Source organism: Capra hircus, chromosome 12 (genome assembly GCF_001704415.2).
Source record: "Capra hircus breed San Clemente chromosome 12, ASM170441v1, whole genome shotgun sequence".
Taxonomy (NCBI): domain Eukaryota; kingdom Metazoa; phylum Chordata; class Mammalia; order Artiodactyla; family Bovidae; genus Capra; species Capra hircus.
This window is the reverse complement of record NC_030819.1, coordinates 67,152,577-67,427,719: the sequence shown is the minus strand read 5'-3', so window position 1 is coordinate 67,427,719 and position 275,143 is coordinate 67,152,577. Positions and strand designations below refer to the sequence as shown.

At 42.3% G+C, this 275,143-nt stretch overlaps 4 protein-coding genes across 4 annotated transcripts; 1 reads left to right on the top strand and 3 right to left on the bottom strand.

Annotated features, from left to right (window-relative positions):
* On the top strand, positions 13,469-15,127 carry ARL11 (ADP ribosylation factor like GTPase 11). Its single transcript, XM_005687462.3, has 3 exons — positions 13,469-13,604; positions 14,032-14,112; positions 14,417-15,127. Exon 3 carries the CDS (start codon positions 14,435-14,437, stop codon positions 14,978-14,980), a length of 546 nt encoding a protein of 181 aa, XP_005687519.2. The 5' UTR covers positions 13,469-13,604; positions 14,032-14,112; positions 14,417-14,434; the 3' UTR covers positions 14,981-15,127.
* Positions 35,304-67,037, bottom strand: EBPL (emopamil binding protein like). Its single transcript, XM_005687598.3, has 4 exons — positions 66,796-67,037; positions 43,277-43,346; positions 37,541-37,679; positions 35,304-35,853 (listed from the first exon to the last, which is right to left on the bottom strand). Exons 1-4 carry the CDS (start codon positions 66,964-66,966, stop codon positions 35,613-35,615), a joined length of 621 nt encoding a protein of 206 aa, XP_005687655.3. The 5' UTR covers positions 66,967-67,037; the 3' UTR covers positions 35,304-35,612.
* On the bottom strand, positions 75,682-172,315 carry KPNA3 (karyopherin subunit alpha 3). The gene is made up of 17 exons (XM_018056721.1): positions 171,261-172,315; positions 125,704-125,748; positions 103,816-103,905; positions 103,602-103,631; positions 103,461-103,513; positions 103,245-103,340; positions 100,312-100,397; positions 99,304-99,390; positions 98,774-98,943; positions 97,635-97,679; positions 85,765-85,896; positions 84,717-84,845; positions 81,424-81,528; positions 81,254-81,325; positions 80,932-81,094; positions 78,933-79,027; positions 75,682-78,265 (listed from the first exon to the last, which is right to left on the bottom strand). The coding sequence occupies exons 1-17, from the start codon at positions 171,327-171,329 to the stop codon at positions 78,167-78,169; spliced, it is 1,566 nt and encodes a 521-aa protein (XP_017912210.1). The 5' UTR covers positions 171,330-172,315; the 3' UTR covers positions 75,682-78,166.
* SPRYD7 (SPRY domain containing 7) lies at positions 231,120-249,553 on the bottom strand. The gene is made up of 5 exons (XM_018056720.1): positions 249,203-249,553; positions 243,730-243,846; positions 241,398-241,564; positions 237,160-237,262; positions 231,120-233,874 (listed from the first exon to the last, which is right to left on the bottom strand). The coding sequence occupies exons 1-5, from the start codon at positions 249,306-249,308 to the stop codon at positions 233,777-233,779; spliced, it is 591 nt and encodes a 196-aa protein (XP_017912209.1). The 5' UTR covers positions 249,309-249,553; the 3' UTR covers positions 231,120-233,776.

Below are 275,143 nucleotides of genomic sequence, written 5' to 3'. Positions count from 1 at the left end.
ATATCAGTGGATTAACAAAATCGAGGTTTATTTCTCACTCACGTAAAGTCCATAATGAGTGTTGGTAATAGGCACGAAGCACTCCTCTATGCCGTTTAAGCACCAAACTCCCTTACGTTTCCTAAAGGTGATGGCTCTGCCATCTTTAAGAAGTAGCTTCCAGGGAAATTGCAGAAATTGAAAGAACAGTGAGGATCACAATGGGAGGTTTTTGTGAGCTGAGCCTAGAAGTAGCAGGAACCTCTTCCTCTTACATTCCATTAACCAGAATGTGGTCATAGGACCACAATTAACTGCAGGTGATGATGTGAAATGTGGTTTAGCTGGTTGCCCAGGAAGAAAAAGAATGATTTAATGAACAGTTTGCCCAGTCTCTGCCATACATATATTTTCCCGCATATAATCCTAATAAATCCACCTGATAGGAGTATAATTTATAGTCCTTTAAAGATGAGGAATTTTGATAGGCCAGGTCCCTTATCTCACAGTTAACAAATGACATAGTTCAGTCAGTTCAGTCACTCAGTCATGTCCGACTCTTTGCAACCCCATGGACTGCAGCACGCCAGGCCTTCCTGTCCAACACTAACTCTGGAGCATGTTCAAACTCATGTCCATCAAGTTGGTGATGCCATCCAACCATCTGTCATCCCCTTCTCCTCCCACCTTCAATCTTTCCCAGCATCAGGGTCTTTTCAAATGAGTCAGCTCTTCGCATCAGGTGGCCAAAGGCTTGGAGCTTCAGCTTCAGCATCAGTCCTTCCAGTGAATAGTCAGGACTGATTTCCTTTAGGATGGACTGGTTGGATTTCCTTGCAGTCCAAGGGACTCTCAAGAGTCTTCTCCAACACCACAGTTCAAAAGCATCAATTCTTCAGCGTTCAGCTTTCTTCATAGACCAACTCTCACATCCATGCATGACCACTGGAAAAACCATAGCTTTGACTAGACAGACCTTTGTTGGCAAAGTAATTCCTCTGCTTTTTAATATGCTGTCTAGGATGGTCACAGCTTTTCTTCCAAGGAGCAAGCATCTTTTAATTTCATGGCTACAGTCACCATCTGCAGTGATTTTGGAGCCCAAGAAAAGTCTGTCACTGTTTCCAGAATGGCAGACTACTTCAGTATTCTTGCCTTGAGAACCCCATGAACAGTATAAATGACAAATTCAAATTCAAATCTAGGCAATCTAACTGAAAAGTTATATTCCTTATCAAGTTAACTGCAATATGGATGAAATTAAGAATGTTTAGGCTTTCTTTTAGATTTAAGAGAGGTTATAAAAGGGCAGACATTTCCCTGCCCTCTCCCTGCATTTATGAAAATAAAAAAGGTATCTAAATTTGTTTAAAAGGCAATTGATTAGAATTTCCCTAGTGGTCCTGTAGTTAAGACTTTGCCTTCCAAGGGGGTGCAGTTTGGATCCCTGGTCAGGGAGCTAAGATTCTACATGCCTAGAGGCCAAAAAATCCCCCAAAACATTAAACAGAAGCCATATTGTAATAAATCCAATGAAGACTTAAAAAAAGAAAAAGATGATTTTAGAACTGTAAGTAATCCAAACCCATACTTTTAGTGATGAAGAAACTGAGATCTAGAGGCAGAATGTCCTGTGGAAGGTTGTAAAGAACATTTTATAAGAAAACATAGTCTTGACAAACCAACAACTTATGCTATTCGTTCTAAAAGTTAACTTCCTAGAAGATGTGGTTTCCTGGACTTAAATCCAAACATTGAGATTTGCTTCATGAACAGGAAGCGTAACACAGAGTAAGCCTGCCACCGTGTGGTATGGGCCAAAACTCAACATTTGTTAAATGCTTTCACTGTGTTGTTAATGCATTTATTGTGTTTGCTTCTAGTTTATTTAACCAACCTAGATTTGATGATGCTTTTGATAAGAAATTCACACTCAGCTCTCTCAATGCTATAGGTTTAAGTACTTTTTAATTTCAGGATACATTTCTTCATCCATTTCTAAAAACCACTGCAATCTTTCTAATCCTACTACAGGGGTGACCAACTTTTAAAACATGGCCTAGGCATTCTCACAAGAGGGTTACTTACTTTGGTGTTCACAAACAAAGCAACAAATTTAACAACTAGGAAGATTTATCTCAGTTTACTCCATCTGAGGCAAAGAGCCGGCTCAACAGAAAAGACCCTGATGCTGGGAAAGAGTGACGGCAGGAGGAGAAGGGGATGGATGACAGAGGATGAGATGGTTGGATGGCATCACTGACTCGATGGACTTGGGTTTCAGCAAACTCTGGGAGATGATGAAGGACAGGGAAGCCAGGTGTGCTACAGTCCATGGGGTCGCAGAGTCAGACACGATTTAGCAACGGAACAACAATGACTCAGAAGTGAATTGATGAGCCAGATTAGAAGACAGAATTCCTGATCATGCAATGGGGATTTCTAAAGACTCTTTGAATATGGATAACACATCCCTGGGAAGAAGGAGTGTCAGAATTTAGACAGAGTTCACCATTTCCTAAAGTTTCAGCAATATACAAGCTTTATATGTTGTAACTCGCCAGGCAGACATTTCCCTCCCCTGTTCCTGCATTTATCAAAATAAAAGTGATATATAAAAAAATGATATCTAAAGTTGTTTAGGACTTTCTTGGCGGTAGAGTGGGTAAGAATTGGGCTGCCAGTGCAGGGTCTGATCCCTGGTCTCGGAAGATCCTGGTGGCTCAGATGGTAAAGCGTCTGTCTACAATGTGGGAGACCTGGGTTCAATCCCTGGGTCGGGAAGATTCCCTGGAGAAGGAGATGGCAACCCACTCCAGTGCTCTTGCCTAGAAAATCCCATGGACTTCTAGGCAAGGGAAGTGTCCATGGGGTCACAAAGAGTTGGGCACGACTGAGCAACTTCACTCACTCTGGGAAGATCCACATGCCTCGGAGCAACTAAGCCCGTACATCACAAACACTGAAGCCTGCACGCCCTGGAGCCAGGGAGCACCAACCGCTGAGCTCACAAGCTCAGTGGACCTAGAAGCCTGTGTACCTAGAACATGTGCTCCACGACAAAAGAAGCCACCGAGACGAGAAGCCTGAGCACCAGGGTTGGCGAGTAGCCCCCACGTGCCCCAACTAGAGGAAGACCCAGCACAGCCAAAAATGAATAAATAAATAAGATGGTTAAAAAAACCTATCCTCTGTGAATTATGCTAACTTCTCTATGAGAAAAACAAATGATAACCGTTTTTATGTATACCTTTGACCATAATCTAATCTGAGAGGTCCTCCATTTTTTACTAAGAGGATATTTGTGCAAAACTGACAGAAAATATTATACTGAATGAAAACATTAGATGTATTGCCTCTAAAGATAGCATGGATTAAAAAAAAAATAGCCACACATTTTTTTGTACCTCTCCTGTGGACAGATGGAGTTTGTGTATCCTCTCTTGGAAACTGGGGGGGGCTTATGATTTGCTTGTAACCAATAAAAAGCAGAAGTGACCTAGTGTGACTTCTCAGGCTGGGTTAGAAAGGGTGATGCAGCTGCCTACTTGTTCCCTGGAACTCTGGCTCTTGGAAGAAATCAAATGATGGAATGGAAACATTCAAACCCACGCTTCCATGTCAATATATGAATTAGAATACGACAGAGGTGATACTTCAGTTAGCCAGGAAAAAAAGAGAGCTTATTCATTAAATAGTATTTATTCAGCTCATCTAAGTTGTTGATTTTATTGGCATAAGGGTGTCCATAATATTCTCATCAGAGCATTTGAGTCAGTTCTAATGAGGTGGGTGCACGAAGAGCCTATTATACAGGGTGAAGTAAGTCAGAAGAGAAAGACAAATATCGTATATTAACACATATCTATGGAATCTAGAAAGACGGTACTAATGAACCCATTTGCAGGGCAGCAATGGAGATGCAGACACAGAAAACAGACTTGTGGACACGGAGGGGAGGAGAGAGTGAGACAAGCGGAGAAAGAAGCATGGAAACATACAGTATCACGTGTAAACAGCCAGCCAGTGGGAATTTGCTCTATGACTCAGGGAACTCAAACCAGGGCTCTGTAACAACCTAGAGGGGTGGGATGGGGTGGGAGGGAGCTTCAAGAGGGAAGGGATATGTATACCAATGGCCGATTCATGTTGATGTATGGCAGAAACCAACACAACATTGTAAAGCAATTATCCTTCAATTAAAAATAAATTTTAAAAAATTCTCATCAGTCCTCTTAATGTCTAAAATCAACAATGATGTCTCTTTTTTCATTCCTCATAATTTTGTTTTTTCTTCATCAGTCTTATCAGCAATTTATTGACTTTATAAATCTTTTCAACTTTCTCAATTTTCTCTGTTTTTTCCATTTAATTGATTTCCATTCTTATTTTATTATTCCTCCTACTTATTTTGTCTTTAGCTTGCTTACAAATAGCTGTGAAAAGAAGAGAAGCAAAAAGCAAACAAGAAAAGGAAAGATATAAGCATCTGAATGCAGAGTTCCAAAGAATAGCAAGAAGAGATAAGAAAGCCTTCCTCAGCAATCAATGCAAAGAAATAGAGGAAAACAACAGAATGGGAAAGACTAGAGACCTCTTCAAGAAAATTAGATACCAAGAGAACATTTCATGCAAAGATGGGCTCGATAAAGGATAGAATTGGTATGCACCTAACAGAAGCAGAAGATATTAAGAAGAGGTGGCAAGAATACACAGAAGAACTATACAAAAAAGATCTTCATGACCAAGATAATCACGATGGTGTGATCACTCACCTAGAGCCAGACATCCTGGAATGTGAAGTCAAGTGGCCTTAGAAAGCATCACTACAAACAAAGCTAGTGGAGGTGATGGAATTCCAGTTGAGCTATTTCAAATCCTGAAAGATGATGCTGTCAAAGTGCTGCACTCAATATGCCAGCAAATTTGGAAAACTAGGCAGTGGCCGCAGGACTGGAAAAGGTCAGTTTTCATTCCAATCCCAAAGAAAGGCCATGCCAAAGAATGCTCAAACTACCACACAATTGCACTCATCTCACGCGCTAGTAAAGTAATGCTCAAAATTCTCCAAGCAAGCCTTCAGCAATACGTGAGCCGTGAACTTCCAGATGTCCAAGTTGGTTTTAGAAAAGGCAGAGGAACCAGAGATCAAATTGCCAACATCTGCTGCATCATCGAAAAAGCAAGAGAGTTCCAGAAAACCATCTATTTCTGCTTTATTGACTATGCCAAAGCCTTTGACTGTGTGTATCACAATAAACTATGGAAAATTCTGAAAGAGATGGGAATACCAGATCACCTGACCTGCCTCTTGAGAAACCTCTATGCAGGTCAGGAAGCAACAGTTAGAACTGGACATGGAACAACAGACTGATTCCAAATAGGAAAAGGAGTACGTCAAGACTGTATATTGTCACCCTGCTTATTTAACTTCTGTGCAGAGTACATCATGAGAAACACTGGACTGGAAGAAACACAAGCTGGAATCAAGATTGCTGGGAGAAATATCAATAACCTCAGATATGCAGATGACACCACCCTTATGGCAGAAAGTGAAGAGGAGCTAAAAAACCTCTTGATGAAAGTGAAAGAGGAGAGTGAAAAAGTTGGCTTAAAGCTCAACATTCAGAAAACGAAGATCATGGCATCTGGTCTCATTACTTCATGGGAAATAGATGGGGAAACAGTGGAAACAGTGTCAGACTTTATTTTTCTGGGCTCCAAAATCACTGCAGATGGTGACTGCAGCCATGAAATTAAAAGACACTTACTCCTTGGAAGAAAAGTTATGACCAACCTAGATAGTATATTGAAAAGCAGAGACATTACTTTGCCAACCAAGGTCCGTTTAGTCAAGGCTATGGTTTTTCCAGTGGTCATGTATGGATGTGAGAGTTGGACTGTGAAGAAGGCTGAGCACCGAAGAATTGATGCTTTTGAACTGTGGTGTTGGAGAAGACTCTTGAGAGCCCCTTGGACTGCAAGGAGAATCAACCAGTCCATTCTGAAGGAGATCAGCTCTGGGATTTCTTTGGAAGGAATGATGCCAAAGCTGAAACTCCAGTACTTTGGCCACCTCATGGGAAGAGTTGACTCACTGGAAAAGACTCTGATGCTGGGAGGGATTGGGGGCAGGAGGAGAAGGGGACGACAGAGGATGAGATGGCTGGATGGCATCACTGACTCGATGGACATGAGTCTGGGTGAACTCCGGAAGATGGTACAGGGAGGCCTGGCGTGCTGCAATTCATGGGGTCGCAAGGAGTCGGACACTGAGCAACTGAACTGAACTGAACTGAACTGAACTGAACTGAACTGCTTTTATTTTATTCTCTCAAGACTGGCGCTCAGATCACTGATTTGTACATCTTTCTTTCTTTTCTAATATAAGCATTTTTCCAAGGCTTTTGCTGTAACCCACAAATCCTGATATATTGTATTTCATTCGGCTCAAAATATTTTCTAATTTCCTTTGCAATTGCTTAGGTGCTCCATGGGTTTTTTAGAAGTATGTTATTTATTTATTTTCCATTAAAATAGTCATTTATTTATTTTTGGCTTCCTTGCTGCGTGGGCTTTTCTTGAGTTGCAGCAAGAAGGGGCTCCTCTTTGTTGTCGTACATGGGCTTCTCACTTCGGTGGCTTCCCTTGTTGCTGAGCACAGGCTCTGGGGCTCGTGGCCTTCGGTAGCTGCAGCTTGCAGGCTCACAAGCACAGGCCCAGAAGTGGCGGCGCTGGGGCTTCGTTACTCCTCGGCGTGTGGGAACTTCCTGCTTCTGGGATCAGACTCGCGTCCCCTGCACTGGCAGGCTGATTGCTATCCAGTGCACTGCCAGGGAAGTCCCAGAAGTGTGCTGTTTAATTTCCAAAAATGTAGGGGGGTTGGCGCTTTTCTACGTATCGGCCCATTACTTTCTTATTGTTGTTCAATCACTATGTTGTGTCCAACTCTTCTGTGACCCCCTGGACTGTAGCCCCAACAGGCTCCTCTGTCCATGGGGTTTCCCAGGCAAGAATACCAGGGTGGGTGACCATTTCCTTCTCCAGGGAATCTTCCTGACCCAGGGATTGAACGATGGCTGGTGGATTCTTTACCACTAAGCCACCTGGAATGCTACCTTATTTGCCCTGTGGTCACACTAAGGAGTACACTCAGTGTGATTTCAATTCTTTCATCATCTTTTTCTTGGCTGCAAGGCACAACTTGTGGGATCTTAGTTCCCAGAGCAGGGATTGAACCCAGGCCCTTGGCAGTGAAAGTGCAGAATCCTAACCACTGGACCGCCAGGGAAATCCCCAATTCTTTTATAATTATTGAGACTTTTCTAATAGCCCACCATATGGGCTACATTGGTGAGTGTTCTGTGCTCCTTCACTTGGTCCCCATGTAATTATTGTGCACGCTGACAAGACAGCATTCTGCTCCAAAGTGGCAAATAGGATCCAGGGAGAAGCAGGCTCCCTGCTAGGAAACAGACTGCATGCTCCCTTGAAGGAATCAGACCCCAACTCAAAAAATAAGAACATGCCCCCTCTGCTTGTTACCACATTTGTCTTCTGATTCAGGGTCTCCTGTTGTCATTCTGCTTGGTTCCATGGAAACTCAGAGAGATGATGCAAAATAAGCATACTATTTTCAAAAATTCAGAGAACAAAAATGAGCCCTTAAAAATACTTTAAAAAATCATAGATGAAACCAGAAAATATAACAGAAGGGTTAAAAGATAATGTTGAAGAAATCTTCCAGGAAGTAGAGTGGAAAGGTAAAGGTGTAAGGGACTGTCCTGGTGGTCCAGTGGTTAAGACTCCGAGCTTCCCCTTCAGGGAGCATGGGTTCCATCCCTGGTCAGGGAACTAAGATTCCCAATGCCACGTGGTGCGGGCAAAAAAAGAGCAAAGGTGTAGAAAAGGAAATATTTTTTTAAATTAGAGAATAAGTCAGAGCTCAACAACTAAATAATAAGATTTCCAGCAAGAGACATAAAAATTGGAGAGGAGAATCGAGATGTCCCGGAACTGAGAGTAACTCACTTCTAGGAGTAGGTAGCGGAGTGAAGGACCTGCTAAGTTTCCAGTGTAATGGATGAAAAGAGACTCATATCAAGACACATGATTATGAAATCTTTGAATTCCTGGAACAAAGAGACTATGAACACAAAGATTTTATGAATCTCCAGAGAGAAAAAAAGTCACACTTAATGGATCAAGGTCACATTTAATGGATCAAGAGTCAGTCTGGTTTCGGATTCTCAACAGTGACAGTGGATGCCGGAACACAAAGAAGCAATGCCTTCCAAGTTCTAAGAGGGGGACTTCCCTGGTGGTCCAGTGGTTAAGACTCTGTGCTTCCGATGCAAGGGGCACAGGTTTGATCCCTGGTCAGGGAACTAAGATTTCACGTGCCATACAATGTGGCCAAAACAACAACAACAACCTCCCAAAAAACAAAGTCCTGAGAGGAAATAATTCCATCCTAGACTTTCATATCCATCGACACACTGTCAAATCAGTTGCTAGAGTAAAACAAAGATTCAGAGATTCAAGGTCTCATAAAATAGTACCTCCCATGCATCCAGGAAAACGTGCTCCATCAAGACAACAGAGTGACCCAAGAAAGGGGAAAACCTAGAATCCAAAGCAGAGGATGAACACAGGAGTGAGGTCAAGGGGATCTCCCAGGGGATGTGCGGACCAAGTGGAGAGTGACCAGTTTCAACCGAGGTGGCGTTACTTAGAGGCTCAGTGAGGGCTGTTCCCATCAAGCTCTCTGCAGCCATCACACTCTCTTTACCTGGAGGAAAATGCTCCCAGGCCATCCTGGCTCAGACTCATGTCTGTACCTGCTAGGCCTTGGATGCGTGCTGATGAAGTCTCTCCCCTCTTCTCTCTATGCCCCGCAACCAGGATCAGCTGACACTCCCTGAGGACATACCCCAAGAGGTATCCTGATTCGCCAGCTCCTGAGAACTAAAACTACAGAGCCGTCCATTCCTAGTGACCACAGATAACCAGACTGGCCCACACTTAGGGCCTGCCAGCTACCCCAACCACAGTGAGCCGTATGCTTCCCAAGAAGGGCTGTGCCCACCAGCTGCCCCAGAAGGGGCTCTTACAAAACTCCCAAGGGAGCTAAAGTCAGGTTCAGAAACTCCATAGCTCATCTTTCCCTGGAAGCCCTCATCTATATTCCTTCTTAGTGAGATCTGTGCTTGTTTCATAAACTAATGTAGATATCATGTATGATACAGGCGAGGGGCTTAATCAGTGATAACTCTTTTTTAAAACACTTCAGTTTAGGAAGATGTTTCCTTTGAGGTGTGAGTATATGAGTGACTATGCTTTGTGTGTTCAGGGTTGTACATGCAAAGCACAATGAGGGTAAAGCAAGGGCAATTTGCATCTGCCCAGGTAACAGAGGCTTCCAGAGAGGGCAACTTTCAAATTCTTGCAGAAAAAAACTGTGAGACGTGACAAGGTCCCAGAAGCTTCTGAGCTATGGCAGAATCAGAGGTTTTATATCTCATATAATTTTATATATAATTTATACCTCTTCTAATTTTTTAAAATATTTTACTATGGAAAAGTTCAAATGTATGCAAAATGCAAAGACTAATACCGTATACCCCTGATCAACCTCACTTCACAATTTTCAATTTATGGCCAATCTTGTTATATTTATATTCCAAGCCACTTCTCCTTTGACAAGCAAATCTCAGAGTCACATAATTTCTCCTGCATTTTAGTATTATACTTCTTACAGCCTTCTCATTATTTAATAAATTCTTCTTTAAAATAATAACAGAAGATAATTAGGTAGACAACTAGGTATATGGACTAACTAGTAGATAATTAGGTGCATGTACCAACATGGAGAAATCACAGACACACTGTTAGATGAAATAAACAAGTTGCAGACATCACAATTACTTTTAAAAAAAGACCCAACCAAACAAAAATGAATAATAAAATAGACGTGTGCTCCAAAATACATAAGCGTATCATAGAACGATAACTGTAAAAATGTACATTGAACTGTGGATTCTAATGATCTCTGAGAAGGCGAGTAGTGATTAGGGGGTTGAACTTGGGAACTACACCTTGTAGGCGTTTATATTGTTTGACTCTCATACAGAAGAATATATCCATCATCACTTATGTAATGCTTTTTAATAAAAAGAAGAAAATTGAAAAACACTTTGCTGCTCGCTGCCCAGAGTGACAGGAAGTCATCTGGGAAATGGAGAAGCCTCAAGTGCTGATTGGAGTTTCTGAGAAGTGACCTTCCACACTCCTTCCTAATCAAGTGATTTTTTTTCCTGCCAACTAAAAATACACTCTCCAGTTCAGGAAATGTGGCTGATTGAATAGCAGCTGCTGCCAACGACCTACTTTGCATATTAAAACAACCTTAGAAGAAAAGTAGCAAACCCCCCCTGTCATCAGTTCCTGTTTGGACCAAGGCTGAAGCTCACCACATGCGTCTCTCTTGGCCTCCGTATTAGCCTTCCTGTGTATTTTCACAAGGCAGCCTCTGGCCACTGTATCTTTTCCCCCTTAAGTGTCAGGAAACTTCCTGCAAATATTGTAAAAGCAGAAGCTGAAGGAGCTTGAGTGCGAAGCTAACATTCTTCGGATCTTTCTCACAGTTTCAAAAAGCAGATCACCCACTGCTGTTTCCTTTTCCTGTGTGTTTTTTAAGTGACAAAGATCCACTGCCAAGATACTATTTCTGTTCAGAGCTAGTGAGAGAGAGCAAAGAGAGACAGGCACAAAAATTTCCCCCAGCTCCACCATGGTGGAGAGATGGTGTTTTCAGTAAAATGAAAACTAGAAACATGGAAAGATGAGCTGTGCTGTAAGTGTAAAACACAAGTCAGCCAAAGTGATAACTCAAAGTACTATTTGTAATGCTAAATACAGACATTTAAAGAGTCTACAATATTATACTCTATATCTAATTCTATTACGTGATATCCCAGTCTTCATAAGCATGAGTAATGTTGACCTCTCCCATTCATAAAGCATGCAGGTGCATTTTTAAAGAGTTACTTTTTTTAATTGGGGAATTCTTTGGCGGTCCAGTGGTTAGAATGCTTTCACTCCCAAGGGCCCGGATTTGATCCCTGGTCAGGAAACCAAGATTCCACATGCTGAGCAGTAAAGCCAAAAAAAAGAACAAACAACAAAACCTGATAGACTATACAGAGCACTGCTCATAGCTGCTCAATAAAGCGTTGCATTGAACCTGTTATGTGGCGATGGGAGAGGAACGTGGGGGAGAATGGATACATGTATATATACGGCTGAGTTCCTTTGCTGTCCACCTGAAACCATCACAACACTGTTAACCACCTACATGCCAAAGTAAAATATAAAGTTTAAAAAATCGCATCATGTTTATAGAATATTAGAGCAGAATGAAATTTAGAGATGACCTATCCTACCTTTTTGCTTTACAGATTAGAAAACTGGGGTTCAGAAAGATTAAATAACTGACCCAAGGCAACACAGATAAGAAGCAGCAGATCTGGGCCCAGAATTCCGATCTCTAGTTCCTCAATCTGCCTTCTTCCTACTCTATGATGTTGCCTCACGATTCCAGACTCACTCTTCTGCTCTCTCTCATTTGCTAGACAGCAAGCAAGAATTACTGCAGCATTTCCTCTGATTTCTTATCTTTGGACTTGACAACCGAGCTACCTAAGCAACCAAGTATGAACACTTGGGACATCCCCCCCCCCCCCGCCCCCGGCCACACACACACACACACACACACTGTTAATTCTCATTAAGGACAATCTTGGAAGAAAGCATGCGCTGTAAGAAGACAACCTTCTACCATGGAATGCTGGGGAAATGTATAGACGCTGCTGGTCACCGAACACTATTCTCACTTCCTTCTTGCTTAGAATAGTGCAACTTTATTCAGCTATTGAGAAACAGAGACAGTATGTTCAGAGGTGAACCCTGCCTGGCCAAACCAAGTCATTTCATTCTCTCGGACAATGAGATATTAGAACTGACTGGGAGGCTTTGGGGGAGTATTTCCTTCCTGATAAAAGGAAGGCGTGGTACCCCTTACCACACACACACAGCCCATGCAAGACCGCGGGAGCCACAACCAGACTCACAAAAGAACAACAGTAACCTCAACAACACAGTGCTGCCTAGGTTTCTGATTTTTCCCAGTTGCTTCCTCCTATTAAATATAGCAGCCTGATGGTATCAGTCATCACAATAAGATGCTTGCCATTTACAAAGCACTTCCTTGGTGAGTAACACGATGTGATAAAAGAGAAAGAGATGAATTATAAACCTCAGCAAGACCATGAGCGAATTATTTATCCCGTCTGAGCCTGTTTCTTCATTGGTAAGATGAGAGAATCACAACCCCCAGCTTGGTTCCTGACATTTTAATGAAAGAATGTGCCGGAAAGCGGAGTTGTCACCCATTATGACAGCCAAACCACTGACGCTCCAGATCCAAATCAGGATCTGCTGCAGAAGCAAGGGCTTCTGACTGGCCAATGTTTTGAAAATTCTATTTTTCGGGGCCATCATTTCTACTGGGAAAAATATAGTGACACTGTTCAGGAAAAAAAAATTAAGAAAGCTGCTTAATCGTCCTTAATTTTAATTACATTAACACAGCTTTATAATTTTTAAATAAAAATTTAAACTTCGAATTTTAACATAATAGTAGTAGTTCAGTCACTGAGTCATGTCTGACTCTTTGCGACCCTATGGACTGCAGCACACCAGGCTTCCCTGTCCGTCATCAAACTCATTTATATATATATATATATATATATGCATATATATATGGTGGCCCAGATAGTAAAGAATCTGCCCCCAATGCAGGAGACTTGGGTTTAACCCCTGGGTTAAACCTGGGGAAGGGAATGGCGACCCACTCCAGGATCCTTGCCTGGAGAATTCCATGAACAGAGGAGCCTGGTGGGCTACAGTCCATGGGGTTGCAAAGAGTCAGACACAGCTAAGTGACTAAACACTTTTACACTTTCACATATAAGGTAAACCATAAAATTATATATCTATAATAATTATATATAATTATATACATAATTTTATATTATATATATATTATATATATATTGGTTTACTTTCAACACTTTAGACCTAATTTTTAAGAAGCACATATGGTTCCAAGCAAACGAAAGAATCTCCAGGCACCAGAAACACAGGGAGGCATGAGCTGAAAGAAAAGGTCCAGTTCTCAGCTTTCTGCTTGGAGGGGATCTGAGATCCTGAGAGTAGGAGCAGGAGAGAAGCAGCTGAACACGACCCGGTTCCGAGCCAGGCGCCCGCCCTCCTGCCTACGGAGTCTGAGCTGCAGAGACCCAGGAGCTGCGCCGAGGCTCCTAAGGCAGAGCGGAAGGGCAAAGGGCATCCTGGCGGCGCCCAGGGTGTCTTCTCCGGGAGCCCCGGCGGCGCCGGAGGAGGGGCTCAGAGCCGGCCCCACCCCCGACCCGCACGGGAAGGAAGCAGAAAAAGGGGAACCGGCCCCATCGTCTCACACTATACTAGATTCTCAGGACTGAAAGCCGCTGCCCTGGGAGGACCACACAGAGGGGCAGCCTCGGCCTCCCCCTAGTAACTCTGAGGTAATTGTCATTTTTACGCTTCTACCCCTGGCCTGAGGATTGAACAGAGAGCGTCTCATTTTCCTCCACGGGGCAGCTGAAATCTATTCCTGGGCCTGAGGTGTCCCTTTCCCTGTTCCAGCCAAGGTTTCCCAGGACTTAAGGTGGGGACAGGTCTTGGTCTTAACACTTGAGATTCTTCAAAAACGTGTGTAATGTTCTGGAGGTGATTTATGTCGGTAAGCCACTGGAGGAAACCACTTTGCTCTGACTGGTTCCTTTGCCTGCAGTCAGCAGGATTTATAAATAGGCATGGTTAAAGAGGGGGCAGCCTGGTCCTGGGTGGGGCAGGGGCGGGGTGGTTCCAAAGGCTGCAGAAGTCACCACCAACCCCCTGCCCACTTCTCTCAGTGCACTGACCCCGAAATAACTTCCCCTTGGGGTTTAGGCTTCCAGGTGGACACCAGAGGCTCGAAGCCACGGAACAGCAAGAATCGAAGACATCCTTCAGTCACTTCTGCTCAACCAGGTTTGTCTAGCAGAAGTGGGTTGTGCCTCCTTGCCTTAACTACCAAGGAATGGGAGCTGACGTTCCATGTCTTCACGGGGAGACCCTGGTCTCTTCTCTGCAGCAGGCACCCCTCCCCCCCGACCCCCAGAGATAGGTCAGCTGATGCTGACTCACACAGCCCTTCTTCCCTGCCCTTTCAAAGCCCAGACCTGGGTTTGAAAGCTGACACTGTGGACATTACCTTGGGTGTAGAAGCCCTTCTCCCATGGCCCACACGGATTTGTCTTCCTCCCGACGAGTGCACCTGGCCTTTCTTCCCTAGGGTCTGGCAGTGGCTCCCATGGGGTCTGTGAGTTCTCGAAGTCACACGGCGGAAGCCCAGGTGGTGATGATGGGCCTGGACTCGGCCGGCAAGACCACGCTCCTGTACAAACTGAAGGGCCACCAGCTGGTGGAGACCCTGCCCACCGTGGGTTTCAACGTGGAGCCCCTCGAGGCCCCCGGGCAGGCATGCCTCACCGTCTGGGACGTCGGGGGCCAGAGCCCGCTCAGGGCCAGCTGGAAGGACTACCTAGAGGGCACGGCCGTCCTCGTGTTTGTGCTGGACAGCACAGACGACGCCCGCTTGCCCGAGGCAGTGGCTGAGCTCACGGAGGTCTTGGAGGACCCCCACCTGGATGGCGTCCCCCTCCTGGTGCTGGCCAACAAGCAGGAGGCACCCCACGCCCTGCCATTGCCCGAGATCCGAGACAGGCTAGGCCTGCAGAGGTTCCCGGGGCTCTGCTGGGAGCTGCGGGCCTGCAGTGCCCTCACCGGTGAGGGGCTGCCTGAGGCCCTGGGGAGCCTGAGGCGTCTCCTGAGCTACCGCAGCCCCCCGAGTCTCTAGGTGAGTGCAGGGGGCGGCTGTCGGGAAACCTGAGAGCCTCAATCTCGGCAGAGCAGCCTGTCTTCTCTGCTCTTACAGACTGGAACACCAGCTAATCCTGAAGGGTTCTGTTTATTAAACAAGGAACCCTCCTAGGCTCAGACACGATATGTAAGTCTTGGGACTTATTGCCACCGGTGTTTGTGTTGCAAATCAGCTACTCTTGGAATAATGAATACTCTAAGTGTTCCAGGTGGTTCAGCAGCAAAGCATCTGCCTGCAGTGCAGGAGATGTGGGTTTGATCCCTGGGTCATGAAGATCCCCTGGAGAAGGGAGTGGCAGCCCACTCCAGTATTCTTGCCTGGAGAATCCCGTGGACAGAGGAGCCTGGCGGTCTACAAGTCCATGGGCTCGCAAGAGAATCGGACATGACTTACCGACTAAACAACAAAGAAAGAAAAATACCTCAACATAATTTGTTTAGTAACTCATCATTACCGCGTGTGAACTGAGAAACTGTAATAACAGAACAAGTAGCTGCCGAATAATTAAGACCTAAATTCACAGAGGGAAAGAGGTTTCAAAATCAGATCAGAATATCAGACTTGGATGTGTTCAAGATCTTATGAGTGATTGTCCTTAGTAGCCCCCTAAATTGCAAGCAGTCAGGGCCAGCAGGGTCAAGTCTGCTTCCAAGAGATCTCGGGTTAGAAGTTGGCTGGGGCACTCAGCCCTGGACAGAGGCTGGGAGTTCCGACCTTCCAAAATCAATTACCTTCTCTGACCCTGACCAGTCATTCTCTGGAGGAGGGCGTGACAACCCACTCCAGTATTCTTGCCTGGAGAATCCCACGGACAGAGGAGCCTGACGGGCTGTAGTCCATAGGGTCGCAGAGAGTCAGACATGACTGAAGCGACTGAGTGTGAACGCACGAATGCACGGCCCTTCACCTTTTTGTTACCCTGTGCTGGTCTTTTTCCAGAACCTTTCGTTGTTTTCTCTCTGTTTTCCTTCTCTTTCTTCTCCTTGTAGTGTATAGATTCCCTTAAAGATCAGATTAATCAGTTTCATTCATCCATTTATTCATTCACTTAATCAAAAATATGTCGAGCATGGAATTTGTGGCAAAGGGCAATGAGTTTTAGATATGAAGCGGGGCCTCCAGATGGGAGGCGTGAATTCTGAAGATGTGAAGAGCGGCAATGTACCTCTCACTATTTACAGGGAAAGAGGAAGTTGAGCATAGCATCCTAGAAGGGTTCTCAGGTGAGGTGATCTTTACCTAGGATCCAAGAAGCTCCTGAAATTATTTGCAAAAAGATCAGAAACTTTCATTAGATTTTAAAAGGCACCTGTGACTCCCTAAGGGTAGAAGCACCAACCTGGTCTTATCCTTCATCCAACCCAGGAATACTTCCTATAATCTGAGATTTTTACTAGCAAGCTGCTTCCATTTGGTACCTGCTCTCGTGTTAAACAGCTCTAAATGTTGGATATTCTTTCCCTCTTGGGTTTCCATCAGCCTCCTAAGAGCTCCTGACGGTGGCTCTGCCCTCTGTGGAGTGACACGTGACAACTGGCCCTCGACACCCCTCTGATGTCTGAGAGGTCCCTCTACCCAAAGTCTCCCCTTCAAACATCAGCTTAGATGTGCCTGTTTTTTTCCACCTCTTGCCAGTTGATGTGTTTCAAGACTTCCTGTGTTGGACACAGGAAAGTACAACGATGCAGACAAAGGGAACAAGGCCTCCAGGCTCAGGGAGCTCTGGGTGGGGAAGCAGAGAACATGATTCCCATGAAAAGGTGAGGATGAGAGTTTGCTGTTTACTGCGCATGTGCTGGGGCTGGCTCTGTGCTCAGTCCCTTACAAGAGATGATCTCTAACTCTCCTAATTCTGCCAAGTGGGTATCCTTCCCATTTTATAGGATTAGACACTGAGGCTCAGAGAGGTTGTGACTTGCTTGAGGCACTGCTCTTAAGTGACACTTCTGGAATTTGAACCAGATGTTCTAGCCCTTGATGATGCCTGCATACCTCCACGACATCGTGCTTCTAGGAGGTTTAATCCAAGGTTGACATTTGATTGGTAGATGAGATGGGGGAGCAGTCTAATCAGAGGAAATAGATTGTTTGGAGGCATGAGGGACAGTATAGGAGAACAAATAAGCCAAAAAAAAAAAAACACAAAAAACTGAAACAGGAGGTTGGGGGTGAGAGGTGGTATGTATTATAAAAGGAAACAAAACCGAAAGGAGGGACTTCCCTAGTGGTCTGGTGGCTAAGCCTCCACGCTCCCAAAGCAGGGGGCCCAGGTTCGATACCTGGTCAGGGAACTAGATCCCACATGCTGAAACAATGACCTGGCACAGCCAAATAAATGAACAAATGTTACCTTTTTTTTTTTTTTTAATGGAGAGAAATTTTAGATCCAAGTTGAGAAGGCTTCCCTGGTGGTTCAGAATCTACCTGCAATGTGGGAGAGCCAGGTTCCATCCCTGGGTCGGGAAAATCCCCTGGAGAAGGAAATGGCAACCCACTCCAATATTCTTGCCTGGAGAATCCCATGGACAAAGGAACCTGATGGGCTGTAGTCCAGGGAGTCGCCAACAGGTGGACACGACTGAGTGACTGACATACACACACGAGAAGGCTTAGACTTTCATAATTAGGAGTTGGTCTCAGAGAAGTGAAGCTGTCTGGCTTCCATTTAAGAGGCTAATTTAGTGGCAGTGTAGGGGTGAAATAAAGAGAAGCGGGAACACTGGGAATGGAGAGGCAGGGAATCCCAGCGGATGCCTGTCGCAGTCACAGAGGAGAGGAGAAGATCAGAACACTGAGAGCCATTTTTAAGAAAAAAGGCTGAGAGAGGAAGAACTTGAAGACATTCAAGGTTTTGAAACTATGTGGCAGGTGGGATTGGAATGAACTCAGAAGGTGGACCCGGGAGGAGCAGGTTGTGAAGGGGTCGGAACCGCTGGGCTCTGCTGGGTCTGAATGTGTTTATAGCTCTGTTCTCACTGGCATTATCTGCAGACCTTGGGGCACCCAGGACCCCCTGGAGGTATCTGCTGGTTTCTGTTCATGGAAGCTCATCTCCTCACGTGATCTGTCCTGTTTCCATTGTGAGCTCATCTTCAGCAGCGTGTGCTTTTCCTGTGTGACTGCCTTGTGACAGGGTTTCTACACAGAGGGGTTTCCCATTAGCTGTCTACTAGATGCTGGGGCTTTTGATTGTTTGAGACCAGATATTATGTTAGTTTCTCTGCTTGGGACTCACAGACCTCCCAGGCAGTAGAAATCTGAACTCTGTACTCATCCACAGGCCAGGCCCCAGAGATGCAGTTTCTGACAGACGACTGTTTTTTTTTTTTTTTTTTTTTTTTTTAATTCATATCCCAAGATAAGACCATTTGCTTTCACATGCTTGACTGAGCTGGTGAGCAGACTTTTCTAATCCCCTTTTAAGAGGAGGGTGCCACTTTAATGCTCTTGCTTTTCTGTTGAGCTCAGAGCAAACTTTTCTCCCTCTAAACAAGAGTGAGGCCATATCTTCCATCCCCATGCAGGTGCTATGACCGCAGCCCGGTCCCTAGAATCTTCGTTTGGCTTCTCTAAGATGCCCTTGAACTCCAGGCTTCACTTAACTGCTTTGGCTATGGTTTTTCCCCTTCATTTCTGCCACTTGGATTCCCTGCCCCCCCCCCCACTTTTTTTAATGTTCAATGATAGCCTACATTAAAACATTTTTTCTAACTATAGTTTACCCAACACTTATGACTCCATAGTGGAAAACATCTGCCATGTTGCTAGGCACCTGCCAGGGGCCCAGGAAAGGCTGAGAAGAGACCAGGATGGCCTAAGGCACACAGGTGGTGGCTGGCTTTGCCTTCTCCAGGTCTCCCATCTTTCCCCGTGCTTCCACTCCAGCCACGGCGGGTCTGGAGGGAGGGTGGAACCCCATCTTCCTTTAGAATCTTCCCTGAAGACCATAGGGTAGCTGGCCTTGCCCAGTGGAAGCAAGAGTGGCAACAGGTCAATGCTGGCCGGTAGGCCTGGGGATTCTACTCTCCTGGCAGCTGACAACCGGAAGGTGGGGCAGTCTGTGGCCAGTTGGATGGCCTCAGCCTTTGGCTCCCCTCCTGAGTGAGGCCGGAGCCCATCAGGGACATGGAGGGGGCAGACAGAGGGGCTTCCCTCCTGCTCTTCTGCTCAGATACACATATGGATATATATATATGTACTTACACCACAGAGCTACAACACAGGGGACCTTAGGAAAAAACAAATTGTGCCTTCTATTTTGTTGTTTAAAAGGTATACTCCTTATGGGAGAGGTATTTTGCGTGTTTCAAGTCACCCACACCTTTCAGATCCCTCTGCCTTCCATTAACCCATGAGCAGGAGTAAGGAGGTGCAGGAGCTGATGTGGCTGAAAAGCACATGCCTATTGCCTTCTTACATATAAATGAGTTTTTTCTTTCTGCAAACACTGTATACGGTATCTATTTCACGTTGGAGAGCCGATCACCTCTTTGAATACGGGTCGAGTTTCTCCCTCTCTGACTCGCTGACTTTTATTTATTTATCTGTGGCTGTGCTGGGTCTTCCTTGCTGCGCAGGCTTCTCTCCAGTTGTGATGAGCAGGGGTCACTGTCTAGTTGCGGGGCGCGGGCTTCTCATTGCAGGGCTTCTCTTGTTGTGGAACATGGGCTCTCCAGCACAGGCTCAACAATTGTGGCTTCGTTGCTCCAAGACAGGCAGGGTCTTCCCAGGCCAGGGATCGAACCTGTGTCTCCTGCACTAGCAGGCAGATTCCTTACCAGTGAGTCGTCAGGGGAGCCCCTCTGACTCAGATTCTGAAGATGTTTCTCCCCCCCGGCTCTTGGACCATGGGAGCTGGGTTTTGGTTTGGTTCTGCAGAGTTTCGGGTCGGGGCTGTCCGTCCTCATGGATCTCTGTGTTAGCTTCCTCCCGCTGGGGCTGGGGACAGCTGTGTCCTCTAAAGTGGGCCAGACCCCCCTCCCGAGCACATGGGTGATCCGGGACCTTGCCTTCCTTCTCGTCCTCCGCCACCCCCAGCGTCTCAGCTGCAGCCTGAGGTCATGCGGTGCAGTTGCCTCGATAAAGACTCGTCTTCCTTCATAGCCCACCTGAGGCAACTCAAGACCAGTGGGGGTCCCACACAGAAGCCCCCGCCCCCGCAGACAGACAGATGCAAGTCAGTCAGTAGGAATGATGAGACTGTTCAGGCCATGCCTCTCGCGGCAGAGGCTGAGCCAAGATGGGAGAGTCCTGAGTGAGCGGAAGGAAGATCCCCTGGAAGAGGGCGTGGCAACCCACTTCAGTGTTCGTGCCTGGAGAATCCCAAGGATAGAGGAGCCTGGCGGGCTACAGTTCAGAGGGTCGCAAAGAGTTGGACATGACTGAAGCAACTTAGCACATCGTACACTTTCAGCTGGGCTTCTGCGTGTAAAAGGACAACGTCATGACCCAAGCAGAAAAAGATCAAAATTCTGTGGGCCTAATCCTTTGGCCACCTGATGAGAAGAGCCAACTCATTTGAAAAGTTCCTGAGGCTGGGAAAGATTGAAGGCAGGAGAAGAAGGGGGTGACAGAGGATGAGATGGTTCGATAACATGAGATGGTTAGTCATGTCACCGACTCAATGGACATGAGTTTGAGCAGACTCTGGGAGACAGTGAAGGACAGGGAAGCCTGGTGTGCTGCAGTCAATGGGGTCGCAGAGTCCTATACAACTTAGGGACTTAACAACAACTATCCTGCCTGGGGAGAAATTCTATTAAACCAGCATTCCAAACTCTTCAAGGAAGTCATATGCAGAGGTGCCCCTTTCTACCACTTTGAAGACAAGATCGAGTTCTCTGGGTCTATCAGGTGATCCCCAGGAATCAAGAGCTCTGGGTGGTGGGGCAGAGAAGCTGGCTGGCTGTCAGGTTCTGTCACAGCCACGGGTCACGAGGTTTTTACACAAGCTTCAGGGTGGACCCATCACACACCCTTCCTTCCCCTCAGTCAGTGTTGATGACTCAGGGGATTTCAGAAAGGAGCTCATGGGACATGCAACCAGCAGGTTCATCCCAAGGCGCTTCTTAGCATTTTCTAGGCAGAACTTTAGGAGCTGGATCCACACCTGAGTAAGAAGCCTGGCATTTGCTCCCCCAGCTCTGCCTGCTATAGTCTCAGGCCAGACTATGACGAATGTACTACCTGGGGGAGCTGCTTCAGGAGAGACAAAGAAAGCAAGCAAGCTGTTGAGCCCTGTGGCTCCACGTTGTGAAAAGCACATAGACACACGACTCTACCATCTCCCCATAACAGACAGGAGGGACAATAAAGGGATTTTTTTTTTTAACACCAAAGCCCACAGGGACAAAGAAAGCAGAAGTGAATCTGGGAGGCTTGAGACAGCACTAAGATTACAGAAGATAGAAAGTGATTCACAGACCAAAGAAAGTGGGAATATAAGTTGTTGGGGGTTGGGATGTATGTACGTATGTGTGTGTATGTATGTTCAGTCGAAGGACTCACTCTGTGCCAGGCACTGGTCTAAGTTCAAGGTGTATTAATCCCCCAACAATGTGAGAGTTTCTAACCTGATCTGGGGGATGAGGCACAGAGAGGTTAAACAACTTGTCCCAGGTCACACAGCAGAATTTGAACCTCTGCAGAAGTGTGGCCCAGAAACCTTGGTCTACACAGCCTCACGCAGCAAGTCCTTCTGACACAAACCCTAGCACATCTCAGGACTTGGGTTCTCATGAAGCAACAAAGGAAACATAACTTGTGGAAAGTCTGTATGAAGAGACATATCCTCAGACTCCTTTGCTGTTTTATTCAGTCTGGACCACTGGATGCTTTCAGTTTATTCTCTGGAGGTGTTACCAGTTGAGGATGAGATGAGACATCTGTTAAAAAAAAAAGCCTTGAAAGTGTGTGAATGGACTAGTGAGGCTGCCTGGACCCTCCCGCTTCCAGCTCCCAGGGGCTGGCAGGGAGGTTTACACAGGGAGGTGGGAACTGGGGCCCCCCCTCTAGGAACTGGCTGGCTGGAGAGAAGACACAAACAACACTGACATCTGAAGGTCCCCAGATGAACCAGCTGGCTCACCAGCTGACGAGCCCTGCCTCCCATGAGCCAGGACTCACACGAGCTTCTAGAAGCTTTCTGGTATCTTTCTCTTTCCTCCACCTACATTTTTATTATGGAAAATGTAAATATACAGAAAAGCTGAAAAAAAAATACTATAATGAACACCCATATGCCCACCTCTTAAGTACTACAATTGCTAACACCTTGGCATGTTTGTTTTATCTTTAGATAAAGGTATGTACATATAGTATATTTCTGAACCATTTGAAGATGACTGCAGATGTTATATTTTACCTAGACATATTTCAGTATCTCTAGTCAAAGAATAAGGACCACATCAGCTCTAACCCACATGCATTATCACACCTGAGAAAATTTCAAATAGTTCCCAAGTACATTCCAATATTCAATCCATATTCAAATTTCCCACACTGTCCCTAGAATATCATTGCATCTGGTTATTATGTCTCTTTATCCTCCTTCCATTTGTCTGCCCCACAGTGTTGATATTTTGAAGGGACCAGGTCATTCATTAAAGCAGCATCTCAGAGCTGATGTGTCTGACTGGGTCGTGTGTCATTAAATTGGTCCCCGTATCACTTGTAAACGCTGTCAAGTGGAAGTCAGGTCTAAAGGTGCGACGCGATTCAGATCAGATGTTTTTGGTGACACAGGGAAGTGACATTCTCTACTTCATGCTGCATCTCATCAGGGGACAACGTTTGATTATCTCACTAGTCGGGAAGCTGAAGGCAGTGAGTGATGGTTCGCTCCAGTGTGAAGAAGTGATAGTGCCTTATTCAAATAGGAACAGATATTAAAGGACGACAGGACATCCGAGAAAAAGTCTCCAATGTGAGAGAGAGAAAGGAAAAAACAACTCAGAGGAAAGAGGAGAAAGAGATCATTTCAGGAAGCAAAAGAAAACTTCCCCCAAATGATAAGTCTCCTTAGAAATAAGAGAAGATCTCACATCCATGAAGCAAGATGGCTATAAAAAAAAATTTAGAAACCAAGAAAGCGCTCTTGGAAATCTACACTGAAATCCAGTACAAAGTTGGAAGACAGAGTAGAAGCAAAAATCTCCTAAAAGGTAGAACAAAAAGATAAAGGAGGAAAAACTGGGAATTAAAACATAAGAAAACTAGAGGATTAGTCTCAAAGTTTAGCATTGGGATAATGATGTCCCAGAAAATTCAGAAAGAGTGAGAAAGAAGAGGGGTGAATTATCAGATAAATATATAAAACAAGAACATTTTTCAGAACACATGAGTTTCCAGCCTGAAAAAGTCTACGGAGTTGCCCAATACAAATGCATGTTATAAACATCAGCACAATACTGTTCAATTTCAGAACATCCTAAAAATGACAGGTCACATACTAAAGGTCAAGAACCAGAATCGCATTAAACTTAACAGCAATACTAAAACTTAAAGGATAATGGAACAAAGCCTTCAATATTCAGAGGGCAATTTGAACAATTGAAAATGGTATGATAACCCCTAGGATAAAAGAAATATCAATGAGTGCATGCTGATACAAATAACTAAGTGAATGACTAAATGCATGGAGGAGAAGGAACAGCTTCATCTTACAAAAGAATTTCATTAATGACTGTAAAAGAAATGAGGCAAATAGAAAATTACTATTAAGCACATTATATTAATAACTCTTTATAGGTAAGATTCACCAATGGATGCTAAAATTTGATAAGTGAAAGTCTGAGGACAAACAGGGTATTTGTGTTATCTTAGAGAATGTCTACCAATATTTTTACTGATTATAAAAGGAAAAATAATAATGAGAATGAGAAGCCTAGCATGAACTACTTAGCCAGGTGATGAAGATGGACATCCTGAGGAGTGAGTACAGCATCACCATGGAGCCCTGATATGAGGCAGGAAGATGGGCACATCGTCTCGGTGGCATTCTCACCCCAAAGTCCATAAGCTCAACCGAATCTTGATAAAACATCAGAAAAATCCAAACCGAGGGACATTTTACAAAATAATTGACCAGTACTCTTCAAAATGGTTAAGCTCATGAAAGAGACAGACTGAGGACCGGTTCAGATGGAGGAGACGAAGAAGATTTAGCAACTCAGGATAATGTGAGGTCCTAGATTGGATCCTGGAAAATAAAACGACATTATTGAAACTGGTGAGATCCAAAGTCTGCCACTTTGTTAACACAGTGTACTGAAGTTAATTGCTTAGTTGCCTCTTTTTTTTTTTTTTTTTTGATGTACACTTCTACGTGCATCCTGGCTATGTAAGATGTTAGCATTAGGGGAAGCTAGGTAAAGGCGTTAGCCAGAACTCTGGAATGTTTACACAATTTTCTGTAAGTCGAAAATTATTTCAAAATGGAAAGTTAAGAGAAAACATTCTGAGGGAAAATTATTTTCCCCCTAGAATTTTACACCCAAGCAAGCTATCAATCATTTATGAGGACAGAATGTCATTTTCAGATAAACGAGAATGCGTGCATCTTTTCTTAGAAGGGTACTGGTCATCACGCTCCTTCAAGAGAATAAACTGAAATGAAGATCAGGGACGCAGGCACTGTGAGATTCACCACCAGAGGGAAGCAGAGGAGTTTTGAGAACACCAGCTCTGTGATGGCCTCCAGAGCAATTAGTACAGAAGAGAACAAGAGAATGCGTGGTTCCCAGAAGGATGTTGCAGATAAACCTACCAAAAAACCCAGTGGCTTCCTCTTATCTATTCGATTGCATCAGTGAAATCCGCAATTCTGACAGTTTAGGGCTGTATTATTGATAAGCATTTATCAAGAGAAAACCAAGTAAATAGACAGAACAAAACAAACAAAAAAAAACTCTTGGGGAAACAAAAGTTGCACCAAAAGGAAATATAATCATAGTATACCAAATGGCTCAGTTGTGAAAAGTTTTTACATAAGTCATAATAATATAAGTACTAAAATATTCATTTAACCAAAATGTCTCTACTGTGCTGAGAGCAGGTTTTAGTTAAGAATGGAGAGCAGGCAATGGGTTCTGGAAGCCAGAGATTCTGGAATGGACTTAGAGATTCCTATACAATGTTGATCAAAGCAGAGAGGAAGAAGACAGCATGCAGCCGAGGGGGAGTGCACCTCAGCTGGCAGGACCTCTGGGATTTAATCGCACTCAGTCCTGTAACAAACCCCTTCGCTCTTCCTGCAGAACCATCTCTGCTTGGAATGGGGCTGCCAAGTGGGAGAGACTCAACCCAAAACGTGGGGGTCTGGGGATGTGAAGAGGAGGGAAACCAGGGATGAAGGACCAGTTCACAGATTCAAAGGCTGTGGTTCACATCTTGCTTGGATTTAATGGGGGAAAAAAAAAAAAGGTAATACATTCTCAGAATGCCAGCCAGGGTAGCCAGGGCTGAAGTCTTCCAAGTCAGGACTGTGGGACTGATTCACTTAATAAAAGTTTCCTCCCAGGCCCAGGGGCTTCCCTGGTGGCTCAGACAGTAAAGTATCTGCCCACAATGCAGGAGACCCAGGTTTGATCCCTGGGTGGGGAAGATCCCCTGGAGAAGGGAATGGCAACCCACTCCAGTATTCTTGCCTGGAAAATCCCCATGGACAGAGGAGCCTGGCTGGCTACAGTCTGTGGGGTCACAAAGAGTCAGATGTGACTGAGCGGCTAACACTTTCACTTTCTTTCCCAGGCCCAGGGCATTCCAAGCAGATGTTGGGGAACACAGGATGAGAACTCAGAAGGCAGAAAGCAAGAGAAAGCAAGAAGATTGCTGTCTAAGGGGCTCCTGGCCTCAAAGCAAGCAGCACCCTCTGGATGCTGATCTGGGGCAGGGGCGGGGAGGGGAGCACGAGGAAGAGGATTGCAACAGATGTGGAGGCATGGGGGGCCCCTCTCTCCCCTGCTGCCTCCCAATGGTTCGGCTACCAGGCAGGCTGGGAGGTGTTGGAGAGCGAGCGTGGAGAGGGATTAGGACTGGGGCAATGGTCCAGGCGGGACTGACTCACGATGAGCTCAGGTTCACTTTTGGGAGCAACTGGCGTCCAAGGAGATGCCATCTGGGGTGCGGATGCAGCCACGAGTCGAGGCAGCTGGCAGCTCTCACGATGTGGCTGTGGCATGTGGGCCAGCACTCCCCAAGCCTGGGTCTGTGAACCACCGGTTCCAAAGGTTGTGAAGGGCTGTTGGCCTGAAAAGAGGGTTCTGTGGTCCAACAAGCTTGGGAGGTGCTAGGTTTAATGGAATTGCACAGGTTTCTCCACTGCAGGACATCTCAAAGCCCTTAATATGATGACAGGAATAGCCAGGCTCTAAAGCAAGAACTGTGGTGTTGGAGAAGACTCTTGAGAGTACCTTGGACTACATGGAGATCAAACCAGTCCATCCTGAAGGAAATCAACCCTGAATATTCATTGGACAGACTGATGCTGAAGCTCCAATACTTTGGCCACCTGATGTGAAGAGCCGACTCATTGGAAAAGACCCTGATGCTGGGAAATATTGAGGGCAGGAGGAGAAGGGGACGACAGAGGATGAGATGGTTGGATGGCATCACCGACTCAATGGACATGAGCTTGAGCAAGCTCCGGGAGATGGTGAAGGACAGAGAAGCCCAGCGTGCTGCAGTGCATGGGGTCACAAAGAGTCAGACACGACTGAGCGGCTGAACAACAAGAAAATCAAGGCAGGCAGAATGAGAGGATACAGGTTTTGATCATGATCACGGAACCCTTTCTGCACAGAACAGAACTTCGGGCTAGTGAACTACTGACACTTTCCAGAGTGGGACACTAAAAATACCCCAGCCACCTGATGCCCAAGCAGGCAGTAAATCACTGGCCTGCAAGCTCCAGAATGCAGGCCAGGCCTGCCCTACCTACCATGGCCGCTGGCGGCTGACCCTTGCCAGATGGCCCAAGTCCACTTCTTTGCACCCAGGCAGCCAGTGGGGCTAGGAGGAGAGGGGCCCCCAGGAGGCAGGAAGCTGCTGCAGGTGCATCCTGGGTGTGGGGTGGTTAGAGGTGGGTGTGTCATGGGAGGAAACGGGGTTCCCCGGGAAAGGGCAGTGGCTTCCACAGTGACAATTGCTTTACTATTAATCAATACAATCGGGGCATCCCATCAGAACCCACAGATCAGCCTCTCAAATTACCCCACGGCCGCCAGATGTCGCTGTTGCGGGGAGCATGAATTTGCGGTCCTATCTCCCTACAGGCAATGACTTTACCGAGACAGTTCAAATTGTGGGCGCTCCGAAGCCCATGAGACCCACCCAATTCCTGCGACTCAACTGGGTGAGACCCTGCTTCCAGTTCTTAGTGATTAGATCCCACCTCCAGCACCCCTGGGACCAAAAGCAGTCTGACTCCCAGAATGTAACCAAGAAATGCCAAAAATCTGTGCCCGGTTCCTTTTAGCACAAAACAGCAAATCAGAAATGAGAGGCCAAGACAGAATATTTATTTTTTTAACTAAAATGCATCATCAGCAAACACAGAACAATGAAATTGAGAGGCTCCTCAAGTATAATGAATAGACCCAGATGATCAAAAATGTACTGAGGTTGAATTTTTTTGACCATTAAAAAATCCACAAAACAATGATTTTCATAGCTTGCAGGCTTCTGGCAACATGTCTAACAAGGTTGGACTTGAAAAAGTACTTATTTGATGTGGAGCATCTTTTTAGTCTTTGTTGAACTTGTTACAAAATTGCTACATTTTATGTTTTCTAGGAGGCCCATGGAATCTTAGCTCCAGGCCAGGGATAAAACCTGCACCCACTGCATCAGAAGGTGAAGACTTAACCAATGGCCTCCCAGGGAAGTCCCTAAAAGTACTTTAAGTGAACTCGGTTCTAGTTCACTAAAAAGCTATGTGGACTTGGGCAGGTTATCCAACCTCTCTGAGCCTTAGTCTCCTTGTGTGTGAACTGAACCTACCCAGGCCCCACCCCGCTTTTAAAACATTTTTATTGGAGTATAGTTGCTTTACAATGTTGTTAGTTTCTGCTGTACAACAAAGTGATTCAGTTATATACACACACATACACACATATATACACACATCCATTTTTTAGATTTCCTTCCCATTTAGGTCACCACAGAACACTGCGTTGCCCATGCTATACAGTAGGTTCTCATCAGTCATCTATTTTATATATAGGAGTATAAATGTCAATCCCAATCTCCCAATTTCTCTTCCCCTACTCCCCGCTCAAGGCCCCTTTAAACAATATATGAGTCTAGGATTCTAAGTGTGGCCTTGAAGGGCCCATGTGCAGCTGGGAAGGTGGACATCAAAAATAACAAAACAATACGAGGCCACTTAAGTGACACAGACAAGGGCTGCAAGAATGCAGAGTCCTCCTCTTCTGACTGGGGGACTGAGAGAGGCTTCCAAAGGGGAAGGGATTCAACACCTGAAACGTAGCATTGCAGCACGCTCAGCACACTTGATCCCTCCCTTGAAGAGCTGGGAGGCGGCCAATCCAATATTTCAAGATGTCAACTTGATCCGTGTGGACACAAACATCTAAGGAAACTGGTTTCCAAAAATAAATGATAACTGCTACCTATCAGTCTCCGTGAGCGCATGAATTTCTCAAGGATGGGGGCATGTTCTGTAATTCTATCCAGCTGGTTCGGTGTGGACAAGTATAGTATACTGCTAGTTCCTGGATGGTAAATCTGGGCCAAGGGAGAGAGAGGAAGGGAGCGGGGAGGTTAAAACCCTTCTTCACATGTTAAAAGTGTCCTCTCCCACCCATGTTAATACACGCACAGGCAACAGCTTGAGAAATGGAAACTAAATTTGTAATAGCGATCCTATCTGATGATACTGGGGGTTAAATATTTTTCTTTTTGCTTATCTGGATTTTCCATTTTTTATCAATGGTCATGGATCAATTGCATTTTTTTAATGCAAATATATCCGGGAAGGATGATACACCCAACCACTATCAGTTACTAGCACCTTAATATGAATTAAAGGATGTGATCTGTGTCCTACAGTGAAGCAGTGGTTTTGTTATATCGGGTCGGCCGGAGTGTCAAGGCAGTGGAAAGGGAGAGAAGATGTAGAGTTTCTAAAAGGACAGTGAGTAGAGGAGGCCTGCCAGGGTGTTTATGGACCTTGAGGGAGTTTTACAAGAGTAAGGACAGCAACAGTTAACCTTTCTCAAGGCTTTATCCAATTATTCTCATTATAAATTATTTTTAGATCCAAACTCCAGCTTTCATAACGAACAACGGTACATGGATTTTAAGAATACTTTGAAAAGAAAGAAAACAAAGGATTCTTCTCCAAACTTTGTGCGTTTTGGTTTCTGTCAAGCCTTTTTTGGATAAAGTTTTATGAAATGGTTAGATAGCATCTTTGCGACCCCATGGGGTGCTGCAGTCCATGGGGCTGCAAACAGACGCGACTGAGCAACTGAACTGAACTGAGACAGCATCACCGACATAATGGACATGAAATTGAGCAATCTCTGAGAGACACTGGATGACAGAGGAGCAGTGGCTACAGTCCGTGGGGCTGCAAAGAATGGAACATGATTCAGCGACTGAACAACATTGCAGCCTGTAGACTTGTCCTAAAGCCTCAGTGCTAGCACTTCAGGACTGTAGAGCCGACATAATTAAATACAAGAGAAGGTCATCATTTAGACTCTGATTTTGGATGGATTATGCTGATATTTGCCTCAACATTACTTGGAAAGGAAGAGCGCACAGAGGAAATTTATGGTAGAAACACTGAGAAAGGATGGACAGTTTGCAGGAATCTAGCTGCCTTTAATATAAGCAATTCATAACTCACTGCAAATCATTTGATAGGCAAATCATCAAAATATGCCTTCTATGGACAGCTCCTAGGAAACAAATGTGATAGAATGGGGGTGCGGGGGTGGGGCAGATATTGGAGTAAATGATTCCTAAGATCCCAAGTAAAATTTAGACTTTAGACATTTGAATCCAAGTAGTTGGAGATATTCACACTTGAAGAGAGGAACAATATTGAAGGTAGTGACTTATTTAATTGAGTCTAAGATGCCATAGGGCTTCCCTGGGGGCTCAGCTGATAAAGAATCCACTGCAATGCGGGAGACCTGGGTTTGATCCCTGGGTTGGGAAGAGCCCCTGGAGAAGGGAGTGGCTACCCACTCCAGTATTCTGGCCTGGAGAAGTCCATGGACTGGATAGTCCATGGGGTCGCAAAGAGTCAGACATGACTAACTTTCACTTTCAAGATGCGATTATAGATGATTATATTTTTGAAACAAAAAACACGGTCTAGTGAGTTATGACACAGCTGTAAAATGCATTCTCATTTTAAAAATGTTAAAATGTGGGTGAAAATATCTATCTTAGAGTTAATGAAATACAGTATTACCCGTGTCACCTTGCCCCTAACTCCCTGTCACCGGGAGACAGGCTTTTGTTCAGTGACCTGTTAGACTTCATATAGGGACACCAATCCTTCCCATTCACTGAAGGGTTAAAACATTCAGGTCCTTACTTGGCAGTAAAATGTATCTGTCCCCCAGGGTCCTGTCAGAGTCTATAACCTCCATTTCTCTCCCATCCAATACTCAGCAAAAGCTCAGTTGAGAAAAGTCATATTTTTAGGACTGCCTGCACGATATGTAAGCCCGTCCATTTTTCTCTACCCTGTTTACCCGTGGCTTGAGCCAGATCAGCAGAGAGCAAAGTACTGGAAACAACTAGTAATCCCTCATAGAAAGGCTGATCCAAACTCTCTCTGGCATCCTGCCTTCAGCCCACGTGGGGGACACTGTTAGAACAGCCCCAGTCGTACTCAAACTGCTGTCAAGGACACAGCATTCTCTTCACGAGGACCTAGGGGAGACATTTTTCAGGTCTTTGTACCAGGAATCTCAACAAATAAACTTTTTAAGTTGAAGTATAACATACATAGACAAAAGTACACCATTCATACAGGTACAGCTGAATGAATTATCACAAATTATAACAACCACTCAAATGAAAAAAATAAAACATTACCAGCATCTCAGAAGCCCCTTCGTGACTTCTCCCCATCACTATCCCCACCCTCTTCCCCAGAGGCAACCTCTGTCCTGATTTCCAACACCACAGTTTTATCCATTTTTTAAAAATTAATTTTTATTGGGGTATAGCTGCTTTACAATGTTAGTTTTTACTGTACAGCAGAGTGAATCTGCTATACACATACATATATCCCCTCTTTTTCGGAATTTCCTTCAATGTAGATAGAGTTCTTCGTTCTCATTAGTTATTTCTTTTATACATAGAGATGGGAATTGACATGTATACACTTTTTTAATTTTTTTACACTTTTTTCCTAATGTGCGGTTTGTGAGATCTTAGTTCCTGACCAGGAACTGAACCCTCCAGCTCAGCGGTGAAAGCAAGGCGTCCTGGACTGCCAGGGAATTCCCCTAGTTTATCTACTTTTGAAGCTTACAGAAATTGAATCATACAATATGTACCCTCTTGCTCTGGCTTCTTTTACTTATAACTTTTTTTGTGTAATGCATCCATGTTACTATGAAGTAGGTTGTTAATTTTCATATTGGAATTTTCACTGTACGTATCTACAGTCCATTATATATGTGTATCCCACAGTCTGTTCATTCAGGTTGGTTCTGGTTTGGGGTCATGATGAATGCTGCTGCCGTCCTGGCACAGAGTCAGCACTTCTGTGAAGCTTGCCTAAGCTGGGTTTCAGGGCATGCACACGCTCAGTTCCATTTCAAACCAGTTCTCCCCTTTACACTCCACCAGCAGCGCATGAGAAGGCTGGTGGTGCTGCATCCTCACCAGCACTCATCATTGTCCGTCTTCCCATTTTTAGCCATTTTAACAGGCCTCTGGTAGCTCAGTAGGTAAAGAATGCGCCTGCAGTGTGGGAGACCTGGGTTTGATCCCTGGGTTGGGAAGATCCCCTGGAGGAGGGCGTGGCAACCCACTCCAGGATCCATGGGGACAGAGGAGCCTGGTGGCCTACAGACCATGGGGCTGAAAAGAGTCAGACATGACTGAGTGACTAACCACAGCAGCACACAGCAACATCTTGTGGCCTTAATTATCATTCCCCAAATCCCTTCTCTTTTGTGAAGTATTTAGTCAAATTATCTCATCAACTTTTCTCTATTAAATTGCATGTCTTCGTCTAACTGATTTACTCATTGGGATAGGTCTTCTGTCAGCTATACGTACTACAAATGTCTTCCACCTTCTGGCTTCCTTTTTTTTTTCTCTTAATGGTAGATTTTGATAATCCAAAGTATCAACACTTGATTTTAAAGTAGTCAAACTTATTGCTGGTTTTGAATCTTTTTAAAGGCTATATTCTCCTATTTTTTCTTCCTGAAGCTTTATTATTTGCCTTTCATATTAAACTCAACAATTCATCTGGAGTTGATATTATGCATGGTGTGAGGTAAGGATCAAAATCCATATTCCCCACATGGATATGCAACTGACCCAGCACCATTTACTGAAAAGACTGTCCTCTCCCCGTTGCTCTGCAGTGGCACCTTCGTCCTAAATCCAGAGTCCATACACGAAGGTCTGTTTCTGTTCTCTCCAGTCTGCTGCATGGGTCTGTCTGCTCACTGGTCTTCCTGTACCAATGCCACATTGCTGTAATTACTGCAGCTTTACACTGAGACTGAATGTCTGGTAGAGAAAGTCCTCCTGAGAGCTCTGAGCTCTCACAACGTTGTCTTCGCCTTCTTGGCCCTTTGCATTGCCATAAAATGTCTTAAAATCAACTTATTTAAAAAATGGCAACCAGATAAATCTGTTAGGATTTTAATTGGGATTACATGGAATCTATAGATCAATTAAATTCTGAAAGAGATGGGAATATCAGACCACCTGACCTGCCTCTTGAGAAACCTATATGCAGGTCAGGAAGCAACAGTTAGAACTGGACATGGAACAACAGACTGGTTCCAAATTGGGAAAGGAGTATGTCAGGGCTGTATATTGTCACCCTGCTTATTTAACTCATATACAGAGTACATCATTAGAAACACTGGGCTGGAAGAAGCACAAGCTGGAATCAAGATTGCTGGGAGAAATATCAATAACCTCGGATATGCAGATGACACCACCCTTATGGCAGAAAGTGAAGAGGAACTAAAAAGCCTCTTGATAAAAGTGAAAGAGGAGACTGAAAAATTTGGCTTAAAGCTCCACATTCAGAAAACGAAGATCATGGCATCTGGTCCCATCACTTCATGGCAAATAGATGGGGAAACAGTGGAATCAGTGTCAGACTTTATTTTTTGGGGCTCCAAAATCACTGCAGACGGTGACTGCAGCCATGAAATTAAAAGATGCTTGCTCCTTGGAAGAAAAGCTATGACCAACCTAGATAGCATATTGAAAAGCAGAGACATTACTTTGCCAACAAAGGTCCATCTAGTCAAGGCTATGGTTTTTCCTTGGTCACGTATGGATGTGAGAGTTGGACTGTGAAGAAGGCTGAGCGCCGAAGAATTGATGCGTTTGAACTGTGGTGTTGGAGAAGACTCTTGAGAGTCCCTTAGACTGCAAGGAGATCCAACCAGTCCATTCTGAAGGAGATCAGCCCTGGGGTTTCTTTGGAAGGAATGATGCTAAAGCTGAAACTCCAGTACTTTGGCCACCTCATGCGAAGAGCTGACTCATTGGAAAAGACTCTGATGCTGGGAGGGATTGGGGGCAGGAGGAGAAGGGGACACCCGAGGATGAGATGGCTGGATGGCATCACTGACTCGATGGACGTGAGTCTGAGTGAACTCCGGGAGTTGGTGATAGACAGGGAGGCCTGGTGTGCTGCGATTCATGGGGTCGCAAAGAGTCGGACACGACTGAGTGACTGAACTGAACTGAACTTTTTACAACATTAAGCCTTCCAATCCATGAACATGCATCTCTCTCTTGCTTATTTAGGTCTTATTTAACTTCTCTCAGTGTTTTGTAGTTGTCTTTGCTTTCTGTGTAAGACTTGAATATCTTTCTGTTTTCCCCTAAATATTAGAATGCTATACCAAATGACATTTTTTAAAATGCTACTTTAATTATTTACTGGTTTGTTTTTAATCTCATTAAATTGGACCGTTACTCAGAGCTTCCCCCTACCTGATGTTCCATGAAACAACCATCCCACTTGTTAAAGTGGTCTGATATATGTTGGGGAAAGTTGGGCTTAACAAATTAATCTCGCTTCATACTGCAGAACTTCCCAAGTCTTTAATGTGCTCATATAATATTCCTCAACCATACTTGCCCATATTCATTCAGTATTCACCAAATATCGTAGTCAAGTATCATTCATGATATAAGCATAGAAAAACAGTGATTACTCTAGGTATTTTATGCAGGAGAATTCCATAGACATTCCCTGTCACCGGAGAACAGAAAAACAACAGTGAAAAGGAACAGCTGAAAACGGTCTCCATGCTGTCACCCTTCAAACCTCTCACAAATACCTCAAACGGTGAAACGCATTTGGCATCCAGGACTGTACCTGCAGCTCTCTGCACGATGAGAGGAAACCTAGATAGAGGTGGAACATAGGCTGAGCTGAATGACAGCAGCCGCAGTGGCCAAGCAAGTGTCTGGTGTATGTATGTGCCAGGCAACCCTCCCAGGCAAGAGAGTACATCCTGCACCAAGAGGCCGTAAGAAAAGCAGGTGCTGAACGAGTTAAGGCGAGTACCCGCTCCCCACCTTGGACAGAACCGCTGCGACATCTGCCGAAATGAGTGTGGCCTGCGGCAGCGCGTGGCAGCGTTTCCCTCTTGGTGCTGAAGGAAAATGTCAGATTTATGTGTCACTTGTATCAGTTACACACGACATCATGGCATGCCTTTCTGCGTATTAACTTTGCCTTCATCTTATTATTTCTCACTCTTACTTTCCCTATGTCCCTATTTCCTGATTTACTTTTTATCGTATTTTTGTAAGGTATTTCAACTCTTCCTCCTTGCAAGAGAACAGGTATAAATTAATCAGCTGTCGGTGAAACCCCAGTGTCCACCCATGAGGAGTTAACCCACTCATAAACTCCTTCTACTGTCGTGTTTTTTGTTGGCTTCACAAATTTGCTACAGTACAAACACTAAACAGAAGCATTCATTTCATTTCTGGTTTCACTTTAGTAATCAAAAGACTGGTGGGAAGATCAGAAGTTGAAGCAACAATAAGTTCTTTGAAATATAAAATTAATATAACATGCTCTACGGCATTTCATGATAATTGGCTTTATTAACGTACAACAATTAATGTTAGCCATAAAAGGATATAATTAAATGTGTTTTATTCTGTTTAAAATTTATTCTGTTCCCTGTATTGCCATTTAATGGGAAAAAAACAACAACAGCAAAAACTTGTCAACCTTACAGTCCATTTGAAATTGATTCCACTGAAATCAATTAGGTTGCTCCAAAATGACAATGAAAAAAAGAAAAGCACAGACTGGAATGCATTACATTTTGGCCCAACAAAAGGATTCATTCTCATAAAGCAAGCTGACAGTGTTTATGACTTTGAAAATTCACTGAAATTTTTTGCGTGAATTAGATCCTTTGTGATGCATTTTCTTGAGTTCTACCCATGACTGCCACAGTAACAGCCCTGGGATCAGAACCCAAATACCATTCAAAAATACCAGATAGACCCAAAAGTAGAGCCAACTGTTGGTGTTGAGGTTGGGGCTTCCCATAAGCCAGTCTGGGCAGAAGGTCATCCACCCGCCATACAATTCACACACACTCAGGGTAATCTGCACGAAATGCCTGTTAGAGAGAAAGAGACAGCGATGAAACTGCCAGCTGTACCAACATCATCTCCCACAGCAGATCACCTCCCTGAAGTGGGACCTCTGGGTTCACACAGGGCTCCCTTGATGGGGCAAGTTGATCACTGATGAAGACCCATGCTTTCATTTTCCTTTGGAGAAGAAAATGGAAACCCACTCCGGGATTCTTGCCCGGAGAATCCCACGGGCAGAGAAATTGGTGGGCTACAGTCCGTGGGGTCACAAAGAGTCGGACACAAGGAAGAGACACTCTCCTCGGAGAAGCAACAGTACCCTCTCTAGACTACGCTCGGAGTTAAAGAAGGTCTCTTGGGTATCCAGTCCTATCCCTTGGAAGGTTTAGTGAAGTCACGAAAGAGAGACCTGGATGTGAACTTAGGAGCTCCAATCTCACCTGTTGGAAAAGGGCTAATAATGGTCCCTTCCTTGAGTAATGCTTCGCTGGTGGCTAGCTGGCAAAAAATTCACCTGACAATGCAGGGGACTGGGGTTCGATCCCTGGGTCGGGAAGATCTGGAGGAGGGAATGGCAACTCGCTGCAGTATTGTGGCCTGGAAAATCCCATAGACAGAGGAGGCCTGGCAGGCTACAGCCCATGGGGTCTGTAGAGTCAGACATGACTTAGCAACTAAACAACCACCACCTCAAATAATACTGCGGAGATTAAATGCGATACGTAGATAAAGCACGTGCCTGGTACATATTCAGCAATGCATACGTGTGAAAATGTTTGAAATAATACACACATGGGTGAACGTAGCAAATCCACAGCCACGGTCATGGACATGGAAGGTGCCCAGAAGCAAGCTCCAGGAGACGGTGAAGGACCGGGGAGCCTGGCATGCTGCAGTTCATGCGGTCACAAAGAGTCGGACGCAACTGAGCGACTGAACAACAACTACAGGCGCCCAGAAGGAAATTTCTCCTACCAACTCTCTAAGTAAAATCGGGCGGGGGCGAGTAGAGTAAATGACTTTTGAGGTTTCTTTCAAGTCTGAAATTTCATGACGAAGTTTTACACAGACTTCTTTGATCCAAGATAGTGGAAAATGGAATGCCACTGTGCCCAGCTGACATGAGTCTAAAACCATTCCCTGGGAATCATTCCCAGGAAAGCGATCTGTTCGTCCCAGGTCACTCTGTCCCTAAGGAGGAGAGGAAGGGAACAGAGGGAGGGGGCGGAGTTCACAGTTTCAGGGCCCGACTGATGGATGGCTAATCTGCCGTCTTTCTCCTCTATCTCCCCACTCTTCTGCCTTCCCCATACCTTCTAAAGGCTGCCTCTGAAAAGACCTATTTATCTTGCATGTCCACCTCAGAATTACCTAAGAGACTTCTCTTTGTGACACGTGGAAGAGAAGTTTCTAGAATGATTTGGGGGCGGAAGATGAAAATAACTACCTTTTGATTCTCCACAATACTGGTGGCCAGTCACCCAAAGCTGCTAGCCCTGTGCTTGTCTATACGGTGTCGAGGCTGTCACTGCCATCATATTTCTAGTGGTTTTTATTTTGACCGATCCGAAATTACACGACATCAAATGACTTTCTACTCTACTTTCCGTCCAACAAACAACGGTGGTCGTCATCCACGCCACATGACACTGTGGCATCGGGACAGCTGGTGTTTCTCCTCTTTCCAGCCGGAGAGGGGAGAGCACTTACCGATAATGCTTCTCTTTGACGATGGCGTAAATGAGGACCAGTGCCAGAGACCCACCCAGGACGACCGTCAGAATTTCCACAGACACGATGGCTGGATCAAAATTAAGCCATCTTGCATCAGCTTTCCCATATTCTTTCCCTAAAAACAAATACATTTTGTTACTCATCTGGCAATTATTTTTATGACAGTTGGTGGAAATGACCCCCCCCCCATTTGGAGGAGATAAAAAGAATAACTGAACCGCCATTCTCTCTACAGTCTTCATGATGCCTTAGTGGAAGGAAGGAGGGGTCCTGAGACAAAAACCCAGTACCCCTGGACACCAGTACTGATAACAACATCACGTTATATTTGTAAAACGGTGTGCATTTTCCAAAGTGCTTTCACAGGCGTGGCTTCTTCACCTCCTCCTTTTTCATTGTAAGCAGCAGAATTCTAAATCAGTTTGACACAGTCAGACTTTGCAAAGATAATCTTTAGTAATTATCTTGGTACGTGCATTATAATTCCTAACTTTAAAATTTCAATATAAAGTTTGTATTAGTCAGATGTGGGAAAATTACTGTTCAGGAGATGTTTATAAAAACACGTTTATTAATAACTGAAGAGGAATTGAGTGTTGAGGGGCCAGCAAGGAGGGGAGGGGGGCAACACAGCCTGGACTATGGAATGAATCTGAAATGGACAAAGGGGGCATTTCAGTCTGCTACAGAGTATTCATCAACAACAGCCACCACGAAAGCCTCAGTTGTGCTGACCTGGGGGTAGGTGTGCACTAAGAAACCTTTTCAGACCCCATTATCAGGATGGTTTCTTCCAGAAAGCACTATGAGGTCAGACAGTCTTTTTAGTGCTAGACCGCGGGCCTTGTGTGAAGTCATATTTCCTTCCCTCGTCTCTTCTTTCCTTCCTCCTCCTCTCCTTCTCTGTCTTTATCTCTTTCTTTTCCTGTTTACCAAAGTAATACATGCTGGTCCTAAGATCTCACATAACCAGTGGGGGGAAAAAAGAACCCAACGCCCCCACCTCTTTACTTCACTCTCTTTGTGGGTGACCCCTGCTCCCACAGTTCTCACATAACTTAGGAAAGCTATGAATGGTCCAAAATTAGCTACATGATCTGACTGATTTGGTCTGAACAGCACAAAACAACAGTCTCTTAATGGTTAGAGTTAGGGTCTCTCCGGGGCTGGGGACAGAGGTTTCTGATGAAAGGCTGTCCTCAGGAAAAGGACAGGCCAGTAAACAGAGTGAGCTATTAAATGAGATAACACAGAGACACACGCTGAGCGGAGATTCTGTGAGCGGCAGACACAACCGGCAGAGGCGTCCAGCCTGTCCTTAGCTGACTGCCAGCCGCGACCTCACCAGGAAACAACTAACAGTGAAAGTAAATGTTTTTCCTTTAAATTTAAACACAGATACAACAGGTGGAATACACCACCTAGTGTAGCCCAAATCTAAGAAAATATCACAAGTGAAAGGTCAGTGCTTTAGGAGCGAAGAGATTAGTGGGTATTCAGACATTCACAAAAATAACCCTATCCATTCATTAAAAAAAAAAAATTATTTATTTGGCTGTAGCTGGTCTTAGGGCACAAGGGATCTGCAGGCTTTGTTGCAGCACGCGGGATCTTTAGGAGCAGCGCGGGAACTCCTACTTGCATCACGAGCATCTAGTGCCCTGACCGGGGACTGAACCCGGGGCCTCAGGAGCAGGGCGTCTTAGCCACTGGACCGCCAGGGAAGTCCCTATTTCCTTCTTTAATTCAACACTTTTTTGTAGCATATAGACGCCTCTGTGCTAGACCTCAAGAATGCCTAGCACAGAACACGAAGTCTGCCTGCTGGTGGCTCACGCAGTGCGTGACAGGGACAGAGAATGGGGCCAGGGAGGGGAGGCACTGCACAGACCAGGAGCGGAGGGGTTCTGATTACCTCCTCTTCACCCTACAGGGGAGGGAGGCGTCACCCTGGGCTCCTGGGGAGGCTCAGCACACAACAGGCGGGCAGCACTGGACGGATGAGGCTGACGGCCGCTCCCTGGTGGTGTGACACTCGCAGGCTGGGAGAGGAGGACACGGGCCACGGGGGCCACGGGGGGGGCCGCACTAGGACCCGGAAGGACGGGGAGGGGCTGTGCGAGGCGGGCTCCGCACTAACTCCAGCGTGGGTGAGCCCTGCTCCCACGGGCAACGTGGCTGGCCTGCTGCAGTAACTCAGGGCTGGCAGGGCACTGAAGCCGGCTCCTCAGGGACACACAGGCGCCTGCTGGTCTGCGAGCCGGGAGGGCATGGGGGTGGGGGGCTGCTTGTCTAGACTCTATTATACAGGCAAGCAGGGTGGGGAGGGGCTGTGCACTGAGGGCGTTTGAGGGCCTCTGGATTTTACCAGGAGTCAAGGCACACGCAACCCTGGGTCTTAATCTCAGGCTCTTCTCTCACTCCCAGACCTTCCACTGTTGGTGTTCAGTTGCTCAGTTGCATTCGACTCTGTGACCCTACGGGCTGCAGGACGCCAGGCTTCCCTGTCCTTCACCATCTCCCGGAGTTTGCTCACACTCGTGTCCATTGAGTCGAAGATGCCATCCAACTGCCAGCAATCAAGGCGATGGAGTGAGGATAAGCACCCCACAGATCAGTGGCCAGCCCACCATGCATTTCTGTCCCAAAAGGTACCCGGTCCAGTCTCAAGGGCCAGTTAGAGGAGGGGGTCATTTAACACGAGCCCCACATGGACCCTCGAGTGGTGTGTCAGTTGCCCCCACCTTGGGAAGTGTGTATGAACTGAAACACAGCTCTTACTCCCTAAACCAAATGGCCTCTTCTGGAACTTGTGCTAAGAAATAATCTGAATTACAGAAATAAAGTGCATTTCATGGAGAAACAACAACAAAAACATCTCAGGTCTTAAATCACAGGAGGTGAGCCCTGAATAGGGGAGGGAGAGGTGTTTCAGGGGTAAAGTTTGAGCAAAAGCCCGGGGCTGAGAGTGCTTGGTGTGTCTGAAACTACAGGTAATTCAGCAAGTTGAAGGAGACAGGATGTGTGCCCGCGCGTGCGTGCGTGCGTGCGTGTGTAAGTGGGGCCTGGGGAGCGGCGGGGGCAGCATAAACGCTGGAGAGGAAGGCGGGGTGGGAAGGGGAAGCAGGCCCTGCTATCTGCCCGCCCCAGTGTACCAGACCTCTGGCCTCTCATCTATCGCTTAACTTTGACCATCTCTTTGCAGGTTCAACGCCTATAAAGGGAGGAAAAGGACAAGCAGAGCATTAACAAACCTAATGTGATCCTCGTCCTTTATCCTGTGACTGACCGCCAGGCTCGGGCAGAGGTTTAGAGAAAGAGGCACAGGCGGAGCTGGAGGAGGCACCCAGGAGCCAAGCGACGGCCGTGGCCTTTGCCACAGCGCAGAGGTGAGGACGCAAGGGGCGGCGACTCTTTCTTAACCGGCCCCAGCACCTTGGGTTCTGCGCTCGGCCCAAGAATCCTGCTGAGTAACCTTAGTGATTTATTCTCTCAACAGCTTTATAAATGCCACACAGCAGTGTTAATTGTATTGACTGTGTCATACATTACATCCCTAGTAAGAATTTATTGTATAATTAGAAGTCTGTACCTTTTGAACATCTTCATCGAATTCCGCCACTCCCCAGCCCCTGCCTCTGGTAACCACAAATCTGATCCTTCTCTAAAATGAGTTTCAGGTTTTCAAATTCCACATAAAAATGAGATATTGTAGTTTTCATTTTTTTCTGTCTAGTTTCTATCACTTGGCATAATGTTCTTCAAAACCCATCTGTGTCATCACAAACTGCAGGATTTCCTTCTTTTTACGGCTGAATAATACTCTGCTTCCCTGGTGGCTCAGGTGGTAAAGAATCCACCTGCAATGCAGGAGACCCAGGTTCGATCCATGAGAAGGGAAGATTCCCTGGAGAAGGGCATGGCAACCCACTCCAGTATTCTTGCCAGAATTCCATTGACAGAGGAGCCTGGCGGGCTACAGTCCATGGGGTTGAAGAGTCGGATAAATCAATGCAGGTTGTTTATCCACTCATCTGTCAATGGACACTCAGGTTGTTTCATGCCTTGGCTGTGGTATGATAGATACTGCTGCTATAAACAGAGAGTGCAGATTACCAATCACTGCTGATATTGAATCTAATTCCTCATCCCCCACCCTTCATATCAATACCCTGGCCTGCCTTTAGCAAGGATCCTGTTGAGTCTATCATCAGCCCCCCAGCCTTGATGTTTCTTCTTAATAATTTTCCATCCACTGTCTCTGACCCTGTTCCCAGCCTATAAATCTCCACCTATCCCTGTATCTAGGGCTTCACTGGCGGCTCAGATAGTAAAGAATCCACCTGCAATGGAGGAGACCCGGGTTCAATCCCTGGGTCAGGAAGATCCACTGGAGAAGAAAATGGTAGCCCTCACCAGCATTCTTGCCCAGAGAATTCCATTTTGGGGCTTCCCAGGTGGAACTAGTGGGAAGGAACCTGCCTGCCAATGCAGGAGATGTAAGACATGTGAGTTTGATCCCTGGGTTGGGAAGAGCCCCTGGAGGAGGGCGTGGCCACCCACTCCAGTATTCTGGCCTGGAGTGTCCCATGGACAGAGGAGCCTGGCAGGCTACACTCCATGGGGTTGCAAAGAGTCGGACATGCCTGACTGAACATGAACACATGTCCCTGATTAAGGGTTGAGCCAATCTCTCTCCCACTGCTGTGGTCTCTGTGGAATAAAGTCTTCCTTACCATCTTTAACAAGTTCTACATCCTGGTGAATCAAAGGACAATCCTCAGATCAATATCCAGGAGGCCTAACCCTAGACCCTCTGAATCAGAATCTGCATTTTAACAAGAACCCCAAGCAATCTGCGTCCTTTGGTTTGGCTGTGCTGGGTCTGTGTTGCGGCACACGGACTTAGTTGTTCTGAGACATAAGGGATCTTAGTTCTCCAACCAGGCATCGGACCTGTGTCCCCTGCACTGAAGGTGGATTCTTGACCACTGGATCACTCAGGAAAACTAGTTAATATCTCTGCAGAGCAGGGAGATTTCTGGAAATTATCTACAAGAATATATATATGTAACTGCAGCCCACCAGGCTCCTCTGTCCATGGAATGCTCCAGGTAAGAATACTGGAGTGGGTTGTCATGCCCTTCTCCAGGGGATCTTCCTGACCCGGGGATCGAACCCAGGTCTCCCTCATTGCAGGCAGATTCTTTACCATCTGAGCCACCTGAGAAGCCTGTACAATATATATACATTTATATACAAATAAATGTTGAAAGTATGGAAAACACCCAGTTTAAATACTGCAGACTCCTCAATCTGCACTCAGTGCAAACATTTTAAAATATACCTTTATTGAGATATAATCCATGTGCCAGGTCTGTTTTTTTCTTAAACCTGTTTAAAGTGTATAACTCAACAAGTTTTAGTACATTCCCAGATTTGAATCACCACAACCTCACTTTACATTAGTTTCTACTTCGCAAAAGAAACCTGTACCCACTGTTAGTCATTCCCCATTTCTGGCCAAATCCCGCTCCCTTCCTGCACCCCCAGGCACCCACTAATCTGTCGTCTGTCTCCATGGATCTGTCGCTTCCAGACATTGCATGCAAACAGAATGGTACAACGTGGGGTACAGGTACTCGTTTAATGGACAGCCGTACGGAACTGACCCCTCAAATGCGGCAAGTGCCAGCGTTTCACATTACTCACACAATGAAGCGATCAAGGCATCTGAGTCTGTGATGTTTCCCACCATAGACAAGTAGACGTAAGGGCCTTCCTGGAGAGAAGAAAAGGAAAACATGCTCTAATTCAGCATCACACCTGGGAGATGGCACCGGGGGCACACCCCCGTGCAGGCAGCATCCCTTGCCCAGAGTGCAGGAGTACACATCCCGGCCAGCACCTCAGCCCTGCACCTCGCAATCCCAGTGTGCACGGGCGGGGGCGGGTGAGGGCCGACCTTGGAAATGGATCCACCCACAGTGAGTGTTTGTATAGTAAATGCTAGTTTTCAGTGACTGGCATTCTAAAATCAGAGGTGTGTTCAGACGGAGAAAAAAAATAAGCTGAAAATTTTGTCCAAGAGTCTAAATGTTATAGTAAATAAACTAAATTCTGGATTAATCCAGAAGTACTTCAGAGTACTTCATCGTGTCTCACCTCCAAAAAACGCCAAGATCTCTCTTAACAAACGTGGCATTTAAGTATCACTATCAGAGCAGTAACTAGTTTTTTCCTCCTGCATAAGGGCAAATTTAGGAAAATTAAAAATGCTTACAGGCTATATTTAAAATTTTGGGTAAGGAAATCTCTGCAATTGTATTTAGCATTTCCTCATCAGAGAAATGTTCCTTTGCCTAAAATTTCAAAAACTGGATTAACTAGGATTCTCTAAGATATCTGATTATGGTGTTCCTTTAAAAAAATTTTGTTGCTTATCAATACAACTTATTTTTTTATTTCTTTTTACCAAAACAATCACATACATGACATCAGAACAGTGTCTCTGCCTAAACCCTAAGCTCACTTCTAGTACAAAACTTCCCAGAGGCTACCAGTTTTAACCACTTCTAACTGTAGTTCTGGCAACAATCTTTATACTTATACTACTATTTCTATTACTATTTCTTTGTGCTTAGTCGATCAGTCATGTCCGACTCGTTGCGACCCCATGGACTGTAGCCCATCAGGCTCCTTTGTCCACATGGATTCTCCAGGCAAGAATACTGGAGTGGGTAGCTTACCCCTTCTCCAGGGAATCTTCCCGACCCAGGAATCTAACTGGGGTCTCCTGCATTGCAGGTGGATTATTTACTACCTGAGCTACTGGGGAAGGCCCACTATTAACTGCCCATCCTGAAAAATTACGATATAAATTATAGTTTCCCCTTCCCTTCCCTCCATCCAATTTTTGATGATGTAGGGGAGGAGAAACTTCTTCCTCCCCTCTTAGGTTCTGTAAGCTGGTTTAAGAATTAATTGACATAAATGGATTAAAAAGAAAAGCATACACATTTGATTTACTATGTTGACACGTACATGGGAATCTTCAAAAGGAAAATGACCTGAATAAGCTGTCAGGCCCCAAAACTCATACGCCTGTTTACCCAAAGACCAGTAACTGCAGGGATGTGAAGAGACCAGGGGGCTTGGGCTGAGCAGTACTGTCCCCAGTAAATACACGGGGAGAAACTAATGGAAGACAAGGGTTATTTCAGTCGGGCTATTCGCACGGGACCGTTTCAGCACTGACTCCCAGTCCCCAGTGAAATGAACATTCTTTTCCTCCTGGTAAAAGGAGAGCACCTTTCTCAAGGGAAATTCAAAGACCTGATTTGAGCTAGAAAGGGGGGAGATCAGAGTGCCCTCCACATCTACTGTTCTCAACTGCCTTCTGTTCAAAATCAATGCGTCAAAGTGGCATAATTTGGAGTGGCGTGTTCTGAACTCCTTTAACAGCTACATGAGTTCTCTTTAATTCTTCTGTTAGTTATCCCGAATTTGTAACTTCAGGAATAAGCTTCAAACCTCACCTGACTCCTCCATCAGTGCTGTGCAGTATACGGACTTCTGTGATATCAGGCGAGTATGAAAACCCCCAGCAAGCTCTCTCCTGCTCCTCCCCACGTCTCTCAGCCTCTGTCCACTTTGTACATTGCTGAGATTGATCACATTTTCCATTCTTGTTCTGTAAACATATTTGTCTTCCCCATTTTATCTGTAAGTAGATTCTCAAAGCTGAAAAGTCAATCGATGCTCTATTGACAATATGGTGATTATAAAAAGTGTTCACTGGAAGAGGCCACAACGTCTTACTCTACAAATCAGTACTTCTGTCACTTAAGAAGAATGTGGCAAATGGAACAGTCCTGCTTACCTTCATACATCTCTCAAAATCATGCTACATTTTAGCTTCCTTCGACTTTGGGCCAGGACTTTCTTGTAAGATATTTTGGTTCATGCCACAGTTTGTAATTGCCTTTCTTTTTCTCTAATTGAGAGAAGAAACCCTACTTTCTCCCCATCTCATTAACATAATCTTACAGCTTCTTTTCCATTCCAATCTTTGCTGAACAGAGGCTTGAAGCTGGTTTCTCTTTTCTTCCTTTTTTTAAAAGATTTATTTATGCATTTATTTATGGCTGTTCAGGGTCATCATTGCTGTGCTCGGGCTTTCTCCAGTTGCCCGAGCCCCCCGCCTCGGGCTTTCTCCAGCCCCCCAGCGAGCGGGGGCTACTCTCTCTTGAGGCACGAGGGCTTCTCACTGCAGCGGTTTCTCTTGTCGCCGGGCGCAGGCTCTACGTACACGGGCCTCAGTCGCTGCAGTGCGTGGACTCAGCACCTGTGGGGCACAGGCTTAATTGTTCCACAGCAAAGTGGAATCTTCTTGGATCAGGGACCGAACCGGTGTCCCTGCATTGGCAGGCGGATTCTTCACCACTGAGCTACCAGGGAAGCCCTATTTTCCCTTTTCTTAACATTCTGTAAGTTACCTAGCAGGTAAGTGTGGTTTATGTCAGAGCATAGATGAAAATCCTATTCCTTAAAGGAGATTTTTAAAAATTACACGAGATCGTGTTTTTAAACAAGACGTACTCCCTGTCTACTTTGTAGCTCCTTATTCTCACCAGCTGATTTTTTATTTTTAGCAGAGCCACAGGAAGTCCACATCACTTCCCTGGCATGGCTGGGGAACTTTCTAGACAAAAATACATCTGCTGGACTGGCCAGTAGGGGCAATGAGGCTGAGCTGAGTATGACCCTCTGTGGGGCTCAGTCCACCTATCTGTGAGATAAAGGGCTTCCCAAAATTAGACTGTTGGTCTCATGACTTCCACGAGCAACCTCTTCAGCTGGAGCCATCTGCAAACCCGGACCCTAACATCCTGTGTGGTTCTTTCCTCAGGAGCAATTCTGTGGGTAAACGCAGGATGGGGACCTGGATCTAAGATCAAGATCAAAGTCACTTGAAACATTAGTTACTATTTCCCAAGAGCAAAAATTACCTGTGGAATTTGACAGAATGGAAATAGACTTACTTCCTCCCATGAATTCACATTTTATATCAAATGAACCACAAAGTGCTTTTTCTCCCCTGTTAAAATTATTTTCAGGCTCTGGAAGATGAAATTTATACTAACTTACAGAATAAACTTGGAAGGTTATCAGCTCCAAAAGTCTTTAATCCTACTATATGGTGAAGAACTAGCCAGCCAGAACTAAAATTCCTGTTTGAGCTCAACAGCTACCTGGAGATTTTAGGGATCAGAAGAAAGGTGCTTGGTAAGCAGCAAAGGCCATCAGTGGGGTGTTGCTTAACTGGGAAGGAGGGCCTGAACAGGTGGAGGGGTAAGCGCCCTGTGCTGCAGGCTGGAGATCTGGGTGGGCTTGAGCAAAAAAAAAAAAAATATATATATATATATATATATACAGCATATTTTATTTCTTATATTCCCTGCTACCTTGACCTCTCTGAGTTTCAACTCCCTCATCAATGTAAAGTAACAGAGTAAAGCTCTCAACAGATGTTGGATGAATGAAGACCTGAGTGAATGAGAGAGTAATGAGCAGAGTTAGGCTAGACCTTCACCTTTCACAGAGTGTCTCTTGCTGACTGGAAGCCCTGAGTGTGACACTTGGTCCACTGACCTCACTGAGCGGTGGCCCAGGCGGAGTGCCTGTCAGTGGAGGGCCAGGCGTGGAGGAAGGGGCCCCCATGGAGGGCTGTGGGGTCAGAGCCTTTTGAGCCCCAGCCGCTCAAGTAGGAGTGGGCTGTGCATCCCACACCTGCCACTGGTCATCAGTCATGGGAAGGCCAAGCTCGTGGCAGCCCCCAGGGCAGACTCCCTGGCTGACTCACTGGGCGTGAGACTGTTGTCAAGAATTTTGGAGTGAGTGCAATTATTCCTACCACTGTCTGAGAGGCAGACACCTGTCCCCTAAGAAGCACAGCCTGAATTTTTACAGAGAAACTCACTCAGGATGTAGGGGCAACATGACAGGAGGTCTGGGTTCCCTTGAAAATACTTCAGCAATAATGAAAGAAAAAGGAGGGGAGGGAGGAGGGAGGGAGAAAAAGAAAAAAAAGGGACAAATGAAGCAAGTGCAGCAAAATTTGAAAACACCGAACCTGCTCATTACAGTAGTCTCTCTACATCTGCGCGTGTTTAAAATTTTTCACAGTAGAGCTTGATTTAAAAAAAGATGCACGGGACTTGCCTGACGGTCCAGGGGCTAGGACTCTGCATGCTCCCAACTCAGGGGGCCCAGATTTGATCCCTGGTCAGGGAACTAGTGGAGAAGGCGATGGCACCCCACTCCGGTACTCTTGCCTGGAAAATTCCATGGACGGAGGAGCCTGGTGGGCTGCAGTGCATGGGGTCGCTAAGAGTTGGACACGACTGAGCAGCTTCCCTTTCACTTTTCACTTTCATGCATTGGAGAAGGAAATGGCAACCCACTCCAGTGTTCTTGCCTGGAGAATCCCAGGGACGGGGGAGCCTGGTGGGCTGCCATTTATGGGGTCGCACAGAGTCGGACACGACTGAAGCGACCTAGCAGCAGTAGCAGGGAACTAGATCTCACATGCCACAGCCAAGACCTGGTACAACCAAATACATAAAATAAATAAATACTTTAAATATATATATATATAGCACCTTTTCATACTGTTCATGGTTAGACAGCATCACTGACTCACTGGACATGAGTTTGAGCAAACTCCTGGAGATGGTGAAGGACACAGAAGCCTGGAGTGCTGCAGTCCATCAGGTTGCAAAGAGTTGGACACGACTGACTGACCAACATACAGCACTTGGTCAAACTGCTGTCCGTTGCGTTTCTGGATTCCCGGCTCAGGACCCATGGTCCCAGAGGTCCTCTGCCCTCACACTTCTCACCAGCCCCAATGTGTCACACACAGACACACACACACACACACACACACACACACACACAGACACACAAACACACAGACACACACACACACAGACACACACACACACACACACACCCCCAAGGATAAAAAGCAAGGAGAGCCAATGGCCATGACCGCAGAAAGAAAGGGAAAACAGTCTTGGTGTTCGCACAACTTTTTCAAATTAGCTGTGCCCTTCTGGTGAACGAACAGCCACTGACATGCTAGCCCCCTGTCCTCCTGGCTCCGGCTGACACGCTGGGTGAATTCTCCGTGTTGTCCAGTTAAGCCTGCAGAGAAGCTGCAGAGTGGGCTTCCGCTCCCTCTGTGTGTGCATGCCAAGTTGCTTCAGTCGCGTCCAACTCTTTGTGACTCCACGGACTGTAGCCCACCAGGCTTCTCTGTCCGTGGGATTTCCCAGGCAAGAATACTGCAGTGGCTTGCCATGCCTTCCTCCAGGGGATCTTCCCGACCCTGCGATCATATCCGCGTCTCTTGCATCTCCTGTATTGGCAGGCCAGGTCTTCACTGCTAGGGCTCACCCTGATAGGGCTCTTTTCCTGTTACAACTCACCTGTCCTTGCCCCACATCGGTGCTCCCAACCCCCACAGCATGCTGATTTTCCATCACACTTTTGTTTACTCTTCCGACATCCTTTCTGGTGGTGTACCTTTACCATTTTAACTATTAAAAATTATTGAAGTGATACATGCTGTAAGTTAAAAAAAATTTACAAAAAGCTATAAGGTAAAAGGTAAAAGTCTCTTTCTCTCCTAATCCCCAATCTCACCCCCCAGAGATATCACTGCTTGAGTTCCATAGTAGCCTTCAGGAAATTTTTCATGTATATGTTATTACATAGCTATAAATATTTAAAATACTTTCTCCCTGCCATTAGTTTTCCTACTATCAACCTAGAGGGTGATAAGGACAATTCTACAATGTTTATTGACTTAAAAGATTTTACGTTCAATGTATCAGGAATTTTGGTTTAAAAACATTTAATTCATATTAAATGCACTAAAATGTGACTGGACTATACCGTCTGAGCTGCTAACAAAATCAACTTAAAAGCTAAAATGAATCATGGCAAATAAATTAAGAAACAAAGGCAAGATTTCCCTGGTGGTTCAGTGGTTAATACTCCGTATTTCCAATGTTCAATTCTTGGTCAGGGAACTAAGATCTCATGTGCCTTGAAGTGGGGGGAAAAAAAGGCTGGTCTCATCTCATTTTTCACTTAATGTGTTCCAGACATGTAGTTCTAACAATGCATTTTATAGACTTTGAGACAGCTACAAGTCAAAGCTCAGATTTTAAAAACATGCTTGAGCTGGGCAAGTTTCTGCTATTTATAACTCAATGACCAATTGGTAAAGAACGCTCAATTTACTCATTTCACCCTTAAAGAAAAATTTTTATAAGCCTTTATAGGCTTTATAGAAATAAAAGAGAACATACATTTTCTTCTTTGTAATTTGTGTTTGTGTTTGTAAAGGCTGAATTTATAGTTAAATATATTTGCAAGGTTAAAAAAAAAGTGTTTGAATGAAGAGCTAGAAAAACTGCAATGCATTAAGAGTGGGAGAATAAAGTGGAGCAAGAATAGAATCAATACATGAATCCTGTCAAAGTGTATTAGCATTTACTGATCTGACTCATAAAACCTCAGCCTAATCGGACTTGATTTTTCCATGTCATGGCGACAGCACATATCATTGTTTCTGGAAGGATCAGCTGCTTCAGCCTCCTACAGCCCCTCAATGACAAGGCTTTATTGACTTCATAAATATATGCTGCCCAGCTGTCATCCGCTTAATGAGGCGATGACTTCCATTCGATGGAACCATTCCACTCGGTCCTAGCAGGCTGGCTGTTGCCTGATATTAACAATGGACCATGCTGGCCCTTTCAGAAGTTCGGGTACCACACAGCCACACAAGTTCTATTGTTCCTACAACATGGTAGCTTAGTGTTTGCTTTAGGACTTAAAAACCACTTCTCCCCTTTAAAGAATATACCCTCCTTTGCTGAGGCAGTTACTTCTTAGATCTGAAACCTTCCAAGGCTCATCTTTATTGGACATGTGTATAATCACATTATTACTTAGGGACAGGATGAAGATTAAAACTTAATCCAAGTAAGAAGGATGGTGAGGAGGGGTCACAAAAGGGACAGAAGAAGGATGAACATTAACTGAACTCTGCTAAGCTCCGGGCACTGTGCCCAGTGCCCTGCATCCTTGCTACTCATATATGGTCCATGGGCCACAGCTCAGGCACCAGCTGGGAGCTTGTGTGGACTGTCAGACCCTAGCCCAGACTTATGGAGATTCCTGGGCGCAGTCAAGTTTGAGAAGACCCGCCCTAAATTACAAAGTTTATTTAATCCTTTCAACAACCATTCGAAGAAAATATTAGTTCCATACTTTATGTCTACAAATTTGGGGTAGACATCTCAAATTTGGGTCCTGATCTCGGACTTCCAGGCTCCAAAACTATGAGAAAGAAATTTCTGTTGTTTATAAGCCACCCAGTGTGTGGCATTTTGTTGCAGCAGCCTACAGAGACTAACCCAATAAGGAAACCCAGAAAGAAAGTTTCCTTTCTCCCTTCCTTAAAAAAAAACACACACACATATTATTTTGCTTTTTATTTCTCTTCGCTGCCAAGAGTTTAATGCAAAATACAAGTATGAGTAAACAATGAAATTAATAATTTCCCCAGTGCTTAGAAGTAAAGAATCTGCCCTTGATATAGGAACTGCAGGAGACTCAGGTTTGATCCCTGGGTTGGCAAGATCCCCTGGAGGAGGGCATGGCAACCTACTCTAGTATTCTTGGCTGGGAAATCCCATGGACGGAGGAGCCTGGCAGGCTACAGTCCATGGAGTTGCAGAGTCAGACACGACTGAAGTGACTTAGCAGCAGCAGTAAACGGGGGAAATCACTGTAGTGAGAATTTTGGTTTTTCTGTATATGCTCTGCAAAGCCTCCTCAGCCTGTATTTCTCACACATATTTAATGCACATTCCCTGGTGGCTCAGATGGTAAAGAATCCGCCTGCAGTGCAGGAGACCTGGGTTTGATCCCTGGGTTGGGAAGATCCCCTGGAAAAGGGAATGGCAACCTGCTCCAGTACTCTTGCCTGGAAAATTCCATGGACAGAGGAGCCTGGCAGGCTCCAGTCCATGGAGTCACAAAGAGTCGGACAGAACTGAGTCACTAAATCACCATGACATTTCATAATGCACATATATTTCTTCCTTCCCCTCTGCATCACAGGAAGGATTTCCAGTGGGAAAAGGGGCGCTGCCCAGGATTTCACAGGTGGGGAAAGACAGAGCCGGCTGCACCAGCACACGTGTCGGACCCCAAAGCCCATGCTCCGCCCGCCTTCCCACTCCGCCCCGGGTTTCCTGAGTCAGGGCTCCTCTGGGACAACGCCGAGTAACCAGCACTTGAAAGGCAGCCTGTGGTGTGAGTGAGGGTGCGTGACAGGGAGGAAAAGAGCCAGGAAACCACGCCGTGGGAATCGGCGGAGCTGCAGCTCAGCCTCCCTTTGGGCTACAGAAGACGGCACAAGTAGGACCCAAAGAAATCACAAGGGGGCTAGTCTCAGCCCAACGTAAGGCAAGCCTTTCTTGTAGCCAGAGCTATTCTGTGTGGGAAGGATGGCGCCCACTGAACGCTTTCAAGCACAGGCGGCTGACCCGAGGGCGTCTGTCTGGACTATGAGACAAGTCCTATTTCAAGGGGGGACTGGGCTACTTGGCTCCTGAACACCGCTCCCAGACATGCTATGGCAGCGTTCTCACTTTCCACACGTGGCACCGGGCGTTCCTCTGGATGTGTGGGGCACGATGCACACTGTGCCCGCCACGGCCTGGGCCCGGGTCTACACTGCGACAGCCGCTCCTTTGGCTGCAGGTGCCCGGATCCCAGGATCAGGAGGGACAAGGAGGCAGTCAGCGCATGGGCTGGCGGCTGGCCTACAAAGCAGCCCTTGCCAAACATCACAACCTGAACAGACCCAAGCTGGGCCCGTGACAACATTCTTATTCTCCGAGAGCACCAATTCAGACAGAGGGCGTGAATCCAATCTGATTCTGACAATTAATACGTAGGAGAGGCCAGCAGAGGCCCAGAACAAATTGCCACTCTGAATAAAGTCAAGTTACCAGGAAGCAGGTGTAGTCATTGGATTGGGCTGCCACAGAAAAGTACTACAGATCGGGTGGCTTAAAACCACAAACACTGAACTGTGCCACAGTTCTGGAGGCTGGTGTGCAGGATCAACCTGTGAGCAGGGCCAGTTTCTTCCCAGGGCTGCAGGCAGAATCGGTCTCGTGCCCCTCTCCCCTACACCTTCCAGGCATTTGATGGTACTCTTTGGTGCGCCTTGGCATGAAGGAGCCTCACTCTGATCGACACCTTCAAGTTCACATGGCGTTCTCTCCCTGTGTCCAAATTCCCTCCTTTATAAGGAACCAGTCGTTATTGGGAGAAGGTCCATGCTCATGACCTCACTTTAAGTGAGGAAGTATTATACTGTATTCTACTACTTTCATGGGGATGGCTGTCCCAAGGAGGCAGAGGAGGGGAAATGGGGCCAAGGAGAGGCGTGAATCAGGTATGAGGCTACATTAGTGGGTTTAGCAGCTTAGTAAAGCTGCTTAGGAACAAGCTAACTGATGTCTCAATCTTACACTTGTCCAAAGACTGTATGATCTATTGCTTCTTTGGGGAGTTCCTCTTGGGTGAGGAAGGAAGAATTTATCCTGTGGTTCCCAAAAACCATTGTCAAAAGTTCATCCGTGGGCAGGGGCGTGGGAGCTGAGTGGGACCCCAGGACCTTACACCTGAGTGGCATGTGAGGGGCCTGGGGCAGGGGCTGGAAGCAGAAGCTGCCTGGATGGGACCCAGTGAAGCTGGAGTTGGTTGCCATCATGGTGGCAGAAGCAGAGCAAACTGTCAAGGGTCAGATGAAGCCAAGATGATCTGAGAAGTACCTGATACAATCTTGCTATCTCCTACTGGGACAAAGCTGATGGGACTACAAGTGGGGATCACGTTTCTGGGATCTTCAAACACTGGCTTCTCTTGGTTTAGTTGCAAAGTCGTGTCTGACTCTTGTGACCCCATGGACTGTAGCCTGCCAGGCTCCTCTGTCCACAGCATTTCCCAGGCAAGAATACTGGAGTGGTTTTCCATTTCCTTCTCCAGGGGATCTTCCCAACCCAGAGATCAAACCCGGGTCTCCTGCATTGCAGGCAGATTCTTTACCAACTGAACCACCAGGGAAACTCTTAGCTTCCCTTAGAGCAAGCAACTATACTTTTCAGGATTCATCCTGAGTAAACACTTAAGACAAGTGTATAAAAATGTACAGAGAACATTCTATATAATTGCCAGCAACTGGGAAAAGCCTGTAAGTCCAACAATGTAGGGTTGGTGAAAAAGATTATACATGACGTATATTGGAATCCTAAGCAGTTATTTAAATTTATGAGGTATTAATAGTTCAAGAGACTCATACAGATGGCCACTGAACACAGCTAAATGAAAAAAAGCAACAAAGAATGAATAATATGATCCCATTTTTTCAAAAAGGATCCTGAAAAATATTTATATGGATATATATATTCATATAAATTCTGGAAGACTATTTTTAAGAATACTAACAATAATTATCTCTAGGTAATTTTAACTTTTCTTCCTTGTAGATATGTTATTTTTTTTTATAATTATTGTAGAAATAAATGATTCAAACAAATTTTGTTTTAAAAGACCGTCTGACATAGAAAAAGAACTGACATTTTAACCACTTTTTTTTTTTTTTTTTTTGCCTTGTGGCATATGGAATCTTAGTTCCCTGACCAGGGATCGAACCAATGACCCCTGCACTGGGAGGGCACAGTCTTAACCACTGGACCACGAAGGAAGTCCAAGAACTGACATTTTAGATATCTGAGCAATCAGAGGCTTACAATGTAAATGGCAGATGCTGCTAAAAATTAAATGGAAAGAATCTTCCATTCATTCAGTATTAACAAATATTCCAGCATAGCTCCTACAAACCAGGCACCAGGCCAGGTTCTGGAGATAGAAGAAGTCAAAACAGTTACAAATTGTGTTTAGTGTTATAAAAGAAAAAAGATATTTCCCTGGAATATTTTTATTTCAAAGGAAGTAAGTTTAGTTGCATTAAAATTTTTTGAAGTATTTACAGGCTTTCTCCTTTTACAAAAGATTTTAGGTTAATTACAACAAAAACATTTCACTGAATGGTAAAACATACATAAGAATTTGGATCGGGGACAATAAAAACATCTATATGTAGACTATCTTTTGTTATTATAGAGCTTAAATATGGTTCTGAGCATCCAAGCAGCCAAAGCGAAAAGGAGACCATTTATTTTGTTCTTGCCATCAGAGAGATAGAGACCAATTTTTTAAAAAGAAACTAAGCTTCTCCTAGCCCTTATCTGCAAAGGAAATTTCTCATATTGAGTGACATTAATAAATATTAATATTTATATTAACAAATATTATTTTCCACATGAAATAATAAGAAAAAATCTGCTAATCCATAAACTCTGAGAGGACAAGGGTCATTGATTTTGTTTGTATCTAGACACAGGTGCCCCAGCAGGCACGCAAATTTTGTGGAAAGGAGGAACAGTATGTCATTCTGAGATGTGGCTACGTGGACAGCCATCCCAATTGCTAAGGAACACTCTTCATCATGTTAGAAAACAGACTGAATCCTGATCTGCAGAAGTACGAGGACTGTCTAGCACCCTAAATAATGGACAGCGGCTCATTCTGGGAGCTATTCTTTAGGCTTTGACACCCTAAACAGCACCATCAGGAGATTAGATGTGTACCTAAATTTCTGTCTATATATGTCTATATATCTATCTACCTAGACTTATCATAAGGAACTGGCTTAAGCAATTATGAAGGCTGACAAGTCCCATGACCTGAGGTTGAGTCAGCAAGCTGGAGACCCAAGAAAGCCAATGGAGCTCTAACCCAACCAGAGGCCTGAGAAGAGACGGAACTCAATGGTACAGATCCAGTCCAAAGGCCAGCAGGCTTGGGATTCAGGAAAAGTCCTTGCTTCAGTTCGACTCAAAAGGCAGTAAAAAGCCAGTGTCCCAGCATGAATGTCTCCCAGGTAGGAGACTTTCTCTCTGACTTCAGGGAAAACCAGGTTTTTGTTCCAGTCAGGACACCAAGGAGATCCAACCAGTCAATCCTAAAGGAAATCAGTCCTGAATATTCACTGGAAGGACTGATGCTGTAACTGAAGCTCCAATACTTTGGCCACCTGATGCGAAGAGCTGACTCATTGGAAAAGACTCTGATACTGGGAAAGATTCAGGGCAGGAGGAGACGGGGACGGCAGAGGATGAGATGGTTGAATCAGTGGACATGAGTTGAGCAAGCTCCGGGAGATGGTGAAGGACAGGGAAGCCTGGCGTGCTGCAGTCCATGGGGTCGCAGAGTCAGAACGCCAAAGCAACTGAACAACAGGCCTTCAGTTGACGGGATGAGGCCCACTCGTGTTACAGAGGGCATTCTGCTTTCCCAATGTAAATATTAACTTCATCCAAAACATCTTCACAGAAACACCCAGAATAACGTTTGTCCAAATATCTGGGCACCCCATGGTCCAGCAAGGTGACACACAAAATTAACCAACATGAACCATTACTCTTAATACACAGCTAAACCAACTGTGATTCACCAGGCTTACCAAACAGCACAAGGACTATAAATTCATTTACCAGAGAGGATATCCATCTTAGAATAAAACTGATGAAGATAATGATGCCAAAAATGGAAAGGAAAACAGGAGCCAGCAACAGACGGCGAAGTAAAAGGCAACTTCAGACCTCATGACGAAGTAGCGGGAGGAAGACAATTTTAGAAAGTCCCAAGATCAGAGGCTGAAGTTACTGCTGTGAAGGCAAAGAACAGATGGCAACGTGAAACGGAAAGGGGTAATGTCCAAAATACACCAATTAATAGGGAGGGAAGCAGCCTCAGGATTTCTTGAAGAAAGACGCTTGGGCGTTAAGGCAGAATGAATGGAGAGACTTACAGAGCCCAGATGTTCCGTGACAACCGTCCTGCAGCCTGATGGACAAGCCCGAGTGCTGCTCCGCAGTCATGAAAGGGTGGGAATGGCTAGCCTAGGGGTCTGAGCAGAGGACCAGTGGCAGAGTCAGGCACATCCGATTCCCCTCGGTTCCCTCGGCCAGGCAACACCAGACGACACGTGGGCCCGCGCACAGCTCTGCCGTCCACCCTCCCCTGGACCAGGGTCCTGCTCGCACATGCGCGCAGGCCTTCCCACCTTGAACCCCAAGTCCCTGGCTCTTGCCGTATCTTTTGAACTTTTCTTTGTAAACAACGAAGAATAAAGGGTGTTGCTCAGCACCCAGCTCTATGCGGATGAAGTCAACAACCACTGCAGTTGCTGTGCTCCCTGAGAGGAACTTGGGGTGAAATGCAGGATGAGACACACTGTGCTTCAGAAAAACAGGCCCCAGAGATTGTAGGATGCACGTCTCAGGAGGAATTTTCATGAGCCCAGATTCAAGCATCTTCACATATATGGCTGGACAAGCACTGATATTGTTACCTTGAGATGTCTTGTTTTTTTTTTGTGGCCAGCAGTGATTTTTTTTATCGAGGACGTGTGCTTGACTGCATGTCTTCCCTAGCCAAAACCCATATATAAGCTCTTCCATGGCAACCCACTCCAGTATTCTTGCCTGGAGAATTCCACGGACAGAGGAGCCTGGTGGGTCACAGAGTCAGACACAACTGAGTGACTTTCTTCTTTCTTTTCCCCTATCTTCTGGGGGCAGCTTCTTCTGAGCTCCTGAGAGCCTGTCTCCTGGGCCACTCACAGTCCTTAGTAAGGTCCCTGAATTAAAACTTAGACTCACAGACTTCCCTGGTGGTCCTGCGGTCAAGAATTCATCCGTCAATGCGGGGGACATGGGTTCGATCCCTGGTTGGGGAAGACGCCGTGTGCTGTGGGGCAACTAAGCCCACACGCCTAGAGCCCGAGCTCCCCAGTAAGAGAAGCCTGCGCACGCCAGCTAGAGAGTAGCCCCCGCTCTCTGCAACTAGAGAAAGCCCACGCAGCAACAGAGACCCAGTGCAGCTAAAAAAAATACCTCTATATATTAAATAAATTAAAAAAAAAAAACAACTTACACTCACAGCTCTTAAGTCTGTCCATTTTTCTTCAAGTCGGCACACTCCTGCACTCTCCTTCCTCCCACCACCAAATCTCCTGCAAGTCTGGCATACGCTGAGTCCACTTCCCCTCTGCCCCACCTGCTAAGCCCTTGCCCCCAGCTGCTGGTGCTCCCATTCAAGCAATGCCAGCTACATCCACTTCCTGACGGCTGGTCCCAAAAGGCTCAGCCTTCACCGTTTTTGAACTTTTTATTTTTGTAACAGTGCTGCACATTTCACGGTGATCCTGAAATTCCCTTCTTTGGCTCCCAGGACCCAGCACTGTATCTTGTTCTTGGCCTTGCCCCCAAGATCCTTCCTGGATCTTCCTCTTCCTGACTGTTCAATAGCAATATCAAAAGACTCTGCTGTCATCCCCCAGGCTTTTCTCCATTGTTTCCTCTTCTTCAGAAGTCACTCTCCCCAGGGCTTCCTACTGTCTCCTCCAGTCCAGGGAGGAACTTCCAACTCTCTGTTCCACCCTGACTCTGTCTCTCCAACCGGTCTCACATTTTCAGCGCCTTCCAACCATTTCCCCTCAATTACACCCTGGAGTCCCAGATTCACAGTTCTAAAATCAGACTTTCTTGTCCTTGTTAACATTATCAACATTATCCAAGCCGGCCAAATTCTAAACCCCAAGATCATCTCCACTCCCGATGTATAAGTGGTTACTCTGACTCATAAAATTCTTCCTTTCGCCTTCCTCCTCATTTTAACTTTCATCACTACCCGAGCTCAGCTTTCTTCTCATTCCTAAAATACTGCAATCGCTTTTAGCTGATCTTCTTGCCCTGAACTATCCTTTCCAATCCACCCTGCATCTGTTAGGAACCAATTTTCCATAAAGATCTCCTATTCTTGCAATGTCTGGCTGGGGTGCCTAAGCACAGTCATTAACACTAATTTAAGAATATTTCTGGTGGTCTCGTGGTTAAGAATCTGCGTTGCAGTGCAGAGGATGTGGGTTTGATCCCTGATCAGGGAACTAAGATCCCACCTGCTGTGGAGCAATTAAGCCCAGTGCCGCAACTTCTGAGCCTAAGCACTAAACTTCTACTAAAGCCTATGGGCCCTGGATGCAACTACTGAAGCCCATGGGCCCTGGCGCCCGTACGCCACAACTAGAGCTCATGCACCACAACGAAGATCCTTGGGTGGGGAAGATCCCCTGGAGAAGGGAATGGCAACCCACTCCAGTATACCTGCCTGGAGAACCCCATGGACAGAGGAGCCTGGTGGGCTATAGTCCATGGGGTCGGACTGTCCAAAGGGTTGGACATGACTGAGCAACTAACACTGAAACTAGAGAAAAAGCCTGCACAGCAACAAAGACCCAGCACAGCGCAAAACAAAATTATTCTAAAAAGAAAAACATGTAAAAAAAAATAATCTATTAAAAAAAAAAAGAATATGCATGCAAGGAGACATTCCATAGTAGTAGGGCTTAGAGACCTCTCCTTCCTGAGATGTTTCAGGGTAATGAAGATAAAGATCTTACCTCCTCTTCCTCAGAGATCTGTTTACATTTCTGAGTAAAGATAAGGTCTTTCTCCAGAGAGAAGTAGGAGCAGGTCCCCAGCAGCTCCACAGAAGATGGGAACCTAATTTGGGGGTTGTTCCTCTCCTGTAATGCGCCCCTCCAGGCTGTGCAAGCACCATCTGGCCCTCACTGCCTTGCCCTGTGGAGCTTGGACAATCAACAAGGCTAACTTCACTTGAAGAAAGGTAAAATCTCAGACCCCTTACCCTGTGACTTAACACAACACCAACAAATTATCTTTTGAAAGATCCACTCTGGCCAGCTCACTTCCTTGATTGAAACACTTCCATGGCTTCCTTGCACAGAATAAAACTCTAAGCCTTATCTGTAATCCAAGTTCTCTTTCCAGTTTGTCCCCCTTCTTTATATAAGGGACCTAAGAATTTGTGGTTTTGAGTATCCCACGGGGTTATGGAAGCAATCCACCATAAATGCTGACAGAGGACTATCAGTATAGTCCTCTGTCTCTTTCTCTAAAGAAAGAGAAATCAAAGCCTACGATAATCATCTAGGTCTGCAGATAGCAGCTGGACATGGGTTGCCTGAGTCTTACCCTATGTAAATCTTCCGTTCTAATCAACCTGGACTTCCACATGTTCCCCAAACAGGCATATACACCCTGCCTCCAGCTCTGGCCACGCCTGTGCTCAGTCACTCACTAGTTTTCAGCTCTTTGCGACCTCATAGACTGTAGCCCACCAGGCTCCTCTGTCCATGAGATTCTCCAGGAAAGAATACGGGAGCAGGTTGCCATTTCCTATTCCAGGGGATCTTCCTGACACAGGGACTGAACCTGGGTCTGTGTCTCCTGCATTGGCAGACAGATTCTTTACCATTAGTGCCACCTGTGAAGCCCCCTGGCCACGCCTAGAATGCCATACTCAGATCACAGATGAGGGAAAACCCATGAAGCACCAGGGCAAGAAACACCCATAGCACCTTTTGAGCAATGGTGAGCCAGATCACTGACTTCTTCATGGATGTCACCATGACCCCCATCAGACAGGAAACCAGCCAGCCCTCCATCCCGGCCATAATCGATGAACTGCAGGCCAGAGCTGCAGCCCCAGGTGACCAGGGTCTGACTGGACATCAGGGAGCTGAACCATCTCTGGCAATGCTTGGTTGAATCTCTGTGCAACAGGGGAGCTCGGCAGTTTATGGCGGCCAACAGACCCAGACAGCTCCTCCATTTGAGAAGTCAAGTCAAAAGGGGTGAGGAGAGGCAGCTCAGGTTCCAGTGGGAAGAAGCGAGCTGGGGTTTCAGACCTCTTTCAGTCTTTCTACTCAAATCTTAGCTCCACCCACATTTCTGGGTATTCTCGCAACAAATTCCCAATCATCTCAAAGATAATATGGACGTGCATTTGTCTGGTAGGCCTCAACCACTTAAGAGTCCTTCTCACAGTCTCAAAGATATGTGTACCAAGACGCTGGTTGAAGCGTTGTGTGTAAATAGTCAACTTAACCAGACATTATTAATGGGCGTGCTTTAATCTATCATATTTCATTATCAACTGAAAGATACAACCTAATTCCAGAGACATAAAATATCAGGGACTTCCCTGGTGATCCAGTGGCTGTGATTCCGCACTCTCCATGCAAAGGCCCCAGGTTCGATCCCTGGTCAGGGAACTAGATCCCACATGCTGCTCAAATAGTTCCAACGCCACAAGTGAAAGACGCCAGGTGCTGCAACTAAGAGGTGGTGCAGTCAGACAAATGAATACATATTTTTTAGTGGTGGTTTAGTGGCTAATTGTGTCTGACTCTTGAAACCCCATGGACTGCAGCCCAGCAGGCTCCTCTGTCCTTGGGATTTCCCAGGCAAGAATATTGGAGTGGCTTGCCATTTCTTTCTCCAGGGGATATTCTTGACCCAGGGATCGAATCTGGGTCTCTTGCATTCCAGGTAGATTCTTTACTGACTGAGCCATAAGGAAGCTAAAAAATATATTTATTTATTTATTTATTTAAAATATATATTTTAATATATCAATAAAATAACCCACAGTGGTTATGCCACTGACTGTTGTAACATACAAAAAAAAAAAAAAAGTGCCTTTTAGAATTAAGAGATTATTGTATGTATTCAAGGTATGTATTCAGGTCCCCGGTGGCTCAGATGGCAAAGAACCTGCCTACAATTAGGAGATGCGGGAGACACGGGTTTGATCTCTGGGTTGGGACGATCCCTTGGAGAAGGGAAAGGCAACCCACTCCAGTACTCTTGACTGGAGAATTATAAGAACAGAGGAGCTTGGCAGGCTATAGACCATGGGGTCACAGAGTCGGACACGACCAAGTGACAAACACTTTCACTTCAAGGTACGTATGGTACGGTACACTCAAACAGTGGGATGTTTTGCAGCTGAGACAGGTAAACAGCACAAGATGGGTCCATGGGTGGTGGTGGGGGGAAGAATTTCCTTCAGAATAAAGGAGGAGAGTGGGGCATACGTGGGGCTACACCTCAAGGTGCCAAGTGGAGATGTATCCAGTGCTTCCTGGCAGTCGGTGCTTGAAAAGCAGACTTTAATTTTAAACTAGGTGCTGAACATGTGGGTCTATGTTTTAGTGTTTTTATACCCTTCTTGTGTGTCTAAAATATAATACACTTTAAGTGAGCCTTGTAACCTGTTTTGTTGCCCCTATTCCTCGGATACCTTGTGTTCAGCAATGGCCTAAAAATTCTTTAGAGACTCCCCTGGTGGTCCAATGCAGGGGGCCACGGTTTGATTCCTGGTTGGGAAACTAGATCCTGCATGCCGCAACTAAGAGTTCACATGCCGCAACTAAAGATCCTGCATGCTGCAACGAAGACCGAAGATCCCATGTGCTGCAACTGAGACCCCATGCAGCAAAAAAAAAAAAAAAATCAATTCTATAAATACAGGAGTTGAGGGAACTGTTTACTGTCTTCAACCTCCACAAGCTGACTATTAGGAAAGAAGGAATTTCGTCACTCCACTCAGCAGTATCTGATATGTGCACATATCCAACTGATAAACATCTGCACCCTAGGCGACAGTCCAAAACTCAGCTCTTTCTCAATATTCCAGTCCTCCCTCAGAAGGCACTGTTTCCGAGGCATGCCAAAACCCACAAATGCTCAAGTCACTTCTGTAAAAATGGTGTAGTATTTGCATATAACCGGACAGCATCCCCTAGGCTTTAAATCATCTCTCAGTTCAGTTCAGTCGCTCAGTCGTGTCCGACTCTTTGTGACCCCATGAATTGCAGCACGCCAGGCCTCCCTGTCCATCACTAACCCCCTGAGTTCACTCAGATTAATGTCCATTGAGTCCGTGATGCCATCCAGCCATCTCATCCTCGGGCGTCCCCTTCTCCTCCTGCCCCCAATCCCTCCCAGCATCAGAGTCTTTTCCAAAGAGTCAACACTTCGCATGAGGTGGCCAAAGTACTGGAGTTTCAGCTTTAGCATCAGTCCTTCCAAAGAAATCCCAGGGCTGATCTCCTTCAGAATTGACTGGTTGGATCTCCTTGCAGTCCAAGGGACTCTCAAGAGTCTTCTCCAACACCACAGTTCAAAAGCATCAATTCTTCGGTGCTCAGCCTTCTCCACAGTCCAACTCTCACATCCATACATGGCCACAGGAAAAACTATAGCCTCGACTAGACGGACCTTAGTCAGCAAAGTAATGTCTCTGCTTTTGAATATGCTATCTAGGTTGGTCATAAATTTTCTTCCAAGAGTAAGCGTCTTTTAATTTCATGGCTGCAATCACCATCTGCAGTGATTTTGGAGCCCAAAAAAATACAGTCTGACACTGTTTCCCCATCTATTTCCCATGAAGTGATGGGACCAGATGCCATGATCTTCATTTTCTGAATGTTGAGCTTTAAGCCAACTTTTTCACTCTCCTCTTTCACTTTCATCAAGAGGCTTTTTAGTTCCTTTTCACTTTCTGCCATAAGGGTGGTGTCATCTGCATTATCTGAGGTTATTGATATTTCTCCCGGCAATCTAGATTCCAGCTTGTGTTTCTTCCAGTCCAGCGTTTCTCATGATGTACTCTGCACAGAAGTTAAATAAGCAGGGTGACAATATACAGCCTTGACGTAATCCTTTTCCTATTTGGAACCAGTCTGTTGTTCCATGTCCAGTTCTAACTATTGCTTCCTGACCTGCATACAGATTTCTCAAGAGGCAGGTCAGGTGGTCTGGTATTCCCATCTCTTGCAGAATTTTCCACAGTTTATTGTGATCCACACAGTCAAAGGCTTTGGCATAGTCAATAAGGCAGAAATAGATGTTTTTCTGGAACTCTGTTGCTTTTTCCATGATCCAGCAGATGTTGGCAATTTGATCTCTGGTTCCTCTGCCTTTTCTAAAACCAGCTTGAACATCGGGAAGTTCACGGTTCACGTATTGCTGAAGGCTTGCTTGGAGAATTTTGAGCATTTCTTTACTAGCATGTGAGATGAGTGCAATTGTGTGGTAGTTTGAGCATTCTTTGGCATTGCCTTTCTTTGGGATTGGAATGAAAACTGACCTTTTCCCGTCCTGTGGCCACTGCTGAGTTTCCCAAATTTGCTGGCATATGGAGTGCAGCACTTTCACAGCATCATCTTTCAGGATTTGAAATAGCTCAACTGGAATTCCATCACCTCCACTAGCTTTGTTCGTAGTGATGCTTTCTAAGGCCCACTTGACTTCATATTCCAGGATGTCTGGCTCTAGATGAGTGATCACACCATCGTGATTAACCGAGTCGTGAAGTTTTTGTACAGTTGTTCTGTGTATTCTTGCCACCTCTTCTTAATATCTTCTGCTTCTGTTAGGTCCATACCGTTTCTGTCCTTTATCAAGCCCGTCTTTGCATGAAATGTTCCCTTGGTATCTCTAATTTTCTTGAAGAGATCTCTAGTCTTTCCCATTCTGTTGTTTTCCTCTATTTCTTTGCATTGATCGCTGAAGAAGGCTTTCTTATCTCTTCTTGCTATTCTTTGGAACTCTGCATTCAGATGCTTATATCTTTCCTTTTCTCCTTTGCTTTTCGCCTCTCTTCTTTTCACAGCTATTTGTAAGGCCACCCCAGACAGCCATTTTGCTTTTTTGCATTTCTTTTCCATGGGGATGGTCTTGATCCCTGTCTCCTGTACAATGTCACGAACCTCATTCCATAGTTCATCAGGCACTCTATCTATCAGATCTAGGCCCTTAAGTCTATTTCTCACTTCCAGCGTATAATCATAAGGGATTTGATTTAGGTCATACCATACGCACAGAAAACTAGTCAATATAATCACACTAGGACCACAGCCTCGTCTAACTCAATGAAACTAAGCCATGCCCGCGGGGCAACCCAAGATGGGCAGGTCATGGTGGAGAGGTCTGACAGAATGTGGTCCACTGGAGAAGGGAATGGCAAACCACTTCAGTATTCTTGCCTTGAGAACCCCATGAACAGCATGAAAAGGCAAAAAGATAGGATACTGAAAGAGGAACTCCCCAGGTCAGTAGGTGCCCAATATGCTTCTGGAGGTCAGTGGAGAAATAACTCCAGAAAGAATGAAGCGATGGAGCCAAAGCAAAAACACCACCCAGTTGTGGATGTGACTGGTGATAGAAGCAAGGTCCGATGCTGTAAAGAGCAATATTGCATAGGAACCTGGAATGTCAGGTCCATGAATCAAGGCAAATTGGAAGTGGTCAAACAAGAGATGGCAAGAGTGAACGTCGACATTCTAGGAATCAGCGAACTAAGGACTGGAATAGGTGAATTTAACTCAGATGACCATTATATCTGCTACTGTGGGCAGGAATCCCTTAGAAGAAATGGAGTAGCCATCATGGTCAAGAGAAGAGTCCGAAATGCAGTACTTGGATGCAGTCTCAAAAACAACAGAATCATCTCTGTTCATTTCCAAGGCAAACCATTCAATATCACAGTAATCCAAGTCTATGCCCCAACCAGTAACGCTGAAGAAGCTGAAGCTGAACAGTTCTATGAAGACCTAGAAGACTTTTTAGAACTGACACCCAAAAAAGATGTCCTTTTCATTATAGGGGACTGGAATGCAAAAGTAGGAAGTCAAGAAACACCTGGAGTAACAGGCAAATTTGGCTTTGGAATACGGAATGAAGCAGGGCAAAGACTAATAGAGTTTTGCCAAGAAAATGCACTGGTCAGAGCAAACACCCTCTTCCAACAACACAAGAGAAGACTCTACACATGGACATCACCAGATGGTCAACACCAAAATCAGATTGATTATATTCTTTGCAGCCAAAGATGGAGAAGCTGTATACAGTCAACAAAAACAAGACCAGGAGCTGACTGTGGCTCAGATCATGAACTCCTTATTGCCAAATTCAGAGTTTAATTGAAGAAAGTAGGTAAAACCGCTATACCATTCAGGTATGACCTAAATAAAATAATCTCTAGCTCACCTTTAATACCCAACCCTATGTAAATACTACATAAGTAGCTGTAAATACAGCGTAAATACCATGTAACTAGTTGTGGGTGAGGAGGGGGAGTTGCAGAGGCGGGCAAATTCATCTTGGAAATTTCTGGAATTTTTTTTCTTGTATTTTCTGTCCTCCATTGATTGAAACCACGGGATAGGAAGGAGAACCGATTGTAGAGACCCTGGCTTCACATTAGCTTTGGGTTTCCCTAGATTTAACCAAGGTCAAATTGGCAAAAAAAGGAAAAAGATATTTTGCCTAGTTTAACAAAAGGCTTTAAGAAGAGTGTGTGCACAGGAAGTGGGGCATTTTCAAAAGAATCCCTTAAAAGCAACTGTCCTGGCCATACAAAAAGTGAGTTGAAGTTTTAAGAACAGGTTTCCTAAAGCCTGGCATGAAATAAAGTGCAAGCTTTGGAGTCAGACTAATTAATAAAAGTTATTCCGAAAATCACGCCAGCTGTGTGGCACTGTGAAGTCATCTAACTTTGCAGGCTTGTTTCTCTGTAAAATGGGGACAGTAAGAAGTGACTTATGGGGTGTTAGCAGGTCAGAAATTTTAAACAGAGTACTGGGCCTGCATACTGTAGTTACCTAATAAATGGTGATTACTATTTGGGAGCGGGTTTGGGGTTTTGGTTCAGGCCCCAGCGTATCTCATCACCCCTCCCTGCTGCCTCTGGGTCATTCAAAAACTCTCAATTATCTTAAACATCTATGTGCAGGTTAAGAAGTCAAGCAAACCAAGGCCTTTCCGCAGTTTACAATCCGACTAACAGCATCATAGAGGGATAACAATGTTCGGCTTTTCCTGGTTTAGTTTTAATCTGGTAGAGAAACTGGCACCACTAGGGAAGCTGCGCTATGGCCTTGGGACCTCGGAGAAATGCAGTATCTGGCCAAAGGCCACGGGCCTCCAGGTGATTCCCGGGTCTCCCGCCATAAGGCCCGGGGCGGCCAAGGCGTCCCTGGCGTCCGCGTCCTTTCCTGGAAGCTAGAGGGAAGGGTCTCAAGAGAGGCGGCGTCCATCCGCGTTTTCGGGGCCCAGACGAGGACGCTTACTTACCAGCGCGAAGTGCACCAGGGCGTTGAAGCAGAGCCAGGCGAGCGACCCGCGGTCCGCCGTCCCCCGCCCCCGGCCCAGGCGAAGGCCCAGCGCGCAGCCCACTGCCAGCAGCGAGGCAAACAGCAACAGCGAGCCGCCCGCCGAGGCGCCCAGCTCCCAGCCCGCGTGCATGCTTCCAGCTCCGAGGGCAGACTGCCCGCACCTGGGCTGGGATCTCCCCGCGAGCTGTGAGCGGGAAGGCGGGGCTGCGCGGCGAGGAGGCGGGGCTGCGCGGCGAGGAGGCGGGGCTGCGCGGCGAGGAGGCGGGGCTGCGCGGCGGGCGGGTGGGGCGAAAGGAGGCTTTACCCTCCCGCCCCGCTGCCCCGCGGAGTCCCTACACTGCAGAGCCAGACGTTTTCTCAACTCAGGTTCATGCTCATCAATTTTCTTAACTGCCGAAACCAGACCTATCCCCAGTTCTGTTCACTCAGTCGTATCCGACTCTTTGCGACCCCATGAATCGCAGCACGCCAGGCCTCCCTGTCCATCACCAACTCCCGGAGTTTGCTCAGACTCCTATCCATCGAGTCAGTGATACCATCCAGCCATCTCATCCTCTGTCGTCCCCTTCTTCTCAGCCTTCAATCTTTCCCAGCATCAGGGTCTTTTCAAATGAGTCAACTCTTCGCATGAGGTGGCCAAACAATTGGAGTTTCAGCTTCAACATCAGTCCTTCCAATGAACACACAGGACTGATCTTTAGGATGGACTGGTTGGATCTCCTTGCAGTCCAAGGGACTCTCAAGAGTCTTCTCCAACACCACAGTTCAAAAGCATCAATTCTTCGGCGCTCAGCTTTCTTCACAGTCCAACTCTCACATCCATACATGACCACTGGAAAACCCGTAGCCTTGACTAGACCGACCTTTGATGGCAAAGTAATGTCTCTGCTTTTTAATATACTGTCTAGGTTGGTCATAACTTTCCTTCCAAGGAGTAAGTGTAAGCCACCTATTCCCAGACCACGCCCAAAAGGCTGGAGAAAGGGCCACACCTTTTGATGCAGTGTGATTGTTAACAGGGTTCAAAGCCTTAAGCCAGGAAGTGAAGTCTAGCTGTTGGAATTTTTGCCAATAGCCTGCAGTAGAGGAAGGGAGGAGGTAGGGGGTGTGGCGGGGGAGAATTTTAGGGACAAGATATTCTAATTAAGCCTTGCAAGCAACCATCAGTAGACATTATGGCTTACTCTAACACTATCCTTAAAGATCCAAAAGCAGCGTAAGTATGGGCGAGAGGAGCAGTAGGTCACAGCAGTTTGGTACCAGATAATTTACCTGCGGTATTTTATGTTGTACTTACTGTGTTGCTGTTTAGTTGCTCAGTCGTGTTTGAGTCTTTGCCACTCCAGGGACTGTAGCCCACCAAGCTTCTCTGTTCTACTGAGTGGGTTGCGTTTTCTTTCTCCAGAGGAATCTTCCTGACCCAGGGATGGAATCTGTCTCCTGCATTGGCAGGCAGATTCTTTACAGCTGAGTCAGCTCATGTGGTATTTTATCTTTCTTTACAACCCTGGGACTCAGTGTGTGTCCCCCTATTTTACAAATGTGGAAACAGGCTCAAATAACAGATTTAAATAACTTGTCTAAGGACTCTCAGTGACTGGGCCGAGGCCAGAACCCACGAGTGAGTGTTCCCAAGGCCTTTGCTTTTTGACCCTTGAGTAGGTGCTTAACAGACAACTACAGTCAGCCGGGTTGGACGAAGCCACAAGCTGGAATCAAGATTGCCAGGAGAAATATCAATAACCTCAGATATGCAGATGACACCACCCTTATGGCAGAAAGCGAAGAACTAAAGAGCCTCTTGAAAGTGAAAGAGGAGAGTGAAAAAGTTGGCTTAAAACTCAACATTCAGAAAACTAAGATCATGGCATCCGGTCCCATCACTTCATGGCAAATAGATGGGGAAACAATGGAAACAGTGACAGACTATTTTTTGGGCTCCAAAGTCACTGCAGATGGTGACTGCAGCCATGAAATTGGAAGATGCTTGCTCCTTGGAAGAAAGGCTATGACCAACCTAGACAGCATATTAAAAAGCAGAGACATTACTTTGCCGACTAAGGTCCATCTAGTCAAGGCTATGGTTTTCCCAGTAGTCATGTATGGATGTGAGAGTTGGACTATGAAGAAAGCTGAGCGCTGAAAAATTCATGCTTTAGAACTGTGGTGCTGGAGAAGACTCTTGCAAGTCCCTTGGACTGCAAGGAGAGCCAATCAATCCTAAAGGAAATCAGTCCTGAATGTACATTAGAAGGACTGATGCTGAAGCTGAAACTCCGATACTTTGGACTCCTGATGGGAAGAACTGACTCCTTGGAAAAGACCCTGATGCTGGGAAAGATTGAAGGCAGAAGTGGATGACAGAGGATGAGATGGTTGGATGGCATCACCGACGCGATGAACATGAGTTTGAGTAGGCTTTGGAAGTTGGTGATGGACAGAGAGGCCTGGTGTGCTGCAGTCCATGGGGTGGAAAAGAGTTGGACACGACTGAGCAACTGAACTGAACTGAACAGTCAGCTCTTGAATCTGCAGATAGGAAGGGCAAACTAATGAGACTTGAACATCCGTGGATTCTGGTACACACAGGGGCTTCTGGAACAAATGCCCCGTGGATACCCAGGGATGACCTGCACTTCCTGTTTTAATAATCCCCAAAACAGAGGATTCAGATCTCTAGTGCTTGCCCTCTCCTCTGAGCCCCAGTATTTACAGTGTTGACCATCATTTGCGTTGTCTCCACTCAACTCAACCTGAACTGAACTCATCACCCTCTACTCCATGCATCTGACTCTCTACTGTTGCTCTTTTTTCTTCTGACTGCACTGTGAGGCTTTCATGTTCTTTGTTCCTCCACCAGAGATTGATCCTCAGCCACAGCAGTGAAAGCACTAAGTCCTAACCAATGAATCAGGGAACTCCCCCTCAGTGTTGCTTATTATCTTTTATGCCACTTAATATTCATCAGTTATAGCAACCCAGAAACACAGAAATCATCCTTGATATCTTCCTCTCAATTCCTGATCTAAGCTTCGCTTGCTCCTGTTTTAGTTGCCAGTATCTCTGGATTCCACCTGGTGGCTCAGATGGTAAAGAATCTGCCCACGATGCTAGAGACCCAGGTTCGATCCCTGGATTGGAAAGATCCCCTGCAGAAGGGCATGGCAACCCACTCCAGTATTCTTGCCTGGGAAATCCCACAGACAGGGGAGCCTGGCTACACTCCATGGGGTCGTGAAGAGTTGGACACTTTCTTTCATCCACTTCATGGACCAACCTGTTCACCATCTCTTGCTTTAGGGCTTCACACTCACTATTTCAACCTGTACACATTACTAAACTCAAAGTACATTTCCTGCCCTTGCCCTACCAGCTAATGATTGTTATTAAACACAATACTTCTATCATCACTCTTGTTTAATGAAGATGATTTACCGTTGCTTGTAGAATATCAAAACTTCTTTGTATGCCTTGCAGGTGGGGGTCTGGCACCTGCCTCTCTCTTCAGCCCTCCCCTGCCCCTGGCAGCCCTCCCTTCACGATCATTTTGGCTCCAGCTGTACTTCCTTTCACTACCTGGACTCCCATGCTCCTTCCTACTTTGTACTGTTTCTTCTGCCAGAAAAGCTTTTCCAGTGAATCTGCCCAATTAACTCCTGCTTTTCCTTCACCATTATCAGCTGTGTAATTTTTGGAGACTTTAACTGCTGTCTGCCTGATAATAAGAATCTTCATCACAGAGATGTTGAGGACCAAGTTGGTACTTCTTAAGCACTCGTACCAGTGGCTGGCATTTACTGAGAACTCACTGCCAGCCTGATTATCACCTTCCTAACCAGGCCAACTCCCTCTATTACATATCATTGTGTATCTCTAACATCTGACCTAACTTTTACTTTAATTCGTGTGTGCGTGGACCTTGCACCCTAGCATGGGACCTGGCAGGGGATAGGATGCTCAAGAAGTATTCGAATGTTCTTAAATGCTTAGTTTCAAAATTCTTATTTATATAAAAATGACTGAAGCATGGAAAAGATACATACAGATATGGAATGTTCTTATTATGAAGAAAACTGAGCTGAAATCAAATAAAGTGAAATTTATAGATTCTATTAAGGTTTGAAAACTATAAACACCAAACTACTGGATTGAAAAGAGCTGAAAACAAAGGGAACTGAGGCTGTTCTTTTTTTTTTTTTTTTTTTTTTTTTGAGGCTGTTACCTGATCACAAATCTAATGATGATGAAGCTGGTAAAGTAACTGAAACAGTCCCTTCCACGTTAACAGAATTAAATGGCCAGATAATGAAATGTTCCCATTCCATTGTATCCAGAAACTAGCCAAAGCACACTTTATACACAGGGTCCTTGGAATGCATGAAGCCAAGAGGAACCAGGTCCAGGAAGGACTTTAAAGCAGGATGGCTGAAATGCATGGAGTGTTCAGGTTGAGAAAGGAAGTTAATAAAAACAGATCTGTCTCTTCTGCTATACGGGAATAATTAAAAGTCTATACTTGAAATTAAGAACAGTTCATTTGTAATGATGGTTCTTTAAGAGTGGTGACTTTTATTCAATATTAAGACTCAGTCACAATGCAAGCTAGTCCATAAGCAGATCGACTTGGGAGTGCATTTGCTTCTCCAACTCTTCTGACTCCTAGCCTGCAGAAATGTGTCCACAAAATGGTCTGCCTCAAAAACAAAACCTGATTTTGTCTTTAAAACATTATGCAAAATGTGTCCTTTACTCTCTAACACCAAGGTTTGTAGTACCATAGAACTTTCTTATATCAAGTAAAACCACTGCCCTGTGAAGATGCCTGGTTTCCCTTGAGGCTTCACACATCACTTGGCACAAGGCCCCATTTATCTCCAGGAACCACAGTTTTAAAGAATTACTCAAGAAGGCAGATGGTAGGCAGTTCTTCAGGGCTGGGAAAATGGATGTTGCAGAAGAAAGGCCCTGCAGGGAACACATACTTTATAGAACAGCCATAGATCCCCTGCTTTTAGTCATATTTAATAAACCTGTGAAGTATCCTGATGAGGCCAATCTCTCATAATGCTTTACAAACTATGCTAGGGATTTCTCTGCTCCAACCCCAGCTCCCCCAGAAAACTTCAAGCTCTTCAACCGGAAGTGTCTCACACACATTGCTACAGGGAAGTGTAGAGAAAACAAAGGGCAGTCCACACATCTGGTTGCCTCACACAACCTTTAGGGCTGTCCTGGTAGCTCAGCGGTAAAGAATCCACCTTCAATGCAGGAGACACAGGGCATGCTGTTTCAATCCCTGGCTTGGGAAGATCCCCTGGAGGAGAAAATGGCAACCCACTCTAGTAATCTTGCCTGGCAAACTCCATGGACAAAGGAGCCTGGTGGCCTGCAGTCTACAGTATGGCAAAGAATTGGATGCAACTGGGTAAACTGGGCTTCCCTAGTGGTGCGCGCACACACAACTTCTTTTAGCCACAGGATGCATGTGAGAGAGCAACGTGCCCATTCCTCCTAAGCGCTTCGCAGTAGACAGGCTCAGGACTGCCAGGAGTCCTCACATGGGATCTGGGAAATGTGCTAAGCTGATTTCTCCTAAAACTGAGAATGAAGAAAATTCACTTTTTTTTTGGCAGGGGTGGGAAGGGGGTTTCCTCTTTTTATCTTCTGTTTCCGGGGGTGGGGGGTGGAAGACCTGGCACTGTTCATAGAACAGAAGGCATGATTTAGGCTGTCTCATTTGAGTGGAGAAGTTTCCTAGCTGAATTGATTTAGGCCAATCGTTCACGCATGGGGCAGTTCTGGCCCCCAGGAAACACGTGGCTGTGTCTTGAGACATTTTTCACTGTCCTGACTGGGAAGCGCAGAGATGCTACAAAGTCTCGTGGGCAGAGCCTAATGATGCAACTAAACACACTACAATACACAGGACAGCCTCCCACAGTCAAACACTACCCAGCCTAAAATGTCCATTTTTCTTTTTTGGGGGCCACTCCTCAAGGCCTGCAGGATCTTAGTTTCCTGACCAGGGATCGCACCTGGTCCCTCGGCAGTGTAAGTGCAGAGTCCTAACCACTGGACCACCAGGGAATTCCCAAAAATGTCCATACTGAAGGGTTTGAGAAACCCTGATATACGTGTTAGCTGAGGGATTTCATGGGTAAATAGAGTGCATCACATGAAATGCCAGGCTGGATGACTCACAAGCTGGAATCACAACTGCCGGGAGAAATATCAACGTGATATGCAGATGATACCACTCTATGGCATAAAGTGAAGAGGAGGTAAAGAGCCCCGTGATAAGAGTCACAGAGGACGGTGAAAAAGCTCGCTTGAAACTCCACATTCAAAAAACTAAGATCACGGCATCCATTCCTATCACTTCATGGTAAATAGATGGGAAAAAAATGGAAGCAGTGACAGACTTTATTTTCCTGGGCTCCAAAATCACTGCAGACGGTGATTGCAGCCATGAAATTAAAAGATGCTTGCTCCTTAGAAGAAAAGCTATGACAAATCTAGGCCGTGTATTAAAAAGCAGAGATGTTACTTTGCCTACAAAGGTCCATATAGTCAAAGCTATGGTTTTTCTAGTAGTCATGTATGGATGTCAGAGTTAGACCATAAAGGCTGAGGCTGAGCACCGAAGAATTGATGCTTTTGAACTGTGCTTCTGGAGAAGACTCTTGAGTCCTTTGGACTACAAGGAGATCAAACCAGTCAATCAATAAAGGAAATCAATCCTCAATATTCATAAGGACAGATGCTGCAGCAGAAACTCCAATACTCTGGCCACCTGATGCAAAGACCTGACTCATTGGAAAAGACTCTGATGCTGAGAAAAACTGAAAAAGATCCCAAGTCAACCCATTAATGAGCACAGAGTTAAAGGTTATGCCAGCAGCCAGTAAAATTGAATTTACTGGGAAGTAACAGAGGGATTCTCTACCAGGGAAGCTTCCCTGATGGCTCAGATGGTAAAGAATTCGCCTGCAATGCAGGAGACCCGGATGGATTCCTGGGTCAGGAAGATCCCCTGGAGAAGGGATAGGCTACCCTCTCCAGTATTTTTGGGCTTCCCTGGTGGCTCAGCTGGTAAAGAATCTGACTGTAATGCAGGAGACCTGGGCTGGGAAGATCCCCTGGAGGAGGGCATGGCAACCCATTCCAGTGCTCTTGCTTGAAGAATCCCAATGGAGAGAGCAGCCTGGCAGGCTACAGTCCATGGGGTCGCAAAGAGTTGGACATGACAGAAGTGACTAAGCACAGCACAGCTGATGTTGGGAAAGACTGAGGGCAGGAAGAGAAAGGGACAAGGGAGGATGAGATGGTTAGCTAGTATCACCAACTCAATTAACAGGAATTTGAGCAAACTCTGGGAGACAGTGAAGGACAGAAGAGCCTAGCACACTACAGTCCATGGGGTTGCAAAGAGTCGGACATGACTTAGGGACCGAACAAGATGGATGTGAATATGCTGTGTTCCCACATTCCTATTCCTAAACACTTTGTCTTGATGGAGTACTGAGTCCATCTATATAACTGACCCTGAACAACACAGAGGTTAGGGGTGCTGACCCTCTGAATATTTGAAAATCTGCCTATAATTTATAGTCAGCCCTCCATATACAGAGTTTCTCCATACAGCAGTTCCTTTGTGTAAGTGGTTCCACATCCGAGGAGTCAACCAACAGCAGATTGTGCAGTACTATAGTATTTACTATTGAAAAACCCCACATATATGTGGACCCACACAGTTCAAATCCATGTTGTTCAGGGTCAGCTGTATACAAGTATGTATAGATAGAGCCTCATCTATACGCTGTGCTTTTGAGAGTCATTCTAGCAGTGTTTCTCATTTATTTAACAAAGCACATCATTTATGTGAAGAGCTCCTTTTACACTCTGGACAAATGAGTGGTAGGTTAAAGACAGCACTCCTTGGCCTATTTTTGCCTGAAAACTTACAGCTTAATGTACAGAAATTATATTCCCTTTCTCCAAATAGATTTAAACCCCCAGTTCAACTAGGGTTAAGAGAATTCATAACTATCACTGTTAGACAACTGACATCCATAAATTTTTACCAGCAATAGTTGGTCTTCTCAAAAGGACAACCCTTGTAAAGTACATGCTGGCAAGTGTAATTTATTTTCTCATACATTGAGTTTGTTCAAAAATAATCTGAAGTGTCATTATACAAAAGTAAAGTTTGGCTGATCCTTTGTTCTTTTAAATAATCCAAGATTTCATTTACAGCCACAACCTCTATCTAACAGGTTAAAACTATTAGGTTTACTTCAATTACTATCTTGCAAAGTTCTGGTTTTCACGGATTAGACAAGCCTTAAGTAAAGTTTCAGCTTTTGTTTCATGAAAGTCACAATTACACAATCATCTGAAATGGCTTTCTATGAGTTACAGTATTTAAACCAGAGACACACAGAGAACTGATGTGCTAATGAAGGCAGAGACTAGAGAGATGCAGCTACCAGCTGAGGACTACCAGAAGCAGGAAGTGATGAAAATCCTTCCCTCCAGAGAGCAAGTCCCAGCCACCACCCTGACTTCTAGCCTCAAGCCTGTGCAACAAGAAGTTTCTATTGTTTCTGTCACCATCTACAGCAGCTTAGGAAATCAGTGTAGATTTTGCTACTTCTTCGGTTACACGATATTCTTGAACCTAGCATTGTTACTGGTCATCCTAGTTTGCTCTAGTGGAAAGGAGATATTAAAATACAGTGAAAGAGTTAATTCATGACTCACCTTCATTGGAGCTAATATTTGGAAAAGAATTCCACTTAACCACATAGAAAACAAAACTAGGAAATTCAGATACTTTCAAAAATAAGTTCTTCGATGTTTTATCATATTTGATAGCAGCTTTTTTATTGGTTACAAAACCTAAGCCCATATACAAAATTAGGAACACATTTAGATGCCTCTTTTGAAAGAATGTTTTAGTCTTTTTTAACTGAGTTTAAAAAAAATAAAAACAATGCAAATTTTCAACACTGTTTTGAAAACGTAAAAGTGCAGCAATATACTTAGTTTCCTTTGTCTACGAAATGGTGCAATTCCGATTCCAAACCGATAGGTCACAACAAACTGGATCAAGCCAATGCACACGGACGTCTGCACTACTTGATGCTAATGTTCACTTATGTTAGTTTGCACTTAAAACACACAGGAAATAGGAGTCGGCACAGTAGAGGCCCAATTCAGTCTCCATGTGTGCAAAATTTAAAAGGTAACTGTCAGTAACTATGGGGAGTCCAGAAGGAAGTAAACCGGAAGGGGTATAATTCACAATATCAAGAAGATTTGGACTTTAAGGGTTTCACCGAAGTTTGTGACCTTGATTGGCTTTGACTTTATTATTCCTACTTTTAGTGAACACCACACAGTTTCAAAAATTTAGACCATGGTGTCTGAACAGGATGCAGTTACCATATGAAGCTTTAACTCAAAATTTGGATAAAGAAAAAAAGGCACAATGAACTTCAACTCAATTTTATGTGCACAAGAGTTGAAAAGTCTGAGCCACCTTAAAGAGAAATTGATTCTAAAATTTATAAAACCTATAAATAATCAGAGGCCAAACCACTATATTAAAACAGATTCTCTAGCAAGTAAAAATCTTGCATTTTAAACATACGCTTGTATCCACTTTAGATACAAGACAAAACTCACTCTTTAAAGTGGCTCCACCTTGGCAGATACACATATTTGTAATGAATGCACACCTGCTATGTGTTGTTTATCAGTGAAAACACCCCCGCTGATTCACAAAGCTCTGACGGCATGTGTCTCATCTTCATCACAGTAAATACACCCCCCTCCCATCGGATAACTAAATTAGTTTAGATTTCCTATCCCTTCACATCAACGCGTTGGGAAATTATACCCAGTAAACAATAGCAACAAAACGATTCCTGTGACAGCACAAACTGTTCAGTTTAAGAAATTTCAAATCCATATTCTTTCATTAATAACTGGGTCGGACAATTTACCAAAAGCAGTGACTTTACACAGTAATACCAGATTTTTCAGAATTACTTGAAGATCACTGCAAATCAGGTTTATGTTAAATAACTGCAGATTATTCCTCTAGGCAGACCCTTGTCTGAATCTTTTTATATGTGAATATGCTTTTAGAGTAGGATCTGAATGAACTTTCCAATACGCAAAGAATGAAGTCTTATGACACGTCTAGATAGTTGCTGGTTTGTTGCCAACCACATTATCAAAAGCACTGGTTACTAAGTAAAAAATATTTTAAGACTAAATTACAGTAAACATGAAAGCTCCACAGTTTAAACCCAATATAAATCAACCATATCCAATTATCAATTTAAAACGAAAAATATTAACTCCTGAAAGCTGAAAGCAAGATTTTCTTTTTTAATATCACCAATGGGTACTTTAGACCTTTGTGTTTTTTGGTTTTATTTATTTATTTTTCTTTATGGTCAGGGATTCTTGCTTTCAACTTAAACAGAAGTTCAAGTCCGTAACAGGTTGCAGCTCAGGTAAAATACCATGCACAGCATTTGATTACTTCAAAACAGCAGGAACACACAGGCTGGAGTGAGTGGTCAAATAGGGCTTGCTGTTCTCAAAAATTAGGTATAATGGCGAAAGCGTTACCATCCATAGCTAAAGTCCTTCCTCCAACCCTGGCTTCTGAGGCAGATAATAAACACATCAATTACTGGTAGATGAAGCACAGTTTTTTAAAACTTATCTGTTTAATCAATAACCAAGTTTCTTTTTTTTTAAGTTACTTTTTGTTTGTGTCAGTTCCACCAATGAAAATCATTTGGCTTGTACTTTTAAAATCTATTCTTCCACATAAAGAGTATGAAAATATGTTTGTGGAGGACAATGATGGAGGCTCAGATCAGACTGCACCTCTTTAAAGTCTTCCAATGCGTGTGTGTGTCATACCAAAGTGTCTTGTTCCACAGCGCACCATTTTCCAAAGGAGTATCAAGTGGGCAGCTGACATGCCACCACTACAGAATATTCTAAACTGGAGATTGCAGATGTCAGCGTGTGGCACCAGGGAACGGGGGAAAACAGGGCAGTCAAGACTGTTAAGGAGAATTCTAAACCAGTTTAGGAAATCATGCATATGCATTTACAGTCCGTGTGGATAGTGACTTTTGGCAACTGCAAAGTGACTGAGACACGGCTTGCTTTAGAAGCATCAAAACAAAGAGGCATGTATGTTTTGGAGCCTTCGGTAGTTGCTGTTGCTCTTGTCATTTTGGTAGCCATCTGGTGGTGCTTCGTATTCAATGTGGGATAGATGCTGCACTCAACTGAATTTAAAAATTGAATTCTTTTGTTTGAAGGTTGGCCGTTGGATCAAAGTTGTAAGTACCTCCTTGTGTTGCTTCGGGAATGAGGCTAGGATCTTCATCAATCTACAAGAAGTAGAAAAAGAATTTTCATTATGTTAAGATACTATACATTACAGTGTAAGCAGAGTTGATTTACTTCTTAGGAAAAGAATTTTGTGTGTGTTTTTAATACCTAAAAATATTTTAAGAAAATCATAGGGCCTCCCTGCGGGCTCAAAGGGAAAGACACCAACTGCCCGCCAATGCAGGGGACATGGGTTCTATCCCTGATGTGGGAAGATCCCACCTCTGTGTAGCAACTGAGCCCGTGTGCCACAGCTACCGAGCCTGTGCTGTAGAGACCAGGAGCCCCAGCTCCTGAAGCCCATGTGCCCCAAGCCCTGCGCTCTGCAGCCAGAGAAGCCACCGCAAGAGAAGCCCACGCACCACTGCTAGGGAGGAGCCTGCATAGCAACAAAGGCCCAGTGCAGACAGAAATAGAGAGAGTCAGCGATTTAAAACTGGACATTTAAAAACTGCCCCGTTCTTAAGTCCCTGTATCTGTAGATTTACCGATATGAACATACATCATTTCTATAATTACTGTTTCTTCCCATTTAACAAATTACAAAAGCAAAGGTAACAGGAATACAGTATCAATTTAGTTATGGAAAATTAATTCTTAGTAAACTTACTTTACATATAGATTTTAATGTACATGCAGACACACTATACTTTAATATATACTTACATCATCACCAGAGAAATACTGATCTATGATTTCAAATGCTAATTTATATATGTCTTCATTTTCATGTTGCTGTAAAACTTCAATTTTCTCCAAACCTGATAATAATTAAAATAATTAAGTACACACTAATAAAGAAACTGTGCTCATTTAATCATGAAACATCCTAAAGAACTAAAAACACCCTCCCTACCACCCTCCAAAGATGATCATTTATCTAAAAAAACAGATAAAATCCTGAGTTGTTCTGTTTAGAGAACCAGCACCCCACTAATTTCTTCCTCTTTAGAGGCCCTTGAGGTACCCTGTTCCCTGAGGCAGGCAGTTTAAAAATCACCTAAACACTCCATTTGACAGATGAGGGAGTGTGGCGCAGATATAAAGGGGTTTGTTTCAGGTTACATGGCAAGTGAGTGGCAAGACTAGGATCAAGATCTCCCCCAGCCTAAGATTCCTTTAGTATAATCATACTGGTGCATACAATAATTTTTTTATCTTTTTGTTTTCCAAATGTTACTCAAAGATTGACATAAATAGAAGGTAAAACTTTAAATTCAGAAGTGATTGCTTAAAAAAAAAAAAAAGAAAGAAAGAAATAGGGTGCTTATCTCCTATATAGCCATATCAATTTGGGAATTTTTTTTCAGAATAGTTAACTGTAGAATGCCTTTATTTATATTCCCAAAATATTTACTCCATATATCAGATGCAACTCTATTAAATCCTTGATACTATTCTTCCTTGAATGTCTTTTTAGCTAAGTTATTTTGAAGTAGTTTCAAAATAACTGCTTTTTAAAATTTTTTATATAGTAACAAATCTAAGTTACTATAGAAAAAAATTCAACTTTTTTCTATAGTAACATCCAAACCAGAAAAATGGGAAAATGGGTATCAAAGATAATGGATATAGAGTACTTTATAAAATCATAAAATGCTAAGTAAATATGTACCCTAATTATAAGTATTTGTCTCATAGACAGAAGCAACTATACTGATAAAAAGCTGGAGTAACAATTCTATAGCTCAAACTTTCTGGGTTAAATTGTTCTGAATCAGACTACAATGCTTGTTTCAAATTATTTAAAAAGTAAAACATCTTTAAAAAAAAAATTAGTTCCATTATTTTATTTATTCCTATTTTAATTCTGAATTAATTTTAAAAAATTAATTTATTTAACTGCAGGATAATTACTTTACAATACTGTGCTGGTTATATATTGACATGAATCAGCCGTGGGTACATGTGTCCCCCAATCCTGAAACCCCCCTCCCACCTCCCTCCCCACTCCACCCCTCTGGGTTCTCCCAGGGCACCAGCTTTGAGTGTCCTGTTTCACGCATCGAATTTGCACTGGTCATCTGTTTTCACATATGGTAATATACATGTTTCAATGCTAGTCTCTCAAATAATCCCACCCTCGCCTTCTCCCACAGAGTCCAAGTCTGTTCTTTACATCTGTGTCTCTTTTGCTGCCTTGCATATAGCACTGTCGTTACCAGCTTTCTAAATTCTATATGTATGCATTAATAAGACATCTTAAAAACAAAATGAATAGTGAATTAATAGTAGCACAGTATGAACATCTGGCTTTTAATTATGCTTCTACCACAAACTACTTCTCTGACCATGGACAAGACCCCTTAACATCTCTAGGATATTTTCTTCTTGTTATTAAGAAAACACTTTCTGTCTGAATATTCAGTGATGCTATCACATTTGTTTTCACTTAATCTTATGCAACATGACTTCAAGAGGAGTAATTGTGTTTCCTAAAAGGCACTGTAAAACTCTAAGAAAGTTATGGAGTGACTTTCACAATCAGCTGTTTTCTGGAAAATCTTCCTGGATTACTAACATAGCAAATAAAGAATAGCAACATCCTCAGATGATATTAATAGCAATGTATCCTAGCACTTTTCTTTCAGATTAACTGTCTTTAAAGGAACTAATGTTTCAGAGCTCCACAGCTCAACTGTTTTTCTTTAATCAACCCTCTTACCTCCACATTCTTCTATTATTTCAGCTATTGTGCTTGCTTCATCACCAGCCATTATCAGAATGTTTTTCAGACCATCTAGAACCACCTGAACAACTTGAGAATCTTTTACTGACAATAAATTACAGAATGGTGGTATTACATTCTGCTGTACAAGGTATTCAACCTAGAGAACAAAAGAGAAGAGATACTCTTATTCATATAATTACCTCTTCCTCCAAAGGAATACAGTACAGGGCTTATAAACAATCAAAAACTCCTAAACACAAGACAGTAGTGTACTTCCCAATATTAACAATCATAACATTTTTTTTTCCAGACTCACCTGATCTTTTCTGCCACTTATCGTCAAGTTGCTAATAGCCCAAGCAGCTTCCTTTTGTGTTCCAAAGTCCCCCTGAAGATTTAAAAAGAAAAGCTGAAATGAATTTTTTGCTCAAAAAGTCTTGATTATAACATATTAACAGACATGACAAACTCATAACAATGACTGACCTTGGCAAGCTGATGAATAATCATAGGAATTAATCCAGCATCTATTACAGCTTGAACTTGTTGCTGGTTGCCTGCTGTAATGTTGGAAAGGAACCACACTGCTTCCTATAATTAAATAAAATACAGGGCACCTTTATTTGAAAAATTGTATCTTTAATGTGCTTATGCTCTTATTTTAATGTGATTTACATATACAATAACAAAATCAGCTCAGTTACAATAAGGCAAACGCATCTAAAAGTGATTAGGCAATACAGTATCTTCCATTTTAAACCTATTAGGAAACTTTTAAGCATAATTTCTTGGCCCATTAACCTAGCATAACCTTCAATAATACAGATGCTTAGGACTATACCCTAAGCACTGTTTTAGACAGTGGTGACACGGCAGTGAACAAAACAGACAAAAAATCTTTATGCAAGGACCTTACATTTTTGCTGCATGAGCTTCCCTCTTAATAGTGGTCCCCAACTTTTTTGGCACCAGGGACCAGTTTTGTAGAAGACAACTTTCCCACAGACAGGGGTGGCAACTGGGATGATTCAAGGGCACTATATTTACTGAGCACCACCACCTCAGATCAATAGGCAATAAATTCTCATAAGGCGTTCACATCCCAGATCTCTCGCACGCACAGTTCACAGCTGGGTACAAGCTCCAAGAACCTAATGCCGCTACTCTTCTGATAGGAGGCGGAGCTCAGACACTAAGGAAAGCAATGGGGAGCAGCTGTAAATACAGATGAAGATTTGCTTGCTTGCCCACTGCTCACCTCCTGCTGTGCAGCCCCAATTCCGAACAGGCCAGGGACTGGTACTAGCCCTTGGCCCAGAGGTTGGGGACCCCTGCTCTAAAACACAAATGACAGAAATAAATAGAAGACAGAATTTCTTAATACGTGGTTAAAACTACTTCTAAGAAAGATGAATTGCTTTATTGTAAAAATACTTATTTGTAAAATATATTAGAACTTAAGTCTCTAACTAGTCTAAGAATGATCTATATGACAAATTTTACTGTAACCTTAGAAGTTTTATGTCATGAACAAACAGGTTTATTTCTAAGTTTAGTGTTAAAGTACTATCTTCCTCCTCCTCTACAACTGCAAGATAATAGGAAAGCCTCCACTGGCCTGTGATTACAATGTAGCACTTTCATCACCACAGCCTGGTTCAATCCCTGGTCAGGGAACTCAGATCCCACAAGGCCTGGCACATGGCCTAAATGAAAAATAAATAAAAAGACTGTACACTTTTTTGCCATCCAATTGTGGTGAGATATGAATAACTGATTAACTGGTGTTTTACAGTAAAAGGGTGTTTCACTATATTATTTTTGCAAATTTCTTGCACATTTGAAAATTTTCAAACTAAAGGTCGAGGGGGGAAAAAAAACAAGTTGGTAACTTACACCTCCAAAGAACTATGATGTAACCAACATGCAAATAACACAAACACTCAAGGTGGAAAACTTCTGCCAACAACTACCTCCTTGCTGAAGCTGAGGAGATATCTATCCATAGAAACCCTCTTCCCTTCCCCTATGATACCTTCACTCAGAGTATACCAGATCCCAGGACAGAACCTCTCGACCTACTCCTGTCCAGTTTCCTCACTTCTTAGCCTTGCTTCCAGTCACAGAATACTAATACATTCAGCTGTAAAAATCACATATATTTGCCTAGAGTTTAAAAGACTCTGGTTTCTTTCCCTTCACTGGAACAAATTCAAAGTGAAAGTGTTAGTTGCTTAGTCATGTCCAACTCTGCGATCCCATGGACTGTAGCCCACCAGGCTCCTCTGTCCATGGGATTCTCCAAGCAAGAATCCTGGAGTGGATAGCCATTCTTCAGAAGATCCCTTCTTCAGGGGATGTTCTCGACCCAGGGATCAAACCCAGGTCTTCTGTATCGGAGACAGACTCTTTATCACCTTAGCCACCAGAGAAGCTCACTGGAACAAAAGCACCTACAAAATCTGATTTCTGACAACACACTTTTCTGTAAAAATCCAACTATCAAATTTTAGTCAAGGAACTATATAAATATAGTTATGACAAAGAAGAAATAGGCAGTTTTGTTAGTCTGAGGATGGTGGCATTTCAGGCAGATAAAACTGTAATACACTACACGCAAATCGAAACAAGCAGACCCTACCTTCACAGTACTAGGATGGCTACAATAATAATTAAAAAAAGGAATTGGAGGGACTTTCCTCGTGGTCCAGGGGCTAAGACTCCCTGCCCTCCCAATGCAGGGGGCCTGGATTTGATCCCTGGTCAGGGAACCAGATTTCACATGCCACAGTGAACAATCCCGCCTGCTCTAATGAAGACTGAAGATCCCACCTGCTGCAACTAAGACCTGGCACAGTCAAATAAATAAACAAATAATACCTATATAAAACAAGACTAGAACCTTCATAACACTGCTTACAGGAATGTAAAACAGTGCAACTGCTATGGAAAGAAGCTTGACGGTTCTTCAACAAGCTAAACATGTAATTACCATATGACTGGACAATTCTACTCATAAAGATATACACCCAAAAGAACTGAAAGCAAGGACGGAAACCAATGTTCACAGCAGTATTATTATTCACAAGAGCCAAAGGCAGAAACAATCCAAAAGTGTACATCCACAAATGAATGTATAAACAAAATACGGTATATAGGTACAATGCAGTATCTATTCAGCAATAAAAGGGAATGAAGTTTTGATACAAACTCCAAATGGATGAATGTTGAAAACATGCACTGTGAAATAAGCTAGATAAGAAGACTAAAGTACTTCAGCACATGTTTAACAGTAAGTTTATATCGTAAGCTTAAAATATTAAAAAAAAAAAGAAAACAAACAGAAAACAATTTTAATGATCCTTTAATTTAGGCACTGTAGTTTTACATTCAATCTAATTCTGTAGGAAGATTAAATTATGATCTATTTGTTTATTAAAAAACACCAGCAAAAAAAAAAAAAGGATAATAGCCACCCAATGGAAAATTTCACATGTTCTTTCCACCTAGTGGCTACTAATTTGTTGATCACTGCTACTGCTCAATATATTGAAATAAAAACACTGGTTAAAAGGAAACTAATTTTATTCTGTGATGATCATGGCAGCACTTATAGCAGGCAATTAAGAACTGAAAGAAAAGAACTGCAGAGGTGATCTGAAATTAACCAGAGTGTTTGAAGAGAATCACAAACGAAAAGTCATCGAAACAAGAAGGTAGTTAAAAATGAGATATACAAAGAGAAAGAAGTGCATTGACGAGGCTGTTATATGCCTTACCTTATTTATCTTCTCTTTTGGGTGTGATAAGAGGTTTGGGAAGTGTGACAGGACATCGCAGTTGAGAACAACCTGGGTCTGTTCATCTGTGCCTGTCACTATGTTGCCAACCGCTCTGAGTGCTGCTGTCTGGGTGGGGATAAAATATTTTCTATAAATTTGTTTATGATGAATCTGATTCTATGTTTTTTATAATCTTGAGAAAATGTAAAAATGCAAGCAGTGAACTGATTGAAACTTACTGCATGCTTACACAAAGCATTTTATAGAACTGAGAAGCAATTCTGAATTTTAAACAACAGTCTTGTGAAAACTGGAATTATACAGGAAAAATTATGTGAAAAACTGTTGGAGAAAAGATTAAAATAAAATGTAAAGGTCCATTTTTTTCATTGCTATTTTTATCTATTAGTAAACTGGCACCACAGAAAGATTTTAATAAAGGCCTGGAATGGGTACAGACTTCTATCTAAAGTCATTTGGGCAGAAGTGGGATGAACAGATCTATCAGTGATGTGATGAGAAATCAAGAGAGAGAGAAAGAGAAAGAAATGCAGTTATCCAGAGAAAAGAAAATAAACCTTGAACTAAATGAGTGGCTCTACATACAAGGAGAAGACAGATGTGAAAGCTATATAGTAAGGACTAACAGGGTTTTGAAATACAGCAGAGATAAGAGGAGGAATACCAAGGTTCCTAGCTTGGACTATGCTGTCCATTAATAGGGGATATATGAAGAGGAGTGGGTTTGTGGGAGAAGACGGTAGGTTCATTTTTGCCTGCTTGAAATAATAATAGAGTATTATTGAAGGAGGTTCTTGGCAATTATGTCTAAGGACTCAAAGACAATTGGCTACATGAGTCTGAAACTCAGCAAAGAATCTGGATGAGATAAAGATTTAGAAATCAACAAAATCAGATTCAGTAAAATAGCAGAAGAAATACTGAAGAAATGTGCATACAGATAGAACTGAAGCCTGGTTGTATAAGTTAACTGGTTATAGCCAGTACAAATTTTATACAAGTAAGAAAAATGCTTAATACTTACTTGAACTTTCACTTCCTGGTGGCTCAGAAGGGGCACAAGGAACGGCACAACCCCTGAATCAATAACCATCTGTATCTGCTCATTACCTCCATCTGTCAGGTATGATAATGCCCAAACAGTGTCCACGAGAATCTGCAGGAAATAAAAAAGAATGGCCACTCAATATATTTGTTTGGAAAAAAAAAATATATATATATATATATATATATTTGTTTGAATGCTTAAGATACATAACACACTTAGGAGATGGTGACATAAAAAGTAATTAAATTTTGTTTTAGCTTGGCAGCAAAAATATCTGCTAAGCTGATACAAGGTAAAACTCTCTCAATGGCTATCTCAGGTCACTCTTCACAAAAATGAGACACAGAAGTCTGGGCCAACTTCTACCCCAACTTCCACATCTATGTATTAAGTAGACAAACTTAAAAATAGGCAGAAAAGGAATTCTTCCTGCTCCCATACGCTGAATACCCAATAATCATAAGGAAATACTTTATATACAGAATGAAACCAGTATGCCATGCTGCTTCAAGTCTAGAAAAGCCCCAAAGATCATTTATCCATGTTTGTAGTTTTCAAACATGTTTAACAATGTAATTTTTCAGACTATTAAACAGACAAATGACTTGGCATTTTAACTTTAGGGAAAAAAGTTAATTATTTGCAAATCTCTTGAAAAATGTTCCAGCAGAAGAGCACACAGTATAAACCATACACTACACCCGTCTAACTTTGCAAATAATAAACAAAAACCCGGCTCAGGTTTGTTGACTCATTCAAAGTCAGAGAGCTTATAAGCAGTTTTCCTTGGTGTCTTGACAGAGGAATGTAAGCACAGGTCTGATCTCATGTGAAATCCAGAGATGTTTCCTACTATAAGACATTTGTTGCTCTAAAATAAATACTGCCATCTCAATTAAAATCTCTCCATGTATCCTTCAAAAAAGTGTACTATTTAATAAGGGCAGGTAAAACCACACATAGCCCACACCTTCAACATTACTAGGAGTCTGAGAATGCTACAAATGTCAAAATACCTGTAAGAAGAGAAAAAACTGAATTCTATCCTTTGTCTGGACCTCCTGCCTTAAGCTTATGTGAGACTTCAGAGAAGAGGAGAGGGGAGTGAAGAGCTTACAGTAACATATCCTTTGCTACTCTACATTAGTGGGACAGAGACCACGTGGCTCAAAAAAGCGTATAATATTTACTATCAGTTCTTTACAGAAAAATCTGCTGACACCCTTACCAGAGGATGAGCTTCTTTCAACTAAGAGATAAGTGAAGAAATATTTCATTGTAGATCAAAGATGAACACAAATGGGAAGATAAGAGTGGAAGAATACTTTTAAAAAGATACATGTTTCAGAAAAATAGAAATATTGCAACTTCAAAAATGAGAGGACAGAAGGTATGCCCGAGAGTTGAATCCGTCTACCATCCTACCCCACAAGGAAGGCCTCCTTACTGGAGGGTGTGAGCAGATGCTGTGTGGAGCAGAGCTCGTCTACTCCTCAGTCTAGCATTAACAGGTAGCTAGATTTAAATAGAAATCAGAGTCTCATAACAACACCCAAAACGTGGGCTACAGCTGAAAATAACTCATCATATCAAGAACCAGGATCATCTAAACTGCAAAGGGAAAAGGTGGTCAACAGACGCCAATACTGAATGAGGCAGATGTTGGAGCTATCTGACAAGAGTTTCAAAGTAACTGTCATAAAAATTCTTCACCAAGCAATTGTGAACACATCTGAAACAAAATATAGAAAATCTCAGCAAATAAAAAGGAGACATAAGGAAGAATCAAATGGATTTTAAAATTAACAAACTCAATAATCAAAATTTAAAACTCATTGGAAGTAAAAGGGAAAGAGAAAAGAAATCAACTAACTCAAAGACAGATCAATATAAATCATCCATGGGGTGGGGGTGGGGGGAAAGGGGAAGATGGCAAAGAATGAAGAGAGCTTTAGGAACTTGTAAGATGAGTAACAAAAGATGTTACATTTATGTCAGTAGAGTTTCAGAAAGAGGTGAAGCTGAAAAAGTAGCTGAAGAAATAATGACAGAAAACTTCCCAAATTAGGCAAAAGACACAAACCTATATTCAAAAATGGGAGAATGAGGTGAGAGAAAAGTGAAACTAGAATAAGCTAGTCACTTATTCTATGGGTAAAGACAGGAGTCAAAAAATACCACTGAAACCTGTCAAACCAGACAGTTTAAAAAAAAAAAGGCATTATAAAAGGTTTAAGTATAAAGGCAACAATGTAAGAAAAACAAACATTCCTAAATACCAAAAGAAATTTTTAAAAGAGAGAAGAACACTAAGTAGAAAATAAAACACAGAAATTGCAACTCAAAGTAACAGGACAGAGTTGAAACCAAACATGAACAGGCTTAACTCACCTGTAACAAGAAAAAGATTTTCAAATTGGATCCTAAAACAAAACCCAATTCTATACTGTATACAAGAGACACACCTAAGTCACTCAGAAAGGCTAAAAATCAAGGGACAAGCAAAGGCACACCAAGTAAATTATAAGAAAGCTGAGACTGCAAGCCTATTAGCTGACCAGTATAATTCATTCTTCAAATCATTACAAAGAATAAAGAAGGCTACTTTATAAAGCTAAAAATCCCACAATTTACAATGAAGATATAACTGTTAAAGACATCTGTTTGCCAAATAACCCTATAAATATCACTATGAAGGAGAAACTAAAAAGATTCAAGAAAAAATAAAAATATACTGATGAAAGATTTTTTACACACTGTTGTCAGTATGAGCTCAAGTAGACAAAAAAATGAGGATACAGATTTTATAAATATATACTGAAATTCAAACCTTGATAATAGATAATATAACATGCAGACGGGGCACAAAAAAATTAGGTCCAAAGTAAACATCAATTACATAAAGCAGAAATACTATAAAACTATTACAAGGCAATAAAATTGGATATTAATAAATATGAAATACAGTATGGAAATTTAAGAGTCTGACTCTTAGATTAAAAAATACAAAAAACTTTCTAGACTATTATAATGAAAATACCATGTATCAGAAGCTATGGGATTTATGTAAAGCAGTGTTCAAAGGCAAGTTCACAGCCTTAAAAACTATACGACAGAACTTCAAAAGAATGAAAATCAATTCCAAATAAAAAGCTAGAAAAAGAACAGAGTAAACCAAAAGAAAGCAAAAAGAAACAACAAATACAAAAGTAGAAAGAAATGAAGTAAAGAACAGGAAAAGCCACAGATCTAATTAAAAAACTGGAATCCTGATTCTTTGAAAAAACTTTTGAAAAGTTCTTGTTAACTTAATTAGAGAAAGTGGTGGAGGGAGCACAAATGTACAAAATAAGAAATGATGAAGAAAATAAACCTTGAAACAGTAAATTAAACCCCTCAAAAAAATCTTTACAATTATTCTGCATACTTACATGCAAGCAGAGTTGAAAACTGAGAAGAAATGAATAATTTCCTAGGACAACAGCTTACAAAAAACTGACCGCAGCAGAGACAAGAGAATTTAAGCCCATTTCAATAGCCAGAGAACATTATCAAGGAACTAATCCCACAAAGTATCCAGACCCAAAAGGCTTCAATGGGAAAAGCTACCAAATCTGCAAAGATCAGACAGACCGACCCCAGGCTGAGCACAGAAAATAAATGAAGAATAATGTTTTTTAAATGTGGTAAAAATATAATATTAATACCTAATGAAGACACCATTAAAAAAGCTGTGGACCAATATCGTACAGGTAAATAGTGATATAAAAATTATGAATAAAATATTAGTGAACAGGAGCCCATACTACCTTAAGAAAATAATATAATCAAGTGGAATTACTCAAGGAATGCAAGGATGATTCAATTTTAGGAACATCTATCTATGTCATATTAATAGATTTAAACAGAAAATCATATAATCATCTTCATAGACACTGAAAAATTCCAACACTCATTTCTGAGGTCAACACTCAAAATGGGATTTTATGGACATTTCCTTAACATGATAAAACATCTGTAACTGAGGAATCTAAATCAACAAAAGGAATGGCTGATAAATTTGACTATATAAAAAGAAAAAAATCTGCATGGCAAAATATATCAAAGACAAAGGACAAATTAGGAAAATTTTTGAAATATATATCAAAAGTAAAGAGCTAATGTCCTTAAAACATAAAGAGCTCTTATAAGCTAAGAAAAAGGGACCAAAAATTTGATAGAAAATGAGCAATAAAAGATAAACAGGCTATCTGAAAAGATGCAAAAATGGCTCTTCAACAAAGTCAAGTTCAACTTCACTTACAAAAAGTGAAACACATACCAAAAATGAAATACAGTTTCTCACAGACTGACAAAAATTTAAAATGTGACAGTACATTCCGTGGGCAAGGCTAAGGAGAAAGTCACTTTTATGTATTTCTGCTGAGAATGCAAACGGAAGCACCCTTATGCAGGGTATTTGGTAGTGCGTAACAAAAATTACAGTGCATTCACTCTGATCTAGCTTTCCTGATTCTAGGAATTTACCCTGAAATACACCTCCAGCAATATGAAAATACATAAGATTAATCCCTGCTACATTATTCATATTTGCAAAATTCAAGAAATGGACTAATTGCCTACCCCAAGCAGGATGTTTGAATAAACCTTAGCCACAAAATGGAATACTGTGCAAAACAATACTGATTGCCTTGGCCTGTGATGTTTTAGGACGTTGCTAAATGAAATCTAACTTTGCCCCCTCCATTATAGCCCCCTTCTATTAGCAGAAAATCTTTTTTTTTTTTCCTAATACACAGTAGATTAGAAAAATGAAATATTTAAGGTTTCTAAGCTGAAATCAATTCAAGGTTTTTGGTGGAATCTCATGACAACATTTAGAGGCTAGTGGAAGAAAGTAAGTTACAGCTAGGTCTCAGGTCCCCTGAAACTGCAGACTCTTCTGCTGCTGCTGCTGCTGCTGAGTCGCTTCAGTCGTGTCCGACTCTGTGCGACCCCATAGACGGCAGCCCACCAGGCTCCCCTGTCCCTGGGATTCTCCAGGCAAGAACACTGGAGTGGGTTGCCATCTCCTCCAATGTGTGAAAGTGAAAAGTGAAGTGAAGTCGCTCAGTCGTGTCCAACCCTCAGCGACCCTGTGGACTGCAACCTTCCAGGCTCTTCTGTCCATGGGATTTTCCAGGCAAGAGTACTGGAGTGGGGTGCCATTGCCTTCTCCACAGACTCTTCTAGTCGCCCTTTTTCTTTTTGATAATATACTGGACCTTCAATGAAAATCTCATTTTTAAAGTGCTTTAAAAATTTGAATTCACACGCAAGATTATCAGACTATTCAAGTTTCTTTTGTTTTCAGCAGTTTGCTTTCCTCACCTACGTAAGCAGGCTAACAGCTGCTTTAATATTTATAATTGTACCTTTCACTGCCTTTTCCCATCTGAACTGCTTCTGCTATTCTACAGCTCCTCCATCTAATATTCTTTTTTTTACCCCCCAAATTTCTAGATTTCTATGGTTAAATGCCTGGCTTTTACAGTCACTAACAGTCAATGACTATACTCTTTTCCTTTCAGCTAGTAATCAGATTAATCATGTGCCAGTGAAGTCTTCAGCAATCCTGAGGTATTTTAATTATTTTTAAAGACCTTTTTTGTACAGTTCTATGTATTCTTGCCACCTCTTTTTAATCTCTTCTGCTTCTATTAGGTCCTTGCTGTTTCTGTCCTTTATCATTCCCATCTTTGCATGAAATGTTCCCTTCCTATCTCCAATTTTCTTGAAGATATCTCTAGTCTTTCCCATTCTATTGTTTTCCTCTTATTTCTTTGCTTTGTTCACTTAAGAAAGCTTTCTTATCTCTCTTTGCTAGTCTTTGGAACTCTCCATTCAACTGGGTATATCTTGCCCCTTCTCCTTTGCCTTTTGCTTCTCTTCTTTTCTCAGCTATTTGTAAGGCCTCCTCAGATGATCATTTTGCTTCGTTGCATTTCTTTTTCTTGGGAATGGTTTTGATCACCATCTCCTGTACAATATTATAAACCTCTGTCCACAGTTCTTCAGGCACTCGATCAGATCTAATCCCTTAAATCTATTTGCCACTTCCACTGTATAATCATAAGGGGTCTGATTTAGGCCATACCTGAATGGTATAGTGGTTTTCCCTACTTTCTTCAAATTAAGTCTGAATTTTGCAATAAGGAGCTAATGATCTAAGCCACAGTCAGCTTCTGGTCTTGTTTTTGATGACTGTACAGAGGTTCATCCTTTAACAAACTAGTAAATATAACTGTTAACCTAAGTTCTTTGAACTGCTTTAGCAAATTAATAGAACCCGAGGAGGGGGTCTTGGTTCTATTCATTAAACCTCCAGTTTAAAGCTGGTTGGTCAGAAGCACCGGTCTGACTTTGTGACTGGCAAGTGAAGTGTGCCTGTGGGTTAGGGGAAGAGGTGGCCACCACGTGGGACTGAGTCCTTGACCTGTGAGATCAGACTCTATCTCTGGTTAGTGCTAGAACTGAATTAAATTGTAGGATATCCAGTGTATTGCAGATACTCATTTGGTGTTGTGGGGAACCTCCCCCAAATCCCTACTGCAAAACATCTGGTGACCAGAAGTATGAGAAGTGAAGTGTTCTGTGTGTGCAGTAAAGAAGACACATAGGAGAGAGACCCACAGGGAAGAGATGGGGTTTTCACCTACACAGGAGGGAAAAGACAATTTTCCCTAAACAAATCTGTATTCTTTTGCTATAAATTATAAGCATGAGTGTAAAAGCTTTTCAATGATTCCTTCTAGCAAATCACTGAACTTGAAGGTGGTCTCGGGGACCCCTGACATATGATCAGGTGTCACTACCCATCAAGTCTCAGCATAAAACCAATCTGCCACAACTGACTGATTTCATTTGTACCAGCAGCAAAGCAAGGTAGATCTGTATCAAATGTTAGGTAACACTCAAAACTGTCTGGGCATATCAAACCACGGATGAGAAACTTCAAAAAGGACAGGAAAACCAAATGCTACAGAATCACTGCAACTGCATGTTGACTTTAAGAACAATAACTAGAAAGAAAATGAACAGATTGACCTGAATCAGTCCAGATTTATTCTTTAGTTCTGAGTCAGTAAGGAGTTTTTCTAATGTCATTTAAGCATATTAATGTCCATAAGCTAGTTCTCTCTACACCCCAACAAAGCCTTTCCAGCAGTCTCACAAATGACTGTCTCATAAATGAAGTCTTTACTTTAATGCTATTCTTTTACTTTTTCACTTCTCCTCTTTGATTCTTTCCTCTTGAGGTTCTACTCACTTTATCCTCCTACCCATTACTTCTTTGGGTTGATACCCTCATCAAGTTCCTCAAACCTACTATGATAGCAAAAAAGGCCAGGTTATGTTCAAACTAACCCTATTCCAGATCCTCCTTACCTCTTTCAAATTATCTGACTAAAACAGACGTGAACATGCTGCTGCTAAGTCGCTTCAGTTGTGTCCGACTCTGTGCGACCCCACAGACGGCAGCCCACCAGGCTCCCGCGTTCCTGGAATTCTCCAGGCAAGAACACTGGAGTGGGTTGCCATTTCCTTCTCCAATGCATGAAAGTGAAAAGTGAAAGTGAAGTTGCTCAGTCGCATCCGACTCTTAGCGACCCCATGGACTGCAGCCTACCAGGCTCCCCGCATCCATGGGATTTTCCAGGCAAGAGTACTGGAGTGGAGTGCCATTGCCTTCTCCAATATGAACATCAGTTCAGTTCAGTCGCTCAGTCGTGTCCGACTCTTTGCGACCCCATGAGTCGCAGCACGCCAGGCCTCCCTGTCCATCACCATCTCCCAGAGTTCACTCAGACTCACGTCCATTGAGTCCGTGCTGCCATCCAGCCATCTCATCCTCTGTCGTCCCCTTCTCCTCCTGCCCCCAATCCCTCCCAGCATCAGAGTATTTTCCAATGAGTCAATTCTTCGCATGAGGTGGCCAAAGTACTGGAGTTTCAGCTTTAGCATCATTCCTTCCAAAGAAATCCCAGGGTTGATCTCCTTTAGAATGGACTGGTTGGATCTCCTTGCAGTCCAAGGGACTCTCAAGAGTCTTCTCCAACACCACAGTTCAAAAGCATCAATTCTTCAGTGCTCAGCCTTCTTCACAGTCCAACTCTCACATCCATACATGACCACAGGAAAAATCATAGCCTTGACTAGACGGACCTTAGTTGGCAAAGTAATATCTCTGCTTTTGAATATACTATCTAGGTTGGTCACAACTTTTCTTCCAAGGAGTAAGCGTCTTTTAATTTCATGGCTGCAGTCACCAACTGCAGTGATTTTGGAGCCCCAAAAAATAAAGTCTGACACTGTTTCCACTGTTTCCCCATCTATTTCCCAAGAAGTGATGGGACCGGATGCCATGATCTTTGTTTTCTGAATGTTGAGCTTTAAGCCAACTTTTTCACTCTCCTCTTTCACTTTCATCAAGAGGCTTCTGAGTTCCTCTTCACTTTCTGCCATAAGGGTGATGTCATCTGCATATCTGAGGTTATTGATATTTCTCCCGGCAATCTAGATTCCAGCTTGTGTTTCTTCCAGTCCAGTGTTTCTCATGATGTACTCTGCAGAGAAGTTAAATAAGCAGGGTGACAATATACAGCCTTGACGTAATCCTTTTCCTATTTGGAACCAGTCTGTTGTTCCATGTCCAGTTCTAACTGTTGCTTCCTGACCTGCATACAGATTTCTCAAGAGGCAGGTCAGGTGGTCTAGTATTCCCATCTCTTTCAGAATTTTCCATAGTTCATTGTGATCCACACAGTCAAAGGTTTTGGCATAGTCAATAAAGCAGAAATAGATGTTTTTCTGGAACTCTCTGGCTTTTTCCATGATCCAGCAGATGTTGGCAATTTGATCTCTGGTTCCTCTGCCTTTTCTAAAACCAGCTTGAACATCAGGGAGTTCACGGTTCACGTATTGCTGAAGGCTTGCTTGGAGAATTTTGAGCATTACTTTACTAGCATGTGAGATGAGTGCAATTGTGTGGTAGTTTGAGCATTCTTTGGCATTGCCTTTCTTTGGAATTGGAATGAAAACTGACCTTTTCCAGTCCTGTGGCCACTGCTGAGTTGTCCAAATTTGCTGGCATACTGAGTGCAGCACTTTGACAGCATCATCTTTCAGGATCTGAAACAGCTCAACTGGAATTCCATCACCTCCACTAGCTTTGTTTGTAGTGATGCTTTCTAAGGCCCACTTGACTTCACATTCCAAGATGTCTGGCTCTGGATTATTTGCTGGGGAGTTAAATTACAGGGGTTTGTATCCTGTGTTAAGGAGTTTGGACTTCTCTTGTAATCAGTGCAGAGTCACTAAGATTTTCAAATAGAGGAGTGATATGTTCATACTGAGAAATCTTAGTGACTCTGCATTGATTACAAGAGAAGTCCAAACTCCTTAACACAGGATACAAACCCCTGTAATTTAACTCCCCAGCAAATGTTTTGGTTTATTAACCACTTGGATTCTCCACATCCTCCTGTATTCTCTTGAATTCTTAACATAGTTCCTCTGGTACCTGAAACAACTTTTCAAACTTGACAAAATCCTTCCCATCCTAGTTGTACGACTACACACAAATTAGTTAGCTGGCTTTTTTTTTTTTTTTTTACCATATTTGTAACATGAAGACAATTTCAGTAACCAATCACACGATTTTTCTAAGGAATAAATGAGTTAATATATGCAAAAGTGCTAAAAAACAGTGCCTGGCACACTTGAAACCCTTAATAAATGCTATTAGCATAATCATCTTTTTTCACCTCTAACAACAGTTCCACCACCATCCTTCTTATAATGCTTATTTCAAATGTTACTTTCTCAGTGAAACTTTCTGGTTGCCAAAGAGAACATGTGCTTTGATAATTCTAGTGTTTTGGTGACTTCTCTGTTTTCTTTTCTTATTTGTTTGCACACATACTGTATCATTATGTGATCATGGTACAAAACAGCATAGGCCTTGACTCGGCTTTAATTTTCAGCCATGGCTTTTATTTATCGTATGACCCTTAGTTAGGTTATTTTACTTTACTGAGTTTCAATTTCCTTACTAGTAAAATAAGAGAACAAAATTTATCTCATAAGGGTGCTGGTAAGACCAAAGGAGATTACAGAAATAGATTTAGTACAGCAAGCAACTGACAAAAGCTCATTTCGTTCACTCTTTTTACCTGCTGCTAATGCTGACATCTAGGTTGATCATAACTTTTCTTCCAAGGAGTAAGCGTCTTTTAATTTCATGGCTGCAATCACCATCTGCAGTGATTTTGGAGCCCCAAAAAATAAAGTCTGACACTGTTTCCACTGTTTCCCCATCTATTTCCCATGAAGTGATGGGACCAGATATCTTGGTTATTTTCCTTTTAATTTTGGCTTTCAGAAAGCTTGGACTAAGTTTAGCAGTAACAATAAATACACTTTTAAAAATAATTATACCTCCTCCTTTCTTCTAAGGTATTTATTATCTTACGTCTATTGCTAAGTCACTTTTATGTCCATTTTGAAAACAGGACAGTATATAACTAAACAGGATTCACTTAATTGTTATGACAGTTCAGGCTAACACTTCACAAATAAAAAGTTACTTCAGGTACCTTTAAAAGATTCCTTCCTAAGAACTTAAAGTCCTAAAATTAACTAGGGAAATGTGTGGTTCAGTACTTATATAGGAACTATATATTGCTTCTTGAGAAATGTTAACAAAGATGTATTTTCTTCATCTCAATGATAAATCACACATAATTCTGACACCCACACACATAAATATTATGTGTAAACAAAGATACACAAAAACACAAACATACAAATCGGAAGAGATCTTAATTGAAATATTAGAAGCCAAATTCACGCTGGATGAACATTAGAGTCGGTTCTGAATTGTCTAAAATTTATCCATTGTTTTACTTTGGGGAAGAATTGGCATTCAGTCTTGCTACAATCAGAATTCTCAGATTGCCTGAAACAAACTGTGCCAGAATATATACAGTAAGTGCTTAACTAAACCTCATATAATGAACAAATAATCTAAAGATACCTTTGCATTTAAAATGATACTTGATATTCTTCAATACTATACCTCAAAAGGTTATAGCCTAGGAGTTAGTACAGTTTCATAGGAAGTAAACAAGACCTGTGATCAGAAGATCTGCATGGGGATGACCCAGAGAGATGTTATGGGGAGGGAGGTGGGAGGGGGGTTCATGTTTGGGAACGCATGTAAGAATTAAAGATTTTAAAATTTAAAAAAAAATTAAATAAAAAATAAATCATTTTAAATCTTAAAAAAAAAAAATAATAAAACTATTATATGGCCTGAAAAAAAAAAAAAAATAAATAAATATGGACACTGACCCTTATAAGCTCTGCTACTTTGAATAAATCACTTAACCTTTCCCTGAGGCTGTTTCTTATTCTTTAAAATAAGGATAATAATATCTAGACTACCAATTACAAAAATCAAATAAAAAGATTTTTTAAAGTACAAAGGAGCTTTATAAAGCTCTTACCACTCTATAAATATTGATACTTAAAAATACTATTATGATATAAATAACTAAATTAACTACATATGTGATAATTTCTCCAATGTTAGTATTTTTATTATCTGAATGATTTAAGATATAAACTCAGTTTAACCTTAATCCTATTTCTGAAAACAGAACATACATTTCTTCCACATACATTATGGAAGCTTGACAAATTATTAAGATATATGGTGACATTTACTAAAAGCATAAGAATAAAATAACCCTTTCAGTCTCATTAAGAGCCAAATTCCAAAACTAAGGTTCTGCTTTACTTACGTTTATATCTGTATGGTATATGAGGACACATAATGCTGGCAAAATCTGAGGAAAGAAAACAAATGATAAATAACTCTAGAGTGGACAAACATGTCTTTGCAAAAACGAGTAACTGTGATTTTTTTAAAAAGCAGTAAATACTATTTGAGGGCAAGAAAAACAACATTGAGTTTTTTCAATCTCTATTAGGAAAATTAAAATACAATAAATTCAATCTGAAACACCAAAAAATATTTCAGATGTTTAATTAAAATAGTCAAGTAAGTCTGACAGAGATTAATGTACCTTCAAGGAAAAACATTTGTTTTCAATAACCTTCTTTATGACATATGTCTACTGCAAACAGTGGAGATGCGAGTATATAGTTATTTTTAAAAAGCCATTCTTAAAACTGATCTCACTGTCCCACTTACCTGCTTAAAACTAAGATTTTATTTAATGAACTACTTGAGTCAAATTAAAGTTTTTGATCTCAGATTTAGTCAAGAGAAGAAGGACCAGTATAAAGTCTGTTGAATGCAGACATTTCAAATCTTTTCTTTAAATCTGTGAGGGCGTGGGGGGAATCACTAAGTACCCTTTCCATATGGGCAAGAGGTGGCAGAAGATGGTGAACGATGCCAATCATAAAGATTACAGATTCACAGTCAACATTTCTCTATACAGTCAAGTGATTAAAGGTTACATAGGATTTTATAAAACTTAAAATACTCAGATCCATCTACAAATCAGATGTAAAGAGCAAACATTTTACTTTGCTTTAAGTAGCTGATTTAACAGCAATTTAACTCTAGAACATTTGCATATAAGTACACTAGTTTTATCAGCAGCCATCCCTTATTTTTTAGTGTTAAATCAACAACTCAATGTAGTGATAACACTGAGATTTTATTTTCTTCTTTTGTTGTTTTCTGCTTGAATTTATGGTTTCTTAAATTAAGGTGGACTGTATTTGGTCAGGTGCCACAAGTCTCAACTTTTATTTCACAGAAGTCAAAAATTAAGTTATGATACATTACTTAAATATCTCATACCTGCAATGAAATCAGTATATGCGTTATTTCATTCCCTGTACATGAAAACCTAAAGCATAAACATAGGGAAAATATACCATCTGGCCTTTGCAATTCTTCATTTACCTCCTGAACTGTCTCCATAGGCGGTGGGGGGTCCTTATTCCTGCAGAGATTGACAATGACCCATGTGACGTTCCGAAGGAAGGTGATGGGAATGGAGGGATTGATGAAGGACAGAAGAGGTTTGACAACTCCCAGTGATATGACATAATCTCTACATTGAGGACCATCACCTACAGAAATGAAAATTGTATTTAAAAAAAAATTACATTCAGGATGAGAAAGTCTGAAATGTATGCAATGGCTCATGTTGGGACACTGATGTTCTATGTTTCCTCAACATCAGTCAAGGGCATCAAGTGTTGCTATTTCTCCAGATTTTGATTTGGGGAACACAAATTTAACCTACCAGTCCTGGATAACAAATTGCATATCCATCTAAAGAGGTACAATCTTAAGTTAATATTTATGAAGCAAGAAGATAAGTCAACCCACATTAAAATTAGAGGAAACATAGTATGTAATGGCCAATGTAGGAAAAAAGTTAATTAAGATACTTAATTGGAGTGTTTTAAAACCTAATTTTAACTTACCTATAATGTTTCCCAAAGCCCATACTGCTTGTTCACAAACATTCTGATGTGGTGAATGGAGAAGTCTTAGAAAAAGAGGTACGGCATCTATAATAAAGAAAAACTAATATTTATACTGCAAAATGTTGAAGAGTTCACAGGTTTCAGTCTAAATAAGTTGATGAAATATACATAGAGTTTGGTACACTAGAGTTGCTCAATTATAGTTCAATGAATAAATAAATGTAGCAAATACCTTTACCCTAAATATGCTACATTTTAGTGTTTCCCCAGTCTCAAGCAACAGACTTACTGACAGTATCTAGAACTGCGACTGTGTTAGTTAAATGAAAACAACAGCATGACGTTTTTCCTGCAATTCATTAAAAAAAGGTTTCTACCTTAGAATACTTTAGTCAATATGATTCCAATTGTTGATAAGGGATTAAAGAACTGATTATACCCATATCAAGCCTACCTTATATTTCAAGATAATTTATCATTATATTTCTTACTCTACACATAACTTATGAACTAACTCAAATTCCAAAAGACTGGTATCCTATTCATTTCAGGTGGGAACTAAGTATAAGGTAGATCACTTTTTCTTAAAATTTCAGTATGTTGTATACCACCTCTAGGATTTTTAGCTGTATCTCTGCACGACCTGTATTATTGAATGTTTAAATTAAAATTGACTCAAACTTTTAATAGCATTACTGAGATATAATTTATCTGTTTAAGTGTACAGTTCAAAGGTTCTTAGAGTTTATACAGACTGAGATATAATTTATCTGTTTAAGTGTACAGTTCAAAGGTTCTTAGAGTTTATACAGAGTTGTGTAGTCATCACCACAATCTAATTTGACAACATTTCTACTGCCCCCAAAAGAAATCCCATACCCAGAAAGTCCTACTACCTTCTCCCCCAGCCCTTGGCAACCATTTACTCTGTTCTCTGTCTTCCTGTTCAGCACATTTCATGCAAATGACAGAAGGTCCAGCAAGTAAATAAGTTAATTTACTTACTAGACTGTACAACAGCTTGAGTCTGTGCAGAGGTTCCTGATGCTATATTAGTTAATGCCCATGCAGCTTCAAACTGTAATGAAGGGCTGTAAAAAACAAAAAAAATCTTTAGACACCTAACTACCACTTAAGACCCACAGATTACATGGCTATCCTTTACCTTGTCCTTGAATTTTGCCTCATTATGTCCAACTGCCTGTTGAATATCTCCACTTGAATGTCTCATTTGCTTTCAAAGTCAGTCAATATAAACTCACTTCTTTAGGTTCATTGGTAGTTGCAACATTTAGCCAGTCATTATTTTCCTTGACCCCTTTCTCTCCCACAGATATCATATCAATTTTGCCGCTTAAATATTTCTTATATTTATAGTGCCATCCAAGATATCACTGTGGTAGCCGAAGTCCTCATCATTTCATTTGAATCACTGCCACAACCTCTAGACAGGTCTTAAAGCTCTGACTTCACTACATCACCTGCTTCACATACCAGGGATATTACAAGGCTATATAATTTTGCTGAAAGGATAAGATCATTATAATCTGGAATGGTGATGGAAGACTTCACAAAGAAAGTGAAAACTGAACTAGGTTTTCCAAGAGTGATAAAGAAAGAAAGGCACTGACAGCTGGAAATACAAATAAAACCACCACGGCTGGGCTGGTCATGATGTGTGCAGGTGGCAACACAGAGATCAGAAGAGCTGAAGCCAAGAAGATGAGCAGCACTGCGGCACGGGTAAGACTGCAAGGGCAAGTTACAATGTGTGTGTGGAGCAGGACTCGAATCTCAGGCTTCAGGACTTGGAATTTATTCTACAGACATACCAAGTGCAGAGTGCTACTGAAAAGTGACATAAAGAAAACAATGTTGAAGTCCATGAAGAAGAGATAAAAATGGGCAAAGGCTGATGTGGGAAAAATCTGTTAAGAAGAAATTACCTATGTTAAGTTAGGGTGGATAGCTGAAAAACATCAATTCTTTTCAAACAGAATGCCAAGGTGGGAGGAGGTGGGAATGAGCAAAAACCAAGGAAAGCCAAAGGTTAGGAACTTAGAAGAAACTCTATAAATATCAAAGAAACAGAGTGAGGTTGTTAATATCAAAAGATTAGAGAGATCAGAGAAGGAAAGGGTTTTAAGAAGGAAAAATGTCAGTGATAATAGCAAGCAGTGAGGTTAAAAAGATGGAACAGACCAGACAATGAAGTAGCAGACAAGAACTAGCAATACTCGATGAACTTTGGCGAAAGGCAAGAAATAAGAGGGCATCAAAGTTGAGGAGAAATAAAGGAATGATAAGATCAAAGATGATCAGATAGTTTATGTTTTCTCAGACTGGAAGGAGAAAGTTATTAAACTAGGATGGATGGTTTGGCAAAATACTGACAATGAGGGCCTGAAATGAGAAAACAGAAAGATGCAAAAAATACGATTACAAAGCTAGGGAAGGTCTTCTAAAATATCATTTAAAAAGAGAGAGATAAGACAGAAAAAATAAGTAATAAAATGAGCACAGTAAGTAAACAATAAAGAAACATTTATTATATGCTTGGTATTATGTGGTATTTTGTATATACTATTTTCATTCCTTGCAACCACCTAAATTTTATAGATGAGGTACCTAAGCATCAAATGCTTTTTGGGTTTAGGTCAGCCACAAACCCTAGATTTAAACCAAGGTCTATTCAGCTCCAGTCTCGGGTCTTTTATATTATGACACAATTTCCCGTAACAAATCCATTAAGTCAGACTGAAACCATTGACAATTTTCTATTTTTACCTCCAGTGGTAGTTATACATGTCCGTATATATTTCAGCATACTCTTCTGTTATATATACAAGCTACATTTCACAGACACACCCATACAAATGAGCCCATGACAGAGACAAAAATGCAAAATAAATAAATAAATGGAAAAGAAAAGAAGAAAAAAGAAAAGCAGCTCAAGAGCCAAAAAAAAGAGAGGGCCCTAAAGGTAGAGGCAAACCAAATTTTTTTTTTAATAACTGAAACAAAACTTATTTTTGCTTAAATAAATCTTATGGAAAATAGACACGATAGAGATGGTTGTGGTACACAATGGAAAAAGAATGAAGTATTTTAAAATAATAAAAACTCTTAGTGGAAACAATTATAATGCTACTATTTTAATCTAGTCACCTGAAAATCTCATAGACAACATTTAGCAAAATACCCCCAAGTTTTAGTCTAAATATCCTTAAAAGAAAAATGAGCCCTTGTTTACATGTATTTTGGGGTTCAGACTTACATTCTAGCCAATTAACTCAAACTGATGAGGTTTAGCATCTAGCATCCAAACACTAGTAGAAATGGGGCCAGCACCTCAAAAGATACCAAGTGGTGTTTTTCTCTTTCTATTTTGGGAAATTATAATCTGCCCTCTTAGTTTTAATTTACCACAGATAAAAACCATGATGATAGACCACTAATCGTGGCTGGAGTTCTGTTAAAGACTTCACAGAGTATCAGTGGATCAGCTGGAATATTCCCAGGGTAAGAAAGAGCTACTCAGTTCTGGAAACCATTCATGTTGACTCAAGTCATGAGGTTAATCTATATATAGACTCATAAGCAAAGAATGACTCAAACACTATTTGGGTTGTTTTAAAACATTACTGAAGAAAAAGCCAACTAACAAATAACGACTATAAATATTTGAGACAATTTAGAATAGACAATAAACAGACGTTAAAATTTTCCTAGAAAACACACACACATACTTTATAAACTAAAAAGAAAAGCACTTAGGTCTGCAGAGTATTATCACAGTATTTAGAAAACTACATTAAAATACACGACAAATGAAAAATGTAATAAAGGCAAAACCAAATGGAACCCATTAGTTAAATAATAATCACAAATTTTCAGTTGGCTGAAAAAAGTGAACAGGGAGTTAAATCCATACTTACTTATCATCCCTTTCTAGACATTTCACTAGAATTGGTAAAATCCCAGATTTTATTAGGTCATCAATTGGTGGATTTCTGTCACTGGATAAAAGCTTTCTAGAAAAAGAAGTATGAGAAATTAGTTGCTATATGTTTCAAACTATGAACAGAAATAACAGTGTACTACTTCTAGACCATGTGTGACATAATTCTCTCTCTGGACAAATTCGTCCTTACCTTGCAGCCTGGACAGCACTCAACTGGACCACTGGGTTATCACTTGTGGCATTCTGCAACACCAAACATAAATTTCAGAAATTTAAAAAAAAAATCAATTTGAAAATACTTCAAAAAGAGAATATTAAATTAATAACATACCTGCAATATAGCTTCTAGTGTTACATTTTGCTTAAAAAGAAAAAAAGATAGTTCAGCAAAGAGTTTAATAGCAAAATTACATTAATTAATATATTTACTAAAGAGTTAATATACCCTAATTATCATTGTAAAATTAGTCTTAAGATTGAGAATGAAGTTCTCTGGTTATTATAAAAATTACTTTTACAACACCTTATAAGCAATGTTAACTTACTGCTTTAAAATCAGCATCAACATCTGAATCTTCTAAACTTTCCTCTTGAGGAACATTTCTTTTTTTCAGTAAGTGTTCATCTCTTTTGTTCTGAAAGACAACCAATAAAATAGTTAAGTTCTAAAGGCTGCTGCTAATGAAAATGTCATTAAAATTATTTCAACTTTATCAGCCAACTGTGAAGTAAACACTAAATCTCTTTATAAGGACAATATGAATTAAGTATGCATATTACAAATCAATGACAGGCCACATTCTGGATTTGGTAACAAAATTAACTGGTTTAAAGGCCAGCACTCATAGACACACACAATTTATTAGGCAGCAACTGTTTTCACCAATACTGTGCTTCCTAATTTGTAATAAAGATTCAAATTTTAAATTATTCTGCTGCTGCTGCTAAGTCGCGTCAGTCGTGTCTGACTCTGTGTGACCCCACAGACGGCAGCCCACCAGGCTCCCCCGTCCCTAGGATTCTCCAGGCAAGAATACTGAGGTGTGTTGCCATTTCCTTCTCTTATTATAAAGGTCAAGCAAATATATTTCAGCTAGTATACTAGCTTTCATCAGCTTGCTGCTAATGGTTGTCTGAAGCAATGCATTTATTAAGAAGCCAGCTTAATGAGGGTTTATTGCTCAAATGTTAAGATTTGTATGTATCTCACTTATTGGGAGTGCAGGGATGGGACTTCACTAGCAAAAATGTCATCTACTTGCTATTACCTCAGTTTTAAACACTTATCTCTGCATTTTATGGGATTTGAACTCTTTGTAATGGCAATGTGTGCCATTTTACATAATATATAACTGGGTAAATGACAATTTTTCTTTTCTTAGTTTGTCTACAGAATTAAGTAAAAATAGATAAAAGATTGTATGATATCTAAGATTCTTTTCAATTTAAAACTTTCAAGGCTTTACCTTCTGGTCTTTAATATTTATAGAAGTGTTTGACTACAACAGAAAGGTACTGATGATATATTAATACTGATGCTAAAACTCAGATCAATTAGAAAAACTAGAGACAGACGAGGCTTACGGGGTTATATGCATGGTATTTACTTTTGTGCTATGTATAAGCATGTTTAAACTAGATGCTTACATGTACGCTAATGCTTAAGAGATTACCAATTTCAAATTATATCACAGCACATTTTAGTATGTACTCAATTAATTCTACATTATTTTCAAATCGATGCATCTCACAAATATGAAAATAATGCACTGATATTTTATAGTCTCAAGTGGCTCCCCACATAATACTTACTAACTTACAGAGAAAAAACTGGGCAGATAAGTGTCCCGATCAAATGGCAAACATTATAATCGAGTAAAGAAAAATACGTATAACTCAGCGAATTCTACTCAAAATTCTGTAATGGCCTATATGGGGGAAAATAAAATCTTAAACAGCAAATATATCTCTTCAAGGAAATTAGTGATACCAAAGGAACATTTCATGAAAAGATGGGCACAATAAAGGGCAGAAACAGTATGGACTTAACAGGAGAAGACAGTAAGAAGAGGTGGCAAGAATACACAGAAGAACTATACAAAAAAGATCTTCCTGACCCAGATAACCATGATGGTGTGATCACTCACCTAGAGCCAGACATCCTGGAATGCAAAGTCAAGCAGTCCTTAGGAAGCATCACTACAAACAAAGCTAGCGGAGGTGATGGAATTCCACTTGAACTATTTCGAATCCTGAAAGATGATGCTGTGAAAGTGCTGCACTCAACATGCCAGCAAATTTGGAAAACTCAGCAGTGGCCACAGGACTGGAAAAGGTCAGTTTTCATTCCAACCCCAAAGAAAGGCCATGCCAAAGAATGCTCAAACTACTGCACAGTTGCACTCATCTCACACACTAGTAAAGTAATGCTCAAAATTCCCCATGCCAGGCTTCAAAAAGTACGTGAACTGTGAACTTCCAGATGTTCAAGTTAGATTTAGAAAAGGCAGAGGAACCAGAGGTCAAATTGCCAACATCCACTGGATCATTGAAAAAGACAGAGAGAGAGTTCCAGAAAAGCATCTGCTTCTGCTTTATTGACTATGCCCAAGTCTTTGACTATGTAGATCACAACAAACTGGAAAATTCTGAAAGAGATGGGAATACCAGACCACCTGACCTGCCTCCTGAGAAATCTGTACGCAGGTCAAGAACTAACAGTTAGAACTGGACATAGAATGACAGACTGGTTCCAAATAGGGAAAGGAGTGTGTCAAGGCTGCATATTGTTACCATGCTTATTTAACTCATACGCAGAGTATATCATGCAAAATGCCAGGCTGGATGGAGCACAAGCTGGAATCAAGATTGCCGGGGAAAATATCAACAACCTCAGATATGCAGATGACACAACCCTTGTGGCAGAAAATGAAGAGGAACTAAAGAGCCTCTTGATGAAAGTGTAAGAGGAGAGTGAAAAAGTTGGCTTAAAACTCAACATTCAGAAAACTAAGATCATGGCATCTGGTCCCATCACTTCATGGCAAATAGACGGGGAAACAATGGAAACAGTGGCAGACTATTTTGGGGGGCTCCAAAATCACTACAGATGGTGATTGTAGCCATGGATTCAAGAGACACTTGCTCCTTAGAAGAAAAGCTATGACCAACCTAGACAGCATATTAAAAGGTAGAGACATTATTTTGCCAACAAAGGTCCGTCTAGTCAAAGCTACGGTTTTTCCAGTGGTCATGTATGGATGTGAGAGTTGGACTATAAAGAAAGCTAAGTGCCGAAGAATTGATGCTTTTGAACTGTGGTGTTGGGGAAGACTCTGAGAGTCCCTTGGACTGCAAGGAGATCCAACCAGTCCATCCTAAAGGAAATCAGTCCTGAATACTGACTGGAAGGACTGATACTGGATCTGAAGCTCCAAGGCTTTGGCCACCTGATGTGAAGAACTGGCTCACTGGAAAAGACACTGATGCTGGGAAAGACTGAAGGCGGGAGGAGAAGGGGACAAGAGAGGATGAGACAGTTGGATGGCATGACCAACTCAATGGACACGAGTTTGAGCAAGCACAGGGAAGCCAGGCGTGCTGCAGTCAATGGGGTTGCAGAGTCTGACATGACTGAGAGCCTGAACTGAACTGATAGTTGATTTACAATGTTGTGTTAGTTTCAGGTATACAGCAAAGTGAATCAGCTATCAGTTGCTTCTCCTCCTGCCTTCAATCTTTCCCAGCATCAGAGTCCTCCAATGAATATTCAGGACTGATTTCCTTTAGGACTGATAGGTTTGATCTCCTTGCAGGCCAAGAAAAAAATTTTTTTCTTAATTTCAAATACACTTTAAAAAGAAAAAAGAGTAAATGAAAATCAACACGGTATGCCTTCTCATCGATGTACTGAGAAAACAGTCATCTTGGTGGTATTCCTGAGCAAAATAATAGTAGTAATAACGACCATCTAAGAAAAGTCAAGACAAACCTAAATTGGCCATTCTATTAAAAAATCAGTCTATATATTCAAATACACTGTCATGAAAGATACAGACTGAAGAACTACTGGATCAAAGGAGACTTAAAAGATGATGTAACTAATTGCAATGTCTAATCCTAGACTGGATCTTGGGTTTATAAAAGAATATTATTGGAAAAAGCTAGCAAAGTATGAGTGACGGTCTATGGATTAGATAGAAATTTACGTGAACTTGAAAAAAGAACTGTGGTTACACTGGAAGGTGTATGAAAATAATGCACTAAGGGTGTAAGGGGGCACCATGCCGTAACTTAACTGGTTGCGGGGGTTATATAAATATATATATTTATTTATCAGGGAGAAAGAAAGAATAAGGCAAACATGGGAAAATGCCAAGAATCAAGGAAGTTGGGTGCTGAGTGCTGTACTTTTTTGGTACTACTTTGAAACTCTGAATTTCAAACTGCAAGTATGAAATTTTTTCCAAATTAAAAAAAAAGGTATGCTTTTCACTTTGTGACTTACACACAGTTAACCCTAAAATTCTTTATTGTTTGTTATTCAGTCACTAAGTTGTGTCTGTCTCTTGGCGACCCCATGGACTGCAGCACACCAGGCTTCCCTGTCTTCCATCTTGTGGAGTTTAAGTTCATGTCAATGGAGTGAGTGATGCCATCTAACCACCTCATCCTTTGCTGCTCTCTTCTCCTTTTGCTTTCAATCTTCCTCAGCATTAGGATCTTTACCAATGTGTCGGCTCTCGGCATCATGTGGCCAGAGTATTGGAGCTTCAGCTTCAAGCAGCAGTCCTTCCAATGAATATTCATCAGATATTTAGGAATGACTGGTTTTATCTCCCTGCTGTCCAAGGGACTCCAAGAGTCTTCTCCAGCACTACAATTCTAAACCATCAATTCTTTGGCACTCAACTCAAGTTTTTTTTTATGGTTCAACTCTCACATCCGTACCTGACTACTGGGAAAACCATGTCTTTGACTATATGGACCTTTGTTGGAAAACCAATGTCTCTGTTTTTTAACATAGTGTCTAGGTTTGTCATAGCTTTCTTTCCAAGAAGTAAGTGTCTTCTAATTTCATGGCTGTAATCATCATCTGCAGTGATTTTGGAGCCCAAAAAATTGACATCAAATTGTCAATATTTGTTGGATCATAGAGAAAGCAACGGAATTCCAGAAAAACATCTACTTCTGCTTCACTGACTACAAGAAAGCCTTTGACTGTGTAGCTCACAACAACATCTATTATATGGTGATTTTTAACACTTCTTGGAATTTAAGCCATTTAAAAAGTTTCAAAAAAGTTGACTGATTTGACAGATAAACAAAACAAAAATTATTCTAACCCTGGTTCTATTTTTATCCTCTGTTTCCTCTAACTTTACCAGACTCTGAATAATTAAGCTTCCAAAGGCCTTTCAGGGATCTTACTCCCCCTATTCCTCCTACTCTCCCAGGTATTTCAGGCACAAAAGTAATACAAAAGCATAAGCACAACTAAATCCTCCTCTGTACACAGATGCCCAATCCAGGGATAGCATTTTACCATTATATATTATGTCTGCTGTAAGGAAGCTCCTTTCTAATTCTAATTTGCTACATTTTCTTTTTCAGACACACATAGGTGCTCAATTTTACTAAACTGTGCTTTTTAAAAAAGTCTATTGAAATGGCCACATAATTTTCTCCTTTCATCTATAAATGTGGTAAATTGTGAGTTTTTAATGTTAAACTCAGAACTTTTTAATGTTCAACTTATCACCTGGGATAAACCTGTCTTGGAATTAAAATATGTATATATATTCATTACTGGATTCAATTTAATAATACTTTATGAGGGATTTTTTCCCACCTATGTTCATAAGTGAAACTGACTTATATACATCTTTTTTCATGCTGTCTTTGCCTGGTTCTTGGTGTTATGGTTTGTTAACCTTATAAAATGAGTTCAGAAATGTTCACTCTACCTTCTCTGAAATCACTAAGTAAGGCTGAAATTGTCAGTCCCTTGAATGTTTGCTGGAGTTCTCTCTGTGAGTACTTTTTCTTTTCAGGGCAATAGAGACATTAAATTTTTAGTTACTGATCTAATTAATTGTTTAAAAATCTATTCAGATTTTTTAATTTCTTCTTGAGTAAGCTGGGTAAATTATTTTAAATTTTTCCACTGAGAAATTGTTCATTTCACCTAAGTTTTCAAATTTATTGGCATAAAATTGTTCATATTCAAATTGTGGTTGTTTTATAAAATGGTTATCATTCACCTTCCCATATCCATGACTCTGGATAATCTGGTCCTGTATTTATTCCAGGTATGGCCATGTAACTTGCTTTGGCAATGGACTTGAGTTTAGTAAATGAACTTGAAAAGCTCCCCCACATCCAAGCATGTCCTCTCTTGCCAATTATATAATTCTAGAGCCACCAGGTGAGCAACTGTGAGCTTGCCTGTTGCAGGATGAGGCTATGTGGAAGACAACTAAGGTCTCAGTCAATAGTAAGAAACTTCTATGAGACCATCTTAGATCATCCAGTCACTAGCTAACCCACCAGCTGACCACAGATGAGTGAAGGAGCCCAGGGAGAGATCAGGTGAACTGGCCCAGACCGGAAGAACCACTCTGCCAACCCACAGAATTGTCAGTGGAATAAAATGGCTATTTTGTTAATAAGCCACGAGGCTTCAGAGTGCTTCATTGTTGTCTGGTCACTAAGCCGTGTCAGACTCTGAAACCCCATGGATAGAAGCATGCTGCATAGGACCCTGGAATGTTAGGTTCATGAATCAAGGTAAATTAGAAGTGGTCAAACAGGAGATGGCAAGAGTGAACATCAACATTTTAGGAATCAGTGAACTAAAATAGACTGCAGTGGGTGAATTTAACTCTGATAACCATTATACCTGTTACTGTGGGCAAAAAACCCCTCAGAAGAGATGGAATAGCCCTCATAGTCAACAAGAGTCCAAAATGTAGTACTAGGATGCAATCTCAAAAACAACAGAACGATCTCTGTTCGTTTCCAAGGCAAACCATTCAATATCACAGCGGTGGTGATGGTGGTGGTTTAGTTGCTAAGTTGTGTCCAACTTTTGTGATCCTACCAGGAACCACTGTCCATGGGATTCTCCAGGCAAGAATACTGGAGTGGGTTGCCATTTCCTTCTCCAGGGGATCTTCCTGATCCAGGAATCGAACTGGGACTCCTGCATTGCCGGCAGATGATACACCAACTAAGCTATAAGGGAAGCCCAATATCACAGTAATTCAAATCTATGCCCCAACTAATAATGCTGAAGAAGCTTAAGTTGAATGGTTTGATGAAGACCTACAAGACCTTCTAGAACTAACACTGAAAAAAGATGTTCATTTCATTATAAGGGACTGGAATGCAAAAGTAGGAAGTCAAGAGATATCTGGAGTAACAGGCAAATTTGGCCTTCGAGTACAAAATGATACAGGGCAAAGGCTAACAGAGTTTTGCAAAGAGAATGCACTATTCACAGCAAACACCCTCTTCCAACAACTAAAGAGAAGACTCTACGCATGGGCATCACCAGATAATCAATACCCAAATCAGATTGATTATATTCTTTGCAGCCAAGGATAAGAGAAGCTCTATACAGTCAGCAAAAACAAGACTGGGAGTTGACTGTGGCTCAGATCATGAACTCCTTATTGCAAAATGAAAATGAAGGTATTAGTCCCTCAGTTGTGTCCAACTCTTTGCGTCTGTCCATGGAATTCTCCAGGTAAGAACAGTGGCGTGGGTTGTCATTTCCTTCTCCAGGGGATCTTCCCAACCTAGGAATCGAACCCAGGGCTCCTGCACTGAAGGCAGATTCTTTACTGACTGAGCTATGAGGGAAGCCCCAAGTCAGACTTAAACTGAAGAAACTCGGGAAAACCACTAGACCATTCAGGAATGACCTAAATGAAATATCTTACAAATATACAAAGTCACAAATCGATTCAAGGGATTAGATCTAACAGAGTGTCTGAAGAACTATGGATGGAGGTTTGGGACACTGTACAGGAGGCAGTGATCAAGACCATCTCCAAGAAAAAGAAATCCAAAAAGGCAAAATGGCTGTCTAAGGAGGCCTTACAAATTAGCTGGAAAAAAAGGAGAAGCGACCCAGGGAAAACGACAAATTTGAATGCAGAGTTCCAAAGAAAAGCAAGGTGAAAAAAGAAAGCTTTCCTCAGTGACCAATGCAAAGAAGTAGAGGAAAACAACAGAATGGGAAAGACTAGAGATCTCTTCAAGACTATTAGACATATTAGGGGAAAATTTCATGCAAAGATGGGCACAATAAAGGACAGAAACAGTATGGACTTAACAGAAGGAGAAGACAGTAAGAAGACGTGGCAAGAAAACACAGAACTATACAAAAAAGATCTTCATGACCCAGATAACAACAATGGTGTGATCACTCACCTAGAGCCAGACATCCTGGAACATGAAGTCAAGTGGGTCTTAGGAAGAATCACTACGAACAAAGCTAGTGGATGTGATGGAATTCCACTTGAGCTATTTCAAATCCTGAAAGATGATGCTGTGAAAGTGCTGCATTCAATATGCCAGCAAATTTGGAAAACTCAGCAGTAGCCACAGGACTGGGAAAGGTCAGTTTTCATTCCAATCCCAAAGAAAGGCAATGCCAAAGAATGCTCAAACTACTGCACAATTGCACTCATCTCATACACTAGTAAAAGTAATGCTCAAAATTCTCCAAGCCAGGCTTCAGCAATACATGAACCATGAACTTCCAGATGTTCAAGCTGGATTTAGAAAAGGCAGAGGAACCAGAGGTCAAATTGCCAACATCCACTGGATCATTGAAAAAGATAGAGTTCCAGAGAAACATCTACTTTTGCTTTATTGACTATGCCAAAGCCTTTGACTGTGTGGATCACAATGAACTATGGAAAATTCTGAAGGGATGGGAATACCAGACCACCTGACCTGCCTCCTGAGAAATCTGTATGCAGGTCAGGAAGCAACAGTTAGAACTGGACATGGAACAAAAGACCAGTTCCAAATCGGGAAAGGAGTACGTCAAGGCTGCATATTGTCACCCTGCTTATTTAACTTATATGCAGGGTACATCATGAGAAATGCTGGGCTGGATGAAGCAAAAGCTGGAATCAAGATTGCCGGGAGAAATATCAATAACCTCAGATATCCAGATGACACCATCCTTATGGCAAAAACAGAAGAAGAAATAAAGAGCCTCTTGAAGAAAGTGAAAGAGGAGAGTGAAAAAGCTGGCTTAAAACTCAACATTCAGAAAACTAAGATCATGGCATCTGGTCCCATCACTTCATGGGAAATAGATGGGGAAACAATGGAAACATTGTTTATTTTGGGGGGGCTACAAAATCACTGCAGATGGTGACTGCAGCCATGAAATCAAGAGACGCTTGCTCCTTGGAAGAAAAGCTATGACCAACCTAGACGGCATATTAAAAAGCAGAGGTATTACTTTCCCAACAAAGGTCCGTCTAGTCAAAGCTATGGTTTCTACCAGTAGTCATGTACAGATGTGAGATTTGGACTATAAAGAAGCTGAGGGCTGAAGAACTGATGCTTTTGAACTGTGGTGTTGGGGAAGACTCTTGAGAGTCCCTTGACTGCAAGTAGATTCAACCAATCAGTCCTAAAGGAAATCAGTCCTGAATATTCATTGGAAATACTGATGCTCAAGCTGAAATTCCAATACTTTGGCTACCTGATGTGAAGAACTGGCTCACTGGAAAAGACCCTGATACTGGGAAAGATTGAAGGCAGGAGAAGGGGACGACAGAGGATGAGATAGTTGGATGGCATCACTGACTCAATGGACATGAGTCTGAGCAAACTCCGGGAGTTGGTGATGGACAGGGAGGCCTGGCGTGCTGCAGTCCATGGGGTCGCAAAGAGTCGTACATGACTGAGCGACTCGACTGAAATGGTGTGCTTAGTTTTGCAGTTTATTACAAGCACAAGCTTCTTAGCTTGTAGCAGACCTGCAACAAACATTCTGAGGACTTTTAGCCAATAACTATACTTTGAATAACACTGATACTGATCTATAAAAACTGAAGATCAGATCTAGTTATTAATATGCAGTGCCCTGAAAGTGAAAGTGAAGTCACTCAGTCATATCGAACTCTTTGCGCCCATGGGATTTTCCAGGCAAGAAAACTGGAAAATTTCCTTCTCCAGGAGATCTTCCCAACCCAGGGATTGAATCCGGGTCTCCTGCATTGCAGGTAGACGCTTTTACCGTCCAAGCCACCAGGGAAGTGAATTCGCAGTGCCTTACTGGCCCCAAACTCTTTTTGAGCGCCTCTGTTTTCCTTTACCTTCTTGATCTCTTCTTATTGAATTAAGCCTTTATGGTTCAACACTCACAAGAAGTCTGTATTTCGGTTTTATTTCATGTTGTAAACAGAGTCAAAAAGAAATGAAATAAGTTGCCCAAAGTCACACAGCTAAAAAATGGCAGAACTGAGTTTTCAACCATTATGCTATATTGCCTCAATGTGTATGTTTAAGCTTTTTGATGTTCAGTTCAGTTCAGTTGTTCACTCCTGTCCAACTCTTTGAGATCCCATGGACTGCCGGTCCATCATCAACTCCCAGAGTTTACTCAAACTCATGTCCATTGAGTCAGTGATGTCATCCAACCATCTCATCCTCTGTCATCCCCTTCTCCTCCCGCCTTCAATCTTACCCGGCATCAGGGTCTTTTCCAATGAGCCAGTTCTTCACATCAGGTAGCCAAAGCATTGGAGCTTCAGATTCAGTTATCAGTCCTGCCAATGATTATGCAGGACTAATTTCCTTTAGGATGGACTGCTTGGATTTCCTTGCAGTCCAAGGGACTCTCAAGTCTTCCACAAAGCATAGTTCAAAAGCATCAACTCTTCAGTGCTCAGCTTTCTTTATAGTCCAACTCTCACATCCATACATGACCACTGGAAAAACCACAGCCTTGACTAGACAGACCTTTTTGACAAAGTAATGTCTCTGCTTTTTAATATGCCGTCTAGGTTGGTCATAGCTTTTCTTCCAGGGAGCAAGCGTCTTTTAATTTCATGGCTGCAGCCACCATCTGCAGTGATTTTGGAGCCCCCAGACATAAAGTCTGTCAGTGTTTCCATTGTTTCCCCATCTATTTGCCATGAAGTGATGGGACCAGATGCCATGATCTTCGTTTTCTGAATGTTGAGCTTTAGGCCAACTTTTTCACTCTCTTCTTTCACTTTCATCAAGAGGCTCTTTAATTCTTCTCTTTCTGCCATAAGGGTGGTGTCATCTGCATATCTGAGGTTACTGATGTTTCTCCCTACAACCCTAATTCCAGCTTTTGCTTCACCCAGCCCAGCATTTCTCATGATGTACTCTGTGTATAAGTTAAATAAGCAGGGTGACAATATACAGCCTTGAAGTACTCCTTTTCCTATTTGGAACTGCTCTGTTGTTCCATGTCCGCTTCTAACTGTTGCTTCCTGACCTGCATACAGATTTCTCAGGAGGCAGGTCAGGTGGTGTGGTATTCTGATTCCTTCAGAACTTTCCAGTTTATCGTGATCCACACAGTCAAAGGCTTTGGCATAGTCAATAAAGCAAAAGTAGATGTTTCTCTGGAACTCTGTCTTTTTCTATGATCCAGTGGATGTTGGCAATTTGATCTCTGGTTCCTCTCCCTTTTCTGAATCTAGCTTCAACATCTGAAGTTTACGGTTCATATACTGTTGAAGCCTGGCTTGGAGAATTTTCAATATCAAATTGTTCAAAATTTAAGAATTCTGAACACACCATTTAGTTAAATTATTTATTAATCTAGGCAGAAAAACTTTCATGGTAAAGGAAGCAAGGTCTTATTCATTTTTTTTTAATTTTTAAAAAATAATTTATTTTCTTATTTAAGGATAATTGCTGTACAGAATTTTGTTGTTTTCTGTCAAACCTAAACATGAATTAGCCATTCAAGATTGCCGGGAGAAATATCAATAACCTCAGATATGCACATGACACCACCTTTATGGCAGAAAGGGAAGAGAAATTAAAAAGCCTCTTCATGAAAGTGAAAGAGGAGAGTGAAAAAGTTGGCCTAAAGCTCAACATTCAGAAAACGAAGATCATGGAATCCAGTCCCATCACTTCATGGGAAAGAGATGGGGAAACAGCGTCAGACTGTATTTTTTTGGGCTCCAAAATCACTGCAGATGGTGATTGAAGCCATGAAATTAAAAGACGCTTACTCCTTGGAAGAAAAGTTATGACCAACCTAGATAGCATGTTCAAAAGCAGAGACATTACTTTGCCGACTAAGGTCCGTCTAGTCAAGGCTATGGTTTTGCCAGTAGTCATGTATGGATGTGAGAGTTGGACTGTGAAGAAGGCTGAGTGCCGAAGAATTGATGCTTTTGAACTGTGGTGTTGGAGAAGACTCTTGAGAGTCCCTTGGACTGCAAGGAGATCCAACCAGTCCATTCTGAAGGAGATCAGCCCTGGGATTTCTTTGGAAAGAATGATGCTAAAGCTGAAACTCCAGTACTTCGGCTACCTCATGCAAAGAGTTGACTCATTGGAAAAGACTCTGATGCTGGGAGGGACTGGGGGCAGGAGGAGAAGGGGACAACAGAGGATGAGATGGATGAGATGGATGGCATGGATGGCATCACTGACTCGATGGACGTGAGTCTGAGTGAACTCCGGGAGTTGGTGATGGACAGGGCGGCCTGGCGTGCTGCGATTCATGGGGTTTGCAAAGAGTCGGACACGACTGAGCGACTGAACTTAACTGAACTGATACATATATCCCCTCCCTTTTAAACATCCCTCCCATTTCCCTCCGAACCCCACCTCTCTAGGGTGATACAGAGCCCCTGTTTGAGTTTCCTGAGCCATACAGCAAATTCCCATTAGCTATCTGTTTTACTACAAAGAATGCTCAAACTATCAAACAATTACACTCCTCTCACGCTAGAAAAGCAACGCTTAAAATTCTCCAAGCCAGGCTTCAGCAATACATGAACCGTGAACTTCCAAATGTTCAAGTTGGTTTTAGAAAAGACAGAGGAACCAGAGATCAAATTGCCAACATCCGCTGGATCATCAAGAAAGCAAGAGAGTTCCAGAAAAACATCTATTTCTGCTTTATTGACTATGCCAAAGCCTTTGACTGTGTGGATCACAATAAACTATGGAAAATTCTGAAAGAGATGGGAATCCCAGACCACCTGACCTGCCTCTTGAGAAACCTATATGCAGGTCAGGAAGCAACAGTTAGAACTGGACATGGAACAACAGACTGGTTCCAAATAAGAAAAGGAGTACGTCAAGGTATATTGTCACCCTGCTCATTTAACTTCTATGCAGAGTACATCATGAGAAATGCTGGGCTGGAGGAAGCAAAAGCTGGAATCCAGATTGCCGGGAGAAATATCAATAACCTCAGATATGCAGATGACACCACCCTTCTGGCAGAAAGTGAAGAGGAACTCAAAAGCCTCTTGATGAAAGTGAAAGAGGGGAGTGAAAAAGTTGGCTTAAAATTCAACATTCAGAAAATGAAGATCGTGGCATTCGGTCCCATCACTTCATGGGAAATAGATGGGGAAACAGTGGAAACAGTGTCAGACTTTATTTTCCTGGGCTCCAAAATCACTGCAGATGGTGATTGCAGCCATGAAATTAAAAGACACTTACTCCTTGGAAGGAAAGTTATGACCAACCTGTTGCTGCTAAGTTGCTTCAGTCGTGTCCGACTCTGCGACCGCAGAGACGGCAGCCCATCAGGCTCCCCCGTCCCTGGGACTCTCCAGGCAAGAACACTGGAGTGGGCTGCCACCTCCCCCTCCAATGCATGAAAGTGAAAAGTGAAAGTGAAGTTGCTCAGTCGTGTCCAACTCTTCGGGACCCCATGGACTGCAGCCTACCAGGCTCCTCCTAGACAGCATATTCAAAAGCAGAGACATTACTTTGCCAATAAAGGTCTGTCTAGTCAAGGCTATGGTTTTTCCAGTGGTCATGTATGGATGTGAGAGTTGGACTATAAAGAAAGCTGAGCACCGAAGAATTGATGCTTTTGAACTGTGGTGTTGGAGAAGACTCTTGAGAGTTCCTTAGACTGCAAGGAGATCCAACCAGTCTATCCTAAAGGAGATCAGTCTTGGGTGTTCATTGGAAGGACTGATGTTGAACCTGAAACTCCAATACTTTGGCCACCTGATGTGAAGAGCTGACTCATTTGAAAAGACCCTGATGCTGAGAAAGATTGAAGGTAGGAGGAGAAGGGGATGACAGAGGATGAAATGGTTGGATGGCATCACTGACTTGATGGACATGGGTTTGCGTGGACTCCAGGAGTTGGTGATGGACAGGGAGGCCTGGCATGCTGCGGTTCATGGGGTCACAGAGAGTTGGACACAACTGAGTGACTGAACTGAACTGATCTGTTTTACATATGGTAATGTAAGTTTCCATGTTACTCTTTCCATACATCTCACCCTCTCCTCCCCTCTCCCAAGTCCATAAGTCTATTCTCTATGTATGTCTGTTTTTCCACTGCTGTCCTGTAAATAAATTCTTCAGTACCATATGATAGTTATGTTTCTCTTTCTGACTTATTTCACTCTTTATAGTAGGTTTTAGGTTCATCCATCAGATTAGAACTGACTCAAATGTGTTTCTTTTTATGGCTGAGTAATATTCCATTGCGTATATGATACCAAAACTTCTTTATCCATTCATCTGTCGATGGACATCTAGGTTGCTTCCAGGTTCTAGCTACTGTCAATAGTGCTGCAATGACCAATGGGATACACGTGTCCTTCTCAATTTTGGTTTCCTCAGGGTATATCCCTAGGAGTGGGATTGCTGGGTCATATGGTGGTTTTATTCCTAGTTTTTTAAGGAATCTCCATACCGTCTTCCACAGTGGCTGTATCAAGTTACATTCACACCAACAGTGCAAGAGCATTCCCTCTTCTCCACATCCTCTCCAGCATGTATTGTTTGTAGACTTTCTGATGATGGCCATTCTAACTGGTGCGAGGTGATATCTGATATCTCATTGTAGTTTTAATTTGCTTTTATCTAATAATGAGAGATGTTAAGCATCTTTTCATGTGTTTGTTAGCCATCTGTATGTCTTCTTTGGAGAAATGTCTGTTTAGGTCTTTTCCCCACTTTTTGATTGAGTTGTTTTTCTGGTATTGAGTTGTGTGAGCTGCTTGTGTATTTTAGAAATTAATCCTTTATCAGTTGCTTCATTTGCTATGACTTTCTCCCATTCTGAGGGTTGTCTTTTCACTTTACTTATAGTTTCCTTTGCTGTGCAAAAGCTTTTAAGTTTAATCAGGTCCTACTAGTTTACTTTTCTTTTTATTTCCATTACTCTAGGAGGTGGGTCATAGAGGATCTTGCTTTGATTTATGTCATCGAGTGTTCTTTCTATGTTTTCCTCTAAGAGTTTTATAGTTTCTGGTCTTACATTTAGGTTTTTAAACCATTTTGAGTTTATCTTTGTGTATGGTGTTAGGAAGTATTCAAATTTCATTCTTTTACATGTAGCTGTTGACTTTTCCCAGCACCATTTATTGAAGAGGCTGTCTCTGCCCCATTGTATATTCTTGCCTCCTCTGTCAAAAATAAGGTACCCATTAAGTCCATAGGTTTATTTCTGGGCTTTCTATCTTGTTCCGTTGGTCTGTATTTCTGTTTTTGTGCCAGTACCATACTTACTGTCTTGATGACTATAGCTTTGTAGTATAATCTGAAGTCAGGAAGGTTGATTCCTCCAGCTCCATTCTTTCTCAAGACCGCTTTGGCTCTTGGGGTCTTTTGTGTTTCCCTATGAATTGTGAGATTTTTTGTTCCAGTTCTGTGAAAAATGTCATTGATAACGATAGGGACTGCATTGAATCTGTAGATTGCGTTTGGTAGTATAGTCATTTTCACAATAGTGATTCTTCCTACCCAGGAACATGGAGTATCTCTCCATCTGTTTATGTTGTCTTTGATTTCTTTCATTAGTATCTTACAATTTTCTGTGTACAGTTCTTTTGTCTCCTTAGGTAAGTTTATTCCTAGATATTTAATTATTTCTGTTGCAATGGTGAATGGGATTGATTCCTTAATTTCTCTGATTTTTCATTGTTAGCATATAGAAATGTAAGTGATTTCTGTATATTGATTCTATATCCTGCAACTTTGCTAAATTCACTGATTAGCTCTAGTAATTTTCTGATACTCTCTTTAGGGTTTTCTATGTAAGTATCATGTCATCTGTAAACAGTGAGAGCTTTACTTCTTTTCTGATCCGGATTCCTTTTACCTCTTTTTCTTCTCTGACTGCTGTAGCTAGGACTTCCAGAACTATGCTGAATAACAGTGGTGAAAGTGGACACCCTTGTCTTGTTCCTGATCTTAGGGGGGAATGCTTTCAGTTTTTCACCATTGAGAATTCTGTTTGCTATAGACTTATCATATATGGCTTTTACTATGTTGAGGTTGGTACCTTCTATGCCCATTTTTTGAAGAGTTTTAATCATAAATGGGTGCTGAATTTTGTCAAAGGCTTTTTCTGCATCTATTTAGATTACATTATTATTTTTATCTTTCAATTTGTTAATATGGTGTACCACACTGACTGATTTGTGTATATTGAAGAATCCTTGCATTCCTGGAATAAACCCAACTTGATCATGGTGTATGAGCTTTTTGATGTGTTGCTGAATTCTGTTTGCTAAAATTCTGTTGAGGATTTTTGCATCTATGTTCATTAGTGATAGTGGCCTGTAGTTTTCTTTTTGTGTGTTGTTTTTGTCCGGTTTTGGTATCAGGGTGATGGTGGCCTCATAGAATGAGTTTGGAGGTATTCCTTCCCCTGCAATTTCTTGAAAGATTTAGAAGGATAGGCATTAGCTCTTCTCTAAATGTTTAAGAGAATTTTCCTGTGAAGCCATCTGGTCCTGGGCGTTTTTTCTTTGGGAGATTTTTGATCACAACTTCAATTTCAGTGCTTGTAATTGGATTGTTCATAATTTCTATTTCTTCCTGGTTCAGTCCTGGAAGATTGAACTTTTCTAAGAATCTATCAATTTCTCCAGGTTATCCATTTAATGCCAGATAGTTGTTCATAATAGTCTCTTATAATCCTTTGTATTTCTGCATTGTCTGTTGTAACCTCTCCTAATTTTGTTGATTTGATTCTTCTTTTTTTCTTGATGAGTCTGGCTAAGGGTTTGTCAATTTTGCTTATCTTCTCAAAGAACCAGCTTTTAGTTTTATTAATCTTTACTATTCTTTCATTTCTTTTTCATTTATTTCTGCTTGGATCTTTCTGATTTTTTTTCCATCTACTAACTGGCGGTTTTTTGTTCTTTTTCCAGTTGTTTTAGGTGTAAAGCTAGGTTATCTATTCAATGTTTTTCTTGTTTCTTGAGGTAGGATTGTATTGCTATAAACTTCCCTCTTAAACTGCTTTTGCTGCATCCCATAGGTTTTGTCATTTGTTTCCTTTTTTTTTGTCATTTGTTTCTAAAAATTTCTTTATTTCCCTTTTGACTTCTTCAGTAACCTGCTGGTTATTTAGAAATGCACTGTTTAATCTCCCCTGTGTTTCTTATAGTTTTTTCTTGTTAATTGATATTTAGTCTCATAGCATTGTGGTCAGAGAAGATGCTTGATACGACCTCAATTTTCTTAAATTTACTGAGCTTTGATTTGTGACCCAAGATGTGGTCTATCCTGGAGAATGTTCCATGTGCACTTGTATTCCTCTGCATTTGGATGGAATGTCCTAAAGATATCAATGAGATCCATCTCATCTAATGTATCATTTAAGACTTGTGTTTCCTTATTAATTTTCTGTTTTGATGATCTGTCCATTGGTGTGAGTGAGGTGTTGAAGTCTCCTACTATTATTGTGTTCCTGTCAATTTCTCCTTTTATGTCTGTTAGTGTTTGTCTTATGTATTGAGGTGCTCCTATGTTGGGTGCACAGATATTTATAATTGCTATGTCTTCCTCTTGGATTGATCCCTTGATCATTATGTAGTGTCCATCCTTATCTCTTGCAATTTTCTTTATTTTAAGGTCTATTTTGTCTGATATGAGAATTGCTACTCCAGCTTTCTTTTGCTTCCCATTTGCATGGAATATGCACTTTCAGTCTATATGTGTCTTTAGGTCTGAAGTGGGTTTCTTGTAGACAGTATATATATGGATCTTGTTTTTGGATCCATTCAGCTAGTCTGTGTCTTTTGGTTGGAGCATTTAATCCATTTACATTTAAAGTAATTATTGATATGTATGTTCCTACTTCCCTGGTGGTTCAGACGGTAAAGTGTCTGTCTACAATGCGAGAGACCTGGGTTCTATCCCTGGGTTGGGAAGATTCCATGGAGAAGGAAATGGCAACCCACTTCAGTACTTCTTGCCTTGAAAATCCCATGGACGGAGGAGCTTGGTGCAGGCTACCATCCATGGGGTCGTAAAGAGTCGGGCACGACTGAGCGACTTCACTTTCACTTTCATTGCCATTTTTAAATTGTTTGAGGTCGATTTTGTAGATCTGTTTTCTTCTCTTGTATTTCCTGACTATGTAAGTCCCTTTAACATTTGCTGTAAATCTGGTTTGGTGGTACTGAATTCTCTTAACTTTTGCTTGTCTGTAAAGCTTTTTATTTCTCCATCAATTCTGAATAAGATGCCTGCTGGGTACAGTAATCTTGGTTATAGATTCTTCCCTTTTAGTACTTTAAATACATCCTTCCATTCCCTTCTGGCCTCCAGAGTTTCTGTTGAAAGATCAACTGTTAAACTTATGGGGCTTCCCTTGTATGTTACATGTTGCTTTTCCCTTGTTGCTTTTAATAGTCTTTCTTTGTGTTTAGTCTTTGTTAGTTCAATTAGTATGTGTCTTGGCATATTTCTCCTTGGGTTTATCCAGTATGGGACTCGTTGTGCCTCTTAGACTTGATTCACTATTTCCTTTTCCATGTTGGGGAAATTTTCAACTATAATCTCTTTGAAAATTTTCTCATACCCCCTTTTTTTTTCTCTTCTTCTGGGATCCCTATAACTCGACTGTTGGTGTGTTTGATATTGTCCCAGCGGTTTCTGAAACTATCCTCAGTTCTTTCCATTCCTTTTACTTTACTCTGCTCTTCAGAAGTTATTTTCACCATTTTATCTTCCAGCTCACTGATTCATTCCTCTGCTTCAGATTTGTTTACTATTTTGAGACAAGCTACCTGACTTGTCACAGATCAGGTCTTCTGAATAGCACTACTCTATAACGAAAGCATTTTTCGTAAAACTTCAATAAGTGATGTAAATTTAAGTAAAAATTTAAGATATCACAATTCTAGACCCCGGTTCGATTCCTGGGTCAGGAAGATCCACTGGAGAAGGGATATGCTACCCACTCCAGTATTCCTGGGCTTCCCTTATGGCTCAGTTGGTAAGGAATTCACCTGCAGTGCAGGAGACCCGGGTTCAACTCCTGGTTGGGGAAGCTTCCCTGGAGAAGGGAACGGCAACCCACTCCAGTAATCTTGCCTGCAGAATTCTATGGACAGAGGAGCTACAGTCCATGGGGTCGCAAAGAGGGGGACACAATGAAGTGACTGACACTTTCAACTACATGTCCAGAATCTGACTAAGCATTCTGAGACAGGCTGGGGAAGAGACCTAGGAGTACTGGGGTGTGGGAAGCTGGGGTTGGATGGGGGGAGTGTGGTTAACACATTCAATTTAGAAGTTGACCATCTAGTAGAAATGTGTAGAGCTCATCTAAGAAACTCTGGGAACTAGCTCCCTTTCTTGTATTTTCAACAATCTCAGTGTCAGTAATAACAATGCTATGATTTTCTCCTCAATGGAGCAATAAAGATAACAAGGGTGAAATCAAAGACAGACACTTTGTCCTTAAAGAGTGGAAGAATCTTCTTTTGAAGGGCTCTTTCCACCTCTGAAGAAGTACATCAAAATCAATTAAGCTTTGAAGTCTATGCTTTGTTTCAGAAGGGGTCACTTTCTGCTGCTTACTCAAGGAATTCTGAAATGTGAAATAAGGAACTGCCTGAAATTTCTTCAGTTAATTTTATTTTGATCATCCCACAAGCATTTTTTTTTCAGGAATTAATCAGAGTAATTAGAAAGGAAATAATGTTATCCAGAAGGGAAAAATGAAGAGCTAAGAAAGAGGTCTCTAGACTAAACCACCACCACCACACGGATTTGATCCCTGGGTCAGGAAGATCCCCTAAAGAAGGGCATGGCAACCCACTCCAGTATTCTTGCTCGGAAAACCCCATGAACAGAGAAGCCTGGTGGGCTACAGTCCACAAGGTTGCAAGGAGTTGGACAGGACTAAAGCCACTGGGCACACAACCAACAAGGACCTACTGTTATCACAGGGAACTCTGCTCAATATTCTTAAAAACCTAAATGGAAAAAGAATTTGATAAAGAACAGATACAAGTATATGTTTAAATGAATAACTTTGCTGTACAGCTGAAACTAACACAATATTGTTAATCAATTATATTCCAATATAAAATAAAAGTTAAAAAAAAGTGATGTCTAAAGAAACCAAGGTGGACATTAAGAAAAGACGTACTCTGGCAAGGAAGAAACTTTAATTCTATAAATTAAATACAGAGGGAGTACAACTATTAATGTAAGAGAAACAAATCACCAAGTATAAATATAAGTGAAGAGCTTAGATTTATAAGCATATCAGAGGAGCTAAAAAGCTTAAAACAGGAGAGAATTCTGAATAATACCAAGACCAATACAAAAGTCTCAGAATTGTATCCCAAGCATGAAAAGTTAAGGGAAAATGAAGGCTTACATCTGGGGAGAGAGTTGATGTAATGTGAAGAGCTAACAAAAAATGAATAATTATTTAATTTCAATTTTATTCCTAGCGGTTCTCCTACAGAGAATGATCTTCACAAGATGAATGAAAAACCAAATGCAAAAGGACACATACTATTCCATTTATATAAAGCTTAAAATATGCAAAATAATCTATAACATTAGAAATCAGGGTAATGGTTGCTTTGGGGCACAGCACTAACTGTGAAGGAGCCTTAGGATACAGATGTGCTCACTTTGTGAAAATTCATCAAGTTGTACACTTAAGTTGTATTGATATTTTGTATGTTTATGTGCTAATAAAAAGTTAAAAAGAAAAAGAAGCTAAGTCCAAAGTGTTAAGATTGGCAAGGAGCTCACCTCACTCATTTATTAAAAGGTTAGTTCAGCTTTTTAAGGCTTAGTTCAGTTCTCTGGTCCAAATGACCCAACAATCTGAAAACTGACAAATCACTGAGGTTAATCTGAGTATCCATGAAGTTAAGAGTCAAAAGAACTGAGATTGGCTAGTATTTTTCAAATTTAATAAAAAAAAATGGGTCAGAAGGGGTACGGAAGAATGGATCTCAGGAACTGTATTCTATAACAAGTAGCATAATATCAATGCTGAGTAAAAATTCATGACACAAAGTGGGTATTAAAGACTTACTGAGTAAATAAATGTACTAAGTGAAGTGAAGTCGCTCAGTTGTGTCTGACTCTTTCTGACCCCATGGACTGTAGCCTACCAGGCTCCTCTGTCCATGGGATTTTCCAGGCAATAGTACTGGGGTGGATTGCCATTTCCTTCTCCAGGGGATCTTCCCAACCCAGGGTTCGAACCCGGGTCTCCCGCACTGTAGACAGACGCTTTACCGTCTGAGCCACCAGGGAAGTCCATTTAATTTTAGTGACTCACTGAGAGAGTGTGTACTCTCTGCATCAAGATAGTCTTTCTCTCTGAAACTGGAAAGATTTAAGATAATATATGAGTTTCAGGAGTGAATCAGATGAAGAAAATCTAACCTAAGACAAACAGAAAGATTTAGAAGTAAGTTTCAAATCTATTTTTTAAATGTACGTGTGTATATAGACAGAATTTATTATGTGCACTTTCTTAACTGATAATTAAAATTTGCTTAAAAGAAAATGTGCTTAAAAAAATAAAACATGCTTGCATAAAAACACAATCTAATCAAGGGCAATTCAAAAGTAATGGAAGAAAACAGAACAAATTTTTAACAATAGTTGCATCCACCTGGTAGAATATAAGGTTATTCTATTGTTATTTATTTTTCTAAAGTGTCTTTAACAAACAGTATCTAACTTCACCAGATGTTATGAGAATTTCAATGACAGTGGTACAGTACTTCACACAGTACCTAACACCTCAATAAATGGAAGGTACTAAAAATGTATGCCATCATAAATTATTTAACCATATGTTTTTATGCTGTATAGTTTTAGGGATGCCCACTAATCTGCCATGGTATTTTCATTATTCAAGTTATACAAAGTTTTAACATTAGAAAAAATCTATTTTTTAATTAAACACAAATCACTCTTACCTTTCGCAATTCAACTGTCACTTCATTTCTGTGTCTTCGCATTGTCTGTAAGAAAAACAAAAGTTTCATTAAGTATCTAAATATTGATACTGCTAGTATAAATTAAGGTCTCTGGCATTTATTATTTTTTTTTTTAGATTTTATTCTTAAAGATTAAGGATTAGTCAGTTTTAGACTTTAAATGATGAACTACAGGAGGCTAAAAAGTCAAAACGCCTGTCTATTTTACTGGATACCTGTTGATTAGTTCTGTGGGAAGTGGGAGACAGAGCTCAGCTGCCTAAGACCCACACCCCTGTCCTAACTGCACCCAGGTTTCTATGGGGAATTATATACTCTCCACTGTGTAGTCTTGATGGAACCATCTATTAAAGCATCTCCAAAAAGAGAAAAAAGAAAATCATCTCACTCTCTCCTAGCATAAACAGCATGAGCTCAAACTCTGCCAACAGAACTCTCCCCTGTAACTCTGAACCCAGAGCAAAACAGAAAGAGGGAAATTTTTTTAAAAAAGCACGTTAATTACCAAAGGAAGTATCTGCACAAGGCAGTGAGCCATGCCTATTTCTGAACTCGCTATATTCCTAGTTATCTGGTGTCTGTACTCATTCGATGAACTACCTCACAGTCTTCCAATATGGTTTTGCTTTTAAGTCAGCCAGAACCAATTTTTTATGCCTGCAACTAGTGTATTCTATCTCAAACAATTAATGTTTCAAGAAAGTAATTTACTCATTGTTATGACCTTAAAAATCACATAAAAATGAAAATAAACTTGAGACAAGTATTTTGTATCAAAAGATAAAGAAGTATCCTTCTAAGTTTACTAAGAGGCTCTCACAAATGCCTTAATAGGAATTATCAAAATAACTAGATATCTCTGGTAGCTCAGCTGGTAAAGAATCCGCCTGCAACGCAGGAGACCTAAGTTTCAATCCCTGGGTTGGGAAGATCCCCTGGAGGAGGGCATGGCAACCCACTCCAGTATTCTTGCCTGCAGAATTCCCATGGACAGAGGAGCCTGGCATGTTGCAATCCATGGTTTTGCAAAGAGTTGGATATGACTGAGCAACTAAGGACAGCACATATATCCCTTCTCCCCTTAACACAGTGATATAATGGATTATTTCATTACACATACAAATACAGTAAGTGTTTACATTTTTAGAATAAAGGCCACATGTCATGGTGGATTACTTTTTTAATACACTGCTACAGGCAGTGTTATTAATATTATTCTATTTAATGATCTTTTGTTACTGTGCCTCTGTCAAGTTTTCTTAAACTGCAGTGATGAATTAATCTCTTTGCAGGAAAAAGAATCCCATGGAACCCAAATTATAAACTTTGTTAAATACACTGAAATATTATCTAGACATAAATTCATGCTTAAAGACAGATATATTTAATTAATGTAAAGGAAATTGCCAAATAAAATTCAAATTAGTAACATTTATTTGATGTGATCATGGAAAGAGGCACTGCTAAAACTATTACTACTAATAGGGTTCAACAGTAAAAAGAGCAAGCCCTGAATATAATTCTTTATTTAATGTTTCTGGGTTTATGTTTCAACACTATTAATACAGAGAATGCTTTATGTATTGATTAATCATACAAATTATAATAAATGTTGAGCAAATACAAATATTAATGAAGTGTTATCTGGTCACTCTGTAAAGACAGCTGTCTTTATTCACCTGAAAAACTACCAATTGTCGAAATCTGCCTGTACAGACTGTTTGCCTAATCCAGCCGTTACTAAAGCTGGAAGAGAAAGGTGTTCTGACTGTAATGACTACTACACTCAACTGTTTACAAACTGTTTAAAGAGAGTACACAAGGACTTCCCTGGTGGTCCAGTGGTTGAGAATATGCCTACCAACGCAGGGGACACGCTCGGGCCACATGGAGCGGAGCAGCTAAGCCCACGTGCTGCAACTACTGAAGCCCTGGAGCCCGTGCTCTGCAACAAGAGAAGCTGCTGCAATGAGATGCCCATGAACGGCAACTAGAGAGTAGCCGCCGCTCTCTACAACCAGAGAAAGCCTGAACGTGGCAAGAAGATCCAGCGCAGCCAAAATAAAGTGATTAACTAATTAAAAATAAAGATAGCAGACAACAAGAAAGTCTCAGGCAGCCTGTCTCTTCGAAAATATGGTCAACTTACTGCTACGCTGTAATTTCCATTAAAAAACTACTTCAGCAAGGCTAGAAGTGGTGGGTGAACTAAAGCACTCTGAATAAATGAGGAATCTACACTTCAGAGGAGGTTAGTTAGCATGTGAAGTGCCCAAATCAGGAGTTAATTCCCAATTAGTAAGTGCTTCAAATACCAACTTCTGAATTTAGACACTTGTTTGTTAATTAACGTAAGGGATGTTGGAAATAATTTTTTATTGCTGAACTGGAATTGTTCAAGACATATGGATTAACTAGGCATATAGGTATACCTTGAGTCTTACCTGTTTGCAGTTTAAGAATCTGACAAGCCCTACAGAGAAGTTTTTGAGTCTAAGTGATTCTGTGGCCCACCTCATCTTGAAAGATTTTGTTCCCTAATTCTAGTCAGATCTTCCTGGTGTCTACTTAGGGTTAAAGTTTTATTGCTAGGTGGTAGTTCAGGATCTAAAAGAGCTAAACTCATAAAACAAGCTCCGTGACTTCTGGCGACTGCTCGCTAATACACACTTGTGTAAGAATTAACAGCAAATTCTGTCTAAGGCTTATTTTATTACTCACTGGGAATTCCCTGGCAGTTCAATGGTTAGGACTCAGCACTTTCACTGCTGAAGACCTGGGTTCAATCCCTGATCGGGGAACTAAGATCCCACAAGTCATACAGCATGGCCAAAAACAACAACAATAATAATAGTATAACTCACTGGTAGTAAAATCTCTAAGGAAAATCACCTATTACCTGCACCTATCTATACAGTTAAAGGCCTTCTATTCATCCAAAAGAACCTATGGGTGTAAACTGCCAAATGGCTTAGGTCAGTCAGCAACAGCTAACTATCATCTATGGTGCAAGTACCTTTGAATTAGTCATCACTTCCTCTCCACTCTGTTTAAGTGATAGAAAAAGGCTTCATCTTAGGGCCTCTCCTTCCTTACATTCTTCCCAAGTGATCTCATCTACTCTTACATCTTCAATTACAGTTTGAAGACCACGCCCAAGTATCTATTCTGCTCTCTCGCCTGGGCTTCAAATCTGTAAATACAATATTCACTCTTTTGTCAAAAATGTACTAAATCCAACCTAAATGCTCCACGCAATATGCCTGCAACTAGAAGGCAAATACAGCAATTATAGTCTAGTACTGCTGCTGCTGCTGCTGCTAAGTCGCTTCAGTCGTGTCCGACTCTATGCAACCCCAAAGACGGCAGTCCACCAGGCTACCCCGTCCCTGGGATTCTCCAGGCAAGAACACTGCAGTGGGTTGCCATTTCCTTCTCCAATGTGCAAAAGTGAAAAGTGAAAGTGAAGACGCTCAGTCATGTCAGACTCTTAGCGACCCCATGGACTGCAGCCCACCAGGCTCCTCCATCCATGGGTTTTTCCAGGCAAGAGTGCAGGAGTGGGGTGCCACTGCCTTCTCTGATAGTCTACTACAGTGGTCAGTAAACCGTAACCTGTGGGCCAATTCTGGCAAGCTGTCTATTTTTTCAGGGCCCCACAGGAATAGTCTGTACATTTTTAAGTGATTACAGTATAAAGGATATTACATGTCTATATGATACCTTTATTTTTGTCTCTTGGCCCCTCAAAGCCTGTAATATTTACTATCTGTCCTTTTAAGAAAAGTTTGCCAGCAGCTGGTCTAGGGGAAAAGATAGTAATAACACACAGTAATATAAATGTGTTAATTGTTAAGATAGGAAAATAAATAATAAAGTTCTATATCAGAAGGAGATATGATCAGAGGGTCAGGAAAGGGCTCAATGAAGAATTAAAATATGTATGCCTATGTATAAGTTTAGGGATAGGGGACAGATCACTGCAGGGCCTCAAACTCAGCTGCTTATAAATACCACACCTGCTCCCTGATCTTCCCCCACAGAAAAAAATACCACCTACGCTTCCATGAATATCCCCAATACCAGGAAACAGTACAACCACCCAAAAAGTTAAGAGCCCCAATCCTGGTAGATCATCCATGGATGGCTACTCACTCTCCAATTCTCTGACATCCAACAAGGTCAACAAAATAGGATTCAAACCTTCCAGCCTTACCGCCACCATCCTAGACTACTAAGCCACCATCATGTCAACTGGATCATTACTAGTCTCCTTCTATGCACTGAACCAGTTTTCCATAATGCAGCCAGAGCATGCTTTTTCTAATGCAAACCTGTGTTGCAATTCTCTTGAATAAAATCTTTCAGTGAATTTTTTTAATCTAGAATCTTTCACTTCATCAAAAAAAAAAAAAAAGTTACCAGGACAGTCAAACCAAAACCCCACAGACAAAATCTACAACAATGGGTGATAAGGCACACCCATGAATTCTCAAATAAAAGAAGGTTAAATCTGGTTAAATCACCAACTACAGGACTGACATGTTCTCAGCATATCTGCTGAAGGAAATAGAAGGGCAGAAGTAACTGGGTAATTGAAGGAGGAGAGGGGAGGAGAACCCCAAATCATGAATTTCTAGAATTTAGAAAGGCAATTTGAGGACAGCTGCAAATGAAAGGGACAAAACACTAAGAAATGACGAGAGCAGACTCAAACAAGAGGCTGAAGTCCTCCTTCCTAGGAAAAGCCCTATAAGAAATTTCTGGGAGAAGAATTCCAAGTGATTAAGACAGGCACAACTAGGGCAAAACAGAGGATCCAGACGAAAGTGGGTGAGTGAAAAAGAGCCAGATCTCAGAAAATAGGAATATATATATATATATATTTATAAAATCATTTTTTAAAAAAAGAAGAAGGGGGTCTAGAGTAGTATGGCTAGAAAAGCTATCCTGACCCATCCCTCACTCTGAAAAGCTCAGGAAAACGTATCATAAAATGAACAACATAAAAGGACTGGGGTCAAATTCTATGTTATAAGACATAAGGAACAGAATGATCCATTAAAATACAACAGGTAAAAATTACATCCTAGAGAACGACAGAAAACGTGAAAGAACATTATTATTCAGAAAAACTCAAAAATGAGGTAATAGAAATGAAAGAATTTGAAAATTTTGAAAATTTCAGAAAGAAAACCTAGCCAAGAACAATCACCCAACACAACAGATAATGCTTAAGAGTTACAGAATGTGCAAAGAAATAAAATTTTAATAAAAAAGAAATGAAGGTGAAAATTATTAGAAATAACAATAAAGACAATAATTAAAAAAGAAAAGTTCTAAAACTAAAAGACCTGAAATTACTGAAAAAGCACACAAAGTACTGGGAAATCAATCCAGAAAAACCAATACCAAGATATATTAGAAAGCCTAGTGGATTTCAAAAACAGAAAAGAAAATGCCTCTGGACATCTATATGTAAGGTAGATCTACTAAATGAGCTCAGCAAGGTCACAGAATACAAGATAAAAACACACAAGTCAGTTTGTACGTCTATACACTTGCAACAAACACATGGGCATCAAAACTACCACAGAGAGTGTTCCAATTTCATTCTTTCACACACAGCTGTCCAGTTTTTCCAGCACCACTTACTGAAGAGACTGTCTTTTCTCCATTGTATATTCCTGTCTCCTTTGTCATAGATTAATTGACCACAGGTGTCTGGGTTTACTTCTGGACTTTCTATCCCATTCTACTGATTTATATCTCTGTTTTTGTGCCAGTATCAGACTGCTTTGACTACTTCAGCTTTGTAGTAGAGTCTGAAGTCAGGGAGCCTCATTCCTCCAGCAATAAACTAACAACGCACACATGGGCATCAAAATGAGAAATACAAATAATATCATTAATAATTTCTCCAAAAAAAATCTTAGGTATGATCCTAACAATACCTGTACAGGATACATATGTTAAAATGAAACAACACTGATGAAGGAATTTAAGAATCTAAAAAATGTAAAGACATACTGTGTTAATGGACTGGTAGACTCAAGTTGATGTCAATTCTTCTCATAATGATATACAGATTTAGCACAATTCCTTTCAAATACCGATAATACTGTTCTAAGCTTCTGTAGAAAGCCAAAGTAATTAGAATAGCTAACAATTTTGTGGGAAAAAAAGTGGGAGGAATTAGTCTATCTAACTTCCAGACTTATTATATAGCTACAGTAATAAACACTGCGTGATACAGGTGGAAAGATATATACACTGATCAAAGGAACAGAAGAGGGAACCCACACAGACCTGCACAAACATGCTGAATCGCCTTCTGACAGAGGCATGAAAATAATTCAACAGAGGAAAGCTAGACTCTTCAACAAATGATGGCATTCAGGTAGACGTTAACAGACAAGTATATGAACCTCAACTTGAAGACTCATACCTCATACACAAAATATAATACAAACTGATCATGTTGAAATTTAAAACTAGGATCTGGAACTAGGCAAAGAATTCTTAGACTTTTCCCTAAAAGCATGATCCATAAAAGGAAAAACCAATAAATGAAACTTCATCAAAATTTAAAATTTTACTCTTAGAAAGCTTCCATGTGGAAAGGATGGAAATGAAATATTGTCAATGACACTATTATAGAGAACTCTTATAATATTAGAACAATTAAATTAGAAAATAGGCAAAAGAGATGAAGAGATATTACATGAAAGAGGATATACAGATGGCAAATAAATACATGACAAGATGATTATTAACCATCAGGGAAATGCAAATTAAAACCAAATGAGATATTACTACACACCTACCAGAACAGCTAAATTAAATAACTGAGACAATACCAAACGCTGAGGAAGATGTGGAGAAACTCATGCACTGCTGGCGGAATGTAAAGCAGTACCAGGAAGATCATTTTTTTTTTAACTAAACATGCAAATACACTGGACTCAGCAACTACTAAACATTCATCCCAAAGAAATGAAAACTTACATTTCATAAATGTACACAAATGTTGGTAGCAGTTTTATTCATTCATGACAGCCCAAACCTGGAACCCAGACGTCCTTTGTAGTTTAAACGAAATTTTGGTACATCCATACCACAAAATAAAAAGAAATAAAAAGAAATGAGGGACTTTTCTGGCAGCCCAGTGGTTAAAACTCCACACTACCACTGCAGGGGGTTTGGGTTTGATCCCTAGTTAGGGAACTAAGATCCTGCACGCCATGTGGTGTGGCCAAAATAAAAACATTTTTTAAAAATGAATGAACTACTGATACACGCAACAGCCTGGATGAATCTCCAGGATTCACATTCTGTTGAAGCCTGGCTTGGAGAACTTTGAGCATTACTTTGCTAGCATGTGAAATGAGTGCAATTAAGTGGTAGTTTAACATTTTTTGGCACTGGAATGAAAACTGACCTTTTCCAATCCTGTGGGCCACTACTGAGTTTTCCAAATTTGCTGGCAGGTTGAGTGCAGAACTTTTGCAGCATCATCTTTTAGGATTTGAAATAGCTCAACTGGGATTCCATCACATCCACTAGCTTTATTCATAGTGATGCTTTCTAAGGCCCACTTGACTTCACATTCCAGGATGTCTGGCTCTAGGTGAGTGATCACACCACTGTGGTTATCTGGGTCATGAAGATCTTTTTTGTATAGTTCTTCTTACCTGTATGGCCTAGTGGTGTTCCCTACTTTCCTCAATTTAAGTCTGAATTTGGCAATAGGGAGATCATGATCCGAGTCACAGGCGGCTCCCAGTTTTGTCTTTGCTGACTGTATAGAGCTTCTCCATCTAAGGCTCTACATATGGACATCACAGATGGTCAATACCGACATCAGGTTGATTATAATCTTTGCAGCTGCAGATGGAGAAGCTCTTGACTGTATATATATCAATATTTTACAGTATGTTACCATTGGAGGAAGCTGAATAAATGGTCTCTTTGTATTATGTTCTACATTTGCATATGATGTTATAATTATCTCAAAGTAAAGGTCAATTTTTTTTAAACCTTTAAAGGAAATTCCCTGGTGGTCCAGTGGTTAGGACTCCATGCTTACACTGTTGAGAACGTGAGTTAGACTCTTGGTCCAGAACTAAGATCGCATAAGCTATGCTGTGCAGCCACAAACTACCAAAAAAAAAAAAAAAAAGATCAATAGACACACACACAAAAAAGTAAAAAATAAAAAGATATATTTTACATCAGATGCTGAGGAGGAGGGGAAGAAGTCATAATCAATTTCCAAACTGTACATAACAGGGAATCAACAGATAATAACTAAAAGAGAAGGAACCAAATAAAGCTAACTAGCTACCATAACAAAAATACAAACCTTCTATAAAATATCAAAAAGTATACGTAAAGAATCACCTAGGACTATTTCACACATAAATATATGGAAACAGGGAAGAAATAAGGTAGAGAGCTCAAGGAAATTAGGCTACATATGACTTCAGAATGTATGAAAATGAATTACATATGTGTATGACAAAATGAAACTTCAAGAAAAGTAATAAAAAAAAAAATCATGAAGCTAAATGTGCATCCAGTTAGTGGCACAGTCTTACTGTAACCTTCAACCCAGTAATTTGTATATCCCCAATCAACTCTAAAATGTACTCATATAATTAATACTTTACTAAAATTTCGCCTTTTTAAAAACACAGGCCCTATATGACATATGGTTTACATATAATTTCATGTGGTTTTAGAGCCATCAGAAAGCCTCTATTAATTCCAGGTTATGAATCTCTATAATAAAAGAAAGTAATTTCAGAAAAGGACAGGAATGGAATTTGGGGGTTAATGGAAGTAGACTAAAACTAGATTTTTGTGATGGCTGCACAACTGAACAATTGACTACAAATCAAACTTTATACTAACTGTAAGTAAATTATACTGTATATAAACCGTACTAACATAAACCTGTTTTTAAAATCCTCTGCAATACAGGTATTTATATACTTGCTCCTTCTAAATACAGTAATTGAAACAAATGTATAAGTTTTATTTGGGGAGGAAGTAGAGGACTACATAAGGATATAAAATTGACCTGTCAAGTAGTGATAAAACTAGAAAAAAGTAGCTCTGGGACAATAATAACTAAATTTGCCACCAACTGAGTCATCCATGTTTCAAGGTATTCATGACAAAGCTGACTTCTGAAAAGCAATGGAAGCCCCAGAGCGGTAAAGTTGGGATCTTCAATGAGCTGAAGGAACATTAACTTCAATCTCAGAATTCTTACAAAGAAGGAATTGTAGAATTCAAATACACCACTTTACAATGAACAGATTAATGGACCTAGGCAGTGATCATCAACGGTTGCTAACATCAGGAAATGAAATAATCCAGCACTGTAGTTTGCTGTTCAGTCGCTAACTCGGGTTCAACTCCTTGTGACCCCATGGAATGTGGCACACCAGGCTTTCCTGCCCTTCACTATGCATCACCTAATAAAAATTATGAGCTTCCCTGTAGGAAAAAGGTAGCTCAGTCGGTAAGGAATCTGCCTGCAGTGCAAGAGACCCGGGTTTGATTCCTGGGTTGGGAACATCCGGTGAAGAAGGAAATGGCCACTCACTCCAGTATTCTTGCCTGGAAAATCCCATGGACAGAGGCTGGCGTGCTGTGGTCCACAGGGTTGCAAGAGTCCGACACGACTAAGCAAATAAACCACCACCACCACCACCACCTGGTGGCTCAGTAGTAAAGAACCCACCTGCCAGTGCAGGAGATGCAGTTCAATCCCTGGGTCAGCAAGATGCCCTGGAGGAGGAAATGGCACCCCACTCCAGTGTTCTTGCCTGGGAAATCCCATGGACAGAGGAGCCTGGTGGGCAGCAGTCCATGGGATTGGACATGACTTAGTAACCAAAGAACAACAACAATAAAAATTATGTATTATCCAAGAAAGTGAAAAGCCAATCCGTGGAATGAGAGAGAAGATTTGCAAATTATATATCTGATAAGGGACATGTATCTAGAATAAATAGTCGCTCAGTCATGCCCAACTCTTTGCGACCCTACGGACTGCAGCCCTCCAGGCTCCTCTGTCCGTGATTTTCCAGGCAAGGACACTGGAGTGGGTTGCCATTTCCTTCTCCAAGGGATCTTCCCAACCCAGGGATCGAAGCCGGGTTTCCTGTACTGTAGGCAGATTCTTTACCAACTGAGCTACGACGGAAGCCCAGAATGGACTCATACAATTCAATAATTAAACAACACAATTTTAAAGTAAGCAAAGGATCTGAATAAACAGTTCTCCAAAGAAGATAAACAAATGGCCAATAAGCACAGGAAAAGATGTTTGACTTAATTAGCTATCAGAGAAATAGAAAACAATCACAAGATACTCATTAAAATGGATAAAATAAAGACGACAGATAAGTACTGGTGAGAATGTGGAGAAATCAGAACTCTCACATTCTGCTGGTGGGATTGCACAATAATCTGAAAAACAGTCTGGGAGTTCCTCAAAAATTTAAACGTTGAATCACCACATGATTTAGCAACTACACTCCCAGTATATACCCAAGAGATATGAAAACATATGCCCGCACAAGAACTTGTACCAGAATGTTCACAGCAACTCAGTCCACAATAGCCAAAATGTGGGAGTAACTTAAATGCCCCACCAAATGGATACATATAATGTGGTATACCCATACGACGGAAAATCATTCAGCAATAAAAAGGAATGAATTATTAACATACACTAAAAACATGAATGACCCTTGAAAACATTATGCTGAATGAAATTAAGTCAGTCACAAAAGACCACATACTATATGATTCCATTTATGTACATGTCCTGAACAGGAAAATCTATGGAGATGGAAAATGGATTAGTTGAAGCGGATGGAGAATGGAGAATGACTCCTAAAGGTCATATTATTTCTTTTTGTGGTAATGAAAATATTCTGAAACTGGGTATGGAGATGGCTGTACAACTTTTACTTTTAGTATGAATATGCTAAAACCCACTGAGTAGATGTGAAAATGTATGTAAACTGTATCTCAAGATCTTTCTTTTGCAGTATATAATACCACATACAAATCAATCTTTGCAAATAGCTTTATTAATAAACAAAACATACCAAGCCTTTACATGTAACAACCAATTTACAGGAAATGAAAAGAACAGAAGGATATACTAGACATCAAGAAGTTGCAACGAGCAAAATTCAGGATAAACAACTCCATTTCTCAAACAACAAGCAACAAGGCAAAGGCGGGTAGGTGGTGGTGGCTTGAGAAATGGAGCAGGAACCTACAGACTGGAGATCTAAGAGACATGTCAACCAATCACAGAACACAGAACTCATATGAATACTGACCCAAACAAACTATAATGTAGTCATGCACAGATGTGAGAGAGTTGGACCATAAAGAAGGCTGAGTGCTGAAAAACTGATACTTTCAAACTGTGGTGCTGAAGAAGACTCTTGACAGTCCCCTGGACAGTAAGTAGATCAAAAACAGTCAATCTTAAAGGAAACCAACCTCGAATATTCATTGGAAGGACTGATGCTGAAGCTGAAGCTCCAATACTTTGACCACCTGATCAAAGAGCCTATCCGCTGGAAAAGATGTTGATGCTGGGAAAGACTGAGGATAGGAGCAGAAGCAGGCAACAGAGGATGAGATGGTTGGAGGGCATTACTGACTCAATGGACATGAGTTTCAGCAAACTCAGGGAGATAGTGAAGAACAGGGAAGCCTGGAGAGCCGCAGTCCATGAGCTAACAAAGAGTCAGACACGATTTGGCAACTGAACAACACTACATACATTAGAATGTGTGCACGTATGCTACAGATAAAACACAGCTGGGAAGTCTGAACACTGGATATTTAAATGAAGTTACTTCTACAATGGCACCCCACTCCAGTACTCTTGCCTGGAAAATCCCATGGGCGGAGGAGCCTGGTGGGCTGCAGTCCATGGGGTCACGAAGAGTCAGACACCACTGAGCAACTTCACTTTCACTTTTCACTTTCATGCATTGGAGAAGGAAATGGCAGCCCACTCCAGTGTTCTCGCCTGAAGAATCCCAGGGACGGGGAGCCTGGTGGGCTGCCGTCTCTGGGGTCACACAGAGTCGGACACGAGAAGTGACTTAGCAGCAGTAGCAGAGCAGCTGTAATTTTAAAATTTTTAAACTTTTCAAGATATAAAAGTATATACAGATTAAAGCAGAAAATAAATTCACCAAAAGAAGTTCACTTCAGTTCAGTTGCTCAGTTGTGTCCGACTCTTTGCGACCCCATGAATCGCAGCACACCAAGCCTCCCTGTCCATCACCAACTCCTGGAGTTCACCCAGACTCATGTCCATTGAGTCAGTGATGCCATCCAGCCATCTCATCCTCTGTCGTCCCCTTCTCCTCCTGCCCTCAATCCCTCCCAGCATCAGAGTCTTTTCCAATGAGTCAACTCTTCGCATGAGGTGGCCAGAGTACTGGAGTTTCGGCTTCAGCATCATTCCCTCCAAAGAAATCCCAAAGAAATCTCCTTCAGAATTGACTGGTTGGATTTCCTTGTAGTCCAAGGGACTCTCAAGAGTCTTCTCCAACACCACAGTTCAAAAGCATCAATTCTTCGGCGCTCAGCTTTCTTCACAGTCCAACTCTCACATCCATACATGATCACTGGAAAAACCATAGCCTTGACTAGACGGACAGTGGTTGGCAAAGTAATGTCTCTGCTTTTTAATATACTGTCTAGGTTGGTCATAACTTTCCTTCCAAGGAGTAAGCGGCTTTTAATTTCATGGCTGCAATCAGCATCTGCAATGATTTTGGAGCCCCCCAAGATAAAGTCTGACACCGTTTCCACTGTTTCCCCATCTATTTCCCATGAAATGATGGGACCAGATGCCATGATCTTTGTTTTCTGAATGTTGAGCTTTAAGCCCATTTTTTCACTCTCCACTTTCACTTTCATCAAGAGGCTTTTTAGTTCCTCTTCACTTTCTCTTCTTCACCAAAAGAAGAGATCCCTCAAATAAACTCAAACATACATGGAGACTTGATATGATAGAGATGGTATTGCAGACTACTAGTAAAAAAGGCCATTTAATAAATGGTCCTGAGCCAAACAATTATCCATGTGGGGAAAAAAAAACGAAACTGGATACCTACTGTATCACCATACAGAAAAATCAATTTCAGATGGTTTGAAAATCTATAAAATCAACACTTTAAGTTTTTAAAGAAAACTATCTTTACAGTCCCTGGGTGGAGAAAAGTTTAAGTAGAACACAAAAATGTTAAAATCAAAAGAATAACTCCATTAAAATTTAGTATTTCTGGTCTTTGAAAGGTGTCACACAGAAAGTGAAAAGAGAAGCCAAACTGGAAAGAAACCTGAAGCATGAATACTAAACAACAAATATCCAAAATATACAAAGTACTCATACAAAAGACAATAGACAAAACAGGAGAAAGACAAGGCATTTCACAGACGATAAAACAACAGTCAACATGAAACGATGGTCAAGCTCATCACATAGGAAGATATAAACTAAGAGTACAGTGAGATACCTTTCTGCACTTTAGACTGCCAAAACTTGGTATTATATCACCAAGTGTTCATGAAGATGTAGAGCAACTGGTGAGTTGGTACAATCATTTGGGGGAGAAAATTCGGCATTTTTAAAATATGGTACAGATGAAAATACTCAAGTACACAACAATTCTATTTCAAGGTATAAATCCTACAGAAGCTCTTGCATATACTCATCATGAGACAAATATAAGCGGTTTCTGGCATCATTGGTTTATAACAGCAAGAAACAAAAATACTGAAAGCAACGCGAATGTTCATTAAAAGGAAAATAAGTGAATCGTGAGGCAATCATTACTCAGCAATGAGGATGAATGAACTACAGCCACACAAATGAATCTAGAGCTGTTAACATTACATGAACAAAACAACTGAAAACTTTTTATTTTCCACATTATACAATACGAATATTTCATATTATAAAAAAAGCAAGCAAAAGTAAATACTATGTTATTTCAGGATACAGACATGTACAATAATCAGGAAAAGCAAAGTAATGATTTACACACATTTATGACAGTGGATTACTTTTTATATATATGTGTGTGTATGTGTGTATATATATGGAATGAAATACATCCTCTGGCTCTGGAGTCACACATGCACTTTCATTACAACACAGAGGCCCAAAGTCAGGGTACAAGTCCCTCAGCCCAGTCACGGGCAATATAGCGGCAGAAGAACTAGACAAGAATGTCACTACTTGGACTGCGGATTTACTTCTGATAGAAAGCTAGGGATGTGATCAGAGAGATAGCTTCTGTTTCTAGTTCTTAAACTTAGTATTGGATTCACAGATATTTGTTTTATTATTTCTTCAAAACATATCTACATTATCTATTTTTATATATCAAATGTTACACAATTTTTTAAATGTTTAAAGGAAAGAAAATAGCACTACTGATATACAATCAAGCATTGTGAGCTGTCCACAGCTGTGATCCACTGACATTTTGCTTCCCATTTCACTTGTGACCAGTAAAATCAACATATCAAACTGCAGTCACAGAGTATGAAAGTGAAAAGTGAAAGTAAAGTCGCTCAGTCACGTCCAACTCTCTGCAACCCGGTGGACTGTAGCCTACCAGGCTCCCCTGTCCATGGGATTTTTCAGGCAAGAGTACTGGAGTGGGTTGCCATTTCCTTCTCCAGCAGATCTTCCTGACCCAGGGATTGAACCCAGGCCTCCCACATTGTAGGCAGATGCTTTACCATCTGAGCCACAAGGGACTATCTAATGCTAATGAATCCACATCAGATTTCAATTCTCAGAATGTGATCCAGAAAACACTGACAATCTCAGTATCATTTAAGGCTAATTCAAATTCTAATTTACCTTCTCATATGATGCCCTGCTCTGGGTTAGTAGCGCTCCAATTTTCAGCCTGCAGTAAAATAAACTAGCTTTGTTAGAACGCAAACTGGGACTTCCCTGGTGGCCCAGTGATTGGGAGTCTGCCTGCCTATGCAGGAGATGGGGGTTCCATCCTGGTCTGGGAAGATTCCACATGCCTTGGGGTAACTAAGCCCCTGCACTGCAACTACTGAGCCCTCAAGCGGCAACTACTGAAGCCCTCACGCCCCAGAGCACGTGCTCTGCAACAGAGAGGCCACCGCAATCAGAAACCTGCACGCCGCAACCAGACAGCAGCCCCCGCTCACTGCACCCGGGCGCCACAATGAAGACTCCGTGAGACAGGAAAAAGAAAAAACCAACAGGCTGCTGGGCTCTGCTCCCAGATTCCTCAAGCAGCAGGGCTGGGGTAAGGGTTAAGAATTTGTTTCCAACAAGATCCCAGATGATACTGATGCTGGTGCTGCTGGAACCACACTCTTAACCACTGCTCTTGGTTAATTCTCTCATAAAATAACCAACAAAATTGTCACTAAATTAGAAAGTATCCATATCATACCAAACAATTTTCCTCTAAGGTTTCATGTAAATTATTCAACACACACTGAAGACATATTACACAAATCACATTAGAGCACCATCCTAGAATGGCACAGCACAGTGGTTAGAAATATCTGCTCTGGAGTCAGTGGTCTAGGTTTAAATTCAGGCTCCTCCATGCAAACCAGATGATATTTTCGAAATGTTACTGGCCTTTCCATCTTAGCTTCTTTATCTATAAAATGATGATAACAATGCCTCATAGGATTACATCAAGAAATGAGTCAAGTTCATGTTAAAATTTGCATAATGGGGACAGTGCCTGTCACAGAGAGCCCGCAAGAACATTAGATACCATCGCCATTATTAACGATGTCCCCATGTTCCACATGTGTCAGAGTCAATGTCTCATCCACCTCCATACGCTTCAAGACCACTGCTTCCGCGGAGCTGTGGAGAAGAACCTACCTCATTTACCACATCACTCTGCCCATTTTCATTTCTGTCACCAGTGCCCTTACAATCAGCAAAGACGAGAAGCTGGTTTAGTTTTCCTCTCCAAACCAAGTCCTGACCACATCCCTGGTATCTTCAACAACCCTTCTAGCAGCCTGTTCACCAGTTGTTCTTTTTCCTAAGTTTCCAGCAACCCTTTCATCAAGAACCAACCACAGATCTGCCAGTCCAATTAGGATAAATTTGGGATGCTTTACACTTCATTCATAAACTCTGGAATATTCAGCATTTTAATATGAAATGGGTAGACTTTCCCTTAAACACATGTACACTGACCTCTAATTTGAAGAATCTCTGATCCTAGCAGCAAAATACTGCAACGATCCAATTAAGGCAACAGACAACTTCCCGTTCATTAGTCACTGGACAGACTGACCTAGATCCACAAAGATTACTTTAGACCCTCAGCCCTTGATTTTCTCCCACTTTATTAACCCCTTCCTGTTTTGCTTCCTTCTTACATAGTCCTCATACTTCAACACTTCTGCCCCCTGTATTTCTATTCTGTTGCCCTGATAAAAAGCTAACTTTGACTCACTTTAAGTCTCACTCCAAAAGCCAGGCTAGCAAGCGCTGCAAGAGAAAAAAACAAACAAAACAAAAACAAACCTCAGCCTCCAATATGGGTATTAGCAATTCCAGGTCTCTAATCTCAGTTAAACTCTCAATGCTTGCTGTTTGGATAGTTTTCCCGCTTCCTTAGGTAGGTTTTGCACAAAAAAGCTACTATCCACAAGACCCCTTTTCCATATTCTCCTTCCTCTCTGAAGAAAACCAGGCTCTCTATTTATTAAGAAAACAGGAACCATGAGATGGTAGCAATTCTCTCAGCTTCCTATCATGCACTGCACCTCCAAATCTCAATTCCATCCCCAATCAACTGCATCCTCAAACATTCTTCTTTCCTTTCATCCTATCACAACCACTGGGCCTTTCTTCATCAGTTACCCCCTTGTCCATTTTCCCAAGCTCTATTTCTCATCATCATGAATTTGCTCAAGTCTCTCTCATCTTATTTGGAAAAAAAAAAAAAAAAAAAGCCCTTCTTCAATCTACATTTTCTTTTGACAACTGTCTTCCTTTAGCCATAATTCTTGACGGAACAGTCTACAGCATTTTCCACTTCTTCACTCCATTCACTTAGCCAGCTTTCAAAAAACTTCACTAACACAGCTTTTGCAAACATCATCAGCAATCTTCTATTCATGACACATCCGTCTGTGGCGCCTCTGCAGGGACACACTGTCACCCGTGCACTCTCACTCCCTTGACCCCCATGCGTCCTCCTCCGTGGCCTCCTTCCCCGTCCCGCTATGGTGCTCTCCCTGTAGGCTCTGTCTACAACCTTGCAGGCCACTCATCTACTTCCTCCACAAACCCCTTCTAGAATACTATATTTCCACGGCTTCAATTACCGACTTTATATTATTAACTCTGAATCATCTGGGTTTGCTTATTGATGAATTCTCAAACATGTATGGTGTGTAACTTTTCAGCAAGGTTATAAACATTTGTATTAGGAAACATCCAGTTAATCTTTATAGGAAAATGTTTTTGTCCGGTGTTTAAAATAGTACAGTATATTGTTCTGCCTGCCTGCATACAGTCTAGGTTCCAGAGTGGAACCATTGTTCCTCTGGTGGTGGTTGTTACAACAACATTCAGATGTCATTCACACGCCCATAACTGAGCCATTTAAAGTGTACAAATTCAACAGTTTTTAGTACAATCAGAGTTGTGCAACCATCACCAAAATCAAATGCAGAGCATTTACTTTAAAAAAAAAAAAAAAATTTTGGCCACACTGTGTGGCCTGCAGGACCTTAGTTACCTGATCAGGGATCGAACCCATGCCCTCTGTAGTGGAAGCACAGAGTTTTAACTAATGGGCCACCAGGGAAGTCCCTAGAGTATTTTCCTCACTACAAAAAAGAAACCTTATTTCCTTTAGCAGTCACCTCCTGATTCTACCCAACTCTCACCTCAGTCCTTTTCAACATTAACCTATTCTTGCCTCTAAAGATTTGTCTCTTCTGGAATATAAATGGTCATATAAATGGAATTATACAGTATATGCCCTTTTTTTGGTGGGTGGTTTCTCTAGTTAGCATGTTTTCAAGGTTCATTTATGTTGTTTCCTTTTATCAGTACTTCTTTCCTTCTGTTGCTGAATAACATTCCACTGTAAGGATGTATTCCACATTTTATTTATCCACTCATCAGCTGATAAGACACTTGGATTATTTCTACCCCCTCCAGCAGTCTGGCCTGGAGAATGCAGGACTATTCAGGACTATACAGTCCATGGGACTGCAACGAGTTGGACACAACTGAGCGACTTTCACTGCTTTTGTAAGTTTTGTGGAGAAACATGTTTTTATTTCTTTGAAATATAAAACTAGGAACGGAATTGCCGGATCATACTGTAAGTCAATGTTCAACCTTTAGAGGCTGCCAAACTGTTTTCTACAGCAGGTATAAGAGACAGTGTTAGTCACTCAGTCGTGTCCAACTCTTTGTGACCGCATGGACTGTAAAAGCCTGCCAGGCTCCTCTGTCCACGGACTTTTCCAAGCAAGAATATTGGAGTATGTAGCCATTCCCTTCACCAAAAGATCTTCCTTAAACAAGGCTGGAACCCTCATCTCCTGCGTTACAGGCAGATTCTTTACCATCTGAGCCACCAGGCAAGCCCAATTTGCAATCCCAACAGTGATGAGGGTTTCCATTTCACCATTCTCAACTACATTTGTTATAATCTGCTTATTATTTCAGCCATCCTAGTGGGTTTCATGAAGTGGCATCTCACTGTGACCAATGATGTTTAGCATCTTTTTGCTTACTGGCCACACTTCCTTTAGAGAAATCTCCATTCAAGTCTATTGTCTACTTTTGAATTGGGCTGGTCTTTTATTACTGAGTTTTAAGAGTGCTTTAGATATTCTCGATATAAGTCCCTTATAAATCCTCAAAGAAGATCCTCAGAGAGGATTTGCAAATACTTTCTATCCTTCTGTGGGCTTCTTTTCATTCTTGATGATCTCCCTTGAAGCATAAATATTTAATTTTAATGAAGTTCAGTTTATTTATTTTTTATGTGGTTGCTTGTTCTTTCCATGTTGTCATCAAGAAACTAATGCCCAATCTAAGGTCATAAAGATTTACACCTACCTTTTTCTCCTGAAGTTTTTTTAATATGTTAGTTTTTACATAGGAGAAGGCAATGGCAACCCACTCCAGTATTCTTGCCTGGAAAATTCCATAGACAGAGGAACCTGGTAGGCTGCAGTCCATGGTGTCGCTAAGAGTCGGACACGACTGAGCGACTTCACTTTCACTTTTCACTTTCATGCACTGGAGAAGGAAATGGCAACCCACTCCAGTGTTCTTGCTTGGAGAATCACAGGGACAGCGGAGCCTGGTGGGCTGCCATCTATGGGGTCACACAGAGTCAGACATGACTGAAGAGACTTAGCAGCAGCAGTTCTTACATAAAGGTTTTTGATCCACCTAAGTTAAGAGTGTGAGGCAGAGGCCTAACTTCATTCCTTGATTTGAGGATATCTAGCTCAGCTGTCCCAATAGTTTTTATTGAAAAGACCATTTTCCCCTTGTTGAACGGCACTCGCACCCTTGTTAAAAACCAATTTACTGTAAATGTAAGTTTACTGCTGGATTCTAAATTACATTCCAGTGACCTGTTTGTTTTTCCTTATACCAGTACCACACAGTCTTAATTAATGAACTAGTACTCTGATTGATCAACTGTTAACACAGTACTACTAATCATATGTGAAGACCTCATTTCAAGCATAATCCCCCAAGAAAACTTCAGATTAGTTTAAAATAACATTAAAAACTATTCTCATCAGCTGATGACAGTTTATATGCACAACTAAAATTTGTTTAAGCTGCTACCCATGAGAAATGAATAAAATGTGTGATGGGGGCAGGGAGGCAACATCTGAAAGGCTTATTTTCAGAGAAGGAAAGGTGGCCAACACAGACAGTAAATTTCGATGTCAGACTTGAGTCATCCCTTCAACTACAGTTCCCTGTAGCCAGCATCCTTTAAATAAACAACTGTGTTAAGAAATAAGCAGATTTTGGTATGTTCTGCAAGTCCAACAACCCTGGGAAATGAAGCAGCTTAAAACTTTAATTCCAGATCTCCTGAGCTGAGCGTCTTCTGAATCACTTCAGCAAACACCCCACAAATTCCTTAGCATATTCAGAACAGAGTTCATCATCTTCCTCACTGATCTTGCTTCATTTACTGTTTTTACCTTATCTGTAAACGACAGTATTCTTTTAAAAGTGGAATATTAAAACTACTTGAAAAAGTGGTTCTGAGAATTAAATGAGATAAACATTAACAGAAGAACCTGGCACAGTCTGTATCACTAACTAAGCAGTCATCTATGTCCTCTTTCCCTTTTCTATAGGTTGTAATAAGCATTTCCAATTTTAAATCCTGTCACTTCTGTCCACTGAGTACCTAATGTCACTGATTTTTTTTTCCTCTTTCATTTCTAGCTACATTAAGTCCTTTTCAAGTATGCCTGATCTACTCTGGTAGTATCTTGGGTTTTTTCCCTAATGCTTCTGATTCTTCCTTATATGATTCATTCATTTAAAACTATTTATTTTACAGTCTTTCTCTAATACCTCTATTACTGAATTTCTTAGGAGATTTAAGATTATTTTTGGTATCTGAACATTGCCAGTAATAGATTTATTTCCTCATTTCAATTTTGGAATAAAAGGACTTCCCTGTTTCTTTCCTGTCTAGAGGGAGTGCTCAAAATTGGAACTATTTCATCTTTCTATAGTAGTAATTAAAAACAAACTACTTAGAATTTAAATACCAGCACATAAGATTATCTTCATGGTGAAAGGCCATTAACAGCTCCTTACATGTATGCTGGAAAAGAACAACTTCTAGGCTGAATGTAGGCTGGCTCCCTAGCTGCACAGAAACCGTAAATTCTGATACATATTTTATCCCACCGAAAGACAATACTCCAGCTTAAAAGAGTGCTGGTATGGTCTGTTCTTTAATCTTTTCTTATTCTTTAAATAGCTAGCCAATACTGTTATATAGCCAAAGACACATTATTGAAGTTTACCAGGCAGAGGAACTGAGTAAGAAGAGTGGGAAGGGGGCGAATCTTTCTCAAGATCCCTAAACTACCCTCCAGACACCAGGTATCTTCTACTTCACTAACACAAAACAAACAAGCAACAAGTAACTGTACTCTGAAAGTCTGCAGCACCAAAACTATCCCTTTGCTACCATATCTTAGTCCCTTTCACTGATAAGAAAGTTGGGACCCCAATTTCTCTTCTTTAATATGGGGGGTGTGTATTTCAAGTCACACTAGCCCCCAAAATCAGAACAGTTCTACCTAGAATTCAACAGCTCCAGCCAGTCACAACTAGGGTGTAACATCTAGAACTGGGTCTCCAGATGCCTGCTTTCTTCCAGGTTGTAAGTTCAGAATTTTCCTTTCTGCTTCCTTCTCCCTTTTCTGCCTCTTACTGGAAGAGAGCTCTGGACTTCCTCTCAAGGCTGTCCCTACCCTAACCAAATCTGCCCAACTTCCCTTCCTCCGAAGTACCTGTCCTGCTGAGAGGAGTATAGTTTTCTCCACAATAGGTCCAATACCTACTATGTTTACCAGAAGAAAAGCATATGGAGGGATACTGTATTTTGGTCACATTTATTTAAAGTGTAGCCGTGACCACAAACATCAAATCTTCACTTAATGCCATCATGTTCATAAATACAAAGCTGAGAATTAAAAACCTGGTAAGGCGCCCTAATCACTGCATGGAACTAATATCTGGTTTACTAGAAGATTCTGTCTGCACTGGTACCTAATACCATTTATCCAGAATGTGTTCTTATTGTGACTATTCCAGCTGTTTTTACAAAAACAAAACTATACACCAAAGAACTTCTTACCAGAAGAGGAATAGTAAGTAATCTAAAACAGTGCTTCCCAGCCTCCTTCATATTACGGCACGCACAGCCCCGCGCGCGCACACACACACACACAAAACATATTTGCAAAGCACTGAGATTAAGGGACAAGCCCACAAGGGCTCCACCACCCAGATCCCTAGCTGGCACCCCTAGGACAACAGAGCAGATGAGAAACACTGATAGAACAGACCTCCATGCTGACACTCAGGGCCACTGAAACAAACTAGAGGGAGGGTCACACGTACACTGTCATCAAGAAATCAGCTTAATGAAACAAAACTCTTTCTGCTAAACATATATCTAACCTACACATCTTGTGCAAAGCAGGAAACATTCATGTCCTCTCCACTGTGAAGTTCTGTCAAGTCTTTTAAGGCCAGCGTTCACCTGTCCCTCCTGTGTACCCAAACCACCCTTACTTTTATTAAGCAATCACAACCTTACAGTTACCAACAGCTGTATTTATTTCTTATATTAAATTGCCCTTGAAGGCAGAGAACTTGTTTCATTCAGTTTTACTTCCCTCTACTCTATAATACCAAAAAAAAAAAAAAAGAGTATGGCTTGCATGGTGGTCCCGCGGTTAAGAATCCACCTGCCAATGCAGGAGACACGGGTTAGATCCCTGGTCCAGGAAGATCCCACACGCCTAGAAGCAACCAAGCCTGTGCATCCTAACGACTGAGCCGGTGCCCTAAAGCTGAGGCTCTCAACCAGAAGCCCTAGCAGCAGCTGCAGAGTAGGCCCTGCTTGCCAAAACTAGAGAAAGCCTGAGTACAACCATAAATATATCAATCTTTTTTAGAACTTCTTTTAAAAGGTAGTTTGAATAACTATCTCCTGGAGAAGGGAAAGGCTACCCATTCCAGTATTCTGGCCTGGAGAATTCCAAGGACTGAGTGACTTTCACGTCATTTCACTATGAATAACTAACATTAACTTTGAACTTTTGTTGAGTCATATTCACTGACAATGCTGTTTGCACTTCACCACAATCAGTGTATGGTCCAGGTACTTTCTCCCTCTGTATTCCAAAATGTGATTAATTTAGCTCAACACTCAATTATCCCACTTTCCCAAAGTTTCAAAGGATACACAAAAATGTTACTTTGCATGAGCCCTACATTCATAAAACTTAGAAAACAAAAGAAAATGCCCATTTACTATAGAACTCTTAACATCCAAGTATCAACTCTTTTATTCCAATCAAAAACAATGTTTCCAGAATTCAGCACAATACTGAAAATACTGCTGCTACCAGCCACAGACCATAACAGTAACTTTAAATTGTACGTGGAGATGAGGAAGCATTTTAAATTGTCACTCATACCAAAGGATTTTGGGCAATGAGAATTTATTCTCATACAAGAATGAATTTGCATTTTATTATTAAATAGTATGAGAGCCTTAATATTTAGAATCATGGTTTATGTTTCATCTTCTCCTTTAAAATGTATTTAATTTTTAATAGTAAGTAAAATATACTTCGGAGAAGGCAATGGCACCCAACTCCAGCACTCTTGCCTGGAAAATCCCATGGACGGAGGAGCCTGCTAGGCTGCAGTCCATGGGGTCGCTAAGACTGAGCGACTTCACTTTCACGCACTGGAGAAGGAAATGGCAACCCACTCCAGTGTTCTTGCCTGGAGAATCCCAGGGACAGGAGAGCCTCGTGGGCTGCCATCTATGGGGTTGCACAGAGTCGGACACGACTGAAGCCACTTAGCAGTAGCAGTAGCAGAATATACTTACTAACAAGTGAATAATTAACTACTAATACAAATTAGTACACAAATTAATGTCACACAGCACCATTCCCAAAATATTCTACTTCTTATGTTTTTGTTTAAAACACCAGTTTCTAATTATTAAAAATTTATTTTTGCAAAGTTTAAAAAGAAAAAAGGTCTCAATAAATATTCCTAATTATACATTATTCCAAAACTAAGATATACATATACATGACACTCACAGAACCAGATTCAAGTTAACAAATTTACAAGAAGATACCGCAGTCTGTGTACAGCATAGCACAGTCCATGCTCTGCTCCACACGTCATGCACCATCCAGCATCTAGGCTGTTTATCATCTACGTATGCATCTGTACTGTCCATGTACAGACCAGCACTTAGCCAACATGACCATCCTTTTCAGGCTACCTACTTTCTTCCTGCACATCCGAATTTTTGAGAGGAACTCACAGATGTACTATGCAACCTAATTATTTCAATGCCTGTCCAGCCACCTTCCTCCATACTCTGTTCAGCTTTCTCTCTCGGTCTCTCTACTGCTATCCTGACTAAAGAAAAATGACAACAGTGTCAACCTGAATATCCTCTGGAAACACTGCAAAGACGTTTGGAATACTGAATCTTTACCTCTGCGATTCTGAGGTAGGGAATGCAAAGAGCAAGCATACACTATTCTGACAAAGAAAAGGGCCACAACCCAAGTTCACTGCTGTCCCAATTGACTCTCGGTGATTTAATGCTTCTATATTTAATAAGAAAACGTGTGTGTGTGTGTATGTGTGTGTTTGCATTCCAGGAATAATAAATCAGAATATATCAAAGGCTATTTCAGAGACACAAAGTGTTTCAACATCTTTCTTATAATGTATAGATGCATTGGAGTCATTTTCATTTAAAAAAAATTCACTATTAAAATACTGAAAATATGAAAAAGGCTTTCTTTCCATAAAGTTTCCTCATTCCATAATAATCTATATACCATCTTTGGAAGTTAAAACTTAATACCTGCTATTATCAACCTATTTTGAAACAGAGAGGATTATTCCTCTACTTTTCTTTTTAGTCGAAAACAGGAAAAAAAAATTATTAAAAATATTCTTAATTTCCTATGTCACATCCCAACCCCAAACAACTGACCAAGAAGGTTCCTTTTGGTCTATAAATCTGTGGTATAACACTGAGTATTTTTACTTTGAAATTTCATATCAAAAGTGTGTTTTTAACTGAGTATAATTATTCTGGGCTCTTTAAGTATAATAATGTATCTGACTATGATATGGTGATTTATAATATGAAATATATAGTTGGTCTTTACCTACTGTTCCTGGTACACAGCGTTCCTAAAACTCTTGGAATTTACTAAGTAAAGAGAGCATGAAGTGGGCTTCCCAGCTGGCGCTACTGGTAAAGAACCTGCTTGCCAGTGCAGGAGACAAAAGAGATGGGGTTCGATCCCTGGGTCAGAAGATCCCCTGGAGGAGGGCACCGCAACCCACTCTAGTGTTCTTGTCTGGAGAATCCCATGGACAGAGGAGCCTGGAGGGCTACAGTCCATAGTGTCGCAAAGAGCTGGACACAGCTGAAGCCTGAAGAGAGCAGTAAAGGTGTCTGTAGTTATATTAATGAGGTGCAGGTAACCTAAGGTTGAGGGCTGGATGCCAGACCGATGATTGGAGGGTTGGAACTTTTAGCCCCACCCCCCAAACTCCAGGGAGGGTGGAGGGGCTGGAGATCCAGTACCATCATCAATGGTCCATGATTTAATCATGTTCTCATAAAAAGCCAGGGTCTGGAGAGCTTCCAGGCTGGTGAACACATGGGGAGCTGGAGCCCCGTGTACTCTGAGAGACCATGGAAGGTCTGCTCCTTTCCCCCAGACCTTTCCAATGCACCTCTTAACTTTGGCTGTTGCTGAGTTACATCTTTTCATACGAAACCAATAATCTAGTAACTAAAATGTTTTCTGGGTTCTGTATGACAAAGTATTCCAACACAAGTTTTGTGGCCAGGTGGTTAGAAAATAGGCAGGGATAAGGGTGGGGAGCAGTCTTGTACTATATCAATGACCTGTGGAAACTGGAAGTGAAAGTGAAGTGGAAGTGTTAGTTACTCAGTTGTGCCAGACTCTTTGCAACTTCATGGACTGTAGCCCACCAGGCTCCCCTGTCCATGGAATTCTTCAGACAAGCATACTGGAGTGGGTAGCCATTCTCCAGAGGATCTTCCCAACCCAGGGGTCAAACCCAGGTCTCCTGCATTGCAGGCAGTTTCTTTACCCTCTGAGCCACCAGGGAAGCCCATGGAATCTGAGGCTATCTCCAGGTAGGTGGCATTAGAATTTAGTTGAACTCTAGGACACCCAGCTGGTAGGGGAGAATTGATCTCTGGTTCCTCTGCCTTTTTTAAACCCAGCTTGAACATCTGGAAGTTCACGGTTCATGTACTGTTGAAGCCTGGCTCGGAGAATTTTGAGCATTACTTTGCTAGCCTGTGAGATGGGTGCAATTGTGTGGTAGTTTGAGCATTCTTTGGCATTTCCTTTCTTTGGGATTGGAATGAAAACTGACCTTTTCCAGTCCTGTGGCCACTGCTGAGTTTCCCAAATTTGCTGGCATATTGAGTGCAGCACTTTCACAGCATCATCTTTTAGGATTTGAAAAAGCTCAATGGGAATTTCATCACCTCCACTAGCTCTGTTTGTAGTGACGCTTCCTAAGGCCCACTTGACTTCACATTCCAGGATGTCTGGCTCTAGGTGACTCATCACACCATCGCGGTTATCTGGGTCATAAAGATCTTTTTGTACAGTTCTTCTGTGTATTCTTGCCACCTCTTCTTAATCTCTTCTGCTTCTGTTAGGTTCGTGTCATTTCCGGCCTTTATTGAGCCCATCTCTGCATGAAATGTTCCTTTAGTAGCTCCAATTTTCTTGAAGAGATCTCTAGTCTTTCCCATTCTATTGTTTTCCTCTATTTCTTTGCATTGTTCACTTAAGAAGGCTTTCTTATCTCACCTTGCTATCCTCTGGGAACTCTGCATTCAGATGGGTCTATCCCTTTCTCCTTAGCCTTTAGCTTCTCTTCTATTCTCAGCTAACTGTAAGGCCTCCTCAGACAACCACTTTGCTTCTTACATTTCTTTTTCTTTGGGATGGTTCTGGTCACTGCCTCCTGTACAATGTTATCAACTTCCATAGTTCTTCAAGCACTCTAACAGATCTAATCCCTTGAATCTATTCAACACCTCTACTGTATAATCATAAGGGATTTGATTTAGGTCAAAGCTGAATGGCCTAGTGATTTTCCCTACTTTCTTTAATTTAAGCCTGAATTTTGCAATAAGGAGTTCATGATCACGTTAAATACTGATAAACAAAACAGAATATCTGGAATTTGCTTCAAAATATTCCAGGGAAGGGTAAAATGGGTAAGAATATAAATGAAATAAGACTGGCCAAAATTATTAACTATTTTACACTGGTTAATAGTTCCATAAACTATTTTCTCTACTAGTATATGCTTTTACGTTTTCTAAAATACAGATTTTGTTTTTAAGCATGTTGTGTTACCCAAGTACTGGAATCAGAAAACCTGGTTATCAGCTAGGTGAGTGAACAACATTCCTTATTTCTCTACACCCCCAGATTCCATATCTGTGGGAGAAATGGTTCAGACTCAATTTCTGCATCTTGTTAGTTCAGTTTTTTAATGATTCAAGTGAGTATGATTTCTACACTTTATATTTGGCTTAACTAACAATTCTAACTATAACTCAGGATGCTTTCGTAGCTAAATCTGACACAATCAACTGAAAACTGTTCACAACTGTTACCAAAATACACTATAGTACCATCGGTCTGCCTGGATTCTAAGGGCCAAATGTACTCATTTACTACATTCGCCGTTTTACAAAGGGACTTGAGTATTCACGGATTCGGGTATCTCAGGGAGCTCCTAGAACCAATTCCCTGCAACACCAAGGGAAGACTGTACTTATCTCAGCTAGGCCTTCATTGCCAGGTAGTCTGCACTCCCCCAAAATCTTTAACCTCAAGTATTACCTCTCTTAGACTCTATTCTCTGGAGGTAACTTTGTCAAAGAAAACACAGGCCATCAGCCATAATCTGCTCCACCCTACTGCAGCCCATCCTCACTTCTAGCTCTAGTTCTCCAAGTCCTTTCCAACTGAGAGCCCTTCCAAACCTAAGCACAATATGTATCTATTACTGCACCTAATGGCTCCCCAGTATGCCAGACTCAATCATTTATTCCTTTTCTAGCTAGTTAGGTCCTTAAATCTCTTTTGCTCTGGCTTCTTCCATGTAGCCTACAAACAGGAGCCAATCCCACACTTCTCAACAGCTGAGAAACAACTAAAATAATTCTTTTACCCACACTGCCTCCTCAGGATGGCCGGTGGTCCCTCCTTCCCATGAGCACCAAGTTTCTTAAACTGAGTTTCTACTGGCTGATTCTATCTACTACATCTCTAACTCACTTCTCACCCTACTATAATCTAGCTCCCAGCCTCCACCACTCTCAGTTTTCCACTTAATAACTAGGCTCCAATGACAATGAACCGCTTACTTCAGGTCCTCATCATACCTGTCCTCTGCAGCGTTTAATACTGCCACTGATATCCTTCCTTCAGGAGACTCTTGTCCCCTAAAGCTCTGCTGCCACTCTCTGCCGGAAGTCTCCTGCAGACTCATTCTTCAGTGGCAATTTCACTAGTACTCTAAAATGATGTGGTTCCTGGGGTTCTTTGCTTCCAGTCCTCTTTTCTTCTTATCCCTATGAGCCCATATCTATTAATACATTACCTTAAACATCGTGTGAATTATTTTCCAAATTTTTGCCACATCGTCCTAGAATCTAGGGCCTATGAGCTAAATAAGCTTTGTTTCCCTATCATCTGTGGCTGCTTTCACGCTCACGGCAGAGTTGAACACTTGTGACATCAACATTATGGCATTCAAAGCCCAAAGTATTTAGGCTTTTAAAACCATTATGGCCCTTCACAGAAAAAGTTTACTAACCTCTCTTCTAGAAGGAAAACCGTCCTGACAACTTCCTGCCTTTGCCACCCATGCCAGTGCTATCAGTCAGACAATCCGTCTCTGAGACCCCTGAGAGTTTTCTACCTATTCCTTCTAAGCTCTCTTCCCATTCTCACCGATCCATCTCCTATGGTACAAACAAAGCAATCCTTCTCAATGCACAAAACTCGCTTCCCATGTAAAATTTTCCCCACCATAAAGCCTTTTCACAATCTTGCTGTTGTTAGTCCCTAAGTCACAACCAACTCTTGTGAGCCCGTGGACTGTAGCCCACCAAGCTCCCCTGTCCCTGGAATTTCCCAGGCAAGAATCCTGGAGTGGGTTGCTTCTCCAGGGGATCTTCCCGACCCAGGGATAAACCTGGGTCTTCGGCACTGGCAGGCGGATTGTGCCACTGAGTCACCAGGGAAGCCTTTTTCACAATCTGGCCCCAGCCTATCTTTTCCAGCTTTCTAATCACTCCACCTGTAAGAAATACTAAACGAGTTTAGTTCCCCAGAGCATATGCTGCTGTCTATTACTTTCAGGACCACCCAAGATTTACCACCAAATAACTACACACTTTTCTAGCTTCAGTTTAAGCAGCCATCTGCATGAAGCCTCTCCTGACTCACCTACACTCGTCCCCTGTGCCCAGTGTATTCTCCATGTGACTTCATTTGTTTGCTTTTACACTGTTTCCGTACTAGTCTTCCTCGAGCAGGGACCCTGAGGCAAAGTGGGAGAATGGTCATTAAGGGGCACAGGATTTTCAATTAGGAAATCTAAAACTGAATGCAAGCTCTGCCTCATCCTAGTTGTATCTTCTTAAATGAATGACTTAACTCATTTTCTTCATCTGTATAATGGCAATTTTGTGAGGGTTATTTACGATTATTCTTATAAGCAGAGTCCCCTGTACATAGTAAATGCTCAACAATAATTCATTATCAATATTTTCATTGTTTTATCCCTCACACTTAGTTCAGAATTCAGATTAACTGCTGACTGAAATAAGTGAAGCAAGCTAGTTCTGTACAGGTGATTTTCAGCTACATACTGAGTATTTCCATCTGAACAATGTTTGATTTTCCAAACTCATTATCCCTTCTAAACTGTTTCAGTTAGAGTACCCAATCTGTTAAGGTTTGCCCAGGACTTTCCTGGTCTCAATGCTGAAAGTTCTGTATCCTAAGAACTTCCTCAGTCCTAACCAAACCAGGACAATCATCACCTTAAATTACAGATATGTTGCAAACAATAGAAAAATAAAAAAACACAACACTTCAGTTAATTTAAGATATAAAAGGGAAGCAAGAAGACAGAAGAGAAGTTACTGGAAAAAGATAGAAAAATTCAAAGAACCAAAGGAAAAGCTAAAGAATGAGATCTATGAACAAATCAGGATTAAAGCAACTCCAAAGATCTAGGTGGCAGGAATTAATGGAAGATTTCTTCACAATACTTCCGCGAGGATGAATCACTCAGGTTCCAGTACCAGATTTACAGGCCAGGGGATAGCATGTGATTGGCTAATTATATGTTATCCAAAAAGAGTGAAACACTTTAATTAACCAAAGGAAGCAGGAGCTTTCAATTAAAACTTCCACCTAGAGGTATCCAATGAAACAAGAGTAGCTTCAAAGGTGAAATCAGAATGCTGTTTCCAGAAGAAGGGGGAATAGATGTAAGATCACCAAACCAACCAGTGCTTGAGCGCACCATGCTTTTAACACTTTATGGTGTAATCACTGTTATGCATGTTATTTTTCTTTGTGTCTTGGCAAATTCCGCCTCCAAGACCCAGCTCAAGAGTGACCTTCTGTGTAACCTTACTCAATTTCCCCAGATAGAGTCATTCCCTTTCTCCATGCTCTCACAGAACTTTGCAAATTTTGTACGTATATCACAGAACTTATACTGCACACTAAGTATATACTTAGATGTCAGTCTCTCCTACCAAACTGAACTCCCCTAGAAGTTCATGCATAGAAGATTTTTAGAAACACCAGTATTTAAAAAAAAAAAAAAAATCTGGCATGTAAAGAAACAGAATTGGGACTTTCCTGGCGGTAAGATTCAAGAGTTTCCAATGAAGGGGGCACAGGTTCAATTCCTGGTCGGGAAACAAACATCCCTGTGCCACTCAGTACAGCCAAAAAAAGACTTTTTTAAGGAAAAAACAAAAAACAAAAAAACCCATAACCCCCAAAACTCAACAGTTCAGAATGACTATTTCCAAATAAATAGTCATGATTTACGACTGAGCGACTCCACTTTCACTCTTCACTTTCATGCATTGGAGAAGGAAATGGCAACCCACTCCAGTGTTCTTGCCTGGAGAATCCCAGGGACAGCGGAGTCTGGTGGGCTGCCGTCTATGGGGTGGCACAGAGTCGGACACAACTGAAGCAACTTACCAGCAGCAGCAGAATCATGACTATATTTACTTGGAATTAGTCATTCTTAACTGTTGAGTTTTGGGAGTTATGAGATTTTTTTCTTTTTTTTCTCCTTAAAAAAGTGTTTTTTTGGCTGTACTGAGTGGCACAGGGATATTTGTTTCCCGACCAGGAATTGAACCCATGCCCCCTTCATTGGAAACTCTTGAATCTTACCGCCAGGAAAGTCCTAATTCTACCATGTTTTAATTGTTTATGTTGGTATCCTAAGCTGTGACAATTTTTTTCTTCATGGCAAAACTACCGCAAAAGATAGCTACATCTTCCTTAACTATTTAATACTGTTTTACTTTCAAAGCAAAGGAACAGAGACTTGGAAATGAGAATACAGCCAAACCTTATATTAAGAAGAAAAAAAAAGTGAATGTAGGAGTGCTGTCAGTCATGGAAAAAGAATATCACTGACCTTGAAGTGAGATTTTCTAGATGCATTTTCTAACTCCTTTACTACCCAAAAAGTCAGGAGACGTTTTCACTTCAAATGACAATCAAGTCTTTATCATATTTCACCCAAAAACTAAAATTCCTCTCGCCAAATATGGTAACTCTGACATAAAAACATGAAACTACTCATTATCATCCGAACCACCTGATCAGTCTAACATCACGATTGGGACAGATTACACAGCACACCAACGGACGAGGTTTTTAAAATCAAGAATGCTTAAAGATATTTAAGCCTTTAAAACTAACCTCTAGTTTCCAGAAAACTCAGAGGGTAGTAAGAAATAGGAAAAACAAGTTAATCAACACCACAAAGAAAGACATATTCAGTAGTTCAGTTCAGTTCAGTCGCTCAGTCGTGCCCGACTCTTTGCGACCCCATGAATCGCAGCACGCCAGGCCTCCCTGTCCATCACCAACTCCCGGAGTTCACTCAGACTCACGTCCATCGAGTCAGTGATACCATCCAGCCATCTCATCCTCTGTCATCCCCTTTTCCTCCTGCCCACAGTCCCTCCCAGCATGAGTCTTTTCCAATGAATCAACTCTTCCCTTGAGGTGGCCAAAGTACTGGAGTTTCAGCTTTAGCATCATTCCTTCCAAAGAACACCCAGGACTGATCTCCTTTAGAATGGACTGGTTGGATCTCCTTGCAGTCCAAGGGACTCTCAAGAGTCTTCTCCAACACCACAGTTCAAAATCGTCAATTCTTCAGCACTCAGCTTTCTTCACAGTCCAACTCTCACATCCGTACATGACCAATGGAAAAACCATAGCCTTGACTAGATGGACCTTGGTTGGCAAAGTAACGTCTCTGCTTTTGAATATGCTATCTAGGTTGGTCATAACTTTTCTTCCAGGGAGTAAGCGTCTTTTAATTTCATGGCTCCAATTACCATCTGTAGTGATTTTGGAGCCCCCAAAATAAAGTCTGACACTGTTTCCACTGTTTCCATCTATTTGCCATGAAGTGACGGGACCAGATGCCATGATCTTCATTTTCTGAATGTTGAGCTCTAAGCCAACTTTTTCACTCTCCTCTTTCACTTTCATCAAGAGGCTTTTTAGCTCCTCTTCACTTTCTGCCATAAGGGTGATGTCATCTGCATATCTGAGGCTATTGATATTTCTCCCGGCAATCTTGATTCCAGCTTGTGCTTCATCCAGCCCAGCGTTTCTCATAATGTACTCTGCACAGAAGTTAAATAAGCAGGGTGACAAAATACAGCCTTGATGTACTCCTTTTCCTATTTGGAACCAGTCTGTTGTTCCATGTCCAGTTCTAACTGTTGCTTCCTGACCTGCATACAGATTTCTCAAGAGGCAGGTCAGGCGGTCTGGTATTCCCATCTCTTTCAGAATTTTCCACAGTTCATTGTGATCCACACAGTCAAAGGTTTTGGCATAGTCAATAAAGCAGAAATAGATGGTTTTCTGGAACTCTCTTGCTTTTTCAATGATCCAGTGGATGTTGGCAATTTGATCTCTGGTTCCTCTGCCTTTTCTAAAACCAGCTTGAACATCAGGGAGTTCACAGTTCACGTATTGCTGAAGCCTGGCTTGGAGAATTTTGAGCATTACTATACTAGCGTGTGAGATGAGTGCAACTGTGCAGTAGTTTGAGCATTCTTTGGCTTGCCTTTCTTTGGGATTGGAATGAAAACTGACCTTTTCCAGTCCTGTGGCCACTGCTGAGTTGTCCAAATTTGCTGGCATTTTGAGTGCAGCACTTTGACAGCATCATCTTCCAGGATTTGAAATAGCTCCACTGGAATTCCATCACCTCCACTAGCTTTGTTCATAGTGATGCTTCCTAAGGCCCACTTGACTTCACATTCCAGGATGTCTGGCTCTATGTGATGATCACACCATCGTGATTATCTTGGTCTTGAAGATCTTTTTTGTACAGTTCTTCTGTGTATTCTTGCCACCTCTTCTTAATATCTTCTGCTTCTGTTAGGTCCAGACCATTTCTGTCCTTTTTATCGAGCCCATCTTTGCATGAAATGTTCCCTTGGTATCTCTTAATTTTCTTGACGAGATCTCTAGTCTTTCCCATTCTGTTGTTTTCCTCTATTTCTTTGCACTGATCGCTGAGGAAGGCTTTCTTATCTCCCCTTGCTATTCTTTGGAACTCTGCATTCAGATGCTTATATCTTTCCTTTTCTCCTTTGCTTTCCACTTCTCTTCTTTTCACAGCTATTTGTAAGGCCTCCCCAGACAGCCATTTTGCTTTCTTCCATTTCTTTTCCATGGGGATGGTCTTGATCCCTGTCTCCTGTACAATGTCATGAACCTCAGTCCATAGTTCATCAGGCACTCTATCTATCAGATCTAGTCCCTTAAATCTATTTCTCACTTCCAGTGTATAATCATAAGGGATTTGATTTAGGTCATACCTGAATGGGCTAGTGGTTTTCCCTACTTTCTTCAATTTAAGTCTGAATTAGGCAATAAGAAGTTCATGATCTGAGTCACAGTCAGCTCCCAGTCTTGTTTTTGCTAACTGTATAGAGCTTCTCCATCTTTGGCTGCAAGAATATAATCAATCTGATTTTGGTGTTGACCATCTGGTGATGTCCATGTGTAGAGTCTTCTCTTGTGTTGTTGGAAGAAGGTGTTTGCTATGACCAGTGCATTTTCTTGGCAAAACTCTATTAGCCTTTGCCCTGCTTCATTCTGTATTCCAAAGCCAAATTTGCCTGTTACTCCAGGTGTTTCTTGACTTTCTACTTTTGCATTCCAGTCCCCTATAATGAAAAGGACATCTTTTTTGGGTGTTAGTTTTAAAAGGTCTTCTAGGTCTTCATAGAACCGTTTAACTTCAGCTTCTTCAGCATTACTGGTTGGGGCATAGACTTGGATTACCGTGATATTGAATGGTTTGCCTTGGAAACGAACAGAGATCATTCTGTCGTTTTTGATATTGCATCCAAGCACTGCATTTTGGACTCTTTTGTTGACTATGATGGCTACTCCATTTCTTCTAAGGGATTCCTGCCCACAGTAGTAGATGTAATGGTCATCTAAGTTAAATTCACCCATTCCAGTCCATTTTAGTTCGCTGATTCCGAGAATGTCGACGTTCACTCTTGCCATCTCCTATTTGACCACTTCCAATTTGCCTTGATTCATGGACCTGACATTCCAGGTTCCTATGCAATATTGCTCTTTACAGCATCGGACCTTGCTTCTATCACCGGTCACATCCACAGCTGGGTATTGTTTTTGCTTTGGCTCCATCCTTACATTCTTTCTGGAGTTATTTCTCCACTTATCTCCAGTAGCATATTGGGCACCTACTGACCTCGGTAGTTCCTCTTTCAGCATCCTATCATTTTGCCTTTTCACACTGTTCCTGGGGTTCTCGAGGCAAGAATACTGAAGTGGTTTGCCATTCCCTTCTCCAGTGGACCACATTCTGTCAGACCTCTCCACCATGACCCTCCCGTCTTGGGTGGCCCCACATGGCATCGCTTAGTTTCATTGAGTTAGACAAGGCTGTGGTCCATGTGATCAGATTGACTAGTTTTCTGTGATTATGGTTTCAGTGTGTCTGCTCTCTGATACCCTCTCACAACACCTACCGTGTTACTTGGGTTTCTCTTACCTTGGACGTGAGATATCTTCACGGCTAGATACATGTGACTAGCTAGAGACACATGTATACCATGGTTCAGATATAACGGAACCAAACACTTTGTGTTCATGTTCCAGTTTCTCCACTAACTGTGTGAACTTGATTTAGTCTCACAGCTTCTCTAAGCCTAAATATATGTGCCTTACTCACTGCCTGACGACCACCACTCCACTGAAGATTGGCTGAATGCCCTCACTAAGGTTGCTCCTGGACAGATGTAGCTTGTGGGAGGGGCCCACTGTGGCCAGTAATTATAACAGCCTAATAAGCTGAACCATAGGAATTTGATGATACTTGGCAGCTTAAAACTGTAAAAGTGGCAATTTCACGTGGTTTGACTTAATATAAGAAAACGGATCTGATTTTCTTCCTTCACCAAATTAACACCATTTTTTTTAATGGTGGGGGAAAATAGCAGAAAGATAAAAGCAATCCAAGAATCCATCAGTGGATAAATGTTGCAAAATGTAGTATGTCCATATAATGGAGTACTGATCAGTCATAAAAAGGAAGGATATTTTGACACATGCTACAACCTGAATGAAGCTGAAGACATTATGCTAAGTGAAATAAACTAGTCACAAAAGGAGAAACGTTATACGATTCTACTTATATGAGGTTCCTAAAACAGTCAAATTCATAAAGACAGAAAGAAGAGATGTTGCCAGGGACTGGAGAGAGGGGAAATTTTAGTTACTGTTTAATGGAGACAGAGTTCCAGTTGGGGAAGATGAAAAGTCCTGGAGATGGACAGTGGGAAAGATTATACAACAATGTACATGCACCTAATGCCACAGAAAGTACACTAAATTGGTTAGTTTTATATTATGTATATATAAACAATAAATATTATATTTATGTGTATATATATTAATTGTAAATTTTGTATTATGTATGAAAAGCACAGTGGGAGATGCCTGTTCTAGATTAAACGAGACTTAAGAGACATAACCAAATGTGATCAGATCTTATGTAATCATGGTTCTAACAACCAAATGTTTTTTTTAAAAAATTAGACAACTGGGGAAATTTAACTGCGGATTACATTAGCCATTATCAGGAAATGATTAACTGTGTCAGGGTGATGTGGTATTTATTTAAGAATGCATTATCTTTTAGAGAAGTAGCCAAAGTCTTTGGTAATAAATTATAAGTTATGATATCTGATGTATAAGAAAATTCTACTATGCATGTGTCTTAATCTCTCAATATTTTTTCACATCAGATCAGTCACTCAGTCATGTCTGACTCTTTGCGACACCAGGGACTGCAACACACCAGGCCTCCCTGTCCATCACCAACTCCTGAAGCCTACTCAAACTCATTTCCATCGCGTCAGTAATGCCATCCAACCATCTCAACCTCTGTCGTCCCCTTCTCCTCCCTCCTTCAATCTTTCCCAGCATCAGGGTCTTTTCCAGTGAGTCGATTCTTCACATCAGGTGGTCACAGTATTAGAGTTAACCTATCAAATTATAAGTTTGGGCTTTTGTGGGGAAGCAATTTTTGAAAACGCCCTAAAAGACTGAACACTTCAGTTAAAAAAAAGAAAACATACTTTAGGAAAATTACAATGAATGTCCTCATTCAGGAAACATTTTAATGTTTATTTTGTTCCAACCACTGCAATGGAGGTACATAGAGGTGAAACAAATAAAACATAATAAAAACATTAAAAAAGTAAAAACAAACAAAAAAAAAATTTCCAAGCACAGTGAGGGAAGAAAGGTTGCTAACAACCCAGGAGGATGAAGGGAGATTCAGAAAGATCTCTCAGAAGAGATGAGTATTTAGGAGGGGTGGGAATTAGCCAGGCAACAGGAGGCAGCAAAGGATACTCCAGTCAGCAGAATAGCCCTTAGAATAGAAATAGCATGGCAAGCAGGGGAGGGCAGGAGTCCAGATTACGCATAAGTGCATAAGCAGCTCTGTGCTGCCAGAGCTTAAAGGCGTGGGGCTGGGGGGTGGTGGGTGGGGTGAGGAACTAACAGAACCTGGAGAAATAATCAGGTGTCAGGCTCACTGAAAAGCCTCATGAACTGAAGCAAGAACCCCACTTTGCAGGCAACTTTTAAACTGCTAGGTGCTAAGTAACAAGGCTGAAAGTAGGCTGGAGGCAGGGGAATAGAGAGGCAGGGCCCAAATCCTGAGACAGCAGCGATTCAAGCTACATGACTGGCATCTGACTGAACGTGGAAGATGAGGAAGGAGTCCAGGAAAGCTCTCAAATTTCAAGTTCAGGTTTCGGTGAGAGTGATGATGCCATAAACAGAACAAAAAAAAAACAAAAAAAACCTTTAAACACTTTGAGCTTAAGAAGCTGATGTGATGCTCATATGATTAATTTCCAGTGGATGATTAAATCAGATTTAAACTCCCCACAATGAAATGGTGGTTAAAACTAAGGCAACTTCTGATGTGGACAAGAAAAAGTCCATAGAGAAGCAAGTTATGGACAGAACCTCAAGACATGCATATACCCAATGGGTAGAAAGAAGACTTGGCAAAGATGACCTGAAAAGAATAATCAATGAGGCAGAAGGACCAGGAGAGATGATATGTCCAGAGAGTGAATTCAAGAAAAGAGAATTATAGTGTATCTGCTATAGGACATATAGAGTCCTGAAAAACTTCATGTTCTGCAAAATTAGGAAGAAAGCGGGAAATACATCAAGACAGAACAATAAGCACCTTTAAGACAGAACACACATTTCATGGGAGCCAACAGGCATACTCCTGGGCTTGCTATGTTCAACTGTTTCTGTACTTCAACTACTTGTGTTCAACTCCTGTTATTTGGGAGGGCTAAACTGTTCATGTGCTGGTAAAAATCAAGTATTAGCCTACATGAATTTTGCATGAACTAACACCATTCCTCTTTAACATTCAAATATGAACTAGTTTACGTTACAGAAATACATTATAGTAGAACAGACTGTCAATGGAGGGTCAGACAACAGTATTAATGCCATAAAGTCAATAATAAAAGAAATTATTAATATCTTAGACTGTACCTTTCACTCCCAACTATATTATCTAATCTCTCTTAAAGAGTGCTTATTAAATAAATTGACCAGTAATAACCCAAGGTCCCTAGACTCAGTGGGCTTCTTGGCAGGCTGTTATACACACAAGAGAATTTGTTGTATGTCACAGCAATCTATACCAAAGAGGTAAAGGAAAACTCAGAGAAAAGCATTAGAGGGAAGGAAAAAAGTAGACAGGTCAAGAAAGGCCCTGTGGAGAACTGCTGAAGGGTTTTTTTGAACTATAATGCTATCTGGAGGAACTGCAATGTTGGTGTCTCACAGATACGTGGAGGAGACTGAGTGAAGAAAGAGTCTGTCAGAGTGAGCCCCCCAAACAGACAGCAAAAGCAAGTATACAGGAATGTATACACGTGCACAAAATGTACAGGAATTATAAGAAGTGGTAGGTAAGGTAGAAAAGGCAGAATTTTTTGTAAAATTAAGTGCAGCATACTAAGGATTTTTTATTTTATCCTGAATGCAACGGGATGAATTGCCAGAAAAGTGCTACAGGAAGACTTCAGAAAGGTCAACCCGTAAGCTACACTGGGGAGGAAAGACCAGGGGAACCTGGGGCACCGCCAGAGCTGCGCAGGTGACTGCAACAGGGGCCAACGCTAGGGCGGAGTGTTAAGACTGATAACAGGCAGAAACGTGAGGGCTCGTCGGACGACTAACCGACAGTGAAGGCAAGGAAGATGGGAATCAAAGCCTAGGATAAGGATTTTAAGCTTGAACAGTTAGGTATACCTCTTGCCAATAGAGGTTTCAAAGAAAGAAACAAGTTTAGTAGTGCTAGTTAAATTTGAGGATAAGACAATATTTATTTAGCCCTAGTATTAAAAACTGAAGCCAAGGAAGGAGGTTCAAGAAGGAAAGGATATATGTATATTTATAGCTGATTAACACTGTTGTGTGCCAGAAACCAACATAACATTGTAAAGCAATTATCCTCCGATTAAAAAATAAACTATCAAACTCTTAAAGGAAATATATGCAGTACACTCCTTGATATAAATCACAGCAAGATTCTGTATAACCCACCTCCTAGAATAATGGAAATAAAAACCAAAATAAACAAATAGGACCTAATCAAACTTAAAAGCTTTTGCACAGCAAGGGAACTAAACAAGGTGAACAGACAACCCTCAGAATGGGAGAAAATAACAGCAAATGAAACAGCTAACAAAGGATTAATTTCCAAAAGGTATAAGCAGCTTATGCAGCTCAATACCAGAAAAACAAACAACCCAATTAAAAAGTGGGTACAAGACTGAAACAGACATTTCTCCAAAGAAGACATACAGATGGCTAATAAACACATGAAAAGATGCTCGACAGCACTCATTATTAAAGAAATATAAATCAAAACTATGATGAGGTATCACCTCACACCAGTCAGAACGGCCATCATCAAAAAATCTACAAACAATAAATGCTGGAGAGGGTGTGGAGAAAAGGGAACCCTCTTGCACTGTTGGTGGGAATGTAAATTGATACAGCCACTATAGAGAACAGTATGGGGATTCCTGAAAAAAAAAAAAACAAAACTAGGAATGAAACTACCATAAGACCTAACAATCCCACTACTGGCATATTCCCCGAGGAAACCATAAATGGAAAAGACACATGTACCCCAATGTCCACTGCAGTACTATTTACAATAGCTAGGACATGGAAGCAGCCTAGACAGATGTCCATCAACCAATGAACAGACAAAGCAGCTACGGTGCATATATACAATGGACTATCACTCAGCCACAAAAAGGAACACATCTGAGTAAATTCTATCGAGGAGGCTGAACCCACAGCTTATTTTGCAGAGTGAAATCAGAAACAGAAAAACAAATATCAAGTATACATGTGTGTGGAATCTAGAAAGATGGTCCTGATGAACCTATCTGCAGGGCAGCAACGGAGCCGCAGACACAGAGACAGACTTGCGGACCCAGCGTGCGAAGGAGAGGGGGGACAAACAAACAGCAGCACTGAAATATATACATCACGAGACGTAAAACAGACAGCAGGGAGGGATCTGCCACACGATGCAGGGAGCTCAAACCTGCTGCTCTATGACAACTCAGAGGATGGGATGGGGTGGGAGGGAGGCTCAAGAGGGAAGGGACGCATGTATGCCTATGGCTGACTCATGGTGATGTATGGCAGAAACCAATACAACATTTTAGAGCGATTATCCGCCAATTAAAAAATAATTTTAAAATAAACAAAAGAAACAGAAGTCTAAAGTTTAAGTGGTAAGGCCAAGAATATGAGTTACTATTTTTCAGTGAAACCAACTAACTGGCTTCTTACTATAGCCAAACTTTTACAAGAGTTAAAAAAAAAATAAAAGGTAAATAAATCAAAGTGATAAATTGAATGTCAAAACAATTTATTAGCAAGATTTTAAAATAATGAAAAGGGCTTCCCTGATAGCTCAGCTGGTAAAGAATCTGCCTGCAATGCAGGAGAACCCGGTTTGATTCCTGGGTCAGGAAGATCCCCTGGAAAAGGGATAGGCTACCCACTCCAATATTCCCGGGCTTCCCTTGTGGCTCTGGTAAAGCCGGAGCTGGTAAAGACTCCGCCTGCAATGGGGGAGGCCTGGGTTTGATCCCTGGGTTGGGAAGAACAGGGATTTCTCTGATATAGTTAAGATTTCCTAATTATTTCCCCCATTTATTAACCTTCAGATGTGCATCATATAAGTCAAGTCTTAGGTTCTACTCAGTGAAGAGACAGTGCAGCACAGTAAGCAAGTTTTGGCTTTAGTGTCACGCAGCTTCATTGTAAGTTTAGGTTCTGCCTAAAGCACAGTGGTCCCTGCATTGGGAAGATCCCCTGGAGAAGAAAATGGCAATCCACTCCAGTATTCCTGCCTGGAAAATCCCATGGACAGAGTAGCCTGGTGGGCTACAGTCCACGAGGTCACAAAGAGTTGCACACACACTGTCACTTAAACCTTCTGAGGCCCTGGGGCTAACTACTTAAGAACTGTTAAGCCTCAAGCTTCCTTGGATAGTAATACATACATACTTCATAAGACTAAATAATGCATATAAACAATTGATACTTGGTACAGGTAGTCCTTGGAAGGAAAGTCACGACCAACCTAGATAGCATATTAAAAAGCAGAGACATTACTTTGCCAACAAAGATCCGTCTAGCCAAGGCTATGGTTTTTCCAGTGGTCATGTATGGATGTGAGAGTTGGACTGTGAAGAAAGCTGAATGCCAAAGAATTGATACTTTTGAACTATGGTGTTGGAGAAGACTCTTGAGAGTCCCTTGGACTGCAAGGAGGTCCAACCAGTCCATCCTAATGGAGATCAGTCCTGGGTGTTCACTGGAAGGAATGATGCTGAAACTCCAGTACTTTGGCCACCTCATGAGAAGAGTTGACTCATTGGAAAAGAACCTGATGATGGGAGGGATTGGGGACAGGAGGAGAAGGGGACGACAGAGGATGAGATGGCTGGATGGCATCACCGACTTGATGGACGTGAGTCTGAGTGAACTCCGGGAGTTGTTGTCAGACAGGCAGGCCTGGCGTGCTGTGATTCATGGGGTCGCAGAGTCGGACACGACTGAGTAACTGAACTGAACTGAACAGGTACACTGTAAGCATTCAATAAACGTTAAGAATTTTTAAATAATCATTCGTTTCTGTCACAGATTAAAATATCACATCCTTGAAGTGAACGTTTGACCCAGGTGGCAATTACCTGCAAGTGTGATTTATAAGTATTCACTAACTGGAATTCATTATGTATTTCCTTGTTTTAGATACCAAATCCATTCCCCCACCCAAGCCTTAAACTGCTGACCATGATAATTATTCCCTCCCCGACTTCCATCTATAAAGCTCAGGATAACCTTTATCTCCTTTCTCTCCACTGAGTTTTACAAAGAAGAGAAAGGAAGGGGAGGAGGTTCAAATCCTCATTCTACATTAGGACCAGCCCCAGTCTTAATTTTTTGGCAAATTCCTCCTTACATATGGGTAACAGTACCTTTACTTCAAAATTTATTCTAGTTATCTCTGCCCAGTCACCTTTTTCCATCGCTGTTATCATGTTACACCTCCTAACCCTACTCTGAAATAAATTTCTTCATATCTCTTTATCAAGAAGTTTCTTATCAACAACTTTTTGCCACAAAAATATTCTCAAACCACCACAGGCAACCTTAAAGCCCATCTCTTCCCTCCTTCATATAACTTCTCTTCTTTTTCACCCAGATCTTTATTCACGAAATTCCTGTGTGCCCAGTGCAAGTTTAGTACATCCGTTCTAAGAAATTCGCCAACCTTTCGTTTATGAAGCCATTTCCAACTGAATGACTATGAAACTGCATTCTTCCCCTAGTCACAATTCCCTGGCATAACTCCACACTTTTTTTTTTTTTTAGAAACTATGTGTTTTATTCTTACACCTAGCATCTTGTGTATTGGCTGGCTATATAATCTGTAATGTTTTTATCTTTTATCTATTCTGTAGGAGAAAAGACAGGAATGATTGATAGCTCAGCAAAGTATATTTCACTGTTTTTTTAACAGACTGATAATCACTACTATTTAGTCACAGAGCTAAGTTGCAACCTAAGTTTCTAGTATAATAGTTTCTAAAAAGGATAAGACTAAACTAGATAAGGTGTCTAGTGTCAGTTATACCAAATTCCACAATAAAGGCACTTGAGCAGATCTGACCCCAGTTCACCCTTTAGTCACATTTCTAGCATCCCTCTCTCTTAGCAGTCCAGCTACAGTGGTAACTGAAGAGCCCTACATTCTCAGGACTCTTTGGTTACTGCTCCCTCACGTCTGAAATGCCCCTTCCTTGCCCTCTCCCTCTCCCAACTTCCTTGCATCCTTCAGGATCTACTCACTCCCATTCATCCACTAGGAATCAACCAGAACATCTCCCTTGACTGCTCAGCTCCAAGTCAGGATCTCCTCATGCGTTCTCAGCATACACTTATTGATGTCACTGCACTGTAGTGATCAGTTTACTTTCCTACACTCCTACTGAACTATAAAAGTAAACTCCTCCAGGTACAGACTGAGCAACCTTATATACCCAACAGACAATGAGTGAATGCTCATACCCACTCCATGACCTTGTGCAGCCTGTACAAGCAGTCCTGAGCTTCGTCATCTTAAGTACTTTCCTTCTGTAAAGTGGGGATAATGCTACACCTTGCTCACAAAGTTGTCCTAAGAACTAAAAGCGGTTATCAATGAAGCTCTTAGTAAAGTGCCTGCCATGTGGAACTACCATTTCAATGTCTGCTACTTCATGCCTTAGATTCCTTCCTGTATCCTGGGAATCGTAATGCTGTGATCAATACTTTCAGGCTGGAAGGCTTAGTTAGCAACCAGGCATCTTTTTCATGCATCTAGAAGTTATTGGTTACCGTCTGATCATCAGCAGGCATTTACGTGTGCCTATGATGTGCAGGAGTCCTTTCTAGGTTATCACTGAGTTCCCAGAACACAACAGAGGCAAAAAAAAAAAAAAAAAAAAAGACAAAAACCTGTACCAACACCCAGAAGCAGAAAGATTGTTAATTACTTCGATACAAACAATACCAGAATGTTTCAAACTACATTAAGCTTTGCTTTATAACTGGTGTAAGCTTCAAGAACAAATACTGATGGGAAAAGTTCAAAATTAACTTCTATCATCAAGTGGACCAAAAATCAGAGGCAGTCCCCAAATTTCTTGTTGCTATTCCTAAGTTTCACTTTTACTTAAAAGTATTTCTCATAAAAGAAGCTTAACCATGACCACGACAGACATAGATGACCTTAATTTGTCTCAGTCAAATGGGAATTCCACGGTATTTCCTAATTAGTATTTAATTTGGCAGCTCCGAAAAATAGCCTGAGTTTTCTGTTTTTCTAGAAAACAGAACGTTGAATGGCATATCCCCACCACCACCACCTTCTCTCTTTAAGACAGGACAAAATGCACACTTTCTTAAGTCACACTGGCCTCCGAGCAAGAATGACAAAACTGCAAATTATGTCACCTGGTATTAGAAAAGGAGGCTGTGGACCTGAAACACCTTCCCCCTAGCAAATCCAGAGGTCAGAGTCCCAGGGAAGTTTCTGCACCACACTACACGGCGTTCGGTAGCTGCAGAGAGACCTCTAGCGCTGCCTGCAGAAGCCGAGTTTGCAAACAGTACCTGCTAATGTCACCTTACTGAGACAATGGCAACATGCTGAGTAGCAACGAACTGAGTGACCGCGATGAATGTTTACAGTTTTGCAACCACTTGGACATTCTACCAGCTTACAGCAAGAGGCCCTCCAAGCCTCTTTATTTCAGTACAACGTGTCAAAGGAATGATCCTTCTATGCACACCCCCTCCGCTACAAGAAAAGGCTAAGAAAACAGGTCCTGGGAGCGGAGGTCGGAACAACGTCTCTTCCAAAGCCCTCCACACAATAGACGGGAAACTATTGTCCACCTTCGGCTTGCTCCAAATGCCAGCGGTTAACGAGAGTACAAGCTGGGAGAAGCTCAGCACGACTGCTCCGGGGAACCGCACCGGGTTATAAGAAAATGGTCCTGGCGCATCCTACCCTCCCCCATCCGCCACCCTCAAACAAGTCGGTTACCCAGCTGGTCCCCACCCCCCTCTGCGGGCCGCCACCGCCCGCCTGGGCCCGGCTCGCCGAAGGTAGGCGCGGGGACCGGCGGAGCCGAGGCTCCATGTGCGGCAGCGCGGGAGGCGCTGAGGGGGCCGTGCCGGGCGGGAGGCTGCACCGCGAGCCGGGCGAGAGCCGCGCCGCCCCCTCAGCGCGGCGGTCGAAAGACCGCGGCCGCAGCATCCCCGGCGCGCGAGGCCCCGGCCCGCGGACCCCGCCTCAGCTCCACACCTCTTCCTCGCCGACAGCAGGCCGCGCCCGCGTGACGGGGCCGAAAACCCCGGCATTTCCCGGTCTCCGCACCGGGCAGCCGCCGGTGGCGGCTGCAGCCCGGACCGCCACCCGCCTCCCGCCGCCCGGCCGCAGGGACGCGAGGCGGCGGCCAACTCCGACCCATCGCGGGCCGGCGAGAACCAGCCCGGTCGCGCCGGCCCCCCGCCCCTCCTCGCCGCCTCAGGGCCGGCGCGACCGGGCGGGCGAGCCGGGCGGGCCCCCGCCGCGGAAGCACACTCACCTCCACATCTCGGCCCTTATTCTTGAAGCTCTTGATGCGGTGGTTCTCCAAGCCGGGGTTCTCGGCCATGGCTGCGCGCGGCTCTGGCGGCGGCTACTCCTGCGGCTGCGGCGGCGGCGGCGGCGAGTCTTGGCGAGGGAGGGGTAGGTGGGGGAGGGCGGGAGAGGGGAAGGGCGGGGGAGGGGGAGAGGCGAGCACGTTCCGTGACGCCTCCGAGCGCGAGGTGGCAGCAGCGCCAGGGGAAGCTCGGGCCGATGGACGCGAGGGGCGGGGCGGGGCGGGAACAGCGCTGAAGAGAGCCGCGGGAGCCGGAGGGGGCTGGAGTCACGTGACGGCCTCCGGCCTGGATGCTCAGCCGGCTGGACGTGCCTGACGGTTCTCGGAGTGACCCCCCCGCCCCCGACTCTCTCACCCTCCAGACAGCCCTTCCTACAACCCTTCGGAGCTTCCAGTCCTGTGCCAGGAATGGAGCCAGACTTGGCGGCTTTTTACTGCCCGTTCATACCCGGGCTGCGGCCGGAAACTACAGTTCCCAGCATGCCATTCTTCGGCGGGGGTAATTTTCTCAGCCTGCAAAGCACCCAGAGAATGCCGGGAACCCTAAGCGCGCGGCTTTCTGCGCGGGGCGCTCGGAGAGCCTGGGCGCGGGGCTCCGCCCCCAAGACCGCCTCTGGGCGGGACTGTGGGAGGAGCTTCCCAGGAGACCGCTCTCGCGCCTATTGGGAGGGAGGGGGGCGGGACTTCGAAGGAGGCTTCCAAGAAAATTAGAAACGGATCCATGGTTCCTGCTTTGCTTCTTTGCTTGTTTGGCCGGGGTCACCTAAGACAGCACCCACCTTCACTTGCTGTTCCCTTGCTCTGCTTTGGTTTTATAATTAGCATTTATCTCCACATGACACATACATATGTATGTTATATGTGTGTTTATGTGTGTGTGTCACCTGGTTTGCCGCATTGGAATTAGCGCAGTAAAAGTAGCGACAGTGGTGGGTCTATTGCTGAAGCCCTCTGTTAATACAGTGCCTGGCACTTCATGAATAACCAATAAATACTTGAACTGATTAGCGCTCTAGCGTCTGTTTTTTCACCATCGTCCCAGGCTCCGTTCTGCAACCTCCACCCTGGCAGTTCCTGTATTTATGTATCCCTAATACCTCATAACTTTCCTTCCAAGGAGTAAGCGTCTTTTAATTTCATGGCTGCAATCACCATCTGCAGTGATTTTGGAGCCCCCAAAAATAAAGTCTGACACTGTTTCCACTGTTTCCCCATCTATTTCCCATGAGTGATGGGACCAGATGCCATGATCTTCATTTTCTGAATGTTGAGCTTTAAGCCAACTTTTTCACTCTCCTCTTTCACTTTCATCAAGAGGCTTTTAGTTCCTCTTCACTTTCTGCCATAAGGGTGGTGTCATCTGCATATCTGAGGTTATTGATATTTCTCCCGGCAATCTTGATCCCAGCTTGTGCTTCTTCCAGCCCAGCGTTTCTCATAAGGTACTCTGCATAGAAGTTAAATAAGCAGGGTGACAATATACAGCCTTGATGTACTCCTTTTCCTATCTGGAACCAGTCTGTTGTTCCATGTCCAGTTCTAACTGTTGCTTCCTGACCTGCATACAGATTTCTCAAGAGGCAGGTCAGGTGGTCTGGTATTCCCATCTCTTTCAGAATTTTCCACAGCTTATTGTGATCCACACAGTCAAAGGCTTTGGCATAGTCAATAAAGCAGAAATAGATATTTTTCTGGAAGGAATGATGCTAAAGCTGAAACTCCAATAGTTTGGCCACCACATGCAAAGAGTTGACTCATTGGAAAAGACCCTGATGCTGGGAGGGATTGGGGGCAGGAGGAGAAGGGGACGACAGAGGATGAGATGGCTGGATAGCATCACCGACTCGATGGACATGAGTTTGAGTGAACTCTGGGAGTTAGTGACGCACAGGGAGGCCTGGTGTGCTGCAATTTATGGGGTCGCAAAGAGTCTGACACAACTGAGCGACTGAACTGAATACCTCTGTTTCACCACCATACATAATATCAGCATTCAAGAAGTAGTCAAACCTTGATCCGCAGACTCTCTAGTCTAGCATCTCCCTTTAGGGTCATTGTAGGAATTGATTAAGGCAAATTTGAATCCGTAATACTAATAGTTGCTTTCTGGAGCAGGTGCGTTTCTTTGAATGTATGTGAAATAATTTATTTTCAGAACCTCTGGCAGATACAAGCAACATTTGACACTGAGGTCATTCAAAGGTTGGGAGAAATATAACCATGCAAAGACTGAAGAAGATACTCTTTCAAAATAAAAGAGACTTAGAGAACCTGAGGTTCAGAGGTCGTGAATTCAGAGGCCTTTTTTGGCCTGGCTATGTCTGGGCCATTTTTGTAAGTGGTGGATATTGGCCTGTTGATAAACACAAGCTTATTTAAAGGCTTCAGACCATTGTTGCCATATTAGACTGTGGGTCAGGCTTGCCAAAGGCCCAATTTTTCTAGGGAAACCGAAAAGCTGGGTTCTTTTTTTCTTCGTTTTAAAATGTCGATTCATGTTTTTTAATGCACTTTAGGGAATAAGTCACTCAAAAACTCCAGGCCCTCACATTGTGGGCCAAATGGTCCAAACATGCATTTGATGGGGAGAAAAAAAAAAACACCAAAAGCTTAGAATGAATACATAGATTACTTCTACCCTAGTTCTTAAGGTAATAGATGTTGCATGCTTGCCACTCCTCTGATTGACTGAAGGGAAACTTGCACACGGTTGTTCAAGCTCTATTACAGTTTAGCAAAAACTTCTCTTTTCCAATTACTTTGCCCATTTCTGCCTCTTCTCTTCACCCTACTTGACATCACCAACCATGTAAGTCATGATTTTAGAGTTTATGCATATTTAGTGAGCACTTACCATGTGTTAGTCATTGCACTGACACTGGGATATATTTGTAAATAAGACAGCCTGGTATCCTGCCTTCACATAACTTCAGAGCTATCAGAGTTGACAGACAATAAAAAAAAAAAGTTATCCCCCAAATGTGTGATGGGTGTCAAGGCTCACAGCAGGAAGACCCTTATAACCTGCTGATTCCTAATACACAAGGACAAGATCCAAAACAGGAGTCTACATGTCACATGTCTACAATCTTAAAGTTAAAACTCCAGCTTCCAAGCTTAAAATATATTCTAAACTTTGACAAATGTGCTTCCACTACAACCTGGAAGTCTGAGTCTGAATTTAAATTTCCTGCCTTTTTGGACTTCTGCTTCAGAATGTGGCTGTGTAAAGAAGCATGGTAGCCAGACCCTCACCCACATTTTGTTTCCCTTCTCTTCCCTGTCCTGGCTCCACCCCATACCGGAACAGACCTTGAGAACAAGTATACATAGCCCTATTCACAACGTTCAAGTTCTGCCACTCACCTACAAAGCTTTATTCACATCTCCCTACCTGACTCAAGAGATGCCTCTTGGCCATTGCTCAGGCCTAAATGTGCAAAGCTGCAGCATCACATTCCCCCAGGAGAACAGACCCAGAAAAGAAGCCTAGGAAGATCCTAGGAGCAGGATTGGCCATTTAAACAGAGAATCACCAGTCCCTGGTATTCAGAGCTGGGTTGAGAGGCACAGGTTCCAATGAGCATGACCAGTTGGCCCCATGGGCTTTCAATGGAGAGTAGTGCAGCAGAAGGGAGCAAGGGTCAGGAGCTCTAAAAAAGCAGGGTCCAGAGTAGGGTCCCTTCTTGGCCAGATCTTAGTCGATTGTATGCTTTGCCATTATTGCTAGTGATTTCAATATCCACATACCTGGTACCTTAGCCCCAGAATCTCTCTGCATTCTTACTTGGACCAGGCTTCTGTCACTTGAAGCCCCCACCAGGCCTTGAAGTCCTTCAGCTCAGTTCAGTTCAGTTGCTCAGTCATGTCTAACTCTTTGAGACCCCATGGACTGCAACACACCAGGCTTCCCTGTCCATCACCAATTCCTGGAGCTTGCTCAAACTCCTGTCCATCAAGTCGGTGATGCCGTCCAACCATCTCATCCTCTGTCGTCCCCTTCTCCTCCCACCTTCAATCTTTCCCAGCATCAGGGCCTTTTCAAATGAGTCAGTTCTTTGCATCCGGTGGCCAAAGTATTGGAGTTTTATCTTCAACATCAGACCTTCCAGTGAACACCCAGGACTGATCTCCTTTAGGATGGACTGGTTGGATCTCCTTGCAGTCCAAGGGACTCTCAAGAGTCCTCTCCAACACCACAGTTCAAAAGCATCAATTCTTCAGCACTCAGCTTTCTTTATGGTCCAACTCTCACATCCACACATGACTACTGGAAAAACCATAGCTTTGACTAGATGGACCTTTGTTGGCAATGTCTTTGCTTTTTAATATGCTGTCTAGGTTGGTCATAGCTTTTCTTCCAAGCAGCAAGCATTTTTAAATTTCATGGCTGCAGTCACCAACTGCCGTGATTTTGGGGCCCAAGAAAATAAAGTCTATCACTGTTTCCATTGTTTCCCCATCTGTTTGCCATGGGACTGGATGCATCAATCTTAGTTTTTTTAATGTTGAGTTTTAAGCCAACTTTTTCACTCTCCTCTTTCACTTTCGTCAAGAGGTCCTTTCATTGAAGTCCTCACTCTCTGGGAAATGACTGTCACCAGTGACTCAAATTTGGGGCGTCTCTCTGTCAGCCACCACCTCCTCTTTTCCCTCATTCTATTCTTCCTCTTTGTCCTAAAACTTCTGACAATTTTTTTTTCTTTGACAATTCTTCTTTTAGATGGATTTCTGTTCCAAACATACTTTGAGTGTCCACCACCCCCCATACACCGTCTTCATCAGGCACTTGCATTAATGGACAGGGGAGGAGTAGGGAGCAGAGCAGAGACAGGAGGGAAAGGCTCTCTGCCTGGAGAGTCGGTCAAACTTTCTTTCTTCCTCTGACTCACTGCCTGCCTTCCCAGTGGACAGTCAGGTGACGATATGCAAAGGGCAACACAAACACAACAGATCCAAGAAGGAGCTCACGTGGGACTTACCTAGGGTGCAGTGGCAAAGACTCTGCACTCCCAGTGCAGGGCACAGGGGCCTGGAGTTCCAGCCCTGGACGGGGAGCCAGATCCCGCTGCCACAGCTAAGACCAGGTGCACCCAAATTAATTAAGTAATTAAAAAACTTTATTGCCTGGCAAAGCAATAAAGATATCCTTTCCTACTTCACCCAAAACTCTGCCTCCAGGATTTGACTCAGCACTAGTGTACAAAGAAGCCAAGCTTTTCGTAACAACCGTAAATCCAGAGGTCAGATAGAAAAGGGGCTATCACGGAGACTTTTACTAAGCAGGCATCTATGTTTTGTTTGTGTATCACTCTTTGTAGGAGACCTAGTCTATTTGTTAATATTGAGCAGCAAAGGCTCCAATTTGTAAACATTCAGCTCTAAAACCATTCATGGAAAACAGGATAATTGGAGGCAGGAGAAGCCTGAAAGCAAAAATCAAAAAAGCTTGGTTAAATTGTTTGACTGTAAACATACTCCTCTGTCCTTACTATGATATTTGGGTTATTTATGATTCCCTAAATGAAAACACCTAGAGGACTGATGGAGAAGGCAATGGCACCCCACTCCAGTACTCTTGCCTGGAAAATCCTATGGACGGAGGAGCCTGGTGGGCTGCAGTCCATGGGGTCGCTAAGAGTTGGACATGACTGAGCGACTTCCCTTTCACTTTTCAGTTTCATGCATTGGAGAAGGAAATAGCAACCCACTCCAGTGTTCTTGCCTGGAGAATCCCAGGGATGGGGGAGCCTGTTGGGCTGCTGTCTATGGGGTCGCACAGAGTCAGACACGACTGAAGTGACTTAGCAGCAGCAGCAGCAGCAGCAGCAACAGAGGACTGAATCTTGCAGTATGAATACAGTTCCAGGCACAACTTCTTCCCTGTTTTCAAGCTGGTGTTGGAGAAGACTCTTGAGAGTCCTTTGGACAGCAAGGAGATCCAACCAGTCCATCATAAAGGAAATCAGTCCTGAATATTCATTGGAAGGACGGATGCTGAAGCTGAAACTCCAATACTTTGGCCACCTGATGGGAAGAACTGACTCATGTGAAAAGACCCTGATGGTGGGAAAGACTGAAGGTGAAGGAGAAGGGGATGATAGAGGATGAGATGGTTGGATGGCATCACCGACTCAATGGACATGAGTCTGAGTAAACTCTGGGAGTTGGTGATGGACAGGGAGACCTGGTGTGCTGCAGTCCATGGGGTCGCAAAGAGTTGGACACCACTGAGCAACTGAACTGAACTGAACTGATATCCCTTATAATCAACACTGCCAATATATTAATAACAGCTGGTTCAGCAGTAAAGAATCTGCCTGACAATACAGGAGATGCAGGTTCCATTCCTAAGTCAGGAAGATCCTTGGAGAAGGCAACAGCAACCCACTCCAGTAGTCTTGCCTGGGAAATCCCATAGACAGAAGAGCCTGGCGGGCTACAGTCCCAGAGGTCGCAAAGAGTCAGACACGACTTAGCAACTAAACAACAACAACAAAATAAAATATACTATCAAAGCTTTCCAAAAGAAGTTTTCCCTACCTACATTTTGTGAGTCTTTTAACTTTGAGGTCTACCTTCCTTTAAAATCTGCAATTTAAATGACTTTGATTTGCATAAAAGGTTATTTTTTTTCTCCAACTACTTGCTCACACTTGCTGTCTTCGATATCCAGATCTACTATGCATGAGACCACAGTAGCCTGTGTTTATAGAACAAGCAATGTGATGTCCTACAGCTATGTGTAGCCACTAGACACATGTGGCTATTAAATTTGAATTTAATTGTTTGATCAAAATTAAATAAAATTAAAAACTGATTTCTGGACTTCCCTAGTGATTCAGTGGTTAAGATTCTTCCTGCCAAAATAGGGAACAAGGGTTCGATCCCTGGTCTGGGATGATTCCACAAGTTGCTTGGCAGCTAAGAGCATGCACCACAACTACTGACCCCACACAACCTAGAAGCAATGTTCTGCAACAAGATAAGCCACTGCAATGAGAAGCCCACACCCCGCAACTAGAGAGTGGCCCCTGCTTGCCACAACTAGAGAAAGCACAGCAACAAAGGTCCAGCACAACCGTAAATAAAGAAATATTAAAAAAAAAAAACCGATTTCCTCAGTCACACAAATGTCATTGGTGCTCAAAAGCCACCAATACTAGGGGCACCAGACTCGAACACAGAGACATAGAACATTACCACAGAAAATTCCATGAACTACCCTGCCTTACAAAGGACGTAGACTTAGCAACAGACAGACTTTTGTTCACAATTTTGAGTTGGCGCTATTGGTAAAGAACACACTTGCTGCCGCAGGGAACCGCTGGTTCGATCCCTGAAGATCCCTGGAGAAGAAAATGGCAACCCACTCCAGTATTCCTGCCTAAAGAATCTCATAGACAGAGGAGCCTATAGGGTTCCAAAGAGACAGACGTGAGTGAACCGGCTTAGCACCACACAGCAAACACGTTCAATTCCCATCTTTTACTAGACTTGTGATCCCAAGAGAGTTCTTAAATGTCCAAAGCTTCAGTTTATTTACATTACTTTATTTACATTATAAAGTAGAGCTAGAAATATTAATACTTATACCCACAGTCAGTTAATGCCCAGCACATTTTAATTGCTTAATAAAACTATTAGTGTATAGGGATCAAAAATACAAGTTTTTTGAGACTCTAATTCGACACCAACCAATATTTTCTTCATGCCAAGAATATCCAATAAATCTTGCTGGCTATTCAAAAAGATTTTAAAAATTAAGAGGGAAAGAATATATGTATACTTAGAGCTGATTCATGCTCTACAGCAGAAACCAACACAACATTGTAAAGTAATTATTCTCCAATTAAAAATACATTTTTTAAAAGATTTTAAAAATTAAAAACATCACAGGGCACACTTTCTTCCTTTCTTTTTAATTTTTGGCTGTGCTGCAATGCATTCGGGATCTTAGTTCCCTGACCAGGGGTCAAACTCCTGTCTTCCACAGTAAAAGCGCTGGACCACCAGGGAAGTCCTCAGACACACATATTTTTGTTTCTTCATTTATGACATCAAACTTTGTAAGAGAAAACAAGTTGAATTGCCCTGGAGAAACCTAAGATGTGGGTAGCTGTTTAAACCCATAAGTTGACCCAGGAGATTCCTGATTCCCAAACCATTCCTAAAATTTAATTCAGGAACAGGTTCAGCAGATGTTCGCATTTGAACAGGATCCTCTTGGTGATCCAAAGCTGCCTTCCAGAGCAATGAGACAAAATTCACACTTCCCCCTCCTCACCACCCTTTAGCCTGGGGATAAAACCCATGCAAATTGCACACTCCAGGACTTCTGAAAGTACTTCAACTTATCTAAGCCTCTCTCCAGCCCCATCCACTTGCCCTACTTTCAGATCAATATGGAGCCTGCTGTAACAGCCTCCAAAACCGAGAGCTGTGGATAATGTCCCCATAGACCTTAATCCCTGCCACTGTCACAGAGGGACACATTACAGATAGGAATGCGAGCTGCTAGAGCCAAGATAATTCCAGACTCACAGAACAATTGTTCTATCAACCACAACTACACAGAACAACCCAAACAAAAATAACCAGGAGAAGCTATGAGTAACTTACAACTCATCATGATATGAATTGCTAACATCACACTCGTTTGGAAATTCCGGTTTTTCTAAGCTTCTCAAAGTAAAAAAGAAAAAGGAGAAGTGAGATTATGCAATGAGAAGATAAAAAGATAGAGGACAATAACCGGTCCTTATTGTTCAAAGCTAAACTGAAAAATATTCTAATTAAAGAAATCTTTAGTTTGTTTCTCTTTAGACTTCAGTAGAGCTTTGCTTAGGTTTTCTTTCATATTAAAGAAGCACGATGAAATGAGTTATTTCTCTCTCTCTTTTTTCAAAAAAATTATTTTTTTACTTATGGCTGTGCTGGGTCCTCATTGCTCTGAGCAAGCTTTCTCTAGTTGCAGTGAGCAGGATCTACTCTTCGTGTGGTTCATGAGCTTCACGTTGCAGAGCGCGGACCCTAAGGCACGGACTTCGGTAGCTGTGCACTGATTCAGTTGCCCTGCAGCACCTGGAATCTTCCTGGAGCAGGGGTCAAACCTGCGCCCCCTAGATTGGCAGGCGGGCTTTTAGCTATTGGACTACCAGGGACGTCTAACGAGTTGTTTCTCTCTCCTAACATTAGACAACCCAACTAACGGGAAAAGGGATGGGACAGATGAATACATTAAAAATACATAGAAAAATACCATAAGAATGTCTTCTGACCCACAGTATGAGCAGATATAATTCCAGTCACTTACTACCAAACGAAAATCTGAACCAAGCCAAGCCCTGCCATTTGAAATAGCCGTAATTCTGAAAACCTGTCTTCATTAGTTATTTGTTTATTACGGAAATGAGAATAAGTAAAGAATCTGCCAGCAATGCAGGATACCTGAGTTCAATCCCTTGGTCAGGAAGATCCTCTAGAGAAGGAAATGGTTATCCATTTCGGTACTCTTGCCAGGAGAATCCCATGGACAGAGAAGACTGGTGGGCTATGGTCCATGGGGTCTCAAAAGAGTCAGACACGACTGAGCAACTAACATCTACATTTAACACGTTCTAAGCACTGTCCTCGGAGAAGGCAATGGCACCCCACTCCAGTACTCTTGCCTGGAAAATCCCATGGACGGAGGAACCTGGTAGGCTGAGGTCCATGGGGTCGCTAGGAGTCGGACACGACTGAGCGACTTCACTTTCACTTTTCACTTTCACGCTTTGGAGAAGGAAATGGCAACCCACTCCAGTGTTCTTGCCTGAAGAATCCCAGGGACAGTGGAGCCTGGTGGGCTGCCATCTCTGGGGTCACACAGAGTCGGATACGACTGAAGTGACTTAGCAGCAGCAGCAGCAAGCACTGTCCTAAGTGATTTACATATATTACTGACAAGCTTACAAGGTAAGTAGATAATACCATTTTCCATTTTTATTGTTCAGTTGCTCAGTCATGTCTGATTCTTTGTGACCCCAAGGACTGCAGCACGCCAGGCTTCCCTGTCCTTCGCCTTCTCCTGGAGTTTGCTCAAACTCATGTCCATTGAGGCAGTGATGCCATCCAAATTTCTCATTCTCTGTCGTCCACTTCTCCTCCTGTCCTCTATCTTTCCAAGCATCAGGGTCTTTTCCAATGAGTTGGCTCTTCACATCAGGTGGCCAAAGTGTTGGAGCTTCAGCTTTAGCATCAGTCCTTCCAATGAATATTCAGGGTTGATTTTGGCTGATCCCATTTTACAGACAGATCAACTGAGGCACAGAGTAGAGACTCTCCTTAGGTCATACAGCTACTCAGTGTGAGAGCCAGGACCTAAGCTCAGGCAATCTGGATTCATTTTACAATCTTGCCTCTGAGGGCAGTTGGAACACTAATGAACTTAAAGAACAATTCCTTACTATACACAAACCTGTGATCATACAGCAAGACTAATACAGCTATGGTTGTTTGTAGAAATCAATTAGAAAGAAGAACTCCAAGGGACTTACCTGGTGGTCCAGTGGTTAGGACTGCATGCTTCCGCTGCAGGGGGTGTGGGCTCGATCCTTGGTGAACTAAGACCCTGCACACCCCTAAAGTGCGACCAAAAAAATTAAAAAACAAACACCTGATGGTAGCCTCTTATTGTCATCAAACTCACTTCTCCTTGGTTTTCAAAATCCTCTGTAGGAAGAGTATCTCAGCTGGCCATATTTTTTAAAAGTCAAGAAATAAATCCTGGACACATTCTTTTGGATCTAATTCAAACTGCACCTGAAATTGGAATAGTTCATGAAATGTTCTCTCTGTCTCTCTTTTTTTTTAAAATTATACCTTTGAATAAATTCTCCTTTAAAAAAAAACCTGGCTGAGTTTCAACAGAAAGACCCATAACAAACGCATCCTTTTCTGCAGCCACTGTCATAGGGATTGTCTCAGGGCTGGGCTCTGACCTCAGTCAGTCTATTCAGAGTGAATCTCAGGACCTTTGTGGGCAGGACCAGACAAGAAGGTCGCTAGAAAACTGAACTTGAACCTTGGAAGACATGAGGCTGCGGAAGCTGTACTCAGGGTTGCTGGAATCCACTGTTCAGAATCCAGGGTACCCATCCAACCAAAGGAAGGTAGTCAAGAGATGGAGAGAAACAATCCCGTGACATCATTTGACCTTCACTCCTTTTCAGTAACTTTAGCCAATAAGATTCTACTTTTTGCTCAGGTTTTATCATTAGTGATCAAAAGAGTTCAAACACACTCTTTTAATATTCCTCAAATTTACCTACTCTCTTTCTGCCCTGCCTAGGATCAAGCTAGCCCTCCTTCTCTATAGAATGCTTCTCTCTATAGAATTTTTATTTTTTTGGCCACGCCACACAGCATGTGGGACCTTAGTTCCTGGACCAGGGATGTAACCCACATCCCCTGGAGTGGAAGCAGAGAGTCTTAAAATTATCTATTTTTGCCTTACAACGACCCTGAAATGTAGTGGCTTAAAACAATGATTCATTATTTTTCTCGATTCTGTGTGTTGGCAAAAGGTGATGGTTCAGATGTATCAGTCAGCTTTACCATAGTAACAAACTACTCCCTGATTCCCAGTGGCTTGTAACAACCAGTGTTCCTTCCTCTGGTACCACGTCTGCCGCCACACTGGTAAAGGCCCTGCTTCTGCTCCGTGTGTTTTCATAATCTGGGACCAAGGTTGCAGGAGTAGCTCCTATGTGAGACGTGCCAGTCCTGTGCCAGAAGAGAAGAGCAAGAAAGTAGGTGCAAACGTCCACAGTAACCTTTAAAGCCTCAGTTCGAGTGGTGTTTATGCCATGTCCTTTCACAACACATTGACCAAAGCAGGTCCCTAGCTTTGAAGGCTCCCCATAGCTGGCCAGATAAATTAGGTTGACACCCAAGGCCCTTTTGAGAGGTTAAATAAGGTAAGGAGATACATGTATGCACACACACAAAAGCACAGAGAGAAGGAGATATTATATGTATAGATACACACACACAAACATGCACAGTATTATCCTTGCTTGCTTGCTAAGTCACTTCGGTCGTATCCAGCTCTTTACAACCCTGTGGACTGTAGCCCGCCAGGCTCCTCTGTCCATGGGATTCTCCAGGCAAGAATACTGGAGCGGGTTGCCATGCCCTCCTCCCGGGGATTTTCCTGACTCACAAACTGAACTCACGTCGCTTGTGTCTCCTGCGCTGCCAGGTACGTTCTTTACCACTAGCACCATCTGGGAAGCCCATATAGTATTATACCACCCTTTATTTTTAATTTTTATTTTTTTGGCCACGCCACATAGCATGCAGGACCTTAGTTCCTGGACTAGGGATGTAACCCACATCCCCTGGAGTGGAAGCAGAGAGTCTTGAAGTATTATTCCACTCTTGAGGAAACTTGACTTCTGCGTGGCAGCTTGAGGGCAAGCTCTGGAACCCATCCTTTACTAATCAGGGGAAATCCAGGAAGCCTCTCTCCAAATAATTGTCAGGCTTCTGTTGAGCCTGTTCTGATTGTAGGCTTTAGTTCTAGTAACTGGGATCCTCCCCTCCTTTTTTTTTTAACTGTAGTAAGAAATACATAACACGAAATTTACCATCTTAGCCATTTTCAAGTGTGCAGCACAGTAGTGTTAGATGCACTTGCTGTTAGATGCACTTGACCTCCCAAACGTCTTCATCTCTCATAACTGAAACTTCATACCCATTGAGTAATACCGCCCCATTTGCCTCTACCTCTAGCCTCTGCATTCAGCCTTTTGCCCCACCCGTAGGGTCACAGTGGCTCTGCTGTGAAACTTCCCTGCCCACCTGCCAAGGCTCCTGCCCAGGACGCTCGGCTCCTTGTTGTTTTCACAGACCTTCTTCTTAAAGCCGACCACGTGGTCTGCCCTCCAGTACAGCCCCACCCAAGAGCATCTAATTTCTGCCTCCTTCCTGGATACATATATAGGAGCTGAGATAATAACACTAGTGGGAATTCCCTGGCAGTCCAGCGGTTACACACAAGGGGCTTCCCAGGTGACTTAATGGTAAAGAATCTGCCTGCCAAGCAGGAGACATGGGTTTGATTCTTGGGCAGGGAAGATCCCCTGGAGAAGGAAATGGCAACTCATGTCAGTATTCTTGTCTAGGCAATCCCATGAACAGAGGAGCCCAGCAGGCTACAGTCCATGGGGTCTCAAAAGAGTCAGACATGACTTAGCAACTAAACAACAATGACAAACCGGTGGTTAGACCTCCCTAACCACTGCCAAGGGCCCCAGGTTCAGTCCTTAGTGGGGGAACTAAGATCCCATAAACTGCGTGGCTCAGTCAAAAAATAAAATTAAAACTAAAAATACAAGGTAATAATAACATCTATAATTTATTATCTATGTCCAAGTTCTAGGCATCATTCTAGATGCTTGACAGATGGATCTCCAATCCCTACACAACCCAGAAGTTATGTAAGGAATGAAGGCTACTCCCAGGTCTTTGTTTCCATTAAGCACCACTCTTTCTATCTTTTTTTGGCCACATAACTGGGCTTGTGGGATCCTAGTTCCCAGACCTAGTTCCTTCAAAGCATCTAGTCCTAACCACTGGACCACTAGGGAATTTACCATCATGCACCATTCTTGATGTAGGTTTCAACTTTTCTTCAAGTCCCCCATAAGAATCCATTAGCACTAAAACTATGCGCAAGCAATATAAATTTACTGATGCCTCCCCAAAGACGTGAAACAGAGCTCTACACTGCGCATCCAACAGATGTCAAAATTCTCAACAGAAGTGGCTTTTCTCTGCTGTCCTCTTCTGCTGTGCTACCATCAAGCCTCCTTCTTAGTCTCCCTTCTCCAAGGTTTAGCCGCCTCAATTTTATACTGAATAAGGTAACAGGTAACAGAATATGCAATAGAAACATAGCTTAAACAATAAAGTTTATTATCACTGGAAATATCATTTCTAGGTTTGGTTAACTCAGAAGCACAACAATGTCATCAGGCACCCAACCCAGGTGCTTTTTGCCTTTTTCCTTGGCCATTCACAGAATATAAGTTTTCATCCTCAGAGTTGTTACTCATGATCACAAGACGGCTGCCATAACTGGAGGAATAATACCTGCATATAACTACACTTACACGCATAAAAAGTGGCACTTCTCACCACATCCCCTGGCTCCCACCCTAAATCAGAAGAGAAAATATTTCCCAGAAATATCTCAAGACTTATCTTTAAACTCATCCACCAGGGTTGAGTCACAGGCTTGTAGTAACTGATACTGGTGTTTTTAGCCTCTAGAGTTGGAAAGACGGTTCTGGCAGTAAGGACAAAGGGTAGGGAGAGTTGTTGAGAAATAATCCACCAGTCTTGCCCATACGAAGCAGCTCAGAATCCTGCTCACTTCTGTGCTCTGCAAAGTAAGATGCCCGACTGTTTAAAAGGTGAAGCTCCCTGCAGCTCTAGTTCCCAGCAGTCTAATATTACGCAGGGAGGCTCTGTAGAGTTCCACTCCTGCCCCTAACCCTAGTGGGACTTTCAAATGTTAAAACTCCTCCTTAAGAGGACTTCTGGAAATATCTTTACTGCCATCTCCATACACGTAGCCATTCAGCAAACTTTTATAACCTTGTACAGATTTGGAAACAGCATCAAAGCCAGGAGTCAAACAGGCTTCAAACAGGAGTCAAACTGCAGATCAGTGTTCGAATCCCGGGCTGCCTGGCTTCAGTGGCCTTGCTGCCAATGAAGGCAGCAGCCGCATGCAGAGTGCTTAATCACCCAGTCGTGTTCGACTCTTTGAAACCCCATGGGCTATATAGCCCAGCAGGTCCTCTGACTACAGGATTTCTCAGGCAAGAATACTGGAGTGGCTTGTCTGTTTCCTTCTCCAGGGAAAATTCCTGACCCAGGGGTCAAACCTGCGTCTCTTGCTTGGCAGGCAGATTTTTCACTGCTGAGTGACCAGGGAAGCATCTTCAAAGAACCAAAACAACAGAATGGGTTTTAAATCTACCAGAAGGATAAATAACTTCTTGGCCCTGCAATAATTAAAAACCATCACAAGGTTCTAAGGAGGAATACAATTTCTGTCCCTCCCTGGCTATCTTTAAAAGATAAAATAGAGCAGTGCTTTCAGCTCTTGGCTGAGAACATGGAGGCATTTTAAAGTGTCTGAATAAATGAACACAAGCCACGCTTCTGAGTTCCTGACATTCAACCCTTTAAGTGGGGCCGAGGGAGCTCTTCGTTCAACAGCAAACACTTACTGGAGGCCTGGCCCTGGCCCTGAGCAAGGAGGTCTGAGGCCAAAAACCTGAATAGACAGATATTTTGGTCTCCATGTGGTAAGAGTTATTGTGGAAGTATGAACAGAAGGCGCGGGAGTGCTAGCAGGGGAGAGGGCCAGGAGGGTGGCTATGAGAAGGGCCAAGATCGTCATCGCCCTGACTGAGGCCATGCCTGCGTTCCAGGACAGGGCAGTCACTCACTTTCAAAACAGGGACCCTGAGTCATGAGGGAAGAGCTAAACTGGATTCGGAATACGCCGTAACACAAGGTGCGTGCGTGCACACTGTCACTTCAGTCGTCTCCGACTCTTGGCGACCCTATGGACTGTAGCCTGCCAGGCTCCTCTGTCCATAGGGATTCTCCAGGCAAGAACGCTGGAGTGGGTTGCCATGACCTCCTCCAGGGGATCTTCCCAACCCAGGGATCAAACCCAAATCTCCTGCGGCTCGTGCGCTGCAGGTGAAGAAATCTTTACCGCTGAGCCCCAGGGGAAGCCCGTAACACAGGGTTGCTGCTGCTGCTGCTGCTGCTGCTGAGTCACTTCAGTCTTGTCCGACTCTGTGTGACCCCATAGACAGCAGCCCACCAAGCTCCCCCGTCCCTGGGATTCTCCAGACAAGAACACTGGAGTGGGTTGCCATTTCCTTCTCCAATGCATGAAACTGAAAAGTGAAAGTGAAGTCGCTCAGTCGTGTCCGACCCTTAGCGACCCCATGGACTGTAGCCCACCAGGCTCCTCCGCCCATGGGATTTTCCAGGCAAGAGTACTGGAGTGGGGTGCCATTGCCTTCTCTGAACACAAGGTTGGAGGGGTGAGAAATGTTTTGGAAAGATTTCCTTCCAAAATGGTTTACAGGAAAACATTTTAGCAATTCTAAATGTAAATTTCAGGGTTTCATTTGTCTTGAAGCTCGGCTTATGGAACACTTCACGTGGCTTATGTACTTACTTCAAATAATGTAGCAAGTAATTTGCATACATAATCTTGTTTAAAGCTTACAATAATCCTGTGAGATAGGTAGTCCTATTTTTCCACTTAAAAAAAAATGTTCTTTTTAAATTTTTAATTCCTCCACTCTCCTTTCTTTTAGGTGCAAGAACTAAGGATCAGAGAGGTTAAGCAATTTGTCCAAGGTCATTCAGCTCTTAACTAACAGACCCAGATCCTGACTTTCCCTGTCACATACGTGATCAAGATGTGTCTAGGAAACTCATTCTTAGAAAGTATTATTTCATGGGAAAGGTAGTTATAGGTTAGTACACTGGATTCAAGTAGAGAATAGGCGTTCTGTATTTACACTTCAGTAGAAAAGCAAAGAAAATCACCATCGAGGTTGAATGATCCATCAGTAGAAAGAAGAGGAGAAACATTTTTTTAAATGGACACCGAATGATGCTCTATTCTCACATGTATTTTTATAACAAAGTATTTATTAAGGAATTCAGTTTTAGGGGGAATAGTTTTGCCACTCTGATTATCTGTTCAGGCTGTATTTTCTAAATCTTGGGCAAATTTACAGACACACTGAAAAATGTGAATGGGAATACCACTGAACTGAGACCCTTGCATTCAAAGTGTTGTCCATCCCCTTGACTGCTTTTCAGAAATGCAGGTTCTCAGGCCCCTCTCCAGACCTGGTAGGTGGATGGTGGTTTAGTTGCTAAGTTGTGTCCAACTCTTTGCAACCCCATGGACTGTAGCCCACCAGGCTTCTCTGTCCATGGGATTTTCTAGGCAAGAATACTGGAGTGGGTTGCCATTTCCTTCTCCAGGGGATCTTCCCAACCCAAGGATTGAACCCTGGTCTCCTACATTGCAGGGGGATTCTTTTAACGACTGAGCCACCAGGGAAGCCAGGATGTCCACGTAGTTCAAGTGCACATGGAGCCTGAGGAGCATGCTTCTCTATCTCTAGTATCCTCCCTCCCATCTTGGATAATATTCTACAAGTCTATGAAAATCAAGAACACTGTAGGTCATGTGATGGACTCAAAAAAACAAAGTTTATATCCAAACATTTACTACCTCTCGACCTGGACTTGTTTTTTACTTTAACTTTGTCTAGTAACTCTTTTCCTTAGATTTCTAGGGAGACCTCTGGCAATACAGAGCTTCCTAGGTGGTACTAGTGGTAATGAACTGCCAATATAGGAGTTGTAAGAGACATGGGTTCGATCCCTGGATCGGGAGGATCCTCTGAGGAGAGCATGGCAACTCACTCCAGTATTCTTGCCTGGAGAATCCCATGGACAGAGAAACCTGGCAGGCTATAGTCCATAGGGTCTCACAGAGTTGGACATGACTAATGTGACTTACCTCGGAGAAGGCAATGGCACCCCACTCCAGTACTCTTGCCTGGAAAATCCCATGGATGGAGGAGCCTGGTGGGCTGCAGTCCATGGGGTCACTAAGAGTCGGACACAACTGAGCGACTTCACTTTCACCTTTCACTTGCATGCATTGGAGAAGGAAATGGCAACCCACTCCAGTGTTCTTGCCTGGAGAATCCCAGGGACGGGGGAGCCTGGTGGTCAGCCATCTATGGGGTCGCACAGAGTCGGACACGACTGAAGCGACTCAGCAGCAGCAGCAGCAGCAAAGTGACTTACCACGCATGCACACACATGGTCATGCTAGAAAAGAGGGGGAAATAACAGGGGAAAAGAAGTCAGTGGGGAGAAAAAGAAGGGAGCTGTGGTTTCCCCATGGCACGGACCTATCATAAGAAACTCTTTAATATATGACTGAATTTCTGGAAAGGTTGGGTGCAAAGCCTGCTACGTGAAATGCCCGCTGGGTGGTCTGGCCTTTGAACAATGATTCCTCCCATCAGAAACCCTCTGATATTTTGCAAACGTTTCGGTGGCTCTGATGAAAGCAGTGAGACAACAGCTGGTGAATAATCTCATTTTATATTAATAGAGCAGTGTTGACCCATCTAGGTCCCTCAGTACTTCACACAACAGAACATCCTTTCTTTCCCAGGGCAAGGAACAGAAGTCTCAGCCACTCTGCACTAGAGCACCAGTAGGGGCCGCTGCAGAAGCAGAGAGCCCTTTTCCTGCAGACAGAACCTATTGGGCTGTTCCAGACGAAATTTAAGCTAGAATTGGAGAGCAGGCATGGCTGCGTGCTGGTAAGCCGTGCCCGACTCTTTGGGACCCCATGGACTCTAGGCCACCAGGCTCCTATGTCCATGGAATTCCCCAGGCAAGAAAACTGGAGAGGGTTGTCATTTCCTTCTACAGGGGATCTTCTCGACCCAGTGATTGAACCCTCAACTGGATTGGCAGGCGGATTCTTTACCACTGCGACACCTGGGAAGCCCTATTAGAGAGAATATCTTCATTAAATCACCATATTTTCAGTTCAGTTCAGTTCAGTTCACTTGCTCAGTCGTGTCCGACTCTTTGCGACCCCGTGAATCGCAGCACACCAGGCCTCCCTGTCCATCACCAACTCCCGGAGTTCACTCAGACTTATGTCCATCGAGTCCGTGATGCCATCCAGCCATCTCATCCTCTGTCGTCCCCTTCTCCTCCTGCCCCTAATCCCTCCCAGCATCAGAGTCTTTTCCAATGAGTCAACTCTTCGCATGAGATGGCCAAAGTACTGGAGTTTCAGCTTTGGCATCATTCCTTCCAAAGAAATCCCAGGGCTGATCTCCTTCAGAATGGACTGGTTGGATCTCCTTGCAGTCCAAGGGACCCTCAAGAGTCTTCTCCAACACCACAGTTCAAAAGCATCAATTCTTCGGCACTCAGCCTTCTTCACAGTCCAACTCTCACATCCATACATGACTACTGGAAAAACCATAGGCTTGACTAGACGGACCTTAGTGGGCAAAGTAATATCTCTGCTTTTTAATATGCTGTCTAGGTTGGTCATAACTTTTCTTCTAAGGAGTAAGCGTCTTTTAATTTCATGACTGCAGTCACCATCTGCAGTGATTTTGGAGCCCAGAAAAATAAAGTCTGACACTGTTTCCACTGTTTCCCCATCTACTTGCCATGAAGTGATGGGACCAGATGCCATGATCTTCGTTTTCTGAGTGTTAAACTTTAAGCCAACTTTTTCACTCTCCTCTTTCACTTTCATCAAGAGGCTTTTTGGCTCCTCTTCACTTTCTGCCATAAGGGTGGTGTCATCTGCATATCTGAGGTTATTGATATTTCTCCCGGCAATCTTGATTCCAGCTTGTGTTTCTTCCAGTCCAGCGTTTCTCATGATGTACTCTGCATAGAAGTTAAATAAGCAGGGTGACAATATACAGCCCTGACGCACTCCTTTTCCTATTTGGAGCCAGTCTGTTGTTCCATGTCCAGTTCTAACTGTTGCTTCCTGACCTGCATAGAGGTTTCTCAAGAGGCAGGTCAGGTGGTCTGGTATTCCCATCTCTTGCAGAATTTTCCACAGTTTATTGTGATCCACACAGTCAAAGGCTTTGGCATAGTCAATAAAGCAGAAATAGATGTTTTTCTGGAACTCTCTTGCTTTTTCCATGATCCAGTGGATGTTGGCAATTTGATCTCTGGTTCCTCTGCCTTTTCTAAAACCACCTTGAACATCAGGGAGTTCATGGTTCACATATTGCTGAAGCCTGGCTTGGAGAATTTTGGGCATTACTTTACTAGCATGTGAGATGAGTGCAATTGTGCGGTAGTTTGAGCATTCTTTGGCATTGCCTTTCTTTGGAACTGGAATGAAAACTGACCTTTTCCAGTCCTGTGGCCACTGCTGACTTTTCCAAATTTGCTGGCATATTGAGTGTAGCACTTTCACAGCATCATCTTTCAGGATTTGAAATAGCTCAACTGGAATTCCATCACCTCCACTAGCTTTGTTCGTAGTGATGCTTTCTAAGGCCCACTTGACTTCACATTCCAAGATGTCTGGCTCTAGATTAGTGATCATATCATGATTATCTGGGTCGTGAAGATCTTTTTTGTACAGTTCTTCTGTGTATTCTTGCCACCTCTTCTTAATATCTTCTGCTTCTGTTAGGTCCATACCATTTCTGTCCTTTATCGAGCCCATCTTTGCATGAAATGTTCCCTTGGTATCTCTAATTTTCTTGAAGAGATCTCTAGTCTTTCCCATTCTGTTGTTTTCCTCTATTTCTTTGCATTGATCGCTGAGGAAGGCTTTCTTATCTCTTCTTGCTATTCTTTGGAACTCTGCATTCAGATGCTTTTATCTTTCCTTTTCTCCTTTGCTTTTCACCTCTCTTCTTTTCACAGCTATTTGTAAGGCCTCCCCAGACAGCCATTTTGCTTTTTTGCATTTCTTTTCCATGGGTATGGTCTTGATCCCTGTCTCCTGTACAATGTCACGAACCTCATTCCATAGTTCATCAGGCACTTTATCTATCAGATTTAGGCCTTTAAATCTATTTCTCACTTCCACTGTATAATCATAAGGGATTTGATTTAGGTCATACCTTATGATAAACGATAGCCGCAAAATAACACAATTCTTGTCCCAAACCTGCCTCACTTTTCTTTATGTGAGGCTCCTTCTGTGAAGCACAGTAGACATGTCAAAGTTAGGTGATAATCCTGAAAGATAAATCTGGGCTATTTTTAATACCAGGGCTAGCAAAGAGTTGGACATGACTGAGCAAGTAAGCACAACACAGCACAGCTAGTGGTTTACCATGAGTGGAGTCAAATAAAACAGAACCTGGCGACACCAGCCTTAATCAGTGGCCCTGCTTGAGCCAGTAGCATTTCAACAGTGCAGAGAACTGCAAAGGAATGAAAATAATCTGTGATTTTGAGGCACTTCATTTTGCTGCAGGATTTATTCAAGACGAATGGCTGGAAGTCGGGATGTAAGATAAAAGCATTAAAGATAAATACCGCAGCTGATTATAAATGCTATTGACATACTCAGGGGGGCTTCCCAGGTGGCTCTCATGGTAAAGAACCTGCCTGCCAAGGTAGGAGATGTTAGAGATGAGGGTTCGATCCCTGGCTTGGGAAGATCCCCTGGAGGTGGAAACGGAAACCCACTCCATTCTTGCCTGGGAAATCCCACAGAGAGAGGAGCCTGGTGGGCGGCAGTCCACAGGGGTGGACAGAGTCAGATATGATTGAAGCGACTTAGCACGAAGGCACACATACAGGGTGGGAAGACTAAAATATTTTGCTTAAGGAACATTTCTGGAGGTTTGGTCAAAACTTTTTTTTTTTTTAAATTCCAGGAGAAAAGTAATGCTGTTTGGGTTTTTTTTTTTTTTTTTTTGGTTGTTGTTGTTCATTTGCTTTTAATATTATTTAACGTTTACTAAAGCTGAATTGGGCTTCCCAGGTGGTGACGGTGGTAAAAGAACCTGCCTGCCAATGGAGGAGACATAAGATACCTGGTTTCACCCCTGGGTGGGGAAGATCCCCTGGAGAAGGAAATGGCACCCCACTCCAGTATTCTTGCCTGGAGAATCCCATGGACAGAGGAGCCTGGTGGGCAACAGTCCATGGGGTTGCAAAGAGTCGGACACAATTGAGTAACTAAACAATAATAAATACTGGAGGATGACTTATGTGCTGGCACCGCATGGGGATGACCCAGAGAGATGTTATGGGGAGGGAGGTGGGAGGGGGGTTCATGTTTGGGAATGCATGTAAGAATTAAAGATTTTAAAATTTTAAAAATTAAAAACTAAAAAAAAAAAAAAAAAGAAAATAGGCATTATTATCCCCATGTGTCATGGAAAATCTTTCTTTATGACTCCTCTGTACATGACCCCCCTCTTCCTTTTCTACTTTGTATTATGGAACATTTTCAAACATTTTACAAAACAGAGAAAATAATGTAATGGATTACTGCCAAGCCTCAACAATTATTTACATGTGGAAATTCTACTTTCATCTATCTAACTAGATTATTTTGAAATTAGTCCCAGATTTCACATCATATTATCCACACATATTTTAGTGGTGTGTCTCTAAAAGATAAGGACTCAGAAAAAATCATAACCATTGGGATTTTCTTGGTGGTCCAATGGCTAAGACTCTACATTCCCAATGCAAGCAGCCGGGGTTTGATTCCTGGTCGGGGAACTAGATCTCATAGGCTGCAGTTAAAGATCCCACATAGCACAGTGAAGACAGAACTAAGACCTGGTGCAGCCAAATAAATACATAAATGTTAAAAAAATATATCATAACCATAATGTCATCATCATCCCTTAAAAAGCCTTAATGTTATCAAATATTCAATCAGTGTTCAGATACTCGAAATTTCTCATTATTTTTTAACAGCTTTTTTAAATTAGTATTTTATGGTCCATACATTGCAGTCAGTTTAAATATGTTCTATGTCTCTTTTCACTTAAATTAACTGTCCTGCCTTCTTTTCTTTTCATTTGTTGGGAAAACTGGGATACTTGGCAGTTACCTACATTCTGCAGTTTGCTGACTGCATCCCTGTGGCAACATTCAACATGTTTCCCTAAGCCCTGCATTTCCTGAAAAGTAGTGGTTACATTGTGATTAGATCAGGGTCCGTTTTTTTTTTTTCCACCAAACTTTAAACTGTTTATTTTGTACTGGGGTAGAGCCGATTAATAAAGCTGTGGTAATTTCAGGTGAACAGTGAAGAGACTCAGCCATACACACACGTATGCTTTCTCCCCTAAACCCCCCTCCCATTCCCACTAACACTGAGCAGAGTTCCCTGTGCTACAGAGTAGGTCCTTGCTGGTTACACATTTTAAATATGGCAGTGTGTACATGACCTTCCCAAAGTCCATAACTATCTCAGGGTCCATTTTTTGACAAGGATACTTCATAGCTGGTGCCGTGAACCTCCGACTGCGTCGCATCAGCATCACGTGGTGTCTGCTTGTCTCCTCTTTTGTGATGCTAGGATTGGCGCGTGAATCCAGGCACTGCCAGCTTGATCCATCCATTTAAAAGTGCCCCATAAGCTTTTCCCCTGAGAGTTTTTAACAGGCACTGATGATCATTGCTTAGATCTGTTATCTCATTAGCGATTAGAGAGGTACGGTACTCTAATCCCAGCATTCCTCCTTCATCTACTAGCTGGAAAGCTTCTGAAACAAGAACTTTTCCTCAACAATTCAGCTATCCTGAGATATGGTTCATATAGAAAAGACGAGGCAAATGCTCAGCTTTCCCTTTTTAAACCAGCCTTCAGAGTGATGAGTCGGTTCCTTAGCAACCTGTAAAGGTGACCTGTGAGGAGGATTTTTTTTTTCTCCTGGTATAATTATAATCTCACACATTTTAATATATTTGATGAATCTCAATCCATTGGAGCTGCTCAAATTATTCCATCTTTTGAGAGTCTCTTTAACCTCACTGGCTCCTGACGTGAGTCTTTTGAATACAACCCAGTCATCTCTAAGGGTTTCCCCAGTCGCTCAGCAGTAAAGCATCTATCTGCAATGTAGGAGACTGAGGGTTTGATCCCTGGGTGGGGAAGAGCCCCTGGAAAAGGAAATGGCAACCCACTCCAGTATTCTTGCCCGGAGAATCCCATAGACGCAGGAGCCTGCCGTGCCGCGGGGTCCGAAGAGTCGGGCATGACTGAGAGACTGAAGAACAACTATCATCTCTGAAAGCCTCCTTGCTTTCTAGAAGGACAAGATGCTCATTTCTTGCCCCAGCTCTGGAATCAGCGGTGACCCACAGAAGCCCTGGTTCCCTTTAGTGCCACAGTTGAGTGGCCACGTGCTGGTGACGGGGTGCTTCCGGCTCCCGGGATTGCGGTGCGAGCGGGTCTTTCCATGGCCAGAGCCAGGCAGGCCGCGCTTCTGCTCTCGTCTCCTTCCACTGCCCTCGTTCGCTTCACTCCTGGCACACCCGCCTCCTTACTCAAGGTGCCGCTGAAAAGAACAGAGAACCTCCTGCAGAGGGCCCTTTCTTTGCCTCCGGTGTTTCCCACACTTCTCACTCAGTCTTCCAAACACCGCTGCTCACTCCTCATGTCCTTCAGGCCTTTACTCAAATGTCACCTGCTCAGTGAGACCATCTCTGAACACCTCATCCAACACGGGACACAGAACCTGCCCTCCCCAATATTCCCCACACCTCTCCCTGCCTGAGTTTTCTCCCAGGACCTGCTGGCTAATTCTATGTAATTTAGTTGATATTTTGTCTGCTGTCTGTTTACTGACTAGAATGCATGTTTCAAGAGGGCAGAGACTTTTGTCTGCTTTTTGTAGGTTCGTATTAGTTACCTACTTTATACATAGTAGTGTATATATGTCAGTCCCAGTCTTCCAGGTTATCCCGCTCACCTTCTCCACCTCAGTGTCCGTACACTTGTTCTCTACATGTGTCTCTATTTCTGCTTTGCAGATAGGTTCATCTGCACCATTTTTCTAGATTCCACATATATGGGTTAAGATAAGACATTTTTCTCTTTTTGACTTACTACACTCTGTATGACAGCTTCTAGGTCCATCCACGTCTCTGCAAATGGCACAGTTTCATTCCTTTTTATGGCTGAGTAATATTCCATTGTATATACATACCACATGTTCTTTATCCATTTCTTTATCCACATTTTTCATTATCCATACCCATTCCCATTTAGGTTACTTCCATGTCCTGGCTATGGTAAATAGTGCTGCAATGAATATTGGGGTACATGGATCTTTTGGAAGTATGGTACTAGCACAAAAACAGAAATATGGACCAACGGAACAGAATAGAAAGCCCAGAGATAAACGCACACACCTATGGTCACCTAATCTATGACAAAGGAGGCAAGAATATACATTATACAAGAGTATACAGTTTCTTCAAAAAGAGGTGCTGGGAAAACTGGACAGTTGCATGAAAAAGAATGAAACTAGAGCACTCCTTAACACCAAACACAAAAATAAGCTCAAAATGGATTAGAGAGCTTTGTCCATTTTGGATTACAGAGTTCTGTTTTGTTCAGAGATGTATCCGTGGCATCTAGAGCAGGGTCTGGCTGTGAGTAGCTGCTTAGTAAATAGTTGTTGAAGAAATGAACTGAGAGGAAATAAGCATATTGTGACCGACCTAAGCCCATCTAGTCTTTCAATTATTGGACGCCTCTGGCAAACATCTGTAAACTCCAAAAATTAGATTTTTGTGGGGAATGTAAGCTCACCCTACCCCCATTATTTCAGGATCAAGTCTGGAAACAGGGCTAATTTAGTCACACACTTGTCAGACTCATGGGCCCCTGGAAGGACTGTGGTTTATAAGCTGAGTGAGACAGGTTATACGAAAGACAGGAGTCAAGGATGACTCTCCAGAGTTGTATCGTTTTTGTTTTTGTTTTTGTTTGTTTGGGGGTTTTTTGGTACAAACCAAAACTTTCAGAGTGGCATTGCCATTTACTAAAATTACCAGAGAAGCAAGCTTTGAGGGACAAATCCTGTTGGTGTTGACAGCCAGTAAGATACTGGAGCTGTCAAGTGGGCAATTAGATAGCAGGGTTTCCAGTTCAGAGGAGAGGTACTGCTTGGATAGAGAAATGCGGGGGTCATCGGTACAGAGACGGTACTTAAAGCCATGAGACACGAAGAGATGAGGCAGAGCGGCGATGAAGGCTGAGGACCGATGCTTCGGTGCTTTAAGGTCCGGGAGTGCCCTGGCAGACGGCCAGGAACTGTGGGGCGCGTGTTGTCCTGAAAGTGTTCCAGGGCTTCCCTAGGGGCCCAGTGGTCAAGAATCCACCTGCTGATGCCGGAAGACCGGAGTTTGATCCCTGCTCTGGGAAGATCCCACAAGCTGTGGAGCAACCAAGCTCGTGCACTGCATCTATTAGGCCAGTGCTCTGGAGCCGGGAGCCTCAGCTGCTGAAGGCCATGCGCCCTAGAGTCTGTGAACTGCAGTGAGAGAAGCCAGGACAGCGAGAAGCCGGAGAGCGTCGCCAGGAGAGCAGCCCCTCGCCGTGCCGCAACCAGAGCCGGAGAGCAGCCCCCGCAATGCCGCAACCAGAGAGCGTCGCCCGGAGAGCAGCCCCCGCCTTGCCGAAACTAGAGAAAAGCCCGGCGCAGCAACAGAGGCCCAACTCAGCCAAAAACAATTAGATAAATAAAATTACAAAGAAAAGAGCTCCAAACATAACATGGATTTCCTTCAATAAATTTAAAAACAGAAAAGAAGGTGTTTCAAGGAGGACAGAGTGAGCAGCTGCCTTAAAAGGAAGTAGGATAGGCCCAGTAAGACATGTGTGTGAATGCGCTCAGTCACTGCAGTCATGGCTGACTCCGCGACTCCACAGACTGTAGCCCGCCAGGCTCCTCTGTCCATGGGATCTCCAGGAAGAATACTGGAGTAGTTGCCCTTTCGTACTCCAGGGGATCTTCCCGACCCAGGGATCGAATCCGTGTCTCCTGTATTGCGGGTGGATTCTTTACCACTGAGCCACTGAGAATGCTCCAAGTAGGGTGACCAGTGGATTAAAAAGAGTAACTAGCCATCCCTAGAGGAGAAATCAAAACCACCACACACATACACCCCAGTCCCCAGGGAGATTTATCCTGAAGTAAATCATAAACAATAGAGGTTTTTCCAGGTGCATTTTACTGGACAGGGGCAACCAGTATGGCCCAATGCTCCGTGGGCCGGAATGGGGGGCGTGCAGCTTTGTGTCTCTGATCCTCAGGGCAACACTCTGGCCACCTCAGTGTGGAAACCAGAGCATTCCTTAGGCAGGGTTAGGGAAGTGTTTTTCATTCCTAGGAAATATCACTCTGGGGCAGCCCCCTCTCTTGGGTGTCAAGGGCAGGAAGGGTGGCTTCAGAGCTGACAGGTGCAATGGAATGAGCTGCCTTAAAGTGGGGGTGTGACAGTAACTGTGGGGGTGGGGTGGGACCCTAGTCATCCCAGGTGGAATCTACCTCATATCCACTTCTCCCCACTTTCTTATTGCCCTTCATGTCAGAACCATCAGCCTTCCTACCTAGAGACCTCCCCCTCTCATCTTCATTTGGTCCCACTTTTCCCCAACTTTGACTGCCTCAGTTTCTCCTTGGAGCACAAAAAGGTCAATTAAAGCAAATTCATAATAATCGAAAACAATGATCATTTTGATACAGGCTAGGGTGAGGGTGAAAGGTGCTCAGTTGTGTCCGACTCTTTGCGACCCCATGGACTGTAGCACGCCAGGCCTCCTTGTCCATCACAACTCCCTTAGTTTACTTAAACTCATGTCCATTGAGTCGGTGACACCATCCAACCATCTCATTCTCTGTCATCCCCTTCTCCTCCTACCTTCAATCTTTCCCAGCATCAGGGTCTTTACCAATGAGTCAGTTCTTCACATCAGGTGACCAAAGTATTGGAATTTCAGCTTCAGCATCAGTCCTTCCAATGAATATTCAGGACTGATTTCCTTTAGGATGGACTGGTTTGATCTCCTTGAAGTCCAAGGGACTCTCAAGAGTCTTTTCCAACACCACAGTTCAAAAGCATCAATTCCTCGGCGCTCAGTTTTCTTTATGGTCCAACTCTCACATCCATACATGACTATTGGAAAAAACATAGCTTTGACTAGACAGACCTTTGTTGGCAAAGTAATGTCTCTGCTTTCAAGTCTAATGAAGTTTCATGTCAAATAAAGGACAGCCTATCCCTTCACCAGAGCTGTCTCCTTGAGACTCTTAACATGTACACCGCCCTCTTACATCACCACTAGCCAATCAGAACAAAGCCACACACCCTGCAGCCCTCACCTCAAAATCTGTTGATAAAAACCTCTCCCTGCAAACCATCAGGGAGCTCAAGGTTTTTGAGCATGAGCCACTTGTTCTCCTTGCTTAGCCCTGCAATAAGCCTTTCTCCAAACTCCCATATTTCAGTCTCTTTGACCTCACTGTACCCTAGGTACGTGAACTTTGTTTGGTAACAAGTTCATCCATAAAATACAATGCTTTCCAGCCACAGATTCCTTTAGACAAATCTACCTGAATGGATTTGGACCTGTCCCCTAGGCATTTGAGGTGAAAAACAGAGTATTCATTATGTTACCACTTCAATCCTAAAGGAAATCAACCCTGAATATTCACTGGAAGGACTGATGCTGAAGCTGAAGCTCCAATACTTTGGCCACCTGATGGGAAGAGCCTACTCATTGGAAAAGACCCTGATGCTGGAAGGAGTGAGGGCAAGAGGCGAAGGGGACGACAGAGGATGAGATGGTTGGATGGCATCCCTGACTCAACGAACAGGAGTTTGAGCATGCTCCAGGAGGTGGTGAAGGAAAGGGAGGCCTGGCATGCTGAGTCCATGGGGTGGCAAGGGACATGTCTGAGCGACTGAACAAGAACAGAAAAAGAAAGAAAAACAAGGTCACAGAACATTTCTGAATCTGTAACAGATTGGTACACAGAGAGAAAAGAAACATGCATTTCCCTACATACCTTATTGTTGTTTTGCAGTTATTGGAATGTACATGAATCATCTATTCAAAAATTAATTAAAAAAAAAAACTAAAAAAGCACTTAGAAAATCAATGCTATCCAATTGATTGATTGATCTTGGCCTTCCTGGGAGGACTTACAGATGAGAATCGAAGGTAGGAAGGCTTTCAGAAGGATCCATTGATCTAGGGAAGGTTTTAAAGCCAGGGGTGGGCTTGGGAGAAGGAGACTGGAAAAAGCGTCAGTAGACCTAGAAACAATCGCGCTTGAAAGAACTTGTGAAGTACTTAAGTTCCCTGACACTTGGGAATTACATCCTAGCTGTGACACCATTATGGAAGTGAGAATGTGCTGGTTTAGAATGTCCAGGGCACTTACCTCCACTTCTGGAGACTGTCCAAGGAGTCTCCTCTGCAGTCTTGAAGGGCTGTGGCATCACCATAAAATCTTACTCTGGGAAGCAACCTCTCTCAGTTGCTACTTTCTGGTAGTTCATTCTAGAATTGCTTTAATCATGTTAAAACCAAACTGGTCATTACCTTTGAATGGAGAAAGATCAAGAGAACAGGCGGGAAAGATACTAGCTGAAGCCAGATCGCTGGTGGCTCATGGCTTGTTCTTCACTTTACCCCTCCTATCAACAGTGTTTGTGACCTGGAGTTACTAAGTAGGAAAGACCCAGGTTAGCATCTCATCTCCAGCATTATTTAGTTCAATGGCCCTGGGCAAATTGAACCAGTATCTTCCTTGGTAGGGGGAAACACTCATGGCTGCTTCAGTGCTATAGTTAGGATCAGATGAGAGCCTTTGTGGAACTTAGTCAGCAATTTTTGTGCAATTATCATGTGATAGGAAGAGGGCTAAAGCAGTCCTTGTGCTCTAGTGTAAGAGAGAGATTAGAAGATCACTTCACGGCAAATAGATGGAGGAACAGTGGAAACAGTGTCAGACTTTATTTTTCTGGGCCCCAAAATCACTGCAGATGGTGATTACAGCCATGCAATTAAAAGATGCTCACTCCTTGGAAGGAAAGTTATGACCAACCTAGACAGCATATTCAAAAGCAGAGACATTACTTTGCCAAAAAAGGTCGGTCTAGTCAAGGCTACGGTTTTTCCAGTGGTCATGTATGGATGTGAGAGTTGGACTGTGAAGAAAGCTGAGCGTTGAAGAATTGATGCTTTTGAACTGTGGTGTTGGAGAAGACTTGAGAGTCCCTTGGACTTCAAGGAGATCCAACCAGTCCATCCTAAAGGTGGTCAGTCCTGAGTATTCATTGGAAGAACTGATACTAAAGCTGAAACTCCAATCCTCATGCAAAGAGTTGACTCATTGGAAAAGACCCTGATGCTGGCAGGGATTGGGGGCAGGAGGAGAAGGGGACAACAGAGGATGAGATGGCTGGATGGTATCACCGACTCGATGCACATGAGTTTGAGTGAATTCCGGGAGTTGGTGCCAGACAGCGAGGCCTGGCGTGCTGCGATTCATGGGGTCTCAAAGAGTTGGACACGACTGAGCAACTGAACTGAACTGGACTGAAGAAAGAGAACCAGGAATGGCTTTCTTGACATAAAGCCATTTTGTGATTGAAGCCTGACCACAATGCTTGCCCTTCAACAGTTCTCAGTAATTAATAATCTTAAGAGAGGGGATGTACAAACAAGGGAGAAGCAGTCAAGAAACAATAGGGCAGTCTTGGGGCAGGAATATGCCCCAAGGAATATGCATAACAATACATCTTTAAATTGTGCAGGATTTAAGGCCCCCCACCCAGATGGTCAACACCAAAATCAGATTGATTATATTCTTTGCAACCAAAGATGGAGAAGCTCTATACAGTCAGCAAAAACTAGACCAGGAGCTGGCTGTGGCTCAGATCATGAACTCTTTATTGCCAAATTCAGACTTAAATTGAAGAAAGTAGGGAAAACCACTATACCATTCAGGTATGACCTAAATCAAATCCCTTATGATTATACAGTAGAAGTGAGAAATAGATTTAATGGACTAGATCTGATAGATAGAGTGCCTTATGAACTATGGACAGAGGTTTGTGACACTGTACAGGAGACAGGGATCAAGACCATCCCCATGGAAAAGAAATGCAAAAAAGCAAAATGGCTGTCTGAGGAGAGTGAAGTTGTTCAGTCATGTCCGACTCTTTGCGACCCCATGGACTGTAGACTACCAGGCTTCTCCCTTCTTGGAATTTTCCAGGCGAGAATACTGGAGTGGGTTGCCATTTCCTTCTCTAGGAGATATTCCCGACCCAGGGATTGAACCCAGGTTTCCCGCATTGTAGGCAGATGCTTTACCATCTGAGCCACCAGGGAAGTCCTGAGGAGGCCTTACAGATAGCTGTGAAAAGAAGAGAGGCGAAAAGCAAAGGAGAAAAGGAAAGATAAAAGCATCTGAATGCAGAGTTCCAAAGAATAGCAAGAAGAGATAAGAAAGCCTTCCTCAATGATCAATGCAAAGAAATAGAGGAAAACAACAGAATGGGAAAGACTAGAGATCTCTTCAAGAAAATTAGAGATACCAAGGGAACATTTCATGCAAAGATGGGCTCAGTAAAGGACAGAAATGGTGTGGACCTAACAGAAGCAGAAGATATTAAGAAGAGGTGGCAAGAATACACAGAAAAACTGTACAGAAAAGATCTTTACAACCAAGATAATCATGATGGTGTGATCATCACATAGAGCCAGACATCCTGGAATGTGAAGTCAAGTGGGCCTTAGAAAGCATCACTACGAACAAAGCTAGTGGAGGTGATGGAATTCCAGTGGAGCTATTTCAAATCCTGAAAGATGATGCTGTGAAAGTGCTGCACTCAATGTGTCAGCAAATTTGGGAAACTCAGCAATGGCCACAGGACTGGAAAAGGTCAGTTTTCATTCCAATCCCAAAGAAAGGCAATGCCAAAGAATGCTCAAACTACCGCACAATTCCACTCATCTCACATGCTAGTAAAGTAATGTTCAAAATTCTCCAAGCCAGACTTCAGCAATACGTGAACCATGAACTCCCTGATGTTCAAGGTGGTTTTAGAAAAGGCAGAGGAACCAGAGATCAAATTGCCAACATTCGCTGGATCATCGAGAAAGCAAGAGAGTTCCAGAAAAACATCTATTTCTGCTTTATTGACTATGCCAAAGCCTTTGACTGTGTGGATCACAATAAACTGTGGAAAACTCTGAAAAAGATGGGAATACCAGATCACCTGACCTGCCTCTTGAGAAACCTCTATGCAGGTCAGGAAGCAACAGTTAGAACTGGACATGGAACAACAGACTGGTTCCAAATAGGAAAAGGAGTATGTCAAGGCTGTATATTGTCACCCTGCTTATTTAACTTCTATGCAGAGTACATCATGAGAAATGCTGGGCTGGAGGAAGCACAAGCTGAAGTCAAGATTGCCAGGGGAAATATCAATAACCTCAGATATGCAGATGACACCACCCTTCTGGCAGAAAGTGAAGAACTAAAGAGCCTCTTAATAAAAGTGAAAGAGGAGAGTTAAAAAGTTGGTTTAAAGCTCAACATTCAGAAAACTAAGATCATGGCATCTGGTCCCATCTCTTCATGGGAAATAGATGGAGAAACAGTGGAAACAGTGGCTGACTTTTTTTGGGGGGGCTCCAAAATCACTGCAGATGGTGACTGCAGCCATGAAATTAAAAGACTCTTACTCCTTGGAAGGAAAGTTAGGACCAACCTAGATAGCATATTAAAAAGCAGGAAAAAAGGAAAAAAGAAACGACAAAGCAGAGACATTACTTTGCCAACAAAGGTCTGTCTAGTCAAGGCTATGGTTTTTCCAATGGTCATGTATGGATGTGAGAGTTGGACTGTGAAGAAAGCTGAGCTCTGAAGAACGGATGCTTTTGCATTGTGGTGTTGGAGAAGACTCCTGAGAGTCCCTTGGACTTCAAGGAGATCCAACCAGCCCATCCTAAAGGAGATCAGTCCTGGGTGTTCACAGGAAGGCCTGATGCTAAAGCTGAAACTCCAATACTTTGGCCACCTCATGCGAAGAGTTGACTCATTGGAAAAGACCCTGATGCTGGGAAAGATTGAGGGCAGGAGGAAAGGGGGATGACAGAGGATGAGATGGCTGGATGGCATCATCAACTCAATGGACACAAGTTTGGGTAAACTCTGGGAGTTGGTGATGGACTGGGAGGCCTGGTGTGCTGCGATTCATGGGGTCACAAAGAGTTGGACACAACTGAGCAACTGAACTGAACTGAACTGAACCCAGATGGAGGACAGAATGATGATGCTGACCCTTTGGACTTCAATCAAGTCCCGCGTAGACACTGTCAAATTTTTGGTCCAATTCTGTGCTTAATTCTCCTTTGCTCAAGCCCCATGATGAATATGCATGTGTCTGCCTGCCTGCTTAGTTACTCAGTCATGTCCTACTCTTTGCAATTCCATGGACACAAAGGCTCCTCTGTCCATAGGATTCTCCGGGCAAGAATACTGGAGTGGGTTGCCATTCCCTTCTCCAGGGGGTCTTCCCAACCCAGGGATCAAACCCAGGTCTCCTGCATTGGCAGGCGGATTCCTTACTGTCTGAGCCACCAGGTGAAGCCCTTTGCTCAAGCCCACTTATGAATATGCATATACCCTTAGTTTAAAACCTCCTCAGTTTTGCTGTTGGGGAGACATTGCTTTGGGAAAGGGTTCTTATTTGCTAAGTCACTTCAGTCATGTCTGACTCTTTGCAATCTTACCGGGTGGAGCCTGCCAGGCTCTGTCCATGGGATTCTCCAGGCAAGAATACTAGAGCGGGTTGCCGTTTCTAATTCCATGGGATCTCCCGGACCCAAGGATCAAAGCCAAATCTATTCTGTCTCCTGCACTGGCAGGCGGGTTCTTTACCACCTGGGAAGCCTTATTTGCTGCAGGTGACAATAAGTCCTTCCTTCTCCCACTCTTTGGCTTGGTTGTGTCCATCGGCTCAGGATCCATCAAGAGGTAAACCCAACTTTCTGGTAAGAAAAGGGCTTCAGAGGCAATCTGAGAGGTAAGTGCTAAACTCCGGGTTGGTTGAGGGAGAAAGGGTGCAGATTTGCAGAGGATAAAAAATACATACATTAATAACAGTTGAAGCAGATGCACCCTCACCCCTGGAACTCTGCACCACGTCGCTCCAGTTAACTTCTCAGCATCTGTCAGTGCTGTGTTTGTATGCTACAGTCAATCCCCCTCTTCTAGAACACAATCTTCTCTACAGGCTCTGCCGTGTTTCCTGCTGGGTCTCTTGCACCTAGAATTCTTCTCTTCCTTCCTTTTTTTTTTTTTTTTTTTTTTTTGGAGGAGGGAGCAGTGGGTAACTTGATTGTATTTTAAGATTATGATAAGTTCATAAAATGTTTTAGTTTTTATCTCTGTGACCTGAAATACAGTCATCCCTGCGTATCCTCAGAAGACTCTTTCAGTAACATTCCAGTAACTGGTTCCAGTAACTGCAGGCCAGTAACATCACTGGTTACTTTGCAATAACACCCTTTGTATTAAAGGGTAGATAGGACCCAGATCTCCTGAGCCCACTGCTTTTTTAAAGGTTAGATTGAAATCACTCTTTTACTCTCTTCCATGAGTATTGACTGGTTTAGATTTTCTTCTTCTTCTGTTTTTTTTTTGGATCAATTTTGGTAACTTATATTTTACTAGGAAGTCATGGATTTCCTCTACGTTTTCAAATATATTACTGGAGTGTTGTACAGATTTTCCTAAGGTTCTGTGTATCTCTTCCATAACAATTCTGACTCCCAACTTAGTAGGTGGAAGAGCAGGCAGCAAAATATGATTGAGGAAAAAGGGTCAAAAGGATTAGGGTTGAACCAAGAGAGCTGAGTATTATGCCAGGCACTGCAGATACAAAGATATGCCAAGCCTCATGGGGTTTCATATTCCGTCCATTTTGGGGTATCTCCCCCCCTTGCAAAAGGGACACTTTTCAAAGGAAAGTGAGTTTCCAATAATTTAAACTGAAAACTAATGAGGAGAAAAATAAAGATGATGATTCAAATAGATGTAACCCAATAAGCTAAGTCTTAATCATCGATTTCCCCATCATCATTATTTGAACTTAGTGTTCAGGAGAGTAAGTCCTCACCCAAATCATTAAAGCCTCTGCCTCCCAGTCTTGTGCTCTTTTGCAATCTGTCCAAATTACATCTGCCAATCACTGATTTTTTTCCTCCTTGGCAGCAGTTGGCATAACTGAGTTTCCTATTGTTTCTGTCTTTGGTTTGCCATTGCTTCTTTGCGTCCCTTCCTGCTCCCTTCCTATGCTGTGGGGAGTTTCCTCATGCTTGGAAAGTCTCTCTCTAGAGTTTATATATCAAATTTGGTCTATATCAAATAATAATAGATAAATATTGGTGTATACCAATAATACATATGTACCAGATAATAGGGACTTCCTGATGGCTCACCGGTAAAGAATCTGCCTGCAATGCAGACTAGGATTTGATCCCTGGGTGGGGAAGATCCCCTTGGAAGAGGGCATGGCAACCCAGTCCTGTATTCCTGCCTGGAGAATCCCATAGACAGAGGAGGCTGACAGGCTAGAGTCCATGGGGTCATAAAAAGTCAGACACAACAGAATTGACTGAGCACGCACACATGCACCAAATAATAGATGATATATTGTTTGGGATATAGACCAATATATACAACATACCAAATACTAGATATATTGTTTGGGATATACCAAATAATATATATATATGTTGTTTGGAATATTCCAAATTGTGTGTGTATATATATATATATCAAATGTCATATATATCAAATTTGGTATATATCAAATAATAATAGAAATACAGAGAAGGCATAAAACAACACAGAAATACATAGAAGGCATAAAGTAATAGAAATATAAAACAATTTAGAGGAAGGAGAGATTGAATCAGAAGGAGAAAAAATTGTTACCCAAATAGGATTTGAGAAATGCATAGGGAAAAATTGAGAAATGCTCAGAAAGACTGAGGGCTGGAGGGGAAGGGGGCACCAGAGGATGAGATGGTTGAATGGCATCACTGACTCAATGGACATGAGCTTGAGCAAACTCCGGGAGATGGTGAAGGACCGGGAAGCCTGGTATACTGCAGTCCATGGGGTCACAACGACAGGACTTAGCCACTGAACAACAACAAGCTGCATCATACCAGACTGTGTGTTTATTGAGGGAAGGAATCTGTTATGTTATCAGATCCTACAGCCCAGGTCTGCCGAGACAAGGCATTCAATTAACACCTGGAGAACCAACTGATACATACTTTTACACTTAGGCAGGCCTTATTTTTAATGTTTAAATTTTGGAACTGTTTTAATTTACAGAAATAGCTAAAGATAGTACAAAGAGCTCCCACATGACCTGTGCCTAGTGTTCCTGACTATTCACATCTAACATTAATATGGCGTTTTGTCACAACTAATGAACCAATACTGATTCATTATCATTAACTAAAGTCTGTATGGCAGTCCAATTTTTCTTTGTTTTTACCTGATGTCCTTTCTTCTAATTCCAAGATCTGACATTACATGGAGTTGCCACATTTCTTTGGGCTTATTTTGGCTGTGACAGTTTCCCATACTTTCTTTGAACTGAATGGCCTTGACTATTAAGCAGTGCTGGTCAGCTCTTTTGTAGGGTATCCCTCAATTGTGATTCGTCTAATTTTTTTTTTTTTCCTGATTAGACAGGAGTTGTGGGTTTGGGGGAAGAAGACTGAGAGATCAAGTGTCCTTCTCATCACACCATACCAAGCCTACAGACTCTCAATGGGATTTATCCACATTGATGTTGACCTTGATCACCTGGTGAAGGCACTGTTTGCCAGGTTCCTCCATTCTAAAGGTGCTCATCCCCCCAATCCTCACCCTTCTCACACTGCACTCTTTGGAAGAAAGCAGAGTTGTAACACACTTTGAAGGAGTGGGAGTTAGGCTCCACCTCCTGGAGGGCTGAGTATCTACTTAAATTTTTTGGGATTCTTCTGCATGGGAGATGTGTCTCTCCACTCCCGTGTTTATTTACTCAATCATGTGTTTACATCAGTATAGACTCCTGGATATTTATTTTATACTTTGGGTTATAATCCAGTGCCACTTTATGTTGTTGCTCAAATGCTCCAACTTTGGCCATTAGTGAGTGAAGTTGCTCAGTCCTGTCCGACTCTTTGCGACCCCATGGACTGTGGCCTGCTAGGCTCCTCCATCCATGGGATTTTCCAGGCAAGAATACTGGAGTAGGTTGCCAGTTCCTTCTCCAGAGGATCTTCCCAACCCAGGGATCGAACCCAGGTCTCCCGCATTATAGGCAGATGCTTTTCCTGTCTGAGCCTCCAGGGAAGTCTATTTATTTGGCCACACTGGGTTTTAGTTATGGCACACGGACTTAGTAGTGTGGTGGTCCATATGCTGAGTCGCCCACAACATGTGGGATCTTAGTTCCCTGATAAGGGATGCCACCTGTGTCCCTGCATTATAGGACAGATTTTTAGCCACTGGACCACCTGCGAAGTCCCTAGAGGCTCTTTCATTTGACTCCTTTGTCCCTTTCACGTACCTGCATCATCATGCAGTTTGTTTTGTTGAGTGTGTGTGTATTGTTTTCTTTCTAATCTTTTGGCAATGCCACATGGCATGTGGGATCTCAGTTCTCTGGCCAGGGACTGAACATGTGCCCCCTGCATCGCAAGCCCAAAGTCTTAACCACTGGACCACCAGTGAAGTCCCATGTTTGTTTTAACACTTTACTTTCTAGCCCTACAAGATGCTCCAGGCTCACCTTGTATAGCTCTGGCCTGAGTCTGAGAATCAGCCATTTCTCTGAGGACCCCTAGTTCTTCTTATTGAAAAATGGTACATGCATACTATAGACCAAGACCTAGGCACTCGATATGCTCACCATCACTGGAGTGTTGTGGCTCCCAGGCCTTCTCAGCTGACAGCAAGAAACATATGGGAAGATCCTTTTAATCTTACAAAGATCTTAAAAAAAAAAAAAAAAAAACTGGAGCAATTTAGGCTTCCCTGGCCGTTCAGTGTCAGGCTCTTTTGCTGTCTCTCCCTGCCAGTTCCTTTGTGTCAGTTCAAATCGGTCTGTCCTGCCTCCTCTCCTTGCCTACCCCTGCTCTTCTCTCTGCTGCAGTGAGCTGACCCCTGAAGGCTGCATTTCCTCAGCTCCTAGCTCAGCCAGCTTCTGCCTGCAGCAAGTGGAGGGCAGCCTGTCCAGCAGCAAAGGTAAGTCCTCTAGGGCTCTGGCTCCTGCTGGACAGGCCCACTGTGATGCTATCTTCTAGACCCTGCTGCCATCGCCTCAGTACTTTGTCCCTCCTGCCCAGAGGTGTCAATGGCTTCAGACTGCGGTCTTTCTGTTGCCCTCTCCCCAACCCCTGTGGGCTTCTCAGCTTCTTCTATCATGCATGTAACCATTTCTCTGAATAAATTCCTTCTGTTTAAAAAACACAGTGCTGGGACTTCTCTGGCAGTCCAGTGGTTAAGACTTCCACTGCAGGGGGCACGGATTCTATCCCTGGTTGGGGAACTAAGATCCCACATGCCCTGTGGTGCCATCAAAATAAACAAATAAATAAATGCATTAGAATAGAATACACAGTGCTTTCTACTTAGCCTATTTGGACCCTGAGACAGATACACATGTAATTTTTTTTTTTGTTAAGTGGCCCCAAGGTGGGGGCTTCCCTTCCCTGGTGGTCCAGTGGTTAAGAATCTGTCTTGCGATGTAGGGGACACTGGTTCAGTCTCTGGTCCAGGAAAATTCCACATGCCATGGGGGCGACTAAGCCCATGCCCCACAAGTACTGAAGCCGGCGTGCCCTCGATCCTGTGCTCCATGGCAAAAGAAGCCATCGCGGTGAGAAGGCCAAGCTCCTCACCTAGAGAGTAGCTGCCACTTGCTGCAACTAGAGAAAGCCAGGGCACGGCAGCAAAGCCCCAGCACAGCCAAAGACAAAAATAAGTAAATAAATAAATATACGAATACATTCTTAAAAAAACAGAGTGGCCCCAAGGAATGAGAGTGGGGTTTGGGAGTCAAGCCAGTCACTGCTGTGGACAACTGAGGCTTGACCCCACTGGGGAGGCCGACTTGCTAGGGAGAATGGACCTCAAAGCCGCCAGGCTGCCTCCCGAGGCTCCAAGGTTGCCTAAAGATGGGTAACTCCTTGTACCTCCAAGTTTTCACACAGATCTGGTTGGCTCAGTGGGTCCCCACAGGCATGCCATGGATGGTGGCAGTCCTCACCTCCATCCCCATAGAAATCCAAAGGTTCAATTGGCAGCCAAGGGGAGGGGCTGTTGGGACCTACGTGCCTAACTGTTTGCCGCAGAAGTGACTAAAGTTTATAAGAGGGGATGGGCCACGAGGATTCAAGGCAGGCACAGAGGTCTCCAACAGATTTTTCGCAGGTTCTGTTCCTCATGCTCTGCTCAAGGCCTTTTTTCCCTCTCATTCTTCACCCTTCTTGAGCAATCTCACACAAACTATCTACACTGATGTAAATGGATCAGAGTTTGATTTGTGCTTTACCGATAATCTATTAGAACCACTGACTGACTTTACTTTTGCTGGTGCAAAATTCCCTTTGCAGACAAGAAGGATACTCTCAGATACTTCGCCTGTCTAATTAAGAAAGCTTTCTGTTGAACGTACACTGGAACAAGATCAGTAAGGACTCCTCAGCAGATATTCATGACGAAGCTGGTGAACAAATTCAACCTTCTAGAAAAACCATGGTGGTGATAATTTTCAGGGAAGCACATTCTTTACCATAAACATCTTAACAAATGCACAGTATGCATGGTTTCAAGATTACAAGTCAACAGTCCTTAAAAGAGAATTGCTAAAATTAAACTCTGACTATGACATGAATGTTATATTAAATAATCAGAAATATTAGATAATTACATCATGTTCAGCTACAGAACGAAGAGTCCTCTGGACAGCAAGGAGATCAAACCAGCCAACCCTAAAGGAAATCAACCCTGAATATTCACTGGGAGGACTGATGCTGAAGATGAAGCTCTGATACTTTGGCCACCTGATGCAAAGAACCGACTGGTTGGAAAAGAGCCTGATGCTGGGAAAGACTGAGAACAAGAGGGGAGAAGGGGGTGACAGAGGACGAGATGGTTGGCTGCCATCACTGACTCAATGGTCATGAGTGTGAACAAACGCTGGGGTACAGTGAAGGATAGGGAAACCTGGTATCCTGCAGTTCATGGGGTGGCAGAGAGTCAGACGTGAGCGAATGAACAGCACCACCACAATGTATACATTCTGTGACATCAACGACCAAAAGGCAGTGGGATGAAGATGGAAAGGAGCAGATTATTTTTAAACGTTATTGGAGTTAAACTGGCATAAATTCAAATTGAAGTGTTATAACTTCAGGACGTCAAATGGAATCTCCATGGCAACTACAAAGCAAATAGCTGAAAAATATACACAAAAGAAATGAGACAGGAGTTTAAATGTTTCCGTGTAAGAAAAAACTAAATGCAAAAGAAAACAGCAATGCAGAAAATGAGGGACATAAAGGCATATAGAAGACAAATAGTGAAAGTAAAGAAGACAGAAGACAGGCCACTTTTCCACAGCCCTCGCCTTGTAGCCACCTCGCATGTGTATGCACCTGACTAGACCCTGAGCATTGAGTTTCTCACAAAAAGAAATTACAGTGTGTCCAAGGGCAGATAAGGAAGGTTGGGATGAGCCCTCTGATACAACTCCAGTTCTCAGCAGAGAGTCTGACACACAGGTGGCTGCAAAATAGTTGGGATCAATGCTTCTTTCTTGACATTTAATTGTAAAACTTGGAAGCCATGACTTCCCCGGTGGCCCAGTGGCTGGGACTTCGCCTTCCAAGGCAGGGGGTGCAGGTTTGACCCCTGGTCTGGGAGCTAAGATCACACATGGGCCAAAAAACCAAAACACAAAACAGAAGCAATATTGCAACAAATTCAAGTGAAGTGCTAGCCACTCAGTCCTGTCCAGCTCTTTGAGACCCCATGGACTGTAGCCTGCCAGGCTCCTCTGTCTATTGGATTCTCCAGGCAAGAATACTGGAGTGGGTTGCCATGTCCTTCTCCAGGGGATCTTCCCAGCCCAGGGACTGAACTCAGGTCTCCCACACTGCCGGCAGGTTCTTTACCATTTGAGCTACTGGGAAGCCCTAACAAATTCAATAAAGGCTTAAAAAATATGGCAGCCATGCACAGTTACAGCGCCCATTCAGCCTCTGATGACTCAAGAACCAACAGCTTAAGTTTTCTGCCCTTTCTTTGCACCTTATATTCCACTTAGCCTGATTTCTTTGGTTTTGATCCTAATTTTTTTTTAATGAAATCTGACATGAAGTCTTCTAATATTCAACATTAAAGTTTAAGTTTAGGGAACCTCCCTGGCAGTCCAGTGGTTAAGACTCCATGTCCCCAATGCAGGTGAGCCTGAGAATTAAAATAAATTAGTTTAAGTTATAATATACTACATAGGTAATTTTCTACTTCGTTTGCAGTATTACAAACTGACTTACTTTAAAAAAATTTTTATCAGGGAAATTTCAAACATGTCCAAATATTTTTTAAATTTTAAAGAGAGAGAGACTAAAGCAGTGAATTCCCCTAAACATCTATTCTCTAGCTTCAACAATTATTAACTCACAGCCAGTCTTCAACTATACCGTCACCAACTTCTCTCTACCATCAGATTATTTTTAAGTCAATCCAAGATGATATGTCATTTCATCCATAAATATTTCAGTATATCTGCTACAGTGCTAGGGGTAAAGAATTCACCCGCCAGTGCAGGAAACCTAAGAGATGTGGGTTCAATCCCTGGGTCAGGAAGATCCCCTGGAGAAGGGCATGGTAACCCACTCCAGTATTGCCTGGAGAATCCCATGGAGGGAGGAATTCCAAGGGCTACAGTCCATAGGGTCACAAAGAGTCAGATACGACTGAAGCAACTTAACACACACACACACACACACACACACACGTTTGCTTGTATCCATTTATAGTAAGCTACCCCAAAACATAGTTGCTTACAACAACGATTTCTTTGCTCTTACTTTTGCAATTTAGGCTAAGTTGAGCTGTGTGATTCTTCTGTTTTCCCCAAGTGATTCTTGCAGCCAAGGTTATCAAGTAGCTTGAGTGTGGTGGGCAGGTCTAACCTAAGACGCCTCACTGTCAGGGGACTTGGTGCTGGCTGTCAGCTGGGATTTTCTCTTCATGCAACCACTTACCTTTCAAAAGCTTGGCTTCCTTCTGTGGCAATGGCAGCGTTTTAAGAGGGTGTAAGTGGGGGTTTCTAGGTGCCGCTACTGCTAAAGAACCTGCGTGCTAATGCCAGAGACTTAAGAGACATAGGTTCGATCCCTGGGTTGGGGAAGACCCCCAGGAGGAGGGCATGGCAACCCATTCAAGAATTCTTGGCTCGAGAGTCCCATGGACAGAGGAGTGGTGGGCTACAGTCCATGGGGTCGCACAGAGCTGGACACGACTGAAGCAACTTAGCATAGCACTTTTCCCCCCAATTATTATTGAGTTCAGGACCTCGTTTATACAAGGAAATATAACTTTTAAGGCTCTGGGGGAATGTTCTTACTCCAGAGAAGACTTGGTGTTTTGGAGCTTTTTGTTTTTTGGCCTCACCATGCAGCATGTGGGATCTTATTTACCCAACCAGGGATCAAACTTGCGCCCCCCTGCAGTGGAAGTGCACAGGACCATTGGGGAAGTCCCACCAGGTTTTTCAATCTACTGCAGTGTCTACAAGACAAAACCTCTAGTTTTGAAACAGAACCACAATTGCACGGTCAAATCTTCAAAAAAAAAAAAAAGTTAAATGATTTAGTGTAATTCTCTATTATTGATTTGCAGGGGTTTCCCTGATGGCTCAAGCAGTAAACAGCCCATCTGCAATTCAAGAGATTCAGGTTCGATCTCTGGGTTGGGAAGATCCCCTGGAGGAGGAAATCCAACCCATTCCAGTATTCTTGCCTGGAGAATCCCATGGACAAAGGAGTCTGGCAGGCTACAGTACATGGGGTTGCAAAGAGTCGGACATGACTGACACACACACGTTGATTTGTAACTTCAGAATTATGAAACAAAAATGCTATTATTACAAATGTAACAGTGTTCTGGTATATTGTTTTTTCTTAGTAGATATTATTAATGAGGATTTGGAACTTAAATAGAAAAACAACCATGTAAATCTCTAAAATTTAAATTCTAATATGGCTAACTGGCTCTTTGAAAAAGCAGCTAAAAAAAAAAAAATTAAATGTTCCATGGTTGAAAGAATAAGGGAGCCTCTTCTGGGAAATTACATATTTAGTTCACTGCGATTTGCTTTCTAATTCGCTGAAAAATAACACAAGTGAACTATTAGAATGTCTATTCACGTTGCAATTTTTGAGAGTTTAGGGAGACAATGAGAAATGAACTGGGGCGGGATCCCCAGCCTCCTCAACAAAGCTCCTAAACGGGCCTTTGTGAGACGGCACAGCAGCTGCAGGCCACAAGAACTGCCAGTCTGTAAGTGACCCACAAATCCCATGTGCCAGGAAGTTGGCCAGGTGCAGGCTCTGCCCAACTAACAGGGCCCCCTTCAACGTCACTTTTAATTGTAGAGTCACTCTATTAACAATTGAGGGCATGATTACATAATTGGTTTTATTAACAGCCAAAAGGATTCAAAACTAATTTGCAAAAAAATAGAGAATTTACCAAAAAAGAAAAAAAAAGTCCAAGGCGACTACGAGCTCTTCTCAGAGGGCAAGAATTCAAGGAACTTGAGAGGCAGCATTGAATAGCCCAGGTCACAATGGTTAAGAGCTCTGGCTTCTACAGTCAAGGGCAGCTTGGCTCCCCTGTTACTGTATGGCCTTAAATAAGTTACTTAGTCTCTGAGCTTTAATTTCCTCACAGTTTTGCTTTGAGGGTTATATGAAACAACATGTAAAAAGTACTTAATGGCCAGTCTGGCACTTTTAAGCATGAGACACATAATAGCTCCTACTGTGGGTCATGTATCACTCATATTCCCATATCCTATCAAAGTTGCTCAGCACAATGTAGACGGTCAGTTAATGAACTGACTGAATGTGATTGTGCTAAAAGATGTACATTATTTGCTGATCAGCACCATTTCTTTCTTAGAAAATCTGTTCCTCCCTCAACTCATCTGGTCTCACTGTTGCTATTCGGCCAAAATTGATTCACCCACAGGGGATACCAGCCTCAGGCTGAGCCCATCAGATGGTATTGGGCCCTGGAACCGTGATGTCCTAAAGACTGGAAGTTGGCAGATCACAACTCTCCAGTCAAAACCAGCTCACTGCCCCTGACTTTGTAAATAAAATTTATCGGCGCACGGCCACACCCATTCACTTAGGTATTGTCGTGGCAGCTTCTGCGCTACAGACATGGAGTTGAGTTGAATAGTCGTGACAGAAGCAACAGGATCTGCAAAGTCCGATTATTTACCACCTGGCTCTTCAGAGTAAAAGCTGGCCTATTTGTGGAGTCAGACCAACAACTGGCAACTTTTTTTTTTTTTTTTTCCCATTTGTATGTTAAAAGGTAAGCAGGAAAAAGGCTCACCTGCAGAGACCAGAGGGAGACTGGTTTAGACATCGGGGCATTTGCCCACAGAAAGCGAGAAGGCAGAGAAGGGAGTGGCAGAGACAGAGGCTCGGGGAGGGCTGGAGGGTTCGTTTCCAAGGGCTGCTCTGGAGGTTGTTGAGCAGCACCAGCTGTGGCCTGGGTTCCTCCCCGTGTGGACTGACCCTCCAGCCCCCACTCCCCGGGAACTCTTGAGTGTCCTCGGGAGATGGCAGCTGGCTTCCCCTGGGGCGAGTGACCTAAAGCAGTATCTTTTATGATCTAACTTCAGAAGCCACACATAGACTGCTGTTTCCATGATCCTGTTCGTTTCTTACATGTCAGGCCTGGTTGGTGTAGGAGGACCGTGCACCAGGACGGGAATACAGGGAGGGGAGACTTACTGGGACCACCTGCTGACCTGCCATCAGTTGAGGCCCCTCTGAATTCTCCCCTGGGATTCAGTGAGACTCTGCTTATCGTATAACAACTGTCTCCCTCCTTTTCACTGGCGATGACAAGTACGTTTCTATACCCTTGCAACAAATCAGTCCTAAGAAAGCAATGAAAAAAAGAAAAAGAAAGCAATGAAGAGCGGAAAATGACATATTATTTGTCCCATCACCTCTTGTCAAATGAAGGGACCCCTGAGGTCTTGAGCTTCCAGGGCCCTTCTTGGTAGCCTCTGGCTCTTTCTGGTGTGTGACACTCCAGCCTAGCTCCTACTCATTTATGCAATATGAGTGACTGTCAGGCCCTGGGATGTGGCCACAGACAAAATAGAAAAAGACCCCAGGCCCTGGAGCTGAGATTCCAGTGTGGGGAGACAGCAGTAAAGAAACAGAGAACATACCCGGCAGAGATGAACATTATAAAAATAATTAAAATGTGTGTGTGAGAGAGATTTTATAAAGGGTGGCTGAGCAAAGACCTAAGTGAAGAGAGCGAGTGAGCCATGAGAACGCAGCAGGAAAGGGGACCTGGGAGATTTGCTGGGAAGCTAAGAGGTGGGCGGTAGGAGCAGGATGTGGGATCACGGGACGAGAACATGTCCATTAGCCAAGGAGTGGGCTTCCCGGGTGGCGCTAGTGGTAGAGAGCCTGCCTGCCAAAGCAGGAGATGTAAGACATGCAGGTTCTATCCCTGGGTTGGGAAGATCCCCTGGAGGAGGAAATGGCAACCCACTCCAGTATTCTTGCCTGGAGAATCCCATGGACAGAGGAGCCTGGCGGGCACGACCGAAGTGACATAGCACATGCATCTCATGATTCAGGGATGCAGGAGCAAAAGGGATGAAATCCGGAGGCCACCCGACCCAGCGATCGAACCCGGGTCTCCCGCATTGTAGACAGACGCTTTACCATCTGAGCCACCTGGGGAGTCCCCCTACAGAGCTGGGACCCTACAGATGGAAGCAGGTTGAGGATGTGATGGACAGCTGAATTCATACGACTGTGTTCGGCATTCTCAGTGGACTGTGAGCTGAGTGATGGGCCACAGGGGTTCAGGAGGTTTGAGGAGAAAGAGGAAGATGATGAATGAATTTCAGAAAGCAAACCACCAGGGCAGTGCTTCTGAACATTTGATGCAGAAATGAATCACCTGGGGACGTTGTTAAAGTGCAGATCATCCTGATTCAGGAGGTCTGGGTGGGGCCTGAGCTTCTGCATGTGCAAAAGTGATGTCTGTGCCGTTGGTCCAGGAAGGGAAATAGATCGGACTTGTGGGCAGTGTGATGGGACCTTTAGGGTCTGTGGCCGGGAATTAAAGTGAGAACACTCACCCCAGCTAGTGTTCTCTTCTGGCTGCTTGGGTACAGGGATAGAGCAGGGGATAGCTGAGTGTTAGTGGTATTTATGAGGAAGTGCTCTTAAAAAATATGCCATTTACCCTAAGCTGAGTCAGGAAGGAAGTGAAAAACTAAGCTATGATAAGGCCAGTGAATCATGGGCCTTGATGATGTCAGAGAATCGCTGGGATGGGAGCATTAGAACCAATAAGCTACAAGGAGAGGAAGAGGTGCTCAAGAAGGGGGGGCTTCAAATCAAGACTTACAGGTGACGACAAGGTCCATCGGGGTGGAAAGTTATAGACCACTCAAGGTGAGGAGGTCAGGAACACAGAGGCCAAAGCTCCCTAAATAGTGACGGAAGGGGTTGGTGAAGATGAAGATGGTGAGTTCAGTACTCAAGTTCTTAAGGAACAAGCAGGCTGAAAGTGAAGGCAACTGGAGGGCACCAGGGATTTAGTCTGGTGGCATGGACTCTGAAGGAACTTGCGCCAGCAGCCGGCCAGAGACACAAGACAGACATAGCTCCCTCTCCTAAGTGTGATGAGAGCCACAAAGGGTTTTAGACCAGTCTGTTGTGGTTTAGTGGCCAACTCGTGTTTGACTCTTTGTGACCCCATAGGCTGTAGTGGACCAGGCTCTCTGTCCTTCACTGTCTCCCTGAGTTTGCTCAAACTCATGTCCATCGAGTCAGGGATACCATCCAACTCTCTCACCCTCTGTTGCCCCCTTCTCCTGCCCTCAGTCTTTCCCAGCATCAAGGTCTTTTCCAGTGAGTCAGCTCTTCACATCAGGCAGCCAAAGTACTGGAGTTCCAAGTGCTAGAGACCAAATGTTTGTGTCCCCCCTAGATTCCTGTGTGGAAATCCTAACCCTTAACGTGGCGGTATTTGGGGCAGGGGCCCTCGGAAAGTGATGAGGCTCCACCCTCACGAGTGGGATTGTTGTTGTTTAGTTGCCAAGTCGTGCCTGACTTTTTGTGACCCCGTGGACTGTAGCCCGCCAGATTCCTCTGTCCATGAGATTTCCCAGGCAAGAATACTGGAGTGGGTCGCCATTCCGTTCTCCACGGGATCTTCCTGACCCAGGTATCGAAGCCGAGCTTCCTGCATCGGCAGGCCGGTTCTTTACCACTGAGTCACCTGAAACATCCTGAATGGGATTGGAGCCCTTATAAAAGCGTTCCCTTGGCCTTTCCACACACGAGGGTAGGAGAAAAGACTGAGGGTAGGAGAAAAGGGAGTGGGCCTTTACTAGACACAGAATCTGCTGGCACCTTGATCTAGAATTTCTCAGTCTTGAGAACTGTCCGAAATAAATTTTTTGTTTATAAGTGACCCAGTCTATGGTATTTTGTTACAGTGGCCTGACCAGACTAACAGAGCAAAGAAACTGACATGATCCAAATGAGATTTTGCATAGCTCAGTTCTCAAAGGATCCGCCTGCGATGCAGGAGGCCCCAGTCCGATTCCTGGGTTGGGAAGATCTACCGGAGAAGGGATAGGCTACCCACTCCAGTATTCTTGGGTTTCCTTTGTGGCTCAGCTGGTAAAGAATCTACCCGCAATATGGGAGACCTGGGTTTGATCCCTGGGTTGTGGGAAGATCCCTTGGAGAATGGAAAGGCTACTCACTCCAGTATTCTGACCTGGAGAATTCCATGGACGGTATACTCCATGGGGTCTCAAAGAGTCAGACATGACTGAGTGATTTTCACACAAAGATTTCTCGGACTGCTATACAGAGAAAGGACTGGAAGGAGGTTCAGTTTGTCAAAGAGTGGACTCCAGGAGCTTCAGCTTCACCAAAAACTTGTGAAAATGTACATTCTTGGACCCCTGAATCAGAAACTCAAGGGTTGGGAGCCCTGCAACCTGAGTTTTAATGTAAACTCTCCCAGTGATTAGATGTCAGTTGAAGTCAGACTAAAGAACATGGTGATTTGATTAGGGCAGTGGAGAGAGAGAGAGAGAGAGGATGGAGCTGTATTTTGGTAGAGGAAGGACCAGGACAGAATATGGGATGTGTGGGTGAGGGGGCAGGTTTCTGGGAGAAAGGAAAGCATAGATGGAGTCTTATGCACAAGAAAGGCAAGGGTGGAGGAGAAGCCAATTTGCCGGTAAGATTAAAAGTTCAGGTCTGTCTGTGGTACAGGGCAAATGTGTTCTGGAGAAGTTTTGGTGGGAAGTAAAGTTGTGGGTAAAAACCACAGTAGTTCTCAGTAGGAAGTTGGAGATGCCTTCATATGGGATTGCTGCACAGGCCCCATGGGACAGGAGTCATGTGACGTGTCATCCGTGGCTCTCTAACAGTTTGGCTGCTGCTGCTGCAGCTGCTTAGTTGCTTCAGTTGTGTCCAACTCTTTGCGACTCCATGGACTGCAACCCATCAGGCTCCTCTGTCCATGGGGATTCTCCAGGCAAGAATACTGGGGTGGGTTGCCATGCCCTCCTCCAGGGGATCTTTCTGACCCAGGGATTGAACTGGGGTCTCCTGCACTGCAGGCAGGTTCTTTACCGCTGAGCCACCAGGGAAGCTCCAACGGTCTGGCTAAGTGTCAGTATTTCACACTCGTAGTTGGTGGCCTGGTAGAGAGAGCACTGAGTTTGGAATCCAGAGGAGTTAGGTCCCTGGGTTCTAGTCACTTTCCAGCAAGTTACCTCACCTCTGTGAGCTCCAGCCTCTACCTCCTTTCAATCGACATTTTGGTATCTAGGTGTCAAGATTCCAAGGTCCCAGGATTGTTCTGAAGACTTTCTGCTCTTCTGTTATGACCTTCAAGCACCTTCTAAGTGTCTTTGCTCTCCATGACATCCAATCACTTTCACTTAGATATTGATGGTGGCATGTTTGAACAAGAGCCTGGGGGGGGGGCGCCCTCCGAGGCAGGCTGGCCTCCTTGAGTCCACTAACCTACAGAATAAATGCATAGCAAAGGATGAGGGGCAGGCAGGCTGTCTTGGCCCAGGAGTCTGTTTTCTAGGGGTTCACGGAGATGCAGTTCATCTTGCACACAGATAGCATTAGGCTTGTGAACTCTGCTGTGGGCAGAAGAGATACTAAAGTTGTTTGGAGGCTGTGGCAGTTGATGATGTCAGTTTGTGACATGAGACTCTAGCAGAGTTAGAGAGGAGCCAGTGTTCCTTGCTTTACAAACACAAAAAGCCAGGGCTTTGTCCACAGGACCACATTGGGACTGGTGAGTGTAACAGAAACAAAATTCCAGCCTCCCAGCTGCTCCTCTCTTCACTCCTATACTTAAAAACAATATATTTGTTTATTTATTGGACTGTATCGGGTCTTAGCTGCGTCACTCGGGATCTTCCTTGCTTCATGCTAGATCTTTCTTTGCAGCCCACAGACTCTCTAGTTATGGTGCACAGGCTTAGTTGCTCCCAAGGCATGTGGGACGTGGGATCTTAGTTCCACAACCAGGGATTGAACCTCCGTCCCCTGCACTGCAAGGCTGATTCTTAACCACCGAGGAAGTCCCACTCCTATACTCTTAAAAAGAACTGACACAAGGCCAGACAACAAAAAGTCCAGGAAGAACCGACATCTTTTGCATGAGCATGGCCTTCATTAAAGAGTGTTTTCTGAATATGGGCTTGGTGTCAGTTCTGTGAGCACTGCTTTGCCGGATCACAATGGTCCTGTAGGCAGATACCGTCAAGGTTCAGGGCTCCGTGGTGTGCGTGCTATGGGCTCCCAACTGTTGGCAGGATGGATGGGTGGGTGGGTGAATGAACAATTGCCCGAAGGAGCTGGAGAATATCACCTGGACAGACTTGGAGTACAAATTTAGTGTCAAAGAACATCATGTTACACTGGTTATTTTTTCTGGCACGGGAGACTATATCTCAGGAGGAAAAACCCTGCTGTTGCCCAGCAGTGTAGACATAAGCCATCAATTACATGCACTCACTACTGTTGTTTTTTAATGTGTCCTGACTCCTCCAGTGGAGGCAATAAACAGTTAAAACATTTGCTCCTACACTGTCCTGAACACTCGTTTGGAGTGGCTGTGAAAATCAACTATCTGAGGAGAAAAGAAGGAAAAGGAATTAACCTCCAATGACTTCACTTTCAGAATGAGTCAGGGCAGCTTAAAAAAAAAATCACCACTGGATGCAAAGAGAGGCAGAGACACAGGGCTGCAGGAGCAACAGCAAGTTCCAAGGAGAAAAGGACAGTATTAATAAAGTCTGTTTCGTTTTCTTGTCCCTGAGGTCTTTTGGTGGGCCCATGATTAGGTCTGCCAGTCACCTGGCTCCCTCTGGAGAACTGAATACTTGGCGCTTCTTGGACCGCAAAGATGTTTTGCTGCTTTTGGAGTTGGGAAGAAATGGGTTCTAGTCCGCTGGCTGTGTGGCTTTCGGCCAGTTACTTAACCTCTCTGAGCCTTAACTTAGTTGTGAGAAAGGTTTGTCCAGAGTAAGTGATATAGCACATCGGGCATCAGTGCGCGCTCATCGAAGGGCTGGAAAGTGAGGGGTTTCCGGTTCCCGGAGTTACTGCGAGCAATCTGCGCGGGGAGGAAGGGGGACCGCGCGCCTTCCGCGTGGCCTCAGAGCCGCCTTGCCTCGCTCGAGGGGCGAGTGCAGGCTCGAGTTCTGAAGACAGCGCGCCCCCTAGAGGCCGTGGTTTCTCCCTACACGGGGCGGAATAGAAACCTTAGGGGCAGCCCTGGCCAAAGGCACAGGGTGAAGCGGGCCGCCCAAAGCTGTCGAAGCCTTTTTCTGTGTTTTCCGAGGGCTTCGAGCGGATTCTGTCGACGGTACCAGGCTGCATCCCCAGGCTGCCGAGCTGACCACAGTCGGGTAAACTGAAAGAAATACTTGGTTTGTTCAAGCAGAAAAGACTCAAGTAATATTTACCGAGCATTCACTCTGTTCCAGTGTGGGAACTGGGTGCTCTTCACTTAACCTTATCTTGTTTAAACTTCTCAGCAGCCCTGCGAGGGAAGGTTTATCCTGTTTTTCTGGTGAGGTAATTGAAGCACCCTAAAAGAAGATATTTGCACAGTTGAAACACGCCAAAATTGAGATTTGTGTTAATCTGCTTGTTGTTGTTGAGTCGCTCAGTCATGTCCAACTCTTTGTGAAACCATGGACAGTAGCCTACCAGGCTTCTCTGTCCGTGGAATTCCCCAGACAAGAATATTAGAGTGGGTTGCCATTTCCTCCTGCAGGGGATCTTCCCAGGGATCGAACGTGTCTCCTGCATTGGCAAGTGGATTCTTCACCACTGAGCCACCAGGGAGGCCATTTGTTAAGACTCCTATAAGAAAAACCGCAGACTGGGTGGTTTAAACAACAGAAATTTATCATCTCACAATTCTGGAGGACAGAAGTCTGAAGTAAGATGGAGTTGGTTCTTCCTGAGAGGGCCCTGAGGGAGGGATCTTTTCCAGGCCTTTTTCGTTGGCTGGTAGATGGCTGTCTTCACTCCGTATGCATGTCTGTCCCCTAGTTTCCTCTTTTTTAAAAACACCAGTCATATTGGATTAGTAGTAGTGGCGGTGTTAGTCTATCAATCATGTCTGACTCTTTGGAACCCCATGGCCTGTAGCCCGCCAGGCTCCTCTGTCCATGGAATTCTCCAGGCAAGAATGCTGGAGTGGGCGTTCATTTCATTCTCCAGGGGATCTTCCCCACCCAGCTATCGAACCGGGGTCTCTTGCATCGCAGGCAGATTCTTTACCATCTGGGCCACTGGGGAAGCCATATCCAGCAAAACTGTCCTTCAAAAGAGATAAAAGAATATATGGCAATATAAACAAAAACAAGAAAACAAACAGAAGAAATCTTAGATGTGAAAAATATATCCATAATAGTTGAAAAGAACACATCAGGTAGACGAATAACAGAATGGATAAGGCTGCAGAACAAATTAGCAACTTGGAAGACCAGGTGAAGGAAATCTTTCAGAAGGAAGGAGGAAAGAGATATAAAATATTTTAAATTTTATTTTACAAAAAGATATAAAATATTCTTTAAAAGCTAGGTTATTTGGAAGATAGAAGTATTGAATACTATCATGTGACTGATAAGAGTCCTAGAAAGAGAGGAAAAATAAAATGAAGAGGAAGAAGTGTTTGAGGAGAAATTGAGATAATTTTTTGTAACTTATAAATGGTGAAAGATTGAATGTTATAGAGGAGAAATAATGAAAAAAATCCACACCAGGATATTTTACAGTAAAATTAAGAATTTCAAAAGAAGCAGAGAAAATTCTAAAGTACTGCAGAGGGAAAGAGAAGATTGCAAAAAGAGAAGTCAGATGGCATCAAATTTTTCAATAGCAACAACTGATTCGAGAAAATAGTGGAGGGAATTCCCTGGCAGTCCAGTGGTGAGGACTCTGAGCTTCCACTGCAGGGGACGTGGTTTCAATCCCTGGTCAGGGAAAAATCCCATATGCCAAAAAAAAAAAAAAAAGAGAGAGAGAAAAAACAGTGGAGTGGTATTTTCAAAATATTGAGGGAACAGAAATTAGAACCAGCCTCTTTCCTTTGTCCAATCTGCCACCAAAAGCAGCGCGTAATTAAAAAATATTCTCAGGCGTTGAAGTCCCCAGAAAATTTATCACACAAAGACTACACTGGAAACTGTTTTGGACAAAGAGGTTAAAATAAGTGGGGAGAAAATCTTTTAGGTGCTGCAAGAGATACTGGTAAAATTTGTTTGACTTTAAAGGATAGCTATGACTAAAGAAAAAAAGAATATATATTTCCCATAAACTGGCATTGAAATGTAGGTAATAACACTATGTAGATTTCCCAGGAAGTAAATGGTAAAGAACCCTCCTGCCAATGCATCAGTGTAACCTGCAGGAGACACGAGTTCGGTCCCTGGGTGGGGAAGATCCCCTGGAGAAGGAAATGGCAACTCACTCCAACATTCCTGCTTGGGAAATCCCATGGACAGAGGAGCCTGGTGGGCTACAGTCCATGAGGTCACAAAAGAGTCCCAACACGACTGAAGCAAGTTAGCACCCACACACAGAGTAACGTAATATAGGTCTGGGGTTAGAGATGAAGAGATATGAGTGTACAGCAAAGCCTTGCTCTTACTAGGGGTGTGAAAGTTTTAGTCGCTCAGTTGTGTCCAGCTCTTTCCATTCCCATGGACTGTAGCCTACCAGGATCCTCGTCCATGGGACTCTCTTGGCAAGAATTCTGGAATGGGTTGCCATGCCCTTCTCCGGGGGATCTGCCTGACCCAGAGATGGGTCAGAGATGGGTCCTGCGTGGCAGGCAGATTCTCTACCATCTGAGTCACTGGGGGGAATGTATACTTATTAAAGAAAGGGTTAACAGGAAGTACAGAAAAAGTGAGTCAGGCTGAAATAAAATACTAAGATCACAGAAACAGGTCCAACTATATAAATAATTACAGCAAATATACATGAACTAAATTAATCAGTTTAAGAAAAAGACTGACCATTGGATTTTTTAAAAAAACCAAGTATGTGCTGTGAACAAGAGATGAACCTAAAGCATAAGGAAAATGCAAAGGCTGTATGTAAATGAATGCAAAATGATATACCAGCGAAATACTAATCAAAACAAAGACGGTTTATCTACAGGAGTGTCTAAACTCACTGTGATTTTCATAAAGGTCTGGAAGTTAGAACAGTATTTCCAAGTTAACTCTATGACTAGCATGCGGGTTGGCTTGCTTAGGAGTTAGTGTGCCAGTTTGGTTGGAAGCTCCACTGATTGAAACAAAGGAATCCAGGAACTGAAAGACCAGTGAGTTCAAGCATAGTCAACTTAAGTCACAGTTGTTCAGTCGTGTCCGACTCTTTGCAATTCCAAGGACTGTAGCCCACCAGCCTCCTCTATGAAATTCTCCAGGCAGGAATACTAGAGTGGGTTGCTATTTCCTTCTCCAGGGAATCTTCGGGACCAAGGGATCGAACCTGGGTCTCCTGGATTGCAGGCAGATTCTTTACCGTCCGAGCCACTTAGTAGATGGGAAAAGGAAAAAAGGAAGGGCTAAATTGCTGGGATCCTCTTAGAGATGCAGGGACAGCAAGTCACTTGGGAAGAAGTGACATCCAAAAACCACGAAACCACAACCCTGAGAAAATAAGTATTAATCAGGGGGTACAACAGGGATAAGGCCCAAAATCCAAGTGGAAGAGAACAGGCAAATGGAATCTTCACTGCCCACGGATCAAAACGTAATGTTTCAGGTATGTTCTTCTCGGCAAATATTCCTACCATCTGCTTTTGAAATGACGGAGCTGGTTTAAAAGCGATATATGCCAGGCACTTCAAGGACCCCACATTCTGTAGGCAAAAGTAAAGACAGTTAACAGAGCACAGTTCTGTTTCACCTGACTGCATGAAAGAGTTTACATTTTTCCTTTGAAGTCGTGGCTGGGACTTCTGTGGTGGTCCAGGGGCTAAGACTGCCAGGGCAGGGTTCCTGGGTTCCATCCCTGGCCAGAGAGAAGTCTGCCAGTAGCGGAACACCAAACTGTCATGTTATGAATTTGCAAAATTCGACAGCTTTAATGATATGGCCTTGGTCTTGAAATTCAGTGCACAGTAATTTTATGGTAAAGAAAAGGACATGAGAAAAGAAAGGACAATATGTTTTTCAAATTTCTTCCCTCTTCTATGACTGAGCAAACGTTCTTTAGAAAAATCTGACGTATTCTCATGCTTAGAAATTTTGCTATAGGGATAGCCACTGCTACTGTTTACATGAGACATTCCTTTTCTGAAATCTAAACTCTGAAGTATTTACTATGCTTAGATAAATCACATATTTTTCCTTGTGAGTACAGCCTGTTCAGGTTTATACATACCACTGGGTAATTCCCCAAGCACTGTTCCCAGCTTATTGCATGATGTTGGATGCATTTGTGGAAACTGATGTGAAAGTTCTTTGCTCTTCAAAATACTTGCTAAGCAGGCCAGTTAAAAGCATGCCTTTGAATCTGAATTTGGCTTTGGTCAGTGGAGGCTCCAGGAAAACCGATAAAACAGAAGAGAAACTGGCTTGTTCTTCTAGAATGTGAATGGGGAGACCCAAGCCTGGGGATGGGGAACATGGCATAATGATGGCAGAATCTTAGAAAGAAGAGACATGGATGAAGGCAGCTGAAGAATCCAGAAATCTTTCTGGTTTCTGGCCCTCCTGAGGCTTTGATTCAAGAAATATCCTAATATCTTTCTGTAGTCTTCTGCCATGCTCTAAAAAGTTTATAACATCTGAACAGCCCGTAACATTAGGGAAAAGTTATTCGACTGTGAACAGAGCCCAGAAGATGGTACAAAATATTTCTTCACTGTTCTCATCACATCGTTGTTCAGTCCTGCTCCATGACAAGGCCCAAAGCGCGTCTGCTTTGTGAAAGCATTGGGTGAATGCTTTCATGAGTGGAGCCCCTGCCAGCTCTCTCAAAGAGCTGCTCCCCTTGGTGAGGCAGGTAAAAGATACCACCACTGATATGGTCTCTCCGATTCTAATGAGGAGACTGGATCTCAGAGTGGCAGAAGTAGTGGAAGCACTTAATCGTCCAAGACAAACAGGGTGCCTCTACTGTTAGGGGTGGGCTTCCCAGGTGGCTCAGTGGTAAAGCACCTGCCTGCCAACGCAGGAGACGCAGGAGATGCGGGTTTGATCTCTGGGTCAGGAAGAGCTCCTGGAGCAGGAAATGGCAACCCACTCCAGTATGCTTGCCTGGAGAATTCCATGGACATAGGAGAGTGGAGGGTTATAGTCCATGGGGGTCACAAAGAGTCGGACATGACTGACTGAGCAACTGAGCACACAGCAGCACCGCTTTCCAGAATTAACACAAATTTTAATGTGACGAATCCTTACATAATCCCTGGAGACTCCACATCTCCTATTTTCTTGCTTTCAGTTTAACCGGTCTGGAGACTCAGCAATAGTCTGAGTGAATCGGAATCACAGAGTTTTAGAAAGCATCTAGTTTGGTCTCTAACTCAGGAGGAGCCATATTTATGAGGACTCTGGGATAATCCTCTAGCCTCTGTATTAATTACATTTTCTTATTTCTGTATTCCTGATGCTTTCCTGGAGCCTTACTGTCAGAGGAGGGACTGCTTCACCCAGGGTTAGTTAATTCCTAGAGACAGCAAACAACTCACCCCAGGAGTCTGCCTTTCATTTGCAAACCAACCAATCCAGAGTTCCCACTTTCCCAACTGGTTCTTACATTCATGCCAATCAATATTCCCTTGTCCTGCTCGCCCCAGGGCCAGGTACCAGACAGCTGGGTCAGCCCCTGTACCCTAGAGCCTGCTGAAATTCTTCACAGCAGCCAATCCCCGATGGCTCAGTGGGTAGAGAGTCTACCTGCAATGCACAGGAGATGCAGGTTCAATCCCTGGGTCGGGAAGATTCTCCGGAGAAGGAAATGGAAACCCACTCCAGCACTCTTGCCTGGAGAATCCCATGGCCAGAGGAGCCTGGAGGGCTACAGTCTGTGGGGTCACACAGGGTTGGACATGACTGAGCAACTGAGCACGCACAGCACACAGTCCTGAGTGTGCTTGCCCTGCCTTGCCCATGGGAACCACACGGGCTGATGCCCATACCTTCCCATGCTCCTCCTGCCTCCTGGCCAGCTCTGCTGCTTACCTGTGGGTCCCTGTGTGGCATGGCGTGCCCTCTCTTCGGAACCGTAACAAACTATCTTTTTTCAATGGCAGTATTCCCCTGCTCACCATACCTGAATAAGGACAAAACTTACATTTTAAAAACACTGGTTAAAACAATTCCAGGGGCCAGAAATTCATTTCTTTGCAAGGCAGCAGTTTCAATAGTGAACTAAATAGGCAAGTTCTTTTCCATCTTAAACGGAAATCTGCTTCCCTCTGCTGCTGCTGCTGCTGCTGCTAAGTCGCTTCAGTCGTGTCCAACTCTGTGCGACTCCATGGACGGCAGCCCACCAGGCTCCGCCGTCCCTGGGATTCTCCAGGCAAGAACACTGGAGCGGGTTGCCATTTCCTTCTCCAGTGCATGAAAGTGAAAAGTGAAAGTGAAGTCGCTCAGTCGTGTCCGACTCTTAGTGACCCCATGGACTGCAGCCCACCAGACTCCGCTGTCCACGGGATTTACCTTCTAATAACTCTGCCTGTATGACAATAGAAAACAAATCTACCCATTATTTAAAGAGATGAACCATCAGATATCTGAAACACATCTATGATTGTCTTTGCTGAAATACATGTGTGAGAATCACACACGTGACTCTGTAGATTTTGGGGGGCTTTATTTCTAGTCTCCTTCAGATGACTAGTATTTCACAAGTCATTTTGGTTTCAATAGCTCAGTGGATTAAATATAGTCTTCCCACATTACCAACATCCTCAATGACCATTCATTCATGGAGGCATGGAGGCATGGATTAATTAAGCAGCCGCTCAGCAGGCCGGTGGCCTTCACTGGCTTATTCCTGTCCTTGATTTCAAGTGCAGTGTGTGCTGGCACTGGTCTACTCCACGTGTGGCTCCCCTCTCACCTATTTCCATGGGCCTGGGGACCTGGTCTACGGTGGTGCCAGGCATGGTATCAACGAAAATTTCTGAATCTTTTAAGATGGTCACGAAATACATTATATCCTGTACTTGAGTTGTGATTTTACTGTAGCCTTTTAGATTTTTTCAGTGTGAATGTAAAATCCCGTTCTCTAGTGCACAGAGCTTCCTCCAGAGTCACTTTTCTCTTAAAATTATTTTTTCCCCAAATAGTATGTTAATTGTAAAAAAAAAAAAAATCAGATAAACTTACAGTGACTTAGTTTCCTGTAATCTTATTCCCATTTTGGTGTATAGTATATATTTTTTTCCTATGCATAAGCCTTTGGGGTTTTGTTTTGGTTTTTGGCCCTGCCACACTTGAGGAATGTATTTTTGTTCCCTGACAGGACTGAACCCCAGGCCCCAGCAGTGAAAGAGCGAGGTCCCACCTACCTGACTGTGGATCATATTATACATACAATTGTAATTCATTCATAAATATGATACAAGAAATGATTCATTCATAAGTATGGCTCTACAGGAAAAATTTTACTAGTATATCTTGGGTATTGTAGAGCCATACTTATGAATGAATTACAATTAGCAGAGTTCCTTGAGGGCACAGAATATTGCGTTTGAGTATTCATGAAACACAACACATAAGTGATTCAATCTTTGAATGACTACATTGTAGTGATTCCTATGGACTTACAGATTATGCATTTCAGCCAATCCTGGGACAGTTTTTCCTTCAAATTTCTATAGAAATCTTGGATGGTATGTGATTCATTTACATTGCTAATTGTATCTAACATTGCTGTTTATACTGATTATTTCAATAATTTTGTCCTGGTTTTTTTAAAAGAACAAGTTGAAGGATATTCATATCCTATTGGATGACAACTGATTGATTCTATTTCCACTCATTCATGGGAACAGCCTGTTTAGCTCCAAAGTATTTCTCTATCAGATTGCTAAATATTGCAAATTAATATGTGGTAATTAATTATATTCCACTTATGAGTACTATGCCTCTCTTATGGCTCAGCTGGTAAAGAATCCGGCTGCAATGTGGGAGACCTGGGTTTGATCCCTGGGTTGGGAAGATCCCCTGGAGAAGGGAAAGGCTACCCGCTCCAGTGTTCTGGCCTGGAGAATTCCAGGGACTGTATGGTCTGCTGCTGATGCTGCTGTCGCTTCAGTCGCGTCCGACTCTGTGCGACCCTGTAGACGGCAGCCCACCAGGCTCCGCTGTCCCTGGGGTTTTCCAGGCAAGAACACTGGAGTGGGTTGCCATTTCCTTCTCCAATGCATGAAAGTGAAAAGTGAAAGCGAAGTCGCTCAGTCGTGTCCGACTCTTCGCGACCCCACGGACTGCAGCCCACCAGGCTCCTCCATCCGTGGGATTCTCTGGGGGTTGCAGAGTCGGATATGACTGAGCGACTTTCACTTTCACTATGAGTAGTATGTACAGGAAAAGTTCCCACAGTTTTGATTAAAACTTTTCTTCTCACAGTATCTAGTGTTTTTACATTATCAAAAGAAATTATTGATTTAATGTGGCTTATCAAGAATAGTCTAAGATTTCACTCAAATTTTCAGCTATGCTTTTGCTGGTCCATACCTAGACTTACATTAAGAAGTAAACATGCAGTTAAAAGAAAAAATAAAGATGTGAGCAACACTACATGTTTCTGTTTTTGTTAATGATTTTTAAAAGCCTTAAATTATATTTTGTATCATTCTTAAATGATAATAGCTTGTAATCCAAGTGGAAAATATATTCAAATAATCTTAACCAGTGAGCTGACAGCAGTTAAAAGCCAGTATCTTTTTCTGGATTTTAAGAATGTAAACTTATTATGAGATGTTCATTGTTTCACATATATGCCATTGCAAGTCCCTTGCAATGTTTAAATCACTGAAAGAATAACATGGATAATGAATCACTAATTTTCAATGTGAGTATAAAAAGCTACATCAGTGTGAACAAGTGGATTTCTGTGAAAAACAGAATCAAGACAATGGACAGTTTCTTCAGCCAGGAACAAATGCAGGTTTTTTTGTGTTAAAATATAAGGATGTTTTATGTCCCATCTATGTTTATATTTAGCTATCACTGAATACTTATGCTTAAGGATATACCATACCAATGTTCTATTGTCTTCAAGAAAGGCTTTAATTTTCTTCTAGCTGAATGTAGGTTTTTAAATACACTTTATTTTTTGGAACAGTTTAGATTCACAGAAAAATTGAGACAGTAGTACAGAGTTCCCATATGTCCCCTCTTCCAATTTCCCGTTAATAACATCTTACATTTTTATGGTTCATCTATTACAAGTAATAAACATATTGATACATTATTAACTAAAGCCCATGATGTATTTAGATTTCCTTAGTTTTTACCTAATATCCTTTTCTGTTCCTGGTTCGCACATTACATTGACTTGTTTCCTTAGGCTCCCTGGGGTGTGGGTGTCTCTGATTTCCCTCGTTTTTGATGCTCATGACTGTGCACAGTACTGCTCAAGTATTTTGTAGGATGCCCCTTTATGAATCTGATGTTTTTCTCAAGGTAAGACTGAGGTTATAGGTAATTTTCCTACGAGAAATTAGATAGCTAGAGATTAAAAGCACATCTGCTGCTGCTGCTAAGTCACTTCAGTCATGTCCGACTCTGTGCGACCCCATAGACGGCAGCCCACCAGGCTCTTCCGTCCCTGGGACTCTCCAGGCAAGAATACTGAAGTGGGTTGCCATTTACTCCAACGCATGAAAGTAAAAAGTGAAAGTTAAGTCGCTCAGTCGTGTCCGACTCTTGGCGACCCCATGGACTGCAGCCCACCAGGCTCCTCTGTCCATGGGATTTTCATCAAACTGTTGTCATGGACATAACTCATATACCAATTTTAGTACTGTATCTATTCAGTATGATTAGAGGTAGCAAAGACAGTCTTGAGAAAAGAACATGATCATTAAAAAAAAAGGTTAGCTCTTAAAAAAATAATTCGGAGGTAGGTAACATTATAAAGAATGCAAGCAGTAGTTATATTAAATCTCTTTCTGAAATAACCATGTTCTTTACTAATTAAAATTACAAGGTCAGAAAGGCAAAAATACATAAAGTTAGTTCAATTCTGTGTATCTACAGAGTTAAATCTGGGATTTATGTAAATATGTTACTCAAATATATCTATGTTTTAAAACCAATTGTTATATTTTTATGTATCAAATAATAAATAAATATTGTGCAGGACTCTATGTGTCAACAATAGTCTTAAATCCTTAGAAAATTTATAGTAGGCAATCACTCTTGGAGAATTCTCTCCTGAGCAGTGGTTCTCAATCTTTAGCATGGATCAGAATCACCTCAAGGGCTTGTTCTGTAACAGATTCCTGGGTGCGTCCCCAGCAGTTTCTGATTCCATGGGTTTGGGGTGGGGCCTGAGTGTCCACGTCTAACAAGTTGTCAGGTAAGGAAGGCTGATGCTGCTGGTCTAAGGGCCACACTATGAAAACCACTGAGCGCAGTCAACAAAGACGCTGCATTCATTACGTGTGGATGATGATGAGGCTGTTTTGCATATGTAATTTTAACCAGTTTCAGAATCTTACCAACAAGGTATGACTATCCCTTTTATAAATGGGGAACCTGCATCCAGAGAAACTGAGGAAATTGCCTGAAGAGATAATGGGATCCAGTGGCAAGACTACAATTCAGGTCTCCTTTGATTCTTAAGCGATGTTTTTCTGGTATGACATACTGCTCCATGTCGATAAATGAGTGAAATGCATGCATCCTTGGCCTGGCCTATCTGCAAAGGAGACTGTCCCAAAGATACGGACAGTGATTTGTTCAGCTTTGTAGGGTATTTTTTAAAGGATTCTTCCTGAAAACTAAGCAAAGGCTCAGTCAGGGTCATGGAGAGGATTCACTTATTTCTGAACTTCTGAATAATCAAGGGCAAAGTGAATTTACAGTATAATTACAACAGGAAGAACATGTATTTAATATAGTACTGAAGAGTCCTTAATTACTATTATTTTATTATTCCTTACAGAAAAATGCACATTTAAATTAAAATCCTTAAAAGAATAACCTCATTTCCATTTAAACTGAAGGCATCATACTATTCTAAATGTCTGCTGTGTACACTGTCACCAGTCAACCACCACTTACTCAGGTATTGAAGTAACACAGCATGATGGTCTTCAACAAAATGCTCCAATAATTACTACCACATTTATCTCCTTTCACAAAGAAAATTAAAAACGGCATACAAACAAAACAAGCAATTAACATTTTTAAAGTGGTACATTTTACAGTAAATAAATCGCCAAAACTGAAGTTGCCAATAATATAAATTTGTCACTTTGTTATACGTTATATAAAAAAAGACACTGAGACACAAAATTATTGGACTGCGGACTTAAAACAGTTAATGAGGTCTAAACATCAGAATGACCAAAAAACTCACCCAACTCTGTCTCTATCAATACAAATATTTTACATTAAGAAAGACTCCCTTTTAAATATCTATATACATATTCCCGTTTAATACTGTTAATTAAACCCACAGTTATATTTATTTAAATAAGAGTTAAATAAACCGCCCCAAATGCTGATTTCATATCACAAAACCCAAGTACTTTAAATCACAACTTCAGGGTGGTATAGTGTATACACTGGTTCCTTAGACAATATTAACAAGCATATTTTTAAGAATATATTTTCATCTATGTGTCAGGTAAAGCTTTATTAAATGGTAAACACTTTTAACAGTGCAGAAATACAAGTTTCAAAAACAAATACATTCAGAAGATCTGCTGTTCAAATAATATCTTTTCAAAACCAGGTGGAGGAGTATGATAAAATTCACTGAACTGGCAATCCAAAATTGCACTGTCATCAACTAGAGACAGAAAAAGAAAGAAAATAAATTAGAAGCAAACACCTTAAACTGAATGAGTACATACTTATAAACTGTTTCCATAATGCCATAAAATTAACACGCAAGAAGAAGAAACACATCTGCTATCCAGGTTACAAAACATGATCCTACTGGTTAAAAACAGCCACAGTGAAGAATAAAAACTGTCAAGAACACTGAACGGAAATACATCAAAATATTATTATGATTATTTCTAGATGATGTAAATACAGGTAATTTAAGTTTTTCCTTATTTACCTACCTGTATTTTCTCAATTTTATACATTACGATAAATTACTTCTTAAAAAATATTTTATTAAAAAAGGATAGATTCACAAAGAGAAGCAAAAACAATACAAAAATTCCTGGGTAACCTTCGTCCAGCTTCCCCCATTGGTAACATCTCACACAAATACAGTACAATGTCCAAACCAGGAAACTAACACTGATACAATACTGTTAATTAGCCTGCAGGCCTTATTCAGCTTCTACATGTTTTTTTGTTTTCCTTTTTTTTAAGCAGTACTTATCCAAGAGAAATGAATGCATATACCCACACAAAGACTTACACATGAATATTTATAGCCACTTTATTTGTAATGGCCAGAAACTAGAAACAACCTAAATATCCAACAATAGGTGAAGGGAAAAATCAATTGTGATGTATCCACACAAAGAACTATACTACTTGGTAATGAAAATCAATGAATTCTTGGGACATGTTACAACATGGATGAGTCTCAATTACACTGAGTAAAAGAAATCAGATTAAAAAAATACAAATTGTATGATTCTATTTATACAGTACTCTAAAAACGTAAGATCATCTGTAGCGACAGAAAGCAGATAGTGGCCACAAGGGGGGTGGTGGGGAGAGGTGAGCAGAATGCATGGCAAGGGGGCAGGAGGAAACTCAGGGGTGACGACCACGTTCATTATCTTGACTACAGTGATGACGTGGGTTTCACTTTATAGCTATTTGTTAAGTTGTGCATATATGTTTGATACACATTACTAAATAGTTTATATTTCATTATCAATGCAGGACAAAAGTTAAGCGCTAGATGTGACATTCATGAAGTCACTAACGATTTTTTTTTTTCCACTAGTGATTTTTAACGCAGGTTGCTGCAGTGAAGTGGTGGGAAAGGCAGCCTCAGTAGCTGAATATACAATATAAACAGAGACAAAAGCTATGTTTTAGGAAATGCAGCCATATAGAGAAGGGTAAACCCAGGCCTGGTGAGGGGCACAAGTTTAAGGGAGGGCATTTTGGAATAAGAATGATTTAGAATGTTTACAGGCACTGAAGAACAAGGTTGATGACATGAGATACAGACAAAATAACTGACAGTCAAGTCCCAGGACTGGGAAGTTTGAGATCTAGACTGAGTTTTTTGAACATTAAGGGCACCACTTCCTCTAAAATGGGATGGGAAGGAGACAAGATTGGAAGAGAAAACCTTTAGGAGGTGGGGGAGGGAAGCTGGAGTTCACCATGATGGACTGTTTCTCTATAAAGTGGAAGATGGATCTACAGAGAATGAACAGGGAATTCAAGAGCGATGAAAGTCTGGAAGGTGCAGAGATGTAAAAACACAGAGAACTTAGATGAAACTGGAAGTCCTAACTGTGAACAAACTTTTCTTCACTGTTACTCAGTTTTGTCTCTCCACAGGTTGAATATGAGGACTGACAGTATGGACAACAGGAAAGAATTAGGATTGGGTATAGGATAGAAGGCAAAGGGTAAGGGAATTTGAATTTTATTTTTATTTTTGATCGTATCTGGCTATCAATTTCAATTTATAAAATATATTACTACAGAAACGTCACTGCATTCAAAATAATGCCAAATCAAAGAAACAATTTAGAATAAAAATCTCGTTTGCTATCTTCATTTGTGTAACTCAGTCTAAAATTTTACTGATATTTGTTTCTCAGACTAAACTATTTCAAATATTAAGCTACATTTCCATTTATTTAAGTAAACAAAGACATTACTTTTAGGATTACCAAATACTGCAAGCAAACTAACTTATATCAAGTTTAAAAATACACTTTTCATGCAAAGATATGCAAAGACAAAGAAGGTAGAATCACTGAAAAGTACTATTTAGGGAAAAAGAAGATAAATGAAAACTTTAAAGCACAGGCTTTGGTTGTTATATCAAATTATTAAATATTTATATTTGCTACTGTATACTTTTCTGCTACTCTGAACAAAGTCTGTTACTTTTCTGGTAAGTTACTATAAAAAAGCTAACAATTAGTTTTTGTTATGGCTCAAATCCTTAATTATTTAAAGTAATTTAAATGAGAAAATGTTTTGCAATCCACTAATAGCACAGGCAGAAAATCATACACTTGTTGATTTCAAGTTGATAACATAAAAAATGAAGAGAGTGATAAAGGCACTGTACTTATGTACGTTTCCTATAAAGAGAGACATCTTATTTTTTAGGGATACATATAAAATATTTTAGAATAAAATGGTATAATGTCTGGCATTTGCCTTAGAACAATCTAAGGAGGGGAGGTGAAGAACAGAGGACTGTAGGGAGGAGATGAAACCTGTCTGGCTATTAGCTGACAATTGTTTGAAGTTAAGTAGTGGGTACATGAGGGTTCATTATTCTATTCTGGCTACTTCTACATGTTTGGAATTTTCTGTAATAAAATAAAAGTAACTGAGGAGTACAGAGTCATCTCTAAGTAACCCAGTTCTTGGAGGTATACCTGCACAGAAACTATACTTACACATACATGGCTATCAAAAGCAAAACAATCAATATGAAACCATTCTAAGTCATAATTTTTCTCAGAAGAGTTTTAACATTTAGGTGATTTTGTAAAGGTAACCAGTGTTCAATCTACATGGAATTCCCATCTCTACTTTCAAAATATTCTTTACAATTACATTTTCTGTTTGTCTAACCCTTTCTAACAACTGGCAGGAATGCCTTTTTGAAAATTCCGTGAAGTTTTTGAAACTTTCTGGAATCTAAGACTATATGATCTAAAAGGGAATATGGCTATTGCATATTTAAGAATAATCATTGTATTTAGCAAGTTTATTTTTTTAATACAAAGGAAATAAAAACTTTCCTTAGTCCCACAAAGAGGGATTGTGATAACCTACTGAGTATACTCCATATACAAAGGTCCTTATTAATTTGTCCAGCCTTCTGGATGATAGTTACAAAGTTAAATGCCAAGCAAAAGTTAACATACATTTAATAATGTTTAGAAATATTTTCGCTTACCATAAACAACTGGATACACTGTCCCTCGTATACCTGATGCTGGACAATGCATGTTTTTTCCATTCAAATATACATTTAATTCTACATGGTCATATGTAATACCCTAGGAAGCAAAGTAAATATTAAAAAGAGGGAAAATATATATGTTCCATAAAAACCTGAACAGTCAGAAAGCACTAACTGGGGAGCATGGAAACAAAAAACTAAGCAAAAGATCACAACAGATTTTTTTTTCCATAACAGATTTTATTAAGGGTTTACAATTTGGTAGAAATCTATTTGAATTGAGCTAAAAAAAAAAAAGTAGTGGTGATTATGTGGAGAGAGGGGAAAAGTAAAATCCCATGAGTCCACATTCGAGGGGTCAAACTAAATCCTAGTATTTTATTCAGATAATCTGGGTTTTATATTTTGAATATTAAGGTGATATAAGTACTACATACTGTAAACAGAGAGACCTTTTAAACTCATATAGAAAACACTGCTTTATGTAGAATTTGATAACAAAGGGGGAAAATAGTGAAGTTTTCACCGTTAGGGATTATTACCTATTATTGTTTTCAGTTGTGGTGAACTGTCTTTATACAATTTATTTTCAAAAAGAAATAATATATTTCTCTTTTTACCTTGGTTTCAAATATGTGAAATGTATTACTAAGGTAAGGTGGGTATTTACAACTGCATATAACTGATAATTAGTATCAAGTGGAAAACAGAAAAACAACAGCTCAAAAGGCTTTAAAAAGACAGCAAAATAAAAATATATTACTTTGTATATTATTAATGGTACAAAATTACAATTATTATTATTGACATTCTGGAAAACAACCTGTATTATGTACCAAACACTAGACACTTCATATTTACTTATTTAATCCTAAGTATTTTTATTATCTCCACTTTACAGATGAGGCAGCTAAAGCATAGGAGAGGTTAAATACCTTATTTGAGGTTGCACAGTTAGGAAGTGGCAGAGCTGGAATTTAAACTGATGCAGTATGGCTTTGGAAAAGTTATTCTTAATTGCCATGCAATTCAAAGCTTGTAAAGACTTTTACACTTTTAAAACTCTCTTTAAAACTCTGTACAGTTATTTACCAGCTAAAGACGGAGAGCTTTCCTTTCAAGAAAGACAGCAGAGACCTTTCAATAGAGAAATCATCACAGATCAAGAAGCAACCACTTGAAGGATTTCTGACTGTGGATAAATTATATGAACCTAAAAGCTTTTATAGACAGAAAAAGACCTTACAGATGATCTAGTCTTAAATCCTTCACTTTCCAGTTAAGACAGCAAAGGCCCAGATAAGTCAACATGTTAAGTGCTTTAAAAGATTCTCCTCAAATCTTAGCAAAGCCAGGGTTAGACTAAACACTGAGAAAGATAAACAAAACTGCTTTTGCTTTATTACATATTTGCTTTAAATACGTAAATAATGCTTTAAATACTAAATACTTTAAATAATACTTTAAATGCTTTAAATAATAAAGTGATTGCCAGGATTTGCTTTTTAGTGAAGAAACCTGTTTCATTTAAAAAACATGATTACATAAAAAGCAGCATGTAACCCTCTTTACAGGAAATCCAGCAGTTCAGACTAACAGGTATGATCTGGGCACCTTCCCCACCTGGTGGCAGCATAACCTACTGCAAGTTCTCAACCCTACCCTCCAGCATCAATACCCCACGAGTGAGTGAAAGTCACTCTGTTGTGTGTGACCCTTTGCAACCCCAAATGGACTATACAGTCCATGGAATTCTCCAGGCCAGAATACTGGAGTGGGTAGCCTTTCCCTTCTCCAGGGGACAACACCCACTACGCAGTATCAAAGATCCCCTGGAGAAGGAGATTGCAACAAGCTCCAGTAGTCTTGGCTGGAAAATCCCATGGACAGAGGAGCCTGGTGGACTACAGTCCACGGGGTCGCAAAGAGTCGGACACAACTGAGTGACTAAACAACAAAAATACCAAGGAAAGACATGAGGAAGCATGTGAGAAACCACACCGCGGGATCTTAGTTCTCTGACCAGGGCTGAACTGGTGCCCCCTGCAGTGGAAACAGAGTTCTAACCATTGGACTACCAGGGAATTCCCTTAATCTGCCCTTTGTTCTAGATAGTAGGTTTGATTCTTTCATAATTTATGATACCAAAAACCCGATGTGTTCTAAGGATTTATCAATAATTATTTGCAGGTTTGGTGAACAGACTCTGAAATTAGACTGTAATCCTGGAGTCACTCTGAATAAGCTATTACTTAACTTCTGGTCTGTAAAATGATAATAATAGTACCACCCATTTCACCTTCTCTGAAATTAAACTGAAAACTGTAATTTTAAAAAGGTAAAAGTAAGCATAAGCTGTCTCAGGTGTGCCTCCTTGGTGCTGCAGTAGGCCCTGCTGATCCTATATGGTTATTACAGAAACACAATCATTTGGTTGGATATTGAAAGCTTGTGTTTCTTGATTTCTCCTCAGAGAATGGTATATGACCGACATTCTACACATATGGAATGTTTCGACTGTCTTATAATTCATTCCAGCTTTCCTATGCTGTTGTCAGCAATTCGGTGAAATTTGTTTGCAAGTGTCTGAACTAGGAAGATACAGCCATTAGCGTGGGATGGTGCTTTACTTCTCAGGATTCTGCTCGTCTCTCATCTTTTTGAGCCCTCCTTTTATCAGAATGGGCATAAAAACTCAAAGTCTAATTTAACAATGCTGACAGACTAAAAATGACATCCTTAAATCTGTCGATATGAGGAACGAGACAGGCAGGAAAGAATAACACAGTACAAGTCAGTACATCAACAAAGAAAAGCTTTTGTTACTGATTATCCTTTCTTCTGTTTTCTGGTCTCACCATGCGGTACATGGGATCTTAGCTCCCTGACCAGGGATGGAACCCGGGCCCTCTGCAGTGGAAGCACGGAGTCCTAACCACTGGGGAGTTACCCGGATTATCCTTTATGTTTGAATTTCATTTTTTAGTATAAGCAGGCTGACAGCATCAACTTGACTTCAAGATTCTCTTTCATGAAATAACCCCTTGAATAGGGTGTTCCACATTACGGGCATCTGGCAATGATCTATAAACACAGAACCAACTATTTAAAAGGAAGAACAAGGAAAAGCAGATTTTAAAAATGGTTTATGTCTTTGGTTTCCTTGTTTTCTTTAGTTAATTTGGGGGGGGGGAACCACTTTCTATAATTTACCTATTTAAAAACTGTTCTTCATAATTTTTTTTTAAACTGAAGAGAAGAAAGATCAGACCATAGTCAAAAGCTTTCATTTCCTCATTATTTTTCAACTTCTTCCAAATAGTGTATACTTCTTTAATTCAGTAACCTGGATTTACCTTGTCTGTTATCTAATTATTAGAAAATCTCATTCTTTAGATTCCTTTCGATTTGCTACAAAAGCAAGGAACCCAAGGCTCTGGGTATAAGGACCCTCTGGCTAAAAGAGACCCAAGAACCCTATTCTCAACAGATAATGGCCTGAATTCAATGCATACGGTTCTTGGAAAACACTGTGAGAGGAAGTATCTGAAAAAGACAGAAAGGGATCTCTGGATTACATCTTCAATAGGATGGCTCTGGCAAAGACTTGAATATATCTAGTTGGGAATAAAAACCGAGAAGCCTTCATAATATGTAACTCCTTCTATCCCCTGCTTTCCAAAAAAAAAAAACTTTTCCATAATCAAGCCTTAGGATTTTGAGCCAGTTCTTGAAAGAGTTCTCAAAGTGAAGAAGTTTAAGCAGGTTAAGTTTAACAAGGACCAACACTCCTGATAAAAATGCTGTAATTCTTTAACAGAAGTCCGTAACAAATTAAGTAATAAATGTCTTCTCTAAGAGATCTCCAGCTGCAAAAATATCTAATCTTTTCTAACGTAAGGGTCAGCGTTCTTTTACAATTGTGGGCCAAGGCTTCTTTTAAGTGAGAGTGGCAGGAGATGTTGACTGGCAGCCAACCAGTCATAAACTCTCCTATATGGAAATAAGGGTTCGTGGTGATTTTCCTGGCCAGTGCAGCTCTAGAAAGAAGGCAGTTATGTAAGACAGCAGCATCAACATCAAGGGCTCTCTTTGGAAAACCAACTACCTCATTAGATCCAATCCCGGTGCTCTGGAATTTGGACCACAAACTCCCAGGCAAAACTAGAAATACTAAAAGCAGCTCAAGTTGAATAACTCACAGTGGAAAGCAAGTCCACAAGGAAACTTACCACCACATCTCCCTCCTGTGGAAGGCTGTTTGCTGGCAGCCTGTTTTTCTCCTCGTTGTTGTGGTATAGGGCTCCATCATTTCTCATCACCAGACTGTGTACATCTCGGCCAAGGGGGATCTGATTCAAGTTAACTTTCTGAGTTGCAACGCCAATACCCCAGATTCCTAAAAAATATAATAATTTAAATGCTCCCCAAATCTGAAGAATACAAATAAGAAAGTTGTTTTAAAAGAGAGTGTAAATTGTTTATAAAGAAAGTGGCATATTATCACTAAATTATTTTTTGTTAATCTTAAAAAAAAATTTTTTTCAAGTAGTTTGCAAATGATGTGCTACATCTCTGCAGATGTAGGTACAGCCTGGCAGATAAGAGTGGGCCCTGGAGCTGTACTACCTGGTTTAAATCCTGCCTGTGCTATGTCATCTTGGGCAAGTTACGTAACCTCTGTTTCCTCATCTGTGAACTATGGAGTCTAACCGAACTCGCCTCTTAAAGTTATCAGAAGATACAGCAAGATCATCCAAGTAAAATAACTGGAACACTGTATTTTTTTTTAATGGATAAATAAAGCACAGAGGAAGTATTTTTAAAAGATGCTAGCTACTGTCATTACTATTATTATTCTTCCCCCCAAATATTACTAAAAAGCCACACATTGAATTTAAATAGCCTCGGATTCTATTTCAAGCACCACCTCTGAGAAGCAGGAAATGACTTCTTTAGTTTTTGCATCTGTAATATGTGACCAATAATGTATGACCTGATCAATACTATGGAAAGGAGAAAATTAATGATAAAATGTAAAATCATTTTCTTATCCAATACCTTAAGTCCATGAGTTTAAAACCATTTGGTCTAAGTTGACTTTTAAAGAGACCAGCTCTCTTCTTTATCAGTCTAACAGAATATGTACAGCTCCTGATTATATCTCAAACTGTTTCCTTCTCAGTTTTTATCAAAATCAGGGGAAATTCTAAAGAATGCTTGAAGACCATGTTGTCAATCAATTTTCCTGGATTGAGTGAGGCCATCAGAAAACTCCATGTCTGGACTTCCCTGTCTTGGCCTCCTAAATAATTTGATAATTTATCCTCCAAGGCGAGACAAGAGTGCCAGTAGGGGATGATACTAATTTCATGTGACAACAGCTCTAGGCAGGGTTACAGCGTCCTCTTCCTCCTGAAGAACTGTGCACGGTGACACCCGTTGGCACACTGCCTGCAGCTTTCATTGAGGGATCAATGCCTCAAACTCCAACAATACACTTATTCTAGAAATATCTTTGAGGATAGCATCCTTTACAGAAAACCCACAAAGAAATCTGTATTACATTTAAGGCTCAAGGAAATATTCACTTCTCTTGAGAAAAGGTATGTTATACTTGAGAAAATTACGGTAACCAGAGACATTTTGCAGCCAGTGAGTTAACTTACAAAAGAATGGAATGGAGGACAGATTTATATTTATTTTACACACTTAAGAAAAATTAGTATTTAAAACAATTTAAAAAACAAGTCCCAGAAGGATATTTTATGTCTTTCATGTAAGAGCAGAATTAATTTACTCCACTCTAGTTTCCCTGTTCTGCACCTATATTACTCATGCCATATTTTACTACAAGTTTCTTTCTAAGAAAGCCTTAAAAAAATTTCCCCATATTCAAAACTGCCACAAGTTAACTAATAATAACTATTATAATATTCATGTAGAACTGCCATACAAGTCAAGAAACTTCATAATTAAAAAATTTTTTAATTTTAATTGAAGCATAATTGATTTACAGTATTATGTTAGTTTCAGGTGTACATATTCAAAAAATTTTAAAGAGACTTTAGACTTCTACCAAGATTCTAAATCTGCCAATCACTTCAGAAGACACTGAATCAGGGAATCTTAACAAGAGTTAAGGGAAAAACTCAGGATCTTAAGATTAATTTTATCTTAAGATAAAACAGCAAGAGTCTACACCTTACACGCTTGACCAAACGAAATGGTTCACCTAGCTCCTGCTAATCATTAACCATATTAATAACAATGCTTGTGTGTTAAACGGAACCAGTACATACTGCTGTTAAAACACTTTCATACATACAGCTCCTATGAAGCGGGAAGGGCGGCTCCTGTAATCCATTTTATAGATGAGAAAACTGAACTTAATATAACTAAATTAACTAATGAAACCAGGATCTCACAAGAAGATGTGAGTGAAAAAGGTCTCCAAGTAAGAGTTCAGTGTTTTTTTTCTTAATTACCTCATTAATCTTTTCCATATATTGAAGATTCCTCCTCACATTCAGACTACTAACAGTCAAGTACCGTTATACCAACCTGTGGATTGGATTTTGAATTCAAAGTAGCTTTTGTTTTGATGTAAAGGTGCACTGGCTAAACAACCTCCTGTTCCACATATTCGTCTTCCATTTTTTACAATGACAACGTCAGTTCCTAAACAAAAAATACAGACACTGTGTAAAGTTTTGTATTCTCTTACCCAACAATCAAGGTTAAGTTTTTAAAAATATTTACTGATTTACTGTTTACTTATTTGGCTGTGTTGAGTCTTGGCTGTGGCACAACAGATCTTCATTGAGTCATGTGGGATGTTTCACTGCAGGCCACAAACTCTCTCATTGCAGCCCATGGACTTAGTTGTTCCACAGCATGTGGGATCTTAGCTCCCTGACCAGGGATGGAACCTGTGTTCCCTGCATTGCAGGGTGGGCTCCTAACCCCTGGACAACTAAGGAAGTCCCTCAAGGTTAATTTCTATTTCACTTTTAACTCTTAGTCTCCAAAAAATAGGAAGACTATATATACTCTGAAATATGAAATAATGATAAATTTAAAATATTTAATTCACTTTTTTTCTGGGAGAACATTTATATTTAATATTAATTTGAGGCTAGGAATTTGTTTAATTAGACAGCTTCAAATTAACAGTAACTTTGAATTATACTGAATTTTTTTAATATACATACTGAATATTTTAAACACTTTTAAGGTAGAAGTAGATTTGTTTTTGTTTTTGGCTGTGCGGCTTGTGGGATCTCAGTTCCCTGAACCCTGGGTCCACCTCAGTGAAAGCCCACAATCCTAACCACTAGGCTACCAGGGAACTCCCTGAAGTAGACTTTCTTCCATTTTAGCCAGTGAATCAATTTGATGACTTCATAAATCTCTTAATTTAAATAAAAACAGAAACACTTAAAAGAAGCTGGGAAATTAGTACAATTTTCAGTTCAATCCAAACAAAACAACTTGGTAAAAGCTGAATGAACGTATGTACAAGGTCTTATGCAAGTGCACTGGTCAAGTAAGAACTGAAGAGTAATGAACCATGGAAAGAAACATACATCTATGTTCTCGAGATAGCTGACGTGGAAAAATGCCAATTTTAGGATCTTAAAAATATCTGTAAGATCGCTGCTGTTAATCACATTGAAAAGATGTAAACAAGGTTTCAACATCATTAAATGCATTTTATTCTCATGGAAAATCTTAGCTTAGTTCAAATAACATTTGATAGATGAGAGTAAGAAAAACAATCTCTTGATCATGTGACTCCAATACCAATTCTTTTCCAAACACTGATTTAGGAAACCATAGCAGAGAACATAAAGAAATTTAACAAAATGCTTATCTGTAAGAAATATCCCATAACTATCCCGTGACAGACTCCCAAGATCTGTAATCAGTATAACTTTTCTGCTAGTAAGTTTATAAACCAAGCAGATCTGGCTAGGGGAACTGTAGGGAATCCCTCTTTCCAGAGAGGGCAAAATAAAATTAGAAAATAGTAACAAATGTACTAACAGAGGCAGGTCTCTCAACTCACTGTTGAATTGATACTTGAACAAAAAACTATTTGGGACAAATACACACGAGAAATACCAAATTTTCAAGACTTTACCACAATTCTAAATGGGCTGATTAAAGACACTCTTATAGAAGGTGAAACTAAGATCCTTTGTATTGCACTATGTGCCTGCTCAGTCCCAGGGACTGTAGCCCATCAGATTCCTTTGTCCATATAATTTTCCAGACAAGAATAATGGAATGGGTGGCTACTTCCACCTCCAGGGGATCCTCCCAACCCAGGGACTGAACCTGCTTGTCCTGGGTTTCCTGCATTGTAACTGGATTCTTTACCCACTGAGCCATCGGGGAAGCCCACAAGATCCTATTATATGATTATTAAAAATTCATTAGCATCCTTTTTTTTCTAATTACAAAATGCTAAACTGCAAATTCTGGGAAAGTGTCTTTATACATAATTTATATCTAGCTGCCTCACAGATCTCCAGCAGTTGGCTGGTGAGCAACCGGGGCCCAGCTCCTCCTTAATAGCAAAGACCATGGAGTGCTTGGCATCCAGCAGACGCTCGACAAATAACTGATACGGAAATGAATGAATATGCTCTGCTAAGTGCTTGTCGTGGACATGCAGCATCTGTTTTCTCTTTCCCAACGAACTTCTCTCTGGAGATCAAAACAGTTCCAAGGAAGCTGACTCAATCTCTGGCTGCAGGGGTACAGCTTTGACCTGGGTTAAGTCAATCAGTGCATTCCACACTTCTTGGCCACAGTGCCTGAGTGAAAAACGGTTATGCGACCTAAGCCACTACCATCAGAGATAGTCTCAAGACTTTTGCAGAGAGAATGAAGGGATAAAGATTCTCTCGCTCTTGCTGGATTCGAATGAGGATGCCTATAGTACAGTGAGAGGCTGTAAGCTGTCGGGGACGCCAGCCTTCAGGAATAAGCCACAGCTGACGGGGGAAAGAGAGAAAAGGAGCCCAGTCCTTGGCAGCATTGCGTCTTTTCTGAAGCTAGTGCTGTGTTTTACTTTTTAAATTTACCTTCATTTTTCAACAATTTTTGAGTTGTAGGTTTTACTGCTTGTAACTGAAAGCACCCTAAGTGAAAAAACATTTCAAGAATTATGAAAATACATGGTATTTTTTTAAACCCAGCAATACTCTATGGTTCTTACATGTTAACTCTGAGTTGAACCCAAACAACCAAATCTGAATATGCTATTATGTTCTTATCTCAATATCATTTCTTATCGCCAAGGGATTCTGCCAGGTACTGAGATGTTTTATACATAAAGAGGGGTAAATTCAGAGAACATTCTACAGGGCTTGTGAATCATTAGGGAACTATTTCAAGCCTATTCTATTTCTCTTTTTTAAGTACAAAGCTATCCTATATTTGGATCTATGTGATTTGTACAGTTTTATTATCAAGATTGTTTAAATAGTCAAGGCAAATTTGAGTACAGTCAGAAAATATATAAACATAGCCAAAGAGTATTTTTTAAAAAGCATTAGACATTTCTAAATGAATAACATCCCTTTCAAGGAAGCTACCTTGGAAGACATTCATTTCTAAAAAGTATTAGTCAGTCAGTCGTGTCCAACTCTTTCTAACCCAACAGACTGTAGCCCACAATCCTCCTCTGTCCTTCGGATTCTCGCAGCAAGAATATTGGAGTGGGCTGCCATTCCCTTCTCCAGGGGATCTTCCTGATCCAGGGATCAAACACGGGTCTCCCACACTGCAGGCAGATTCTTTATCACCCAAGCCACCAGGGACGTTCTATATTTCTAAAAAACCAAATCACAATTAAATATGGAGGTTGTGGTACAAAAGAAGATATTTATAAAACTACACCACAGAAAATCCCAAGAGGAATTCCAAATCACTTTAGGTGATGTAGCATTACCAATATAAGTCACAACTTTGAAAGAGACAACACTTATTCGCATATGAAATGCAGAGACTTTAAAAAAAAAAAAAGGCAATCATATTAACCTTTCACATATCCAAATACATGCATATTCACTCAGTGGGCTTCCCATATTTCAATTTAAGATTAATTCATGCTTGAAACCTATTCCTAACTTGGTAAGCCTCTCCTCTTATATTGTTTTCTAAAATCAGGCTTTTTCTGTGATTGAAGAATTTGAAGCTTTTGGAAGACAGGTTAAGAAAAAGTTTCCACGCAGGAAGAAAATCAGGGGATGACGTTACTCTACTGAAAGATGCGGGGCAGCTTTGGAAAAAGGAGAACATAGTGGAAAGAGTACCAGTGACCAGCTCTCCGTGCAGAAGAGACCAGAGAAAGCAAATACTCTAAAGACTGTAGTAGACTGTATAATTCAGGAGTTTGGCAGTAGAGACAGAAAGAACTAAAGCTGATCATAACCTCCAGAAACTGTGTGTGGTTTTCCTTTACTGTGTTCCTAGCATATAAAACAATGCCTGCCATCTGACAGTCACTCAATAAATATCAGCTGAGTGAATGAATACATGAAATGGAAACATTTCCTGAGGGAAATCACAGAATTTGAACCTCTGTCTATAAGTGATGATGAATAAGAAATAATTCAAGGAGATATACGTACACCTACATACATATTGGACTTCCCTGGTGGCTCAGATGGTAAAGCGTCTGTCTACAATGTGAGAGACCTGGGTTCTATCCCTGGGTTGGGAAGATTCCCTGGAGAAGGAAATGGCAACCCACTCCAGTACTTCTTGCCTTGAAAATCCCATGGACGGAGGAGATTGGTGCAGGCTACTATCCATGGGGTTGCAAAGAGTCAGCACGACTGAGCGACTTCACTACATACATATTTATGCACTGGGGTTCTATATTACACTGGGGAGATCTAAGAATGAAAAGTAAAAACCCGCATACAAAGTGGTAAACAATTATCACATTTGTTATTTAGTACATGCTATAGAAATGTGAAAAAAAGAAAAATATAATGAGCAGAGTGTTTTCAGAGTATAAAGAATCTGGGCAGGAGAGGGTTTTGCTACAAATATTTAAAAATTCCCTTTGTTACTTCAATGCACTGTCCTTTTAAAGAGAGATATGGGAAAAACTAAAAGTGCAGATGTATATTTAAAAGAGAATAATTCGGCAAAAAGACAGTACTCTGAAATAATTACAGTGGGAAATGTCATCTCCTAGAACCACACTCCAGAAGCATGAAACTACATGGGACAAGTCTAAGAAAGAAATAAGGTGGCGAGAGGCTATAGAGGGGAAGAGGAGAATGTTATAGGAGGAGAAGCTATAGGCTCATTTGAAATTGAAAGGAAAAACCATAGATGGGAAGAAGCAACACGCTATTTCTGCAATAGCCTGACCTGCTAGGAAGAAGCCAGCCAGGTGAAATTACACCACCTCTAAGCATGACTCAGGAGGAGCCGCACAAGGGGAGGTTTTTGTTGAAATGACATGTCCTGAGCTAAGCTGTGACTTTAGGCTTTTGCAACTTGCCTTGTCTTGACTTTAGGAGGTGAGAGCAAACAACCGATAATTGACGGGCTAATAGAAAGCTGTCAGGGCAGAGGAAGGAGCGAGGACAGCTAAGTGTTCTCAACATGCGCGTATTTGACTGAAGCTCGACGGCGGGATAGGAGAACCGAGTCGCCCCCACGCCCCTCGCCGGGGACGTCTGACGAGTCTCGGGAGGTGGCGGCCCAGAGGAGGTTCCTGTGGGAACGGGAAGGTCCACACGTCCGTATCTCCCCGAGACAGGAGCGGACCGGGCTGCTTGAACACAGCACCAGGCCACGGTGCGGTCGGCCGGAGTCCGGAGGAGATCCGCGACGCCGACCCGGGTCTTCGGCAGCGTCGCAGGGCGAGGGGCAGGGGACGACGCCCGGAGCCCGGCGGGGCCCGGCCGCGTGCGGGGCTCCTCGAGACACCCCCGGCTGCCCCCCGACCCGCCGCGCCCGACCCGGGGTGGGCCGTTGGGTCTGGGGAAGGGAGGGCCCTTACCCATGTGCTGCGTGTCCAGCTGCACGGCCGGCATCTCCTTCAGAGGGATGTGGCCCGTCCCGCCATCTCTGCAGCACCGCAGGCAGCAGAACACCGAGGCGGCCATATCTCGTGGACCTCCGGCGCCGCCGCCGCCGCCGCCGCCGCCTGCAGCTGCTGGGCTGAGGCGACACCGCCCCCGACCCCTCCGCTCCGCCTCCCGCCCGCGTCCGAGCGCCTGAGTAGGCGCGGCGGGGGTGGGGGAGGTCTGTGCGCACCGCGGAGGCGGGTACCGCGACGCCCCAGGCCGGCAGAGCGCAGCGCAGGATGAGGAGAAGTCTCCCTGGGCGGAAGACACGGAAGACCAGCCGGGCGCGGCGGAGCTGGGGAGGGCGGGGCTATGGCGGGGAGGGCGTGGCCAGGGGCGTGGCGTGGCGTGGCGTGGCGAAGGGGGTGGCGGCCTGGCGGACAACACGGGGTCGGCGCGCGCCTGCGCGTAGGAGGATTTTTTCCTTTGCAAAGTCCTGCTTGTGTCCTGAGAACAGGGATTCGTGAGCTTGGCCGGTTTCACTGTACGCTCAGGGGTCCTGGGGTGCTGTATCTTTAAAATTGTGCTTCCCTCACCTTAACCATTATCTTTAGAGATGAGCTGACAGAGGCCAATCTGGCTGGGGAACGGGAGCCGATTTAGAAGAGCCCCAAGCTTGTCCCCGCGCGCCCAGGACTGAGGAAACTATGCCTCCACCCGAGAGCCTCTGACGCGCCCCCCACCCCCACCCTCCTTGGGGTGACTGGTTTCTGAAGAGTGTTCTCAAATCCTAAACAGACGCACAGGGCCCAGGATTAATGGCTGTTAATGATTGCATTGTGAATACACATCCTGCGCTCTGAGTCGTTGGTCCTGCTGCATTTTAGGTACAGAGATGAGCTTTTCGTCGTGACCTTGGGGTGCCGCGCGGTCGCAGTCGCGCAGGAGGCTACTCTGGGAGGGACCCCTTGGGCAGGGCGGGAGGGCGATCCTTGACCTGTCTCTTCCAAGCTCATCCTCCTCGTGGGCATGGAGTTCTGATGAGTGTGATGGGAACCTAGAGGTAGCGGGAAGAATGCGGGGCCTCCGAGGGAAGTAACTCCGTTTCTTCCGCTTGTTCTTTCCTATTTCCACACAGGAATCTCCCTTGGTGATTACCTGTCATCTTCGTGCTTACGTAGATAACCCGCCCCGATCTATTTTCCATCTTCAGATCCCACTTGGCGTCTGGAGATGGAGTGGGATGACTATCTAGAATTAACCTGAAATCTGGCTCAAATCTCTGTTCCCAAACAAGGTTTCCTTCCTGAAGGCTTCCCTAGGCTTCAAGTCCTGGAAACCCCGACGCAGAATACTCTCTTACAGTGTAATGGGTTCCTCTACACAACATTCTGGTGACCTGAGTACAAATATCCTTTATGGAGAAAATTTTCAGGGGCCTGTGTCTCTGATGTTTATACAAATGGTGTTTTCATTATAATACTTATGAAGGGCATTGCAACCCATTCCAGTATTCTTGCCTGGGGAATCCCGTGGACAGAGGAGCCTGGAAGGACAGAGTCCACACAGTCGCAAAGAGTAAGACATGACTGAAGCAACTGAGCACTTTGTACTTGGAGATTTATTATGGTAGGATTAATAATTAAGATGATGATTGAACCCCTCACTGCCTATAAACTATTTTCTTGGTAGTCATTTTACACTTGACATTTTCTTTTACTGAAAACTTTGACCAATATTCTGAGAAGTGTTAGTGTTCTAGTTTTTTCCCATTGGGAAGGAGGGGGACTTGAAAAGAATGTTGCAGAGACAAAAATTTTCTGTGTGTGAGGAGGGAACTCTTTCACATGTATATATAATTGAATTATTGAAACCTTTGAGAGTGAATATTGCCTCTACTTTCCAGATGAAGCAATAGGCTTGGAAAGTGAAAGTGAAAGTGAAGTCACTCAGTCTTGTCCGACTCTTGGATCGAACTCTGGTCTCCTGCATTCCAGGCAGACACTTTAACCTCTGAGCCACCAGGGAAGTAATTTGGGTAGACACAGATGACTAGGAAATAAACAAGGTGGGATTCAAAGCCCATCAGTTTGACTCCTAAGCCTGTATTTGCTCGACCAGGTCACACTGCTTCAAATTTTGAAGTTCTGACTCTTGCAGTTAAGGCTACAATCCTCTTAAATGTGCTCTCAGTTCCAAAGGCAGGTGTGCACTTTATTTTTGTATGTTTCATTAATCTCTGAATTGGCCATAGCAGCCATAACTCATGTGTTTAGACAATAAGATAAAATTAGTTGTTATAAGGTAAAATATTCAGAAATATTATTAAAAGTAGTGCCTGCGTGCATGCGTGCTCAGTCATCTCCAACTCTACGTGGTGCTGTGGACTGTAGTCTGCCAGGCTCCTCTGTCCTTGGGATTCTCCAGGCAAGAATATTGGAGTGCGTAGCCATGCCCTCCTCCAGGGGATCTTCCCAGTCCAGGGCATGGAACCTACGTCTCCTGTGTCTCTAGCATTGCAGGCCAATTCTGTACCGCTGAACCACCGGGAAAGTATTAAAACTAGTACATATACTAAATATATAATGAACATTCAGGCCATTCAAGGTAGTCGCATCTTCAGTGAAATGCCAGACTCTTATACAGCTGTGAATCAGCCTTTCCTATAGAGGCAGAATTGCCCTAGGCTTTCCTGGCAAGAAAAGTCATTTGCTGGGGCACTGCCCAGTGTACTTTGCTCCTGTTGTAGCTACTCAAGTGTACTCAGTGGTAGGAAGCAAGCAAAACCAGTTAGGTCCTGAGACAGACTTTCCTGTCTTGGCAGATGAATGCCATCCATGAGCTCACAGCCCTTATTCCTTCTTATATCTGGGATTCTATTATCCTTTCATTATTACTTTCAAAGAAATTGCCCTTTCTTTTGGAAAAGCACACTGTTAGGTATTTTGACAGTCTTTCGCAGCTATCACTTTACATAACCATCACAAATAAAGTCTACAAAAGGTTTCCCAATAGTTAGTTAGAAGGTCGTTTATCTAAGTCAAAAGCAATAACAGAGAATGACCACTTGAAAAAAATTACAAAAAAAAAACAAAAAACAAGTCTGTTTCAGTGACACATGCCAGGAGCTCAAGAAGTGATAGGATAATATGTAAAGCATGTGTTTCCGAGTTGAGGTCAACATCGTGCTCAGGATTTTCTTTAATGGTTTTCATGCCAGCCAGACATCTCCTGTGAGTCAACTTTACTCCTTGTACTGGGTCATACAAAATGGTTTCTTTCTTAAAAACTCATTTATCAGTGTAGTAAGCCACACTTTTTTTTTCTTGGGGTTATCCAAGCCCCATTGGTGATCTTTTAAAAATCAGAAACACTACATACAAAAAATAACCTCAGACTTCTAAAATGTAAAAATGTTTCTGGAGCCTTCATCTATTCATTATTATAATTTTGAGTGATAGTAACTGACATTTATGTGGTGTTTAATATTGCCAGGCAATGTTCTAAGTACTTTTAATAAACTAAATTAATCCTTGTAATAACCCCATGAGGTCAAACTGTCCTCCAACTTTACAGATGAGGAAGCTGAGGCAAAGAAAAGATCAGAAATGTGCCCAGAGTCACATAGTCAGTAAAGGAAGTTAGATTCAAATCCATGCAAATCTGGTCTGTGTTCTTAACCACTATGCAAACTGCCTCCCTAGGGTGTCACATTTAAGAGTCGATACCCCATTTTCATGTACTTCCTTCTCTTCCTTACCTCAGAAGTTGATGTTTAAATTTACCTGTCATTAGTTGCACTCATTCAGTCTGGGTTTGCTGAATTATAAGGTGTATTACCTACATTCAACAACCAAAAACAAGACAAATAACATGGAGAACCTTTCACTTGCAACACACGGACATTAGTCACCTTGCAGCTTTGCTGTCAGCAGCACCACTGAATATTTTCCAGCTGAGTCCTTCATAGGATGTCTCTAAATGACCCAAAGAAAAGGATATTTAGTACTTTAAATTTCTAAGACACTTAAGCCAGGATGCAGATGGAAAATATAGAGATCTGGCATAGAAAGGGAAAATAAAAAGGGGTAAAAGAAAGGTATTTTATAAAAGTACAGGAAAAATAAGAATAATAGAGGATAAAGCAGAACTATTTTTTAATATTAAAAAGGAAGGGGAAAAAAACCAATAGCATGTGCTGTATAAATAAGATGCCAGGGAATAAAAAAAATGTGATTTACCAAAATCTTTCAACCTGGATTCCCTGGTGGCTCAAATGGTTCTTTAGAACCTGCCTGCGATGCAGGAGACCAGGATTCAATCCCTGGATTGGGAAGATCCCCTGGAGAGGGAATGGCAACTCACTCCAGTATTCTTGCCTGGAGAATCCCATGGATAGAGGAGCCTGGCGGGCTACAGTCCACGGGGTCACTAAGAGTTAGACATGACTGAGCAATTAACACTTTCACTTTTTTTTCAACCTAGAAGACGTGTACCTTAATTCCCTTCTCTTCTGTGAAGATAAAGCAGGTTGTCTTGAGCATAAAGTACCTATTTAAGTCTGCCTTTTCTAAACAACTGAATTGTTTATTAATTATTGATTTGTAAGAGTTTTAAAATATCTTCTGGATAAAAGTCTTCTATCAGATATAAGATATTATGAATATCTTGAAAGCAAGCAGGATCCTTATGGGGCCCTTCTGTGCACGAAAGCGTTTCTGTGTCCCCTGTTTTCTTGTTTGCAGGAAAAGGGCTTCTGTCTCCTAGACCTTCCTGAATACCAAACAGCAGATTCAAACAGTTGCTAATCAGGGAAGTAAGGGGATGTAGAAACAAAGAGGAACAATCAGAAAATTATAGTGCAAGACCCTGGTGCCTCCTCAAGAGGTATAGGTAACAACATCTTTGAGTTCTACCCAAACCAAAATCCCCACCCAGTGGAGGTTGGCAACTTCAGGGAGAGTACCAAATGGCAACCCACTCCAGTACTCTTGCCTGGAGAATCCCATGGAGGGAGGAGCCTGGTCGGTTACAGTCCATGGAGTCGCAAAGAGTGGGACTCCATTGAGCGACTTCACTTTCACCAGATTCCTAGAGCACCACCCTGTTACCTCATCACCAACCAATCAGAAGAAAGTCTCATACCCAGCAGCCCTCACCCCAGGTTTTGCCCATGTACGCTTTCCCCCCAAACCAGGGGAGTCTGGGTGGTTATGAGCATGAGCCACGTATTTTTCTTGCATGGCCCTGCAATAAAACTTTCTCTGCTCCAAACTCTGACAGTTTGGGTTTGTTTGGCCTCTGGGCACACAAACTTGTGAACTTGCGTTCAGTAACATCTTCCAGTCTGTGGCTTTTTTTTTTTTTTTTCTTTTTTAGTGATGTCTTTTGATGAAGTTCTTAATTATAATTAGATCCAATTTATCAATTTTTTTCCTTTTCGGTTCAAGAAATCTCTCAGCATTGACAGCCACATTCATTGATTTATGAACTCTTTCACTAGGATTTTTGGCTAATAAGCTTTGTTGATAAACACTGGAATGAATTACTTGAAGGAGCCAGTGTTACATTTTAGGTTAGCTATAAATCCTGCTTTGATTGCTGATCAAAGTAGCTTAGTATGTTATTTGCTGCATACACAATCACATTGCAAAAGGGTATACTCTTTCTATGAAATAATTTTTCAGGGTTCCACCATTTGATAATCCCTATATATGTATTGTCAATAATTTTTTAAATGACATTTCTTTTTCTATATATAGGCAGTAAAACTTCATAATCACATAGGTTACTTTCATATGCTTATAATATATTGAAGTAAAGTGAAGTGTTAGTCAGTCTGTCATGTCTAACTCTTTGGGACTCCATGGACTGTAGCTTCCCAGGCCCCTCTGTCCATGGGATTCTCCAGGCAAGAATACTGAGTGGGTTGCCATTTCTTTCTTCAGGGATCTTCCCAACCCAGGGATCGAACCCAGGTCTCCTGCATTGAAGGCAGATGCTTTACCATCTGAGCTGCTAGAGAAGCCCCTTATAATAATATATTAATATAGTATATAATATAGTCAATATATTATTGTATAATATATGTAATTATTATAATTATTCTATAATTATATATAATTATATATGTAATAATTATGTATACTATGTATATATACATATTTAATGTATATATTATTATACATATTATATATATTATAGATACATTATGTAATTTTGTACATATTATGTAATAATAATGTATTGACTTAATATATTGACTATATTGCTTATAATATATTGACTATAATTCATCACACAGGTGATTTTTGACATCTCTCACTATCTTAATGGTCTATATCAAAACTGTATCATTGCTTAATGAAATAAACAATAATAAAGAAATTCTTCTCTAACATTATATGGCTCAAATAATCACATTTTGTGATTGTGCCATTCTATAAAGGACAAAAAGACTTTTGTCCTTTTAATTAGAAGATTTATTCTAATTCCAATCAGAATATTATGGCTTTATAACAACATTCCTTTAAATATTAGAAATATTATATATTTGCTAATTTTATCAATGTTTCTCTGTAAAATGTACATGATGGTTTTTTTGCTTCACTAGAAAGGCATATTGGCACAATGGGTACTTTATTTGTGAGCAAAGTTATGAACAAAACTTCAAATAATCAACTGAATATTACCAGATCTTTTATATATTAGCCATTTTGAAATAATAGCCAATTAAGATTTTTCATATATAAATATATTTACTATACATGTGCACATATGGATGTTCATCTCAGAAATTCACATGAAAATAAAAAAACGTAAACTATTCTGGCTAATGCAATTGGATGTGAGTTAATACTAATCACCAAGACACCAATGTTTCTCATCTGTTCTTAAGCCTCATAACATCACTGTAAAAGTTATGATCTGCATTTATAAGATCTGGAAACGGAGGTTCAGAAAGATTAAGTTACTTAAGCAAAAGCATAACTAGTAAGTGCTAGAACCAGATATTAGGACTATTTGCTTCTAAAGCCGGGGTTCTTCCAGTGTTATCTTTCAGCACTTGAGGGTATGTAGAGATTATATTGGGCTTCCCAGGTGGTGCTAGTGGTAAAGAACCCACCTGCCAATGCAGGAGATGTAAAGAGACACAGGTTTGATCCCTGAGTTGGGAAGATCCTTCCACATGCCTGGAGAAGGAAATGGTAGCCCACTCCAGTATTCTTGCCTGGGAAATCTCATGGACAGAGGAGCCTGGTGGGCTACAGTCCTTATGGTTGCACAGAGTTGGACACGACTAAAGTGACTTGGCATGCATGCGAATCGCATGCAGGACTTCCCTGGTGGTCCAGTGGTTAAGAATCTGTCTGTGAATGTGGGGGACATAGTTCGATCCCTGGTCTGGGAAGATTCCACGTGCCAAGGGGCAACTAGACAGTGTGCCACAACTACTAAGCCCAAGCCCTAGGGCCCGAGCCCTGCAACAAGGGAAGCCACTGCAGTGAGAAGCCCAAGCACCTCAACTAGAGAGCACTCTCAGCAACTAGAGAAAAGCTTGTGCGCAGCAACGAAGATCCAGCACAGCCAAAAATACATAAATGAATGAATAAGGATTAAAAAAGCGAAGAAGAACTAAAGAGCCTCTTGATGAAAGTGAAAGAGGAGAGTGAAAAAGTTGGCTTAAAACTTAACATTCAGAAAACGAAGATCATGACATCTGGTCCCATCACTTCATGGCAAATAGATGGGGAAACAGTGGAAACAATGGCAGACTTTATTTTTGGGGGCTCCAAAATCACTGCAGATGGTGACTGCAGCCATGAAATTAAAAGATGCTTGCTCCTTGGAAGGAAAGTTATGACCAATCTAGACAGCATATTGAAAAACAAAGACATTACTTTGCCAACAAAGGTCCATCTAGTCCAAGCTATGGTTTTTCCAGTGGTCATGTGTGTATGTGAGAGTTGGACTATAAGAAAGCTGAGCACTGAAGAATTGATGCTTTTGAACTGTGGTATTGGAGAAGACTCTTGAGAGTCCCTTGGACTGCAAGGAGATCCAGCCAATCCATGCTAAAGGAATTCAGTCCTGAATATTCATTGGAATGACTAATGCTGAAGCTGAAACTCCAGTACTTTGACCACCTCATGCGGAGAGCTGACTGAATTGAAAAGACCCTGATGCTGGAAAAGATTGAAGGCAGGAGGAGAAGGGGATGACAAAGGATGAGATGGCTGGATGGCATCACCGACTCAATGGACATGAGTTTGAGTAAACTCTGGGAGTTGGTGATGGACAGGGAGGCCTGGCGTGCTACAGTCCCTGGGGTAGAAAAGAGTCAGGCATGACTCAGCGACTGAACTGAACTGAAAAAACCCATGTATAGTAAAATATTAATGGTAGAATCCAGGTGGTAATTACACAGTATTCATTATAAAATTCTCTCAACTTTGCTGTAAATGTTCATAATAAAATGTTTGGGGAAAAAAATCTAGAAATGTAGTTTCATCCTAGATCAGCAGGAAATGCAAAAGAAGCCACTGTTATGATTAGACCTGTATTCTGATTTCTGGGCTCGATAGCCTTTTAGACTGAATCTAATTCCCTGGATTCTGATCTCTCAGGGTTTTTATTACTTAAAACTAGTTACCTGTATTTTGGTTTTCTGGTTTATCTATTTGTTTATTCGTTTTCAAATGCTTATCTTCACCTTCTGTGAACCAGGCCCTGTTCAGGTGCTGAGGATACAGTTTCGTCCCTGTTTCCCTGAATCTTTCATCCATGGTTTATTTTCAGTAAACAGTATCTTCGATCTCTTAATTCTATCAGAAATGCTAGTTCCTTCATCTTTGGCTGAGGCTAAAACTGACAGGACCATATTATCCATTGAGGACTACAAGACTCCATTCCTAGAGCCTAGGAGGTTTCTGTTTTTGTTTTTGGTGAGGGGAGGGGCGGGTGATGGTGGTGCTGGTGTCATATCTCCAATTTACAAAAAAGAAACTGCAAAATCTTCCACATTCCCTAGAATGCAGAAACAATTCCTAGTCCCCTCGATTCTCCCTTTTTCACAGCTTTAGATCCCAAAGGACTAACAGCCAGCATTTCTGGTCCCAGTGGCAAAGCCAGCTCTAATGCAGATGCTGTGGGGGAGTAAGATACTCCAACAGAGAGATGGACCCTTAAACTATCATCACTTTATGCCATGGGATTCCTTGTTCATCGGGCTACCTTCTAATTCCCATGTAGGCCCGTGGAGAGAATGCACTATTTGAGTTTTTCTGATGCTTGTGACAGTGACTTCTCAGCCAAACCAGAAAAGCAACCAACTCTTGATTGAGAGCTGTTGCATCACACGTCTGGCACTCGGGGAGAAAATACACCAATCATGCCACCACCACCATCATCATCATCATTTTGGTTGCTTGTGGCCATGAATTTCTCAGTGTAAATTTAAATCAGTAATGCTTGCATGTGCGCTAAGTCACTTTAGTCGTGTCTTACTCTTTGCAACCCGATGGACTCTAGCCCATCAGGCTTCTCTGTCCGAGGGATTCTCCAGGCAAGAATACTGGAGTGGGTTGCCCTGTGCTTCTCCAGGGATATTTCAGACCCAGGAATTGAACTCGAATCGCTTATGTCTCCTGCGCTGGCAGGCAGGTTCTTCACCACTAGCACCACCTGGGAACCCCCTAAATCATCCCCTAAACCAGTGACTAAAAACAGGGGATGGGGAATATTCTTATACTCTTTGTCCTTCAGAGCCTTAGTTTTGAACTGTTTTAGCTGATTTAGCCCTCATAAAGCCTTGTTCTTTTTCTCAACTTCTGGTTCTAATCACTACTGTTCTCTTACTGATGACTACTTGTCCTCTGACCTCATGCAAGGCTCATCTTATCAGCTGAGATCTTAGCTTCTGTTTCTCCACTTTTAGCTGTGTTATTTCAGGGTCCTTTGGGAAAGGTCCAGCCAACCTAGGCCCGTGCATCACAAGGATGCTCCCGCAGCCCGTACGCACTGCACACCCAGAGCTGGGGCCTATCTGGGCAGCTTTTTGCACGTAAAATCCCAGGATTATAAAGATTTCCACCTAGTACATATCAACAAATAAAGAATATTGGTTTTAAGGACTTTGTTGTGACAAGGTAAACAATAGAACCATGACTTATAAACCAATATCTAGTGAAAACTAAGAGTATTATGAGATATTTTATTTTTATTGGTTGGTAATTACACCTGGATAGTTTACAAAATTATCATAACATTCTTAATTTTATGCTTCCCCCAGGAAATCCTCCCCTATTTTAAATAAAGAGTATTTTATCTATTGAATGCATTGGTACTTCTATCCTGTTATACAATTACAACACTGTAAATAAACAGAAAGAGCTATGTGGTTTGACTACTTCAGCCAGAGGGAATTAGCTCCCTAAGAAGAACAGTGTTATTATCCTTTTCCCTTTAGAATCAAAAGGAGTCTGATGATAGCTCTTTGAAAGGACGATGCTGAGAAGACTAAAGTCTTCTCAAGTCTTCACGTCCCTGTTCTGCTGTCTTACTCTGGATGACTGGGAACAGACTGGAATGTATGTCTCTGCTAGGGACCCCAAAGAGCTCACTGCTTAGGACCCACTCCAGCGTGGCTTTATATTTTCTGCATTTTTCTTCAGTTTTTGTTCAGAAAAGCTATGGGGTTAAAAACAAGGTGTGTGTGTGTGTGTGTGTGTGTGTGTGTGTGTGTGTGTGTGTGTGTGTGATAGAGAGAAACCATTTCAGTTACCATGTGTTTTAGTATTTAATATTATTCAAATGTAGTCATCTACCATTATGATCACTCTAATTGGCATATATTTTTTGTATATACTTGTGGTTGTTCAGTCAGCCAGTCATGTCTGACCCTTTGCAACCCCATGGACTTCAGCGTGCCAGGCTTCCCTGTCCCTCACCATCTCCTGGAGTTTGCCCAAGTTCACGTTCATTGCATTGGTGATATATATACTTATATACAGCCTAATAGCGTGCAGTTGGAGACTATTTAGCACGTCTGATGTGAAAGGCTCTGGGTGACCTTAAATCTCCTGTTCAACAAAGCAGGGTATAAATCAACCAATTAACAAGCTAAGTGCCGTGTGTTCAGTTGGGCCTGACTCTGTGACTCCATTGACTGTAGCCCACCAGGTTCATCTGTCCATGGGATTACTCAGGCAGGGAACACAGGAGTGGGATGCCATTCCTTCCTCCAGGGGCTCTTCTTATCTAACTCGTGTCTCCTGTGTCTCCTGCACTGTAGAAGATTCTTTACCATCTGCCTACAATTGGGGGAACCATCGGGAAAGCCTCAGAAAGTATAGAGATACAGTATGTACAATACAGTGAGGACTATTCAAGTCCTAACTTTGCTAGATATTCCAGGTAAAGGTCAAACTGGCACTTTAATAATTCATAAAGAATTATTATGTATGTATGGCAAAACCAATATAGTATTGTAAAGTAAAATAAAGTAAAAATAAAAATTAAAAAAAACTGAAAAAAGAAGTATTATATAAAGGATTATTATTAAAATAACAACTAGAACTCATTTATAACTGTATAAAGGAGACTGTTTCTGATAAATATCTATTCATGATTTATTACATAAATAGTATTATTGTTATTTCTTTAATAGGGAATATGTTCATCGTTGTTCAGGATTAACTATTTTATGTTAACACTATATGAGAAAATGCTATCTTAACCTCTCTATGGGATGTGTGAAATCCTAACATACCTGTGGAAATTCAGCATTTTCATTTATCACCAGGCATAAGACATTACTCCACCACCTCCCGCTCTCCAGCCTCATCTTTATTCCCACAGTCACCTCCTGTGAATTAGGACAGAGGACAGAGATATAAACATGACGTAACTGGCCGGCTTTTTCTACCACACACCACCTGACCCAGGTCTTGAGAGTGACATCTGTATGTCTGTCACACACACTTTCACTCAGTTTAAGTACATAACAAAGCTTAATGCTCTCTGTTCAAATTTGCTACAGGTACATTCTTAACATATCAGGCATGCATAAAAATAGAGGTGTTGTGTTTGTTTATTTGTTTTTCTGATTAAATCAAATAGGGAGGTGGCTGTTGTTTTTGGCCACAGTTCTCACATTTGCTGAGAATTAGGCGAGGATTTTTAGGGGTGGGGGAAGCCTGTGTAAGGGCTTCCCGTGAAGCCGTTAGCTGAAAACCTTCGGTTTAAACCACAATGTCCAGGGCTGGCCTCTAGCTGCTGTCTCAGGGCTGCCTGGCCTCCTGCCTGTCCCGACCCCTTGCACCTCTGCTCTCCCATTAATAGCTGTTTGTTGGTGGGGGAGAGACTTTCACTTCTACATTACGCTCTTCTGCATCGTCTGCATTTTCACATGTTGACTCTGTGCGTATGTGTATGAGGACACTGAAGTTCTTCTTTCCTTGCCTGCTTTTTTACTAAGCCACGCATTACTTACATTAAATTATAAACGTGAGATGTTCACCCTGATGCAGCCTGCCTGTGGCTCCTCACAGTCACCCCTTCTCTCTGCTTCCTACCTCATTCTCTCTCCCTTTTCACCTTTTTCTTCTTCTCTGCTCTCATGAGGTTCCAGTGTTGCCTTTCTTCGTTTGCACAGATTTTTTTTCTCCACTGTACCCTTTGTGGGAACCGTCTTAGAGATTCCTCACAGGTCCTCATTTGTAATTACATTCTTCTTTGGTTGCCGTGATGGCTGACCTATAGGCCACAGCTCGGAAACACTTATCCAGAGTGACTCCTGCATGGAGTGGCATATTTCTCCACTTCTTTTACTTCTTATCCTCATATGTTTTGACAACAATTATTAAAAACATGTTCTTCCTTTTCCTTCAAGTCCTTTTCCCTCTTGACTAGTATAGCAGGTTTTGTTACCAGCAGAACTTTCTCTAAAGTGAAAGGCGACAGAGAGTTAACTAAAAGACACAGTGAGCTGCTGGGTGTGTCTAGAGTCTGATTTGGTTTGAGAAGAGGAACAGAAACAATTTTTGTATTTTAGAAATGGAGGAGGCCTCTTGGCCTAGTTTGAAAAACACAAACAGATAAAATTCTGTTTTAAAAAATCCAACAAAGTCTAGTTGGGAAGCTAAGCTAGCATCTTGTTACTAATGCATCAGAGGTCTTGGTCACATATTTTTAATGCTCTTGTTACTTATTAATTTAATATCCGAATGCATAGATCTCCTCCTGGCCCCTGTTAACCTTAATCGTGAGTTTTCTGTGCAGCCCCTCTGGCGCCCACCCTGGAGAGCTCGCTATCAGGACAGCTTCCAGGTAACCTGGGGCTTCAGCGAAGCACCGACCGATTGGCCCGGTCGCTCCTGTGCAGGCCGTGGTTTCTGCGCACACAGAAAATGATGGGGTGAGTCACAGTCCTCCTTTCCAACAAAAGGGCATTGTACTATGCTGTTTGGTTCAGGCTCTGGCGTGCCACTTGTGGTTGCAAATGTATGGGACAGGAGGCTGGCTGCAGCTGCATTCTAATGGGCTGCTTCGGGTGTGCCCCGATAGAGCGTGAGATACTTTAAGGCTGCGAGGCTTTGATTTACCTTCGATGCTCAGCGCTAAGTGCACTTGTGCTTAGCTCAGGGCAGCGCTAAGCCAGTTTGGCTTGGTTGGAAAGCTGCAAAAGAGGGGAAGGGCTAAAGTTTGCGCTGTGCTGGGGGGAGCGGGAGAGGCCCCCTGATGAGGCCGGCTTGCCGGCCAAGCGCCGGCAGGGGGCGCAGTTGCACCAGTAGCTAGAACGCCCCACTTGTTTACTTCAGCGTTACCTTTTTGGTGAATCCGGATGCGTGAGACCCTAGAAATTTAAACTTAAACCTGCACATAAGTATTAGAATATGAACTATTGAACAGAACAAATTCGCATTATATTTAGTCCAAAAGGCACAAGAAGAGTCCGGAGTTAGCTTACTGAATACTGAGTCAGGACACCTCCGAGTCAGATCTAAAGAGGAAAATTACCTGGTCAGCCTTCCAGGAAATAATAATTTTGCATTCGGACGCTTCTTACACTCACTTGACGAACTATTTCTTCTGATTTAGCTACCTCATTTGTCAGAGGAGAAGCCGACATTTATGAATCCAGTCCTCTAGCCTCTGCAAGAGGATGTAGCTACAGAAAAATTATATAGAGCTTTTCTGGGTTTTAGCCATGCTTTGAAAACACCCCAAAAGAGGGCCATTTGGAAAACTGCACTTACAATCCTGCTCTCTCTCATATATACATACACACACACATATACATATGTACCTGCATAAAATATAACATTTACACACAAAAATATATGCATATAGTATATATTTTATGGGGCTTCCCAGGTGTCTCAGTGGTAAAGAATCTGCCTGCCAATGCAGGAGATGCAGAAGATGTGTGTTCGATCCCTGGGTCAGGAAGATCCCCTGGAGTAGGAAATGGCAACCCATTCCATTGGAAACTTCCATGAACAGAGGAGCCTGGTGGGTTACAGTCGGTGGGGCTGCAAAGAGTCGGACATGACTGAGCTACTGAGCACACAGTATATATTTTATATATGATAAATATATATTAAAAATCTATCTCTGCCTGCAATGCAGGAGACCTGGGTTCGATCCCCTGGAGGAGGACAGAGTAACTCATTCCAGTGTTCTTGCCTGGGACATCTCCTGGACAGGGGAGCCTGGCAGGCTACAGTTCACGGGGTCACAAAGAGTCAGACATGACTGACTAACCACAGCACAGCACAGCACATCTATCTATCTATTTTTCAGGCCCTTTATAGAGGCAGCATAGCCTAGTGACCTCAGCACACAATGTCACTGGGTTTGACTTCTTGGTTCTGTCACTTATTAGCTGTGTGACCTTGTGTAAGTTACTTAACCTCTCTGTGACTTAATTTTCTCACCTACAAATGAGGTTAATAATAGTAAATGTTTCATTAGTTTAAGGATTAAATAGATTAATTTTGTAAAGCTCTTAGGATTATACTTGGTACATAAAAAAGTACTATAATAATTGTTAAATAAAATTCATATAATTTTAAAAACACTATCTTAATCATGAATGTAGATCACATTTCATAGGTACTTTTTAAAAGGTTTGAGGTTGGCCTTTAATAATATCTTTTTTAGGGAAAATCTATCAGGTAATAAATGATAAAGATGTGAGAAAGAATGTGTGAGTGGTGAACCTGTCCACCAGATTGAGTCTGAAGCTTTACATTATGATTCCAGGTGAGGCTCTGGTTTCCAGGGTGCAGAAAAGTCATCTGACAATATTTTTTTTTCTCATTTTGGAAAACTAAAAAACAGCCCCAGGAATTCCCTGGTGGTTCAGTGGTTAGGACTTTGGGCCTCCACTGTCAGGAGCGCAGGTTCCATCCCTGGTCAGGGAAACTAAGATTCCACATGCCATGTGCCGCGGCTGAAAAAGCAAACAAACGATAAAAAACCCAAAACAGAAATCCCAAATTCAAATGCCCAAATCGTCAGAGAATCATGTGCTTGGAGCACTTTAAATATAACTGCCCCCTTGTAGTCTGCTGTTTCAGAGGAACCACAACTTTCTTTCTGAAGCTGATTCTTCATCAGCTTCCTCCCCTGTTCCTGAGTGATCTGAGCCAGCCACTGTTGTATTCTGCTTGTCTGGGGGTGCTGCAGGGAGTGGCTGGCAGGAAAGATGATCAAGGATAGTCTGTCCAGCCCACGTGGTATGTCTGGACTCCAGGGTCAGTCACTAGAAGTAGGGGGGGTCCCTGCCCCGTGAGAGGCCACTAGGATCCAGCTGAAGACCAAGTTGGGTCAGTCAGGCCCAGCTCTCAGGGGCTGTCACTGGACAGATCAAAGCAGCTCCAAGAGTACAGAAGAGGCAGCTCCCCCTAGTTGGGTAGAAGGATAGCAAGAAAACAGTTCAGTTCAGTTGCTCAGCTGTGTCTGATTCTTTGCGACCCCATGGACCGCAGCATGCCAGGCTTCCCTGTCCATCATCAACTCCTGGAGCTTGCTCAAACTCATGTCCATCGAGTTGGTGATGACATCCAGCCATCTCATCCTCTGTTGTCCCCTTCTCCTCCTGCCTTCAATCTTCCCCAGCATCATGGTCTTTTCCAATGAGTCAGTTTTTCGTATCAGGTGACCAAAATATTGGAGTTTCAGCTTCAGCATCAGTCCTTCCAATGAATATTCAGGACTGAATTCCTTTAGGATGGACTGCTTGGATCTCCTTGCAGTCCAAAGGACTCTCAAGAGTCTTCTCCAACACTACAGTTCAAAAGCATCAATTCTTCAGCACTCAGCTTTCTTTATAGCCCGACTCTCACATTCATACATGACTACTGGAAAAACCATAACTTGGACTAGATGGACCTTTGTTGGCAAAGTAATGTCTTTGTTTTTTAATATGCTGTCGAGAATGGTCATAACTTTCCTTCCAAGGAGCAAGCGTCTTTTAATTTCATGGCTGCAATCACCATCTGCAGTGATTTTGGAACCAAAAAAAAAAAATAAAGTCTGTCACTGTTTCCTTTGTTTCCCCATCTATTTGTCAGGAAGTGATAGGACCAGATGCCATGATCTTAGTTTTCTGAATGCCGAGTTTTAAGCCAGCTTTTTCACTCTCCTCTTTCACCTTCAACAAGAGACTCTTTTATTCCTGTTCGTTTTCTGCCATAAGGGTGGTATCATCTGCGTATCTGAGGTTATTGATATTTCTCTGAGCAGTCTTGATTCCAGCATGTGTTTCATCCAGCCCAGCGTTTCTCATGCTGTATTCTGCATATAAGTCAAATAAGCAGGGTGACAATATACAGCCTTGACGTATTCCTTTCCCGATTTGGAACCAGTCTGTTGTTCCATGTCCAGTTCTAACTGTTGCTTCTTGATCTGCATACAGTTTTCTCAGGAGGCAGATAAGGTGGTCTGGTATTTCCATCTCTTTAAAAATTTGCCACAGTTTGTTGTGATCCACACAATGAAAGGCTTTGGAGTAGTCAATAAAGCAGGAAAACAGCCCTGGAAGAAATGTCCTAGGGTCTCACCTGAGGAGAGGACTGAGTGGAGATCTTCAGGAAGAGAAAAGGGTCCCTAAAAGGCCTTGGCTGTGAGGGGGCAGGGCTGAGAGGCTGTCTGAGAAGAAGAATGGCTGATCTCGAGTTGGGTGGAGGGCTCAGATAACCAATAATCAGGGAGATCAGCTGAGGCAGAAGAAGATGCTTGCAGGAAAGTCCCTGAGGAGCATGAAGGAACCACTAAATTCCCCACAGATAGCTTTTCACATGTTACCTGGAGGCCACCATTGGGAGGCTTTGAAAGAAGATACTGGATTACCCCACACAAGCACTTGCCAAGCCAGGTGACCCATTGAGAGAAGCTGCTAATTGTACTGAGGCAAAATGTTATCTGTGCTAAGTTTATAACAGTTTTCCAGGGGGAAATAAGGACAGGCCAATGCAGCCAAAAAGAGTTGGTTGTTGGCTTTGCAGAAAGTTACAACTGACAAAGAGGGTTGCCAGGTGTCCTGTACTGAACCAGACAGTGTGGTACTTTAGTTCCTGGTGTATTAAAATGCAGCAAATAGTTGTTTTCTTTTTAATCACTATTATTTCAGATGTACTTTTTCTTACATTTCGATTGATTTTTTTAATCAGCAGAGGTTTGTAATTTCACCTTTTATTTACTCTTTCTGCTAAATATTAAATGGACAGCACTGCTTAAAGGAGAATTATGAGCCATTTGAGATATGAGGAATTCTTCTGGGTATCTGTGTGCAAGTAAACTGTTCCAACACTAATGCTAAGTACTCTGTTAAATAAATATCTGTCTCTTGGGAGGGGAGGGTACACTCTACAAAACAATTTTTTTTTCCCCTCAGTCTCTGTGGGGTGGATATTTTTACAGTCCTAGAAAATGCTTATCTTTAAGGCAATAAAAGAGCTAACATTTACTGAGGGTTTACCAAATGCTGTGTGAGCCATCAACATCCTCTATTTTTTCTCACAGTAATCCCAACACAGAGATGCTCTAATTATCCTCACATTACAGAAGAGGAAACAGGCTCAGGAAGATTAAGTATTGAGGCCAAAAACCTAGATGTTATCCTCAGTTCCTCTCCCCTCCGCCAGACCCTCATTATTAACAAGTTCTGCCATCTGTAACACAAAAATATATCTAAAAATCTGACCTTTTTTTCACCCTAACTCAAGTCCTCATTATCTTTCTTGCTTGGATGTTGCATTAGCCTCTAACTACCCCTAGGCCACTCTTACCCCTGTTACAATCTTTCTTCCACACTACAGCCAGCATGGTCTTTTTAATTAATTTATTTTATTTTTATTTTTTGGCCACACCCCATGGCATTCGGGATCTTAGTTCCCCAGCTCCCCAACCAGGGATCTAACCCATGCCCTCTGCACTGGAAGCTCGAAGTCTTAACCACTGGACCACCAGGGATGTCCTAGAGTAATTTTTTTAAACTGTAAGTCAGAGCATATACTCTCCAATGACTTGTCCTTCACATTTAAGATAAAGTGGAGGACTTACAAGGCCCTACATGATCTGGTTCCTGGGTGCCTTGTGCAAAGTCTTATTTAATTAACAAAGAATTATTGAGGGCTTCCCTGGTTGCTCAACAGTAAGGAATCAGCCTGCAATGAAGGAGCCACGGGAGACATCGGTTTGATCCCTGGGTCAGGAAGATCCCCTGTAGAGGGGCATAGCAAACCACTCCCGTATTCTTGCCTGGAGAATCCCTTAGACAGAGGAGTCTAGCAGGTTACAGTCCATAGGGTCACAAAGAGTCGGACATGACTGAAGCGACTTAGCACGCACTACGTACTTGCCAGGCACTATTCTAAATGCTGGGTGAATTGTTTCTGTCCAGAGCTTACAATAATCAAGGAAATATGTAGGATGATACGCATTATCTTGTAATAACCTATAATGGAGCATAATCTGCAAAAATACCAAAACACTATGCTGTACACCTGGCAACCCACTCCAGTGTTCTTGCCTAGAGAATCCCAGGGACGAAGGAGCCTGGTGGGCTGCCGTCTATGGAGTCGCACAGAGTCGGAGCAACCTAGCAACAGCAGCAGCAGCATGCTGTACACCTGAAGCTAACACGATATTGTAACTCAACCTAACTTTAATTTTAAAAAAAAAAGAAATATGTAGGCTAGCGGATAGTGGATAGGAAAACAGAGGGACTACAACAAACCAGTAACAATGTACAAGGTACAGGTCTGAAATTGGGGTACTGATCGAAGTTTGTCTGTTATTTTTCAAAGAAAATGCATTAAGGCAATGCTTTTGCTGGGACTTCCCTGGTGGCTCAGTGGCTAAGACTCAGAGCTCCCCATGCAGGGGGCCTGGGTTTGATCCTTGGTCTGGGAACAAGAACCCACATGCCACAACTATGACCTGGTGCAGCCAAATAAATAAGTATATACGTCTATATTTTAAAAGGCAGTGCTTTGGAATTGAAAATGAAAAAAATGCCCATTTTTTTTTAAAAGGAAAACTGCAGGCAATCTGGGGATGAAAGCAAAGGGTGCAAGTTTAAGTTGTCTTTTCTGGGAGAGCAACTGGTTTATAAGATTAAACTACGCACATGTAAAGCAAAGATTTTGAACCATTTTCTGGGTTACACTTACATCTTTAGTTTCACGAAGGATGACTTGAAGCAGCCACGTTTGTGATGTAAAGCTTATTCTTCAGTGTTATTTTCCATTTGCAAATTGGTTGGGTCCACTTGAGTCAAACTGTGCTTTTGTGGATGTCATTGCTGCTTTTGGACGTGTTCTCTCAAATTAGGTTACCGAAACAAGAGCTGAATCATACACACAGCTGCAGAAATAGATCTCTACTTGCAAGTGTAAGATGGAAAATAGGAAACTTGAGAGAGCTCCTTTAGTGCTGAAACCAATCGACCAACTTTCTGGGTAAAGTTCTGTTTCTTAACACATTCAGAAATCGGTGGGTGGGTGTCCACATGGCCTGAGGAGGCAAGCAGTCCCCTTTTAGAGCATAAGCTGGGGTCACACAGATAGATGTTTGAATCCAGTTCTGCTCTTCCTAGTTGGATGACCCTGGTTAAGTCATTTAACCCTGTTACTTTCCTCATCTGCAAAAAGCCCTGTGCCCAGAGCTCCCTCATGGGGGTGGCTGTGAAGATTAATTGAGATGACTGAGTGATCTGCTTGATAAATGGAAGTCATTGTAAACTGTTAGCAGACTCCTTCTTGCTTTCATGCACTTGTGTTTCTGTTCTTGCTCTGTTCACAGGCAGCATGAACATGGAATTTATCATCCACACTGGGGCCCTTTTGAATATAAAGGCGGACACCAAACCTGAGAGGACTCCAGGCTCTTAGGAGTAGATTGGGACTCTCGCAGGCAAACAAAGATGTAGGGTCACCCTCCCGAAGACTGAGAAGCCTGTAGGAGGGGGCGGCTGCCACCACCAGGCGCCTGCTGGAGGGGCAGGGAAGAAGGGGAGGAGGTAGGCGATATTAGTTGCCGAGTCGTGTCCAACTCTTTATCACCCCATGTCCTATAGCCTTCTGGACTCCTCTGTCCAAGGTATTATCCAGGTAAGAATACTGGAGTGGGTTGCCATTTCCTTCTCCAGGGGATATTCCCAACCCAGGGATCAAACCCGGGTCTCCTGCACTGCAGGCAGATTCTTTACCTGCTGAGCAACCAGGGAAACCCAAGGTAGGCAAGGACGGGCCTTGTCTGGATTGGTGTGCTGGTTAGGAACTAATAGTCAGTTCGAAACAGATTAAGAACAGATGAAGCCCCATTTCCCTCCTCTCCTGCCACTTTATAATTTTGGCAATGAACCTCTCTCTGTGTGCCCAGATTGGGCTGGAGATTAAGCCAGCATGTGCCAAGATAGCATCAGACCACAGAGGCAGGGTGAGGACCTCCAGCATGTTTATGAGTAAGCCTTTTCTTGTGAGCCGAACCATGGGGATTTATGCTACTGTGCTTATTTCTCTTTGTTACTTGCCAGTACAGTGATATACAAAACTGCCAGAATTTAAGGATAACTGACTTTACTTTCAGCTACCCGCTCCCATCCTCCACCAACATAGACCTGAATCCAAATCTCTTGACGTCCTGTATATTTAAATGAGAGTCTGGGACAGTTTCTGTGACTGGCAAGGTCAGGAAACATTGCTCTTGCCTTGAGAAAAGCCATTTAAACTTTCTGGCTTTGACTTTGCCTTTTGTCATCTCACTTTTGGGCCTCAGCTATCAAAGGAGGGATGGATCCAAGGAGGCTCTGATGGAGCAAAGACAATCAGGGTGAGATTTCCAATACAGACGCATTTCCAGGACAGGGTTTAGGGTTCTGCGGTCTGTCTGCTTCTGGCCCTGCCCTCACTGGGATCTTTTTCATTGCAACTTAGGAGGAAGTGAGCCCTATGCATGCTGTGTGTGCTAAGTCACTTCAGTCGTCTTCAATTCCGTGCGACCCTATGGTCTGTAGCCTGCCAGGCTCCTCCATCCATGGAATTTTCCAGGCAAGAATACTGAAATGGGTTGCCATGCCTTCCTCCAAGGGATCTTCCTGACCCAGGAATCAAACCCATGTCTCTTATATCTCCTGAATTGGCAGGCAGGTTCTTTACCACTAGAGCCACCTAGGAAGCCCCAGGGAGGCCTATATTTATTATTAAAAAGCAATGATTACGTGTCCCTATACTCTATTTAGTTATTGCTCTTTCTCTTCTTTCCTCATCCTGCTTCCAGAAAGAACTGTTCATACCTCCTGTATGCACTTCCTTAATTCTCATTCACTCCCGACTATGGTGGGGTGAAGCCTGGCCTAGGCGATCTGCTCTGTGTGGCCCTGAGCAGGTCAGTGAACCACTCCAGCCTCGGTTTCTCCACACCTTCTACATGAGGTAAGGCACTTAACTCTCTTCCTACCCACCTCTGCCCCTCGTCCAGAGGTGAACCTTCTTTTCCTGAAAGCATTAGAAACCTAATTGTAAGGTTTGATGGTTATTTTTCAGAGCTCAACTTGCTTTTCTTGTCAAGAGTTATGACTATATTCAGTTCTTTAGGTTCTTTTTTTTCCCTTCCATCTATGTTCCTTTTCCTGGTTTTTGCCTCCTGGTTCTTTTTCCTTTCATAAACTCAATAGGTGTATTAATGGAATTATGCAGCCATCAGAAAGTATCTATAAAACTGTAGGAAGATGACAAAATGATTACCTGAACATCTTAAGTATCAATAGAAAGAGTGCAATGCAAAATACTACAAGTTAAAAATAGGTAAGGTGGGACTTCCCTGGTGATCCAGTGGTTAAGAATGCACAGGGACATGGGTTTGATCCCTGTTCTGGGAAGATCCCATATGCCTTGGGGCAACTAAACTTGTCTGAGCCTGCACTCTAGAGCCATGCTCTGCAAGAAGAGAAGCCACTGCAATGAGAAACCAACTAGAGAATAGCCCCTACTTGCCGCAAGTAGCAAAAGCCCAGGAGCAACAATGAAGACCTAGCACAGCTAAAAATAAAAGTAAATAATAAAGGAAAAAAAAGGTAAGGTGCTGATGCTCTTAAGAAGGCATTATGGCCACATGACCAGAGAAAACAGTGTATTAGCCTAGACTGCGGCCACACCCACACTCACACGCAAGGTCCACCAGGGATAAAGGGAACATCACAAACGAGCAAGTGTCATTTGCTATGAGCACCCTGACAAGCTGGGTCTGAGCCCTGCTTTGGGTTTCAGATCTGAAGACTTCCTCTATCTTCCAGGCATAAATAAACTCTTACCTCTGCAGGAGCCTGTCAGATAGGTATGTCTAGTCCTCTGCCTGAGACGAATCAGATCCTAGTTTCAGCAGTGAACAAAGAGGCAGCATAAAAGATGATAAATTCTCTTTTGGGTGTGTTGAAGCAGGCTCATAGGACTTGAGAACTGATTCTGATAACTCTCCCCAATTCTTCTCAATTCTGATAACTCTTCCCAATGTGAGTTCACTGAACTCACATTGACAGCTTAAAATCAGCCATGATGGGAGAATTTACAACATGGAAAATGGCAAACAGTACAAAGTATGGCTCTCCATGCACCGCCCCCGCCCCCAACCTTGCCCAAAGCTGAATGTTAACTGTTCATCAGCACACCATAGGAGAGGGCAGAAAACCCGTCAGCCTCCCCTGCTCTGAGCTGGCCCTGGTTATATGTAACACTTTCAATATAGGAAGAGACAGGGATGTCTAGATTCATATCTGCAATAATAAAGATGACAACAATGATGATAAATACTAACTGAACACATCTGGGCACTGTGCTTCACTGTACTACCCAAGTGCTTCCCAGGCATGGCCTTAATTTACACTCAAATGACTTTATGAAATAGGGACTGTGATTACCTCTGTTTCACACATGAGGAAATTGAAGATCAGAATAAGTGACGTGTTAAATGTGCCACTGCTGGTGATTAGAAGATTCTGGATTCCAGGACAGGCAAGGCCTCTCAAGCGTCTCAGCTCTCACCCTTCATCATAATCCCTTCCTGGGGAAAGGAGGAAGACAGATTGGAAAGTTTCATCCCCAACTAGCAGTTGACAGCATGTATTTCTATGATTGAAACGTTATATTAAAAAATATGCATCCTTGTATATTGTGATACAGCTTAAAAAGATTTTGTTTTTAAAAATGTTGGCTATGCTGGGTTTTCATTGCTGCGAGGGCTTTTCTCTAGTTGTGGTGAGCGAGGGCTACTCTAGTTGCCGTGCTCGGGTTCTCGTCACGGTGGCTTCTCTTGTGGAGGAACCCCCACTCTGCAATGGAGAGTAATGCTCGCTTGCTGCAACTGAGAGAAAGCCCGTGTGCCTCAATGAAGACCCTGTGCAGCCAAAAATAAGTAAATTTGATTAAAAAAAAAAAAAGAGGGATCTGACATTGGCCTGGAAAATCTTGGAGAGCTAACCTGGGATGTGTCAGTTGTGCTGTGCTTGAAGGATGAGGACAAGGAGGAGGAATGTGGGGCCCAGCGAGGGGCATTTGTTAGGGAGACAAGGAACTGTGGGAGCAACAGGAGGAACCCTGAGCAACACAAGGGCTGACTCAAACACTTGCAGAGAGGAGGACTGTGGGAGAGGAAAAAGGGCCATGCCTCCCTAAAGTGTACATAAACTTAAGAACGATGAGACCGAGGGTTATTGGTTTGTGATCTCTGCTTGGCGGGGAATGTGAGTCATTAGGTGATAGCTGAAGTCTGGAGACTGTCCTGAACCTGAATGTTCAAAGGATTCTAGAACTTACATTCTGGATACAAAAGGACAACCCAGCAGGAGTCCCTGAGCCGGGAAAAGAAAAACTGGGTGTGGACGTGATGTTACTAAAGGCCAGGGAAAGAGGGCTTTTTAAGGAAGAGTCAGTGAGAACTGCCAAGAGACCAAAGCAAATGAGAACTGAAAAAACTGTCCGTTGAATTTTACAGCCCAGAGGTCAGTGACCTTCCCCAAATGCCCGCCCTGGGCTCATACTGTTTGACAAGTCTCTGGCATCTTCTGGGTTGTGTGTCTGTTGCTGTGACTGGGAGGAGCGTGGGCTGCTTTAGATCCAGCGCAAGCTCCCGGAGACCTGGCCACCTTCTCGCCACAACCAGGATAGTGTTGTAAACAACAAGACCATTATAAGATAAATATATATATATATCTTTTAAAAAATAATTTCATTTGTTTGGTTTTGGCTGTGCCGGGTCTTCGTCGCTGCGCGGGCTCCTCTCTAGCTGTGGCGCGCGGGCTTCTCGTTGCGGCGGCTTCTCTTGTTGCAGAGCACGGGCTCCAGGGGATGTGGGCTTCAGCAGCTGTGGTTCCCGGGCTCTGGAGCGAAGGCTCAACGGTTGTGGCACAAGGGCTCAGTTGCTCCACGGCATGTGGGATCTTTCCGATTCAGGGCTCGAGCCCCTGTCTCCCGCATTGACAGGTGGATTCTTTACCACTGAGCCACTAGGGAAACCCCAATAAGATAAATACATTTTTGACAAGGCATTTATTACCACATGCTTTGATATCAGAGAGACTCAACTGGACTCATTAAAAAACAGAAGCATATATTTCTCATGCAGTGCTGTAGAGGTAGGTATCTGATACATTTAGATCTTCAGAGCCAAAGTTCTATGATGTACTACTGCCTTTACTTGAGATAAAGTGTGTTGGAAGTATAGAAATCTACCAGTTATTTAAAACTACGATATAAAACTATTGTACCCTTATTTGTGGAAGAAATATTCTAAAAATGTCTCATAGAACAGGGTGAGAGTAGTTTCCTAAATTGAAATTATAAAATTTCTTATTATAACTGACATTTTCAAGAGAAAACTGGAGCACATGATGATTAATGAACTCAACACAAAAATTCCAAACTGAACAGTTTCTGCAAATCAACTTCTCTTAAAAACTGCAAATATTTACCTGAATGAATCATTTCTTAAGGCCCCCATAAAATAACTCTTTATCAAGAAAAAAATTATACATGTATGGGAATTAAATTTAGAAAAGATTAACATAATTGAATGTAATCATCATTAAAATATCAGAATAGAGCATTATGCTTCAAAGTAATGATTTTTAAAGCTCTAATGTGGAATACTCTAAAGTATAATTAATATTTAAGCAATATACTAACAGTCATATATGGTATGATAAATTATATAGAATTGATATATAAATATAAATATAAATATACACACACACACACACACCCACACACCTATAATTTCCCCTCAGAGGACTTTAGGAGGATATTTGTCATGGTTAATTCTTCTTCCATTTTATTTACAAATTGAGAACTTTAATAAGCAATATATTTGAAATTAAATGGTTCAATGGGATTTAACCTAGGCACACATGTTGTACTTTTTTTTTTAATATA

What these genes read in the sequence shown, in the direction of transcription:
- SPRYD7 (XM_018056720.1), bottom strand. Translation starts at nt 249,308, where the DNA reads ATGGCCGCCTCGGTGTTCTGCTGCCTGCGGTGCTGCAGAGATGGCGGG. An exon ending in GCTGGACACGCAGCACATGG is followed by an intron (nt 243,847 to 249,202) that starts GTAAGGGCCCTC and finishes TTTTTTGTTTAG; the next exon opens with GAACTGACGTTGTCATTGTA. An exon ending in CACAGGAGGGAGATGTGGTG is followed by an intron (nt 237,263 to 241,397) that starts GTAAGTTTCCTT and finishes TTTGCTTCCTAG; the next exon opens with GGTATTACATATGACCATGT.
- ARL11 (XM_005687462.3), top strand. Translation starts at nt 14,435, where the DNA reads ATGGGGTCTGTGAGTTCTCGAAGTCACACGGCGGAAGCCCAGGTGGTG.
- KPNA3 (XM_018056721.1), bottom strand. Translation starts at nt 171,329, where the DNA reads ATGGCCGAGAACCCCGGCTTGGAGAACCACCGCATCAAGAGCTTCAAG. An exon ending in AGTGCTGTCCAGGCTGCAAG is followed by an intron (nt 103,341 to 103,460) that starts GTAAGGACGAAT and finishes TTCTTTTTCTAG; the next exon opens with AAAGCTTTTATCCAGTGACA. An exon ending in ACCAGGAAGTGAAAGTTCAA is followed by an intron (nt 84,846 to 85,764) that starts GTAAGTATTAAG and finishes ATCCCCACCCAG; the next exon opens with ACAGCAGCACTCAGAGCGGT.
- EBPL (XM_005687598.3), bottom strand. Translation starts at nt 66,966, where the DNA reads ATGCACGCGGGCTGGGAGCTGGGCGCCTCGGCGGGCGGCTCGCTGTTG. An exon ending in TGCCTTGATCGCTTCATTGT is followed by an intron (nt 37,680 to 43,276) that starts GTGAGTAATGTG and finishes ATTTGTTTTTAG; the next exon opens with GGAAAGAATATGGGAAAGCT. An exon ending in GTCAAAGAGAAGCATTATCG is followed by an intron (nt 35,854 to 37,540) that starts GTAAGTGCTCTC and finishes TCTCTCTAACAG; the next exon opens with GCATTTCGTGCAGATTACCC.